The sequence below is a fragment of the Scleropages formosus genome, chromosome 8 (genome assembly GCF_900964775.1).
Source record: "Scleropages formosus chromosome 8, fSclFor1.1, whole genome shotgun sequence".
NCBI lineage: Eukaryota > Metazoa > Chordata > Actinopteri > Osteoglossiformes > Osteoglossidae > Scleropages > Scleropages formosus.
Genome location: NC_041813.1, coordinates 15,017,794 through 15,236,828, shown reverse-complemented (window position 1 = coordinate 15,236,828; position 219,035 = coordinate 15,017,794). Strand labels below are relative to the sequence as shown.

Sequence of the window (219,035 nt, the reverse complement as noted above, 5' to 3'; positions counted from 1 at the left end):
TGACTGTCAAACACTGACTGTTGTACATAGCTAATAAAGCACTCATCAGAAAGATTTCCTGAGCAATCATATGTACTTGATAACTAAGGCACAGTGTATATCATATTATTCTCTACTTTTATGTTGTAACATTTATATATTGTACATTCTTTGTTACAGCACAATAAACTATATTCCTTCACATCAGCCATGATCTAGATATAACCAATGGCTTCCAAGCCAGTAATTCCCTGGTAAGAGTGAAATGAATGTGGATTCTCATTCTCAGTGAAATCTGCCCTCATTGCATCTTAATTGATGTCCTTACTGCTATTAAAAGCCAACAGTCATGTGTTCTAATACTGTAGCTACAATGAGTGGACACTGAGAAAACATTTTAGTGATAAGTATTCTTTATTAGCCATCTTTTTTCTTAAAAACTTAATAGTCACAGATTCAACCACCACAAAACAGAATGTCTAACATTTTATTTAAAAAAAATTCACCAGAGTAATAACATTTGTAATATTTAATGTATAATAACACAAAAAACACAGAACGCAATGCTAGATACATATAATTTTAAACATCATAATCAGACTTTAAACATTTTAAAGTAAGAATTGCACAGGTCAGACTTTGATTTTTTTTTTTTGCCTGCCTACTTTAAGGCTAACAGTTGTTGATTTGCACAGCAATGCAAAACATATACAAAAAGCAAACACACACACATTACTCCCCTCCCCCCCAAATAAACTAGGAAAAATGCAAGTATTTAAGACAATTTTTTACATATAACTCCAAAGGATTCAGCTACTGACAGAGCATGTCATTCATTTTTGTGATTTCTTTATTTACTGTACAATAATCATCAGGGTGATAATCAAGGTACTCCATTCCAATTTTTCCATTAAAAACTATGTTTTTACCCCTACAGTAAAAAATTACTCTTTAGACTTAACAGGTAGGCATATGGAAAGATATATATACCAACGAATAGAAAACTATGAACATTTGTGGTACCTGACATTATTTGGTCATATGTCAAACAATGATATTATTCTTTGCTGTAAAGCATGTTGGAGGACATCAAGGGCAAACCTCATGTTGCCAAGAAGAATCGGGCAGCTGAAGGTCTGCCTTTTTGGCCCAGACACCCTCCCATCTGGCCTACTTTAGTATATCCTTCGGAAGTGCAGTGCAGCATTTCACAGTGATCGTCTCACAAGAAAACAACAAAGGACATCAGTAAATAAACAGTCGAGTGACATGGACCATGAACTGTGTCTCTGAGGCTATAGCAGTGCTTTAGCTGACTTGGGCCTCCCACTGAGTGCAATGATACGCTCTACATCCTCAACAGTGGAAATGAGATGATCCAGGTGCTGGTTGACGTTCTCCTCCATCCACTCCTCCACTGTGTCGGCAAAGTACGTGTCTTCCATGTGGATGCGGAAGTTCTTCAGGTAGGCCTCCCAGGCCTGCAGCAACCTGGCAAAGAACAGAGCACCAACTTGTGTCAGCAGCATGTGTGGCCAAGAGCAGGAAGAATTCTGATATGTGTGGCTAATCAAAAATACAGATTGTTTTAAACATGGAATCCCTAACACCTTAAACTCTCTATGAAGATTATTCATACAATATATGACAGTACAGAAATCAAAATTACTCACTTCTTAAGTTTCCCTATGGAAAATCCAAGGTTTCGTGGGTTACCAAAGTTGTATTTTCTGTGGTAACGTGTAAACACGCCTTTGAAGTTTCTGTATATGAGATTACAGAAAGCAAAAAGAATATTAACAAAAATACTTCAAAAGTTCAATCAGCAGAAAAATGCATAAAATTACTGAACTATATTCCTTTAAATCCCATCAGTGCAATGCTGCAAAGGCTGCCCTACAGTGGTTTTAATCCATCTATCCTTCAATAACAGCTTGTCCAATGCAGGGTTGTGTTCGTCCAGAGTCAATGCTGGAAATAATAGGGTATAAGGCAGGGTACAACCTGGATGGGACTCTACTCCATCACAGGGAAATCACATACATTCCCTCAAACACACACTAAGGGCAGAGTTGCCAGTTCAACAGAAACCTATGTTTTTGGACCGTGGGAAGAAATCCAAGCACCTGGAGGAAACCCGCATGAACATGGAGAGAACATGAAAAGTCTGTGTGTTTGAGGGAATGCAAACTCTGCGCAGTAGCAGTTTTCAGATTAATCAGAGGAAACCCTTTTTTTAAAAAAAATCTTACTTCATCATGTTAACAGTTTCTTGCTGCAGGTTGGTGTGAATATAGTAAATCATGTGGTATAACTCAGAACCTGGAAACGCGCCGCTTCCCTCACTGAAAAGAGAAAGATGTCATACAAATACACACACACAGAGCAGCCTGCGACTGGAGCCATGGGCAAGCATGCAGTTTAGGTCAAATGTACCTGTAAGTGGTGTCCACTGTTTAATATATCAGTTATCAATGTAAACAAAATTGTCAGTAAAATATGTAAGTATGACTTCTATGTAGACATTTTATGTATGCAGTTTTGCAGCTATTATGAAGGACTCCAGTTCTCAAGTATTTAATAACTGATATATCCTCACAACCTCTTACAGAATCTCAAATGGCAAAATTATTAATCAGAAGTTTTTGAATTATTAAGTATTACATTATGATGGTCCTTTTTATGGAAAAAAAATACAGTATGTTATGTCAAAAAAACCTAGCTCAGTGTGTGAGGTTTTTGTGCATATTTTCACATACTTGGAGTACAAAAGTCCAGATAAAAGTAGAATAGGGACTGATATCAGTGAACATACCAGATGCCTTTCTCCAGTTGAATGTTGCAGCCAAGAATATGATTTGTCTCCGCCCTTACTTTGTTCATATTGCCATCTGTTCGAGAATTAAAATTATCAGCTCATCTCAACGTTCATTCAGCTTTCTCCAGAAATTAAAAATTAAATGCAAAATGACATTAATTTGTTTAATTCTGTTTTAATAAACAAAAAACTAGACCAACATGAATATGCAAAAGCCTTGACCTCTTATCTCAATAGTCCTGACCTTAGCTGTTTTTTTCTGTCTGTTTTCTCTACTCAGCAAGCCCAAAAAGTGAATTCAAGACTCATCATCCCACCGCCTCGTCCCAGACACTTACTGTACTTCAGAGCCTGCATACAAACAGCTAAAGACGGGATGGCCACAGGTAGGAGTTCACACAGTGCTGTGAAGTGTTCATACCTAGAACACAGCCGCATTAACAGACAGGAATTGGAATTTTCTCACCTATGGTACAAGACCAGTTACACAGATCAGGACATACAACAATGGAAAAAACAAAACATTTTAAATGTTGAAAACCAAAATATCCTAGTTCCGTCCCACATCTTACCTCTGCCAGCCAGTCAGCACAATTCCCTGAAAGGAGATAGATGGGTATTTTGACATGGATGCTATAACTTTAAGCCAAACCAGGTGGTTCTTCAGATGCCGTTCCACAGGGGTCCACACTTGGTCGATTCCAGAAGCACCTTTGAAAGCACTTGCAAACCACACACTCTTAAATCCAGCATTCTGGTATTTTGAAATGAGATGTTCTGTTAAGAAAAATGATTAAACATCCAGAAATTAGGACTTTTACTAAACGAATGACTAAAGCTAACAAATAAACTGGATTCACTGATGGAAAATGTTTTATACTATTCAATTAGACACAGTATACAGCAATGATCCAAATGATAGATTGCTAAATTAACAGATTATCATTTATGTTTTTGATCTACTCGGGAGTGTGTAAATTCATTGCAATTATGCAACATTTTTGCACAATGGACAGAAGAAACTGAATCAAAATGTATTTTCATTCGTTTTCAACGTAGTACCAAAAGAAGACGATACAGCAGTGTGAGCTGATATTCAGTTCAGTTAAATTCTCACACATACACACACACTGTCTGAAACCACTCTTCCCAAGCGGGGTCGCAGCAAACCGGAGCCTAACCCGGCAACACAGGACGCAAGGCAGTAGGGGGAGGGGACACACCCTACACTGGACAGCAGTCCACCGTAAGGCACCACAAGCAGGACTCAAACCCCAGACCCAGCAGAGAGCGGAACCGGACCAATCCCGCTGCGCCACCGCGCCCCCCCCAATTCAATTCAGTTTATTTTTATAGAGCACTCTTCTCACACAGTGACATAGAGTGCTTGAACACAGGCATAGGGTAAAGAAAGAAACACATCAGACAAAGAAAACAGCTGACTACAGACTAGCGTAATACATTTATCAGTGCTTTTATGAAGCTATAAGTACGCCTACTGGCCACAGAGGAAAGGACCAAAAAACTCCCAACAAAGTCGAGGGAGAAAAAAAAAACACCTCTTGGGGTCCAAGTGCCACTGGCTGCCCACCCTTCCTGGGCATTCTAGATAAGACTTCAAAGTCAGTTTATGGGTAACAATGGCACTGTTGTTATATGGTAGCTTGATTTCTCAATTAAGCAAGTACATATTTATTCTGTGCGAAGAGTAACAAAGAAAAGGAAGCATACTTATTTGTTCTGGGTTGAAGTCTGGGAGGTAATTCCATATCACAGGTGAGGCAATACTGGGCAGATTAGATTCTGGAAAATGCAGAAAAACATAATTTACAAGAAAATTTCAGCAATAGCTACAAAGAAAGCATACTTTATTGTATTTTTGTCTTCATTTATAGTACAGGTAGTCCCTGATTTACAACGGTGTTACGTTCCCCGAAACCCATCGCAAGTCAAAAATATCAGAAGTTGAAAATGCATTTAATACGCCTAATGCACATCTCTGCAAGACAGAATGGGAGATGCAAAACACTGTCGCTGCCCAGCATCGAGTATTATTCTACATATCGCTTGCCCAAGAAAAAAAAAAAAAAAAAAAAAAAAAAAAAAAATCGAAATTTTAAGTTCAAAGTACGGTTTCTACTGCCAGCTCACCATCGTAAAGCTGAAAAAAATCACAAGTTGAAGCATCGTAAATCGGGGACCACCTATATTAGAAAGGTGTTAGCAACAGCAGTACAAGTGAGAGAGAGAAGAGATGTGTACCACAGTATGGTGCACTGTCTCCTGGCCCTTACTTTTGATATCTTCCACATTGCTTGTCCTCATCATATCGTCCCACATAAGCAGTTGTATCCCCTGCTGCTTCTCCATGATAGCATGGCCCACAGCAGTTACGTGATCAAGGAACAACTTTCCAATGTTCCCGTTGTTTGCATGCAGCCAGTTCTTGGATTCTTGGCTCTCACCAAGACCGAACACCTCAAAGATGACAAAAACCCTAGTAAGGACTTTCCACAATAGTAAGTTTCTTTTTTTTTTTAGTTTTCAGGCATCTGCTGCTAATTATTATAAAATCTGCATGGATGCTGCACTGACTTCATCTGCCCCGATGTGGAACCAACGCGTTTCTGGGTGTTTGCTTAGGACCTGCGCAGCCATCTCAACAACCAGAGCACGTGCACCTGGCACCAGTGGATTCAAGCTGTTGGGAAACATTGTCACCTCTCTTAGCTGGGTAAAGTTCTTGTGCTTCAGGACGAACTGTTCAAATGAAATGAGAAAGGAAAAGTAAAGGAGAACAGCTTTCTTATTCTGATTTCGTGGACATTCAACTCTTCTTTTAATAAAAAATGAAAATGTCTAATATGGGCCAATGTCTTACCTCAAGGTGCCCAAACACTTGCACCAAGGGTATCACCTCCAGTTTGCTCAGCTTGGCCAGACTCCTGATCTTTTTGATGTCCTCTAAACTGGTCCATCAAGAGAGCAGAGAGGGATAGTTGGGACATCAACACGATTCACCAAGACACCCACAAATGAAGAGCACATGTGGCACCTTTTGATCCACACAACAACTCCAGTGGTCAAACCGTACCCACCTGTATGCATGTGGAGAACTGAGAACCTTTAAGTCTCCTTCATAGGGAAACATGTCTTCATACTCCAGCAGAATTCCATTGGCACCAAAAGCAGACAGCAGTGGGAAGATCTAAAATTAGAAAAAAATGCATGGAGATCGGGTACACCCAGTGTAAAAATGACATTTCCTCAGTTTAAAAGTAATGTAGTTTGTAATGGGTGTGAAGTAAAGACCTCCTGCTAGTGAAACTACACAGTAGAACTTGGATCAAAGACCCAAAATAGTCTTATTTTAGGGGTTGTGACCTACAGTGTGATTCTCAAAATTTTGGCATTGCAAAAACACACTTAATATTTTTATCTTAGTCTAAACTGTCCATTCTCTTTTAGCAGACTGTTTATTCATGCTGCAACAATGCATATGAGGGGAAAATGCTATTTTAATAAATCTCTGCCTGAAATTGTTTCAAGTATGAGACAGTAGGTGGCATTTTTCTTAAAGCACCTACCTTGCAATCAAAGGACCTAGGTTTGAATCCCACTTCTACAATACTAACCCTGATCAAGGTCCTTACCTTGAAGTAATACAATAAAATGATCTTTCTATATAAATTGGTACATCAGTATAAGTAGCTTAGTATACAAACATCACACTGTATGTAGTCTTGGAAAAAAATGCCATAAAAATAATTATTCTGATGATCTTACCTGCTCCAAATATTTGATTTGGGGGGCTGCGCCTTTCAAGTCCAAATGCACTATTCTTAGAGGATCTTTTGCCTGGTCCAGTGCATTATGCTTTGGTGTTGGGACATGTTTCTGGATCTCTTTGCCCCCTGTTTCTGCAATCTCCAGCATCTGCTGGTTCTCTTGTGATGTCTGCTTCATGTTATTCAAGGCATTAGTCTTCCAGAACCTTCTGCCACCCACTGAAAGCACCTTCCCCCATTTGTTATGTTTTTTTGAACTGAGACAAAAGTAGATAAGCGTATGGGAAAAAGATTTTACAGCTTGTACGGATTGTACAGAAAGCTGGCATGACAAGCACAGTTATACCATTTAGTGGCACACAACTCAAGAATAATGAGGAAAAAACAACATTCCTTGTTGATGCTGTGGATTTGGTGATATGTCTTGTTTATTGGAACGGATTAAAGCTCTCATAGTGGCAGGTAGCACTGCGGGTTCGGACATGGGTTTAAATCAGACTCAGTCTGTGCGGAGTTTGCATGTTATCCCTGCATTCATGTGGGTTTCCTCCCATAGCCCAAAGACATGCGTTTCATATGGACTGGAGACTAAACTGCCCAATGTGTGTGAGATTTCCCTCTGATGGAGAGGCATTCCATCCATAGTGTACCTTGCTTCACACCCTGTGCTTCCAGGATAGACTGTGGACCACCATGACACTGTATGCACAGAGTATGTGTTTTACATGTATTAATGTGACATCTCTGTAATGTGGATAATTGTAAGATTTGTGCTCTGATGTGGTTTTATATGGAATGGTGCTTTGTGCTTGCAGTTTTTAGTGTTCAGACTTGTGATTTTATCATTGTTCCATAGTTCTGTAACACAGAAAGCTCACCTGGCCTGTAGGACAACTTTCATTATGGCAGCAGCCACAAGGCAGAGAAGTATCAGCCTCAGCACTACCTGCATCCTTGTGGCCATATTGTCTACTGTTCACAGCTGAAGCACAATAATGGAGAGAGAACAGAAAGAAGACTATTTAAAAAAATATATCTACATAACTGACAGTTAATGTACACATTAAAAGAATACCTGTTATTTCCAGCTTTCAGGCACTGGGCTGAACATCTCATGTTCACTTTATTATACTGCACCACCAAAAATGCTGACCTCCACACACTTTAAAGTACAAGTGGTTGACTCTTGTCATAGATGCGTAGGCCAGTAGTTAATGACATAGATAAAAAGTGGTGTTTAATAAAAGGCGGAGAGAGGCAAGGGACTACTTGTCTGAAAAAGTATGGCAACATTTAATCCCAGTGACAGGGATTTACTTCAGCCTTTGGGGATCTCTTTCAAGAAAGACACACACACACCATCTGAGACAGCTTGTCCCATACGAGGTCACGGGGGAGACGGAGCCTAGTGCGGCAACACAGGGCAAAGAGCTGGAGGGGACACACCCAGGACAGGACGTCAGTCCATCGCAAGGCGCCCCAAGCAGGACTCGAACCCCAGACCCACCGGAGAGCAGGACCTGGTCCAACCCACTACGCCACCATGTCCCCCTTTCAAGAAACAGTGGACAACAAACAGTCTTCTCTTTTCAGCAAAATTTTTATATATTCACTATTAATTAAAATACAAGCAGGTAGCACAGGGGAGTGATCTCAGACTCACATGATGTTCAAAATTCCACTGGGACTAAGAGGCATGTTCATGTTGTAGAAAATCATGGTCAGATAAATTGCAATAATAAAGTGATCATAAATAATGATTAACAATAATAACCTTGGAAAGGCAAAGCAAACTAAATGTCTGTCTTCTGTTCTATAAATAAAATTCATTACAGTAACTAGGTAGGGCACACATTCCATTTATGAAATATTTTAAACAAAAGGTTTTATTTATAGCCTGTGTGTGATTAAAAAAAAAATTAAATTACATCACACTAGCCTAGGGGGGACTCTTCAATGTAGACATTCATGTTTTATTAAAAAATAAATATTTCGGCAGAAAAAGCTGTATTTTTTCTGCTGTTATCCCAAGAAAAATGTTTTCAGACTGAACCTTGACTGGCTGTATCGATCTACTATGGGCACTTTTCCCTCTGTCGTGCTGATAAGGACGAAAAAAGAAGGGTAAAACGACAAGCACGGCATTCATTGTACCGCGGACAACAGGTGATTTACAACACACGGTCTAAACACACACACACACACACCACCGAACTGTGTACAGCCATCACTACATGATAATATTCAAATGTCGGATATGGGTGGATGGTGCACTGCAGTGTTTCCCGTGTGTCTGTTACCCGTCGGCACGACAGCTGAAAATGGGGTTAAAAACGAAAACGCGCGTTTCGACAGCCGCGACAGCGCTAAAAAAAAGCGCTCGACTTCCCTAACTGATTAGTGATACAACGCAGTGTATACCACATCGTAAACAACTCCAGAACATCGATTTTCTCCAAAACAGGGCGTCACACACTAAATGAACCAGTAACACGAATCATGTGCACTTCACCGTTTAATCAGGTACAAAAGGACAATTAACATCGCTACACACCGACCCAAGCGCGCGTCCTTCCTACGCTCCTTTTCTCTGTCTTCGCACGACTGCATGCCTTCCTGTGACTCGTGTGAAGTCCGTGGATCACGTGAGCGCCGTGTAGTGGCCTTCTATAGCCCCCTGGGCGGGGCCTGTAGCGCGCTGCTTTAAGCAGTGGGTTTGAAGTGGTGTCGTTTGTCAGGTGCAGAAGTAAAGGAATCAGCTTTTCGTGTTCGCCTTCGCGGTATTTTTTATGGGCTCTTTCACAGATTAGCGTTGTTATACAGGAAGCAGACTGCTTTGTCTTTTGTGGAAGGGATGGCTAGAAACCAGTTGAAAGTGTTATTTCAACTCCCCGTTAATCTCTTCATGATAAGAAAAAAAAAATCAATCTTAGTGTACAAAAGATGATAAAAGGTCATTTAACACCTACTTTTGGCAGCACATTTTCAAGTTGAATGAAGCCAAGGCCCTTTGCATTTGACTGCTTTTAATGGTATTCAGTTGTGAGTCCAACAATTTTTGGAAGTTTCCCTCAGACAGAAAAGCACATAATCACAGTGGCAATAATATTTCTCCAAAACAAGTTCCTAAGCTTTTAGCAAGTGAAACCAGGACATCTGAGGGCTGCTTGGATTGCAGTGTGACTTCAGTTTTGAATTCATGGCTCTGTGTCTGTTAATGCTTCCAAAAGGTAAAGTATTGTAATGACCGGCCTTATTGGTTTTGTGTAAATAGTTGCATTCTGGGAAATCTGTAAATAACATGTGTAACCACTGGGGGCACGTTGAGAGGAAATGGTGGGTTGACTGTGGCTGCCAGTTTCTTGGAGAGAAGAGTTAGGGGTACTTGGTGGGCTCTGCAGGTTCCATTCCATCGTGTTCTGCACCACAGCATATGCTCACTAGCCACTTGATTTTGTGAACACAAATATCTAATCAGCTAATCACATGCCAGCATCTTGATTAGTGCCAGATGGGCACTGGGATTTTCATGCACAACCATTTGTGTGGGCAAGAATGCCTTGTTGATGTCAGAGGAGAATGGCCAGACTGGTTCAAGCTGATAGAAAGGCAACAGTAACTCAAATAACCACTCGTTACAACTGAGGTGTGCATTCAGAGATGCTCTTCTGCATAACATGTCAAACCTTGAAGCAGATGGGCTACAGCAGCAGAAGACCACACCAGGTGCCACTCCTGTCAGCTAAGAACAGGAAACTGACCCTACAATTTGCTCGGGCTCACCAAAATTGGACAATAGAAGATTGGCAAAACGTTGCCTGGTCTGAGTCTCGAGTTCTGCTGCAACATTCAGATGGTAGGGTCAGGATTTGGCGTAAACAACATGAAAGCATGGATCCATCCTGCCTTGTATCAACGGTTCAAGCTGGTGGTGGTGTAGTAATGGTGTGGGTGATATTTTCTTGGCACACTTTGGGCCCCTTAGTACCAATTGAGCATCATTTACATGCCACAACCTACCTGAGTATTGTTGCTGACCATGTCCATCCCTTTATGACCACAGTGTACCCATCTTCTGATGATTACTTCCAGCAGGATAACGCACTATGTCACAAAGCTCAAATCATCTCAAACTGGTTTCTTGAACATGATAATGAGTTCACTATACTCAAATGGCCTCCACAGTCACCAGATCTCAATCCAGTACAGCACCTTCTCCATTTGCCCAAGTTTTAACATTTATGTGTGTGAATATGTGTAGAAACTGGCATAGTGTATGCCCAGCCATAATTACATTAATATTCCCCAGGCCACAAAGTTTATGGACCAGGAGAAATCATTTGTTATGACTAACTCAGTTTGATTCTGAGAAATGACATAGGGAGAGTGTGGAAGCCACACTCTGCCACATGCCTAATTTGTCTTCATGGTGCAAAAGATGAGCAACAACACATGTGGTTAACTGATATTTTGGCTAATGAAATGATGATATGCCTAGAACTGATGAATGAATAAATGAAATCTTATAAATGCTAGAGGGGAAATTTTCAGGCTAACCAAAATTTCACTCTAATTGTATATAAAATATTATTTCTCTTTAATATGATTTGTGTTGAACTACACCATCTAATGCCTACATAAGACAGTGGGAATATGTCTTTAATATGAACATTGTAAGAATTGTTTTGATTCTTGCTCATGCAGATGCTCAAATGAATCACAAGTGTTGTACATTTACATTTATTAATTTAGCAGATACTTTTCTCCAAAGTGACATACATTTCACCAAAAAATACAATTTGTACGTTACATTAAGGGAAAGAGACATAGCTGCAAACATGTGATTCTTAAGTAAACCTAGTTTGTTACTTTCCACTTGATGTGCCAATGTTCCTTGCTCGAGTAGGTGCATAAAACGCAGGATAGATGACTCCTGATAACCTTCCTACAAATTTATTTATTTAATTATTTTTTTATTTTTTTATTAGGTACACAAACATTCACATACAATGCAGGAGTAGCAGCTGTGTAAAGGGTTATCTGGAGATGATCACCATACATGAGCTGGAGAGATCTTGAGTGAAGTGAGTCTGGAAAAGGTGAGTTTTCAGACCCTTCTTGAATGTAGACAGAGTTTCTGCAGTTCTGAGTGAGAGGGGGACACCACTCCACCACAACAAAGTCAGAACCGAGAACCTCCATGCTTTACTTTTCATGCGTGGGACCGCCAAGTGAGCAGAAGTAGACAAGCGAAGGGGTCTGGCTGGGGTGTAGTGGTTGATCAAGACCTGTAAATAGCTAGGAGCAGTTCTATTGATGCATTTGTAGACAACAACCAGGGTCTTGAACTTGCTCCAGGCTACAGGAAGCCAATGCAGAGAAATGAGTAGAGGAGATACATGGAAACACTTTGGCAAATCAAACACAACTCGTTCAGCAGCATTCTGTAGAAGCTGCAGAGGTTTGATGGCAGTAGCAGGAAGGCCACAGAGGAGAGAGTTGCAGTAGTCCAGACGGGATGTCACCATGGTTGGGCAGAGTCAGTTGTGAGGTAGGGGTGGATCCTATGAATATTATGCAGGATATATCTGCAGGACAAGGTTCTGGCTTCGATGTGCTGAGAGAAGGACAGACTTGAGTCAATCGTCACTCCCAGACTCTTAGCCGAGAAGATAGGTAAAATGAGTGAGTTGTCCAGTTTGATTGATAGATTATGACAAGAGGACAGGACAGCTGGGAAGTGAAGAATCTCTGTTTTGGACAGGTTGATGTGTAGGTGGTGATCAGACATCCATGCAGAGATGTTTGACAGGCAGGCAGCAATGCGTGCAGAAATTTCTGATGCTCCAGGTGGAAAGGGGAGGAAGAGCAGGGTATCATTAGTGTAGCAGTGGTATTTGAAAGTATGGGAGGCGATGACAGAGCCGAGGGAGGAGATGTACATTGAGAAGAGCAGAGGCCCTGTACTGAGAGCTGTGGGACACCAGTTGAGAGAGACAGAGGAGAACGGGAGCCCCGCCAGACAACTTGATAGGAACTATCAAATAGACAGGACTCGAACCATCTTAGTGCCGTTCCTTTAATCCCAAGATGACTAAGAGAGGAGAGTAGAATTTGGTGGTTGAAAGTGTTGAATGCTGCAGACAGGTCAAGGAGGATGAGGACCGAGGACAGGAAGACCACTCTAGCTGACTGGAGAGCATCAGACACTGCCAGGAGCACCGTCTCAGTGGAGTGACCAACTTTGAAACCAGACTGATATCCATTGAGGAGATGGTTCCGGATGAGGAAATCAGAAAGTTGATCACAGGCCACCCATGCTAGAGTTTTAGACAGAAAGGAGAGGAGGGAGACCGGTCTGTAGTTTTGGATGGAATTTGGATCCAGGGAGGGTTTCTTTAACAGAGGCTCTTTAACAAAAGTGTTGTCTTTGTGAATTCCACAATGCAAACAAATTTAGATTATACATTTTAGTACAAATATTTACCCTTGTTCTGATTCCCTCTGAAATTTGTCACGTAATCTTCAAAAAGCACTTAAATGACAGAAAGTGAACAAACAAGTAGTTGACCGATTAAAGTGTTACTTGTTGAACTTTACTCATTCTATGCGTCTTGAATTTGATGTTTGTTTTGACATGATCAGGAAATCTCTTTGAAAATATATTGTAATGTAGAATACAAAGTCCTTCTTTAACTCAGTCATTTATCTTTGCATGAACGGACATACAGATAATGGTAATGAATGTCCGAAAGTGTAATAGTGTAAAGGACAACAGTCTGTGACAAATCTGTACTGGCCATTCTGCTTGGTGAAGGGATGAAGATGGAATCTCCTGGGACTGGTCCAATGGCTGGTGCTAGTGGCCTGCTCACCTTGCCGCAGGTAGTTCTAGTCCCAGGTGGTGCCTATCTGCTGTGCTGCAACAAAAATACTCTGCACTGTCTGTCTGAACACCATGGATTCCTGGAGATACCCATATTTCAAACATAAATAATGGCACAAAATAAGCCGTCCTGATTGTAAACATTAAAATGGTGATCTTCAACACCAGACAAAATAAAAGGACAAGAAAAAGATTCTGAAGATTCTGAATATATATTCTGAAGTAAATCTTGTCGTCTTGTGTCATAAGTGGTCTTCTTGGTCTCTGTAATGACTGTAGTTCTGCTCCGAGGAACCTTTGAGATGTCCATGGGCTACAAGCAGGAGTGTACTGCTTTTTTGTGTCTCTTACCAAAGGCAGATTCCACTACCTATGGAATCTGCATATCTGCATTAGATGCTGGACTTTGAGAAATATAGGATAAGTCAGTAGGGAAGTCTTCCAGCAACTGTGTGTATGTTTTCTCTCCAACTGTTATCGCCTGTGAGAAGGAAACTGACTGGGGTGAAGAAGACGTTAAAGCCTGGGTGTCCTGATCATTAAGTACAGATTCTCAGATCTGCCACTCGCAAAAATGGAACACTAACCAACGCCTTCAAACAGTAAGCAAATTTATCTACGTCTCAAAATTGGGACAGACTGGAACTAGTAGGAAAAAACTGCAAAACGCTATTTTGATGATAACTGAGGTAGTACACTTCAACAAATCCGTTTAAAATTATAAACTCATTAAATAAATTTTAATTTTGGCACAAGACTGGAATGAAAGTGCATTCTGTCATTTAATTTTCTTTGAGACTTTGAGCTTGAACATATAAGACTGGATAGGATGAGGAGACCAGAGGTCATAGTTTCTGTTGAGCCTGTAGAAAAACTGGCTTGTTGACCTTCATTGGCTTTTGAATAAGGATTTGAGTAGGAAATGCTTATGGACATGTTTGTCATTGTTAAATTCTTTACCAAGGCTTCCATTGGTTATCATGGAGTTTCTGCTGGACATCTAAATCTTTGTAGGGGTGCTTATCAAATTTTCGGCAGATTCTTATGGTTGTGTTGATGTTTTTGTGTGACACTTTGTTTAAAGCGCAGATGAGATCATCCTTTCTTGGACATCATTGAGATGATGTTCTTGAGCCATTAAGACAGGGTCAAGCACCATTGACTGTGGGTTGTTTTAAGCTACATTTATTACCATTCTGGTCCTACAAACATCTTGCACAGAGCTGACACTACTACTTCCACAGATTTCCATAGCACTTCTGGGTTGCTTTGCTTTGAATTTCTGCCCAGTTTGTCCCATACAAGTTCTATGGGATTGCTTAGGTGTACTCAAACTTTTGACCAGTACTATAAACTGTCAAGTTGCTCCAGTATAATAACTAAGACTATGCAGTTGGGGGTAGGTCTCAAATCAGTCCGTTCACTCTGGAGGGCCAATGTATGAGTTCTTTCTGCTAAGGAGGACATTCAGATGTCCCTCCTAATCCAGGCCACAGCATTCTTTCTCCCTGCCTTGCACGTTTTTGCAGCATACATTGCCTCCCCTGCTCTGCTACTGCCAAAATACTCTGCTAAGCGGTTGCCCTTCCTTGGTTTGCCACACCATTTCTGGGTCAGCATCCGTCCCTCAGAGAGAGAGTGATCCGAAAAGGAGAGCAGGGAGGAAGAGAACAAGTGACAGAGAAGGAGGGAGAGAGAGAGAGAGGGTGAGGGAAACGAGGTATTTATAGAAAAATGGGGCTTCACAGTACCTTTTCTAGTTAAAGAATTATTAAAGAGCCCAGCTAGTGTGTCCCAGTTTTCCAACCAGTGCTCTGCAAAAGGACAGAGCTGGACAAACTCTTCCGAGATGTACGGTTTGTCTCATTGCATTTCTCTGCCTTTTCCGCTGCTCCGCTCTCTCTGCTGTTTTTGTCTTGTTTCTGAGTGGAAGCCCAAACGCTCTGGGCGGCTCTCTACACTGATGTGACTGTAAACCTGCCTGCTGCTACTGTCTTAGGGCTGGACAGGGAAGGGGGTCTTTGCTTCTTTTGCTGCAGTGGGATAAAGGAGAGGGTGTCAAGACATTACCCCGGGCATCACCCATCTCCAGGCCCTGGTGTTGCATTGCTTGAACCTGGAGCCGACATGAAGAAGTTTCTGAAGAGCCGGAAAGGCAGGTTCTCGCTGCGTCAGAGCCAGTCAGGTACTCGCTCTGCCTCCAAGGACTTCTGTAAGTTTGTTGATTTTTTTTTTCCATATTTAGCAGCTTCACATGAGCTAAATGGAAGAATAGAGTTAGCACCTTAAGTGTTTTCATGGCTGTAGTACATGATTCAGGAAATATCTCATTTGTGTGGTGGTACACAGCAGAACATCTGAACAGTCTTATGAGTAGGTTGTAAGCAAAGGAGTACTGTTGTAATCTGTGCAGTTTACAGCATCTGATTAATCAGGGTTTAATTAGGGTTTTAAAGCCCAATAAATATTGTCTTTTTGTCTTCATTATATGGATGGAGTGAATGCTATAAAATTCGGTTGCAGTAACTTTTTTTGGTGTGGCATACTACAGTTTCCAAAATGTTATTTTAAAGTTTGCTGTTAACTTTGAGAACATAAACTCTTTTTTCAGATTCATTACCATTTCTGAACCATGGCTGCTGGGAATTATGCTGAAATATTATTTTGAAATATTCAGTTTTCTCTTCTTAGGAACAAAATATTGGGTCAGATTTTGCTTTAGATCTGCCACAGCTGTGGGTAATCCATTTTTCCCAAATTCTGGCTGTTTTAACATAATTTGTCAGTACCGCAGTGGACTTTGAAGAAGCTGGTATTCACATGGGGGATGCTGAAGGGCCTCACAAGATGGGCTCTTGAAGTAGTAAAAGAGAAGCTGATGCTCATTACTGCTGGAAAAGAGCTTGGTATGTTTCTCATCCAGTCTTGGGGATGAGTAATGAGAGTGAAACGATGGACCGATGCCTGGCTTGTAGACTTCCTGTGGTGTGAGATAGTGGCCTCATGAGTCCAACATGGTCGAATTGACGGAAGTAGGACATGGACCCTGTGAAGGCGCAGGACGTCAGTGGCGGACATAAGGAGAGCACCAAACACACCATGTTAAAATGTATTAATTTCCTTAGTACAGCTTACTCTTATTTGTATGCTGATGTACAGTCATGAAAACCTCAGTGTTGAATCTGAGCAAAAATGAATCAAGTTCTGTGATGTTCTTAGAAACTTGTCTTGAAGTACATGTGGTTCTGTGGATTTTTTGAAATATATTGTCCTTAGCAAGGGACTTATACAAAGCAACACACACTTTTGACTAGCCAAACACAAATTGGCTAGATTTATCTGCTAGAGTAATATTTCCATTTATTTGGATAAATAGTTTTGAATTAAGAGTATATTAAGTGCCGTGTATGTTATTTAGGTTGCGAACAAGCTGGTGATAAAACGTAGGCAAACTCCAGAATCTTGCATAAACACAAGCTGTTCAGTGTGATCGCCAGATGTAACCATGTGACCCTCGTTATAAAAATGTCTCCTGTTAATCAACTGACTAAACCAGGGCAAACGTTGGAGAAAAATTTGAATGCAATTATTATTACAGAAATATGTATATAAAGTAGCGGGGGTGCGGTGGCGCAGTGGGTTGGACCGGGTCCTGTTCCCTGGTGGGTCTGGGGTTCAAGTCCCGCTTGGGGTGCCTTGTGGCGGACTGGCGTCCCGTCCTGGGTGTGTCCCCTCCCCTTCTGGCCTTATGCCCTGTGTTGCCGGGTAGGCTCCGGTTCCCCGCAACCCTGTATGGGACAAGCGGTTCAGAAAGTGTGTGTGTATGAAGTATGTCTTTACAGTTAAGCTTCTGCACTGGCAACCTGTGATGCAGGTGTGTTAGCTGGGGGGGTCAGCATGTGGAGTGATGGTTAGACCTGTGTCCTTGATCAAGGTACTTACCCTGATTGCTACAGTAAAAATGTTGCCGCTGTTTAAATTGGTGAATCATTGTAAGTAGCTCAATGCTGGAAGTCACTTTGAAGAAAAGTGTCAGCTAAATAAATAAATGTAAATATAAGAAGTGTTAAGACTGCAATTGTCACAAGGTTGCTCCCTTGAAGTGACACAGTTCACACTACCACTGTGTGATGTGTATTCATTGTGTGTGTTCAAAGGTGTTCAACCCTTCTGTATTCTCTCTTGCCCTCACCAACAGTATTGACGATGCCGGTTTCCAACCAGGGCTGGCCGGAGGACTTTGGCTTTCGTGTGGGGGGCAACGGACCCAGCTACATCTTGGCAGTAGATGAGGGCAGCAGCGCCCACATGGCCGGCCTGCAGCCGGGGGACCAGGTGCTGGAGATAGAGGGCCAGAACGTCTCCTCCCTCAGCAAGGATGCCCTCATTGCCCTGGCCAAGAGCCAGAAGAACGTCCCCCCCAGCATTGGCGTGGTGTCCCGCATTCAGCAGGTCTGTCCCACCCCTGTGCAGTAATGCTCTGAAGCACACAAAACAGTCTAGTTGAGCTTTTTAACATAATGACAGAAAGTAGTAACACAGTTTTGCAACTCCTAGATATTTCAAATAAATAAATTGCCTTCTGTTGTGAATAGTAAATGGTAAAAAAATAATGTAAGATCAGCTCTGAAAGTTCTGTCATTTTTGCCTGTCTTATTTTTTTCTTTATTGCTCCAATATTAATTTATTCATAGTTCCAGCAATGAAGGGGGCGCGGTGGTGCAGCAGGCTTGGCTGGGTCCTGCTCTCTGGCGGGCCTGGGGTTCGAGTCCTGCTTGGGGTGCCTTGTGACAGACTGGCGTCCTGTCCTGGGTGTGTCCCCTCCCCCTCCAGCCTTATGCCCTGTGTTGCTGGGTTAGGCTCCGGCTTGCCATAACCCCTCTCTGGACAAGCGGCTTCAGCCAGTGTGTGTGTGTGTGTATGTGAGATAGTTCCAGCAAATCTGCATTTTCTGCTGCCGCAGCTATAGAGCTTCGGTGGTATTTGTTGTAAATTGCTCACAGCCTGTCAAAATCTTCAATAAAGTCAAAACCGCCAAATAATAACAAGGATAGCAGGTGTTGTAGTGTTTAGATCTGCTGTCTTGTACTTGCAAGATGTTGGTTAAAATTCCACTGTGAGCTGTAGCACTCTTGAGCAAGGTATTTACCCTGAACTGACCCAGTAAATGTTAGAAGAACCAAAGCATACTGATGATGTAATGAAAGAATAATATAATATAATATTCAATTTATTTTTATAGAGCGCTCTTCTCACACAGTGACACAGAGTGCTTTAACACAGGCATAAAGCAAGAAAAACATACAAACAAAGAAGACAGTCGACTAATATAATATAATATAATATAGTTGGGGGTACGGTGGCGCAGTGGGCTTGGCCGGGTCCTGCTCTCTGGCAGGTCTGGGGTTTGGGTCCTGCTTGGGGTGCCTTGCGACGGACTGGCGTCCCGTCCTGGGTGTGTTCCCTCCCCCTCCGGCCTTACGCCCTGTGTTACCGGGTTGGCTCCGGTTCCCCGTGACCCCGTATGGGACAAGCGGTTCTGAAAATGTGTGTGTGTGTGTGTAGTTGGGGGTACGGTGGCGCAGTGGGCTTGGCCGGGTCCTGCTCTCTGGCAGGTCTGGGGTTTGGGTCCTGCTTGGGGTGCCTTGTGACGGATTGGCGTCCTGTCCTGGGTGCGTGCCTCCTCCCCCTCCAGCCTTACGCCATGTGTTGCCGGGTTAGGCTCTGGTTCGCAGCGACTCTGCTCGGGACAAGTGGTTTCAGTCAATGTGTGTATGTGTATGTGTGTGTATAAAATATAATATAATACAATATAATAAAAGGGCTTGGTTGCTCAAAAACCCTCTGTATATGTATGATTTAGATCAAAGATGGGAGAGGACACTCAAGCTTACCAAAAAACATATTATTTTTCAGTATGTGTACGGTAAGATTGAGTGTGCTCTCCCATCATTTATCTAAATCTTACAGTAAATATTACATTTAGCTGACACCTTCCTCCAAAGCAACTTACAATGTTAAGATTCCTACAATTATTTACCCATTCATACAGCTGGATAATTTTACTGGAGCAATTTTAGGGTAAAGTACTCTGCTCAAGGGTACTCCAGCTGCAGGTGAGGCTCAAATCTTCAACCTTTGGGTCCAAAGGCTGCAGCTCTAACCACTATGCTACCAGCTGTAAATCGGTGGGTGAATCAATAAAAGAAGCTTAGTGTAAAGGCATCACATTTTATGCTACCTTGCAGAAGAGTCAGGTAAAAAATAATAAATGATATTTTTTCTTCCAGGCTTGCATTTATTCATTTAGCTGACACTATTCTCCAGAGCATCATAGAATGTTAAGGCACTTACAGTTATTTACCCATTTATACAGCTGGGTAATTTTAGGGGAGAAATTTTAAGGTAAATACCTCTTAAGGGTGCTGCACATGTTGGTGGGATTTGAACTTCCAACATTTGGATCCAAAGGCAGGAGCTTGAACCACTACACTACCAGCTGGCCAGAAAACTTTATGGTACTTCAGTGGAAAAAATGCAGTCTGTCATTATTAATAAAAAATGGCCATGAGCAGTGATGTATGTTGTTGGTATGAATGACCCGGCAGATGGACATCTCTCCTGGCCCTGATGGCCGTTTTGGCTTTACCATTGTGGGAGACTGCCCATTGACGGTAGAGGACTGCGTGCCCAACTCGCCTGCAGACTGCAGCGGCCTTCGTGCAGGCGACTACGTCGTGGAGGTTAACGGCATCCCTGTGCGCCAGCATGAGACTGCTGCTGCCATGATCAAGGCCTCCCAGGGCTGCACACTGCGGCTGGGGGTCCTGCGCCCCACCCGACGCTCCAAACGCCTCAGTGCCAGTCTGAAGGAGACCAGCACCAGTATGAAGGAAGCCAGCCCTGCTCTGAGGGAGACGAGCACCAGCTTTAAGGAGATCAGTACCAACTTGAAAGAAAAAAGCACCAGCTTTAAGGAGGGCACTACTGGCCTCAAGGGCTTGAAGGGGCTCAGCAGTAGTCTGAAGGTGACGAGCACAGGTCTTAAGGGCTTTGGCAGCAGTCTGAAGGCTAGTGGCATGGGCCTCCGAGGTTCCAGCGTCAACCTGAAAAGCATGAGCTCCAGCTTCAGGGAGACCAGCACCAGCCTCCAAAGCAGCGATAGTGTGCGTGAGGACCGCACGCTCAAGGCCCTGGAGTTCAATAAGAAGGTGAGGCTGCACCCCCTGGTGGCTAAAAGGGCAAAGCATCTGGGTTGGAAGTCAGGAGAAAAGACAGCAGTTCAACCAGCATGGTTTTCTCACAGTGACCACAGTGTGATGTTCACTTAGAGATGTTTTATACTCACTGTCTCAGGCTGCAATGTTCAGGGCATGGTTCTTATTCTTGCGTTCTTGGTTGGCACTCTCCAGCTGAAACCACCCACTCATGCAACTGTGCACTGCAGGTGGAAGAGGTGCTGAAGGATGCACCTGAGGTGAAGGAGAAGCTGTTTGAAGTGCTGAAGCAGTATGCCTCTGAGAGGAAGGAGGAGAAGCTGGCCTCGTCCCTTCCTGACATCCTGATTGCAGAGGAGCACCGGGAGCTCATAGACAGCATCAGGTAGTCCTGGGCCCTCAAAGTCTTTCATAATGGAATATCAGTGTTATTGTAGTTATTCGTAGACATAAGTGACACAGTTTATTTGTCAGAAAATAGTAAGAACTGAAGAAAATCTAACCTGGGAAATGGGGGAGTATGAGCGGAAGTGACAAAAGTTATTTTTATGCCAGCATTAAATTGAGATTGTACAGTGCTGTATTTTACTCAGTTAATTTAATTTCATATTTGATAGTGACTTAAAAACAACTTATCCTTTAGCATTAGCCTGTGAATTCTGCTTGGAAGTGTAAACGTGCGTGTTTTTATGAGCTATGACTTAAAAACTGTAGACATTGTGCACTGAAAACTAAGGGAAATTTTTCACTTTGGAAGTTGATCTTGATTTGCGTTTCTATGTGATGTTCTTAAATGCAAGCCATTTGCCGAAATCTCTCATAAGAATCCATAACTAAAAAGACTCATATTTACATCAAGTGTCAAAAGGAGGTGCATTTACTGTAGTTTTGCAAATGACACCAATACCTCGTGGGAATTTGATGGCCTACAAATAGATGTTTAAATGTAGCACCAAATATCTCAAGACAGTCTGTCAACAGTTCTGTCATATTCTGTGCACCTCATGAATATTTTATACAACAAAAATGTTTTCTGCCAAACTGAATTTGAGCAGCAGGAGAGAGAGATGATACTGTGATGTGATGCAATTTAAACTTGTCACTGTTTTCTTCCAAAGACAAGTCCCTGCTGCTTTTGTGGATGAGTTTGCTGCCCATTGGAACATGAACTATAGTAGTTAGGGGTTGTGGGTGTAACTGCCACTTTGTCTGGGCTTCAATTAAAGCTTTGGCTGAGTTTATTAGTGAACACTCATAATGGGGGAACACACAAGCTGGAGGTCAGTAAGTGGGACAGAGTGTTTGGCAGTGAGTAGAGCAATGGAGGGGCACAAACACAGGTAGGGGCAATGACAGAATTATGGTGCTCTGTAGATATTAACAGGAATAGGGCAGCATTGTCAGCGAGTGTTGAAGTGTGAATTTGGAAGTCAGAAAATATCCAGTTGGGTTCCAGTCCTCCTCAGCTCCTGTTACAGTATCCTTGATCAACATACTTACCCTGGATTGGTACAGTAAAGATAACACTACTGTAAAAATGGGTAAATCATAGTAAGTAGTGCAGTGGGTTTGGGATTTGAGCCCTGCTTGGGGTCCCTTGTGATGGACTGGCATCCTATCCGGGATGTGTCCCCTCCCCCCCTTCGGCCTTGTGCCCTGAGTTGCCTGGTAGGCTCCAGCTCGCTGCAACCCCGCTTGGAACAAGCGGTTGTGGATGTTGGTTGGTTATAATAGCTTAGCGTACAAACCTGATATCCGCAAGTCATTTTGGACAAAACTGTCTTATAATAACATGAATAAACATACTCCAGACTCTATGCATTGTATTACACATCAACCACAACATTAAAGCCACCTGCCTGATATCGTGTAGGTCTCCCTCATGCCACCAAAACAGCTCTGACTTGTCAAGGCATGGACTCCACAAGACCTCTGAAGGTGTCCTGTGGTATCTGGCACCAATATGTTAGCAGCAGATCCTTTAAGTCCTGTAAGTTGCGAGGTGGAGCCTCCATAGATCGGACATGTTTTTTCCAGCACATCCCATAGATGCTCAGTCAGATTGAGATCTGGGGAATTTAGAGGCCAAGTCAACACCTTGAACTCTTTGTCATGTTCCTCAAACCATTCCTGAACAATTTTTGCAGTGTGGCAGGGCACATTAAGCTGCTGAAAGAGGCCACTGCCATCAGGGAATACTGTTGCCATGACGAGGTGTATGTGGTCTGCAACAATGCTTAGGTATATGGTACATGTCAAAGTAACATCCACATGAATACCAGAACCCAAAGTTTCCCAGCAGAACATTGCCCAGAGCATCACACTTCCTCCGTCAGCTTGCCTTCTTCCCATAGTGCACCCTACTGCCATCTCTTCCCCAGAGAAACGATGCACACGCACCTGGCCATCCATATGATCTAAAAGAAAATGTGATTAATCAAACCAGGTCACCTTATTCCATTGCTCCACGGTCCAGTTCTGATGCTCACGTGCCCATTATAGGCACTTCTGGCGGTGGACAAGGGTCAACTTGGATACTCTGATAGGTCTGCAGCTATCTAGCCCCATACACAGCAAGCTGCAATGCACTGTGTGTTCTGATACCTTTCTATTACTACCAGCATTTAGGTTTTCAGCAATTTGTGCTATAGTAGCTCTTCTGTGGGATCAGACCAGACAGGCTAGCTCTCGCTCCTCACGCTCATCAGTGAGCCTTGAGCGCCTATAACCCTATCGCCGGTTCGCTGGTTGTCCTTCCTTGGACCAATTTCGTAAGTACTAACCACTGCATGCTGGGAACACCCCACAAGACCTGCCTTTTTGGAGATGCTTATGACCCAGTCGCCTAGCCATCACAATTTGGCCTTGTCAAAGTTGCTCAGATCCTTACGCTTGCCCATTTTTCTTTCTTCCAACACATCAAATTCAAGAGCTGACTGTTCACTTGCTGCCTAATATATCCCACCCCTTGACAGGTGCCATTGTAACAAGATAATCAGTGTTATTCATTTCACCTGCCAGTGGTTTGAATGTTGTGGCTGATCAGTATATAGCTTTAAAGCAGCTTAGTTTACTTTTTTGTACTGCTGGATATTTTCTACACTTTTTTCAATTAAGTGCTGTAAGGAAGAATTCAAAATTCCACTTTATGGATTTGAAACATTAATCTTTTTTGTTTCGATTTCATGTTCATACTCGCCAGACCACCTGCATATGCTTGTACATGTTATATATTTTATAAATAAACAAATTAATATGCATAAATTTAACATCAGATGACCAAAAATAGTCAGGTTTTGGACTTAACCAGACTACTTGGCTATCTTGGTCATAAAATACATTATTTATGGAGTTTTCAGAGGCAGTACTTTCACTCTGGGAGCATCTAAGTAAAATTTTAGGTTTGAGAAGACTTCAAAACACTTCCAACCTTTTATTCTCAACCTGATGACAGTTGAGGTAAATTCAAAGTCTGTATTTTCATAAACTGCTTTTCACCTGAAACTGACGACTGCTTGAAAGGGTTCGGAATTGGGCGGATTCCTCAAAGCATGGTTTGCTGTAGAATACAAAACACAGTTGAATATTAACATGGACACACACACACACACACACACACACACATATACACACACAGAGTTGTCCATCCCATCAGATTACCCTTTCAGGCCCTGACGGATTTCCTTTTCATCATCCAGTCCAAATTTCTGTCAGTTTGTGACTTGCTGGCTGTTTTCCTGCCACTGTTTGCAGCCGGGTGCTGTCACACTGGCACGGTACGCCTGGTGACACACACGTGTGTCGTCCTCCTAGCAGTTGAGCTTGTGCAGTCCGATCCTTTTCCAGCTGTGGACTAGGACACAACAGAGGGCCATGAATTGCCTTCGGTGAGTAACAGCCGGCATGGTGAGGGGATGTGCGCCATGCCCACCTCCAAAGATGTTTGTCCGTCTCATCTGTACTGTTGAATTGTGAGGTTTTACTATGGTTTTTCTGTTGAATTGTAGTTGGTAAACAGATCTGCCATAGATCAGTAAATTCTTTGGTCTAGTACTGTGTGATCTCTAAGAGAAGAAAAAATGCATTTTGGGCCATATGCTCATTATCTTTCAGGAATAATAGTTGCCAGGAGTGAATTAGGGAAGTTTGAGTTTTAAAAGTAAGTCCTGTGCCTGTACTGCAAAACCATAGATCATGGGTTTAAACTAAACTAGCTGAGTGCATGAGAAGCTTTTAAACTATGTCTGCTCACAGAAATGCTAAGTACCCTCCATCAGGGTTGGAAAGTCTACACTTTACACTACACTCTTTCATTTCTGACTTCTTGTCTGCTGTCCCACATATCAGAGGTCTGAAATTTGAAGTACGTAGTTTTCTGTTTTGGTCCTGATGTGGTGGAATTCGTTACCTCTGACCCTCAGATCAACTGAATCCCTTCTATGAAGGGTCTCAAAACCCATTTCTTTCTGTCCCAGTGTTCTCCTGATATCCTAACAGCTCCATAAATTTGCATCACACCATCTGTCATGATTACCTTTGTATTTCTTATCATTTCTACATGCTGGTATTCATGCTTTGGCAAAAATAGTGATATTGGACAGACTGACCGTGCTTCAGCAATTGTGTGTCTGCATCTAAAGTTGTTTGTTGTGAAATGCAAGTTTATTTATTCTGTACGTGAGTTTAGAGAAAAGTGTCTGCTAAATAAATAAATTTACATGTCTAGGAAAGGTGTACTAATGCAGTATACTGTAATAGCGTGATTTGATCAAATGTTTCCTTTAAAAATAGCAAAAACTTTATCTCGGATTCTATTTCTGAATTTGATTGTCATTTGCTGAGTCGTTTTATGTTTCTACACATTGGTATATGAAGCAGTGGTGTGAAGTTGAACACATCAGTATAGCTGGAACAATAACTGGAATTTTTTTGTGTCCTTCTTTTGTGCTCAGAAGCGCATGTTTAGGAAGCTAACATGGTACTACATTCTAGGTATGAATGTTAACATCTTTGTTGACAATCAGCTGTCGCAGTTCAATGAATTCCATCAGCCCTCATTTCATGAATGCATTCAGGATCGTACTTGTGACATGTGGGGGTGAGGCAATATGGAGGGAATTAAGAAGGAATTAAGTGTCAAACTGAGGGTTTTTACAACACAATCCACCCTCCGATGATGGCTCTGTTGTTACTGAAAGTTTGGCCTTTGTAATTTGATTGAAGTGCATGGTGATGCCCAGACGTCAGTGGGTACCATTTTTAATCCTAGCCATACTACAGTCTTTTTCTCCTTTGATAATCAAAGGTTTTTCAAGTTATCATGGTGAATCTGAAGAGTAAATATAGATTGCTTTTATTCAGATGTCACATATTGTCTCTCTCATTTCTATTGGGCATACAATTTTGCAACTGTTTTTGTAAGGGATCCAAAATCAAAAGTGTCTAGGTTCTCAAGTTTTACCCCAATGTGGTAGAATGAGCTCCATTTGTCCCTCAGAGCTGCTGAATCCCTTCCAACATCCAAGAAGGGTCTCAAACTTGTTTTTCAGATCCATTTCTCTCCTGATACCATGAAAGCTTCATGAATGAGTCCAACACCATCTGCTATGACTATTTACTGTATGTTATTGCTGTTTGAGTATCAGTTATACAGGCAGCTACTTCAGTGATGTGATTCAGCAACATGGTGATATCAGACGAACAAGCTGTGTGTCTTGAGCTCTTCAGCTGATGCACTTTTGCTTAACCTCTGCTGACCTGTAGGTTGTTTTGGAGAAAGTTGTCTGCTAAATTCATAAATATACATATAAGATTAAAGGAATTTGGGTGCTGGTCACCTTAGATGCTGTGCTCAACTGCAAGAAACAGCATGATAAGTGTACTGTTCCATTTCTTTAACATAACCATTTATATATGAAATTTCCAACCTTTCGAATTAGACAACTGCTCTTATGTGCAAATTCACTTGCAGAAACACTGAGGATGTTGCTTGTATAGAAATGAGTTTATTAATATGTCTGCAGGGGTGCAGTGGCGCGGTGGCGCAGTGGGTTGGACTGCAGTCCTGCTCTCCGGTGGGTCTGGGGTTCGAGTCCCGCTTGGGGTGCCTTGCGACGGACTGGCGTCCTGTCCTGGGTGTGTCCCCTCCCCCTCCGGCCTTACGCCCTGAGTTGCCGGGTTAGGCTCCGGTTCCCCGTGACCCCGTATGGGACAAGCGGTTCTGAAAATGTGTAATATGTCTGTCATGTGAATACCCTTGGTTGTCACGTGGAGAACTATACAGCTCAGTGAAACACCTCCATGTTGTGGAGTTCTTTTTTAGTTTATGAGCACAGGACTGTGCACTCTTTGTTTTACAGCCATTTCCGCTCATCTAGTTCAGATGTATATGAGTGAAGTGGAATGGTCTTGTAACCCAGTCTCTTAATTTTGAATCGCCTTTTCAGTTCTGCACTAATTCCCTCAAAAATCTGCTTTAATTGGTAGCAGAGAACATCTTGTTTATGCTGGACTCTGAGGTCTAGTGAAGATTTTGTAGTGTTCTCTATGTGGCCTGCAGGGTTTAATTATTACCCTCCCTTGCCTTCAGGGATCTTGACCAACTTGTCTTTTCACTGTCCCTGCAAGTGCACTGCTGTCTCCCATAGGAAGCTTTCTATATTTAAGCAGCCTATTTCTTAAAATGAGAAATTTTTATTAGGTTTAATGACATCACAGGAGTGAGCGAAAGTGTGTAAACAGGTTTAAGTATGTTGATGCTTGTCAAAGGCAACAGACGGCTGGTCCGAATGCTGTTACAAAAAGGAAGTGATGTATTACTGGTTCTGGATAAGGGAAAACCATCACACAGTTAAATTTTTACTCTGAAGGACTTCATTACTGTAATTTATTTATTTGTTGTGTTGCAACGTTCAACATTTTGTTTCTTTGGTATTCATCAGTGAAACTGAATGTAATGTAATGTGTTAGATCAGCATTGCATCTTAGGTGAATTCTTTTGACCGGGTCAGATCAGCATTGTGTTTTATCTGAATTCTTCTGCCCTTTTGAATCAATACTGCAGGCCCCAATTCATCCTGTTATTTGGAAGAAAGCTTACCCTGCCCCCAACTCCTGTTTGATCCAGTTAATTGTTTTCTGCAGAGGATTAATAGTCCCGTGGAGGCTTCTCTGGAAAGTTTTCCGGCCTTCACCTTACTGCCATTATGTGGCATGTCCATCCCTGTCTGCCTGGATCTTATTAAGCAGAACACTACAAGCAGTGAAATACTTCAAGTCCAGCCAGAGGTAAATATTCAGTCTGAGCTTCCCTCAAAGCCTTGCTGAGTAGATAGCCTTCTTACGTTGTCTAATAGATGACGAGCAATTAATATATTCAACCAAAAATTCCCCATGCGTCGTGTTCTCGTCAGCAAGAGGTGCCCTTGAATTGGGTTTTCTCTGGGGAGACAACGTTGCGCAGACAGACGGTGTGATTTAGCACTTTGCCGAGTGATTCATTTAGTCAGAGAGGTTCTCAGCGGCAGGAGTGAAAGCAGCGCCTGTGCTTGACCCAGCTCGGCCTGGGTTGCATATGTGCCCGCTTGCCATTGCTACTGAGAAAGGGACGGATGTTCCCTTCCTCTCTCCCTCTTCTTCTGTCTCCTCTTGGTCCTGATCTACCCTCTGCCAGTTCTGCAGTTGCTCATCTGCGCTCACTGATCCAGGAGATCCAAGAGAGCGTGGAAGATGAAGACGGGAGAGCAGAACAAAGAGATAGAGGGTGGATTTTTCGAGACTTAAGGAGCAGATACAGCTTGGCTACAAAGATGCTGATTTCAGCTTACTATGGTGTGAAGTGAGAGGAAAGTTAGACAACTTGTTTTCTGATCTCGGCTACCTCTTCAGCAGCTGGTCTTGTCTGTCTGAGGACTGCCACATCGTTTCTGTTGAAACGATGTGACGGCAGACGACCATCCGAATCTCTCCTCGTGCTTCCTCTGAGAGAGAACTGCACCGCCGGGGCACAGTGGAACGATGGGCTGGGACAGAGGATTCTCCCGCCGTTTTCGGTACGCTGCCACGCTTTGCTCTTGAATGTCATTGCCCTCACTGTGCTTGGCAGTCCATGTTTAGAGTGCATGTTGGAAGGTGAAAATATTGACCAGACCATTATGGAACATTCTTGTATTGTAATTTTTTTTTAAAAAAAAAGGCCATTACTTGAAATGTTAAATACGTTTAGATATGTAATATATTTAATAGCTGATGTTCTACTGTTAGGTGGGAAGTGTTACCTGTGTTTATGAAAGATGAGTTCTCATGAGGAGTGGGGTGCGGTGGTGCGGTGGGTTGAACCACAGTCCTGCTCTCCGGTGGGTCTGGGGTTCAAGTCCCGCTTGGGGTGCCTTGCGACGGACTGGCGTCCCGTCCTAGGTGTGTCCCCTCCCCCTCCGGCCTTAAGCCCTGTGTTACCGGGTAGGCTCCGGTTCCCCGTGACCCCATATGGGGCAAGCGGTTCTGAAAATGTGTGTGTGTGAGTTCTTGTGAGATGAGTTCATTCTCAAATTAAAAATGGCAAGGTATTTGTGATTTATTTTAAAATTCAGTTTGGCATAAATTTTAAGATGGCATAAACAGTTGGAATAATATGCAGATTCATTGAAACACTTGTGACAGATTTCAAAGGGCCTGTTGTGTTTACTCTTTATAGAGTATGTCATTTTTGGGAGCAGCTCACTGTCTCTGTACTGTCTAGAAGCTACCATGGCACTTGATTCTGAGAAATACTGTATGCGTAATTTTTTTTAAATCTAATCACTGATTTTTTGCTAAAACAGTTTTGCTTCCCATTTTTCACTTTTGTTTTGATGCATAGCATTATAGTCAGGCCGTGTTTGACGACCAACTGAAAAATTAGGTTAAAATAACCTAGGTCAAACAGTGTAAGAAATTAAACAAAAGTTCTCTTTTGGTTTTTTTGCAAGTTTAACCTGTTTTTTAGATATTCAGTTCATGCACAGAATATTTTTTTAAACATTTAGGCACTTCAAAAGGCCAATAATTAGGATATCTATGTTTCAATATTTGAAATATGGCAAATGACTTTAACACAGCCGGATTGTACACCTGTGAAATTTTTGTCAAGGTGGTCATAGATAGCGAATCCATAATATCTAAAAATCCATGAGGGTTTGTGTTCATTGCCTCTGTGTTAAGTGTCCCTCCGACTTTGAAATCCTGTTTTTATTTTTAAATTTTTTTAATAATTTTTTTGCTATAATGGTATTGTCTATCACATATCTGTAGGAAAGCACAAAAATTGTATAAGTAAAGGTTTGGCAAAAAATTTAAAATACTGTATTTTGCTTGGTGTGTGATATCTTTCCTCTTAGGTGGTTCGTCCTTGATATACTCTCCCTACTGCACGTTTAAATATAGAACCCTCTTGACCTCATTCTAATTGAGGGCAACTTAGAAACTTAATGAGTTTTAAAGCCACAAATCATTTCAGCTTCCATTTCCACAGTATAAAAGAAAGTTTTTGCTCTGAGGGATCTCTCATTTTTCTTTTGTGGTGATAAACATGTGAGTAAGGGGGTTATTCCTGTAAATGTTTTTCATTCCACATAAACCACACTGTGGGAAGTGTCTGTCCTTGAAGTAATGTAAAAAAGGAAGATCCTAATTCAATGTCGGAAAATGATGTGGATACATGCATTTTTAAAAAAATTCTTCAAGTTCTTTTTAAGGGGGTTGCAGTGGTGCAGTGGCGCAGTGGGTTTGACTGGGCCCTGCTCTCCGGTGGGTCTGGGGTTTGAGTCCTGCTTGGGGTGCCTTGTGATGGACTGGTGTCCCATCCTGGGTGTGTCCCCAATCCCTCCAGCCTTATGCCCTGTGTTGCCAGGTTAGGCTCTGGCTCCCTGCGACCCTGCATGGGCCAAGTGGTTTCAGACAGTGTGAGTGAGTTCTTTTAAAATTTTTTTACAGATCTTGTAATCTGTAGTTAAATCACAGACATTACACCAAGGTGCTGACCTTCTTGAACCAGGCTGGTCTTCATCCATTCAGTGATGGGGGATGTTCAGTATTTTGATATCTTCACCATTGTTATTGTAATTTTTTCACTACAGGGGTTTTTCATGCTCTGTTGGAGTTCATGTTTAACACTCAACATTTTGCTGTGCTTATACGCTGACAGTGTTAATCAGAGAACACTGATTAATAAAATGTTTTTAGACTTTTGTTTTAGCAAGAGATATTTGCAGTAAGGGGGTGCGGTGGCGCAGTGGGTTGAACCACAGTCCTGCTCTCCGGTGGGTCTGGGGTTCGAGCCCCACTTGGGGTGCCTTGCGACGGACTGGCGTCCCGTCCTGGGTGTGTCCCCTCCCCCTCCGGCCTTACGCCCTGTGTTACTGGGTTTGGCTCCGTGACCCCGTATGGGACGAGTGGTTCTGAAAGTGTGTGTGTTTGCAGTAAAATGTGTTAAAATTAAGCCTGCTGTGCACACAAAACTTTAATGGCAGAGAAGTGGAGTTCTGTGTGATATTAGAAGATTTTTAAGTTGCTGCTCTTTCAAAAGCAATTTCAGAAACAGGCTGTAACATCTACAGTAGAAAATTTGATTGGTGTATGTAAATATCAAACACCACAAAAAGCTATATTATGAAATGTTATTATTCATATTTGGTAAAATATTATGCATATACATTTTGTGGTAGAAAAAAGTGGTTCTGAAATTAGAACAATGTTTTGTCTGTGCATTTGGGGTACGTTGTCTGGGGGATATTCTCTATCCTTTAGGTTTTAAAATATGCTTATTTTTCAGGGATCAATTAATCTCAGCTGAGGCCTTTTGTTAAGGCCTCATTCTGTATTAGTGTTAGTTGAAGAGTTGATTAGTTGAGTGAAAAAGGTGTGTTGGGGAAGCAAAGGAGGGTGCAGTCAAGTCCTTACTTACCTTGCTGCTTTAAAGTGCTGAACAGACCAGAGACCTTGTAGGTCTTGGTCACTTTATGGTCATTTTTGCATTTTAGAAACTATTTTCACCTCTTGCATTGTGCAGCTCTCCCGGTCCACAGTTACCCGCTTGTCCCAGAAAAGTGTGGATGCTGCAGAGGTTCTGCCATGCTGTTCCAGTTTCACATGGGCCGACCTTGCAGATCAGCAACACATCCACAGAAGTACAAGCGGCAGTGGCCTGGTTTTCAGAGGTCTGCAGTCATATCTTGGTCAACAGAGGGATATCATGCCTTTGTGTTTCCCTGGAAGGTTTAACCCACTCAATGTTCCCATCATATAAAAAAGAATACATTCCAGGACATGTAGCTCACACCTGCTATGCACCAAACAGCCAACAGGTGGCAGTACAGCCTGGCATCCTGAGAAGAACTCTGAGCTGTAGAGCTGAGATTGTTCCTTAAACAACACTGAACAATATAAATATGAAAATGTACAGCAGAATCCATTTAAACGCATGAGCCTGCTCCCCCCCCCCCCACTATTGGATTTTATCCTGTTTCCATGGAGATCACAGCGGTTGGAGCTTGTTTTATTCTCACTGGCTGTCTTGCTTGAAGCTCTGTTTAGACATATGTCGATGTATGGTAAACAGACCAAAGAGAAAAGTATTTTTTATTGTGTTTTCAAACTGTGGCAAAATATACGGAATCTTAGCTGATACGCTAAGTAACCTGGGTTTGTTTATTTATTTATTTATCTATTTTAACTTTAGAGTGTTTTAATAGCAGAATGATCAGGTGCTTCTATTTCAGGTTGGATGGATGCATATGCTTCTTTCTTTTTAAAAGTTCTTTCTCCATATCATTATAGGAATGGTTGTCATAGCGACTGGGTCTTACAGATGATGTTTTTCTTTTCTGAAACAGAGTCAGGAAACAGTGTCAGGATATGCAAGGGACTCTGTGACTACATGGGTAGGCATAGAGCGCAGTGTGTTTTCATCACCCTGCGCTTAGGTTTATTTTCAGCCTCAGTCACGGCACCTCAGTGGAAATTAGGCCAGATTGTGTCTAGTCACAGGCACGGATCATCTTGACTGCACACTGCAGGCTTGTGTCAAACAACCCATCTTACAAACAGCCTAATAATTGTGAACCTGCTCTATGTTCTTTTGAAATTTTTGAGTTTTTTGTTTTCTAAATGACAGATATTCTGTACATTCCCTATACTCGTTTCCAAATATTTCAGTGAATGCTATTATTATAACTCTTTAATGCTTGGCATTATTTTTTTCAGTGATTTCAGTATGGGAAATTACTTAAGCAAATCTCTGTAAATGACAAATTCAGTTACTTAGAATCTGATGTTTTTCCTGTACATGTTATAATTTACCATATCCAGTTTCAAATGCATTAAAAATAATAACAATTGAGTTATTTAATATTGAGTAATATTGAGCTGTCAGAACTACTTTTTAATTTATTTGCATGCTTGAGGTTCACTTCACTCTTAAGTTTTTAAAGTATAAACTTTATTGAACCCTAAAGAAATTTTATGATTCTACAGGAGAACACATACAGCACACTAATGACAGAAGACACTGGAATAAATAAATGATCACACTGGTATTAAAAAAACATGTATTTAATTGTATCTACTATTTTGTATATAATACATATAGTATTGTATGTATAATGTTTTAAAATATAATTTCATGTAGATGCAGTAGTTGTACAAATAGGTGGGTCACAGTTTGTCCTTTCTTTAAATCCAAAGGATGGTGCCCTTGATACCGACAAATGTTCTTTACACAACTTGAACTGTAAGGTTTTCAAATTTTAGCTTTGAGGCCAGTTAATTTCTGCAGCATCATGTTTCCGATTGGTGTGATTATTTTTTTGCAGGTTCTCCAATCTGCTCAAGGGCCTGTCAAGAGTTTCAGTATTTCACCTGTAATCGCACACACACTACAACCTCTTGTCTCGAGCAGGGATGCAGCAAACTGGAGCCTAACCTGGCAACACAGGGCTGGAGAGGGAAGGACCACACCGGTCTGCCACAAGGCACCCCAAGCAGGACTCAAACCCCAGACCTACTACACAGTAGACCCTGGCCAAACCTGCTGCGCCACCATGCCCCCCATCTGTACTCAGTCACTCCTAATTACGCAAGCCTTTTTTTCTGCCCATGTTACCAACCAATATAATTACACAGCATGTTAGAGACAGGAAGGTGGAGTTGGGGCGTGTGATGAGAAGGGATGCAGAATTAAGCAGGCAGGTGAATGACTAGGGCTGTTGATGAGGATAGAAGTGTGTTTAACTAGACAAGAGGATGAGGTCCCAGCAGGCACCATGTTGTAGTACCCTTGATCAAGGTACTTACTCTCAATTGACACAGTAAAATATCCAGCAGAAAAAATGGATAAAAGTTGTAATTCCCTTTGAAAAAAGGCATAGGCTAAGAAACAATACTTGGAGCAGTGGGTAATGTAGAATTTAGAGCCATTGATTTGCAATCAAGGGGCTCAGGTTTGAATACCCACTCCTGCTGTAGTACCCTTGAGCAATGCACTCATCATGAACTGATTCAGTAAAAATTACCCAGATGTGTAAATGAGGAAATAATTGCTCAATAAGTCACCTTGGACAAAGGTGTCAGATAAATGAATAAATATTAAGAAAAATATGATTTTTTTAGGTTGCTTTTCATGTAGCTGTATCCCTCTTTGAACTTCAAGTTCGTGACAGACTGAATATGTGGCAGGCTCATTGCATAGCATTCATATTCCTGTTGTGTAAGGTGAATGCCATTGTAATTGTGTCATTTTGTGTACAAGTAATTATTTTTGTTGCAAATAGTTTTTGTTTCAAGTATGCCAGGTGGCATATGATTTTTTGGTCTATCACAAGTCCTGTGCCAGTAGAATTGCTCTATGTTCCTGATTCTTTTTACAAAATTCACTGAGTGGGAACATTTAAAAAAATCAGAACCACTTGAAATGTAATGAATTATTGCAGCAAATATCCTGTGTGTGCCTTGTACATCTTCCTCATTCAGTTAAAGTGCAGGGTATTTATTCCTTTACTATACCTTCCCACTGCAGCCATTGGATATTCCAAGCGCTCCCAATCTGCAAAGCGATACAGGGTGATTAGGACTCAGACGAAAAGGCCCAAAATCCCTTTTATCTATCAAAGGAGTGTCCCTTTTCAATCTCTGAGGTGCATATTATAATCCATATCCACTCTTGAAAGGATATTTTAATTCCAATGTTGACAGTTGTAAAGTAAATCAATCCAAGTATGAACATTGTGTATCGCCTAAAGTAATGTATTTATTAAAATGTCAGTAACTACCACTATTTAATCTTGCTGTTATTCCCACCTCTATACTTATATTACTTAGATGTACTTCTATGCATCACTGTAATTATTGATTGCCCTAACACTTTGATGTTGTCCTGAATGTTGAATGTTATGTGCGTTCTAGACATGTTTAATAGCTTTTACCTGATGAACTATTGAAATTCTTTCACCCTGGGCTGGTCTAGACCGAACTCTGTGTGTGTGTGTGTGTGTGTGTGTGTGTGTGTGTGTGTGTGTGTGTGTGTGTACGTACGTACAAGACGCAGGCCCTGTGGTCACTCTGTTGAACCACACATACTTGAACTACAGGTGTGCGCAGCTGAAAACAACACGAGAACTTGTTATGAAACAAGGAGTAAATTTTGTTGTGTTCTCATGTCCCGCTGTCTTGTCATGCAGTAGGCTGCCTGCCCACGTTGCCGTCTCATTATAGCACACACTTGCAAACAGACAATGTGCTTTGGAGAGAGAGAGAGAGAGAGAGAGAGAGAGAGAGAGAGAGAGAGAGAGAGAGAGAGAGAGGGAAGGAATGTGGTTGAATCAGTGGATGTAACTGTACAGCTCCCACCCACTCACTCCCACCCACCCATCCAGCAATCAAATCTTCACTTGGGCTCTGACACCCAGAGCAGGCATCATGGGGGCACCGGAGACTGCCTGCGTGCTCTCAGTCCCAGGACTGGGGGCTGGCCGCCTCCTTCAAAACCCAGCTAGGTCCTCCTCCTACCCTCACATCCACCTTTCCCCCACAAGTACGGGGAGCAAACGGAGATAAACCAAGAAGCAGAGGCGCCGTGCTTTCCAAGTTCCTTTCACTTTGTCCTCCTTACTTCTGCAGAGATTTACTGCTGCTCTGGGATAGAAATTTTGTCTTTATTATTTTCTTTTTGCATTCTTATTCATTGTGACTGATTTAACACCAGAAGTGGGATACTTCTGCTCATTATGGATGCTATACTGACCTCTCCAGTCCCTGTTTCTAAACTTCTCTATTACTTTCTTTTTTAAGAACTATGACAGGTGTTTTGCTTTGGATTTTGGTCATTTATAAAATGGTTACGAACTGCTTTACAAGATATTTTGGTGGCACATTTAGTCGTGCCTGATTTGGCTCTGTCTCGTTGGAAATGTCAACAGAGTCACTCTTCAGCTGGCTCAGCTAACGGCGTGCTTCTGGTAGTCCATCACCAGGGAATCTCTGGCAGCAGGGCATCCCGCTCCCTCTTTTTCTCCCTTTTTCCTCCACTCTCTGATGCGTCGTGTCCTTGTGTCATGTTTACCAGGATCTTCATTCCCAAGAAGCATCGTCAACGCTTTGATGAGGTGGTCTCCCAAGGCCTTATCCAACGCATCTGCCGCGGCCGCAGCCTACTTGGGCCAAGCCAGAACCGGTTGCGCCGGAGCCGCAGCGAAGACCACCCAGAGCGGTTGCTGGTGTCCACACGGGCCAGCTCTGTACCCCGCTCAGCTGGGGAGGAAGGCCCACCACCGCCCCGGGGCCTGAAGAAGACCACTTCCCTGCTTGTGGGACACTCTACTCCTTCACTTGGCCACAGGTCAGTGCTTCTTCCATCTTCCAGCTTTTCCACTCTCTAGAATAAGGAGTAAACTCCCAGGAATGAGGAAATAACCTTTTTAGTATGGGGAATAAATACGTTTTCTAGAGTAGGAAATAACTTTTTCAGAATGGGGAATGACCTTTCATGCATAGGAATAAAGTTGGCTAATTGGTCAATAACTTTCTGAAGTGGAGAACAAATACATTTATTCAGTGGGTGGGAAATACAGAAATTGGTATTTATAGTTCACAGTGATATATGTAGGACTCACACTCTACAGGTGAATGGTACATACATGGTACATCTTGCTCAAGGCTGCTACAGCCAGAGGTGGGGATTGAACTTGCAACCTTTGGATCTACAGGCAGTAATGCTAACCACTACACTACCAGCTGTCCCCCCTTGGTATACACCACAATGTTATAAGTGACTACTTAGATTGTCTGTTAAATGAATAAAAATAATAGGTAATAATAATAAATTATAGGTGTTAAAATGATTTTTGAAATGGGGGTCGCTCTGCATTGCGTAGGTCACTTGCTGTAGAACAGTAGGATACGGCAGAGTGAATATCCCAATAGAGACACATGGCTCTCTCTCTTCAGTGCCACTGATGACTGGTATTACCCCTTTGATAATAGACGGAGAGTCAATTCAGGACTGAAGTATAGCCTTTGTGTAATGTCTCCGTGTCCCATGCCAAGACTTGCAAACTAGAACACAAGAAACTCAGTGAGCTTATTTGCTGAGAAGACCTTTGTCACCACATAAAGCTGCATAGACACTATCACCACAAATCCTGTTTTATTTTGTAAAACTGTGTTGTTAGGTGGCTTTGCTATGGTGATTCCTCATTCAGAGTTTATTTTGATCGTTTTATATTCACGCAGTTGATGTTCGTGTGCTGCATTCTTATGTGATGTTAGTATCACAGTTCTACCATGTAGGCAACAAGTTACAACAAGAATTAAACAGCTCTCTTGTTCAGATTACCCACAAAGGGCTGCTATGTAAAATGAGCTCAAAGGAGGATCACTGATAACTTTGGGGTGGTAGGGGCAGTGAGCTAAATCTACTTACCTCTTTTTTGTAGTTTCATCCAGAGTGATGCCTCTAAATGGATAAACATGCCACTAATAGCACTGCATTGAGCAGCTGTGGCACATGTAAGGAAGACAAAAACAACATCTTTTTGGGACAGCATTTATTCCCTTCAGCTTTTCGTGTGATTATGTAACATTTTGCCAGGAGGTGGTATTGTGGAAATACAGTACAGTAGACACTGGGAGGCAGGCAGGCAGGCAGGCAGGTGGATGGATGGGTGGGTGGGGTGGCTGCGACAGGTATTCCTCCTGGACTCGTTTCTACTGCTCAGCTGTCTTTAGCCGTGCAGGAATCTGGCAAACCACACACATCTTATGTCCTAGAGATACAGGCGTGTATGGGCACTCACCCTTTCAGCAGTTAACATCCGCCAAGTCCCTGCAATCCAATTCAAGTTCATCACTATCACCCCCCGCCCCAGAGGAGGGAATGAGGTTGTGCGCAATACAGAATAAACTCCCTGCAGGATCAAATTTTCTCGTTCCCTCTAAATTTATATTCTGAGTTGTACATTACCTGGTCTGTAGCTTGTAGATGACTGGTGAACCATAATATTCAGGACTGGAAGCAGACAAGGACCAGCAGGTTGGGTTTAGCAGTTTAAAGTAACTGGACATCCCAATGCAGCTGTGATTCTGACCTTTTGACTCCTTTTGACATTGTCTGTCATAGAACTGTACGCATCTACAAAGGGAACAACAGCTTTGGCTTTACATTACGGGGACATGCGCCAGTTTGGATTGACTCCATTATTCCAGGTAAGCCACATCTCCGGTACACGGTACTTCATTTAGACTGTGCATGCATTCCAAATAGGCCTATTTGTAAAATATTATTACATACCACTTAGGGCTGTGGCTGTGTTTGCCCTTACTTAGTGGTGTCAAGATGTCATACATGGTCACATTATCTGTACCATATAAAGGCGCTAATTGTACATTACACAGCGGGAACTGTATTCAGTTGTGCATGCCTTTTTGTTGTTTCCAGACCTTCCTGGATCTCCTCACTGAAAGCCCGTGAATGATTGTATGCATTTGTCACCTCCTTAGAAGTCAGTTTGTTCTTTTTCATTGCAGAGACTTAGTCACCCTCCCACTCATCCTTCCACGTTTCATTTGTCCATCAGTGTCACGGGAACATGGTGTGAAACTGCCGTGTCGCATGACATTTCAGAATAATGACCAGAATTGTACCCATATTATTTATAGTAATATAACTTACAAGATTCCTTTTTATACAGGTATGTAAATATAATGTTCACATTGCTATAAAACACAAGAGAGTGCCCTGGATATCTGCTGTTATTGTGGTACAGTTTAAATTTACATCAGGTAATAAATGTTTAATTTATTCAAGAGATTGACATTTTCAACTTTAAATCAAAAACTTTGTTTGTGACTCATATTTTATGTAGAATTTCTGAGCAGTTAGTGTTTAGTCCTAATAATGCTGACACTTTAGCCGTACAACACAGTGACTATGGTTGGACCTGGGCACCTTACAAGCACCCTGTCTGCCACACTAGAGTTAATTTGGTGCTCCCATTTCGATTTAGCCGCAGACTGCTATTTTTGGACTGGCAGAGGGTTTGCAAACTATGTAACATGGATAATGTTTCCCTCGTGTCTGAAATGGTGCTCTGCCAGGGAGTGGAGACCACTGACCCCTCATCACACCTGGGTGATGCTGTTCTTCGTGTGTCTGATATTTTTTGTCAGAAGCTTTTCTCACCCAGGTACACAGACATGCTATATGCATGAATTCACTGGGTTGGACATAATACAGTAAAACCCTATGGGGGAAAAGTTTGTCTAATTGGACCCTCTGAGAGTTGATTCAGCTCTGCTGATTTTACTGTGTTTGCTCATTGTTGGTTAGTCATCATGTCCATTTTTGCATGGGGCAGTGTAATGCTTTGAAGTGAGGGCAGCGCACCAGGAAAATGCACTGGGTAGGACTGATGGAAGCACTCCATGGTACTGTGTGGTGGAATAAAGGATGATGGAGAGCGTGAAACAGCACAGAGTGGGAGGTGCCGTGTGTTGAGCAAGTGGACGGCGAGGCGGTATCCACGTGCTACCATACTCTCTGAGCTGGCATTGACTCGAGCTCAGCAGGGTGCAGGGGCACCTGCGTCGAGAGCTTGCGGCATCATGCGGTCAGACAGCAGGAGCACATTCGTCAGGTGTCAAGAGTGGAATTGCAGCGTGGGAAGGAGCACGTTTTCAGAACGTACAGCGATATCTACATCTTCACCCTACTTATTTTTTTATTCTGCCACAGGGAGTGCAGCAGAGAAGTCGGGACTCAAACCCGGAGACCGCATCCTGTTCCTCAATGGACTAGACATGAGGTGTGGACTATGAATAATGGAGGACTATGATGGATATTTTTTAAGCGTTTTGGGAGGTTTCGAGTCAGTTGTTGGGTTTTGCAGTCATCTATAAGGAGGCATTTGGATGTATGGCATACTACCCAAAATTGGCAGTGTCATCTTTCATTTGAAATTTCTTTTTGTATTGATAGGAATACATTACTCATATTATTCATCTTATCAAGATTCAGAAACTACTTAATTCTACAAAGAATATTAACTTTAGCCATAACTATAAACAGACAATTTCTCTTTCAGTTTGGAAACTATCTCTATGGGTGCTGAGATTTTCATCTGTTTTGCACTCACATGTTCTACCAGTTCAGCCAACATTTCCAGTGTTTTTGTAGACCCTCTGAAATGTTTATGGGCAGGTTTTTCCCTCTCAGTCCTGGAGAAGGTAGTTGTATGAGTCATTGCTGAATCGTGGTGAACACTTTCCCACGCTCTTACATGTCTTTCAACTCATTCAGCAGCGCTTCTCGCTGCCCCAGGCTGGTCTGAGAGGGTGTTCTCTCACTCACATCTGCACGTTAATTTTAGTGCAGTAGCACACAATGAGAGAGCATACTCCTTCTAGCTAGGCATTAGAACAATTAGAATCCACTCTTTTTTTTATTCAATAACTGAAGTGACAAGACCTCACCACTTCCTGTTCAGTCTTCAGAGTAATAAGATCCAGCCCCATCCAATTTAGCTATTAGAGTAAGGAAACTACCGCAGTGGTTTTCAACCTTTTTTTAGGTTTTAGGGGTTTTGACTGCACCCTCAAGTCACAGATCCTCTTCTGTGGCACAGCTAGTAAGCTGGTGAGTACTGCTAGTGAACTACTTGAGCAGTTTCCCAAAGGAGACTTAATCAGTGCTGTATTAATGAGTGATAAAGCACCTCATTATGTCTCTCGGATAAGTCAACACGTCATCTAATGAAACTGATTACATTTTTGATGGTGGAACTGATGATTATTTGTTTACTTTAGCTTAGTTCTTAATTTATATGGACCAATAAATAAGAGACATCTGTTCAAGAAAATTATTAAATCTATACTGTAGTAAATACTTATCTGTAAAATTTGCATGTTCTCCCCATCTGTGTGGGTTTCCTCTGGGTGCTCCAGTTTCCTCCCACAGTCCAAAGACATGCTGTTCAGGTTCCCCCATAGTGTGTGAATGACACAGAGAGTGTGCTTCACTGACATATGGACGAGTGACCCATTGTAAGTAGTGTATCTAGCAGTGTAAGTCACCTTGGTGAATAAGGTGTGTGGGCTGATACAATAAACTCTGTGTAGTGTTAAGTCGCTTTGGAGAAAAGCGTCTGCTAAGTGAATAAATGTAAATGTAAAATTTATGTTGACCATAGAGATGATAAAGCCAACGCAAAATGACTGACAATCTTATGGTAGCCGTTGGCACCATCAACAGCACCCTTGATGTCTTGACATTAAACCATTCAAGCAATGAGACCCCCCTCTCTTCTATTCAGGCACTAAAACAGTAAGACTCCACCCCTTCCATTTATCCATTAGAGCAGTAAAATCCTGCCCCTTCTGTTTAGCCATTACAGTGCCTCCCTTACCATAGTTGTGAAAGCCAAAAGAGGCTTGCTTTCAGAAATGAACGCGAAGGGACTAAACCCCATCCCTTTAATCATGAAAGCAGTAAAAGACTCATCTGCCTCTTTAACCGACAGGAACTGCTCACATGAGAAGGTTGTCTCCATGCTGCAAGGGAGCGGTGCCATGCCCACTCTAGTGGTGGAAGATGGGCCAGTCGCTGAAGCCATGGTGCCCTCCGAGGAGGAGCATGGTGGCGGCTCGCCGCGCTCACATTCCCCGCTGCTCAGCTCATTGCAGTGGGTGGCTGACATTCTTCCCCCCACAGTTCGGGTGCACGGTCGCACCTTTGCCCAGCAACTGGAGCACCTGCTCACACCACAGGAGCGCTACAGCATGTGCAAGGCCCTGGAGACGTTCTTCCAACACAGGTGGGCCTCACGCCTGGCGATCGAACCTGCCAACCACATAAGTTTAAACAGCGGCACGATTTTATAACTCTTCTTCCCCTGCAAAATCTTTTTTCTTGACGTGTCTCTCCCTAGAATCCTTGATGAGGATGATGAAGGTGTCAAAAATATGACCTGTAGAGTGGTGGTGTCCTCACATGTTCCTTAATGCTACCTTTCACTGTCATTCATTCCAAATACGCACTAAGCAATTATAAAACTAGTTATTGGGCTGTTATTAGTATTTGCTTTTAAGACCATTAAAGTAACTAGGTACCATCTTTTCAGTGTCAGTTTGAAAATTGATTGTTTCTGAGTTTGCTCATGAGCGTTGGTTGGAGTTTTACAGAATTCTGTCCATGGTTGGACTTGAACTGATAGATGTCCTATATGAGACAGGGAAACGGGGTGTTTTGAGGAGTTACAGTAACTCTCCCTCTGATGGGTTAGGAATGTAGACACACTGATCGTGGACATCTTCCCGCTGCTGGATACCCCGGCCAAGCAGGTGCTGTGGCAGTTCATCTACCAGCTCCTGACATATGAGGAACAGGAACACTGCCAGCATAAGATCTCTCGGTTCCTGGGAGTGAGGGCTCCAGGTATGTTTGTGTGTGTGGACTTTGTGTATGTGCTCTGTACCCTCTTGAGCCTTCCTCACTGACAGGCTTCTCCCCAGCCCCTCCTGCAGAACCCGAACCTGCTCCGGAGACCCACCGCCGTAGCAGCTCCATGCGTGTCACTGGCACATCTTACAAGAACATTATGCGGGAGAGGAGCTTAGATGACTGCATCATTGGCACTCACCTCGGCATGGGTATGACCTGCTCACAGCCAACGCACAGGGCCACCACTTGGGTTGGTGGTGCCCCGTGACAAGAATCAGTCCAACACCCTTTAGCACTTCTCTCCCTATGTTAATAAAGGTACACATACATACATGCATGACTATAAAAATGTATTTTATAGATGCATCGAGATCATGAAGAAGGGAAAATAAAATTTCATTTTGTTATTTTTATGTCATTATTTATGGCAACTTGTCTGTGACATTATATATGTATAGAAATTTATACTTAATTTACTTAAAACTAAACTTACTTTGTGGGGGTGTGGTGGCGCAGCGGACTTGGCTGGGTCCTGCTCTCTGGCAGGTCTGGGGTTCAAGTCCTGCTTGGACCAACAGAATGTTTACCACAAAGCTGCAATGTTGCAAACTTGCAAAGGCACAGCTGGTGATGTGTCATACAATGTTTATATAAGACAACAGATATTTTTCAGTTTTCCAACAAAACTTTTCAGCATTAAGCAAGGTTTTTTTTTTTTTTTTTTTAACTTTTTTCCAAGATTGTCACTTGTTTTTCGATTTTAGCAACATCTGGCACTCCCAAATTCTGGTATCTGTTTTGGTGGTTACCTAGGTCCCCATAATTACTAAACTGGCCCTGACTCTGCACCCCGACATGCATTCCCAGCAGCTACTGACATTCAGTCTCTACCTGAACTGTTTGTGGTGTCACCTTCAGGGATGACACAGCCGTCATTGGTGTTTCAACACACTCATGTCTCCATCGGGTGGATCCCGGCACATCTCCTGGTGTTTAAATTGCTTTATTTCACCTGTTGGGGGACTACACCTGAAGCCCCCCCATTGTGCTTCATTATAACTAGGTGATCATTAATAGACCTTGCACATGGGGGTTAAGGTGGAAAGTGATAGAATGAGAAGGGAAATAGGACTTCTGCCCATGTGTCATCTTTGCTTAATCTGCTGGGATTAATTAATAATGTCCCTCATTAAGATAAAGCCTTGTTAAAACTCTGCTTAAATTGATTGGAGTGTCATCTCACTCATTCATTGTTGTCCCAAGAAAATAAAATAATTTTATAAAATCGCTGTTCCTCATAGAAAATTTTTTAAAAAACTTTATTGAAATTATTTTACCTTTAAAATAAAACTGTGTTAGGGGTGTTGAAATATGTATAGATGTTGTGCCTTCAAAGGAAAGAGTGTTGCAGGAACCAAGATTCACAGGCCAAGCTGATGCATAAGGAAGGATTGTGTTCCCTCAGAATCTCGATTCCAAGGCATTGTTCCGTTAAGCTTTTATCCAGAGCAGCGGCACCATGGAGGGGGAGTTACATGCAGAAAGTGTTATGTAAAGGAAGCCGATTCGCTATACTCTTCGCTCTAATTGGAGTGCTACATTTTCTCGAACTCTCCAAGGTGCTCTCCCGTTTAAAGCCTGTCCTAGTTTTATTGGAATCTCACTTTACCGAAGTTTTTATGGCGCTCAAACTGTAAAGTTTGTGCTATGTTGGAGTCGTGCATGTGTATGTGTGCTTTTGCGGTTTCCTCCTGCGACCCCTCTCCCTGCCCACAGGTTTCCACATGGAGCCCCCAGAGGTGGGCATGCGGCTAGCCCCTGGTGAGAGGCAGTCCGGAGACGGGACGTCTCTCCCAGAGACGCCCAACCTCACCAATGTGGGTAACACCTGCCCCAAACCCACTGACTTACCCTCCGAGCACCCCCCCCAACCCCCCCACATGGTCTCTCTTCCTCTTCCCCCACAGCTTTCGGCTGTGTACGCTGAGCTAGAGAATGCACATGTGGGGGGCAAGAGTAAATCCCTGAAGAGTCACTCATCACCCCTCGCAGACACCCCCACTGATCCGGAGCCTGCAGCCCTCACCCGTTCTGCCTCTGTGCGAACTGCCGGAGGTACAACCTCTGACCTTTCCCTGACTCTCAGCCTCTCACATACTGGTGGATAAATAAACTCTTTGAGTTAGTCAGTAACAGAGTGTAAAATGGCGATGTAGCGCGGCGTTGGCGTGGTTTACTTACTGTATGTGGATTTGCAAGTGGGACAATGCCCACGGCTAAATGACAGAATGGCAAACACATTATATATTTAGACTGCTTTAGTTCTTTCCTGTGTTACTGCAGTGTTTTTTTCTGTCACTGTTCGTTGAATGTTTTGTCATGCATGTGAATTTTTTGTCATTAACTGACAAATATGGTGGTGCAGTGAGTAGCGTTGTTGTCGCACAGCACCCGGGTGCTGTCACAGCACTTGGGTTTGAATTCCGTTCAGTCTCTGTGGAATTTGCATGTTCTCTCCATGTTTACATGGGTTTCCTCCAGGAGCTCTGATTTCTTTCCACATTCCAAAAACATGTGTTTCAAGTGAAATGGTGAGTCTAAATTACCCATAGTGTTTGAAACTGAGTGTGTGTTTCCTTGCTCTGGTGTATGGATGAGTTATTGTACTTTATTTAAAACTGTAAGGAACTCTGGATGAAGCGGTGTCACCTAAATACTTAGTAGTATTCATTGTAAGTCACTTTTGGAGAAAAGCATCTGCTAAATTAATAAATGTAAAGTGTTGAGGTAGTGGGGGGACAGTTGGTAATGTAGTGGTTAGAGCTGCGGCCTTTGGATCCAAAGGTCAGAGGTTCGATCCCCATGTCTGGCTGCAGTACCCTTGAGCAAGGTCCTTACCCTAAATTGCTCCAGTGAAATTACCCAGCTGTATAAATGGGTAAATAGTTGTAATGTTAACATTGTAAATTGCTTTGGAGAAAAGCGTCAGCTAAATGAATAAATGTAAATGTTGAATGTATGCTGCTGTAGGTATTGCTCCACCTATCAACTTTATCTATCTGACTGTCTAGCAGTTTGTCTGCCTGTCTTTTGGTCTAACGTGCTTCTCTTTAGACATTTTTACAAAATGAAGAGACTTTTTAACATGTGATTCTTCCATCACTTCCTGATTATCACTGCCTGTGTTGTGCAGGACGCCGCCAGTCGGGCCCCTCCCTGTCATGGCAGGAACCCTTGCCCAGCCCCCCATGCCGGTGCTATCCACCAGGGGTCCCCTCACAGGGTAGCGCAGAGTCCAACCCATACGTCAGCCTGGATAGCCCCATGCCCTCGCCAGACCCCGAAGACTACCCCCCGAGCCCGCAGACCCGGCGTAAGCTGTTTACCTTCTCACGGCCCCCCCGCAGTGGGGACACAGACAGGTTCTTGGATGCTCTAAGCGAGCAGTTGGGTCAACGCGTCACCATTGTGGATGACTTCTTGTCACCGGAGAACGACTATGAAGAGGTACAGTTCTGTGTTGATCACATTAGCATGATGACGGAACAACAGACTTCATTTACTCAGGGTTATACTTGGAGTGCAGAGGGCTGCAGGTGGCATAGTGGTTAGAGCCTGAGGTTTGAAATCACAGGACCTGGCTCTGAATCCCATCTCCTTTTTCAGTACCCTTGATCAAGGTAGTTATCCTGAATTGATACAGTAAATAATACCCTGCTATATTAATGGGTAAATCAGTGCAAGTAGCATAACATTGTAAATTGCTTTGTAGAAAAGTTACTGAATGAGTAAATAATAATAAATCTGAAAGAGGTTTCTGCATGCAACCTTTTCCAGTCTTTTTTTAAGAGCCACAGATAATGAGATGGTTGCTTCCTTTGACCTTAGAGCTAAGTCATAAGTGTATAGATTGCATTAAGGTTGAGCTGACCTCCAAAGGACAGCAACTAAACATCAGTAGTGGCATTAATGGCAGGCGTCTGTCCAGATGAGCTTCCAGGACGAGGACGAGCCTGCTTTCCTGCCCCAAGAGATGAGCAGCCACAGCGAGTATCAGAGCAGCAATGAGGATGCCAGCTCACTCACCTACTCCTCCAGCTCTGAGCACATCATTCCCCCGCCCCCACAAAGCCCTCCTCCGCCGCCTCCTGTGCAGTTCAATGACCCACCCATAGCCATTGGCTTGTCCCCAGAGCGGGTTCTGTCGGCTCCCTTGTCTTTCCGACGGCACATGGTGGCCCCGCCTCCACCTCCGCCACCACCCCGTGCCATCCTGCCCCACAGACAGTCCCTGCACAAGGTGCTGCCCACTAGGGAGGAGCTCCAGGCACGCCACGCCCACCAAACCCACCAGACACACCAATCCCTCCCATCTGTCCTGTCACCACAGATCTCCCACATGCTGCACCAACAGTCCCGCCCACAGCCCCAGTCTCTGCCCCACCTCTCACCACAGCATCTTCATCGAACTCACCATCTCCACCCCCCTCAGCCTATCTACCAATCACAACAGCATGCTGCTTTTCAGGCCCAGCCCCTTCAGCACACCTACCAATCACAACAGCACCCCGGTTTCCAAGTTCCGCCCCCTTCGTCTGTTTACCAATCACAGCAGCATCCCGCTCTCCATGCCGAGCCACCTCAGTCTGCCTACCAATCACAGCAACATCCAACTCTCCAGGCCCAGCTTCCCTACCAATCACAGCAGCATCACATTCATGAGACTGAAGATGATCAGCCCAACTACCAATCACAAATGCCACCACCACCTCCACCCCTGCCCCCTCCCTGTGAACCGCCTCCATTGCCACAGCCGGCAACCAAGCATGCCGACTCCAACCACATGAGTGTGAAACGTCTGCGCTGGGAGCAGGTGGAGAATTCAGAAGGCACCATTTGGGGACAGGTGAGTATAACACACACACTGGTCTCCTCTGAACGTGATCCAGAGTGACTGCAATGTCCTACATGATAAAAACACCTAATGATGCTCTTTGTGCTGCAGCTTGGGAAGAACTCTGATTATGACAAGCTTAGTGACATGGTGAAATACCTTGATCTGGAGCTGCACTTTGGAACGTCAAAGAACAGCAGTGAGTACACCTTTTGAGATGATGAGCGTTGGCTACAGAGGATGAGAGCCCCCTGTTGTCTGGATGATGTAAATGCAGCTTGCACCATATTTACTTTAGACTTTGAAAACACACACACACACACACACACACACACACACACACACACACACACACACACACACACACACACACACACACACACTTTCTGAACCGCTTGTCCCATACGGGGTCGCGGGGAACCGGAGCCTACCCGGCAACACAGGGCGTAGGGCCGGAGGGGGAGGGGACACACCCAGGATGGGACGCCAGTCCATCGCAAGGCACCCCAAGCGGGACTCGAACCCCAGACCCACTGGAGAGCAGGACCTGGTCCAACCCACTGCGCCACCGCACCCCCCACTTTGAAAACATCTTTTTGTATATTTGACCTCAACAAATGTAGATAAAATTAAACAAAACTAATAGGTGGGAAAAATAAGTGTCAAATTCTTAGTTTTATCAGCTTAGTTTCTGGAAATGTATTAACATTTAAATTTATTCATTTAGCAAATGCTTTTCTCCAAAGTGATGTACATCTCATAGAAGATGCAATGCGTGCTTAACATTAACAGAAAGAGAGACTTAGATGCAGATGCGTGATTCTTAAGCGCAGTTAGTTTGTTTCTTACCGCCATATGAATCGATGTACATCACACGAGTAGCTGTACAAGCGTATAGTTCAGTGTAAAAGTTCTTTGGTCATCGAGTGTGTTTTGTTATTTTCTTTCTAGTTATTGTCTGTCAACACTTTTGCAAATTCAAGTTTTGTTTTTGTTGACCATCTTTTTGCATCAGGCTTAAAGTCATTTAAATGGCCCCTGTTTCCTCTCTCTCTTGCTCTCTCTTGCTCTCTTTCTCTCTTCTTTTTTTCCTGTGTTTCCTGACATCCAGCATGTCACTCATGTGACATCCTTCACGCTGATCCATTTTCGCGTTGCCATGTCTCATCTCTGATTTATCCCAGTGCTGGCAGCACGTCTCCTCATGGAGCGTCGAAATCTGTCAGTGTCTCTTCCAGAACCCACCCTACAGGGTGAGAATTTCAAGAAGAAAGATGTTATCGAGATCCTGTCACACAAAAAGGCCTACAACGCCTGTGAGTATTTCCGAACACATCTGCCTTTGGGTCACCAATTCACCTGGGGTTTATTTTCTCTTTTTGAATTTCTCGGCAGAACCTCAGGGTATGCCTGACAGGGCCAAGTTTGCTCCATGCTCAGCGGTAGTCTGCTCTGTTCCTTCTACCCCACAGCCATCCTGATTGCTCACCTGAAGCTGTCCCCCTCTGAGCTGCACCATGTGCTGATGACCATGAGCACAGACCGGCTTGAACCATCACACATCAAGCAGCTGCTTCTCTATGCCCCTGATGAGGATGAGGAGCTACAGTACCAGCAGTTCAGTGGAGATCCGTCGAAGCTTAGCGAGCCCGACCAGTTCATGTTTCAGGTATGTGTGTGTGGTATGTATATTAAACATTATTAAATATGAAACATTCTAATTCCTTTTTATTTCTCTGTGTGTACATGTAATTACATGCAGATGCTGTCAGTGCCTGACTACAAGATACGACTCATGAGTCTCCACTTTAAGAGCACTCTGCAGGAGAAGATGGAGGAGATGAAGGGGGCCTACGAGTGTGTCTACAAGGCCTCCCAGGAGTTGAAGAGTAGCAAGAAGCTGGCCAAGATCCTGGAGGTGATCCTGGGGTTCATTGTTAGGACATAATTTCTGTACGTTTTAATATCAGGGCTTCATCTCCCAAAGGTTCAATTTTGGGTCCTTGCCAACAATTTCCTTATTCTTCTTCTATTATCTGTGTGCACAAGTGTCAAATAGACGAAAGAAATGAAGCTCCAGATGTCAGCTGTAATCATTTGAAGACAGGGGCTTTGAGTCACATTCTGTCACTAGATTGGCCCCCAACTTCCTGTTGCCTTCTTCAGTGTTTTGAGATCTACAGAGATAATGGATGATTGATAAATATTGATTACTGAAATACTACTGACTATCGAAGGACTACTGATTACAATTCTCTGCTGCTATAGTATTTATTTACACTACTTTAGAATCTGTTGCTATATTTGATTGTTTGTTGTTATGTATGTTGAATGTCTGAAGGAGCATCCACCATGACATATTCTTTATATGTCCAAATATACTAGGCTATTAAAATTATTGCTAATCTTATCTAATGTATATGTCATAAGGTGGATTTTGAATTGAAACCTTCATCCCTCATGCCCCCTCTCCATTTCACTCTCTGTCCACAGTTCGTGCTTGCCATGGGGAATTACCTAAACAACGGGCAGCCCAAGTCTAGCAAAACCACAGGGTTCAAGATCAACTTCCTCACGGAGGTGTGACCTTTGGGGTGTAGAGGAATGTCTGGTGTCTGAGAGCTCATGTTGAGCTCCATGGCTAATACTGAAATTTGATTACAAATGTCACTCAGTGTACTGCTGCAAATAATTATAGACCATGTTTTTTTTCATAATCAAGCAACACACTTAATATAGCAAACATAAAAATTACAATGAAGCATAATTTATAAAAAATGACTCATTATGATGCTGAATGGTTTGAGGATGGTAGGTGGTGCTGTATGGAACAGCAGATATGGCTGTTATCCACAGAGAACACTTGTAATGGAGGATGAGATTGAGTCCCCTTTGACTGATGCTCACATCATTCTGCTGTCTTCTAGCTCAGTACTACAAAGACAGTTGACGGCAAGTCCACGTTCTTGCATATCTTGGCCAAATCACTGAATCTGCACTTCCCTGACCTTCTGGGCTTTGCCAAGGAGCTTCCAACAGTGCCACTCGCTGCCAAAGGTGAACACTAAATTGACTGTGAAGGAAAATGTGGATGTTTTCATGGAACACAATCAGTGCAATTTCTCTAAAAAACTTTATTGACTTTACTTTTGAAGATTAAAAAGGCCCTGTGTTAATAATATGGATGGCCCTTGATCTATTTGCGGGATAGGTCTGTAAAGCCTCAGATATATTCTGGGTGTTCTTTACTGCCGTCTGTCATTTAGTGCACTCCAAAACAATCTGACATTTTTGAAGTGAATTAAAAACAAACAGGAAAATGCTAGCCTTCCAAAATTCATGACACAGTTGTTTGTAATATAAGTAGCAAATGTAGCTGAAACCAGGTGAATCAGTTTTACAGGGTAAAAAAAGTCCTTGCATTTGGTCTGTGTTAACACACACACACACACGTCTACAGCTTGTCCCGAGCGGGGTCGCGGCAAACCAGAGCCTAGTAGCCCGGCGACACAGAGTGCAAGGCTGAGGGGGGGACACACCCAGGATGGGACATCAGTCTGCCGCAAGGCACCCCAAGCAGGACTCGAACCCCAGACCCACCACACAGCAGGCCTCAGCCAAACCCCCTCCATATTAACATTGATATTTTAATTAATGATGTTTGCTTTTCTACCTTTTTCCCCTTGCAGTTAATCAAAGAACAATGACAGCAGACCTAAATGACCTTCACACCACTATCCAGGACATCAGATCTGCCTGCCAGAGAATGCCTCCCACGGTAGATGACCGCTTTGCGGTGGTAATGAGTGTATCCTTCCTCAAGGCTTTGTCCCAGTAGCCTAATGGCAGCAGCAGGTACCCAAATGTTGCCGGCTCAATTTGCAGAAGGTGACTGGTGCTGTGTTCTTTACGAGACACTAAACCTGAGCTGTTCCAGCAGAGATACTGAACTGTATGAATGGGTAAATGTGTAATTTGGTTTCAAGAAAAGTGTCAAACACCCTAATAATAATAACAATGACAAAAATAGGGTCAAAAAGATTCACTGAATGGTCCCTGTTACTAAAATAGTATCAGTCTCAAGGAATCCACACACAGAAATAAATTATGTGCATTATGTGCACCTGTGATCTTGTCTCCTTGTCCACAAGCAGTTCAAGTTCAAGTTTCAAGTTCATTGTCATAGGTACAAGTACCGTGTACAAGTATCATGAAATTTTTCTTGAATGCTTCTCCGCAGACTGTGAGCAAAAACAATATAGAAGAAATACTGCACAGTTTAACCTTGCTGTACAGTAGCTGTGCAAATGCAAATCTGCAGGAAACAGGTTGGGCCATGTGCTCCTTGACTGCTGTCTCCCAGGGCTTCCTTGAGAACACGCACCCTGTGGTACAGTCACTCGAGTCCCTGCAGCAGAGAGCCATGGAGGAGTTTAACAAGGTGGCATCCTTCTTTGGGGAGGACAGCAAGGCTACCACCACGGAGGCCTTCTTTGGGATCTTTGCTGAATTCATCACCAAGTTTGAGGTGAGCAGGCATCTCACAAAGTCCTCCAGTCATTGCTGTCAGGGCTAAATTTTCACAGCTTTAGCTACATTCTGACCATTCATCCTCTGTGTTAGGATAAGCCTAGCTCTGTCATTTCCAAGAGGTTCAAAGAGCATTTCTCTGGAATCTATAAACTGCACATGAAGTGCTTTGTGTCCACTGAACAGATGCTATCCAGGGAAGCGAGACCTTTAACTTTCCCTAACTAACTCTGCACTGTTCCCTGGGAGCTGTGTTAATAGAAAGGAGAAAGATACTGCTGGCTCTTTGGGATCTGCTGCCCATGTATGTCTGTGTGTGCATGTTTGTGTGTGTGGTTCATTTCTCTGTCAGTTTATGCGTTGTATTGCAGAGAGCACTCAATGAGAATCAGGCTTTGGAAAATCCCAGAAGCCCCCGCATGGCCTCCCCCCTGGCTTGGTGAGAGTGGACCCCTCCAGACAGTGCCCAGAAGCCACCCTCACACCACTCTGGAAGCTATGAGTCCTTACCGTGGCACGTCACGAGAACAACAGCAAAACAGATTTGGATCAAAGGACCTTCCTGCATTTTGAAAACACTGACTGGTACCATAAACAATGTGAAACATTTTATATTTGGTTAAATATAAAGTGATGGGGGAAAAAAGTAACATTGTGAAAATGATAACAAAAGAATTTTCAGAATGTAGTAAAATTTTGAATTTTGTAAAATTATAGAGTAGCTTTAGATACAGTTAAAACAACCCTAGTTTGTTTTAACCGTATATAATTATTAATTGTAATTATTTCTTCTGATCTGATTTATTACTATTCTAAATCCATAGTGTTCATGTTCAGTCCAACTAGTCATATTCAATATATGATGAAATTCATTTGGGATCAATAAATGTGAATTTGAATAGAAATGTAAAAGAATCTGTAAATTATGCAAACAGGGCTATTGCATAATGAAGAAGTTTGCCATTATTTGAAATGGATGTTAAACATGTCCCTGAAATATTTTCTGTGTTTGCAGTACACATTACTGTAAAGTTGGTCACTATGATCACATTTGATTTACCTGTCTGCTCTGAAAGAAACTGATATCATTTAACATCATATTTTGCTATTTACTGCTATTTATTAGCTTAACATAGGAACGGAAAAAAAGATGGGTACTGCATTTTTGCAATCCACCACATTGAATGTATAAGCAGTATGTTACTGTTTTAGAAGCTCTTTAGCTGACCTCATGGTCCAAGTAGTATTTCCCTGTTTACTGTGGGTTTTTTTCTTCTGATAGCTCAACGCTCAACCTTTTCCTTAAATACAGCAGTAATACTGTACATGCATCAAATAGGTAGTTTACAAAACACCATTTTAGCTGAGTACTAGAAAGTATTATGCAAGACCCTTTTATTGAATATCTTTCTCACCTTTTGTTACAGGTTATGTTTCAGTTCCTTCTAACAATTAACTTACATGTTTAATATATGAAGGCTGTGAAAATCTCCCTCAGAGTAATATTATACATCTCTAGATGTGATATTGTACATATATTTTTATTTTTAGCATAATCAATACCATGAATAGTTTGCTTGTCATCTTTGTTAATACTAATGGGTTTTATGCCTTTTATTTCAGTTTATTTTTTCAGTGAAGCAGGAGGAATCTTTAACCCACCTTTGCACTCCATTGTTTATTTGATGTGCTAGCATCTGGATATTTCCTGTGTAGATGTATCCCACTACTTACACCAATGTATTGTTCATTATGGAAGGATAGGATTTCTGTTACACATCCTACTTGGCAAAATTTTAGATGACCACAATAAGCTATGCTTTCTTAGTGCTAAATTAGGCTATTGAATAAGTATGCCAGGTTTTGAATGCTCTCATTTTTTCTGTTGTGTTAAACCTTACATAATGACACTGAAAATGTCATTTTTTCACATTGATTATTTTTTACCCCTTGTTACAAACTGAAAAAAAACTTTGTCAAAATTTTGTCTGCATTCCTTTTTTAAGACTATATGAAATATGTTAATGGTTTATAGACAAGTCACTTGATCAACCGGAAGGATCTGTGCTCACATAATTAGAAGTTAAATTTCTGTTTTAACTCTGTAGTTTTATAGTGGAACTAAAATTCTTAGTGATGAAAATGTAACTGCATGTGTAAGTATTAGGTTTGTAGTCTATTCGGTTATTTGTTTGTGGATTTTTTGTGCTTACTGAAAGCCCACTTATCTGTGAATGATCAGACTGGTAATATAGCTATATCAGATTTAATATGAATAGAGGTCTCAGTTTCACTGGTGATAACATTTAGCTTTTCTGTCTGGTGAATCCATACAGTATGTGTTAATGAACACTGCTAACTGGACTGAGTAAATGTGGACCATGTCACTGCGTGCCCACTGTTTTTTTTTTTTTTAATTTATTTTTTAAATGCTGTACAGAGATATTTAAATTAAACAAAAGATGATAAATAAAAATGTATATTTGGAGTTCAACACAGATGTGTATCTCAACATCTTTGTCCAGATTATGATGGGACTGGACTGAATGGAGTTGTGTAATATAATCCCTTTACTGGCCCTGACAGGCAAGGCCAGAGGCCTTGAGGTGAACTTTGCCTGCTTCTCTGGCCACTTGTTCACTTTCTAGATGGAAAACTGCCTCACAGCTATATGGTATAACACTGCTTTAGTGACTTTCAATGCACAGGTCCCAGTATAGTCACCCACCAGCCTCACAGTGTCAACTACCCATGCCCTGTATGTCTTTCATCACTTTGTACAACCCACAAAAGATATGCCGCTAACCGTGAACTGGTATTGAAATTTTCCACGTGTTGTGCTGCGTGACTCAGCTGAGGTGATAATGAAGCGTTTATACTTTAACCAGCATGTGTGTGTCAACACTAATTGAAGTTTGATCTCAAGCAGTTAAACAGTTAAAGAATGATAAATAGCTTCGTTAACGGTGGACAGTATGTGCAGTGTGGCTTTGTTGCGCTCATGAATTGCTAAAACTATCATGTTAAAGAGGTGAGTGGAAGTATTTGCATGTCTGTTTTCTTGCTTTGCTAAATTCAAATGAAATAGAGTTAAGACATGTGGTGTTAAGTTTGTTATACCTGAAGAATCACACTATTCTCTTAGAGTTCAGAAGTGGATTTTAGAAATTATATTTGAATATAATGATGATGTATTAAATATAAAATTATTAACTTTCTTGGAGTCTATATTTATAAAGGTACTGATAACAGGGTGAACCTTAGCAATTGTAGGGCCACTTTGGTGGGACTTTTTGGATTTAACATTATTGCAGATTAGGTAGTAATCTGCTATGTTATTAGGTAGTACTAGAAACAAAAGAAAATATCTTACATTTTGCTTGTATTTCAATATTAAACAGTTGAAAACTGTACATATAAAGAAATCTGTTCTGCAGACATTTACATGTACTCATTTGGCAGACTCTTCTCGCTGAAGCAACATACAACTCAGAGTAAAGAAAATTGCATTTCATCAAGAAGTATTGTCAATTAATCCAATACCACTGTTTTTGCCAGCATGCATTACACAAGTACCTGTATGGGTAGCGTCTTAAAAGTTTATGGAGCAGAAGGGAAAGAGCTCTTCTGATTGTTCTTCTTTAATGTTTACATTTACATTTATTCATTTAGCAGACGCTTTTGTCCAAAGCGATGTGCATCTCAGCAAAAGTACAATTTATGCATTACATTGAGAGAGGGCGACATAGCTGCAGACATGTGACTCAAGTAAACCTAGTCTGTTGCCTACCACTTGCTGCACCGAGCTTCATCGTCCAAGTAGTAGGTGCATAAAACACAGGATAGACAAATCCTCATAGTACCCTCCTACCATTTTTTTTTAAATAATATTATATTGAGAGAGGTTCAGTAGCTCAGTGAGTGAAACAGTCTACACTCACTGGAACCAGAACCAGTCTACCAGACACTTTCAAAATTGTGTTTCGCTTCACTTCGTTCTATGGATGATATTTAGTGCTGGAACTGACTTGGAGCATATTTGAACATGTAAGATCGATGTTAATTTACAGTAAAAGCTCCTTTCCCCATGAAGCACTCTGCCCCCTCACGCTAAGGCGTCCATTATTTTTCAAAAATGGGGGGAAACCTTAGTGCGCGCAGGATCATACCGGATCAAAATAATTAGGTTCAGCTATATAATTAGTACTACTGCAAGTGTAATGCAAGAATTTGAAGAAGTCTGACCGAGAGTAAAGTGCAGAAAGTCGGTGAGTGAGGGAGTGAATTGTCTAATTAATAAAAAGAAAATAGAAAGAAAAGACTAAGTGCCTCTTTATTTTCATACACAACGTTCGTTATGGCGGCGGCGAAGTGAGATGAGTATAATTGCGATGAATTCAACGTCAATTTAGTTATATTTGCGGGCGGAAAAAAAAAAAAAGTTTTCGGATTGTCTGCTGCTTCGCTCGCACGCATTCGCTCGCGCCAGCCGCGCCAAGTCAAGAGCCCAGCCTTCTACCGGCGCTAGCACTGACTGACTGAACCTAGGTAGTTCCGGCCCGGGCTCGTATGCTGAACACAAGATCATGTGGATGGAGCTGTACAGATTTTTGGAAGTAGCTAGAGTAGAATCTATCGAAGTTCCGGCTGCAGCGAGACGACCTACCTTACTCTGCATTCACTGACTATATCGGTGCGACTGTCCAGGAGAAAAAGGTGTATATCAGTGATGGGCAAACTACGGCCCGTTGGGCTGTTTAATCCGGCCCGTCGAGTAAAACTGTCCTAAAGACCGCATTCATTTAGCCTTTTTCCTCCAATACCCTGCGTTTCCGTTGGTTCCACTAGATGGCGCTGTTCACCAACAACACTGTTCCCACTGAAATTGAATAAAAGTTTTCTTTACTTTTTAGGTAATGGGTTTCACATGTAATTTATATTAGTTCATCCCCCCTATCTGCTACTGGCCCGGCCTGTCTGTCAAATTTTAAAACCCAATGTGGCCCTTGAGTCAAAAAGTTTGCCCACCCCCTGGTGTATATCAACAGACTGTAGTGCCTTACTACGGCGCGGAAACAGAATACACACACACACACACACACACACACACACATTTTCAGAACCGCTTGTCCCATACGGGGTCACGGGGAACCGGAGCCAACCCGGCAACACAGGGCGTAAGGCCGAAGGGGGAGGGGGACACACCCAGGACGGGACGCCAGTCCGTCACAAGGCACCCCAAGCAGGACTCGAACCCCAGACCCACCGGAGAGCAGGACTGTGGGCCAACCCACTGCGCCACCGCACCCCCTTGGAAACGGAATAATGTAGACTAAACTGTCGCAGAAGGAAAGACCGGCTTAGGAAACGCTTGAGTTACTGTAACGAAACGCCGGCTCAAGCAGAGTCAAACATTGCATTCTGACCGCAGTGACAAAGCTAGTCTTGTTCACAAGAAATAATCATTAAAACTCTAGAGAAACCCATTAAAACTCTGGGATTAGTAAAGTTTCATCCATCCAGCCATTGAAAAAAGCAGAACAGCAGTGTAGTGAAGCTCCAGACACGGAAAAATAAAGAACTAATGACACCGGATGTTACAGGTTTGGACTAATGAAACAGAGCAAAAGCAAAACTTTTCTATGTTGCTATGGCCAGTGTTCCCTGCTACAAAAAAGGGAAAAAAGAGCATTATGCTTCTTAAATGAAAGTTAATACAAATAAGGACAAAGCTGATAACAACATAAACCAGTGAGAGCAGTTCCTTTTTCAGGTGATGGGTGCAGTTTTGAACTCGTTCTTACGCGTTTGCAGATTCTTGGTGAAATTCATTCCTGTATTTCAGAACTGCTTGGCAAACTGACCGGAAAAGGACTGTAGTGGAAATGGACATCAGAGACAGAAAAAAAACCTTTGTTGGATTAAAAAGACTAATTGTGTCTGGTATTCTTCAAACTAGATACACGAACAATTATGATCAGTGATGTGAGTCCTGTTGGACTTGGAGCTGTATTACTGCAAAGGCAATAAGGTGGAAAGAACAAGCCAGTGGTGTATCTAATTCCTCCTGTGACCTTAGTAAAGAGGTGTTACTTGCAAACAGAGTGTGAATTATCGGATTGCAAATGGGCAGTGGATCATTTTCTGACATACTTACAGGGGGTCAAATTCACACTTCAAACTGATCATAAAACCCTGACAAATACATTCAATCCCAAAAAAACAGCATTGTTATCACCCAGGAGAGCTACAAGGACTTAGAATGAGACCACAGCCATATGATTACAAAATGCTTTGTCATGGACTGCATCCATTGACACTTGAGAAGCTCAATGATGCTCAGAGCAAAAGAAGTTGAAACCTCAAAGGAAGATGAAACACTGAGATTATTGACATCCATAGTGGAAAGAAGACAATGGCCTAATACAATTCCAAAAGAATCTATAGCCGTACCACAGGTTTAAGCTGGGGTTGTCTGCGTATGGGAGACGACTTCTGGGAGGGCACAGGGCTGTGTTCCCGAAAACAAAAATCAGACTTCACTGGAGCACACAAATTGCATCAAGCTGTGAGTCATACAGTACATGAGAAGCAAATTTTCTTGTGCCAACTTGACAGTGATGTTGAAAAACTAATCAGGAACTGTTCCACTTATGTGTTCTTTCAGTCATTGTACGAAGACCAACCTCTCTGGATTACCACCAAGGCTTTGGACAAAATTAACTGACGTGGTAGGTCTCATTCAGAATGATTACATATTCTATTCTCATATTCTATAAAAATAAGTCAAAAGTATGCACAATATTAAAATGTCCACAACAATTTGAGTTTTCCAAGATATTTTTTGACAACTTCATGCTTCATACCTTGAGACTGTTGTATGACATATCTTCAGCCACAGTTATTAGACAACTTATGAATATTTTTGCATGATTTGGTTATGCTCTACAGGTAGTAACCAGTAGCGGCAACAATTTAGGACAATTTTTTAATAGCTTCTGAGTAATTGTGGAATGTAACACATCTGTCCACACCCTGCTGTCGTAAGATCGTTTGTGTTATGTCGAAGTTATTTAGCAACAAATTTAACATTTGTTATACAGTAGTTGGGGGCACGGTGGTGCAGTGGCGCATTGGGTTGGACTGGGTCCTGCTCTCCAGTGGGTCTAGGGTTCAAGTCCTGCTTGGGGTGCCTTGTGACAGACTGTATGTACAGTATGTAGATATTGGTGTTACAGAAAAGGGAGACAATGTGTTGAATAGAAATTGATTTTATTTAAACTTCCTTGTCATATATAAAACAGGTTGATGTGTGTTAATATAGAGGTGGAAAGGAGAGGAAGAGCTGGGTATCACAGATGATTGACAGTATTTACCTGAATGCAAGGACTTTGCACTTTTCTGGAAAATGTATATGTGTACAGTACTTTGTGACTCTAGGATATAGGCCTACGCAATATCTACCTATCAACAGCAGTCAACCTCCCGGTGGACTCTCAGACACAATGGACACCACCCAGGAGCCCCATACTTCCCCTGTCCAGGCTCCACCCAGAACCCTGGCTGTGACAGACCTTGTGGTGCTTGTCCTTTACTTCCTTTTGGTGCTAGCTGTTGGACTGTGGGTAAGTGTGCTTTGGGCCTGTGCTGAAGAAGCAGACTGCATCTCTCTTCCACTGATCTGGATTCGCCCCCAGGTGGATGGTGTACCATCCAAGGTGACAGTGTGGCTTTTGGTGTATAATAGGCCCCTTTTCAATGGTGCAGCTAGTAGTCTTATTGTCTTCTTTCCAGACCACTGTAAAATGTCATATATGTACAATATGTGTCGCAGGTAATATAGAAATTATGTTCCATTTTTGCCAGAAAAGTGCTTTTACCATTTTGGTTCAGTGTTGCATCATTGGACACGTGTCCTTGTTTTCCAGTCTATGTGGAGGACCAAGCGAAACACTGTCAGTGGCTATTTTCTTGCGGGGAAAAACATGGTTTGGTGGCCGGTAGGTCTTCTGAGGTTCTTTGCAGCATATTGATGGATACTTTGTGCATTGACTCTCTATGTTGTGCAGCATCCTTTAGGATCAATAAAGTTTTTATTTATCGGTATATCCATCTGTCTAATTTATTTGAAGTGTTTCTTAGATGTTTCTTTCACATATGCAAGATACTAGTGAAAAGGTGTGTGTGCGTTACAAAATGCTCACAGTTTGTTCTTTTTTGTATTTAATTGTTGATTAATTCATTCAGTCATTTATTCAATGAATTTTCAATTCATTGTGTCATTCTCTGACCTGTATTCGTTGCTCTCTGTCACACCCTGTAGGTGGGGGCATCGCTGTTTGCCAGTAACGTGGGTAGTGGGCACTTCATCGGCCTTGCCGGCTCTGGGGCTGCAGTAGGCATTGGCCCCACGGCATATGAATGGAATGTGAGATACAAGCTTTTTACATTTATTCACTGAGCAGACACTTTTTTCCAAAGCGACTTACAATGGATATTATGTAGTGTCATTAGCCCACACACCTTATTCACCAAGGTGACTTACACTGCTAGATACACTACAATGGGTCATGAGTGAAACACTCTCTGTCACTCACACACTCTGGGGGAACCTGAACAGCATGTCTTTGGACTGTGGAAGGAAACCGGAGCACCCGGAGGAAACCCACACAGACACGGGGAGAACATACAAACTCCACACCGACTGAGAGGGGATCAAACCTGCTACCTCTTTTACCACCCAGGAGCTGTGAGACAGCAGCGCTACTCACTGTGCCATCATTCTGCCTTTTTTGCCATTCCTAGAAAATGAGGTCCAGCTACATACTATTGACTGATCACCAATAGTGTACATGAACAGTGAAACAGGAGCCTGTTTGATAGTAGGCAGGGTTTGCGGATGACTGACACTTCTTTCTTTGCTACAGGGTCTGTTCATGGTCCTTGTCCTTGGCTGGATATTCCTGCCCATCTACATCACCTCTGGGGTAAGCAAATGCAGAATGTACAGCCTTCCACCCCAGCAATCATAATTTAGATTTTTTTTCATATGAATTCACCAGCCTTCTCTCATGTTTTGTTTTCTCAGGTGACAACAATGCCAGAATATTTACAGAAGAGATTTGGTGGGAAGCGAATACAATTATTTATAGCTGTTTTATACTTATTTATTTACATTTTCACAAAAATTTCGGTAAGTGAAGAATAAAAAAATGGCAAAATAGCATTATAGCATTAGCATAATAGCATATAACGATAGTATTAAATACAGTAAAATAAATGAATATTTTTCATCAGTATGATTTAATCAATTAAATTAATACATTTGCTAACCGAATAAATGTAGTTTAAGCTTTGGAAAAATAGCATGTGCGCTCGGCCTGGCATACAGGTGGACATGTACGCCGGGGCCGTATTCATCCAGCAGGCCCTACACTGGAACCTGTACCTGGCTGTAGTTCTCCTGCTGGCTATCACTGCCCTCTACACAGTGGCAGGTGAGTGTTAAAACTTCATCTCTAATGTCACTTAAAAGACACCAGTGTTCATAAAAAGTCACAAAAAGTGTTTTTTTTTTCCAGACTTCACAGCTGTGCTGAGCAGGTCCTTTCCACAAACGTCTTCATATCACCTTATGCCCAGTGTAACTCCTCATGCTGCCCATGTCGTGTTCTTCCAGGAGGCCTGGCGGCAGTGATCTACACGGATGCTGTACAAACTGTTATCATGGTGATCGGTGCTCTGACGCTCATGGTCTTCAGTAAGCGTCCGACTCCATGATGTTTAAATAAGTGTGTTGTGATGTCAGTTAATGATCCAGTTGAGTTACAGCATTGTGCGTAAAACCGTTTTTACATCTGAAGAGGAAGTATTTTTCACGTTATTCTCCAAAACACTTGCAATATTAAGATTACAAACTTACAATAATTTACCCATTTATACAACTGGATATTTGTTTTTACTGGAGCAATTTTTAGGGTATGTACTTTGCTCAAGGATACTACAACGGGAGGGGCAGATTGAACTTGCGACCTTTGGATCCAAAGGCAGCAACTTTAACAATTACCCTACCAGCTGTCCCTGCATTCTCCCCACATCTATCATTGCTGTGATTCATGTCCAACTTATTTTCTTAACCATTACGATGAATCAATCAACAAATGAGATTTGAACCTTCACAAAAATAGCTTCTGTTTTGCATTTGGACTGCTCATGGCTTCCTTTCAATCTGATGTTGTGCAGGTTTTGTGGAGGTGGGCGGTTGGGATGCTCTTCTCCAAGGCTATGCGGATGCCATTCCTAGTGTCCGCTACCCCAACAGCACCTGTGGCATTCCCCGAGATGATGCCTTTCACCTGTTTCGTGACCCTCTAACCTCTGACCTGCCCTGGCCTGGGGTCCTGGTCGGGATGACCATCCCATCACTGTGGTACTGGTGCACAGACCAGGTGATATCTTGCTCCTGCAGTAGCATATGGTCCACTCAGCAGTATTGGTAACCTTGGCTAACAGGCTGAATCCTTAAATGTTTTGGTTAGCACTGAATGCTTTTCACTTTCCTTAACTGGTTATACATCTAGTCATTACCATAGTAACCTGTGTTTGCAAATCCTATTAACACTGAGTCAACCTAAACTAAATAAAGTTTTACTAATTGAGCTTTACTGGTTTAAGTACAGGTGATTGTACAGCGATCGCTAGCCGCAAAGAACATGGTTCATGCCAAAGGAGGCTCCTTGCTGGCTGCATACCTGAAGATCCTTCCCTTTTTCATGATGGTGTTACCAGGAATGATCAGCAGGATCCTCTTCCCAGGTGAGGCTTCTTTCCATAAAGTTGGACCACCAACGTAGTAGACATCCATCATCCCTGCAGATCTCCCAATGACCTTTAGCTGTTCAGAAATCATAACATGTACAATGTTCGTGATAATAATAGCTGCATTTTCCCTTTTAATACATTTCCAGATGAGGTTGCGTGTGGAGACCCTGCAGTGTGTGAAAAAGTGTGCAAAAACCCTGTAGGCTGCACGGACATTGCCTACCCAAAGTTGGTCATGGAGCTTCTGCCTGCAGGTGAGTATCCATGTACCTGAGGGTGGGACCGTGACCTTTCGATGAGTGGTTACTCAGACCTGATCAGGTCCTTGTTCTGCACACTCTTTCTCCCCAGGCCTCCGAGGATTGATGATGTCAGTGATGATCGCGGCACTCATGTCCTCACTTACCTCCATCTTCAACAGCTCCAGCACCATATTCACCATGGACCTGTGGAGACACATGCGCACACAGGCCACCGAGTGGGAGTTGATGATTGTGGGCAGGTGATGGAGGGATTTTTGACCATGTGAACGGAGTATGTATATCTGCCTATATCTCATGGTTTCTGTTTGGATGCATGCAGGGTGTTTGTGTTGGTGCTCGTGGTTATCTCTGTGCTCTGGATCCCCCTGGTGCAGGCCAGCCAGGGCGGCCAGCTCTTCATCTACATCCAGTCCATCAGCTCCTATCTGCAGCCGCCCATCTCTGTAGTCTTCATTGCTGGCTGCTTCTGGAGGCGGGCCAACGAGAAGGTGCGGTTTAAACCAAAAGGGCAGGTTGGGGAGAACGAGACTGTTTTTACTTCCTATACAGACAGGTTATCCAAAGAAGGGTTCCTTCTGAAAAAAACCAAGGAGATAGTGGGGTTCTCACAGATGAGGTGGAAAAGGTAGAATAACTCTCTACCGGAAATAACCCCATGGTCTCCTGAGCAGGGTGCCTTCTGGGGATTGGTGGTTGGCTTGCTGGCTGGCTGTGTGCGGATGGGCCTAGATTTCGTGTACCCTGTTCCGCTGTGCTACGAGGAAGACTTGAGGCCCCATGTGATTAAATATGTCCACTACCTCTACTTCTCCATCATCCTGTCTGTGTTAACGATGGCCGTGGTCGTTGTTGTCAGTCTGGCAACAGAGAAGCCCCACCCAGAACAGGTTTGTGGAAGAAAGACAGTGTATTAGACAGTTAAAATGGTAAAATTGTAACTACCCTCAGATAATTAAACTGTAATATGTTTTTGGACTTACTATTTATTATGGTGGAGAGTAATTTCTTATGATTACACTGTGTACTTCTAATTTGCAACAGACCAGTGGCCTCACCTGGTTCACCAGGTTTGACAAGATGGGGAAAGACAACGAGGGCTTGGAAGTAGTCGACTTACCATTGCAAGGAAATGCACAACATGAGGTAGTGGAAGAATCCAGCAATAAAGATGAAAATCAGGAAAAAAACGGTAGGTTACCCCTGGCCTGTGGTGGATTGTAAACTTTTTATATATTCATAATACTGTAACATTATTACAATACTCTAGAAAACAGTATTCAGCATAATTACAGCTTAATAAATATACTAATGCAGGGTTATGGTGGTCTAAAGCCTATCCCGGAAGCACAAGTTGTGAGACAGGGAACACCCTGGATTGGACTCCAGTCCACAGTACAGCAATCACACACACTCATTCATTCTCTCTCACTCACCCACACAGACAGTGCAGGCAATTCAGTGACCAGTTAACCTGAAATATGTCTGAACTGTGGGAGGGAACCAGATCACCTAGGGGAAACACAGGGAGATATGTAAACTTCACACAGATTGAGTGATACTGAAACCCACATCTAAACCCACATCCCAGGCAGTTAATAAACACAATTAATATTGTCAGAAGATATTTTTAAGATTAATTTCTGCCTGTTGTGTAGTGAAACCAACCTGCATTTCCATTGCCAGCCATTAGCTAGCAGTAAAATGCACTCAAAACAAAGGGAATGTGGAAATGTGATGCTTAATAAATATAGGCACACACACACAAAGTCTACAACTGCTTGTCCCAAGTGGGGTCACGGCAAACTGGAGCCTAACCTGGCAACACAGGGTGCAAGGCTAAAGGGGGAGGGAATACACCCCGGACAGGACGCCAGTCCGTCACAAGGCGACTCAAGGAGGACTGGAACCTCAGCCCCGTCGCACAGTGGGCCCTGGCCAAACCCGCTACACCACCATGCCCCCTTTAATAAAGACAAATAAATTTATATTATGTATCTCTACTGTGTATATATAAATAAATATACATACAAATTAAAAGTTTCACCATAAATCAAAAACAGAGTTGCTTGGGGTAAAGTGTTGGCTCATCAACAAAACAGTAGTGACAGTCATTCTTCTGTAGCTGTAATAACTGGGTGATTCTTTAGTGATTTTTTTTTTAAAGTACTTTTCTTTCACAGAGAGCAACAAGGAAGGCATGTCAAAGGTTAAAGCTGCCATTCTCTGGCTCTGTGGGTTGGAGCGCAAGAAGGAGGGTCCTACCATTCCGCCGTCTCCGCCAATGACTGTTGGCACCCTGCACGAGGACCCCTTCATGAGGCGTGTGGTCAATGCTAATCTGATAGTGTGCATGGCTGTTGCTGTGTTCCTGATTGGCTACTGGGCCTAGTGGAAGAATACAGCTGTAGATGTGAGAGTGGACACACCTGAATGCACCCGGGTCACAGCTGAACAGTCATGTCCAAAATGCACCGAACAAAGTCTGTGGTTGTGCAATGACATCTTCCTAATGTTCACATGGGTTTCATATGTTCATCACATCCAACACATACACCATCTGCAGGACATGCACTAACAATAATATTCTATATATTTCTACTTCTCATTCAATCAGTCTGTTGCTTATAAACAATCACACTTTATGTTTTCCAGAATTCTCTTTTTTCCCCCTCTTGCTTTTGGTATCTGTGCCACACCTAGAAAGCAAAATAATAATAAACTAGGGGGCAATGATTGTGACAAATGTGTAAAATAATATTGGCATATATATATTTTTAATGACCTTAAGTTATATAACCATATTAGTCTCCACTGCAGTTGGTAGAAATGCGTGCACTTGTGAAGGAAGAAATATTCACCACAAGGTGGAGCCTCACGCAAAATTTAAAGAAAGGACAACAAATCGGTTGAAATTTTATGCCATTCTTATCACCACTCTGCTGTAATTCAGTGTTACATATTAACATATTTTTCAATAAAAATGGCAATGCTTTAAATGAATTTATGTGCCTAGATGGAAAAGAGAATCTAAGTTAGATTATCCATTTCAGTTCAGTATTTATTATTTTGTGGTCCTAAATGTTTTTACATTTTGGTGTTTCAGTATATGATCAGAAAGCTATTCTGTGGTTGAAATAGACATATTATTGTCCATCCTTCGAGCCTTTACTGTGTATCCTGTGCATAAAAAGAGTCACGTGTGGAATAAGGCATCCGAGTGGACAGGCTTCAAGTAGAGATAAGGTAGCAAAGAAACGCTGGAAGGGGGCACAGATAGCATTGAGGCGGGGAGGAGATAAACAGGGCCATTGGAAAGAAAGGAACTGAAGTTGAGTCAGTGATCGAGTTCATACTTGGTCATTGTTCCTCCTCAGGTTCTGATATCCTGCTGTAGTGATGACCCAGGCACCACATGTCAACAGGGATACAAGTACTTTTACCACTTCAGTCACATTTAATGTATTATGGAGTTGTGGAAAAGACAATGTGTCCGACGGGTGTAGAGAAAACAAAGTTGAAACAACTGTAATGTGGTTATGATCATCAGTGTTGTCATATATTAATGACTTTGTACAACTATAGAAGGAAAATACAGTAAGAAGTACCCCCTGCCATAAGTAAAGTAAGTAGTAAAATCTTAAGGTACTTGGGTATCTTCCCACTGCCAAAAATATCTAAATGGAGGTTTACATTTTTAAATTTTTATTTAATAGACAATAATTAAGCATCCTAAAAAAAACAATAGGACACTTCGCCCCTAAACAAACAAAAAAAAAATCAGCAGGAAAACAAACGAAAAAGCAATCATTCAAATGGAATATTACATGATTACTTGGACATAAATGCATCTTTGTGACATTTTTGGTAATTCATTTTTCTATATATAATGCATGACTTCATACATTTCATATATACCACTATGCCAGTTTTTAATCTGTCTGGTAAAAAAGAAAAAAAAAAAAAACTTTTGGTCTTTTGTAACATTTGTTATTTTTTTTCCACTCAGTCTCACAGTATAAGGCACCAAACTGAAGTAAACACGGGTACAAGTGCAGTCAGGTTAATTACTTAATAAAGTTACAAAATAACCTGTGACCTGTCCCTCTCATTTTTTCAAACATATATAGAAATAAAAGCAAGGCAGAAAGTGGTCATGAATCCCTACCTCTTTTGACCATTTATCCGTAACGGTCATCTGACAATACCTGATTTGCATATTAAGTGGGAATGTTGTGTCACCAGTCATCTATTGACCTGACATCAACAGAATGAGCATCAAGGGCAAAAATGAAGGAGATTCACTTAGTTTGCAGCAGGTGAAGACCAAGGGAACATGTGTAAATGAAAATAAATATAGACAGCAGAAGTAGAGAAACGATTGCCCCCACACCACCTGGGAAGAAATCGAGTGAGCAGAAACGGGAAGCCTGTCTGGTAGTCACAAGCATTTTCTTCTCACTCTCCCAATCATCACTGCAGTACTCAAGGGATGTCATTTTAAAATGACATCTACATTTTATATATATATGTATATACACACACAAACACACGCACACACAGTATATTATATATATATGCATATATATAAAATTTCTTCTTTTTCACTAGGTCTTTTTAGTGGTATAAGGAATAATATATATACATAAAATGTGTGTGTATATAATTCCTTATATCATTAAACCAGAAACACCTAGGGAACAATGAGAAATTATTCAAGATTTTAAAGTCAGGAGTTTACAGACCCATCCGAGATGGCGCGCATGGACAGGATGTCTCCTGACCGTACACATAAAAAGGGTAGCGTCCATCAGTAACATCATTCGGGCCAGCTGCTCTGCCCCTGCTGTCAGTCTGATAGCTGATTGTCTGAAGTGCATTATGGGAAAGAGGGTTTTCCAATGATTGTTGTCAGAAGCTTCCTTGGACAAAGAGTTCCAGAGCAGGTCTTTGGGAAGGGTGATGGTTTATGTGCAGTGTCTTTGGCTGTCTAGGAGGTTGTGTGAGGCCTGTCCTTTATCCTCACAATACGGTGCTCTCAGAATCGAGCTCAGGGTCCGGTGTCACCATGGGGGAGTGTTCCAGCTCAGCAGGGCACACGCCCGGTGGCTCAACAATGAGCTCGGGGACCAGAGCACGACTGAGCCCCTTGAGAACCAGGCCAGGATCTGCACAAGGAAACAAGATCCAATGAATCTGAGTAAAACTGACCCCCAAAAATCTCCCCCAAACCCTTCCAGCAGCACCACTGCCAAGGAGCTACCCAATGAATGATTAGCTTCATCATCAGTGTACTTGATATGTGTTGCTTCTTTGATGGGGAATTAGCCTGGGACTGTTTACTAAAAAAATCTAAATGGGTTACTTGAGAAATTCACATAACTTGTATAGCTTGTATAACTAGCTGCATAACTTCTTTTCAGAGGGGAAATGTATAGTGGCATCACATGCCTTTATATTATCTGTTTATGTTGAATAGACGCACAGAATTTAATAGCTTTGGTTACTTACACATCTTCCCCAGCACACTCAGAAATTACACAAATTCATATCCATCACATTAAATTTTGCTTTTGGTTCACAATAAACTTTATGAACACAGTATATCCCTGAAGAAGGTGGAGGAGGATGTAATGTGTAATTTGTGAGTGATTTCCAACAGAAATCAGTGCTGATACCTGGTAGCTTTTGGTTGTTGATTAAGCCGTTACTCACAAGTAATGTGGATTAGTAACAGATAGCAAGCTGGGTTAGTGGTTTCACACAGACACGTGTGCTGTGTTAATAGGCTGATCCACCACAACTGCTTGCGTATAACATGTGAAATGCAGGCCAGTCAGTCACCCGCTGTTCTTCCCCTCACCTGCCCTCAACTGCAGGCCGCAGGTGCAAAGCAGGTCAGACATCTGTAACATTGCATCAATAATGGAATCAGGCTCTGCATACAGTTAGCGAATTACAGTGACATTATCACGAGATCGTGGCACTTGTGGCCCTTTTTACTGTTTGTTAGTACTCTAAATTAACACATTACTATTGTAGAAACATGGAGCAGTTGGGCAAAGCAGCTGCTGTAACTGATGCACAGTCTCATGCAAATGTTCTTGCAGTTCTGTGTCCTGTACGAATGCAAGCAGGCAGACCTTGAAAGTGGCCAGTTATGTAATTTTCCTCTAAGAAAACCAAACAGTGACTGTTTTCCCTGGAAAAAGCACAACCGTGGTGGATGCACCGAGCCTGGCAACATGCCCTGCGGTTTCCTGCTAAATCTACCGAAAGACAATCTAACTAGCAGATACCTTGCTATGAGTTAAAGCTGTGAATTGCGTTCCATGACCAAAATGTCAAAAGCATTATTAAACAACCTCATTTGTACAAACACACTCATCTCTGACAACGTAACCTTGACCACGATGAAACGTTCATACAAAAAATGCCAGGCTCATTGCTCACTTAATCGACAGACTAATCTCTCCGAGCCACCGGTCTTTCCCTGGGATCTCTAAAAGTCATTAAGCAGCAGGTATATGAGTGTGAAATTCGAATTGTGAAACTTGAATAGGAGAAGCTACATGCATGTTTGTCAAAAACAGTATTCAGGAAGAGGGGGGGTGCAGTGGCGCAGCAGGTTTGACCAGGTCTTGCTCTTCGGTGGGTCTGGGGTTTGAATCCCACTTGGGGTGCCTTGCAATGGACTGGCGTCTCATCCCGGGTGTGCCCCTCCCCCTCCAGCCTTACGCCCTGTGCTGCCGGGTTAGGCTTCAGCTTGCTGCGACCCCGCTTGGGACAAGCGGTTTCAGAGTGTGTGTGTGTGTATATTCAGCAAGGCTACAACTACAGGCCTCCTTCAGCTCCCACCTTCCTTACAGACACAAGTCCTCATTCTCAGGAAAACTGCATCTGGGATTAGACCCAACAGGCATCTCTGCAGAGTTTTATTCCCTGTGATCAGATGAAACCAGCGGCACAGATAGTTCGGTGCTGGTGACGAAGGCCCAGCCAAGGCTTGGTGTACAACGTGCCTGATTGTTGACTCAATTCATTATTTACTGACTGATACCAAGCAGTTTAATTTTCTGTACAGAAGAGGAGTTTTCAACGTAAGCATTGCTTCAGATGAAGACACAGTGGCACAGCGGGTTAAGGTGGTGCCTCGCAGCTCCTGTGTTGCTCGTAGGGTTTGTCTCTGTCTTTTCACCCTTTCAAGCATCTGCAGAAGGCACTGGCAAATCACTTCCATTTCTGCCTTGCCTAGAGAACCCTGCAAGTGGTCACCATTGAGTTGGACTCAACTATATGTAACTTCCATTCATCCACTGCTTCACATAAGAACTACAGGTTTGACTAATGTGTTCCTGCACTTGACCCCTTACGGCAGGGTTTCAAACTCATTTCACAGGGTGGGTTAAATGGGTTTCATCGCACCTGCTGCATAATGTGCAAAACATTCTATCTGTATAACAACAGACAATGACTAGTAGAGCAGCTAAACACTGTACTCTCTGAAAGTTATTAATGCAACACCCACTGTACTATACACTGATTCAGTATTTTTCATAATTACTGCAAGCTTACATGTATTCATTTAACATTTCTATAAAGTGAGTTACAATGTTAAACCACTTACAACTATTTACCCATTGACACAGCAGGGTAATTTTTCTTATAGCAATTTAGGGTAAGTACCTTGCTCAAGGGTAGTACAGCAGTACGAGAGACTCGAACCAACAACCTTCTATTCTAAAGGCACCAGCAGCTTTAACCATACCATCAGCTGCCCCCTGGTTAAATAACTAAACACTGCTTACAGTCACTGTAACTTATTAAGGCCACACCCACTGTAGTTTACAGTAGTATTGTATTAGGGGTTGCACGACTTCAGATTTTTAAAAGTCGACAGTTATGTGAGGAAAGTCAAGTCGACGTTGACTAATCGCTGATGATGCCATGATCAAAAACAGGAGAAGAGAATGCTTTGCATCAACCAATCTGTATTCTCAAACTGGATCCATATGCTGACAACAGACAGTTCATAGATAGACTGACTTTATATATATATATATATATATATATATATATATATATATATATATATATATACATACATACATATGTATAAATCAAATAAGATGGGACATCGTACCCAGCTTAAAAAAAAAGCTGTTTTTTTTCATTTCTTGTTTCAAAAATGAAAAACAAATTTTGAATTAACTGTGTTTAAAAACCATTTTGAGGACTTAGGGCATTCATCATATTTGGTATTGTAAGATTTTGAATTCTATACCTTGTACGAGTAAACGTCAAGAGAAAATTAATAAACACGTCTTTTTTCTTTTTTGTGTGTGCGCAGAAAAAAACAACAAAAAGCCGTTTTTCAAATTTTTCTGCTAGTTAATTCATAATTTGTTTTTCATTTTTAAAACAAAAAATGAATGAAGGCATCGTAATTCGCATTTTGTTTCTCAATTTCGAATCAAAAAACGAATGAACGCAACGTACACGGATGGACCGATTTGGATCGTTCCCCTGCTAGTCAGTGTTAGCGGATACCTTTTCTTTCAGATGAGTGCGCATTGCACTTGTACTTTTGTTGTACTTCAGGACAGACTTGCATATTTTGCAAGTGACAGTAGCACAGGCGTCATCTATATTGAAGTATTTCCACACACTTGATGAACCGCTGCTGGTTTACTGCAATGACCCACCAGGCTCCTCACCTGTTGTCTTTTCGGAGGCGTCCATGTTGTTAGTGTCATAATCACGTGATCAGCGACTAGTTGACGTCAAGCTTAAACCGTCATCGTAGAGCAGTAAAGTCGACAAATTGATTAGTCAGCTAGTCTGTGCAATCCCTATACTGTATACTGATTCTGTACTGTTTATTTGTTATGTCATATGTCTGACTCTCCTGCCTTAGGAAAGTTATGCATATTAATGTATGATTAGGTGTGAATGAAATGAAATTGCCTATGAATGCCACTACTGATGTATTTATATGACAATTTCTTTGAATAAAATGGAAATAATGATGAAAATCTAAATTCTAAGGTGTGGCAGAAGGAGCTAGAGGAGTAGAACCAAGTGCTTACCTGTGATGATCTTGGAGGCGCTGTGGCACATGCCATTCGTGCCATCGCTCCCGGGGGCAGGCGGCTGAGGAGGCGGGGGCATGCTGGGTCGAGGACGGGGTTTGGGCACAGGCCGGGGGCGTGGGAGAGAGCCTGAATGGAAGTTGGGGGAGGCAGACAAGACTTGGGGGCTTTCGTGGAGGCCAGTAGAAGGTGGAGGTGTCTCTGGAGGGGTCGGGGTGCTGGGTGGGGACGACTCCTGTCCGGAATCCCCCATCACCTGCCCGGGGGCTTTGGGGTGCATGGGGGGCGTGAACTGCATAGGAGGCTGTGGAGGTGGGTGGTTTGGAGCCTGGATAAGGGTTTGACTGCCTGAATGGCGGCGGGGTATAGTGGATGGCTGTGTCACATTCAGACTGGCGGTCTGTCCCGTAGCAGAGGAGACACTGAGTGGCTTGGAAACTGGGGTGAAAAGCTGAGCCGTTCCTGAGGGTGCAGGTGGTTGACTGCTGAGCTGCCCTGGTGGGGGATTTGGTGGTTTTGGAGGGGCTGGAGCTGGCTTCTTTGTACCTACACACAGAGGATGAACAATTCATAGGTCAAAATCTGCTCTGAAATCCTCTTGCAACACAAAAGCTTTACTGCTGAACCTATAATGTAAGGAGACACTTCCATGGAACAAGGAGGACATTTTTGGTTCTGCTCTCACCTCTGCGCACGATGTGGGGACTAGTGCCCCTGCAGCCAGTCTGGGGTGTCCCCATGTTCATTTGGGCCGAGTTGCTGGCTGGGCTCGGGGGGATCACATGGAGACTTGTCATACCCCCATTCCTTTGGAGAGCTGGTATGGCGCTACAGAGGGAGACACATAAAAGTATGGAACTGCATTCACACAAATACCAGTCAGTCAGGCTCCAAGAAGCACCATGAAAGAAATGCTAACTGATGAATGATAGAGAGTATGATTTGGAGAGATTTTATATTGTTTGACGAATATGGTTGATGGAGATGTTTGGAGATGATGGCTGTTGATGTCAAATAAACAGACAGGCAAGGTTTATGGTCCTTCAGCGCAAAGAGATCAGTCTTAGTACCTTCACTGCACGTCCCTTTCAGTAAGGAGTATTTGGGTGCTTTTTCATGTTTTGTGTCCACACCTCCTTACCTGTTCTCCTCAGTGTGCTGGGCAACTGACTCTTGTACTGATCCTCCTGTCTCTATCAACATGGTGGGGCCTGGTAGACCAGCCTCCAGGCCTGAGCTAATGGGCTGAGTTGGACCTTGAGTCTGGAATGCCCCACCTCCCTCTGTTGGGGGCAAAGGAGGCTGGAACGCAGGGGAGGCATGTGGTTTCCTACTGAGGGTGTTCCCTCTACGTGGAGTGTGGTCCAATAACTTGTTAACCACGCTATAGACAGAGAAGACAGTAAAGATATGGAGATATGATGGCAGAGGAACATGAAAATGCCCATGAAGTCCTTGCACTGCCTTTCCCCAATACCTGTCCTTACGAAGACTTTCCACCTCTAGACCAATCATGCTTCCAGGCCTCCGCCTCTCTGTGGTCCCAGAATCAAAGTCTGTAGGTGTCAGGAAGTTGGTCTGGGTCGTGGGAGGAGTAGGCATGACAAACATTCCGGACACATTGAAGTCCACATCTGTAGAGAGAAAAAGAAAACCACAATACCATTAAATATCCAGTGACCAGGTCTTCTGGTGATTTGGCACGGTTATAAGACTTCTGAAGTCCTTTGTGTTTCTTTTATCTGTTCTTCAGACTTCAAATCTTGGATCCTTTCTGTTGGACCACAGAACTTTTTGCTTTTGTGAATCAGAAAGAAGATATGTGCTTAGATTTGGAAAGATGGAGGATCCACAGCCGCACTGTGGGTCTGGTGACAGTTAGGCAGAAAGTAAACACAGGGTGGAACATTACCTTCTGGGAAAAACCAATCTGCATGCTGAATGATAGGCTCTATAATGGTCACCACGTGAACTGATGTTGCAGCAGCCATCTCTGCCAGGCTCCTGCATGGAGGAGGTGAGGAGAAGATGAAAAGATGACGTAGTTGCAATACAGTGTCAGTGACACAGTAGATACTGAGACTTCTTACACATCACAATTTTTATTCAGTCCATGGTATGGAGGGTCAACAGAATTTCAGAAGAATTTTGCATTGTTGTAAGGACTTCACATATTACAAATGGATGGATTACAAATTTTAGAAGATGGAAACATTTTCCACATATTGTTTACGACTTTTATCTGGTGTTTTTGAGTGCTGGTGATCAATATGGAGATGACATTTGCACATTTTGGGATTAATTTGTTCTCGACATCTCTAATACCTTCGACAGTCGGCATTAAACAATTTGTAGAGACAAAATGTGGGTGGCACGGTGGCACAGTGAGTAGTACTGCAGTCTCACAGTGCCTGGGTGGTACGAGAGGACATAGCTTTGCTCCCTGCTCAGTCTGAATGGAGTTTGCATGTTCTCCCCATGTCTGCATGGGTTTCCTCCTATAGTCCCAAGATATGCTGTTCAAGTTCCCCCATAGTGTGTGAGTGACAGCGAGAGTGTGTTTCACTGATGTATGGATGAGTGACCCATTGTAAGTAGTGTTTCTAGCAGTGCAAGTCACCTTGGTGAATAAGGTATGGGCTGATAAGACTGCATAGAGCTCACTGGAAGTTACTTTGGAGAAAAGCATCTACTAAATAAATAAATGTGAAATATTTTTATTTTGTTCATTCTAAATTAGTTTCAATTATAATGCAGTCGGGGGTGCGCTGGTGCAGCGGGTTTGGCCAGGTCCTGCTCTTTGGTGGGACTGAGGTTTGAGCCCTGCTTGGGGTGCCTTGTGAGGGACTGGCGTCCCGTCCTGGGTGTATCCCCTCCCCCTCCAGCCTTGCTCCCTGTGTTGCCGGGTTAGGCTCTGGTTCACCACGACCTCGTTCGGGACAAGCGCTTTTAGACAGTGTGTATGTGTGTGTGTGTGTGTGTGTGTATAGTGCAGTCAAAGTTAATGAAACATGAAAATAAAAGGTCTCTTCTTTTATTACAGCTGTATCTGAGAACTTTATAGAATCTAACCTGTAAATAAGTTTAGGAATATCTGTATTATTAAGCCTTTATTGGCTATGTGCTAAACGTGGCTTAGTGCTAAAAGCCACTCTAGAGTTACAAACAGCCTTTTGATCCCAGGTGTGTAGCTAAGCTACAAAAGCAGCACAACTGAAATACACACACACACACACATTTTCAGAACCGCTTGTCCCATACGGGGTCGCGGGGAACCGGAGCCTACCCGGTAACACAGGGCGTAAGGCCGGAGGGGGAGGGGACACACCCAGGACAGGACCCCAGTCCGTCGCAAGGCACCCCAAGCGGGACTCGAACCCCAGACCCACCAGACAGCAGGACCGTGGTCCAACCCACTGCGCCACCGCACCCCCACAACTGAAATAATTTTCCCAAATTATACAGTTGTGGTAATAAGCATTTTAGAGTACATATAAGAGCCAGTGCCACTGTGTGTCTGTACATGTTAATCAGTGTCAATGCAATGCTGGTGTTAACAGCTATTCTCACCCCTCGGTTCTGGCCCACAAAAGGTTGGGTCCCAACACTATGGCAATGTTGCTAGGGGTCATCTTGTTGACGTCACACTCCTGAGCCAGTTTAGCCAGGAATTTCACCAAGTACCTGAAAATGGAGTCTGTGTCACAACGGTGTTGAGCATTGAAGATGATCAACCACGGAACGCAATGTCCAGTAAATAGAAGCTCATAAAAAAGGCACCCATGAGGCATCATTGACTCTGATTAAAACTCTAAATTAAATGCCAACTCTATTAATATGTTGTTAACAGGTCTGAGTATAATCCAGGCATCACATACTGAACCATCAAAAATAAATACATTAAATATAGGTGTGTCTTCAGAATGTTCACAAATGTCCTGACCCTTGTCTTTGCAATGAACCACCATGTCACAGAGCAGCAGCTAGGGGCTATTTTTAACTTTTCTGGGCCAAGTGTATTTGCAAGCATCCAAAAAGTGTTGACACTACATTCTGCTCTCACTCTTGCACCTGAAGTTGGCCTTGTTGCTCTTTGGTAAGCTGTTGCACGTCACCCACAGTGCCTGGAGCCGTTTGTCTGGGTCAGATATACTGTGGAAACAGAGGAGACACCCTGTTGTTGAGTTATTACGTTCATTTCTACTGGTACAAGAGCACTGGCACATCTGATGTTGATGGACCTCTAACACATACTGAAGGAGCGACTGTTTTGGTAAGGCGTTCAGAAGTAGGTGGATGAGTCCTGAGCCTGGGCCCAAGGGTGTTGCTTGCCTTACCTTGATGCTCGTATCCACTCATCATAGAGGTGGAAGGTCATAAGTGGTTCTGGCAACTCCCTCAGATATGACTTCAGGGCACCTACCCAGGGGTACAAACCATTAAATAATTTTATAAAGATATATGGGGATCGAACCTGTAAAACATGTAATTTCATTGTATTTCACATCATATTTTTCATGGGATACATCAGTCTGGTGTACAAACACTTAGAGTTCATTCCAGGCTAGAAGAAATTAAACCTCAAAGTTGAGCAGAAGTTGACAGAAGTAGAGCTGCCCAGAGTAGGGAATGCATTGGAATGCACTTAATGCCAATGGGGTCGATGAGGAAATGGGCTGTACCAGCGACAGCATGCGGGTCTGAGTAGAACTCCTCTAGCTGAGAGGTGGAACAGTCTAGGGCAGCTTTCAGCTTCTTTAGCTTGGAGGTTCCTGCGGCAATCCGGAAGAGACCCTGTCATGTACAGACATGGGTTAGAGTAAGACCCACGGAGCCCAGAACAGACCTTATCCATTAAAAACCAGACAAAAAAAAAAAACAGAAAAACACTCCTTTGTTTCACCCTTGAGTCTACAAACATTGTAGAAACTGCCCATAATTAATATTAAATGAATGTTCGGGCCAGGTAAACAAACTATGGCCTCACATGGTGACATCACCAACTTATTCTTAGAGAAATGGCCCTTGGGTTTTGAAAATGATATTGGTGTGTGACAGCTGGCAGGCACCTTGGCCTCCTGCATTTTCAATGAGTGTACTCTTCAGCTACACACTCCACTCGCCACCAAATTAATTCAGGGAGCTTTGCTCTGCCTCAATCCCCCACCCCGAGTGCCCTGGGGGAGGTGGAAGGATTTACCTGGAATATCTCACCGGTACACCTGCGATCCTATACTATGCTTTTCAAAGGACAACCATAATGGTGGTGAAAGATGATCAACTGTGGCTTTTTATTTAAAGGAGTGGTCACTCCCCTTGAGGAAAATGACCACTGAGCAGGAACATGGGACTCTGGTTACAATTAATACCAGAAGTCTGCATCTAGGAAAAATGTTTGTCTGGTAACTTTTAAAGATGCAGTCTCAAGAACTGAAATGCATTTTTTCCCCACTAAGCCAATTTAGATACCTATACTGATCTGTCAGTGTACTCCTCTGAACTAGGGTTTATGGTTTATACAGCTACCATAACATGATGAGGTAACCGCCTTAGTGCAGTCCCATCTCAGCGGCGGCCTAGCAAGCGTCACACCATTCACCGCACCTCCTCCTTCATGCCCGTCTCCAGCAGCATCATGACACAGGCCTCAATGGGCAGTGCGATCTCCCTCCCACTGCGTTTCAGATGCTCGTCGAGTGCCGTGCCGAAGGCCGGTTTCTCTGTCCATGAGTCTGCAGGGGAGGAAAAACAGCATATCTCTCTCATCCTGTGAGAACCTACTCTTAACACAGTCAGACAGAGCATAGAGAGGAGTTGCAGAGGGTGGGGCTTCTGGAAGGTGCTATGTACAAGGGGGTGGGGCATTTAAGAGGAGGGGTTGTGTGCTAGTGGGGCGGGGACTTGTTGAGGCTGCAGGGTATGTTCAGGCAAGGCTTGTGGAGGGAGTCATGTATGTAGGGGAGTGAGGCTTTTGCAAGGGAGGTCATTTCTGAGGGTGGGCCTTTTAAGAAAAAGTTGTGCTGAAGGGGGCAGGTAGGAAATGTGCAAGTGTTTTTATTGAGGCAGTTGTCCAACTTCCTCCAAGAACATAAAAAGTATTGTTTCAGACAGTCCTTCAGCAAATATAAAGAAAACCTTCACAGCGGAATTTATACAGTTTTTGTCGGTGCTTTTTTGCCCCTCCCCTGACAGTCACTTTAATGCAGGGGAATAATCACAGCCAGCAGTCTCTGACAACTGCCAGTGTTTTGTTATGTTTCTGCATGTCCAATTCACTGGGCTGGGAGGTAGGGCAGAAATAGATGGGGCACACAATGACAACGTGCTGTTTTTATGCAGGCTCTAAAAAAGGATTCCAGGGGAAACCACATGGCGGCTCACTTTGCCTCTGCAGGACAATGCTTGCTAATATTCAGCCATTTTTCACGCATCACATGATTACTCATATTTTCGGAGAAACAAATTGCTTTAAATATTGCCTTTCTTTATTATTTAAGTCCCCTAATGGGTGGTTCTGGCAATATTTCAAGCAGTTTAAAACTACATTTTTTCATCCAACTGAGGCTTTTCTCAAAGCAGCTTACAATGTTGAAAAACTTACAATCATTTTCCCATGTATACAGCTGGGTAATTTTTTTACTGGAGTAATTCAGGGTAGCAACCTCCACTGAGAACACACAGATCATTCTTTGAGATGGTCCTTCAGCAAATTTACAGAAACCTTCACGAACGCATTTATAGTTTCTATTGGTGCTCTGTCGTGACCTTGCTCAAGGATTTTGCTGCAGTACGTTGGATTTAAACTTGCGTGCGACCTTCTGAATCCAAAGGCAGCATCTGTAATCACTACGGCATCTTCTGCCCACATAAAAAGGACTGAGAAATTCCTCTTTGGAACAACAAATGAGATTGAATTTATGAAAGGGGTTAAAAAGCGCAGTTTTTGAAATGGAAATGAGATGCTGCGACCAGGAGGAACACGGTACCTTGCTGTGCTTGTATGGTGGGCAACACAATCTCCAGCAGGGCTAAGGATCTCCTGTGGTAGTCAGCCTGAGCTTCCAGTAACTGGAAATGACCGATAGACAGTAGAGAATGTCTTAGTGACCAAATCTACAAAAAACAAGCTGGATCGCCCAGATTGCAGGTTTGAGCCCAATTATCGTGGTGCTTAACTTGCATTGCTTTTATATAACCTCCCTCCATAACAGTGGGAAAATCCTGTCCGCTGCTTAAACTACTCTGCATAAATGTGTTTCCTGACCAAATAGATAACGTGAGTCACTTCAGGTGAACCATGCCACCTGAAGTAACAGCAAATGCATAGTTTCAGACCAAAGTGTAAATTAATCAGTATATCTGGGTGGAAAAAGTTTCCACTCTCCAAAAAATTGAGAGTTAGATGCTATGTAGAGGTATGCTTGCAATAAATTCAGATTGCCAGATTGGAAAGATAAAAAGAGTGGCTCTTGGGTATGTGCTTACTGTACTCACCATTACATAATAGCGGGCGTAGTCTCCTTCCTTGGAGCAGAAACTGTACATGTCAGCAGCAAGTTGATCCTGTGCGAAACCAAAAAGTACAGAGACGGTTAGGGTCTGCTGTTATCCCTCCACCATAGCTGTGCCTATACTGAAGGTACACTGCCTGTATATGTACACTGGATCCTCTTGTTATAAATAGATGAGTAATGATTTTTCGATGATATAAACATTTGCCTGGTTAAATTTTTTCTTTTTTTTTTAAATTTCATTTTCTATCCGGCAGCATGGTGGCGCAGTGCATCGCACTACGACCTCACAGTACCCCAGGTGGTGCAAAAGAATGCGGGTTCGATCCCTGCCCGGTGTGTGTGAAGTTTGCACATTCTCATGTCTGCGTGGGTTTCCTCTCACAGTATAAAGACATGCAGTTCAGGTGAATTGGTGACACTAAATTGCTCTGTATACGAGGTGTCTCCTTCAGGGTGTACCAGTAGGCTCCAGTTCACCGTAACCATGCTCAGGACAAGTGGTTACTGAAATTGGATGGATTTTCGCGTCTGTTTTCTTAAGTCTTGGTTCGCTGAAGAACAAAAGTGACCTGTATTTACACACCCACCCAACAGTTGGTTGTAAAGAGTACCAACGCGTAATAGAAGTGTGGGCCTACATCAGACTCACTTCCACAGTATTTACAGCTCATGCCTGGTGTTCCTGAGTGTTGATTGTCAACAACAGGATGAGGAATCCTGTACATGTTTATGAGATGAAATCAGTCCACAATCAGCATTAACTACTACTTTGTGAAGAAAAAAATTAATTTTTATTTTCTTTTAAATTAATTTTAATTTTAATGTTGCTTGAATAATATACCAGTATATTATCATATAATAATATAAAAATAAAAAGTCCTACAAAGTATTTTTATTATAACTACATCCAATTTTTTTTCCAGAACCTAACTAGTAAAGAAATCAAGGGACGGTCGTGTTATTTAGTTTAATTGATTGTGACTGTATTGTAAAAATTACTGGTGAGTTATAAGCAAAACAAATAACAAATATTTCTGCTCCTAACAGTGTTTGTAAGTAGAGGATCCAGTGTGCTGATTAAAAAAAAAACACCAGACTGTGCTGCAGAGTGCTGTTAATTAGGGTGAATGTTTCCATATCAAGGTTTCAAGATCACTCCCGATACTTGATGTCCAAAGAATTGCTGGAGAAAAGGTCAATCTGTGTTTCATTTACAGGTAAATAAAAAATGTGAATATGGATCAGTACCTTGCATATCTCCATTTTGTTCAGGGCTTCATCCACCTCCTCCTTGAGGGACTCCACCTTGGCAGCCAGTGCCTGGTTGTTTACAGTTGACACCATAGACTTGCTCATCTGCAACCACCTGGAACAAACATGCTCCACAGGTAAACCCCTGAATTCCACCCAGAGTTGTGCATAAACACACACAAACACACACATACACACACAAACAGAGATTTTGGTGTTCCCAAGCACTATAGTAAATGCACTTTTTAAAAAGACTGGCATTACCTGGCTTTGGCAGAGTCGTAGTCCAGCACCAGTTTGGCCAGCTGCTTCCTCTGTTTCAGGATATTAGGGATTTCCATCTGAGATAAAAACACATACATTTATCACAACTATAAATAAAAGTTTGCATGTGACATCTCAAAAACTCTCATCATTATCAGTACATATGTTTCTGATTTCAGTATTTCCTTTTTATCAGTCATTCGGATCTGCCAGAAAACTGGTTGTCTTTCCTGCCCACTTCCTATCGAAAGCTGAGCTGATGAAAAATGCAAGATAATTCACTTCTACAAGCATCTACTTATCTATGATTTAATTAGAAACGGGAAGATTAAATAGAGCATCCAGAGTGGATCTGGAGGATGAAGTTTGAGGTAAACACTGACATATCAATGTCATGTCACTGCTTGGCTTCTGGCCAAATCCAACTAACCCAGTAAATCAAGCCAGCCACACATCAGTGAGAGTTGTCAGAATCAAAATTCAAACAAGAACTGCACAGCTACCGTACCTCTGCAAGCTGGTTCAATGGGTCCAAGACCTCCTTCTCGATGTGAACCTCATGCTGCATGAGCTCTGAGGCCAGCTTGTTCTCCACCTCGCCACATAGCTCCATCATCTTCCTGCAAGACACAGACCGAAAGATCATCTTATCATCAGGGCCCTGGCCAGTCCCGTTAGACAGCACGGTAAATAGACATTCTGGTATGACTTCACATACATAGGTCAGGAACTGTTTTAATCAACCTGTAGAGTGTAGGTTCATCGCAATTTGACAGCCATGATAATTTAGACTACTCCTTATCTGAAAGCAAGACCCCTTAACTTTGACTGGAAGATAGCTCACCCGATTAGAGACTCCTCTCCAAGCTGGCTCCCTCCATCCTGCATGGCCTGTGATAGTGTGGTCAGTGGCAGTTTTTTCTGTGATGAGGAGAAAGAAACATATTGCATAATGGGACTAACAGCAGCATATTGACCATCAACAGTGGTATTATAAAAGGATCCTCACTGTACCCAGAACACCACCAGGGTGCATCTTGGCTATCAATGATGCTTTTCAATCTTTTGGTGACCTTTAGAGATCTTGCTGCCAGTCTGGGTTGGCTAAACCATTCTTGTTGTAATAGGTCTATATAGAGTATAATTCATAATTTAATTCAATCAAATATCCAAGACAGGGAAACAGTAATGTTTCAGATATATTAAAGAAACTGTTATCCAACTGCAACACATGTAGTTAACCATTTTAATTATAGAGGTTTTCACACCGATGAAACATGGAATATGTGGTGCTAAGTTAGGCCATTGACACAGTGAAACAACTGAGTGAGGGGACGACCTGGGCTTTGCTTACATGTCTCTTCTCTGCGTCGGTGCCGATGTGGCCTTGCAGACATGTGACCATGCGCTTGTGCGTGTTATGGGACACCAGTCGAACCAGCTCCATGCGCTTCTCGATCTGCACACATATGCCAAAAACAAACAAAAAAAAATTAACAGGGAAATGATTTAAGAATGGGGAGGCACGGTGGCGCAATGGGATTGACTGGGGTCTGCTCTGTCGTGAGTCTGGGGTTCGAGCCCTGCTTGGAATGCCTTATGACAGACTGGTGTCCCGTCCTGGGTGTGTCCCCTGTGTTGCTGGTTAAGGCTCTGGCTTGCTGCAACCCTGCTTGGGACAAGCAGTTGTAGACATTGTGTGTGATTTGGGAATCATGATATATGATGAGCAAAAGTAAATGAGGTCTGTGGCACTGGAATAATGGGACAGTGAAACTGTGATCTAAAAATGCTCTTTATTTTTTTTTTAGGAAAAGATGTTTTACTTTCCCAATCACACTTGGAAACCATACTGTAGACAACTGGAACCTCATTGGTTCATGCTGACTACTGGTGATGTTGTCAATTAGTAAAGCCGTTCGTCATTTTCAGCTCTGACACTTTTTAGTCACCAGACTAAACAAAAATCCATTTAGTCTTTATTTTCTGTTGAAAACATAGTGTACCCTGTAACATGCGAGTGTTTTGCATACAGGGCTGTATTATTTGGAATTATAGCTTTAATTGGTCTTACTTGCTGTAGGTACAGTTATCTAGCTATAGAGTTAGAGTTACAGGACAAGATCATCATAGAAACTTGACTGAGGTGTTTGTATTTGTTACCATGGAGCTGTGTCAATGACACATGAGTCAGTTTCTTCTCAGTAAACTTTTTTGATGGGTGAAAACCACACAAACAATTTGCTGGGAAAGTTGCTGTGTTTTTAATGAAGCCAAGAGCCTCATCCAGTTAATCCAGTGTGTCTGAGGGCTCATGCAGCAACAGCTAATACTACTGGAATGTCTCCTGCATGGGTGGTACTCAATACTTCAAAAGAAGGCAACATGGAAGCAGTGTGTTGGATTATTGAAGGCAAAGGATGAGCAACATCATCTACGGCCCATGTTTCTAAAGGGTACTTCCTTTTGATCCAAAATACATTACTTGAACACCTCCTGCTTCTGGACACTTAGCACCCCCATGCTACACAGCAGAGGTTGTGTCTGCAGAGCAATGTGGGTGGAGATATTGCATCAGGACCTTTAACTAGGGACATATGCATGGAGAGAGAGGTGAGTCACATGGCCTGAGGCGGTCCCAGAAAATAAAACACGGCTTCAACGCCACGAAGTCATTCACCTTTGACATTTTCAGAGGCATGGATTTCCTCTTTACTCTCATTTTTTGGCCTGGAACCCTGGGAGGTTTTGAACACTTTCAGGAGTGAATAGTTTCAGGTGTTCCCACAATTCCATGTGCTTCCACGACTGATCCCTCATGCTGTGAAACCCCCATTCAAACATAAAGAAAAGAAAAAAAGAATGGCCCTCAAGGAGCAAAGCTGAACGCAGACATGACATAAAGACATATAAAGAGGAAATTCCAACAGAAATTTATGAGTCTATAAAAATGGGAAAGGAAATACATGAGATGTTTAAGAGAGAAAAGAGAATTAACAGACCTACACACCACTGACAACCAAGAGGTGGAGGAGCTCCTGAGACTGGAGGAGAAGATAATGGCCTCCCGGAGGTCACACCCAGTCCCTGCCCCGTAAAAAGCAAGGTCAGAGGCACAATGAAGCGAGAGTCCTTCCTGATTTTGTGGACAGGAGTTTTGGAATGAAAATATGGCAGCAGAACAGCAGAATATGATGGACCTTGTGCCCCATTGCTGTGTTTAACCTGTACAGAAATAATAGGCTTGTCATCATCTTCCTCTTTCAACTGGAGAAGGTGTAGAGGTCAGGCCATGGAAGATGACTTTTGACCTAGGACAGTATCATGCAGACAGTTTGTGTCTGAGTCTCCTCCCTAGGAATGTAGCTTCAAGAGTTCAAGAAACGCGAAAAGCTAACAGCACAACTCCACACTGCACTGTGAACGGACATGTCTGGGCAAGTGCAGAAACGGTCTCGGTGAGAGTCTGAGAAACATCCTCACACTGTTCTCACCAGCTCATGTCCAGGAGGCAGTGACAAGTGTGGAGGAAGGAAAGATCAATGGAGAATACTGCAATGAAGGCACGTTATGCTAGCATGGTGTTCCCTTAATGAACACTCCTATAAAGAGCCATGTTGATGGGAAGAAGGGCAAAAAGATGTGTGAAGGTATGTGAGAACCAATGGAATCTGCAGCCATTCAAAGTGGTAGTGGTAAAGAGCCCAAACACCCCGAACTTACGTAGTTCTGGATGTGGGTCCATTCTGTCCTGCAATGTGCTTATGGGGACAGCTCGGTGGGTAATGAGATTGTACCTTCCAGAGGGGGTAATTCTTCCATGTGCCATGTGCTATTGAACCTCCTTCAACAGCAGGGATCTTCACACCACATTACCAGATGCATTGTTTACCATAAACAAGCATCTTTTTCACAACACTAATGCAACAAGCTGTCTGAAACAGCAAAACAGGTCTTGGTTTATTTACAACCCCAATTCCAAAAAAGTTGGCACAGTATGGAAAATGCTAATAAAAACAAAAAGGAGTGATTTCTAAATTTACTTTGACTTATATTCAATAAAAAACAGTATAAAGACAAGGTATTTCATGTTTTACCTAATCAACTGCATTTTTTTAAGTTATACATTTATTCTGAAATTGATGCCTACAACATGTTCCAAAAAAGTTGGGACAGTTGAGTGTTTACACTTTACATTCTGAAAGGGAAGTACCTGAACTTGCACATTTTTACACTAAAAAGGTCACATTGCTGTCCTTCTGTCCAAAGCATGTAAACAAAAACGTTTGTGGTCAGGTCACATGCTGAAGAGAAGTCTTGACCAGGTGTGTGTTTCTTTAGGCTAAAATAATGTTATCTTCTGGAATGTTCTCTGTCCTGAGAAGGTGACAGGCACAGGTTAAGCAGGTCTCAGTTTGGCTTACTCAGTGTTCGGTTGAGTTGGTGTTTGTGTGAAATGAGCAGTATGCACAACGAATGATTTTGAATGCAACACACCTAGGCTGAGCCCATCTGCCATGGCTCCCACAACAACCCGTGTAGTGGGGGTACTGAAAAACTACTGTTTACAGGCACAAGGGAAGTCACCGTTTAGAATATAAGCCAGGTAATTACAGGCTGCACCATGTTTTATTCTTCTGTGTGATCAAAGGCAATACCTATTAGGGTTAATAAGGGCCTGCAAATTGAAACACTAAACAAAAAAATTCCAACAAATTTTTTTCCTCCCTTATCAAAGAGCTACATTGATGGGGATTTTGAAATGTGTCCTGTTTTATTCTGTTGGCATGAAGTGGGCATTTTACACCTTACTACACAGAAATGAGTGCCAAGTTTTGTCTTGGACAAATCAGCATGGAAAACAGAGCTCTCACATTAAACATCTCTTAAAGCATTAACGGAAAATCAGACCTCCCTTCAAACACAATCCAGCTGGAGTGTGCAGAACCGTTTTTAATTTATTTATACCTGAAACTATAGTTACGAGAGAGTTAATCAGTCTGCTGGTATCCAAATGTAAATTCCATGTGTAAAATGCACTGCAAGGTCTGCCACGGTGACGCTAGCCAGTAACAATAATAGAAGATGCAGTCACCTGTAGAAGGTCATCACTGAGTACTTCAGTTTTTTCCGCTCTGCAAATGAAGAAAAAACAGGACAACATTAGTTTTAGTAGAAAGGATTCATTCAGTGTTCAGCGATTCCAGCTCGACATGATGCTATTCCTGTCAAGTGAACACAAAGTGGACAAATCTGAGGATAAAAAACATCTGTGAGCCCTCTTTCCTGAGGGTTGAGTCTTAGGTCAGATTTGGCCTTAACTTCAAATTAAATATGTCTATGATGCCTCCTGATTGTTGAAAGAACCAGTGTTGTTCAAAACCCAGGTTGGAATTGACTGACATCCGGGGGTGAACATCAGGCAGGTGCAAGATGTGGACACCAGGTCGGGTCACTGGAGCAGTTAAACACAGCATTCCTTCACTAAATTACACAAAGACTAAATTCAGCTTTACAATATGCCCCATCACACAAAGGTTTACCATACTATGAGGGAGCACACATGATACCTGGATGGCCAGACTAATTACTCAGTTACTGACAGATTATTTTTTACTTAAAGAGATGGGAAAAGGCTACATCCTGCGCAAACTCATTCTACTATGGTAATTCATCAACCATTTAACGGCATTTCCACACGGAAACCTTATCTTGGTCACGAGGATTCTACCATGTCCTGTCTTGTAACAATGTGTACCTTAGCTGGTGTGGCTTTCTGCCCTCTTCTCTTTGAATAATTATCTGTAAAGGGTTCAAAGGTCATCTTTACAGATGAATGTTTTTTAGCAGGGGGGGTGCGGTGGCGCAGTGGGTTGGGCCACAGTCCTGCTCTCCGGTGGGTCTGGGGTTTGAGTCCCGCTTGGGGTGCCTTGCGGCGGACTGGCGTCCCGTCCTGGGTGTGTCCCCTTTCCCCTCCGGCCTTACGCCCTGTGTTACCGGGTAGGCTCCGGTTCCCTGCGACCCCGTATGGGACAAGCGGTTCTGAAAATGTGTGTGTGTGTGTGTGTGTGTGTGTTCTTCAGCAGTTCTGCAGGCATTCAGTGTGATGGTCCTACTACACCTCTTCCCATAGACAGTCCGTGCCATTCCAGAGTTCTCTGCAACATATTCTTAAAATAAGGGCTTCTAAGCAAACATTGAGTGAATTTTTCCATTTCAGTTCTTTTAAAAGTTGTGCTTACCCAGAATTACTCCACTGAAAATTCCCAGTTGCATAAATGCTTAAATAATTGTAATTAGCTGGTGGCACAAACCTAACATTCGCCATCACCTTGGATAAGTGAGTTAACCAAATAAAAATTACCATATACCAGGAGTTACAAAGCATACTGAAAGGCAACAGTCCAGCAATTTTAAGAGAATTTCCTATAATTACTACCTGATTCATGTTTCAAACACCAGGTCATGTGACTTACTACTTAAGTAATTCCTTGAACAACATAGTTAGAGGCCCTGGAGGAAGCAGGATTGACCAACCCTGCTGTGTGCGCTCATATGACTGCAATAAACTCCATGATCAAATCTGTGAGTGCTGAAATACAGACTACTACTGCCATCCTGGGAGTGGAGAGGAAGGCTGACCAACCAGTAAAAAGCACAGAATTGGCAGCTTTGACACTATTTGCCGTAACAGGTCACCTGCAAATGCAGTTTGCCTTTGTTGTGCCAGTTGCTATGAGAGCTCTCGTGTTCCTTTGATAGAAAAAAAAGGTTTTTGTGGAACACGGCTTAGCTGCCACTCCCCACCCCCTCGTACACCATACTTGAATGCTTCCTCAGCAACAACCTGACACCCCCCGCTTTCCTCCATAACACTCGGGATGACATTGCACCATTAAAAATGCACTTCCTGGTCCCTGCATTTCACACTGTTTGTTATGGCAACAGAACTTGTTAGGGTGTGGGTGGGGCAGACGGTGGATATAGGGGGTTGTGGATGCTTGGCACATATTTGTTAGTGTTATGGAGGGGGCTGGCTACTACTCCGTCCCTGTAGGGCTACTCCCTGCAGATTCCACCAGGCAACCAAGTATGTCACACCTCCACCCCTTCGGCACAAATTGGTGAAGTTAGAATTTGTAGACGGTGGAAGAAATTTATCTTACTGGTAAGTACAATGCAGCCCTCATCTGTGTTGCCATTCACAACATAGTAAAATAACAGGGTGTCAGATGGGAAAGATATCCTCTTTCATGACTGTATAGTTTCAAGACTGTTTCTTAAGGACCTCAAGAAGCTTGATTACAAAGAGAACTATGAAGAGAGGAAAATGTTGGAAAACAAAGGACTTGGTCACCTGGAAAAAAGTGATTTCAAAGCAGCCGTCAACCTCACTGTGCCCGTACACAGGCCAGAATATCTCAGCTGCAAGCTATACTGATGCACACAGTTTCTGCAGCACCTTGTTCAAGCTGAAAAGGACAGTTGTGCACTGGGAAACAAAATATGCAGCTTGCAAAACGACTCCCTTCCAGGCATGCGATATCTGTGTCACCAGATCCAGCTGTTTGACGCAGCTTTTAAAAAAAGATCCAGATGCCTTTTTTTAAAAAAAAAAAATCCACAAGAACATCTGGAGGCTTCTAAGACTGAAAAAAAATTAATGTGCTAAAAATTAAACAAAAACACCAGATTCCACTAGAGAGAAATCTCAAAGGGAGTTTTTCCATATCACAATGTCCCATGGTTACCAAGGTGTGTGACTTATCACAGGGTGGATAAACTACATAAAATAGGTAATTGCTGTGACACATTTCTGATTACTGATGTCACTGGCTTGCTGTGTCCCTGTTAACATACAGCATGAACACTGCACGCTGCTGGATTTCATTGCACACCTATATATAGCTAATCCACTTTATCCTGTCATTGTGTTTTTCTCTGTTTTGTGTACAATAGCCACTTCAACAAAGCACTGAGCATACCCAAATTTTTATTTTCATACTTGCTGTGTTTGCAATTATTTTCTGATGTGAAAGAAAAGTAAAACAAAGCAGAGAAAAGGCTAGAAATGTGTCCTGTAAAAATAAAAGGCCTAGACTTTGAACACAAAGTCTCATGTGGTTGTACTGTATGACTAAGTGCTCTGTAGGGAGGACAGGAATGTGTTCTCTCCTGCTGTGTAACCCCATCACTTACATCCCTCTATGCCACCAGTTTTAATATCTGCAAATTCAGTAAACTGTGAAAGTGCAGGAGGGAATATCAATATTTCAAGTATTTTTGAATTAATGAGGGCATTAGAAAGTCAGGAGTAACTGTATAAGGTTTAATACTTGTAATTAAATGTCAAATAATGCCTATATTTTTTGTGGGGGCTGAATTAATCTAAGGGGGTGCGGTGGCGCAGTGCGTTTGACCGGGTCCTGCTCTCTGGTGGGTCTGGGGTTTGAGTCCCGCTTGGGATGTCTTGTGATGGACTGGTGTCCTGTCCTGGGTGTGTCCCTTCCCCCTCCAGCCTTATGCCCTCTGTTGCCAGGTTAGGCTCTGGCTCCCCGCGACCCTGTATAGGACAAGTGGTTACAGAGGGTGTGTGTGTGTGTGTTAATCTAAAGTATGAGCCAGCGCATGGTTTGCAGACACCATTAAAAACACCTATAGAACATCAGCATGAGGAGGTTCTTACAGATGTTCCCAGCTGTGCTGGCTGGTCTGTTTGGTGCTCATGCTGTTGCTGCCAAGCAGACTCCCTCCATGAGTGATGGAAATGCTGCTCTTCTCCAACTTGGCTGGTAGTGTAAACAGGATGTGAGCTGGACAGTGCACCACCTAGGGCCTGCAGATCACTGTTTACATAGGTCACAGTCCCTCTCCGGAGACTAGCTCGGCACCGGCATCTTACACTGCATGTAAGATTAGAGACTAAATCAAGTTGGCTCACAACAGCTACAGCAGAACTCGGGAGTAAAATACTTGTGCAACACTGTGACCTGTTATGACTTGTAAATGCCAGCTGGTTACTGTTATGTTGCATCACAGAATGGTGAAATTTTACTGTGAATATCTTTGCCACCCGAAACCAGATTTACCTCAGTTGCAGGTGTCAGATCCACAGTGTAAAACCTAGCAGCAGAAATTTCCCAGAATACCAAACAGATGAGGTATTATACAACATTTTCAGCCAAAGCACAACCTTGTTAGAAATGTAGTCTGTGGGTAGCATTGTGCAGTAAAGATAATTCCCAAACACTAAACGTACATTATATCCTGAGACCAATGTCACTAAAAGAACGAGAAACAGCAGGATTATGGACTTATTTCATGTAGTAGAAAAAAACGTGGTAAATAATAGTAAATTCCAGCAGCAGGATTGTGCACTTATTTCACGTAGTTTGGTGACCGCTGGGCGATGGTTAGCGCTCAGATCTGTGGGAACTGCAGTGGAGAGAGCCTTGTCTACAGTGAAACACAGAGATCTACCTGAAGCCAAATACACCCTTATATCGCACACAGCTTCATGGCTGGAGTCTCTGACCTTAGTTCTTAACTAGTAGTAAAAAGACTGAGGCCATGGCAAGACAAGCTGCTCTACAGCAGGGAAAAAGCCAGTACCCAAATATTTCCTTTTTTTATCTTTTTGTTTAACAAGCTTTCGCCCTTGGGGGCTAAGTGGAGAAGGCTTTCTTTGCCATCTGGCTTGACCTGCGTGATCATGTGACACTCCTTCTAGTGGTGTACAGTTGGAGGATGGCTGTTGGGGGGGGGGTATTGACTTTAATAGGGAATAGTATTATACAGTACCACTGTGGAGAAGACATCTGGACCTCTAACGGGAACCAGAACTGCTCTGGCTAGTTTGCCTCAATCCAGAAAGCTGCCAAAGGTGCCTTTGAAGGTTTACAAGAAAATGTTAATGAGAGAAATATTACTCCAACAGTTGTTTGTGTCTTTCTCATGGAGCGTGTGTGTTTCTGTGTATATGTGTGTGCGTGCGTGTGTGTATCTGTGAGAGTGTGTGTATTGCATACTGGCTGGTGGTTCCCAGCTAGAGCTGGGGCAAACAGTGCAATGGTTCTCTGTAAAGAGACACACATACCACAAAGGAGCACTGTGTCCTGGCTGTGTGCTCCGCATTGCTCGCACAGCCCTGGGCTTGTTCTGGCGTGAAAGGGACCCCTGCGGCACACACACACAAGGGCCTCTCCTCATTCTCCTGTTCAGCACAGAACTAAAATCACAGCTCCTCTAAACCAAAGTCTGTCAGGACCTTTATCTTTCCCTTTATATTCCTAGCAATATAATCTGCAGACACTGTCCCTCCATATCAGTTTTACAATATTTTGTGCCCTGTCTGCAAAAAGTTTATTTATGTACGAGTCATTCCTCTCTTTTCCGACAACACTACCTTTACCAAGGAATGTGGTGTTACAGTCCAGTAACAGGTCCAGTTCAGGAGGCCTTGGACAGCATCACTCTGCAATTTTAAACTCATTCTTTCATTCAGTTCTACCCAAATCCATACTTTTATTCAGCCAATTACGATGCTTTTTATTTCCACAAACTATTATAGACCATCATTAGAACATGTGTGATGCAGCAAGGAGATGTACTGCAGCTTTCAGTGCAGGAAATCACAGCTTTAAGAAGTAATCTCATATTATTATTCTATTATATGTTAATAAAAGGCATAAGCACTTAGTTCTTGAATAGACAAAACAGTATGTTCACCAAGGAAAAAAAAAATCCACCTTGACACCTAAGAAAGATTTTAGTTAAGGGCTGTTTATAAAAAAATATCAACAAGGTGATGATTTAACTGCATGCTGTGAATGGGTACTTGTAATCCATAGTTTATAAGCCTCAGTCATGGGACAGCAGGTGGTGTAGCAGTTAAAAAACTAGGTTTGTGACTTAGAAGGATCTTGGTTCAGTTCCCAGGATGGGTTCTGCTGATGTTCCCTGCAACAATATCCTCACTCCACCAAAGTATATGGGAATTACATAACAGTGTACAGCTGGCTTGGTGTAAAAGCACTGGAAAAGGAACTGAACAGTGTAATAAAACAACTGACTAGTTATGACTCACAGTGACTGGATAACAGTAAAGACAAAGCCCTTTAAAAAAAAAAAGGCTGCACTGTTGGCTCCATAAAGTGCAATAGGGTTGATAAGAGAGCTCTGCAATTGTTCAGTGTGAGGAAAAAACTGGATGTATTTCTGAAATTTACCAAGCATTCAGGTGTTTTTCTAATGGACAGAAAGCTTGCAATACTAATATTAAACTAGAGTTAAATACATATTGCGGTAATGCCCTTCGTAACTTGTTTTCTAGACCCTTCAATCATTAGGTTGTTACGACATGTCTGGTGGACACCAATGATAAAGGAAGTGACTGAACTGTCACACCACATTCCTTGGTGAAGGTAGTGTTGTCAGAAAAGAGAGAGTTTGCTTATTGATTTTTTTTGATGGCAAAGTCACAAACAAATACAGTACAACTAAAACTACTTAATGTTCAAGAAGTCTTGTAAGAGTGCTGGGCAAGTCCAGATTAAGAGGTCCAAACAAAAGGACATACGACAAACACAAAAATAACTACAACATGCAAGGGTTGTATCACTGCTAGCCTTCAATTGTATGTTGGCCTTGTGCATTTCACCTTTCCTTTGTTGTACTCAGGATCTCTTTATATACCACAAGCTCCACTTCTTTAGACATTGCCATATTCAAAACTTCCAACATTACATATCATAGCCAAACCAAAACACCAAATACATGCAGACATTTGTTATATGTGTTAAAAAAAAAAAATCAGACATCAAAACACACAAATATATATATATGCAAAACTGTGATGTTGTAGTGCCTTGCAGGCAATATTCTGAGAGTAGCTGTGTGCTCCTACAAATGGATGTACTATAAATTACCTTACTGGCACATCCTACTCTGTCTGCCACACGAACTACTGTACATTACATTCACTGAACTGTACATTTACTGTAAGCTGAGGTAATGGGAAGAAGTCCATCTGAGTCCATACACACAGCATTGATTTCATGACATCCACAGATTGATGGCTATTTACAATATGACCCCAGTATGACACCACACGCAATTTGTGATGCAAAGGTCCAAACCCCTGAATCACAGCAAGTGCACTATTTGTATGTAAGCTCATTTGTGCCCTGAAATGCAGAACACGACATCCATGCTTGTCATCTTCAGCAAGTTTCTTCCCTGTTCGTCACTTCAGAGCAAGCTCTTCTACATCTGATGAAGGAAAAGGGTCAAATGTTTGATGACAATGCAACTATTTCTGTACACTGAGAGCAAATCCATTTTATACATGACAATATCCTGGGGTTAGGTTTAGTTATATATTTTTATACACTGAGTCCTCAACTTACAAACACAATTGAAACTGGAAGTCTGTTCATAACTCAATTTGTCAAAATAGGTCACTTTTACCAATACGTCACAATTAATTAAGGCTTAATTAATTAATAGAGATGTCCCTGGATGGTTTTTTTTTTTTTTTTTTTTTACAGGTTTGGTTCTGTTTTTAAAAAAAAAAAAAAAAAAAATCTCAATCATGATGGATGAAAACTCTCTGGAAAAAAAATGGATTTATATATCACAAGCACTCAAGAAGAGCAGACATGAGCTACAAATACTAAACGTACTGTAAATTACCTCCTGGGACCAATGACACTACAGGAATGTCTGGAGACCACACTATGGAAGCAAACTGAATCGCTGTCTCTCACTCTTATTCTGTGTGTGCGCGCTTTACTGAAAAATAATGGCACATTATGTTTGTTCTGCAACAAACTGACATTTTTGAAAATAGAACAGTGATGAAAATACAATTGAAAACAAACATACTAAAATGTTTTAATCTTTGAAAATTCATTACTGGACCATTCGTAACACAAGGACTCAGAGTATAAGTTTAACTGTAAATAGTATCAATGTTTGGGCACTGAACTCTGGTTTTAGTTGTGAGACACTAAACCTAATAAAACATACAGCTGAATAAAGGAGTAAAACACTATGCTTGGCAAGTAATTACAGGTAAATGCATTTACTAAGGAAATATGGAATGCTAGCCCCTCTGGATGCAAACATCAGCAAAATGAATGAAAAGTTAATGTAGAGCAAGAAACCATTTTGCAAGACGAGACAGAGTACACGCTAGGAGGAAACGGGATGGTTGGTGGGCCATAAGTGCACCATTAGTGTTGAGTTGGTAGATGATCTATAGGGTGCTCTCTTGCTCAGAAAACTCATATTATGGTGTGCGTCAGGCATAAAGTAGCTGTCAGGGACTTCATTCAATGGAAGCTTAGATACAGCACATCTCAACATTGAAAATAACAGGAAGCTTAAAGGTGGCACTGGTGCTAGGAGATGGTGGCCACAGTGAGGATGATAGCCAGACCGTAGTCTCAAGTGATGCCAGGTCGGACACTAAAGCATCTGAGCACACACTTCTCCTGTGCTCTGGAACACTCACTATGTCACCAGACTGCATCAGACTGCGTACCTCAGTGCAAAAAGTGAAATAGTTAGCGAATTTTGCCAACTACTGTCGAAGCACTAGTTGCATAAGTACATCAAATAACGCTGAGATCCTAGAACTTTAAAAGATGTAGAATGGACAGAAAATTACTTAATGATCAAAAGAAAAGAGTTGTAATTTTCTGGCTCAAGAAAGAAGCCTTGTTAATAAGAATACTACCCAAGAAACTTACAGCTTAGCTAGATTTCTGCTTGAATTACGTTTAGTTCAGTAACCAGCTGGCATTTACAGCATCACTACATGTACACATTTCTCACTTTTCTCTAAAGAGGCATAAAACTCAGTGTAAACAGAAGTGCATCATGAACAAATAACCTTTAGACACAGAAACAGGATTACTGACACAGCTTGTTTATCTGACACCACTATGATGCTGGATCACATTCCTCAAAAAACTGCCTGTATAAGTGACATTCAGATACATGGATAATCATAGCAGATGGTGTCAGACTCATTTATGTGTCTGTCAGGAGATGAGGAAAGAAATGGCTCTGAAAGAGATGGGGCTGAGATTCTTTTTTAATGTTGGGAGGGATGCAGCAGCTCTAAGGGAGAGAGGGAGTTCATTTCACGACATCAGGGAGAAAACCAAAAACTGACAGGCCTTTGATTCTGACCCTTCATGAGTAGGACCATCAAATTTCCAGAGTTACAGTATTTGATCAGGATTTTCAGCAGCATTACAATAAACCATATTTCCCTGCCTGCATCCACAACAATAATTAATAATAACAATAAAAATAATTCCTAAATATTTGCAGTGTCTTGAAATTAATTTCTAATGCATGTCAGTGCTACATTTGCAGCGGTCTGCACAGGCGAGCTGAACCCCAATCCCCTTGAGTGGTTTCTGGAAAATCGCGTTCACTCCTTGACGTCTTTTCCTGTTTTCTGCGACATTAAGAGGACATTTACCCCAGCTGGCGGGGAGCTGCAAGGATCCCTGACCTTGCGGAGTCACAGGAATCCCCACCCCCCACCTCCACATTCCCTGGGCCGGCGCTGACTCAGTGCTGCATTCCTCATTCCAAGCTTGGTCTCGTCGAGCACCAGCCAAATGTGTGCGTGTGTGAGATGTGAGAGCACTCAAAGTGTTCTCAGGTAACCTACAACATGTACCTATTGACAGTGGTGCTTAAGTGCAGTCCAAACATTCACCATAATCATATATTGTATGATTTTTAAAACTTTGAGTAGCCCCTTGGCATATGAAATGAAACACTATGACAGAAAAGGCAGGAAGAAGGAAAAGAACAGATGAACATGATGTATACCATGACCTGGTCCTTCATTGCTCCAAAAACTCATCAAGCCTTGAAACCACATTGCTGACCCACTCTTCCCTTTGCTTTTACTTATTATCAAGGAATTCTCTTAACTTCCGAAAATCTCTGCATCTTAAAGCACATTGTCAATGTTTCTTCCACATTTTTCCCTAAAAAGACTAGCTCCCTGGAAGGTCCTTATGAGTTTCTGCATCAGTAAATGATTTTGATTCCCTGAAACTTCCTGGAAGACACTATTATAAAAAAAGCAATGTGCTTCTGACAATAAATTCTGAGTACAGCAGGTATGTGCATGCAAAAAGTATTCAGTGTGTACTTCCTTCTCTGCACAAGATTTTCAAGTATGGCAACCTTACTTAAGGTTCCCTGAAAAGTCTGGAAAATTCTGACCAACGGCAGATCTAGTGACAAAACATACACTAAATTAATTTCTGTGAAATTTAAATGGTAGAAAATTACTTAAATTGAACCCTTATGATACAATTTTGAGGCGTTTTTAGTTACCCGCATAAGCTTCATGGTGCATTTAATTCTTCCATATAGGGATGAACTGATCATTTCATGTTTCATTTTTGTACAATTTTCAGGTATTTTTACAAGCCTCAGATCCAGCGGGGTTTCCAAACTGACAGCAGAATGTACCAAACTTGAATGAGTTACTGGTTTGAAACCACTGCCCCTTTGTTTTGTGTTAAGGTCCAAGCACCAACGGAAGTGTCTTTGGAAGGTAACACAACGTGTGGTTACAGATTCAGAGTCTAAAGGGTTGCAGGGACCTATCACTGAACAATACAGAATATCATTCACCTGTGCTGCATCAGCAACCATTTCAGATCATTAGATTTTCACATTTCCAAAACAAATTGTGTTTAAAAAAAAAAAAAAAAAAAAAAAAATCAAAACACAGTATAGTTTCTCTTCACCATTATTATGCAGCTCATCTGAAGCCTGATCATCTCCTACATGGTAGCATTAAATCTTCTAGGCTCAGGTTACCCATTACCTGTACCCATGTTTTATTCATATAATATAGGGGAGTCCTTCTCAGCTCCTGGCAGATCATAGCTTTTGCTCCAACGCCTTCTTCAATTAGTTCCACTAAATTTGTTTTCAAGAAATAGCAGTAAAGTAGACCTGAAAGCTGCAGCTGGTTTAGCTGAAGAAATACCATATTTTGATAATGAATTTATACAGGTGTAAAATAAAAAATGTATTTGGCTATAAAATGGAGCACTCTACCCAGACGAAACAGGTCTGAAGTAAAAGCACATGAGGCAAAGTTCAGCAGAAAGTCAGTGTGACGTAGCACGGAAAGTATCGAGTTAGAGTTACTTGTAGGAAATCAAATGAGTGATGGCAGCATCCTTCCACAGTTAAGTTTCCATCACAACTTTGCCTCCGTTCCTATCACAAATACCATCAAGGAGCTTCTGCTTACATTTACATTTATTTATTTAGCAGATGCTGTTCTCCAAAGCAACTTCCAATGGATACTACAGTATGCTTCTACTGAGCATCTAGCTAGCATGGAAAATATATCAGCTGCACTACATTACATTGTTTGCTACATTACATTTATTTTCTTATTACAGGTTTTACCTAAAATGAGTCTCATAACTTAGTTTTACACCTTTCCCCCATTTACTGGATCAGTCTGATCTATTGAATTACTGAATCAAATGTAACAAAGACTACTGTGGCAATTCCTCTCTTGGGATTTAAATCTAACTAATTTGGATCCTAATTAGAGACAAAACATAAAATTAGAAACATCAGCACAATGATCTTTTAGTTATTTAATCATTTTTCTGATGCTTTTTCCCCAAAGTGATTTTCCTATTTGTACAGCTGGGTTATTTTTATTGTTTCAGTTCAGGGTGAGTACCTTACTCAAGGGTGCTACAGCAGGAGATAGGGCCTTAACCCACATCCTTTGAGTACAAGCTGGGGGTTCTAACTACTACGCCACTCACTGGTTTCTGTTTTTCCAAATCAACCCTTACGTACTGCATTAGGGTGTTTTTAATAAGGCCACGCCTGCTATTGATTACCAAATAACTGCAGACAGAATTGTAACAGGCACCAATGCTTTCTACACTAACCATTCCAGTAAGGCCAGATTTGAGTTTGTGTCCCAGTGCACCTCACACTGTGCCAAAATAAAACAAAAAAAAGTTCTGAAGTCAGGCTTTTTTCTCCTTATATAGCCAGTAACTAGCCAGACCACTGTTGTTCCAGAAAAACTTGAAAACACATGGAGGTGGCCGGGTGCTGGCCACTTGCCAGAAGGAGAGTCAGAAACAGGGAAAACGACGGTTCTAACAGCCTGAGGGAGAGCCCCCACACAATCCGTGCCGAGGCCACTCAGATAAGGGGTTTCCTTCCATGGAAGGAGGTCGGGTTCCAGCGAGGCCCCCTTCCGGCAGTCATCCCACCTCAATGCTCCATGCTTAGGATTACCCAGAAAGCTTTGAAGCGGCTCCAGTTACTCAGGAGGGGCTCACAAGGAAGACGTACGCACATCCTTGACAGTTTTCCATTCACAAAGCGCCACTCAGGCGTGAGGCCGATTCCAGTTGGCCACGTTCGTTTTCCACAAGAAGTATAGTGAAGGGGGTGTGGCTACTGTCATTTATAACCATTAAAGAAACAGCTATCAGCTGATGCCAAGTAAAGTGACCACATCCATTTTGCAGGCTCGCTTCTGTAACTTGCGCAAGGGGTGTGGTTTGCTTGGATATGATCCACAACCATGTGGGAAAACCTTAAGGAAAAAAAACACTGACTCCATTTTGTATTGCTTTTGTGCTGAGTCAGAAAAAAACTAGATGTGCCTTTGTGTGTAAACAAACAGGCTGTTTATTCCCAGCAAAGGGTGAGAAACCATGCATAGTACAGGTCCAAACATAGATATCATCCCTGAGACGACTGCTACCTTCAAACATGTACCCACACAACTACAAACACACTGTCCCATAATCACTGATCCCAGCCCTCCATTTAAAAAAAATGTAAACTCACACCGCCGAGGGAAACTGTAACCAGGTGCTTTAAAGCTGGGGGAGGTTGCCATGGCAACCCTCAGCACTTCCCCCCATAGCACACTGTTGCAGAGGTCCCACAGGGCATCACACCTCCAGAGTGAGACTTTCTTGGTCTAACAGACCACATGGAAACAGAGTAATTAAGATGACTGACCTGGCAAGCACATCAATACATACAACTGTCTAATTTTTCACATCCCCTCCCTTTAAAAATGCAAACATGTTTTTTGGGTTTGGAAATTAGCATTTTTGAACAACATCACACATTATGTGTACGTTGTACCTCCACTTTCACTTTAACTGATCCTTTAGCTTAAATAATATTTTTATCACATTTTCTTCATACTCATCCAGGTGGGTGAGAAGTTCCGGCAATATCATGCCCCTGCCAGTGGCGACCCTGGGCTTTGAATGCAACCGCACTGTACACATCTGTCTGGAACACCGCTGATTCCTTGGTTCTGTGTGCCAAGGCAGAAGGGTCCAAGCCTTACTGAAAGACCCTGCTTAGGTGAGAGGTAAATTATACCTTCTAGCTGTACCAAAAATGAGTGAGATGCATATGATTACCATCATCACTCTTCACCACTAGTATCTATCAAGTAACTGCGTTACCAAGCACAGCTGAACATGTTCATAGATCTAAGGCAAAATGAGTAGTAGTCTAGAATTTTCCCTAAAGACTTATTTAAAAACAAAGCAAATCTCTGCCTTGTTCTCAAAAGAATAGTTCGCGCATTTCCAAGGAAATGAGTGCCTTTGAGCCGCCATTTCCCAAACTGTGATCAAAAACTCTGGACAAGGAACTTGTAACCTAAAGGTGCTGCGTTCAAGTCCCACGGTGGGGATCCTTCTCTGGTCTCGCCTAAGAGAGGTGCTTATCCACAATTTTACTAACACAGCAGCTTGTACTACTGGTACAGCTGAGCTGTCTCACATTGGTTACAAGCTCATCAGCATTCCGGTTTTAAGTTTACGCAACTTGTACCATTCTTTTCTAGAACTTTTCATGAACAAAAAAAAAAAAAAAAAAAATCTTGACCCGGAATCAAACCTCACGCTGATTAGATTCAGTTTTTCATTTTAAATAACAGTCTGATTTGAGGTCACTGGAGACTCTCAGGTCCCCTTTCGCCACGGGAGCAAACAGCTGTCAAATCATTGACTAAAAAACATCGCTGAGCGGTCAGGGAACAAACTTTCCTAACGAATCGAATGTCTCAGCGAAGTGAGAGCAGGAACATGTTGGCATCATGGCTACGTGTACAAGACGGAATGGATGGAGCCCCCCCCGGGACAGTGCCTGTACACGTATTCAAAAAACACTTTTTTTAAACCATTGGTATTTGTCGAGTCGAAGCATGCATCAATCGAGGCCGAGATAAACTTGTTTGTCCCCCCCCCCCCGAAATAACAAGTACGATCTCCCCACTGAAAACGGATTTACCGATTTATTATTGTTGATTGATTATGGATTAATGATTGCTTTATTCGCCATACTTGCCTTCCCACCGTCTGGTTGGCGAGCTGCTTCATCCGATTGAATTGCTTCTTCATCTTCGCGCCTGATGCCGACGTCTCCTCGAACTCCGGTGGGGTTTTACAAGTCAGAGAGGCGGCAGAAAGAAGCCCTCATTAACCCAGCCCCTACCCCGGTCAGGTCCGGGACTCGATTCGTATCACACTGTCGCCGACATGGTGTTAAGTCTCGGAGTGCGGGACAGCGCGACGTAGTCGGGATCCAGCGCTTCGTAAGTAAGCGCGACGTTCGCGAGCTGCCGGACGTCCGGAAGCCGCGCCACTTGTCCCACAGTTCTCGTTCTATTCAAACAGTACCACCAATGGTCCAATGTTAGCGATGTTGTGTCCAAACCGTTTCGACGTCCCGACTAGTCCAACTCAGCAGTTGTCCACACCTCCGGCTCTTGGGGCAGGAGGCGCTTCGCACTTCCCTATTGCCCCCGGACGCGCCACCGGATTAGTCTTATTCCAGGACATCACTATTCATGAGGGCTCCATTATGCATGAGCGCGCGACTCGCGAAGTGAACCCCTCAACTTGGGCTCACATTTTAAAGTCGAAAATACATGTCTAATTAGGGAAAATTTTATGTACAGTATTTCTCATTAAATGTCACAGTGCACCAGTTAAATGAATCAGCAGGTATTGCTTAAATGTAATTGCTGGCACATTTGAGTGCGACATTTCTTCGAAAAGTTACTGACAGGGGAAACACGTGAGCAATTTGACCTCCAAAGTCCGGACAGATAAGGAATTAACAGCGTAAGTTAGTAAATTTCCCCGTGCACAGTAGACCGTACCGTAAACAGGGATACGTATTTGGAGAAGTGCGCCCTCTTTCGGTCCAAAGTGTAAATTTGTCATTAACTAATTAAGTCTCGTGTATAATGTTTTCACTTTGATATAGATACATTCATAATGCATGTTATATTCATCACTGTCGCATCACTGTTTAATATTTTCTTGCGTCTCCTTTTCTTGGAATTTGACATAATCGGTTATAATGGTAGTGGTTACTAATGCTATAGTTGCACAGCAGAGTACCCAAGAAGACTTTAGACAACATGGATTGGGAGTTGGCATAAAGCTTATTTAGTTTGTTGAAAATTTGACAGAACACTTTTTCGAAGTGAGTTTGATGGATAATAGTCAGTTACTGCCTCCTTCTGGTCATTTTAGGAATGAAACGAGTGAAACAAAATTGTCTAAGGTTTGGGATATTACACTGTTAATAACATTTTCATTTGTAGAATTATTAGTCATCGGTAAAGTTTGACATGTGTCCAACTAAACACTACAAACTTATATTCTAGTCTTTAATTTGCTATTACAAAAAAACTGAGTATTTTTCAGTTTTAGATGAATTCTTTGGCTACATGATAGCACAGCACACAGCACCATGGGTGTGGATGGGGCAAAGAAGGATGCAGAGGCACCATTCGTCTTGAACATTTTATTGAACACCAGCACACAGAGAAATAATGTGCCTGGCCCGAGAATCCCATTTCCTCCAGCACCTCTACTTCAAGCCAGCCTGCCTAAACTCTCTCCAAAAACACAGGCAAACACAGTCACCCTATCATTTCCTCCAGAAGTGCCCCCAGTGGTTGCACATCCACATTTTGCATTTTTCCCCATAATGCAACCATTTACATTAAACAGGTTTCCTGCCTAAACACAGTTATCCGGGTCGTTACAATAGGAAACATAGCTATGATATTTAGATCAGATATGATAGCAGCTCAGATAGCTGGAGGTAGGCCATATACTTGCACGTATTTCACAAATACTCCAACAAATAAACACACTAACTTGAACCAGTATGCATAAATTATCCACACACACTTACACACATACGTGCAAATAATAATTTTTTATTTAAACACTTTCAGGTTTGTTAATAATTGGGAACAAAGGCTTTGCAAACTTTATCTGCTTAACCAGCCATGAATACACTTAATCCCCACTCCTGAGAGATACTAAACCTTTACTGCTTTCTGATTCTGAACTGAGGGTCCACATCGAATTTTCAGTCAAGCCAATGAACAGGTTACTGAAAAGGATCCCTATGTCCAAAAAAGATATAATAGCATGTATCCTCACTCATCTACTGTTCACTCACGAGTTACATTAATTTAAAAGGCTAGGGAAAGAAATTATGCTACCTCTGTTAAGACTGTGAGCCAGCACATAGGATAGTAGAAACAAGTGCAGGATCTTTATTGCAATCAGGAGAGACAAGGCAAGTATCATAGTCAGGGACAGGTGAAGAGTCAGGTCAACTGGCAAACGTTGTTTGGGGTCGAGGATCCAGAAACGTAGTCAAAAGGGACAAAGCGATGGATCCTTAACTGTGGGAGCTGTGGAGCTGGGCAGGGGAGCAAGGAGAAGAGGGACAAAGAATAGGAACAGGTTCAGAGGACTAGTGAGCGCAGAGGGGATGGTTGTCTCAGCTGAGATTCCGTAACTGAAGGCAGTGGTTTAGTGCCTTATACTTCCCCATCTTGTTTGGTACCAGGTGTCCTCTTTTGGGATGTAGTGGTGGTCATGACAACAACAAACTCTCATGTTAAAAAAGTTTCTGCCATAACTTTTAAGAAACACCTACATTTACATTTATATTTATATTTATTCATTTAGCAAATGCTTTTCTCCAAAGCGACACACATCTCAGAGAAAAATAAAGAGTGCATTTCATCAACAGAAGGATGTAATGCATATTTACCTACATATTTTTGCTCATGTCAGTTTGTATAAAAAAGACAACTCCTCATCTTCACAATGGTAGATCATTCATTCATTCAACAAACACATGACAAGATGTTACATTCCATGGACTTACATCAATATGTGCACTAGGTCCATTTCTATTGACTTCTTTCCTTACACATGAAGCCCCAGAGAATACATCAGACAATGTTATTATACATCTCCACAACTGAAAACTAAGATGTTTGAGCTCCCCAAACACTACATTAATGCTAGCATGGGTATTTCATTTGGGTTATCAAGTGGGTACCTCCCTTCATCAGTGTTTTGTTGAGTTAAACTCACACATCAGGAAAGCTCAACAGTGAAGTCTGGCATGGATCAATTCTAACGTTTTCCACTGGAAATATTTTCCTGTTAATAATTAACATAGTGTCATTAAACAGGGGTCATTTCCTAATACATCTGGCTCGTGGCCTTGTTCAAAGATTAGATATGGTCTGCAAGAAACACTCTACCATCCAGGTTCTGGATTCATAAATCTTCCATTTTCTATGAGCCTCTTGGTGCTAGATATTCTAATGAATAACAGCAAAAAATGTATAACAAAGTTTTTTTTTTTTTTTTTGTCCCACATATAACGCAGTGTGTTTTGTATCCTTTCGGAGCCATATTATAATTACCCGTGCACAGCACCTAACTGACCATCTGACAGTTGTTGGAATTGTTATATTCATTAGGTTAAGACCTGAAGTTACCATGATGGTGACATCTGCAAAAAAAGCACAAGATTATTAATCAAGTTTTATGGTTATACTTGCTACTCTGGCCCTTTACATTGCAGTGAATCAACAGAAGTGTGGTTCACGGGGCAGAAATGTCCAGATAACGAACACCAATAGTGCAAGGGACTGAAGACACACTTGAGAGTATGACATGTGACATGACATGTTACATATCATATTTAGTGTTGAAAACCCACTGTAAGAAATTGTCCTGCAAATTGCACAAAACTGTCTGCTGTTGCGTGTACAAGTTTTATGCATAAAGTGAGCTCCCATGTAATATTTTAGACTCAAGGTTGGTGATTTCACACTTACTGATTAGATATTTATTAACAAGCAGAAAAAGGAGCTGTTGACATGAGGCACATTTGAAGCATTAACCAAAATTTAATTTAAAAAGCCATATTATTTTATTAAGACAGAAATAAAAGTTATATATTAAGGATGAGTTTATTCTGGTCTAAGCAGATCTCACCATTGTTATGGGGAGTCTCAAACAAACTGCACTGTTTTATGAGCCGTGAACTCAATTCAGACTTAATAAATCACAGATCCATATTTCAAATCACATGCTTAGGTCTTTATGTGCTCTTCAAGGTCAGTGCTCACTATAGAGCAGAGGGAGGCCAAAGCCATATAACACCACAGGCTGAAAAAATACTGGAGATCCAAGGTAACAAAACAGGGAAACTTTTACAAGTTAGGTCCAAACATCAATGGCAGTGCCAGTGATTAATAAAGGTTACTGTAAGTTTTAGCTCAATGTCATTAGCCTTATTAGATATTAAGTGTATTCCCCCAGTGTTAACTATATAAATGCTCATTAGTCAAATGTAGGAAATAATTTTTATTTGTTAATTGTTACAGTGTCATAGTCTGCCTGTAAGATATTCCACAAGAACAGGAAAGGGTCGGAAATGCAAACATACCAAGAAAAGAATAATAAACCCACGTCCAACCACAATGTCATATGACTGGAGGAGGCAGCGCCGCCTTACAAGTATTCCATTGTTCCTTCGTGTTGATCTATGTGTGACAGATTGTCCTTGATGTTTCTCTGTGATGCCGGCACATTTTGGAGTGATGCGGGGTGCCCTTTGGGTTTCCCATTCAGGGATCTTTGTTCACCTTTAGTTCAGGACCATCTCTCACTCGAGCCTTAGAAACACGAACTTAAACTTAAGCCTTCTCCACAGAACCCCCTTGTTGACGGGCCTGCACAGAAGAAACAGTTAGAAGAAGCACAGCAAAGTATACAAACTTATGAAATTATGAACAGCAGCAATAATAATAATGAATGGAAAACTGGGGTAGTAGCATCACCACAGGAGATGCAAATAGACTCAGCAAGTTAATCAGGATGGCTGGCTGAGTCCTGGGAGTGAAGCTGGACTCCCTGCTGGAGGTTACAAAGAGATGGACTGAATAAACTCCAGCCCATCATGGACAATGACTCACACCTTCTACAGGTCACAGTAATAAAACACAGAAGTGCTTTTAGCAACAGGCTGCTCCTGTTGTGGTACTCTAAGGAGCTGCTGGAGGCCATTTCTATTGAATGAGTCCTCATGCTGCCAGGGGGTGACCTTCAAATAACAGAGTGGCACTGAGCTGCTCTATGCCCCACTCATCTTGCTTCAGTCCAGTCCTCCTCGCTTGCATTTGCATGTTTTAATTTAAATAGCATCCCCCATTTAACCACTGGAGAAAGACTGAAGTGACAGGGTTCTAGAACAGTGCTCTTCATTTTTTTTCCCACAGATCAGAATGGATCACCAGCCCACCAAGGGTGTCTGGTTCCACACACTGTCCAACTCGACACATAAAAATTTCTCCATTCACCATTTCCGATGATCAAAATCTTTATTCAATAAATAGATATATCCTAAAAACATTACACACATTTTGTCAAAGGCTCAGACAGTACAAAATAACTCTTCTGAATAGTTGAAAGTTACCCCAGGACACTCTGAGCCCCAGTCTTCCCACAATGGTTAGGGGGTCACCTATTGAACCCCCTAGAATTCTCCAGTGGTAGACAGAGCATCAGTAATGTGACAGTCAATCAGAAGGGAACACCGGGCTATGTACAAGAATCAAGAATGGACACTAACACCAATTCAATTCACACCGCCCACCCCAAGCACAACTACAGTTTGCATATTTACTATATGTCGTATGTATGTACGTATGTATGTACGTATGTATGTATGTATGTATGCTGCAACCGAAGTGAATTTCTTTCTGGGATTAATAAATGTTTATTAATTTCATCTTTCATTCAAAGCAGCTTTTCAAACAAAGCGCTATTACTGTAATAAGAACATAAACAGAGAACAATCATGTGCTCCTGAGTCCTGTTAGTCTTAGTCAGTTTCTTTAATTTAAATTTCCTTTTTACATTTATACTATTTCGTTTTGGAGCAACATGTGTCTGTTAAATAAATAAATGTTCATTTAAGTGAAAACTTCACGAAGGATACACCTGTTTGTGGGACAAATTTAGGCTAATTTTCATGCCTCGTGAATGCTCTGCGCCGCTTCACGTGCGTGCAGAGAATATCAGTTGTTAGGACAGCGCTGGACCTCTGCCCCACCCGTTATCTCACCATAAATAAATGCGCGCGGGAGAGCGGACGCCACGCACAGGTGCGAAGGAGTTTCGCGTGCGCTGGGGTTACCGAACGTGAATATGTCTGGGTCGGGGTCCGAATCCAAAACGGAGCTGTGCGAGATGGGCAGTACCGAGGTGGAGGAGCCAGGGAAGTCAGGGTCACGCCGGCCGCAGGTCCTGTTCGAGCGCTACGTGCAGCCGTGCGTGGCCGAGCTGCTGGGGTGCGCGCTCTTCATCTTCGTGGGCTGTTCCTCGGTGGTGGAGAACGTGCCCACGACAGGGGTTCTGCAGCCCGCCCTGGCGCACGGACTGGCCCTGGGTATCGTGATCGCCGTGCTCGGACAGGTCAGGTAGGAGCCTCTAATGACTAATTTACCTTTTTTATTACTGTGCGCACGGAGGCAGTCAGCAGTATCCAGCGGTCAAGTATCCATCTACATAATAATAATATCCAACCGTATAATTTCATTTTTAGTAAAGATCTGAATGTTTAATATGAATATGTTTAAATGTTTACTTTACATTCATTTTATTACTTATGTCCCATCTCCATTATCCTGAGTTTTCAGCCGTCTTTTTTTTTCTTACTAGTCAGAACACTACTAAACAGTCCGAAATGCCTTGTATCACCACTAATCCAGTCCTATAATTCACTTTACATGATTTGCTTTTTTCTGTCTGCCAAAACAGTGAACGTTCCGTAATGTCTTTGTCAATATTGCCCAATTTTATGCTTTCATAAACTTATTCACTATTTATTGCATTTCCCTGGACAATAACAAACAAACAGTTCATGCTCTATATCACCATTAACCAAGGCTTATAATTTAATTTGTGTTTTAATGATTTACCAGTCTCCAGTCCACTGTCTGCACATGATGTTTTTTGCTTCTCATGTAGCTGATAGTCAACAACCTATATTTGGAAAGTCAGGCATTTACTGATAGTTCTCCACAAAGGTATTGATTTACAGAAACTTTAAATATTAATGACATCAACTGGTATTTGGGTTGTGCCCATTTTTTACATTGTCTGCCAGTTTATATTTCTTCTTTTGAAATAAATGTTGGTGTTTTCTGGACCACAGGCAGCATATCAGCCAGTGAACTGCAGTTATGACCAGAAGGTTGTGGGGGGTCAATGTCTTCTCTGGCAACATGCCAATTTTGTTTTTGTTTTTCCTTAACACAGCAGAGTTATAATAGGAGTAGCAGATCAACGTCTACTATATGAGCATTACATAATTTCTTGTTTTATGAAGAATGATGGATTATGTGTTGAGTGCCAATAAGATGATTTTGACGGGGAACCATGATGGGAACCTAATGAAATCATTTGTGCTGTGTCTGCTTCTCACAGCGGTGGCCACTTCAACCCGGCCGTGTCAGTGTCTGTCTACCTCAGTGGGGGACTACGAATTGCCCTCCTAATGCCCTACATACTGTGTCAGATGGTAGGCGGGATGATTGGGGCAGGCCTGGCTAAGGTGAGCATTCTCTTTGGTTGAACATGCAAAACTGAGTGTTTTTATTTGTTATGACTAATACAGCATTCCTGTGACATCACTTTCACACTGCCACTTGTTATGATATTCTGATATGAAATTTTTGTTTATTTTACAGTATTTTGACCATATTCTCCATACATGGCTAAACATTTGCTGTGTACATGCTGTTTTATAATTTTAGTTTATATATTGTAGGTCACTCAGGCTAATTTGAGATTTTACTGATGTTTTTATGAAATATTATGACTCTCGAATTTCACACTGGACTCTTATCTTTATCTGTGTCTTTATTATAAGATTATAACATCTCTTTTGTTCTTCTCTGTATCACTACTTCACATTGCAGTAAAATGATAAAGTGAAGGAATGTGATTCATGGGTAATAACATAGTCAAGAAATTTAGAGCTGCCTCTATAATCATTTGCAGGCTTTATGTACACACACACACACACACACACACATTTTCGGAACCGCTTGTCTCATACGGGGTCGCGGGGAACCGGAGCCTACCCGGCAACACAGGGCGTAAGGCTGGAAGGGGAGGGGACACACCCAGGACGGGACGCCAGTCCACTGCAAGGCACCCCAAGCAGGACTCAAACCCCAGACCCACCGGAGAGCAGGACCCGGTCCAACCCATTGCGCCACTGCGCCCCCAGACTTTATGTAACGCCGCTTAAAGGAAAGACAAACTGGCATTATGAAAAACAGCACCAGTCATGTATTTATGAAATCATTATGGAACCCTCTTAATATCCATTTGTATACTGAAGCCGTAAAGTGAAAAAAGAGTGAAAGAAGTTTTACATTTTGATATGTTGCACAATTTAATTCTTTTGAAAGAAGAATAATGTGAAAATGAAACTTTTAAAATTATATATTAACATTTCTGTATTTTCTTCATGAAAGTTGAATACTAAGTGTCATTTTAAAAAAAAAAACATGCAGAATTGCAGTGCTTGGAGTCCTAAAAGTTGTTAATTGTACAGATTCATAATGTAATTGAAAACATTTTATATTCGTTTTTTAGTAAAGTGAGTTTGTTGCTTTTCATCTCGTTTAAAATTACGTTAATGGATCTTAATGCTGGGAACCTGCAGTGCTGTTTAATCACCGTTTTTCCACAGTCTCAGTGTCGACAGTCTAATTCTGAGAGGATGTTCTGAACATTTTTAAAACTATTAATAAAATTAGTTTTCTCACCTCTATGCTTTGAAAACGTCAACTCTGATACCCGTACTGTTAAAGTGATTTTTAAAAATGTGTGTTTTCTGTCTGCTGTGTGATTATTACTGCTATTGAATATTGTTATGGCTGCATCGGTAAGAAAATATTTTATATCTGTATGTAATCAATGAGATTACACAATCATTGCTCAAACGTGTGATACTAAAGATCATAAAACATCTTAGGTTGTCATTAACCAGGAACAGACTTCTCACCAGCACGTGTGTCACCTGTATGGTGGTTGATGAAATAACAATTTTAAAAATGTGTATGTTTCATTCATTTAAAATTTTGTATTTCGTTCATTTTAAATCTCAGAATAATTAAATTAGCTTTGTATTTGCTGTGTTTACCAAACTTGGTATAATTTGCTTTAAAATTCCCTTCCCTACATAGCACTACAAATTTTAATATATTGTTAGATATCTACTACATTTACCTCAGTGCACTTGTCCATTAATTATTTTTTACCGTGCTAATGTCAGTGTGGAAACATTTTTTTATTATTATTCAAGCCTTTTGGTTCAGCATCTTCCAAAACACTGCTTACCACATAAGCTTTGTGTGTGTGTTTGGTGTATCTCCTCACCTCCATGTTGTCATCATTCGACAGGCAATTGCAACCCCAGAGTCCTATGCTAATACCTCGGGTGGAGCCTTCAACATAGTGACAGAGAACTCTCAGGTTGTCCGGGCCATCGTAGCGGAAATGGTTATGACAGTCTTCCTCACCATGACGGTGTGCATGGGTGCAGTCAACGGCAAGTCCTGCAGTCTGCTGGCTCCACTATGCATCGGGTTTACCGTTGCAGCCGACATCCTGGCTGGGTGTGTGAGAGTTGGGCCTACCTGTGTACGGAGAATCTGCTTCCTCTAGGCCAAGAGAATTCTGTAATGTAATATGTAGCTATGTGTTTGGTGTGTTCTGAGGACTTTATTGAACATTTATAAAGTCTGGGGGTGGAAATGGTACATAAATATATATATATATATATATCAGCACCTTCAACTGCTGCTGGCATGTTCAGATTAGTTTAATCCATTCTTGACATGCTTTATATACTGTATGCTGCTCATATATAATGTTCCACTCCACTGCAGCCCAGACCAAATATGCCTGATTATACCAGTAAAAGGTTTTCTTGATTACTTCTCCTACTAATTCTCCCGTTAACCAGTAACGGGTGCTATTAAATGACTCTGTAGGCTGCCTGGAGTCCATGTGACTGTGGTGCCAGCTGAAGTGCTGAAAAGCTGATGTGTTTCAGGGCGGCGGTATCTGGAGCATGCATGAATCCAGCTCGTGCCTTTGGCCCTGCTGTCGTGTCTGGGTACTGGGATTACCACTGGATCTACTGGGTGGGCCCTTTGGCTGGGGCCCTGTTCACTGCCTGCTTAGTCAGGTGCAGTACCTCTCAGCTGCCTGTAGCTATTTTTCATGTGCTCTGCTGCTGTATTGGACATTGTTTGTCATGAATGTATAAAAAATGGTATGAAAGATTGTAGGACCTGTACATCGTATACTGTTTCAGTACTGAAACATAAAAATGACATGGAGACATCAGATCTACTTTATTACCTGCACTTGACTCAGGTTGAAAACTTTTGTATTTGCTTACCATAACTATCCAGGCAAAATAGTTTTATATAAGCTCTATTGATGATTATTTTTAAAAATATTTATGTATTAATTTATTATTGTACTGACCGATTGTATTTCATTGTGCTCAGGTTGCTACTGGGAGATGAGAAAATCAGAGTTATTCTGAAGTGACAAACTTTGGGACGGACCTCCAGAGAGACTGTTCTGCAAGACTGCCTTTCCAATGCTTCCAACAGGCTCCCCTTTTCATTTTCATTGTGTCAAATGCATTCAAGGCTGAAATCACAATCTGTGATATTTGTTTGTGATTGAACACTGTGGCTTGGGCTGATTGTGTGATCAGAAGCCAGTGATGATCAGGCCCATGAGTATGATTCCAACTGCTAACCTGTGTCACGGTCAAGGCTTTGCCTACACTGAACACTACACTCCTACAGCCACTAGAACAAAAAAAGGCAACAAGCTGTGTATGAAAGTTCTAATTTTATTTTGTTATCTGTTGCACTAATTAAAGGTTTGAAAATTATATCATCATATGTTTCTTTTCATCCTATGTTTTGGCCCTCTAACTTAATTTTACACTGTATTTGAAATGTATAAATAAAATTTTGATGGTTGAGTCATCGCACTTAGCACAGTGTTTTTATTTTTCTTTTCAGTGTTTTTAAAACATATAGGGGTGCGGTGGCGCAGTGGGTTGGACCGCAGTCCTGCTCTCCCGTGGGTCTGGGGTTCGAGTCCCGCTTGGGGTGCCTTGCGACGGACTGGCGTCCCGTCCTGGGTGTGTCCCCTCCCCCTCCGGCCTTACGCCCTGTGTTGCCGGGTAGGCTCCGGTTCCCCGTGACCCTGTATGGGACAAGCGGTTCTGAAAATGTGTGTGTGTGTGTGTGTGTGGTTGAGTCATCGCACTTAGCACAGTGTTTTTATTTTTCTTTTCAGTGTTTTTAAAACATATAGGGGTGCGGTGGCGCAGTGGGTTGGACCGCAGTCCTGCTCTCCGGTGGGTCTGGGGTTCAAGTCCCGCTTGGGGTGCCTTGCGGCGGACTGGCGTCCCGTCCTGGGTGTGTCCCCTTCCTCCTCCGGCCTTATGCCCTGTGTTGCCGGGTAGGCTCCGGTTCCCCGTGACCCCGTAAGGGACAAGCGGTTCTGAAAATGTGTGTGTGTGTGTGTGTGTGTGTGTGTGTGTGTGTGTGTGTGTGTGTGTGTGTGTGTGTGTGTGTGAATGTGTGTGTGGCTACGCTGTAATGTACTGGTCTTCCATCTGAGGTGTATTCTGTCCAGCCTGGTGCGTTGTGCTTCTGGGATATGTTCCATAACACCACAACTTGAACAAGACAAGTTACCAAGTCTCCTGCTCATTAATTGCCTTTCCAAGTCAAGGTTGCTGTGGTCCAGAGCCTATCCTGGAATCACAGGGCACTGGGCTAGTCAGAGTACATCGTAGATGGGATGCCAGTCCTTCACAGGGTGCTCCGGACGCAGTGGTGGCTGAAAACTGAAAACATACAGAATTGTTTCTCTCTAGAGAAACTGCAGCAATGGCTCCATCTAGTTGACCAGCACAAATGATACTTTTGGCCACTAGATGGCCACCGAATACAGTACATGACTTCACGGTTGCGTTGAATCCTCTAATCTGATACGTTTCATCTTTCCACTAACGAATGTTTTACATCAGCTCATCTGTTGTGAACTGAACATGCAAGATCAGAATTATTGGTCGCTGTTGTAAGCTGGTTTAATGCCATTATTGCATTTTTGTGTAAAAACAGAGCTTCTTTGCTGGCAGTGTTGTTTCTTTTGTCGTTTTATTATCCTCAGAATGGCACTTGGCACTACAAAATGTCCCTGAAGTGTTTTTGTAACTGAGTTCAAAGTCGCAAAGGTCATCACGTTAAGGATATCCATACTTTTCATGCATTTAGTTAGAAAGCAGTTAACCATTATGTTACATTCATTTAACTGTAACAAATAGCCATTGCAATTGCCATAACTGTTGGGTTTTTGTTTGTTTTGCCTCAGAGATAAGTGATAAAGTGAATCAAATACATAAGTAAGTGTAAGGAAGGCTGTCTGTTAAAACTTAGAACCCAAGCAAAATGTAAAATGGTAAAAGAAGCAAGAAAGAAGCTAGCAATTGCTTTGAAGGAACTGAAGTCAGTTGCTGAAACTGGCCTATTTGGGAGGGTAGAAAAGAAGTCATTTTTGAATATCCATAAAAAGATATGTCTGGAGTTTGCCACAATGCAAAGGACCCTGCTAGGATGTGGGAAAATGTGGTGTGATTAGATGAAACTAAGATGGAGCTTCTTGGTTTTGGCCAAACTGTGTATGGTGCAAAATTAACACTGCCCATGCCTCACAAAACACCATTCCTACTGTCATGGTGAAACGCATGGCTCGAACCAACGGACTAAAGTGCGGGTGCTTTATTTTGAACAAGGGGCAAGCAAAGTGCGTGGTTAGGGACAGGCGAGGGTTGATCGATCTTCAAATGTCGTACGGGGAGGACACAAGAGCCGTGGTCGCAGGTACAAAGTGAGGGGTCAAAGAGCCAGTTGAACCAAACACAGAAGCACAGCGAAGGGAGGGCGAAGGTCTCGGCGCAATCGCCATGAGCTGCAGCTTCTCAGGTTTGAGGTTCCACAACCAGGTGTTCTTGAACTGGATCTTTATACTCTGCCTCCTGAATTACCTGCAGGTGCGGTCGTCAGGCATGCGGTTGGGTGGCATGACACCTACAATAAAGTATGGTGGCGGCAGCATAATGATAAAAATTGGTCTGTAAATCCAGAAAGAGAAGCTTTTCATCTGCAGGGACTGAATCTTGTTAAGATTAATGGAATTAAATATAGGGAACTGGAAAAGAACCTGTTCCAGTTGACTCAGAAACTGAGGCTTGGGAGAAGGTTCACCTTCCAGTAAGACACCAGTGTCAAGCACAAGGCCAAAGCAATACTGGAGTGGTTCAAAGGCAAAAGTAAATATCCTACTATGGCCTAGTCAAAATCCTAGTCTCAACCCCATTGAGAATCTGTGACAATTCCTGAAAATTGCAGTACAGAAACTCCAACTTGTATGATCTGCAGAAAATCTGCTTGGAAGAATGGGAGAAAATGACTCCTGAGCACTGTGTAAAGCGGGTTCAGACATACCTAAAGACTTAAGACTGTCATTCTGGTAAAAGGAGGCTCTATTAAATATTACTTTTGGGGTTGAATACTTAAACTGTTACAACATTTGGATTTATAATCACATTCTTCCAGTAAGTTTTTATTGTATCTTCTGAAATCCAGAAGATGGTGCTAATTTTCAAGGGGCTTAAATACTTCTGCATGGCACTGTGTATATCTTTTGAGACTTTCAAACCTTTCCTGTTAGGTATTCAGCCCTCCATTTTGTAGTAGTTGGGAACTTTATTTCTCTGAAAAGTTTCATCAGGTAGACTGTTGGTGTGGGCTGTTTTCAATAGGCCATTGTTCATATCTCAAACAGCTCCTGGCAGGTGAAGAACTGTAAATCAGGTCAATGTGCCAGAACCCAAGACTGGTCTCTTTTTTTATGGCAGGTCAATGGGAAAAGTTCAACCAAAGTTCACGTGATTAGCAGTGGTATAAAATTCACACAAAGTGATGATTGCAAGACATCTGAGGTCTCTCAACAGTGGGATTCAGGACAGAATGGCCGATGCTAAACTAGAGCTCAGTGATATGGAGACGAGCTTGTCGAAGAACAAAGCAAAACCAGTCAAGCCTCCCGGGAGGTTTGAGCGGCTGCTACAGCCTTGTGTTGCAGAACTGGTTGGGACCACCTTCTTTGTATTCATAGGTTGTGTTTCAGTCATTGAGAATGTGGAGACAACAGGGAGACTGCAGCCTGCTCTGGTGCACGGTTTTGCTGTGGCAGTTATGGTGGCATGCATGGCAGAGATCAGGTGAGCTCACAAGTGTGCTGTCCAATGAGTATTGTTCTTTGGCTTCTTTTGTCTCTAAATACTTATGTTGCCTGTATTTTTTGTTGTATCTGTAAATGACCATCAGACTTCCTGGGAAACCAGGCAGTACCAATTGTTTTCTCCAAAAAGCTTTTTTTTAAAAACACTAAATATTGTGGAGCTGCTATGATGAATGCCATTTCTGTGATTTTTTTTTTTTTTTTAAATAAAACTGAATTTATTTTGGTGTAACTCCAGCGCCTCCTTTTATTATTATTTATTTGCCCGATGTACGGCAACTTTTTAGAGCAGAATATACTAGCCATTTAAAGCAGAATACATTAGACATAATGCTTTTCATCATATAAATGTACAATCATATGTGTCCATCATAAAAAATCTGATGGGTTTAAAAAGAACCTGGGTCTTCCAAAGGCACAAAGTCAGGACAGTATGAGCACGTATGAGGTTTGCTAGAAACTCCACAGAATGGAAGCTAGAGGAAAAATTGGTCTGTAAATCCAGAAAGAGAAGCCTCAGAGCAGATAAACAGCGGCATGTCTTTAAAAACTGGGTAGGACTGGTTTTGTGGAGGAGTGTCACAAGAGACAGGAACCTGGAGGTGAATTCCTTTTAAAGTGGGATCTCGAAGATACAGTTGATAAGTATGTATTTGATGGCTTAGGGTGCCTTCATTGTTGTATTTCAGCGGCTCCCACTTCAACCCACCTTTTACACTGGCCATCTTCTTATGTGGAGGACTGCAACTTGGCATGGTTGCCCCATATCTAATCAGTCAGCTCATTGGAGGGGTACTTGGAGCTGCCATGTCAAAGGTGAGTATAGGAAAAACATCTAGGATTTACATTTCTTGACTTACAAGCTAATTAAACCAATTTACTAAATTTTCAGCTGGATCATTTTCACAGTCAGTTCAGGTACTCAAGGCTACTACTGCAGGAGGTGGGTGTCACGTTCCCTGCAGCCGGCACATCGGCAATAGCTGCTGTTCCCTAATAGGAACGGCAATAAAGATGGACGCCGAGGAAGCCCAGATGTGGAATCTCGTTTTACCTCCTTTGTTTCCCCTCGAGCCATGCCACTGTGAACCTATTCCGACATCGACCTTTGTCTAGCCCTCTGTACTATGTTTGCTGATCGCCTGACCCACGCCTGTCCCTCGATTTTGCTTTTGGATTCCAATTTGGCTTTATTAAACATCTGTTTACGAAACTCTGCACTTGAGTCCGTCCTCGCGAATCGCAACCATGACAGTGGGATTCCAATGGGGCACTTTTGAGTCCAAAGTTAGAGGCTCCAACCACTGCACCACCTCCTTCGCAGAGATTATCAGGATAAATAAATGCATCAAGTGATAGTTTTTTTACTGTAGTTTTTTACATTTACTGATGCATTAGTAAATAGCATGGCTGAGTGTTCACACAATGTAACAAGTTCATGTAATCATTTTGTTAAAAACATACCTCAGGCAATGACTTCCAAGATGAAGTACACCAATGCCACAGGAGCAGCCTTCACCATCCTGACGTCGGACGAACAGCTGGCGGGAGCACTTTTTGCTGAGGTGGCTATGACAGCTCTGGTCACCCTTGTGGTGCTTCTGGGAGCTGTGAACAACAAGAGCAAAAGTCCCCTGGTGCCCTTCATGGTGGGCTGCAGTGTCATCATCAATATCTTGGCTGGGTGAGTAGATAACCCCCACATACCTCAGAACTTCAAAAGTGCAATATCAGACCTCAAGCCTTTTTTTATAACTCAATATCAAGTTAAATAGTGTCAGTCCAGATTCTTGACTCTTGGGGTGCCTTGCGGCGGACTGGCGTCCCGTCCTGGGTGTGTCCCCTCCCCCTCCGGCCTTACGCCCTGTGCTGCCGGGTAGGCTGCGGTTCCCTGCAACCCCGTATGGGACAAGCGGTTCCAAAAATATGTGTGTGTGTGTGTGTGTGTGTGTGTGTGTGTGTGTGTGTGTGTGTGTGTGTGTGTGTGTGTGTGTGAATCACACTTTCAGCTTGGTGTATCTTTCCTGTTCCTTTCTGGAACTAGAAAATTAACATTTACAGACCCTCTTGCATCCAGTTTCCATGACTTATAATGTGAGTGTTCAGGTAATGGTACTCTTGTTTCCAGAGAAATTTGATGGTCAGTTCAAAATTGCATTGAAAAGCTTCAAAGACCTGTGTTAAGTTATCAAGACTATTTTTTTTATATTTTGCAGCTGTGGTCTATATTCATATTTCTCCTTACATACTGAGGCTCCTGGTCATGAATTTTATTTAAATTATAATTCGATCTGTATGACAACATAGGAACTCTGCATACTTTACTGGACAAAGGATTTATCCAATGGTAGCTCATTACCTCTGACAAACACTAACTTTGTGTGTCGTAATTAAAAAATAATTTTGGATTCCTCGTAAACTGGCATAGCCTAAGCACTTGAAGCAACTGAGGTCTGCTTGCAGCAGACAGAAGAGGCCACGCTGCACTTAGACTCCCTGTTTCTGCAGAGGTGATGTGTCTGGTACATGCCTGAATCCAGCGCGGGCTTTCGGGCCTGCTGTGATGACTAACTACTGGACCTACCACTGGGTGTACTGGGTAGGCCCATTTGTAGGGAGCCTGGTAGCAGCAGCCCTTGTCAGGTAAGACTGTGTGTGTAGCCTGTATCCTGTAACCTATTCATTAAGCAGACACTTCTCTCCAAAGCAACTTCCAGTGAACACTATGTAGTGTTATCAGTCCACACACCTCATTCACCAAGGTGACTTACAATGCTAGATACACTACTTACAATGGGTCACTCATCCATACATCAGTGAAACACACTCTCTCTGTGTCACTCACACACTATTGGTGAACCTGAACAACATGTCTTTGGACTATGGGAGGAAACTGGAGCACCTGGACAAAACCCACACAGACACGGGGAGAACATGCAAACTCTACACAGACTGAGTGGGGATCAAACCCACATCCTCTCACCATCCAGGCACTGTGAGACAGCAACACTACTCACTGTGCCACCATGCTGCCCTTTTCCTCAGCTTTGAGGTGTGTGTGTGTGTGTGTTTGTTCTCCCTAAGGCTTTAGCCTGACTTAATTTGTCCAGTCACATGTATTTACATTGAATAGCTCCAGTAAAAATAACCCAGAACAGGTAAATAATTTTAGGTAGCTTAACACTAAATTGCATTGGAGAAAAATGTCAGCTATATGCATTGATATTTATTAAACTTCAACATGTCTGCCTTGTTCATTGTTTCTACATGATAAAATAAAACATTGCATTAAAATATATACAGCATACTTACAAAAAGAGTAGCCTTGACATTAAATGTTATAATGGAGCTTTGAAATGTAAGTTGACAGTGGAGTTATAGCACTAGTCACATCGATTTATTCCTTTTACAGGTTGCTGCTTGGAGACAACAAGACTCGTATTATTATGAAGTGACACTAATGGACTTCAGATGTGATCAGCTGAGATAATTATGTAAAAAAATGATGATGAATAAAAGTTAGGTAAATGATAAAGGTTCAGACATGTACTCAGTAATACACTGTACAGAATTTTTCCCGTTTTTCATAAAGGCAAACAATTTAAAACAACTTCACCCTCAGCCTTGTGACTGTCTTTAACAGAGATTTTGACTTCCCAATAACACAAAGCAGTAAAGCCAGTAAGAATTTGAGAGTCAATTTTTTAAGGTTAATACTGATACCTAAAAAGTGAAAGATTAGGCCTCAATGGACTGTAAAGTTCTCCATATCACTGTCAGATGGCCTGGTTTCTGCTGTTAGCAAAGCTAGTGGTTGTCTGAGCTCTGCAGGACACAACTGAACTGTGGATTTCAACATTTTTTCCGTAAGCTGTTCCTAGAGGTGCTGCTGGAGAACAGAGGATCACTAATCTATTGGTGTCATCAACACCTATCAGGACCATCTACCATACTATACATTTTTTTAATGGAAAACTTCCCATTAAAAAAAATCAATTACAAAACCATTTACCGAGTTTTTAAAATGCTGCACTTAATTGCTAAAAGAAAAAAATGACTAAAAGCAAAAACAAGTATACAGATCCGCCGTTTAGTTAAATTATGCTTTAATTTTTATTTTGAATGTAGACAAACTCTATCGTAATTGCCATTTTTAAACATGTTTCCTACAGGTAAAAAAAAAAAATCAAATAATCTCGCTGAATTAATAGACAAACTGGGAGGCTGTGAGAAATTTCGGGGCGTTGGTATTCTGTTGTCTGAGATGAGATGTGTGTTAACGGGCAGCTGAGGGAGGCGCTCTACAGATAAAAGGGTCGGGTTTTTTCTCCTCGATAACCAACCCTTTGGGTTAAGAATTTGCGCGAATATTGCGGCTACAAAATGCCTGTTGTTTAATTTAGCATCATAAAACTATTTTCTGCTTTTTATGCACTTGTTAATTGTTGGTACCGCGGTCTCTGGCTCTACATATATTTTATTGTTCGTAAATTAATTTAATCGGGGGGTGCGGTGGCGCAGTGGGTTGGACCACGGTCCTGCTCTTCGGTGGGTCTGGGGTTCAAGTCCCGCTTGGGGTGCCTTGCGACGGACTGGCGTCCCATCCTGGGTGTGTCCCCTCCCCCTCCGCCCTTATGCCCTGTGTTACCGGGTTGGCTCCGGTGCCCTGCGACCCTGTATGGGACAAGCGGTTCAGACAGTGTGTGTGTGTGTGTGTGTGTGTGTGTGTGTGATAAAATATTACGCATTTGTGTAGATGGCTTGTCTGTTGTGATGGGCAGATAAGAAGCGCGGAAAGTATAATAAGGGCATTACTGATTTCGGTGTAAGCCTCTAAACTCTGTGTAAACAAACATTGCACTGCTGTATTTTGGCATTCATCCTGTCGTCATGGTCATGATTTGATTAGTCAGCTATTCGGTAATCTTCACTCTTAGCCATTGTCTTGTAATCTTGGCCATAAAATATCGGATTTTTCCATTTGTTGTAAAGAAAGAGAAGTTAAACATAACTAAGCTTGTTATACATTAACTGGTTGTATGTAAACTGAAGAGTGTCACGAACGCACCCGCACCTCACCCAGCAGCACCTGGCTTAAGCGGAGCACTCGGCAGTTGGCTATATAAAACACCTCTCAACCTCTTCCCAGTTGTGGAATCTTATTAGAGACAACCGTCCCGTCTGCGGTCTACAGCCCACTCCGCCTTGCTTTTCCCACGCCCTGTTCCTCTTGTTCCCCTGCCCTGCTCCGCGAGTGTTCTGGAACGACCACCTGCCTTGTCCCCCGAACACGACTTCGGATCTTCGCCTCCGTCCTGGTCCCCGACTACTAGAATGCATCTGATCCCTTGGTTCTGATTTACTGCTGTAGCTACCTTATTACAATTGTTTAGCAGACGCTTTTCTCCAAAGTGACTTCCAAGCCCACACTACATTTAATTCACCCAAGGCGATTTACACTGCTACACTGCAATCGGTTACTCTAGATCAATTAAATACTTTTTTCTCCGTCACTCAGACACTATGACTATTGGTGACTTTTAGACACCTGAACAGCATGTCTTTGGGAGGAAATCCACGCAGACATGCGAGAAGAACATGCAAACTCCACACAAGCTAAGCGGGGATCGAAGCCACGTCTTCTCGCACCACCGAGGCGCTGACTGTAACTTAAGGTCACGCTTTACAAAACATGGATACATACCATATTGTGGCGCGCAGCGCCCTGGGTTTGGATGGAGTGAAGGAGAACGCACAGGCAGTGTTCATAACGAACGTTTTATTAGATCATAGGCACACAGGGAAATAATACTCTCTGTCTGTGGCCCCTTTCCTCAAGGACCTGCGTCTCAAGCCAACCTTCCCAGCCTGCTTAGCGCCCCCGTCCAGGCTGTCCCCCCTTCCCACATTATTTTCCCCTAAGTCCCCCGCAGTGGTTAAACACTTACATTTTCCCCCCCATCATCCAACTTTTTACAATAAACACATTTTCCCGCTCAAACTCACGGTCGTTACAATATTTAATAAAGAAAGCCCGAGACTGCGCTTCACCAGCACTGGCTTGACTTGTTTGTGTGTTTCTCCACTGTGCCCCATAAACTGTAATAAAAGAAAAACCCCCAAGTGAAACATTTACAGTAACCTGATACGTGCTTTTATTTTGCAGTTACCCAAATCTTGAGCAACACTGATGGTAGGATTTTCGAAAGACTAAGAAATACTTCCCTGGTTCACCATTATAGGCTCCGGTTCTGCACCGATTCTGCTCTAGTTCTGTCCCGGTTCCGTACCCGCCAGCATTCCTTTTCATGCTCCGACTCGCACTCCATTATATTAAATATTCTGTATCTAAACAAATGTGTTTCTTTCGTTTTGATTAGCCTAGGGAAATTCGATTTGCAGGATTAATTATAAACATTTGTCAAAAATGACCGCACCTAAACCTGTTTCTGGTTGAAATATCTGTAAGTTCTCCACATGGACATGGTGCGTCATCGGAACCATTATGATTAAAGCTACATTTTCTGATGCATAAAAACACTAAACGAAATCTGCCTTCGGTAGTCCTCAGAGTCGGGATGGTTAATTCAAAACTTCAGCTGATACTGATTACTTGATTAAAATAAATTACACGCTTCAGTAATGTTGGGTATTTAGATCGCTTTCGCTTCTGCCTTGGCTTTTTATGAAATGTCAATGTCTTATTTCAGATGATGGTGACATTTTGCAAAGGAATCTGCGAGTTTTTTAGTAAAATTCCATGGATTCCATGTTGTTTCGCATTCCCTTAAAGCGACTCATCCAGGTCTTCAGCGTCACTGGACTAAACTGTAAACAGTAATAGAAACGATTAGATCACTCTTTACTTACAACGAATTACAGGTCACTTAATGAAATATATTGTATACCAATTCCCGGTTAGGGGAGGTTACACGACAGTCTAATTCTTATATCCATATGTATATAATTTCTCATAGTTACACATAAAAAACAAACGTTACAAGAGCAGGTAATACTTATTTTTGGAATGCAGACAGATATGGTTCCTCAAATTGTTATACATTATTGCAGCAGCTACCTACCTAGATGCTGTTGGAATTTTCACGCTATTTTAAATATTATAAAATGTTTCCTTTGTGCTGAGGTTTCAGTAAATTCAAACTCTCTAAGCCGCCTTAAAGCCGCGTTAAACCATGATGATAACATTGATGAATTCGACTTCCCTAAAACACCTCACATGATGTATTACTTAGGAGATTTTTTCTGTATAATTTTGTATCAATATTTTTTATGCACTGTCGCCATGGAGTTGAATCACCATAGGACACATACCATTTTTATGACCTGCATTACAGTAAGAAATTTCTCCTAATTTCTTTAAGAAATTAATAAAGAAATAGATAAGAAATAGATAAGAAATTCTTATCTATCAGCACCACAGTTTATGGTGACAGTATTTGTTATCATGTGAAGACGCTTATCTGTGGATGACAAAAAAACAACATCCCTTTGAAACATGTATAAGAGACTATATCCAAAATCAAATTTGTCTTTATACGAGTTATAATGAGGAACTCCTATGAAGCTAAGTAGCGGTTATTCCAATAGTGCATTCCAATATACACTGTTATTATTATCGATTACAGCAATTAAAGACTATAGTGAAATTATGAGCCTAATCCGAGATGCTTAACTCAGGTTAACAAACCGGTTTAAATTAATCCTAGACTGAGTGAAATATTAGAAGGCACAAAAGAGCAGGATTCTAACATTATTTAAAGGATATACATTGCTGGTATAGCACGATGCAGTTTACATATATTTTTGAAAATTTGTTTTATTTGTCTGTTGCATATTGGAAGTATTTGTCTTTTGTTATGATCGCATAACAACTTTGTGCAACATTTGAACTATTGTCTGAAGTATTTATTTTTGCAATCCCGATAACAACAGTAATGATAATGATATTTTTTATAATAATACAATTATCAATAAATACATATTAATGTTATTATATTATTTTACAAATTGGCAAAATTATGTCAAAAGTATTATTTTATATTGTGAGCAGAAAAAATAATGAACTTCGCACTGTAAAAAATGAAAAAACAAATGAAAAAGAAATATTTTAATATTTACATACAGTTTATAATTATTAAATTCCTTCGGATTTTATGGAAAAGTTGCTTTGAAATTGTGTCTTGAAAATGTATTGACAGATATACCTATGACTATAAAATGTTTTATTAAAAATCTCGCTTTTTACAATTTTTGTCACTGTAATTTGAGGTGACAAAGTATAATCTTTAAAGTGTTAACATTTTTAACCTTACTATACTACTTTGTGAAATGATATGCATTCAATAATTTGTGATAGATAATAATTTTCACTCAATGGTGTATTTTATTCGAGCTGGCAGAATTCCAAGTTGTAACAGGACGGCGCTTGATTCGCCTGTGAGGTGGTCTGTGGGAGGGGCACGTCGGAAAATGACATATAAAAAGCACTTCAAATTGGAGAGATCACCGACAGTTAACCAAGAATCTACTGAACGAGATGAGTCTCTCAACTAAAGACAAAGAAACTGTGAAGGCCTTCTGGGCCAAGGCTTCCACCAAGCTGGAGGACATCGGCATGGAAGCGCTCTCCAGGTATTAGACAGTGTTCAAAATAAAAATATGGATAAATTTAATTGCTTATTTGATATTTAAATGGTGAGTGTAAAATGATATATTTCTATTTTGTTTTAGAATGCTGCCTACATATTTCTGAAATACATATGTTTTCTGTCCCTTCAGAATGCTGGTCGTCTACCCCCAGACCAAGACTTACTTCTCCCACTGGAAGGACCTGAGCCCCGGCTCAGCTCCAGTGAAGAAGCATGGAAAGGTTATCATGGGTGGCATTGCAGAAGCTGTTGGTAAAATCGATGACCTGGTCAACGGCCTTACCAACCTGAGTGAGCTGCACGCCTTCCAGCTGCGAGTTGATCCAGCTAACTTCAAGGTAATGAAACTACTTTCCCCTGTGTTTTACTGTATTTCAGTAACTGTAGTTAGAAATAGCATTAGTTAAAATCAGAAACGAAACCTTGAATGTTCAAAGTCCAACTTAATGCAATGTCCATCTATGGGATCCACTTGCATGAGTGGGATCAAAATACCAAAGAGTGCAAATCTATAGTAAACTGCGTAAAGTAACTAAAAATATTTGCTGGTGAAACCGACGTCAGGAACTCTAATTTTATATATATATTATGTGTGTGTGTGTGTGTGTGTGTGTGTGTGTGTGTATATATATATAAAAATTTGGGTTCCTGACGTATATATACATATATATTTTTATTTATTTATTCATTTATATATATTATATAAAAAAACTCTACATACATATATATATATTTTTTGTCTGTGTGTTTTTGCAATAGATTCTGTCCCACAACCTGCTGGTCGTGATGGCTATGTTGTTTCCCAAGGATTTCACCCCCGAGGTGCACGTCGCTATGGATAAGTTCCTGGCCAGAGTGGCTTTGGCTCTGTCTGAGAAATACAGATAAGCTTAATGTCAAGAGTCAGAGCAAACTCAGTAAAGGTGTTTTACACCCTGACTTATGAGGAATAATAAATGAAATATAAAGAACGTGCAGTGTCCTTTCATCTCTTCTGTAGTATGATCTTGAACGCATAGCACCTCCTTAATCAACAATTGCTGCAGCAGTCCCAGACTGATTTACCATGGATAACTATGACATAGAGTAACATTTTCTATTAATCAGTTATCCATACTAAAAGCTAAATGGGTACTATTGAATTAGTCTTTCCAGCACCAACCAAACATCAAAAATTGCATACAACTTTTATTCTGCTGGGTCGCAGTCACTGATGGTGTACGATCTGATCAAAAGGGTGGACACAGTCCACAAAATAGCAATAGGTTGCACGTCAATGAGGACACTTGGACCAGTTTCAAAACTATCACATTAATAGAGGTGGGGTGTAAGTAGTTATATACTCCATTACTTGTACTTAAGTAATCATCTGCATCGATACTTTTCTAATACAAGGAGTCCGCGGATTACGAACAAGGTCCGATCCTACGTCTGCCTTTTAAGATGAATTTCTACGTAAATCGGAACAGTTAGGTATGGTGCGAATCTGATGTCAGTTTGCCTATCATGTTTGTCTTAGTATACTGTGTACCATTGTATGCATAAAAAAACATTAAAGAAACACTAGGCGATGCATGATGTGTCCGGAGCCTGGACGTCAGGAGCAGGAATGAGAAGAACAAGGGACTTGGAAGGACAGATAGGTTGTTGTGGGTTCACACAAAAACACTGGGGCGGCACGGTGGAAGAACGAGTAGCGCTGCTATCCTACAGCGCCTGGGTGGTGTGAGAGGAAATGGGTTCGATCCCTGCTTAGTCTGTGTAAAGTTTGCATGTTCTCCCCGTGTCGTGTGGGTTTCGTCCACGTGCTCCAGTTTACTCCCATAGTCCAGAGACATGCTGTTCAGGTTCCCCCAAAGCGTGTGAGTGTGACCCTGTGTAAGTCACCTAGGTGAGTAAGGTGTGTGGGCTCATAACACTACATTAATTGGAAGTTGCTTCGGAGAGAAAATGTCTGCTAAATAAGTAAACTTTATATAAAACTTCAATTCCTTTCACATTTAGTTAAGGTATTACTGTACAATTATTTATCACGTACACATGTCTGAAACCGCCTTTCCCAAGTGGGGTCGCGGCAAACCGGAGCCTAACCCGGCAACACAGGGCGCAAGGCTGGAGCGGGAGGGAACACACCCAGGACAGGATGCCGGTCCGCCACAAGGCACCCCAAGCAGGACTCGAACCCCAGACCCGCCAGATAGCAGGCACAGGCCAAAAAAAACCCCACCGCGCCACCGGACATTAAAACTAGCTTAATATGTATATATATATATATATATATGTATTAACTTGGTATTTCCATTTCCATACGTTTATTGCAATATTAGCTAGGTAATTGGTGTCAACGATAGTGAATTCCAACAAACTCATTTGCAGGTGGATTGCTTGTGTAACGCAGACGCAATAAGTTTTTGCTGGACTTTTGTTGTTCCTTTGTTTTTAAGGCTAGTCTAAACTAGTTTCTATAGCTGTTCATGTTAAAGGGACACTCCAATTCAATGCTCTAAAGTGGCAAACAAATGTTGGAGAAATCAACCACTCGGGGAGCAGTTTGTGCTTGGACCCTCAATACCACTTAATGTTCTATTTTAAACTGCTCCCCCCCGCCCCCCCCCCCCCTTTTTTACAGCTGTCTATTGAAGACCACTATAGATGTTTCCCTGTGTAAGCATAGATTCTCTTGTAATTTAACATTTAAAGCACCACACAATGAAAATTTCTAACTTTAAGAGGGGTGAGCAGGAGAACATCAGCATTGTCTTGGAGGGTGCCCAAGTGAGTGGTTTAGAAAATGTAGCTAAAGCTTGTGCAGTTCTTCTTGGCCTCACCTATGCTCTAAATCTCAGCCCTAAACAGCTTAGGTATACATCTGAGGCCTTTCAGAAACTGATCTTAGAGCTGGACACTTGTTAGTTTTCACGCAAAATGCAGTCTCTTAAGAATATATTCATTAAATCATCATTTTTTCAAATTTTATGTATGTAGTCAGATTGCATGGAATCAATTTACATCTGATAATTGTGAAAACTATTCGATTTAATCAGTTAAATAGTATGATTATGGTTTAAATATAGCTAGCTGGAACAAGCGAGATCCAATTAGTTAAATTGTATGAGATTTTTTTGCATACGATTTTCGGGAAATGGAATCGTTTAGAAGAGGAAATGATGCCGATCCGTACTCCAGTCGTGAGGTGACGGTCTTGCACATGTCACGTGGATGATATTCACGTGCAGAAGAGCAGCAGCGGAAGAAAGCATTCTTCTTGCCACCTTGCTTTGGAGCGGCCTGGTTCGTGACTCGTTTGCAACGTAAATTAAATTTGTACTCATCCTATAAAATTTGACAGTTTTCAGCGTATAGTTTAGTTTAGTTGAACGCCATTTATGCTCTAATTTACGGCATTCTAACTTTATTGCACGAGTTGATTCGTTGAACCATGGCGAGTTTCTTACATTTCGAAGTTTAGTTTAGTTTTTGGTGGAGCAGCAGAATCAAGGGCAAATTTTACCACCGAATTATAATCTAGAGCCATCTGATCAATATCTACACTCGTTCCAAAATCCGAGCTTCTAATATGATTAATAATTTTAGCAGTAGTAGTGTCATTGTAAAACATTTAATTTTGGGTGTGGTGACACTAGGAGACTGTTCACTAGTGGTGCATGTGTGTATGATGAGTCTTTTCTCCCCTCGGGGTTTGCTATAGGCTGGACTCGGTACATGCGCACTGGAGTGCATCAGCAAGTCTTCTTATAAGAAGTTATACACGTCACGTGTGGCATCCAATAAAGATTTTGAAGGTGTTGGAAACCAACCTGGACGGGTAGCGTTTGTTATTTTCTGGAGAACCTAATCATGGTCTAGGCGAACCTGACAACAACGCTCGGTTACATCATCAATATGCCGCACGATTTTGGAGCTAACTATTGTCCGACGGCACGGGGCAGGTATAGATCAAAGGTTACTAAATGATGATCAGAAATAGCCTCGTTTAAACTAAAGGAATAATGTTAACATGATGAACATCTACGCCGTAGGTTATGATGAGATCGAGCGTATTGTTACGGGAATGAGTAGGACTGGTAATAAACTTGGGGTAAGACCGACGGAGTTTTAAGAGAGACAGAAAACTATCAGCGAGAGTATCCGACGACACGTCTACATGAATATTGAAATCACCCATCAGGACAGGATTATGCAAAATTGTTTGGTTACAAACATTCTTCAGAAAATCATCTTTTGTGTTCAGCAGAAGAAACTCGTATGTTTGGAACAACATGAGGGTGAGTAAATGATGAAAATTTTCATTTTTTTGGGTGAACTAGCCTTTTAAATAGGTATATAAAATTGAATTAATATAATTATTAGCACTAGCAGCAGCAGCTGTATTTTGACTTGCTCTTAAGACTTAGGTATAAGTACAAGTATAAATTATATTTTTGTTTATTCTCTAATATTTATTTAGCAGTAACTGATATTTTTTCTTTTGTCTTTGTTCACAGATATGTGAATGTGGCCATGTAAACTAAAGTGTGTGATATCTCAGTATCTTCCCGATACGAGTTGCTGAAACATTTCCACTACGGTCGCAATTGCCGGTATGCCTGTCTATATGCAGATTTCCTATGCACATTCACAAGTTGGAAGAACCTTTTGAGCCACACATATCACACAGGAAGTTAACAACAGCACGTGTTCAGTTACATTCTTTTGTCAGTCGTGTGGATGTAAGGAACTGTCAACTGAGAAGGAATACTTTGCTCACGTAAATCAACATCTTAGGCAGTATGAAACCATAACTTGTATGTTTGAAGGATGTATGTTTGAGACAAACGTATATGGAACATTTAACTCGCATAAAAATCGTAAGCATAATCCCCACACTCTAAACGACTTTAAGGCAGGTGTTGTTAAACTCGCTGCTCAGTCTGATGAATCTGCTATTCCTGTAGAGGAAAGCCCCTCGTCTTCTGCTGACAGATTTTGTTACTCTGTCAGATGCAGATAGTGAGATGGATACTTCAGAGGACCTTAGTAGTAGAACAAAAAATAGCTTCAGTTTTGCTGAAGTTGGAAAACATTTTTAATGTTCCATCTACTGCCATTGATGAATTACTTGATGAACTACACTTCCTCTTAAGTACTGTGTCTGTGTCTGTAACTTACAGCAGTCTTTCTGAATTTTTCAAAAACAAAAACCTAGAAGTTGATACCTTAATTATTAAGGAACTAGCTGATATACTGTGTAAATCTAATCCTTTGCTGAAAGCAATAGGAAAAGATGGTCCCCTTTCTACAGCTTATAAGAGAAAGGAGTACTTTAAGGAATTGTTGAATGTTGTTGAGCTGGTGGAGTTTATTATAGACCAAAAGAAAAGCAGGACCTTTCAGTATATCCCATTACTGCAGTCTTTGCAGCAGCTTCTTGATTGTACTGCAGTGTTAAACAGTGTTATCAGTAGCCACAGAACACAGGATAATAATACAGACCAGCTTGATAACCAGCAATATCGCTCACTAAGAGATGGTGTGTGTACTTTAAGGACAACACTTTCCTGTCAGGTGATGAGTTGAAAATTTGTTTTTTTTATACATAGGTGATTTTGAACTATGTAATCCCCTGGGTACATCGCGAAGAAAACACAAGTTATGTAGTGTATACTGGATTCTGAATAACTTGCCACCAGGCTCTCATTCAGCACTTTCTTCAATTTTTTTCACAGTTTTGTGCAAGAGTGACGATGTAAAGGTATCTGGCTATGAAAAAATACTAGAGCCACTTTTACAAGACCTTTGTACTTTAGAAGAGCATGGTGTGTTCATCTCAAAACTTGGGAAATTTGTCAAAGGAACAGTCCATAGTGTTGTAGCTGATAATTTGGGAGCCCACGGATTGGCTGGTTTTGTTGAGAGCTTCTCTGGACAGTATTTTTGTCGTTTTTGTACTGCTCAGAAAGTAGATATTCAAAAAAAGGATGTTCAGACGTGATTTTTTTGCTTCGAACAAAAGAACTACATGAAGCACATGTAAAGTCTGCACAGGAAACCGACACAAATTGCGTTGGAGTGAAAAGAGCGTGTGTTTTGACAGAAAATCTTCACCATTTTCATGTTACCACAGGCTATCCCCCAGATATAGTCCATGATTTATTTGAGGGTATTGTCCCTTATGAACTGGCACTTTGTTTGTGTTCTTATCTCTAAGAAGTACTTCAGTCTTGAATGTCTTAACACACGAATCTTCAAATTTCCTTATAAGTGGAGTGACAAAAAAAATCGATCTCACATCATACAAAACAGCTATTCATGTAAGAAGACAATAGGTAGTAACACCCATGAGAATTGGAATTTAATACAACTGTTTCCGTTTCTAGTTGGAGACTTGGTACCAGAGGATGAGCTTGCTTGGAAAGTGATATTAGACCTGAAGGAAATTGTGGAATTGGTTGTGGCACCTGTTCTCACTGACGAGACAATTGCCTATCTTGATGTCAAATTGTCTGAACACAGACAGAGACTACTTGAGCTTAACCCAGATGTAAAGCTTTTACCCAGACATCACTATCTTGAACATTACTCGCACCTGATTAGGTGTTTTGGGGCCACTTGTAGGTCTATGGACGATGCGATTTGAAGCTAAACATAACTTTTTTTAAACAAGTTGCTCGACACACAAATAATTTCAGGAATATTGCACTCACACTGGCAGCCAAACACCAGCAGTTCATCAGTTACCACATATATTCATCCAGTCTCAATACATCAAATTTGGTTGTTAGAAAAGTCTCCACAGTACAGGTTGATGTTTTGAATAAGGAGGTTGTGTTGGCTCTCAGGCAGAAGTATCCAGATATCAGTCAAGTTCATCTTGCAAAAAGTGTCACCACTAGAGGAATTAACTACAATAATGGAATGTTGGTTGCATGTGGTTCAACTGCTGGAATGCCTGAATTCGCAGAAATTCTACAGATGTGCATAAGGGGAGATGAGCTGAGTTTCATTGTTTGCTTATTGTGTGCTTGGTATCGAGACCACTTCAGAGCCTTTGCGTTGACTTCTTCACCAAGTAAAGAAGTAGCCCTGGTTCAGCTTGAGGAACTAACTGATTGCTATCCACTTGTGGCCTATATGGTTGGTTCCAAACGTATGGTAACCCTAAAGAGACACATCATCATCAAAGGTGAAATTTATATTAATTCCAGTACCTTTTAAATGTATTTAGTAACTTTAACATAGCAATGTTTTATTTATTAATGTTTCCTACCCTGTTTGGGCCTGCATTGTAGATTAACAAAGCAGAATGGCAGGACCAGTTAGCTTCAGAGTCCTTTTTGGAGGTGAAGATGATGCCAGAAAATTAACGATTGCATTTGGAATGCTGACGTCCGTGGATGAATTGGCTCTTGAAATTAAGGCTTTCTTTGGAGTAACAGAGCAGTTTAGGCTTCAATACAAAAATGTAGAGTTTTGAAACAAATTTATGAACCTCTCGTCAGTTTCAGACATTCAAGATCGCAGTACTTTGAAAGTGGTATACTTACCTTGTGAGGCTACCAGCTCTGTAATAACCTTAGCTTCACTCACTAAAGATACCTTCTCCACAATCCTGGTGACTCCCTCCAATGCATCTACCAGCTCCTCGTCGCAAGAATCAAATGATTCAGAATCTGTTGACTCCTGTTGCAGCAATGATACCATAATGTTGTCATCTCCTGAGTCCCGGTTTTGCACTTGGCCTAAAGCCTTTGCGGTGCCACGCTTTTCATATTGTGCCGAGATGCAGCTCCAGAAAGGAAATGATGAATTCAATGTGAATGGAACTCTCCTATCTCTTACCCCGAAACTCAGATCTGATACTCTTGAAGGCCTTTCAGAAGAGATTAAGTACACAGCATATCCAAAGGATGATCAGTTTGAACAAGTTGCTAAGGCCTTGATACAAACCCATCCATGTTTGCGTGAAAAAGGAACTCGCACTGGATGTTGTGGATGGAAGCACTACATTAAGATCAAGATGATGAACTTCCGCACCAAGCTCGGCCGAGCTGGACACCCAGAAGTCACTGTCAACTCACTTAAAAACAAACAGAAAGGCCAGGGGAAACCAGCTGCAAACATAAAAAAGCCCCAGAGGGCAGAGGTTAATTTCTGTCAAAATCATCCAAGAGGTGAAACCACAGACAGCCTGGAGGTGGAAACGGTTGCTCTATTGACCGAGGTAAAAAAAAAGAAAAAAAAAGAATGAGACCGTGATCAAAGAAAAGATGCATCGTGCCTTCTCATACCGACAAGAAATTCTTCAGGAACCAATGATTATAGAGATCTGAAACAGATGGCCAGCACTGTTTCAAACTGATGAAGTAAGTGTAGTCACCCTTTTGTTTCAAATAGAGATGCAAATTCATAGTTGCCCATCTTGTTTAAAGGGTATTATATCTTGTTGTGCCCTTTTTCATCTTTTTTTTCCAGGTGAACTTGGAGTTCATGCGTATAACAACTGTTCCTCTCATCTCAAAATTTATTGGTCAACTGGACAAATACACTGATGACCTGTTGAAGGTTTTCCGTCACAAAGGAGGATGTGCAGGACAAAAAATCCGCTTCATAATGGCACTGACAGCTGAAGTGTGTTTTTATGTATTGCATCATACATTCCATTGGTTACTCTTTTTTTGTCTTGACAGGATTTCAGAAACCTCCATCTCTCTTGCACTTGAGCGTGCATGCACACACACCTTTCTCACAGAAAAATCATGTTTACTATTTGTGAGGACATCTCATTCTCTCACACACATACACATGCTCCATCACAGTCTTTCTCTCTTTCTCTCTATTCAACTTAAAGAACTTTGTCATGATTAAATACAATATTGTTAAAGCATTATTCATATAACGTGTGTGTGTGTGTGTGTGTGTGTGTGTGTATATATTTATTTATAACAGGTTGTTCTAAATCCGTAATACTTTAGTTCATCTTTGAAACATAGATATTTTTAATGAAATCTGAGAGATTTCTGTACCTCCATTGACAGTCCACGCAACTACCACTTTGATGCTTCAAAAAGTTTAAGAGATCCATATGAATTGAGCGGTTTAGTCCAAATTTTCTGAAGAGACTCAGTTGCTTTATATGATGAACAGATTGAATTAAGGCTTTTATTCATATATAAATATTCATCAATGCACACATCAGATATGGTAAACTAAAGCTCAAGCACGTTTGCTTGACATGCAAGAACCAGCGAGGTTCATTTTTGTGTGTTACGCAGCATGTTTGAGATTCCTTGTGTCTCTTCAGAAAATTGACTAAACTGCTTGATTCCTATGAATCAGTTTTACAATCTCTTTATAACTTTTTGTAGTGCCAAAGTGGTAGTGGCTTGGATGTCAATGGAGGGACAGAAATCTCTCAGATTTCATTTAAAATATCTTCATTTGTGTTTTGAAGATGAATTGAAAGTATTATGGGTTTGGAATGACATGAGGTTAAGTAAATGATCATGTATTTTTTTTGGGGGGGGTGAACACCCTTTAAAATTCAGCCTTATTTAAATTGTAAATCACTAATTTTATGTTTTTCATATTTTGTTATTCTTCTTTGAGAATGAAGACATAAACATCAAGCGTGATTGTATCCTGAGGTGCTTAAGTATCTACCTTAACGAAGACATGGAGACACTCGTCAAAGAATATGTGGTAAGTATATTTCAACCTACTCTTTGTTATAAATGTCTTAAGGATATATTTACATTGATTGTTAATCTTTTTATTGGCCTCAGTCTAGCTTATGCCCGTGTGTGTAGTGTGCAGTGAAAGATTAAACTATGCAGCAATTAGTGCAGAGCATGATTGATCGTACAAGACAAGTGAGAAGCTTTTTAATTGTATGACCTGAATAAAATGATACAGTTGCCAGTATGAAGTATGAAAATTATGAAATTAGAATCATGAAACACTCAAACCATTATGCTGATCTCAGATTTGATGTAGATAAGGAATTAATACATTAATCATGGCAAATCAGTAACACCTACAGTACAATTAACACTTAAATTACATGACTGAATCAATGGATAGATACTGTCTATAGCAAAATAAAACCAGAAGAACTGTGGAAAAACACGTAAATATTGAAATTTGCAGCAATTTAATCACTTTTTCTAGCATCTCAAACCACTTGTTTACAATCACTGCAACATCATAATTTCCAGTTGTTTAATCTTGGTTCAAGTTCAAAATTAGTTCATAAACCTAAAATTGCACTGGCTTTATTTTTTATTCATACTGTAGTTAGTTACTTTTAACAAACAGCTGACTGTAGGGGAGAATTTATAACTTGAAGAATTACAATGCATTTAGATTGGTTTGTTGGCTTGTAGGTTTAGAAAAGTAGCCTACTATTTAGGTGGCAACTTGGAAGGGCATTCATTGGGGGGTTGGGGTCATTTTTTTGAAAGCTGAGCAACTAAGCATGCAGGCTCTCTGGCCATTTTCCTAAAGTGATGAGTGATGGACTCATTAAACTGGATGGTTTGTGGATGATCTGTTTTTAGGGCTTTCTGAGGTTTTGTGAGTTCTGAAAAATGCTCCATTATTTTTCATATATATGATGCTGGATATCTAAAATGTCAGTTTCCAAAACAACATGCCCTTAAAATTTCTGAATAACACCGTAACTGCCATTGGGACAGAACTCGTTTGCTTTGTTTATCCTCCAGGACTTTGAAAGTGAAGAGGCTGAGTCTGGGATTTCACAGACAACAATGGGCATCTATGTCATTCAGGCAGAGGGTGCTGATCCTGGAAATGAACCTACAGATGTTGGTGTAGTACTTGAAGGTTTGGCTGTTCTGCGAAACCTGCCGAGTGTCACACTTGGATGTGTGATGCTTTTTAGACTCACTTATGCCCTTAATCTTAACTACCTGAAGGACCTCAAGTGTACGTTTGAAGCATTTCAGAAAATCCTGATGGAACTGGATACAACCAAGCTGTCACCAAAAGTCCAAGCACTGAAAATTAAGATGCTTCAGTGATAAACACTGATATTTCTCTCCTCAAGCAAGTGGGTTTGCAATTTTTCTACTTATTTGAGTGAACATTTAAACTCTAACAAAACTTGAAAAGTTCAAAATGTAGTCTGTTGTTACAGGTTTTTTTTCTTGTATGTTTGTTTTATACTCCTGTCTTCCTAACATGTAAACATGCATGAAAAGTGAGGTGGTTCAGAACCACTTAACCACTGAGACTTATGGCACTTCTTTGTGACCTTCACCCTATTGTTTCAAATAATTACACGTCACAGATTTGTGAAAATGTTAGTGGAATGTAAGCAATAGTGTTATCATTGAATCAGGTCACACCTGATTCATTCTGTCTACCTCAAGTTTTCAATTTTTTTAATCACTTCTTGAGGAAATGTCTTTTTTTCTACAGTCTGTTAAAAGTAAAGCATTTAACCTTAATGTTTTTTTTTTTTTTTTTTTTTTTTTTGGGGGGGGGGAGATGTTGCGCACAACATGTGTATGGGTACTGGCTAGTATGTCTTGCTAGCTCCTCTTTTTGCTGACTTTTGAGTTTTGTTACTCCCAAATGTCTTCAAGTATTAATAAATTGATAAAATGTGAAACTATGTGGTCTAGCTGTTCTTTTTTGTTTATTAGATTTTGTTGTAGAATATTGTGATAGGGTAGGAATAGATAAATACAAATTTATAAATGTTTTAAAATGCATTTGGTTTATTAATAAAAAAATACTTAAATGTGATCTATTTTAAGTAAATTGGGTTTATTACAGAAGAATACATACTCCTGTTTCTTATGAATTTAAAACAAATTGGATTTATTGACCCCTCCACGAACCGCCACCTTAACGTGGTGGAGTGGTTTGAGTGTCTGAATGATCTCAGGAGCTATGTCGCCTGGGGCTATATGCCCCTGGTAGGGTCCCTCCGACACGCCTTCCGTAGAGGAAGCTGAGGCTGGGGACTCGGAGGGGGACTCGTCCATTACCCTGGCTGAAGTTGCTGAGGTAGTCAAAAAACTCCTCGGTGGCAAGGCTCCGGGGGTGGATGAGATCCGCCCCGAGTTTCTCAAGTCTCTGGATGTTGTGGGGCTGTCTTGGCCTCTGCAGCATTGCATGGAGCTCGGGAACGGTACCTCTGGACTGGCAGACTGGAGTGGTGATCCCTCTTTTTAAGAAGGGGGACCGGAGATTGTGTTCCAACTATAGGGGGATCACACTCCTTAGCCTTCCTGGGAAAGTCTATGCCGGAGTACTGGAGAGGAAAATCTGACCGATAGCCAAACCTTGGATTCAGGAGGAGCAATGCGGTTTTCGCCCTGGCCGTGGAACACTAGACCAGCTCTATACCCTCACTAGGGTGTTGGAGGGTTCATGGGAGTTTGCCCAACCAGTCCATATGTGTTTTGTGGCCCTGGAGAAGACATTTGATCGTGTCCCTCGTGGCATCCTGTGGGAGGTACTTCGGGATTATGGGGTCTGGGATTGTTGCTACAGGCTGTTCATTCCCTGTATGACCGGAGCAGGAGCTTGGTTCGCATTGCCGGCAGTAAGTCAGACTTGTTCCTGGTGCATGTTGGACTCCGCCAGGGCTGCCCTTTGTCACCGATTCTGTTCATTATCTTCATAGACAGAATTTCTAGGCGCAGCCAGGGAACGGAGGGTGTGTGTTTTGGTGGCCGCAGGATCTCGTCTGTGCTTTTTGCGGACAATGCGGTCCTGTTGGCTTCATCAAATCAAGACTTGCAGTATGCACTGGAGAGATTTGCAGCCGAGTGCGAAGCGGCGGGGATGAGAATCAGCACCTCCAAATCCGAGGCTATGGTTCTCAGTTGGAAAAAGGTGGATTGCCCCCTCCGGGTTAGGGGGGAGTTGCTCCCTCAAGTGGAGGAGTTTAAGTATCTCGGGGTCTTGTTCACGAGTGAGGGGAAAAATGGAGCGGCAGGTTGACAGACGGATTGGTGCGGCGTCCGCAGTAATGCGGTCATTGTACCGGTCTGTCGTGGTGAAGAGGGAGCTGAGTCGTAAGGCGAAGCTCTCAATTTACCGGTCGATCTACGTTCCTACCCTCACCTATGGTCATGAACTCTGGATCATGACCGAAAGAATGAGATCGCGGATACAAGCGGCAGAAATGAGTTTCCTCCGCAGAGTGGCTGGGCGCACCCTTAAGGATAGGGTGAGGAGCTCGGTCACCCGGGAGGAGCTCGGAGTAGAGCCACTGCTCCTCCGCATCGAGAGGAGCCAGTTGAGGTGGCTCGGGCATCTGTTCCGGATGCCTCCTGGATGCCTCCCTGGGAAGGTGTTCCGGGCATGTCCCACTGGGAGGAGGCCTCGGGGTAGACCTAGGACACGTTGGAGAGACTACGTCTCCCAGCTGACCTGGGAACGCCTTGGGGTTCCCCTAGAGGAGCTGGAGGAGGTGTGCGGGGAGAGGGAAGTCTGGGGGGCTCTGCTCGTACTACTGCACCTGCGACCCGGTCCCGGAAAAGCGGAGGAAAAAGATGAAGATGAAGAAATTCTGGACACCATTATCTATACCTTCATCTATGAGTTCATAATGAAATATTCTTTGGCTGCAGTTTTGTTGTTCATGTTCTGGGTCAGTTTCCAGTTTGGCTTACAATTTTTGCCTGATCTAAAATATATTTGAACTTGTCACCTGTTACTTCATTTTGGTGGCAGTTGATACCATATTAATAGTGTATGAAAAATGAAACTGGTGGCAAAATTACATTACAGGTTTAAAAGTACACATACACACACGCACACGCACGGTCCCAAGCAGGGTTTTACAGAGCCCAAGTCCTAAATCCAACTCTCTGTCTGGAGAGAGTCATTGATTCATTTTGCTTTGTCATTATAGCTGTTAATGTGTGCTCCATAAAGACTCCCAAGAATACACATGAAAAAAAAACAAGTGTACCTATCAAGATCAGGTTTACCAAGACAAACCCCGCCCTGTGGTGACCCATAGAGCCCAAAACAGGTTATATCTGAAATGGCAGTGATGAGCCATGTTGTAGTTTCACTACGTACAAAGTGAAGGGGCAGGGAAGGGAACCTGGCACCATACATGGATCAGCAAATCAGCTCGTCCGGAGTTTGAGGTCATGCCTTCTTTTGGGAAAGAACAAGCTGCTCCCTTCAGATTTGGGGGGGAGCTAGAGTAGAATGTCATAGTCTTTGTCTCGGTTGGAAGGTCACAGTGCAGCAATGTTTGTCGTCTGTTTGCAATGGTGAGCACTCTGGTGCAGGTGCTCTTGAACCGAACTTCCACGACTGAAGCATCCACTTGTACCACAAACGGCAACAAAGGATCCAGATGCCAGAGCACTGGGGTGGTTGTAAATAACCATTTGAGCTCCTGGAAGGCCTCCTGAGCCTCCAGAGGCCAAGTGAGTCAGGTCCCTTTTCCTTTGAGCGGTGAAGTGAGGGGTGAGACAATGGCACAGCATCTCCAAGTAAACCTGCAGTAAAGTCTGGAAACCACAATAGCCTCTGCAGGGCTTTTGTGGAGGTCAAATGGGGCCAGTCTAGCACCACCGGTACCTTGGTGGTGTCCATTGCCACTCCGTCCAGGCCCACAATGAAGCATAGGAGCAGCATGCACTCTTGGTGGAAGATGCACTTCTCTCTCTTAACAAAGAGACTATTCTCCAAAAAGCGGCACAAGACCTGGTGCACATGCACCACATGTTCTGTCAGAGCGTAAGAACACCAAGATTTCATCTAGGTACACTAAAACGCATTTGTTTACCAAATCCCCAACACATGGTCCACAGAAGCCTGGAAAACAGAGGAGGCATTTGCAAACGGCATCACCAAGTACTCATAGTGGCCCAGTGTGGTGCTAAAAGCAGTCTTCAACTCGTCCCCCTCTCTGATGCAGGTCAGTTCATAGGCACTACACAGGTCTAACTTGGTGAACACCTGTGTTCCATAGACTTGTTCTAATGCTGCAATGATCAAGGGATGTGGGTCTTTTACTGTTATTAGAGTTAATTGAGTTAATTGTTATTAAGCCCATGGTAGTCAATGCAGGGGTGCAACCACCCATCCTTCTTCCCTACAAAGAAAAATCCCACTGAGGCTGGGGAGGTGGACAGTCGAATAATGCCTTGGTCACATACTCCTCCATGGCTCTCTGTTCAGGCAACAACAATGGATAGACTCAGCCTCTTGGAGGAGGGGTACCTGGCAAGAGGTTTATGGTACAGTCACATAGCTGGTGTAGGGGCAGATTGGACGCTCTAGTCTTGCTGAAGACCTCCTTTAGATCTTTGTAATCGTCCATCATGGCCAGAGGCCCTGCAGTCTCAGGGCCTTTCGATCGAGGTGTCTCTTCAGAGGCAGGGCTAGACAGGAGGCAGCACACTGTGCTCCCCAAGAGCTCCTGGAAAACACTGGGTTGTGTTGAGCTAGCCAGGTGTACCCCAGGATAACCAGGTTGTCCAGGGACAGAATGAGAAAAAGGAGAAGTTTTCCTTGTGACAAGCCCCTACCCGGAGTCCCAGTAGCGTGGAACTCCACTACTCCTGTCCCCAGCGGTTGCCTATTGAGTGCACTGACCCATAAATTTATGTCACCAGCACTAGTAGGGATTCCACACAACTTAGCAAAACTGTGTCCATAAAACAGTTTTCCGCCCCGGCATCCACAAAGGCTTATGCAATTACCTGGTTGATCCCCATGATAGAACAATTGGCACTGTAAGGCTTACCTGCTGCTGTGCTTGGGTCACTCCTGTAGGAGGTTGCTCGGGGCATGCCATTCAGAAGTGACTGGAACGACCGGAGTAGAAGCAAAAGCCCTCCCGCAGCAGCCATTTTCTTTCGGTGGGGGTCAGACATCCTCGACCAATATGAATTGGTTCCAGAGGGGTCAAGGAGAGGATCAGAGTGCTTCGGGACTGGCCAACATCATCCAAGGCCAGATTGTCCAAGGTAATGGCATTTTCTATGAACTGGTGCAAGCTCAGCTTGGATTCAGGGGTTCAGACTTTGCTGTAAACACATCAGTTGTGCTGTCAGGTACAACTGGCTCTTGGTGGCGAGGGTCCAGCACTGAAGGGCATTTTCAGCGATGGCCCAGTTACCATGTTGCAAAGGCAGAAGGTGACTGCCAGCCATCTTTCCAGTGACAAGGTGGTCAAAGACCACCTCAAATTGCTTTTTGAAGCATACGTAAGACAGGGGGGTGCAGTGTTTCCATACCGCTGTAGCCCAGGCCAGAACTGGACCGGACAGCAGGAACATGGCAATCAGTTTGGTACACATTTACATATATACATTTAGCTGACACTTTTCTCCAAAGCAATTTACACTGTTAAGGTTAAAATTATTCACTCATTTATACAGCTGGGTACTTTTACTGGAGCAATTTAGGATAAGTACCTTGCTCAAGGGTACTACAGCCAGCAGTGGGGATTGAACCTGCACTAGCACTTACCACTATGCTACCAGCTGTCCCTGACCACAAATAAATAAAACTGAGAAAGTAAAAGGAATATAGTAAAAATGGCTAAGGGATGGACTGGATAATCAAACTAGCAGCTGGTAATATAATGGTTAGAGCTGCTGTTTTCAAATCCAAAGGTTCCAGGTTTGAATCCCACCCATAGCAGTAGTACCCTTATGAAAAGTACTTTCCCTGAATTGCTACAGTAAAATTACCCATCTCTGTCAAAGGATAAGTAATTGTATTTAGCTTAACATTGTAAGTCACTTTGAAGAAAACCATCTGCTAATTGTAATATAATCGTTTCAGACACGAAGGACTGAGTGGACCATGTTGTTTGTGTACCTGGACCAGTCACTCAGGGAGGCATGGGCCTTCTTTGGGCATGCCTCCAGTGTGGTGCTGAACTTCGGCAAATCTCTTATTAAGTACTTTAGCAGATGGAAAGATAGAGGTTCATCTCAATGTTCAATCAGAGGTTTTCCCTGTGCAATGATCATCTGAAAGTTTTAGGGGTCAACTTCATTTTGGAAGGTGCCACCAGAGCTAATTGGGAAAAACACTTAGCCAGACAGAAAATGGGGTTGTAGAAGACTATGTTCCTCTCCTTAATAGGGAAGATGCTGGCTTTGAAGGTGGGACCCCCCCTTGCTGCTCTATCTTGCACATGTGTACCCCTTGTCCTGCTTGATGTGGAGAGGTCTTACAAATGATGTTTTCAATCTCATCTAGGTGGGGGTGCAGGTATGAGTATGTGAGGAGAAAGGGATGTGCCTGAAATACCTCTCAAACTGGATTATCTCTTCCTCTCTCAGGTATGTAACATTTTGGCAGGTCTAATCGAACATCCCTACCCGCACTATATGCATCTTTGGTTGGCCCTGCCAATGGGTTATTTGGGGAAGTCCTGGTCCAACACTGGGTCTGCAGAGACAGGATCTGCTCACTACAGCTACACTGTAAAATGGAAAACCATGGTAGCCAGGTTCGGGGCAGAGACTGTCCTCAAAAACAGGGTTTTGTACAAGCTCCTGTTGATGACGAGAACAACTTGAGTTCTTTTACAGCGTGAAGTGGGCACGTGGGTCAGAATCCAGCCAAAGGGGCTAGACCTCCATCTGCAGGATTATGAAGTTTACATGCTATTTACAAAGCAAGTTGCTGGTCAAAATAGTCCTGTACAGGCACAAACTGACATAAATGACTGACTGTTACACCCCCTCTGCCTGTGACTCTAGTGTGTGGAAATCAAAACTCTCACATTCATTTTGGAACTGTGGAGAGGTGCAGAAAGTCTGGCATAACACTGGTTTGGTGTAAGACTGACAGTAAGAGTAAAAGCACTGACAGTCCCTCACTGAAAATGTTAGATGTTGCATTTGTTGGTTTTATTTTATTCTTTAATACACACACACACACACATTTTCAGAGCTGCTTGTCCCAGACGGGGTCGCAGGGAACCGGAGCCTACCCGGCAACACAGGGCATAAGGCCGGAGGGGGAGGGGACACACCCAGGACAGGATGCCAGTCTGCCACAAGGCACCCCAAGCGGGACTCGAACCCCAGACCCACCCAAGAGCAGGACCCAGTCCAACCCACTGCGCCACCGCGCCCCCCTTCTTTAATACATTTGATGAATTTTTAAAATCTTAAAAAAATTTCATTCCTTAATAACTCCTTTATCGAAAGCAGTGCAGACCCATTTACAATGCACCCCTTAATCTAACACTAACGCAATTTGCATATTTCATACTTCTACAGAAATTTGTTAAGTAGCCTATGTTTCTGCCAAGTCAGATAAATGTAATTAATAAATGCACTTACATTTAAAACAAAGTCAGCTAAACAGCATATTTATTTTAGTTATTACAATTAGAGGTAAAGTGTTCATGTCTGAGGGGGTGCGGTGGCGCAGTGGGTTGGACCACAGTCCTGCTCTCCGGTGAGTCTGGGGTTCGAGTCCCGCTTGGGGTGCCTTGTGACGGACTGGCGTCCCGTCCTGGGTGTGTCCCCTCCCCCTCTGGCCTTACGCCCTGTGTTGCCGGGTAGGCTCCGGTTCCCCGCGACCCCGTATGGGACAAGCGGTTCTGAAAATGTGTGTGTGTGTGTGTGTGTGTGTGTGTTCATGTCTGTTCCATGCTGAACTTTGGAGAGACAGTGACATGTAAGAGCAGGACCAACTTGATTCCACTCAGTGGAGGTAGCTCTCAGCATGGGGAGGACTGAGGACTTTATTATGGGAAATCCAAGAGAAGCTGTCACAGGACAGGCGGAAAGGTCTTCGAGGCGCAGACATCTTTAAAAGGGCATTCTTAAAGCAAGGTCAGTATACAAGCGAGAGGTCAACGATTGTAAGGAGACACAGAGGTTCAAGGATCAGGGTAACAGGACAGGGAGAGGTCTAAGGGAAGAGGAATAGGATGAATGATCGCAAGGAGATCGCAGTCACAAGGTTGAACAAGGTTCCGCATCAGCTCCTTGTCTGACGCTGCCTCACCCGACGGCTCATTGGTGATACCTGGAGCCAATTACAGGGGCACGGCCTAACAAGGTGTTCTGGAAACCACACAGTGCAGAACCTTCTTAGAGCAACCACAGCACCTGTCTGTGTGATCTCCTAATATGCTTAGCTTTCCTGGTTTTTACCCTTGCTTATCATTTTGACCAACTATCTCTGTGTAATCCCCTGGATAATGTTTGCTTTTCGCTTGACCTGTACCTGTCCCTGGATTCCGTCTCTGCCTGTTCCTTCGAATTTTGTTGTCCTCCGGAGACCAGATGAGCACGCGCTTGAGTCCATCACTCAATTCCATCCAGCAAACATGACAACTGTTGACTAGCAGTTTGTTCCCTAGGACATTTTTGCATGTGTATAGTAGATTTTTTTTTTAGAAAAACAGATGTCCGTTAAAGCCAGCAGGTAAATACTGAAAAGGCCAAGTTCTACTATACTGAAAGTGTCCAATTTTACACTCACAGAAGGCAGTGAGCTGACTTGATACCAGAATGTGCCTGTGCTTGATCAGTATAAAAGATTGCTCTCTACCAGCCACTTCACCAAGAGCTTAAATTATCAAGACAAATCCTGCTGAGAAAAGTTGAAGGAGGAAAAAACTGAACATTGACAAGAACATGAAGGACCAAAAAGTGTAATAGTGATAGTACACTATAAAAAGTGATGTGCTATGTATTTAAATTAGGCAAAAATATAGCAGTTAGAGGGAGGGCGGTAGCACAGTGGGTTGGACTGGGTCCTGCTCTCCAATGGGTCTGGGGTTCGAGTCCCACTTGGGGTGCCTTGCGACGGACTGGCGTCCAGTCCTGGATGTGTCCCTACGCCCTGTGTTGCCAGGTAGGCGCCGGTTCCCCGTGACCCTATATGGGACAAGCGGTTCGGAAAATGTGTGTGTGTATAGCAGTTATTTTAAATAAATGTCAATAGCATATATTAAGTGAAGTCTTAATGAAATCAAGTAATATCACCAAAATTCCGTGTCCATAAAACAGCATCTAAAAAACTTCATTCCATTAATTATTTTATCTAACAAATAAATTTAGTAATATTACTTGTTTGCTTTTAGTATATATACAACATTATTTTAACTGAAACTAAATGTCAAGTTTTGATTTACTTTTGTGTAATTTTAATTACTGCATTGCACAGTTGTATTAGATGAATGACATTTTAAATATTAAAAGATTACTCTTATTCTGATTTGTACAGTTCCAAAAAATGTAAGACTTTAGGTAAAGTTAAAGAAGCAGCCCAGTTCTCACAAACCAATAATAAAGAACTTCAGTAAAACTTACAAAATATAACAAAAACTCACAGGCACATTTAGTTACGTATTTTTTTGTAGTATTTGTACAATGTTGTATTGGACAGGTTTTATACTCAAAAAATAAATTTTATGGCATGTTTAAATGTACAAAAATAAAATAATCAGATCTCAATCTGATATATAAAAGTCAACAAAACAAAAATGTACACATTTTCAAAATTTCAACAATTACAAATATTTACAAAATAGAATTTGAATTACAAATAACATAAATCACCATATCACTGTCTCAAATTTCTACATAATTGTACAGATGAACTGTACCTGAGCTGAAAATTTGCCAAATCTTGTACTGTGGTCTGACATTACATCACAAAACAAATTTCAATCTAAACTTTTATGGTGTAACTCTTAAGATTTTAAAGAAGGTAACGTGTGTATCCGTGCTTGTTTTAACACTGTGTTCAGCCAAGTAAATTGTTTTGCATGACTATATACTTAAGTAAGCAGCTTACACTCAAAGAAATATTTAGGCCTAATAATTAAGATTTATGTATTTTGAGTTCATATAAAATTTCCATCCATTTGAATTACGTATTTTTAACCGAAACAAAATAATAAACTTAATGAAATATGTATTTGTAAGTCATATGTAAATGAAACAGGTGAGAGTAAGATTTATGTAATAGTATCAATAAATCCATCCATCCATCCATCTTCCTCCGCTTATCCGGGACCGGGTCGCAGGGGCAGTAGTCCGAGCAGAGCACCTCAGACTTCCCTCTCCCCGCACACCTCCTCCAGCTCCTCTGGGGGAACCCCAAGGTGTTCCCAGGTCAGCCGGGAGACGTAGTCTCTCCAACATGTCCTGGGTCTGCCCCGAGGCCTCCTCCCAGTGGGACATGCCCGGAACACCTCCCCAGGGAGGCGTCCAGGAGGCATCCGGAACAGATGCCCGAGCCACCTCAACTGGCTCCTCTCGATGCGGAGGAGCAGCGGCTCTACTCCGAGCTCCTCCCGGGTGACTGAGCTCCCCACCCTATCCTTAAGGGTGCGCCCAGCCACTCTGCGGAGGAAACTCATTTCTGCCGCTTGTATCCGCGATCTCATTCTTTCGGTCATGATCCAGAGTTCATGGCCATAGGTGAGGGTAGGAACATAGATCGACCGGTAAATTGAGAGCTTCGCCTTACGACTCAGCTCCTTCTTCACCACAACAGACCGGTACAATGACCGCATTACTGCGGACGCCGCACCAATCCATCTGTCAACCTGCTGCTCCATTTTTCCCTCACTTGTGAACAAGACCCCGAGATACTTAAACTCCTCCACTTGAGGGAGCAACTCCCCCCTAACCCGGAGGGGGCAATCCACCTTTTTCCGACTGAGAACCATGGCCTCGGATTTGGAGGTGCTGATTCTCATCCCTGCTGCTTCGCACTCGGCTGCAAACCTCTCCAGTGCACGCTGTAAGTCTTGACTTGATGAAGCCAACAGGACCACATCGTCCGCAAAAAGCACAGACGAGATCCTGCGGCCACCAAAACAGACACCCTCCGTTCCCTGGCTGCGCCTAGAAATTCTGTCTATGAAGATAATGAACAGAATTGGTGACAAAGGGCAGCCCTGGCGGAGTCCAACAAGCAGCGGGAACAGGTCTGACTTACTGCCGGCAATGCGAACCAAGCCAAACTCCTACTCTGGTCATACAGGGAACGAAAAGCCCGTAGCAGCGAGCCCTGAACCCCATAATCCCAAAGGGATTGAGGAGATCCTCAAAGTACTCCTTCCACCGCCTGACGACATCCTCAGTTGAGGTCAGCAGCGCACCACTTCCACTGTAAACAGCGTTGGTGGAACACCGCTTCCCCCTTCTGAGTTGCCAGACGGTTTGCCAGAATCTCTTTGAGGCCGACCGAAAGTCTTCCTCCATAGCCTCACCGAACTCCTCCCAGGCCCGAGTTTTTGCCACGGCGACTGCCAGAGCCGCGCTCCGTCTGGCCCGCCAGTACCCGTCAGCTGCTTCAGGAGTCCCATGAGCCAGCCAGGCCCGAAAAAAACTCCTTCTTCAGCTTGACGGCATCCCTTACCTCCGGTGTCCACCACCGTGTTCAGGGACTGCCGCCGCGACAGGCGCCAGAGACTTTATGGCCGCAGCTCCGAACCGCTGCCCCGACAATGGAGGTGTGGAACATAGTCCATTCGGACTCAATGTCCCCAGTCTCCCTCGGGACCTGGTTGAAGCTCTGTCGGAGGTGGGAGTTGAAGACCTCTCTGACAGGGGCCTCCGCCAAACGTTCCCAACAGACCCTCACTTTGCGTTTGGGCCTGCCAGGTCTGTCCAGCTTTTTCCCCCACCATCGAATCCAACTCACCACCAGGCGGTGATCAGTTGACAGCTCAGCCCCTCTCTTCACCCGAGTGTCCAAGACATATGGCCGATGATCAGAAGAAATGACTACAAAGTCGATCATCGACCTCCGACCTAGGGTGTCCTGGTGCCAAGTGCACTGATGGACACCGTTATGCATGAACATGGTGTTTGTTATAGACAAACCATGACTAGCACAGAAATCCAATAACAACTCACCACTCGGGTTTAGATCAGGGAGGCCGTTCCTCCCAATCACACCCCTCCAGGTGTCACTGTCGCTGCCCACGTGGGTGTTAAAGTCCCCCAGTAGAACGACAGAGTCCCCAGTGGGAGCACTTTCCAGCACGCCCCCCAGGGACTCCAAAAAGGCCGGGTATTCTGCACTGCCGCTAGGCACATAAGCACAAACGACAGTGAGAGACCGTTCCCTGACCCGAAGGCGCAGGGACACAACCCTCTCGTTCACCGGGGTAGACTCCAACACATGGTGGCTGAACTGGGGGGCTATTAATAAGCCCACATCCGCCCGCTGCCTCTCACCCTGGGCAACGCCAGAATAGTGGAGAGTCCACCCCTGGTCGAGAAGAGTGGTTCCAGAACCCAAGCTGTGAGTGGAAGTGAGCCCGACTATATCTAGACGGTATCTCTCAACCTCCTGCACTAGCTCAGGCTCCTTCCCCGCCAGTGAAGTGACATTCCAAGTCCCAAAAGCCAGAGTTGGCGCCTGAGGTTTGAGTTGGCCGGGCATTCGGCCCCGACCACCGCCCAAATCACAGCGCACCGGCCCCTTACGGCCTCTCCGGCAGGTGGTGAGCCCACCGAAGAGCGGCTCCACGCCTTGGCTTTGGGCTGAGCCCGGCCAGGCCCCGTGGGCATAGACCTGGCCACCAGGCGCTCACATGGGAGCCCCTCCCCCAGGCCTGGCTCCAGGGTGGGGCCCCAGTGACCCCATACCGGGTGGGGAGAACAAGAGCCTTGATTTTATAGTCATAAGTGGGTTTTGAACCGCGCTTTGTCTCATCTGTCACCCAGGACCTGTTTGCCATGGGAGACCCTACCAGTGGCATATAGCCCCAGGCAACATAGCTCCTGAGGTCATTCAGGCACTCAAATCCCTCCACCACATTAAGGTGGCGGTTTGCGGTGGGTGGTGTCCAGAATTTAAAAATCCAAATTTCAGTAAAGTATTAGACAGCCTCATTCAGTCATTAAAATGGTTTGAATTAATTCTAAATGGTATTGAGAAGTTAATGTTGCCAGTATCAGTGATAAGTAAAGAATGGAGTTTCCCTTAGGAAAAATCAGATCTCATTTTCATACAGATCATCTGGATGGACTGTCAGCATTATTAAAATTAAACAGATTAATAAACAAAAACATTTGAAAGTTTTGTGTTTCTGAGTTGAAAAAAGGTTGGACAAATTATCACACAAGAATCAGTAGCCTATTGTGTTTCAGAGCGTACAGATAATAACTGGCATTTTCAGTTTTAATATAACAGTTTTCACCCTTTTATTTAAAAAATTAAAATAACTGTTGTTACTCAAATATGAAATGATCACATATAACTAAGTTTTGTGATAAATTCATCCTTGAATAATCTGGACAGCATTTTTCTAAATCGTGAACAAGTGTACAGGTGACCCTTTATAATTTAACATGTTTATGAATATGAAAACGTTTTGAAAAAAGTTACAATAGATAAAACACCAGACAAAAGTTATTTGGTGGGTTTTATTTATTTGTGTCTTGTCCTTAAAACAGCATGTTTTAGCTTTAATGACACCTGTCAAGTATTTCTCAATTACATGTCATTTAGCGATATTTGTCAGACAGAGCAAAAGCCAGGTTCTGGAAGAACTTCTCAACAGACACCTGAACCTCAGGAGTGAAGTCACCAGGGAAGTACAAGGCAATGGCTACCATGATGCAGTGGAACAGGAACTGGAAGTAAGGGAAAACAAAAAGAGTTTCAGTTTTTCCTGTGTGAATTAGACATCAGGAGGTAATAATACCAAAATTTTTTTGGGGGGGGGGATTTTCCTTACCTTGAAGTTGGCAGGGTCAACCCTCAGCTTGGAAGCGTGTAGCTCACTGAGACTGGCCAAGCCACCGCAAAGGTCGTCCATCTTATCCACAGCATCAGTGACAGCTCCCATGATGGTTTTCCCATGCTTCCTCACCTGAGCAGAGCCGGGGGTCAGATCAACCCAGTGGGAGAAGTAAGTCTTGGTCTGGGGGTACACTATCAGCATTCTGATGGAAGTTAAAAAGAAAGTTATTATAAGTAAAGGAGGGCTCCACAACACCTTCCTTAATTGCAGCACACTTTACCTCAGATAAACTTTTTTAATGATTTGTAATGCTTCCCAACTGATATCCAAGTAATTGATATACTATTATTCATCAAATGACAGGTAGGCTACCAGAAATACTGATTATATATAATACATGGACAGTAAACAATTTAAAAAAAAAAAAATCACATCGTCAAAAATGATTCCACACTTTAACTGAATCAACTTCACCTGACAAAAGCTTCAGCGCCCAATTCATCGGTCTTCCCGGCAATTTTGCTCCAGAAAGCCTTCACGGTGGACTTGTCCTTGTGAGTGAGACTCATGGCTGCAGCTTCTTCGACTTTTCCACCCGTATCAGGATGTGTCTTGAGAATTTAAGGTCTTGGTGAAGTGGCTGGTGGAGAGCCGTCTTTTATACTGATCGAGCACAGGCACACCCTGATATCAAGTCAGGACCCCGCCTTCTATGTGCGTAATACTGGACACTGTCCCTTTTTTTTTATTTTGAAAATAATAAACACATGGAACTTCGCCAACTTTTTTTTTTTTTTTGCAGGTAAGTACTTTCAGTGATTTTCTTTCAATAATGCATTGCTGCCAATGATTCCACAGTAAATTAGTAACCAATTAAGGATAAACTTTTGAAATATTTAAAATTTGCAAAAAAAAATAAAAATTGGTTTATCAGTTAAAAGAAAACTTTCTATAACTATAAAAACGTGACCTGTAATGTAAGTGGACTTCGTGAAATTTTGTGGTATTTTGCGTTTCGCTGTGCTCAGATATAAGGCACAAAAATGTGAAAAATGTTTTGATATCGTCACAGGGTTTTAATGCATGCAACATATTATATGCAATACATTACATTAAAAATTAATAAAAACTACAAATTTAACCGAAAATTGAGCTATTCTTGGCATGCGAGTGTCCCAAAAATAACTTCATGATCTGTTAATTAAAATTGTTATAGAACTGAACTGCATTGATTTTGAAACCTGAACAACATGTAGTGTATGTGTCTGAACAGAATTTGAGCTCAAAATAGTGAATTTTAAAGCTGCTGTAAACAAAGCATACGGCTGAAGAGGCATACAGCAATGTATCTGTGTGCTGGGTAATTCGTGTGCTCATGAATTATTTCATCATGTGCGAAAACGTAGATGAGTAAACTTCGGGAATGCTTTTATGTACACTACTTTTCAACCTCCTGTGACATTTACTTTGTTTTCTGCCATTTATTTTACTTATTGTAAAATCATCCAGAAGACTGGGCAACTGAAGTGGAGGAATAATTAAAATTAAAAATTTGCTTGAATCCTACATCACTGTCATCAGTCATCACAGTCTAACTTTTTTCAAATAAATATGTTTTAGAGCTTAAGTAGATTGTATATAAACCTACTTAGACTGTAATATTTTATGAAAAGCTTAGTCATGTTTTACATAATTGGCAAGAAAATGAGAATAATTTTTTCCTGGCAAAAATCCGATCTCTGGTCCCGCCTAATCTTGTCCCTGGGTGGAAGTCATCCAATCAGAAGCAGCGCATGCAGTGGGGAGGAGAAATTGAAAATCAATATAAAGTGAGTCCGCGGTCGAATGAGTACTGAATTCACTTCGAGAGCTTTGTGCGTCGTACTAGAAGAACCCAAACGGCAACATGGTCGAGTGGACTGCTGGCGAGCGTAACGCCATCCTGAGCCTGTGGGGAAAGATATCCGTCGATGAACTCGGGCCCCTGGCTATCCAAAGGTACTGTTGCTCATTAAGATGCTGTAGAAAATATCTGAAAGTAATTTCTTTTTTCAGTTGTCAGCGGGAGAGGGGGGAGTGGTGGCGCAGCGAGTTTTGGCCGGGACCCGCTCCGTGGCAGATGGCTCGAGCCCTCCTTGGGATGCCCTGCAGTGGCCCGGCGCCCCGCGCCCTGCGCTGCCGGGCTAGGCTGTGGCTCGCCCCGACCCTGCTCGGGACATAATGCTGTAGACGTGTGTGTGAATTGTCAGCGGAAATTAGTGAAACCGAATGCATCATACACAACCCACCGACTAAGATTCGATGATCTTTAATATTATCCATGTTTACTTTTTCAGCTGTTTTATAATGTAAAGTCCATTTTTATATATACGTATATATAAAATTTTTCAATGTATCTTTATTCTTACTATTTATTTGTTTATCTCTAGGCTTCTGATCGTTTACCCCTGGACCCAGAGGTACTTCGGTTCTTTCGGCAATGTTTCCACTCCTGCTGCCATCAGGGGCAACGCTAAGGTGGCTAACCACGGAAAGGTCGTGATGGGCGGACTGGACAGGGCCATCAAGAACATGGACAACATCAAGGGTGTCTACAAGGATCTGAGTGTGATGCACTCCGAGAAGCTGCATGTCGACCCCGATAACTTCAGGGTAGGTGCAGCACAGACATGTGGAAATTATCGCTGTAGTGCAATGAAATGAGCTGGGTGAGTCCACTCCAGTACACTGGAGTACCAATGGCAAATGAGGTTTTTTTAATTTTATTTCACCTTTTTTCCTCAGCTTCTGTCTGACTGCATCACTGTGGTCGTTGCTGAGAAATTCGGTCCCCACGTGTTCACTCCCGAAGTCCAGGAGGCCTGGCAGAAGTTCCTCAATGTGGTGGCCTCTGCTCTGAGCAGACAGTACCACTAGGAGCACTCCTGAAATTGGAAATGCAGAGAACAGCTTCATCCAATCATATTCTTCAACAATGAAGTACAATGTCATATTATGAAATAATATGGCTGTGATCTTCAATAAAATAAAGAATAAAATTTTAAAAATATTTAATTGGTGTTTCTGACTATTGTACTTCTGCGCTGTTCTGGTGTAAATTTAAATCCTGCTAAGTCTGAAGTATGCATTTTCTCCTTGTATGTGTTGGTTTCCTCTGGGTGTTCTGGTATCCTCCCGAAGTCCAAAGATGTGTTTCAGATATATTGCCAATGCTATTGCCCTTAGTGTGTGAAATGGTGAATGAGTATGTGTTTTTGTCAGATGTACATCTCTTTGGAGAAAAGCGACTACTAAATTAATTAATGTAAATTTGTAGCTCCATACAATAAGCTGGCATCCCATTCAGGGTGTACACTGCCTCAAAACAGCAATGTTCAGACCCAGTGATTCCAGCATAGCCTACAGACTGCTATGACCCTAATCAGGACAAGCTGATGTTTTTAAAGATGGATGGGCGATTACTTTGGCAGAAATACAGGTCTTTTAGGTTTTATATAGATGTATGAAAGATATAAATGTGACATTAAAAGCTCGTTGGACAATGAGACCACAAAAGCAATGAATAAAAAGTCCCATTTTTTTCTGGCTATACAAGACCACTCTTAACCGTAACTCTCACACACACATTTTCAGAACCGCTTGTCCCATACGGGGTCACGGGGAACCAGAGCCTACCCGGCAACACAGGGCGTAAGGCTGGAGGAGGAGGGGACACACCCAGGACGGGACGCCAGTCCGTCGCAAGGCACCCCAAGCGGGACTTGAACCCCAGACCCACTGGAGAGCAGGACTGTGGTCCAACCCACTGCGCCACCACACCCCTTTAGCCATAACTATTGCGTATTTTCTTGCAAGTTCACTATAGTGCAGTTTGTTTCTAAGTGTAATGATCTAAATATGTTTGCTTACTGTTGGTGTGGGGGCATGGTGATGCAGTAGGTTGGACTGGGTCCTGCTCTCTGGTGGGTCTGTGGTTCGAATCCCGCTGAGGGTGTCTTGCAATGGACTGGCATCCTCTCCTGGGTGTATCCCCTCCCCCTCCAGCCTTACATCCTGTGTTGCTGGGTTAGGCTGTGACCCCGTATGGGACAAGTGGTTCAGAGAGTGTGTGTAATGTTAGTGTTTTTTATAAACTCATGTAAATGGTAATAAAATAAAGCAATCTCAGTCGAGACACACTTTGACCATGACCACGGCTTAGACTCTGCGTCGATCACGGCTAAGAATCTGACTTTGACCCACATTTTGACCATGACCACAAGCTTGTCCAACAACTGCGGACACGTCAGTCTAACTTATCTTCATTCTCCCCCTCAGCACCATATGCCCTGTCATATCCTCAGCTCCACCAGTCCATGTTTGCCCCAGGCTTGACAGCATCCAGAACTGGTTTCACGTTCTCAATCACCATGTGAATATGACAGAAGAATCCACCACTTCAATGGACCCAGTGGAGTTTGAAAAGCTGACAAGCGCTGTCTCTCAGAATGATGCAGTGCTCTTTGCCCATCAATAAAGACTGCAACAACTCACAGCATCCGTAACATATATGCTGCAAGCTCTAAGTGGAGGAACTGATTGCTCAATGGCCACATCACCCGAATCCCGCAGCCTATTCAAATGTCCTCTCCCAGAAGCAAGCCCCACAACAAATATCCGGTAAGACTTTTTAAATTGCCAGATGGCAGAAAACCGCAAAACAAATGCGAAACTCAATCCCTGCTCCAAGCATGGTGCACAGAAGTGCCACAGAAGTTTTCTGGCAGAAGACATTTAACCCAACAAGAAAGAACACCAAATTTGTACAGGATTATGTTTTTCCTGTGGTACTTCTGAGCATCTCCAGGTGTCCTGTCCTGCAAAACCATCCCGCAGGCCTGATGCAACTGATCTTGTGGTGAAGGGTGCAATCAATTGTGCCTCCCAGTTACTTTTACTGGATAAATTATCTTGGCCAGGAAAAGTAATAGAGGTCAAAGCCTTTATTGACTCTGGGACAGCTGGAAGCTTTATACATGTTTCTATTGTAAGAACACGGGGAGTAACTCTCTTACCTTGTAAACAGTTTAGCTCCACAAATTGATTAGCTCCATAAATGGAGGACTGATCAGTGCCAGGACAAGAGAAATGTGTACAGAGCTTCTTCCCCTGGAAGTAAGGGAATATCATACTGAAATTATAAAATTAAATACTGACTTGAAATGAGCGGGTGCGGTGGTGCAGTGGGTTTGACCAGCTTCTGCTCTCTGGTTCATCTGGGATTCTAGTCCTGCTTGGGGTGCCTTGTGACAGACTGGTGTCCCATCCTGGGTGTGTCCCCTCCCCCCTCTGGCCTTGTGCCCTGTATTGCTGGATTAGACTCTGGTTTGCCATGACCCCACTTGGGATAAGTGGTTTCAGACTCTGTGTGTGTGCGTGTGTCTGATCACCACCAACAGCTTAACCTTTCCAAAACAGAAATCCTTCATGTCCCACCTGGCTCATCTTTCTCTCACAAACTCTCTAAGAGCCTAGGAGTAAAAATTGATTCAGTCTATCTTTCAGCATATTGAAGCCACAACCTGGACCTGCAGATACATCTTGTATAACATTTGTAGGATCCTCCACTATCTCACAACAGACTCTACACAGCTCCTTGTCCAGGCCATGGTGATATCCCTCCTGTACTACTGCAACTCTCTCCTGTCTGGCCTTCCAGCCCCTGCCATCAAATCTCTCCAGCTGATCCAGAACACTGTTACACAAGATGTTTTTCTCCTGCTGAAGTGTTTCCATGTATTACCGCTCCTAGTCTCTCTGCATGAATCAAATTCAAGGCTCTGATTATGCTCTACAAAGCCATCATTGGATCTCTTACTTGATATTTACAAACCCTGATCATTCATTACACTACAACCACACTGCTGCATTCCTCCACCTCTGCCCACTTGGTGGCCCCCATGCAGAGAAGGTCCAAAATAAAAAAACATCTGACCTCCCCCCTCACTCAGAACTGCTGAATCTCTCTCTACATTCGAAAAGGTCTTAAAACTTACATCTTTTCGATTCACTTCTTCTCTGATCTCTTAAGTGCATGATGAACGTATATATGTATATACTTAGTAATTCTGTGATTAGAAGTTCTTGAATAATGGATAAACCTTTATGCAGCTACTCATGTGATGTATGCTGGTTCAGATGGTGGAATGTGACAAATTAACTACTTCAGAACCACGTGTCTGCATCTAAATCTCTCCTTCTGTTGATGTAATGCAGCCATACTTTTCTGTGAGATGTGCACTGCTTTGAATAAAAACATCTGTTAAATGAATAAACTTTGTTATACACACACACACATTTTCTGAACCACTTGTCCCATACAGGGTCACAGAACCCAACAACACAGGGTGTAGGGACGGAGGGGGAGGGGACACACCCAGGACGGGACGCCAGTCCGTCGCAAGGCACCCTAAGCGGGACTCGAACCCCAGACCCACTGGAGAGCAGGACCCGGTCCAACCCACTGCACCACTGCACCCCCCACCTAAACTTTGCTATATATAAATGTAAAACAATAGTTTAATAAATTATAAAACTATGTAAACATATGTATGAAGTTATAATTTATTATGAGGTTATATTAAATGTACTATTAAGGTATTTTGAACAGGGTGAAATTGTGGCTTGGTCATGTCCAAGAACTATCTGATAACATAACGGACTGGCCATATAAATGGGTGTTGCAGGTCTGAGTGTCTAGATAAAAATATTGTTCTAACTCAGGAGTTTGGAAAGTTTCCAAACATGTATCAAAGGATAAGCCAAAATCTGGCCCTTGGCATTTATTGCAAACTTATTGTAATTATTGTTTAATTATTATTACTTCAAATAATCTGGAAAAAGAGAAAGAAACAAGGTAGCTCTGGTCAACATTGTCCTTTTAATCTACCTATCTTTAATCTAACAACAGAGAACTACTCATTTTATTTTGCACGATTAATTTGGTGTTTAATGTTATGTCCTTGATGTGAACAGGAAATTAGACAAGACTGTGCTGGATGGATTAAATAGTAGTTGCCAGTTGGGGTCTGATGGCTTGAGAACCTGTCTGCCTCAAGGGTCCTGACAGTTATGCTGTGTGGAGCCTTGTGTTCCTAGTGGAATCATCCTAAGTAAAGTGAAAAGGGTGAGGTGCAGGATACTAAAGGGACCACAAAACAGAAAGTTCTTAATATTAGTATATTGTCCTTTGAGTACCTCATCTGGATTTGTATTACAGTGGCCCATCCCTGCAGTCAGGTCTGGGGCTGGTGTTTTCTGGGGAGGCTCTTGTGTCAGGGTGACTAACACAGCATGGCCAGGTTGATTCTGAAAACCTCCCAAAAATTTGGGTGTGAGGGTTGGGTGCAATGTCTGTCAGGACACAGGCAAAGGTGGAACAGACCTAAACAGCTGTGATGCACTGCATTCGTTCAGGTAGCAACACTGAGCACAGACTCAAGGTCCGGCTGAAATGGGGCTTTTGTTTGTAATATTTACAGAAGCTGGTAACTGGCGAGGGGCGATAACAGTGAAGGATTTAGTATGAAGTACAACAGAGAAGCTAATTCACTCCAGGATGGATGTGCTCTTTGGCCACTGTCGCAGGTTTGCAAACTTTGTTACTGCCAGGGAAGTCTTACATAAAGGGTTAGTTATGAGGGCACTCTTTGCATGCCTCTGTACTTTAGAATACATGTCTGCATCCAAGTCTCTCCTTCTGCTGATGTAATGCACTCGTATTTTTCTCTGAGATGGACGTTGCTTTGGAGAAAAGCATCTGCTAAAGGAATAAATCAAAAAGTACAGACTAGATATAACTGACATAGCCTGTTTTTCTCAGTACTGAACCTGGAAACAGTGTTCGTCATCAGGGGTGCTCTCTCTCTCTCTCCTTTTCTGGAGTTGCCCTGTTCATGCGGCCTAAGTAGGATATTTTTGTTTTTTCCCATATTTAAGTGGATGTGTTTTATATTCTAGGGGGTGTGGTGGCACAGTGGCGCAGTGGGTTGGACTGGGTCCTGCTCTCCAGTGGGCCTGGGGTTCAAGTCCTGGGATTCTGAGGGATTATGGTTAATAATTCATTAATTTAAGATTTTTTTTTTTTTTTTTAACTAATTTAACAGTGTATACAGAAGTATGTATTACAGAGGAAAACTGCAGTTGTCATGTTATGTTATAAGATACATCCTGTGGATGCGCTGGGACACATCGTCAGTGATGTGACCTGGGGTCATCAGGTGTTTCAGGTCTTTCAGCATCAGACAGCCTCACCCAAGCTACTCAGCCAGGGTTGATCTGACTTACGTCCCAGCAGAAACTGACCATGGATCCGCTCTCTTAATCCAGAGCCACCTAGTGGCCCTCTCTGTGGCTTTGGTAGCTGATCTGATGGCCTTCCTCTTCACCTCCTCATGTGATGTCCAGCAGTGTTAGGGCTTTGCACAATGAGTGCCCTGCAAATCCCTGACAGCCGACCTCAATGGGCACGAAGTGTGCCCACCAGCCTTGCCTCCGACATTATTCCTCAGGCTCCTGGTACTTTGCATGTTTCCGCTTGTTGGCTTCTTCCAAGCGTTCTTTCCCAGGGCACTGTAAGCTCCGAGAGATGTGAATACAATGTTTTCTGGGAACCTCAGCTGCTTGCTCAAGTCTACTCTCAGCTGCTAGTTGGTAGCTGTGATTAGGAGGCCTCTCTTTGCTCCAGGCTGTTTGTGGGCCTCATAGCCAGCCTTGACAAAGGAGATAGTAGATAGTATTCAATGCAGGGTAGTGATGTTGGTGGCATTGATTGATGTGGCAACATGGTCTGCAGCTGCCTTTAGCACCTGGTCATGACGCCAACAGTAGCAACCTTCTCCAAGAGCTTTCAGGCAACTGCTCAGAAGGTGTTCCAGGGATCCTCTCCTGGTGCAAGGAGGGCGATTCGCTCTTCCCCCAGACATGAAGGTTAGCTGCACTTGGTAAGGTATCAGATACAGCTTGGACCAGGAAACTGACTCAGTGGGCGTCAGCCTGCTAGATGTTTGACCAGGTGACTTTCCATTGTAATGCACTCTCCCACTTTTTTTCTATTTAACTGTTGTGGTTAATCTGTTTGAGCAATCTCTGGCACAAGAATTTCCTTCAGGATGAAGAAATTTCTATCTTATCTTATCTTATCTTATCTTAACTTATCTTATCTTATCTTATCTCTGTTCATGCTCCTTGCTGCTTCAGCCCCACCATTTTGCTGGCTCTTACTTCCTCCACACCTGCCCGTACTTCCTCCTGAATAAAATAGTGCCTATCTTTGCCACGGGCCTTGCATGCCTGGCTCTTTGGGAGGAAGTTTAAGCCTGCTCTCCCTGTTGACATCGTTTCCACTAGTGCCTTCCATCTCAGACACGACTCCGCTTCTTCCAGCTCTTTCTCTGCCTTCCACCTCTGACCTGTTCGTACCTCAACACCCGCTGCAGCCACCTTGAGGTCGGTAGAGTCCCTGTACTTGAGCACTTTGCTTGCACCTGCCACCATAAACTCTTCTTGAAGGCCTCAAAATGGGAGTTGCAAGATGTTACTTCTTCCTTAGAGGGCCATGCTGCTGATACTCTGAGGCAAGCCAAGCCATCTGTGGTGGTTGCTGCTCATCTTCCTTTCCAGAGATTCAGCTGTTCTTATGGAAACTGTGTATATTAATAGAGACCGCAGGAGTCTAGGCAAGATGGCATGTTGATAAATCCAGGCCTTGAACCTACCAGGTAAACCTGACTTGTCTACCTCGGTAAGTCAGGCCTCAAAGTCTCCAGAGGTTTTTTGGATCGCAGCGGTGTCTCTGAGGCTACTGTCAAAAACCTTTCCAAAACTCTTAACTGGTTGTTCAGGGATGGATGGGATGGTTGCTCCAGACAAAGAAAAACTGAACTTATCCTACACTTTACCTTCTTCAGCACAAGAGACCTTGATTTCGCTGGTTTAAAGCTCATCCTTGCCCACATGATGAGCTTCTCTCGGCCTTGAAGGATCCATCTGCTGCCAGGCACAGATGTAGCAGTGACTGTGAGTGCCACGCCCATGCCATCGCGATAATCGGATACACCTGGACCGGGCAAGATAAAAGGCAAAACCAAACCGAGAAGGACGCGGAACCTTGATTCGCCGACCCAGCCAGCGCCCTTGCCTCAGTTAACCTGCTCCTCGCTTTCATCCTCGTCCCCAGTCCACAGCCCGATTCCCTCTCCCGTGACCCCTACTGTCCTGTGTTTTGATCCGTGTTTTCGTGTTTTGACCTATCGCCTGTATTCAACGACAATGATTCTGGATTGCCCATTAAACGACGTTTGCAGTACAAAGACCCACGCCTGTCCCCGACCACGGTTCCTGTCTTACCCCGCTAACTCCTGTGTGCTCCGCAATTGCGTCCGCCTCCTGCTTCCGGACGAGAACATGGGAGTGAGATCATCCATGAATGCTCTTATGGGGGGACTGGTGCATTCCAGTCTTTGTCAAGGGGCCTCTGCATTCCATCTCTGCTGATTTTACTACCATGTTCATGGCAAGGGCAAAAAGAATAACCGAGATAGTACAACCCTTACGCATTTAGAGTTGATTACAAAATCCTACTTTTGACCTATAAGGCAGTACATGGCATTGCTCCTGCTTAGCTTTGTGAGAATATTAATTTTTATATCCCCGGACGACATCTTTGTTCATTGGATTCAGGTTACCTTAAAGTACCTGTGATCAATAAGACCTCAGTAGGAGGTTGCGCCTTTAGTTATAGAGCACCTAAACTGTGGAATACTTTCAGAAATTCCCCGTCTATTTCTGTCTTCAAATCCAGACTAAAGACTTACATGTTCACTCAGGCATTCCATGTCGAAATGTAATTCCACTTGCCTGTGTTTGTTTTTACCACCTTTATACAAATGCATATTAAATTGACGTGTTTAAGTTACAAATTACTAACTCTGCTCTTTCTTCTTGTTGCGCATTGTCTCACTACATAAGACTTGAGGAGGCTGGCTTGTGGTGACAGATGAATCCCATGCTGACTGAAAATGTTGACCAACTGCCATGATGGACAAGACGTACCATGCTGAGCTAGGGATTCAAGATGGATAACTTGTTAACTGGCTTAGAATTTTTACTTAATCTAGAATGTATCATGGCTGCGGGGCTCAGGAAGGCGACGGACTCAAATGCGGATAGTGTTTTCCTTTTATTCGGGAAAACAGGGAGCAGGCAAAAGGATGGTCGAGGGACGTACAAGGGTCAGGCGATCGGCGAACGTTGTTTAGACAGCGGGACAGGAATTGGAGTCGAGACCCGGACAGGTGGAAGTTCGGAAATCCGGAGAGAGTTGCAGGAAACACAGGTCGGTCAGGAAGCAGCAGTTATTCAAAACTGAGGTTCTGCATTGAGGACTCATCAGCATTCCCCTTTGTCCTCTATCCCATCAGAGAGGAGCAGGTGTTGCCGAAGTGCTGACTAACAAGGCCCCCCCCCGACGGGTGGTTCCGGACATCCTAGGTCTGGAAGGTGGGTGCCCCTGAGGGCAAAGGGTCGGTCGCTCCGGATGTTCTATGTGGAATACAGCGATCAAGTCAGGGTCTAAGATGTCGGAAGCACCTACCCAGGACCGTTCCTCTGGGCCGTAGCCCTCCCAGTCTACAAGGTCCTGCAGTCGTCCTCGTCACTGGCGGGAATCAAGCAGCATCCGAACGGTGTAGGTCCGGTCTCCGTTGATTGGCACCATAGATGTCCGGGCCGATGCGACTGCCGGCTGGTGAAGCGAGACTCCATAGAGCTTCAGAAGGGACACATGAAAGGTGGAGTGCACCCGAAGGTCCAGAGGCAACTGTAGGTGATAGGTGACCGGAGTGACCATTCGTAAGACCTTGAACGAGCCTATGTAGCGAGGCCCTAGTTTTTTCGAAGGGACCTTCAACCGGAGATCCCGGGTCGAGAGCCAGACTCATTGCCCGGGCGGAAAGGAGAGGGTGCATCGGTGACGGTCCGCCTGCTGTTTGTACCTTTCCAAGCTTTGGCGCAGGTGGCTCTGCACTGTCAGCTATACTCTCCCGCTCTCTTGATGCCATGTCTCCATCACCAGAACCTGACTCTGAGGGGTCTCCCTGGGGAACAGGACCAGCTGATACCCTAGTACACATTGAAAGGGCGAAAGTCCTATAGCAGAGTGTGATGCGGTATTGTGGGCATACTCCGCCCAAAGTAGGTATCGGGCTCATTGGTATTGTCTCTGGGAACAGTAGGAACGGAGGTACCTCAGTGGCCTGAAGTTCCTGGAGGAGTTGCCACCTGATGGGACCCACGACACAGCCCTTGGACAGGATCCCCTCAGGTGGGTCTTGCGCAGGCTTGGGGTCATCATCATTGGCATCCATCAGTCTAGAAAGACCATGGAATTGCGCCTTGGTTTTGTCCACTTCACGGTGGTTTGCATCGTCGGCCATGACTGTGAAGGCCCAAACGAGAATGACAATCCTTGCCGCAGTTGCAACAGATGTGCTGGGTGCTGTTCATATGTTCCACTTGAAGCCTGACCTTCCTGCGTCTTCGCCTCTCCTCAGCCTGCAGTCGCAGCTTTTGTTCGCCACATCCCAGACCTTGATGAAGTTCCTGCCTCCAGCTGCAACGATCAGTTGCCAGCTCCTCCCAGCCGTTCACATTAATGTCAAGCTCTCTCAAATCCTTTTTGCACACATCTTTGAAGCGCAAATGAGGCCGTCCGGTTGGTCGTACACCAGAGGCCAGTTCCCCATACAGGATGTCTTTCGGGATCCTTCCATCATCCATCCGACGAACGTGCCCTAGCCACCATAGCCTGCGTTGCCTGAGGATGGTCTGCATGCTTGGCAATCCAGCCAGATTAAGGACGTCACTGTTAGTAACTTTGTCCTTCCACGAGATCTGGAGGATGCGTCTGAGACAACGCAGGTGGAATGTGTTCAATCTTTTCTCCTGGTGGGCATACAAAGTCCATGTTTCACTTCCGTAGAGCAGAACTCCAAGAACGCAAGCGCAGTAAACTTTGATCTTAGTACGCCTGGAGAGCATGCCATTCATCCACACTCTCCTGCTGAGACTGGACAGAGTCATGGCGGCTTTTCCTATTCTTTTATTGAGCTCAGGCTCCAGTGACATGGTATCTGTGATGGTCGACCCGAGGTAATTGAATGCATGAACAACCTCAAGAGTGTAGTTGCCGATGGAGATTGATGGAGGTTGAGGGGTACTTTGTCCCATAACATTGGTTTTCTCCAAGCTTATTTTGAGACCAAAGACCTCAACTGTGCGAGAGAAGCAATCCATTTGCCGCTGAAGCTCTTCCTGTGTATGTGACACCAGAGCAGCATCATCAGCAAACAGCATATCACGGATGAAAACCTTTCGTACCTTCGACTGGGCCTTAAGCCTTGCGAGGTTAAACAGGTTCCCATCACTTCGGGTATGTAGGTAGACCCCCTCTGTGGAATAGGGGGTCATAGATCCTAGACAAAGCGTCTGCCTTGGTGTTCTTTGAACCGGGTCGATAGGAGACGGTGAAGTTGAACTGGGTGAAGAACAGGGCACAACGGGCCTGACGGGCATTCAGTCGATGGGCTTTCTTGAGGTACTTGAGATTCCAATGGTCGGTGAGCACAAGGAACGGGTGCACTGCCCCCTCGAAGCCAATGCCGCCATTCTTCGAGAGCAAGTTTGACTGTGAGAAGTTCCCAGTTTCCTATGTCATAATTGCGTTTGTCCAGAGACATCTTCCAGGAAAAGAACATGCAAGGGAACAATTTTGGGGGTCTCCTTGCCTCTGGGAAAGAACAGCCCCCATGCCCACAGACAAAGTGTCAACTTCCACCATGAATGGTAGGGAAGCATCGGGATGCTTGAGCACCGGGGCCGAGGTGAACCGTGCCTTCAGGTCCCGAAAGGCCCTCTCCGCGGCCTCACCCCAGGGGAGTCGATGCTCCTTGCTCACGGTGAGAGCAGTAAGAGGGGTCGCCAGGGTACTGAAGCCTTGAAATAAGCGAGGGTAGAAGTTTGCGAAGCCAAGGAAGAGCTGGAGAGCCTTTACCATGGTAGGCCTAGGCCATGCTGTCACTGCACTAACCTTGACAGACCAAAAGGCATTACCCGGTATTCATAATGACCCAGGGAGGTGGAGAACGCCGTCTTCCACTTGTCCCCCTTGCGGACACGGGCCAGGTCGGATGTGCTGCAGAGATCAAGTTTCATGAATATGGTAGAACCATGTATGGTTTCCAGGGCAGCTGTGATCAGAGGCAAAGGGTGTGGGTATCGTACAGTAATAACATTCAACCCACGGTAATCGATACAGGGAGGCAGTCCCCACAAAGAAGAATCCAGCGGATGCCGGAGAGGTGGAGGGCCGGATGAGGCCTGAAGCAAGCGCTTTGGTGATGTATTCATGCATGGCCTTCTGCTCTGGCAAGGGCAGGGGGTACACCTGGCCCCGGGGAGGTGTCGTTCCTGGCAGGAGGTCAATGGCGCAATCCCAGGGTCGATGAGGGGGAAGTTTGGCCGTTCAGGTCTTGCTGAAGACCTCCTGCAGGTCCCTGTATTCCTGAGGAACGTCCACTGGGGGAAGACCCTCAAGCCCCTCCACAGACGTTGCCCGGCACGGGAGCGTCATGCAGGAGGATCAGCACCTGTCACCCCAGGCCACCAGCTCCCTGGTGCTCCACCGAAAAGTCGGGTCATGACGCACTAGCCACGGGAAGCCTAAAATGGTCGGAGTGTCTGGAGCATGGATCAAAAAGAAGGCTAGGTTCTCCTGGTGACATGCCCCTATCTCAATCTGGAGCAGGATGGTGCGAGTATCCACCACACCCGACCCTCGGGGTTGACCATCAAGACCGCTCACTCACAATGTAACCTCGCAGGTCTGTCAGGGAATGTGCTGCATGCTCGCGAACCCCCAGTCCATGAAACAACTGGCCGCTCCAGAATCCACCAAAGCACGTGCAGCTACCCCGTGCCCCTCCCAGGCTATATAGACCAGCCCCTGTATTCCCCGGGACTCACCTTGGGTTCTCCAGGGGTCCCTCGGGGTGGCCGCACCGGACAGGCCAACCGGGAGCTGCAGTAGATGCACAGGTTCCCCAGCAGACAGCGCTTTCTCTTTCCGGGGCCTAGTTTGCTCTGGCCCACCTGCATCAGCTCCACATCCTCACTTGGCATTGGCAAAGGAGAGAAGGTCGAGCCACTTCGTGGGATTCGGTCCTGGCCGAGGTTGTCTACTGCAATGGCAGTCTCCATGAAGCAGTCGAAACTCCAGTTTTCCCCCGATAGGCCAGCTACGCTTGGATCTGGGGTTGGAGCCTGTTGCAAAAAACAGGTGAGGAGGGCAGTGGAGTTCCAACCTTTCTGCTCCGCCAGGGGCCGGAACTCAAGGGCATATTCGGCCACAGTCCGGGTTCCCTGGCACAGGTACAGGATACGGTCACCGGCCGAACAACCTGCGTGAGAATGGTTGAGCACCACCTCAAACTTTTTCCAAAAAGCGGTGTAAGTCATCTTTGGGCACGTGCGCCACCCTGCCGTCACCCAGGTGCACGCTGGACCAACTAGGAACGCCACCACGATCGCGATCTTGGCTTCATCAGTTTGGTACATGAGGGGCGAGCAAGCAAACGCCAGCTTGCACTGCATCAACAAACCTTGACACTGTTCTGGTGTTCCATCATACCTCTCTGGGGTGGCGATGTGAGTCCATGGGTAGGAGGTGCCCTGGGGTGCAGATGTAACGCCTTCTTCAGGGGCTGTGGGCTCAACCTCCTCGATGGGTTGGAGAACCCCTCAGGCTTGGAGTGCTTTTATCGGCCCGTTGAGCATCTCCTCCAGCTGTTTGAGGGTCTGATCACGTGCACCGAGAAGCGCGCCCTGGGATGCGAGACTGTTCCGCATCTGAGTGAAGTCTGCTGAGTCAGGATTTGAGGCAGAACCTTCTGTCCTGGCTGCGGGGCTCAGGAAGGCGATGGACTCAAGTGCAAATAACGTTTTCCTTTTATTTGGGAAAACAGGGAGCAGGGAAAAGGATGGTCAAGGGACATGCAAGGGTCAGGCGATCGGCGAACGTTGTTTAGAAAACGGGACAGGAATCGGAGTCAAGATGTGGACAGGCAGAAGGTCGGAAATCCGGAGAAAGTTACAGGAAACACGGGTCAGTCAGAAAGCAGCGCTTGCTCAAAACTGAGGTTCTGCATTGAGGACTCATCGGCGTTCCCTTTTATCCTCTATCCCATCAGAGAGCAGCAAGCGTCGCCGATGTGCTGGCTGACGAGGGCGTGACAGAATTCCCAGGAGGGATGGGCAACCACTGGCTGTTGGACCCCCAGAGGTTTTTTCTCCCTCGATATTGAGTTGGGAGTTTTTGCTCCTTTCCTCCGTGGCCAGCAGGCATACTTAAAGCTCTATAAAAGTACTATATTATGGTAGTCATTAGTCAGTTGTCTTCTTTGTTTCTTATCTGATGTGTTTGTTTTTCTTGCCTTATGTTTGTGTTAAAGCACTCTGTGTCACTGCGTGAGAAAAGCGCTTTATAAAATTAAATTGAATTGAATTGAACTGAACCAGTTATTATGCCCTTCTTGAGTTAATGCCAGTCAGATGTGACGGACCGAGAAGTAATTCCCCTCTTGAAGTTGCTGTAATAATCCAGGATGAAGTGCTTGATCTTGATGGGAACATGGTATATGTGTAGAGTGAAATCAACCCGCTTGTGTGGTATGGAACCGTAAGCATTAGCAAGGTCCAGCCATAACGTAACCAGGTCCCCTTTGCTTTCGCAAGCTTCTCTGATGAGTTGTGTAACTACACCAGTGTGCTTCAAACATCCAGGCACTCCAGGAATGCCACTCCTCTGCACCAAGGTGTCTATGTACACGTTCTTCAAGAGGAACTCTGTCAGTCAACGTGACAAGATGCTGAAGAATATCTTGCACTCCGTGCTGAGAAGTGAAATGGCTATAAACTGGTCAATATTCTTTGAATTCTCTTCCTTGGGGATACAAATGCCCTCTGCATACTTCAACTGGGAAGCGATCTTTCCCCTGTGCCATATCACCCTCAAGATTTTAAAGAATTGGGAAAGAATTTTTGAGCAACACTTGTAAACAATGCACAGCACTCCATTGGGTCTGGGGCAGAGGCTGATCTTGCTATTTTTACCACCTCTTGAACCTCCCTCCAGGAGGACTTCTTTGTACCAAATTCAACAATAGGAGAATTGGTTTAAAGAGGGCCTTATGGTGTTCTCGTCCTCCTTCTGGGTCACTAAGGGTGCTGTGAAGGTAGGTGTCCACTTTATCCACTGAGCACATGAACTGGCCACTGCACTTGTCTCTAAGCAGTTTGTTGGTGAAGACAAAGGGGTTGGATATGAAGGATGCCCATTTCTTGGTTGTTTCTCTTCCACATCTCTTGTGTCACTCTGCCCAGTGGAATATCATAAGTTTTCTCCATAAGATGTTAAGTAGCTCCACCAGTAGTTGAGTTGGTGTATCCTGGTGGCTCTGCGGTTCATGGATTATATGGATTTTGTTTCAGGTTTTTCACATCCAAACCTTTCGGAGGCGTATCTGACAATTGTGGCTTCCATAGAGTGGAGTTGACTGTCCATGTCCCCCTTGACTGTGGCTTGAATGATTTTGCTTACATCTTCATAAAACTGCTGCCACTCTCTGTGGCTGGAAGCTGGAGGCCACTTGATCCATAGCTGCTTCTAAACTACTCTGCAGGGGATGGGAGTTTGAGGTGCGTGGAGTGACTGGGCTTTGTGAGGTGATTCCTGGCTGGGCTTCTCCGGCATCTCACTGTCAAACTGGGGAGAATCCAAAGCCGTGATCCAGGAAACAAAGACAAAGGTCAGGAAACCAGGGAGACATAGGAGGGAGAGCAAGGGGACAAGGAAACAGGGATACAGGAGAAAGCGCAGGAGCATGCAGGCGTGGAGGTTGCGGTTTGCAGTCCTTTTATACCCCATCGCCCTGATCCGCAGCAAGCGCGTCTGTTTGGTGTGATGGCATGGGCATGACACTATGAACATGGACATGTGTCACGTCCCACGGGGTCACTGCCCCTCCTGGTCAGAGGCGGCGCCACTCAGTGCCGCTAGTTAATGCTCAGGTATCGCCTCGCAGTCTCGTAGGACACGGAGGTATAAAAGGAGCCAGCGGAGCAGAACTACTTGCGGATTCTTAATCAGCAGTTCTATTGTGCTCTCTTGGCGATTCGTAGTCTCTTGTTCCCTCAGTCTGTTTCCTAGGTGTTCATGTTCCAGTCCTGAGTGCCCGCCCCCTCAGTTCCTCCCTCTTGTTCTCCAGTCCTGGTCCATCGTTCCAGTCCGGTATTTCGTCACGTCTCGGGGTTGTGGTCATACTCACAGAGTAGCGTTTCACTGTTCACCATAGTTCAAACATCGTGTGTGTTTCCTGGTCTCGTGTTTCCTGTTTCACTTCCACCGAGTGTCTTACAATACGCACAGTGCACTTTTAATATCACACTGCATGTGAGGTCATTTTATATTTCGTCTGTGTTTGGACGTAATAGCAACGCGCGTCCGTGTCGGACTCCCGTCCGGACGCTACAACATGTTTGTTATCTTTTGCTGTACTGTCTCTAACCGAATGTCACTCTGAATCTGTGCTGTTCATGAAAACAACAAAAAATCTCAAATAAAGAAAAGACACTTTTTTTTATATGATTGCTTTGAGGAGTACAATATATACCTTATTAAAAGATTAAGAAAACTATTTTTTATTTCATAATGTTTGGGTTTGTTAGCAGGGGGAGCACGGCAGTGCAACACAGCAGGTCTGGCTGGTGCCCGCTGTGTGGCAGGTCTGGGGTTGAAGTCCTGCTTAGGGTGCTGTGCAATGGACTGGAGTCCTGTCCTGGGTGTGACCCCTCCCTCTTTGGCCTTGCAAACTGTGTTGCCGGGTGGGCTCTGGCTCGCTGCAACCCCATTCGGGGACATGCGGTTCTTAACGATGGATGGATAGTTTTGTTAGCATACAACCTTGTCTTGCAAATTATGTACTTTCATAGCGGTTTTTATGCAAAACAGGACACTGTCATAGATCTTCAAGAAGTTTTATTTAATCATGTATGTCCTTTAAAATAGCATTTTTTTGGCTGTAATGACACAGGTCATGTGTTTCTCCATCACACATCACTTAGCGGTATTTGTCAGACAGAGCAAAGGCCAAGTTCTGGAAGAACTTCTCAACAGACACCTGAACCTCAGGAGTGTAGTCACCAGGGAAGTACAAGGCAATGGCTACCATGATGCAATGGAACAGGAACTGGAAGTAAGGGAAAACAAAAACGTTTCAGTCTTTTTTTATGGATTGGATGGTATGAGGTAATCATTCAAGATTTTTTTGGCCTTTTCCTTACCTTGAAGTTGGCAGGGTCAACCCTCAATTTGGAAGCATGTAGCTCGCTGAGACTGGCCAAGCCACCGCAAAGGTCATCCATCTTACCCACAGCATCGGTGACAGCTCCCATGATGGTTTGCCCGTGCTTCCTCACCTGAGCAGAGCTGGGGCTCAAATCAGCCCAGTGGGAAAAGTAGGTCTTGGTCTGGGGGTACACTATCAGCATTCTGACAGCGGTAAGAAAGATTAGTTTTAAAAGTGCAGAATTTACACAAAACCACAATACATAATGCATCAAGTAATTACTACCAGTTTTCCAATGTTGCTCAACTGGTCCTTTGCAATCAGGACTGGGATTTAAGACTGATTCAGTGCCAGTTAAGAACAATAAAATCTGTAACAGACATTTTATACACATACATTGTCATTAAATTCTCCAAGATTTTCATTTTAAGTAACTTCACCTGCCCAGAGCTTCAGCGCCCAATTCATCGGTCTTCCCGGCAATTTTGCCCCAGAAAGTCTTCACGGTGGACTTGTCCTTGGCAGTGAGACTCATGGCTGCAGCTTCTTCGACTTTTCCACCCGTATCAGGATGTGTCTTGAGAATTTAAGGTCTTGGTGAAGTGGTTGGTGGAGAGCCGTCTTTTATACTGATCAAGCACAGGCACACCCTGATATCAAGTCAGGACCCCGCCTAATATTTTTTCAAGATTAGGTGGACCATCGCCAGTTTTTTTTTTACATTTATCTGCTTTTACTTGTTAAAATATGTTTTCCAAAATTAACATTTCAGATGAAGTACATTTATGTTTTCATTTATTCATTTGTCAGAAGCCTCTCTCCCGAGCCACTAAAACTTACTAATTTATAATAATTCCACCAGTGCATGATATACTGCCGGTAAACAATCAACTTTTAATATCAAAAATTTTCAAAATTCCCAAAATTTCATATATCCCTACATGAAAGTTATATACAATAATATATATTTTGTAAAAATTATAAAAAATATTCGTTGTGTCACACATGCACACACAGGACTTTATAAATGTGCTTTTTATACTTGAAAACAGCAGAGACCTCAAAATTCACGCTAATGCACACATAGTTGAATTTAGTGGAGTTTTTAAGTGCTAGCAATGAATGCGTAGCAGGATGTTACCTATCATGTTTATTCCATGAATTTTGACTTAATATTATAACTACTTTTGATACGAATTACTCACAAAACAGCAAACAGTTTGGGATACATATCATGCATTAACAAATCGTTTTGTGTAATTCCGCAATGTGTCGATGGATTCAGAGCAATTGTGACTTAAATTTTACATTAATAATAATAGGAAGCGTTTATTTAAATAGATTAATTGGAATAATCATAATGCGAGAGAAGATATGGAAAGTAAGCAACTAAAACAAAAAAATTGTACGTAGACTCTTGGTATTTAGTTGAACTATAAAATTCTGATGAAAATTTAGTTATGTTTTTCATTATCTTAAGCAAACTGATCAGGTGTTTTTTTTTTTTTTTGGCAGAAGTCCGATCTCCGGCCCCACATAATCTTTCGCCGAACCGACAATCAGCCAATCACCGGCGGCGCGTGCAGTGGGGCGGGGAAATCGAAAATCAATATAAAGTTCGTCCGCGGTCGCGTTAGTACAGGATTCAGTTTGAAGAGTTTTGTAGAGAAACCGAAGAAACCCAAAAGTCAACATGGTCGAGTGGACTGCTGCTGAACGGCACGCCATTGTGGGCCTCTGGGGGAAGATGAACGTCGATGAGCTCGGACCACTGGCTATTCAAAGGTACTGTTAGTGCTATTCCATGAATGCCAAGAATGCGTAGGACGTCTTTTTCTTGACACTGAGTTGTCGGTGGATTTATTGAATCGTCGGCGCGCAGATAGTGAAACGGCGTCTGACATATTAAGTCTCACATGTTGTTTTAATCATCATGCTGCCATAATGAAAATCTGGATATTATTAGTACATCAAAAATGTTGTAGCCTGCATCAATTTATAATAATTTCTCTGTTGCCAGGCTTCTGATCGTTTACCCCTGGACCCAGAGGTACTTCACTTCTTTCGGCAACGTTTCCACTCCCGCTGCCATCAGGGGCAATGCCAAGGTGGGTCACCACGGAAAGGTCGTGATGGGCGGACTGGACAGGGCCATCAAGAACATGGACAACATCAAGGGTGTCTACAAGGATCTGAGTGTGATGCACTCCGAGAAGCTGCATGTCGACCCCGATAACTTCAGGGTAGGTGCAGCCCAAACGTGTGGAAATTATCTCCGTAGACGTAGTGCAATGAAATGAGCTGGGTGCATCACTCCAGTACACTGGAATAATGGCAAGGTTTTTTTAAATTTTCTTTCACCCTTTTTCCCTCAGCTTCTGTCTGACTGCATCACTGTGGTCGTTGCTGAGAAATTCGGTCCCTCAGTGTTCACTCCCGAAGTCCAGGAGGCCTGGCAGAAGTTCCTCAATGTGGTGGCCTCTGCTCTGAGCAGACAGTACCACTAGGAGCACTTCTGAAATTGGAAATGCAGAGAACAGCTTCATCCAATCATATTCCTCAACAATGAAGTACATTGTCATATTCTAAAATAGTATGGCTGTGATCTTCAATAAAATAAAGAATAAGATTCAGAAATATTTGTGTGTCTTTTTAAAAATTTTGGAAAAAAAACATCTAGCATAGTTTCATGCTTATTACTCAGGCTTTCTGTAGAAATATAAAACACTAATTTAAGTGATGTGCTACTGACAGTGTGGTGGTGCAGTGGATTGGACTAGGTCCTACTCTCCGGTGGGTCTGGGGTTTGAGTCCCCCTTGGGGTGCCTTGCGACGGACTGGTGTCCTGTGCTGGGTGTGTTCTCTCCCCCTTCTGCCCTGTGTTGCTGGCTCCTGCGACCCTGTATGGGACAAGCGGTTCTGATGATGATGCCTACTTGCAGTAGGAATGTACATACCTGTCCAGCTTTTGTCTGATAACAGAAACCATCAAAATGCTGGACACTGTCTGCCAGAATGGACCAGTGCTCTTGTCCCATCAATAAAGACTACAACAACTCACAGTGTCCATAATTCACATGCTGTAAACTCTAAGTAGAGTGACCAATTGCTCAATGACCACATTACCTAGATCCAGTAGCCTATTCAAATGTCCTCTCCCAGAAGCAAGCCCCACAACAAATATCCGGTAAGACTTTTTAAATTGCCAGATGGCAGAAAACCGCAAAACAAATGCGAAACTCAATCCCTGCTCCAAGCATGGTGCACAGAAGTGCCACAGAAGTTTTCTGGCAGAAGACATTTAACCCAACAAGAAAGAACACCAAATTTGTACAGGATTATGTTTTTCCTGTGGTACTTCTGAGCATCTCCAGGTGTCCTGTCCTGCAAAACCATCCCGCAGGCCTGATGCAACTGATCTTGTGGTGAAGGGTGCAATCAATTGTGCCTTCCAGTTTTACTGGATAAATTATCTTGGCCAGGAAAAATAATAGAGGTCAAAGCCTTTATTGACTCTTGGACAGCTGGGAGCTTTATACATGTTTCTATTGTGAGAACATGGGGAGTAATCCTTTTACCCTGTAAACAGTTTAACTCCACAGATGGATAAGCTTCATAAATGGAGGACTGATCAGTGTCAGGACAAGAGAAATGTGTACAGAGCTTCCTCTCCTACAAGTAAGGGAATATCACACTGAAATTATAAAAGAAAATTTTGAATTGAATTGAATTGAATTAAATTGAATATATATTGGGGGGTGAGGTGGCACAATGAGTTGGACTGGGTTGGACTGGGTCCTGCTCTCCCCTGGGTCTGGGGTTCAAGTCCTGCTTGGTGTGCCATGCAATGGACTGGCATCCTGTCCTGGGTGTTTCCCCTCCAGCCTTATGCCCTGTGTTGCCGGGTTAGGCTCTGGCTCCCCGCAGCCCTCTATGGGACAAGCGGTTCAGATGGTGTGTGTGTGAATTTACATCACATTTATTCATTTAGCAGACCCTTTTCATCGTTCGACGTTCATTGTTCAAGTAGGTGCATAAAAACACAGGATAGACAAATCATGATATTCTCCTACCAAATTTTTTTTTTAAAAATATTATATTGAATTGAATTGAATTGAAGTGAAATGAATTTCTCCGGGGGGCACGGTGGCACAATGGGTTTGGCTGGCGCCTGTTGTGTGGTGGGTCTGGTGTTTAAGTCCTGTTTGGGGTGCCTTGTGGCAGACTGGCATCCTGTGCAGGGAGTGTCCTCTCCCTCTTCAGCCTTGTGCTCTGTGTTGCCAAGTTAGGCTTCAGTTCGCCACGACCCGCTCAGGACAAGCGGTTATAGACATTGTGTGTGCGTATGAATTTCTTCAGTTTTATGCAATTAAGTCTTCAGACCCCATTATCTTAGGGTTTCCATTGTTGGCTTCCCATGATCCTGTATTTTTATGGAGTACAGATGAGTTAGTTTTGTGGAACCCTCAGAGTGAAGACAGGTGTCTTTCCACGTCCTGCCAGGCTACCTCCAATGAGAGCCCAAATGCAGGCTTGCCTTGCCAGATTCCCAAGGAATATCAGGATTTTGCTGAGGTTTTTAGTGAGGAGCAAACATCAGGGCTTCCTCCACATCATACATGAGACTTTGTAATTGATTTCCTTCCTGGTACTAGCCCCCACGAGGAAGGGTATATCCCCTGTCCATACCTGAACAGGAAGTGATGGAGGCATACATATCTGAAGTACTGCAATCAAGTTGTCTACAGCAATCCAGCTGTGCAATCATCAGACTGTCATCAGAGACATAGAGGCCCCTGTTGCTACAGCAACCTGGTTTATTCTCACATATCAAGCCTTCTATCATATTTCATCCTCTCCATGGAACTCTGAAACTGCCAGTCTGCTGTCAGGAAGGCTGATTTCATCCCAGCCTATGCCTTTCACCTTGCACTGGACCTCCTAGCCCTGGAAACCTGGATTACCCTGGATAACAGAGCCACACTTGCAGCCCTCTCCACAAACTACTCATTTTCCCACACGTCTCATCCCTGTGGCAGAGGAAGAGGCACAGTCCTGCTCACCTCACCCATCCATTCATCGATTTTCTTGCCCACTTGTCCTTCTAGGGTAGCGATGGCAACAGGAAGAGCACAGAGGTCCAGCTGCCCCGTCACCCGCAACTGCCTCCAGCTCAGGCTAACTGGGAGATACAATCAATCCAGTGGGTCCTGGGCCGACCTCTGGGCCTTGTCCGAATTGGCTGTGCCTGGTATACCTGCAAAGGGAGGTGCCCAGGGGGCGTCCTTATCAGATGCCCGAACCACCTCAACTGGCTCCTCTCAATGTGGAGGAGTAGCGGCTCTATTCTGAGTTCCTCCCGGATTTCCGAACTCCTTACCCTGTCACAGAGAGTGAGTCCAAACAGCCTGCGGAGAAAACTCATTTCAGGCGCCTGTATCCACAATCTTATTCTTTCAGTCATTACCCAGAGTTCATGACCATAGGTGAGGGTAGGGATGTAGATCAGCTGGTAAATAGAGAGCTTTGCCTTATGGCTCAGCTCCCCCTTCACCACTACAGTCCAGTACAGCGACCGCATTACTGCTGCCACTGCTGCCAGTCTCCAGCTGATCTGACGTTCCCTTCTTCTCTCACTAGTGAACAAGACCCCAAGATACTTAAACTGGGGCAAATTCTCTCACCTTACCTGGAGGGGACATACCATCCTTTTCCACGAGAGAACCATGGACTCAGATTTGGAGGTGTTGATCCTCATAGAAACCGCTTCACAGTCGGCTGCAAACCGTTCCAGTGTGTGTTGGAGGCAACCATGTGACAGTGCCAAAAGGACAACACACATGCACTGTCTGAAGCCACTTGTCCCAAGTGGGGTCACGGTGAACCGAAGCCTAACCTGGCAACACAGGGTGCAAGGCCGGAGAGGGAGGGGACACACTCAGGACGGGATGCCAGTTTGTTATAAGGCACCCCAACTGGGACTCGAACCCCAGACCCACTGGAGAGCAGGACCCAGTGAAACCTGCTGCTCCACCGTGCCCCCAAAAGGGCAACATCATTCGCAAAAAGCAAACATCACCTTCCGATTCCCACGTAGAATGCCCTCCTGACCTCATCTGTGGCCTGATATCCTGTCCATGAAAACCACAAACAGTAGTGGGGACAAGGCACAACCTTGGCGGAGTCCAACACCCATACTGAACAGGCTTGACTTAATGCCGAGTATGTGTACACAGCTCTCGCTCCATGTGTAAAGAGAACGAATGGCCTGCAGTAGTGGCCCTGGCACTCCATGCTCCCTAAGCACCTCCCACAGAATTTCTCAAGGAACACGGTCATCGGCCTTCTCAAGTCTAGAAAACACATGCAGACTGGATTACCGAACTTCCATGCCCCCTCAGTTATCTCTGAGAGGGTAAAAGCTGGTCCGTTGTTCCACGGCCAGGACTGAATCTGCATTGTTCCTCTTCAATCCAAGATTCAACTATCGGCCAGAGCCTCCTTTCCAGCACCCTGGCATAGACTTTTCCAGGGAGGCTGAGAAGTGTGATACCCTGATAGTTAGCACACACTCTCCGGTCCCCTTTCTTAAAGATAGGGACCACCACCCCAGTTTGCCAATCCAAGGGCACTGTCCCTGAGGTCCATGCAACATTGCAGAGGTGTATCAGCCATGACAGCCCTACAACATCCAGGGCCTTAAGCAGTTCCGGGTGAATCTCATCTACCCCCGGTGCTTTGCTACTGTGGAGCTTTCCAACTACCTCAGTGACTTCTACCAGGGAAATGGATTCTGATATCCCAGAAGCCTCTCGCCCTGACTCCTGTAAGGGAGGTGTATCTCTCGGGTTTAAGAGTTCCTCAAAGTGCTCCTTCCACCTCCCAACAATGTCCTTATTAGAGCTCAGAGTATCTCCACTTTTGCTGAACACAGCTTGAGCGAAGCTCCTCCAACCCCTCCTGAGCCATTGGATGGTTCTCCAGAACTGCTTTGAGGCCGACCCATAGCCATTTTTCATGGCCTCTCCAAACTCCTCCCATGCTCTGGATTTTGCTTCTTCAATCGCAGCTGCTGCCGCCTTTATGGCCTGCCAGTACTTGTCTGCTGAGTCAGGAGTCCCCAGAGCCAACCAGGCCCTAAAGGCCTCCTTCTTCAGCTTGATGGCTTCCCTCACCACCAGTGTCCACCAGCGGGTTCTTGGGTTGCCGCCATGATTGGCACCAACAAGCTTTTAACCACAGCTATGCCTGGCTGCTTCCACAATGGAGGTTTTGAACAGGGTCCATTCAGACTCCATGTCCACTACTTCCTTCAGGACATGGGAGAAGCTCTCCCGGAGGTGTGAGCTAAAATCATTCCGGACAGGTTCCTCTGACAGACATTCCTCGCATACCCTCACTACACGCTTGGGTCTACCGGGTCTGTCTATCGTTTTTTTCCCCACCATCTGATCCAACTCACCACCAGATGATGATCGGTTGACAGCTCAGCACCTCTCTTTACTAGAGTGTCCAGAACAAGTCGCTTCAAGTCAGATGAAACAACTACAAAGTCAATCATTGACCTTTAGCCCAAGAAGCTCTGGTACCAAGTACACTTATGAGCATCCTTGTGTTCAAACAGGGTGTTTATTATGGATAAACCATGACTAGCACAGAAGCCCAATAACATTTCTCCGTTCCTGGTTCAGATCGGGCAAGCCATTCTTCCCAATCACCCCCCTCCAGATTTACCAGTCGTTGCCAACGTGAGCGTTGAAGTTCCCCAGCAGGACTATGGAGTCTGTAGGTGGGGCCCTGTCCAGAACCCCACCCACCCTCTCCAAGAAGGTTGAATACTCTGAACTGCTGTTTGGTGCATAAGCATACACAACAGTCAAAGTTTTCCTCTCTGTGACCTTAAATCACGTTGAGGTAACCCTCTTGTCCACGGGGATAAAGTGCTACTGTATCAGATGCTTTTCTCCTAAGCAACATACATCACACAGAGAATACAATTTGTGCATTACCTTAGAAGAAAGAGACATAGCTGCAGATGTGTGACTCTTCAGTACAGTCAGTTTGTTTCCTTCACCATATGCACCGATGTTCATCACAAGTATCAGTATAAGTGATTGTTCAAGTGCATGATAAATGTATAAATGTATATATTTAGTAATTTTGTGATCAGAAGTTGTTGAATATTGGAGAAACCTTTATGCAGCTATTCATGTGATGTACACTGGTTCAGATGGTGGAATGTGAGAAATAAACTGTACTTTAGAACCACGTATCTACATCCAGATCTTTACCTCTGTTGATGTAATACAGCTGTATTTTTCTGAAATGTGCATTGCTTTGAAAAAAGCATTTGTTAAATGAATAAATGTAAATGTAAATAAACTTTGTCATATATAAATATAAAACAATAGTATATTAAATTATAAAACTATGTAAACATCTATGAAATTATAATTTACTATAAAATTATATTTTATATATTATTATGGTATTTTGAACATGGTGGTATTTTAATGGTATTTTTAAATTATGGCTTGGTCATGCTATCTGATAACATAACGGATTGGCCGTATAAAAGGGTGTTGTAGGTCTGAGTGCATAGATAAAAATATTTTTCTAACTCAGGAGTTTGGAAAGTTTCCAGACACGTACGAAAGGATAAGCCTAAAACTGGCCCCTGGCATTTGTTGCAAACTTGAAATTATTGTTTAATTATTATTACTTTAAATAATGTGGAAGAAGAGGAAGAAACAAGGTAGCTCTGGTAAATACTGTTTTTCTAATCTGCCTGTCTTTAATCTAAGAACAAAGAACTACTCATTTTATTTGGGTGGATGGATTTAGTGGTAGTTGCCAGCTGGGGTCTGTTGGTTTGAGAACCTGTCTGCCTCAAGGGTCCTGACAGTTATGCTGTGTGGAGCCTTGTGCTCCTAGGAGGGATTATCCTTACCAAAGTGAAAAGAGTGAGGGACAGGATACTAAAGGGGCCACAAAACAGAAAGTTCTCAGTGTTAGTATCTTGTCCTTTGAGTACCTCATCTGAATTTGTATTACAGTGGCCCATCCCTGCAGTCAGGTCTGGGGCTGGTGTTTTCTGGGGAGGCTCTTGTGTCAGGGTGACTAACACAACATGGCCAGGTTGATTCTGAAAACCTCCCAAAAATTTGGGTGTGAGGGTTGGGTGCAATGTCTGTCAGGACACAGGCAAAGGTGGAACAGATCTAGTCACTGCTTACGTTTCAATAAGGGAGTGAATCACAGTCTTTTCATAGTAAATCAGTCCTGGAAGCTGGAGTTCCCAGCTCTGCACTTACAAATGCAATATACAGTACTTGCCTCATGCCAGTTATCAGATTACTGTCCTTGGTTCCTCTAAGGTCAGACCACCAGCAGATATGAACACAGAGACCAGGATGCAAATGTGAATGGATGTGAATATCCATTCGTATGCCGATGACACACAGCTGTATGTATCGTTCAAACCTGATGATCCATCACATGTGGTGTCTTTAGCTAATTGTTTTACCAGTATAAAATTATGGATGAGTAAAAATTTTTTATCTCTAAATGCCAGTAAAACAGAGGTACCTGTGGTGGGTGTTGATGCCAAAACTCTCGACATAATCACGTCAATCTTTACATCGAATGGTATTAGCTTCAAGCATACAGATTGTGTCAAGGATTTGGGTGTCCTGCTGGATGGAAAGCTGTCATTTGTATCTCATGTAAATGCTTTGACTAAGTCATGCTTCCTTCAGTTAAGAAACTTAGCTAAATTGCGGCAATTCCTATAGACTGGATCCTGAGAAACTGGTTCATGCTTTTGTTTCAAGCAGGCTAGACTACTGTAATGCTTTATTGTCGAGTTGTCCATTCCAGACTGTATCCAGGCTACAGTTGGTACAAAATGCTGCTGCGAGAATTGTCACTAGAACTAGGAAGTGTGACCATATATCACCTGTACTTAAATCATTGCATTGGCTCCCAGTCGCATTTAGAGTTGATTATAAACCTCTATTTTTGACCTAGAAGGCAGTACATGGCATTGCTTCGGCTTACCTTTGTGAGATTATTGACTCTTATATCCCAGGATGATATCTTCGTTCATTAGATGCAGGTTACCTTAAAGTACCTGTAATCAACAAGACCTCAGTAGGAGGTCGCGCCTTTAGTAATAGAGCACCTAAACTGTGGAATAGTCTACCAGTTACTGTCAGAAATGCCCCATCCATTTCTGTTTTTAAATCCCGACTAAAAACTTACATGTTCACTCAGACATTTCATCTCAAAATGTAATTCCATTTGCCTTGGTTGTTTTTTACCACCATTATATAAATGCATAATAAATTAACTTAAGTAACACAGTACTAACTCTGTTCTTTCTTGTTGTTGAGCATTGCCTCATTACAAAAGACCTGAGGAGGCTGGCCGGTGGTGACAGACGAATCCCATGGTGACTGAGGATGATGACCAACTGCCATGATGAACGAGATATTCCATGCTGAGCTGGAGATCCAAGATACCATTTAGCAACAATATCATTATTATTTGTTAAACTGGCTTCATCATCATTGGCATCCATCAGTCTAGAAAGACCATGGAATTGCGCCTTGGTTTTGTCCACTTCACAGTGGTTTGCATCGCCGGCCATGACTGTGAAGGCCCAAACGAGAATGACAATCCTTGCCGCAGTTGCAACAGATGTGCTGGGTGCTGTTCATATGTTCCACTTGAAGCCTGACCTTCCTGCGTCTTCGCCTCTCCTCAGCCTGCAGTCGCAGCTTTTTGTTCGCCACGTCCCAGACCTTGATGAAGTTCCTGCCTCCAGCTGCAACGATCAGTTGCCAGCTCCTCCCAGCCGTTCACATTAATGTCAAGCTCTCTCAACTGGCTTACAACTGTTACTTAATCTAGAATGCCCAGGAGGGGTAGGCAACAACTGGCCCGTGGACCCCCAGAGGTTTTTTCTCCCTCAACTTTCACTTGGGCATTTTTGTTCTTTCCCTGGTGGCCAGTGGGCATACTTATCACTCTATAAAAGTACGTTATTATGGTAGCCATTAGTCAACTGTCTTCTTTGTTTGTATCTGTTTTTCTTGCGTTATGTCTGTGTTAAAGCGCTCTGTGTCACTGTGTGAGAAGAGCGCTCTATAAAAATAAATTAAATTGAATTGAATTGAAATTGGGGGTGCGGTGGCGCAGTAGGTTGGACCACAGTCCTGTTCTCCAGTGGGTCTGGGGTTCGAGTCCTGCTTGGGGTGCCTTGCGACAGACTGGCGTCCCGTCCTGGGTGTGTCCCCTCCCTCTCCGGCCTTACACCCTGTGTTCCCGGGTTAGGCTCTGGTTCCCCGCGACCCTGTATGGGACAAGCAGTTCTGAAAATGTGTGTGTGTGTGAATTGAAATTGAAACTGGCTCCTTTGTTAGCAATTTTGCCAGGGTAGTGGATAATGTAGTGGTTATAGTTGTGACAGAGTTGTTTAAAAGGGGGTCTAATGTGTGTTCCATTTGGAGTAAGGTGATGGCAGCAGTATTACATTTGCTCAACATAAAACTTTTGGTTAACAATGCATTCATGGAAATTCTTTGACTTAAGCATTATTTTACTCATTTGACAGTACATACACAAGTATGTACAGTAGTACAGAGGAAAACTGCAGTTGTCATAAATACATTTATGAAGAATGAATAAAACACACACACACACACTTTCTGAACTGCTTGTCCCATACGGGGTCGCGGGGAACCGGAGCCTACCCGGCAACACAGGGCGTAGGGCTGGAGGGAGAGGGGACATACCCAGGACGGGACGCCAGTCCGTCGCAAGGCACCCCAAGCAGGACTTGAACCCCAGACCCACCGAAGAGCAGGACTTGGTCCAATCCGCCCCCTCCATGAATAAAACATTTAATCCAAATTTATATCACCAACTTTTCTGTTTACGAGTGTGTGTAACATGGATGAAAAACTACAGAAAACTTTGAATGAATTCATGAAAAATCAGTAAAGCATTTTCTGATTCCAACCTGTAGACTAGCGTCTACAGAAAAGATACGTTATGCATTGGTGGTTTAGTGGTAGAACTCTGGCCGGGTTCTTTCTAGAAATATGTGGATGACTGAAGTGTTTAAATTTCTCACACTTGAAATGTTTATGTTTGATTTTCATGACAATTCTGATACATTCTGGAACATCTGGAAACCCTTCTGGAAGTTACTACAAAGTGCTGCATGATTGTATCTGTGACATATTGCAAGCTTTTTAAGTTGATCTTGGACTCTATGAATGTGGACATATTTGCAGTTTCTTGCTGTACTGTCTCTCCCTGAATGTCACAATGAGTCTGTGCTGTTTGTGAAAGCAACAAATCTCAAATAAAGAAAAGACACTTTTTTATATGACTGCTTGGGGAGTACATAATATACCTTAAACGATTTTGAAAACCATTTTTTATTTCACAATGTTTGGTTTTGTTAGCATGCATCCTTGTCTTGCAAATTATGTACTTTCATAGCGGTTTTTATGCAAAACAGGACACTGTCATAGATCTTCAGGAAGTTTTATTTAATCATGTATGTCCTTTAAAACAGCATTTTTTTGGCTGTAATGACACAGGTCATGTGTTTCTCCATCACACATCACTTAGCGGTATTTGTCAGACAGAGCAAAGGCCAAGTTCTGGAAGAACTTCTCAACAGACACCTGAACCTCAGGAGTGTAGTCACCAGGGAAGTACAAGGCAATGGCTACCATGATGCAGTGGAACAGGAACTGGAAGTAAGGGAAAACAAAAACGTTTCAGTCTTTTTTTATGGATTGGATGGTATGAGGTAATCATTCAAGATTTTTTTGGCCTTTTCCTTACCTTGAAGTTGGCAGGGTCAACCCTCAGTTTGGAAGCATGTAGCTCGCTGAGACTGGCCAAGCCACCGCAAAGGTCATCCATCTTACCCACAGCATCGGTGACAGCTCCCATGATGGTTTTCCCGTGCTTCCTCACCTGAGCAGAGCTGGGGCTCAAATCAGCCCAGTGGGAAAAGTAGGTCTTGGTCTGGGGGTACACTATCAGCATTCTGACAGCGGTAAGAAAGATTAGTTTTAAAAGTGCAGAATTTACACAAAACCACAATACATAATGCATCAGGTAATTACTACCAGTTTTCCAATGTTGCTCAACTGGTCCTTTGCAATCAGGACTGGGATTTAAGACTGATTCAGTGCCAGTTAAGGAATAATAAAATCTGTAACAGACATTTTATACACATACATTGTCATTAAATTCTCCAAGATTTTCATTTTAAGTAACTTCACCTGCCCAGAGCTTCAGCGCCCAATTCATCGGTCTTCCCGGCAATTTTGCCCCAGAAAGTCTTCACGGTGGACTTGTCCTTGGCAGTGAGACTCATGGCTGCAGCTTCTTCGACTTTTCCACCCGTATCAGGATGTGTCTTGAGAATTTAAGGTCTTGGTGAAGTGGTTGGTGGAGAGCTGTCTTTTATACTGATCAAGCATAGGCACACCCTGATATCAAGTCAGGACCCCGCCTAATATTTTTTCAAGATTAGGTGGACCATTGCCAGTTTTTTTTTTACATTTATCTGCTTTTACTTGTTAAAATATGTTTTCCAAAATTAACATTTCAGATGAAGTACATTTATGTTTTCATTTATTCATTTTTCGGGAGCTTTTTTTCCACAGCAGTATGGAACTTACTGATTTAACATAATAGCACTTGTGCATATGTATTTCATATATATCACATTTATAAAAGTTGCACATTAAGCCGTGCAATTACAGTTTAACACAGTGCAGTTTTGTCAACGAGTGTGGAAGGATGTATGGATGAGTGACCTTTTGTAAGTAGTATGTCTAGCAGTGTAAATCACTTTGGTGAATAAGGTATGTGGGCTGGTATCCATTATATGCTGCTTTGGAGAAAAGTATCTGCTAAATAAATACATATAAATATAAGGATGCCATGAATTTGAACTGAAATTAATTTTGACAGGAATTACTCAGAAACAAAAGGAAGCAGTCTGAGAGACATGCATTAACAGTGCATTTTGTGTAATTCTGCAACGTGCCTTGGAATTCAGAGCAATATTATGCCACTGAGTTACTATTATGTTATATTAAATACATTGCCAACAAACACTAGTGTCAGACAAGTGTTGGGAAATTAAGCAAAGGGAAAGTTACTCAGGGTGTGTTATCTACCACTGTACTTTTTAGTTAACTTGAAACCAGACAAACCTTAAATCTAGAAAGAACGGCAGCCTATACTTGAATTCTACATTCAATGTAAAAACATTTATTTAATGACATTAATTCGACCCATCAAATACTGTGAGTATATATGGAAAGTGTAAAAACTTCCTCTTTGTTTGTGGATTCACGTTGGTAGTTAGTTGAACTATAAAATTCTGATGAAAAACTTAGTTATGTTTTTCATTATCTTAAGCAAACTGATCAGGTGTTTTTTTTTTTTTTTTGGCAGAAGTCCGATCTCCGGCCCCACATAATCTTTCGCCGAACCGACAATCAGCCAATCACCGGCGGCGCGTGCAGTGGGGCGGGGAAATCGAAAATCAATATAAAGTTCGTCCGCGGTCGCGTTAGTACGGGATTCAGTTTGAAGAGTTTTGTAGAGAAACCGAAGAAACCCAAAAGTCAACATGGTCGAGTGGACTGCTGCTGAACGGCACGCCATTGTGGGCCTCTGGGGGAAGATGAACGTCGATGAGCTCGGACCACTGGCTATTCAAAGGTACTGTTAGTGCTATTCCATGGAATATCAAGAATGCGTAGGACGTCTTTTTCTTGACACTGAGTTGTCGGTGGATTTATTGAACCGTCGCGCAGATAGTGAAACGGCGTCTGACATATTAAGTCTCACATGTTGTTTTAATCTTCATGCTGCCATATGAAAATCTGGATATTATTAGTACATCGAAAATGTTGTAGCGTGCATCAATTTATAATAATTTCTCTGTTTCCAGGCTTCTGATCGTTTACCCCTGGACCCAGAGGTACTTCACTTCTTTCGGCGACGTTTCCAGTCCCGCTGCCATCAGGGGCAACGCCAAGGTGGGTAACCACGGAAAGGTCGTGATGGGCGGACTGGACAGGGCCATCAAGAACATGGACAACATCAAGGGTGTCTACAAGGATCTGAGTGTGATGCACTCCGAGAAGCTGCATGTCGACCCCGATAACTTCAGGGTAGGTGCAGCACAGACGTGTGGAAATTATCGCTGTAGTGCAATGAAATGAGCTGGGTGAGTCCACTCCAGTACACTGGAGTACCAATGGCAAATGAGGTTTTTTTAATTTTCTTTCACTTTTCCCCCAGCTTCTGTCTGACTGCATCACTGTGGTCGTTGCTGAGAAATTCGGTCCCCACGTGTTCACTCCCGAAGTCCAGGAGGCCTGGCAGAAGTTCCTCAATGTGGTGACCTCTGCTCTGAGCAGACAGTACCACTAGGAGCACTTCTGAAATTGGAAATGCAGAGAACAGCTTCATCCAATCATATTCCTCAACAATGAAGTACATTGTCATATTCTAAAATAGTATGGCTGTGATCTTCAATAAGATAAAATAAAGAATAATATTTTGAAATATTTGTGCGGCTTTCTGACTATTTTGGGAGAAAAATTCGAGATAGTTTCATGCTTATTACTCAGGATTTCTGTAATATGGAACATTCAAGTTTAAGAAGTGATCTGTTACTGACAGTGGGTATGTACGTGCGTGTCCAGTCTTTAGATGGTAAATGAAACCATCATAATGTACAATATTTCCATGTTGAGAGGTACCGCTGGTGAGTGAAATGAAGCTGGTTACGCAGTTGCATCTACTGTCTCTCCAACAAGGACAGCACCAAATAAATAAATATCCAGACAAACTGTTTAGCTGATTTTGTTTTAAACTTAAACGAATTTATTATTAATTACATTTAGAGTAAACATTTCTTAGTTATTGGCATCCTGTCTAGGGTGTACCCTCTAGTCTTGCGCCCATTGTTTCCTGGATAGACTCCGGTTTACCGAATCTCTTCTCAAGATAAGCGATTATTGAAACTGGATGGAATTCCGAGCTGCAAAAACCGCTTTAGGAAAGTTTTACTGGAATTCTTCAAGTTGTCTTTCGCTCTACATTATCCTGGTTTGTTATTATGAAATTAATTTCCTGTAGTTATAACTGCCAGTTATAAACTACAGGAAATTAATTTCATAATAAAACAAATTTTTTTTAATCAGTTTTATTTCCTGAAAAAATTGATAATTAGGCTATGATAGACAGCTTCAAGCTCAACTGCGAGTTTGAGCAGGAAAATGTGTTTATTGTAAATAGTTGAATTAGGTAGAATGAAATTGTGTTAAACGATTCATTGTGGAGACGTACGGGAAAGAAGTGACTCTGCCAGTGGGAAGGAAAAAAGCCCGAGGGGCGCTAAGAAGGCTGGCTCGGAGGTGCAGGTCCTTGAGGAAACGGGGTCCTCGGACCGAGAGCGTTATTATTTTTTTGTGATTGTGCCGATACCTCTCGCCGTGTGCCGGTGTTCTAATAAACGTTCATCAAGAGAACGCTGCCTGTGTGTCCTTCGCCCCATTCGAACTCAGAGCGCAGCATGCTAATATCATGTAATATTTCAGAATGGGAACTTTTTTTTATCAACGAGGTCCCCGTGTCTGTCTGGGTATCCTCTGTTTATGAGTAGTTCCCCAGCCTTACAGTGCCTGGGTGGTGCAAGAGCGTGGGTTCGATCCCTGTTCGGTCTGTGTGGATTTTGCATGTTCTCTCCATGTCTGCATGCACTGTAAAAAAAAAGAGTTGAGGCAACTTAAAATAATAAGGCAACCTATTACAAGCACTTTTTTGAGTTATATCAACAAATTGAGACTGAAGTCCACCCAACTCAAAAGATTACGTTAAAATTATGTTCTCACAACATAGTTATGTTTACCTAATGAATCACAGAATAAAATATTTTTTGTTGGCTGAACATAAATAGACCAGATGGATTCATTATTATTTAAATAGCCTAAAAAAAGACAAACCATAACACTGGTCAAATAACTTTTATTTACGGATTGTGTCCAATGTCACAACAATGACCTTACTGGTACTAACTAAGTCTTGCATTTTAACTCACATAACTTGCATGTTACACTGAACTCGATGCATGTTACCAACTCCGCAAAAAGTATTAATTACATAAAATAAAACCATATGTGACATTAGCTGTCTTGGGGACCTCTGGGTCAGAATTTGAAAATGTCCAATACTTGCATTGCATTTCCTCCTGTTCAATATTCTTCCTTCTTCAATGCACTGCTTCTTTGTAAAAACATCCTCGTTTCATCATGTTCCCCCATTTTTATACAGATATTTAGGCTAGCTCATTTAGTTTTAAAGAAATGGCAGTAAGACTGTCTATATGGCCAGGGCCAGAATACAGTATATTCAATTCAATTTATTTTTATAGAGCACTCTTCTCATGCAGTGACACAGAGCGATTTAACACAGGCATAAGGCAAGAAAAACAATTACATCAGATAAACAAAAAAGACAGTTGACTACTATTATAATATAGTACTTTTATAGAGCTATAAGTATGCTTACTGGCCACAGAGAAAAGGAACAAAAACTCCCAACTGAAAATTGAAGGAGAAAAAAAACCTCTTGGGGTCCAGTACAGAACCAGTTTACCATGTCTGACTCCAGTACACAACCAGGTATAGAACCAGTTGAGGTAACTGACTGCATGTGAGTCAGATGGACTTAGTTGTTTACTTTAAAACTGTATGTAAACAAAAGTAAGAAAGTTAAAGAAAGAAAGTGGATTCGGATCCTCTAGCTGAGGAGAGGGCTGGAAAAGGGCTAGATTAAAACTACAGGCCAACGGGCAACACGTAGTAATAATGGTATTGTTGCTGTATGGTATCTTGAATCCTCAGTTCAGCGTGGTACGTCTCGTCCATCATGGCAGTTAGTCATCATCTTCAGCCAGCATGGGATTTGTCTATCACCACCGGCCGGCCTCCTCAAGTCTTACGTAGCGAGGCAGTGCTCAACAAGAAGAAAGAACAGAGTTAGTAATTTGTAACTTAAGTCAATTTAATATGCATTTCTATAAAGGTGGTAAAAACAAACACGAGCAAGTGGAATTACATTTCGAAGTGGAATGTCTGAGTGAACATTTAAGTCTTTAGTCTAGATATGAAGACAGAGACAGACTGGACATTTCTAACAGTAGTTGGTAGATTATTCCACAGTTTAGGTGCTCTATAGTTAAAGGCACAGCCTCCTACTGAGGTCTTATTGAGCACAGGTACTTTAAAGTAACCTAACTCCAATGAAGAAGATATAGCGCCCTGGGATATAAAAATCAAATATTGTATTGGCCGTTCCGTCAGATATGAGCAAATGGTCTCATGTAATACTCATTACATTTGTCATACAGAAGGCTTGGTGATGGACCCAAGTGCGGGTTGGCTTATCTCAGGAGGGGTTCTAGGACAGACGAGGATTATTCAAGGCTCAGTCGTCGTTATACGGGCGAAGCAAGACTCAGTAGTCAGGTAAACAGGCGAGGGTCAGAAGCCAGGCGATCAGACCACGCCGCATGCACCAGGCAAGGAGTACCGCTGATTCTGCACCCCACACACACAAGCAAGAAGCCGTTTACAAGAATTCGCAGTGTTGTGCGGTCACAGAGCTCCCTTATTATACCGGGTCTCATCAAACAGCCGCAGATGTTGCCGCTCTCTGCTTGTTCCCGGGGGCGTGACAACATTATTCAACGCGATTTTTCTATTTCAAACGATGGAAATTAAAGCCCTTTTCCCGTTTGTCCCACACACAGACAAGCTTCTCTCAAAACTTAATAACGTGCGCAAAGTGCGCGAAATCAGTAACTACTAAATTAGATGAGACAATCAGCTTGGGAAGAGCACAACATACATTATATGACAAATAACATATAGTCGTTTAAAAATGATTGATACATACCTGTTCTGCAGAAAACGATGGATTGATTAGGCACGAAGCCGCACCTTCAAATCAACATAAATTCTAAGAAACTTCGAAGTAGTTAAAGTCTCAAACTGCGCATGCGCTCAAGATTCAAACTGCGAAACGTGAAGGTTCAAGGCAAAACTAAAATAATTTAATAAAATCAAAAAAAAAAAAAAAAACGTTGCACGTTTGTAACGTTTAAGGAATGAATTTGTTGAATTAACTAAGTATGAAGCATGAACACTTCCAATCAAAATATCTTAGTTCAATTTACTTTTCTGTTTATTTGGAGAACTTTTTTGTAAGTTGTCTTTTTTACAGTGTGGGTTTCCTTTCACCGTCCAAAGACCCGCAGTTCAGACGAATTGATGACACTAAACTGCCAGTAGTGGGTGACAGTGATTGACTGTGCACGCAGGCTTTCATGCCATGGACTGGCATCTTCTTCAGGGTTTACTCCCCTCACCTTTGCACCCAATGGTTTCAGGACAGGCTCCAGATAACGGCGACCCTGCTCAGGACAAGCTGTTATTGAAATTTAATGGATGAGCCCACTCACGGCTCGTGTGTTCAAGTGCCGTTAAGTAATTCTCGGGTAATATGCATACTCCACACAGTCTAAGCCCGATTCGAACTTTTGTCCGAACCCACTTCCAACGCACTGCGAGACAGAGCAGCCTATGGTTCGAAGACGTTCCGGTCCGGAGTATGTATTGGGTGACATGTTCAGCTGGACATGTATTAAGCATATTAATTTGCAGGCGGACAGGACATTTCAACAGGTATTTAAGGACATACATTTATTTAGCAGACGCCTTTCTCCAAAGCGACTTTCCAATGAACTCCGTGTGGTGTTGTTACCCCACACACTTTATTCACCACGGTGACTTACACTGACTGTTAGATACACTACTTCCAATGGGTCACTCCTCCATACATTAGGGGAACCTGAACAGCATGTCTTTGAACTGTGGGAGGAAACCGGAGCACCCGGAGGGCGCAGACACGGGGAGAACGTGCAAACTCCACACAGACTGAGCGGGGAAACGAACCCATGTCCTCTCGCACCACTTAGGCGCTATGAGACAACAGCGTTACTTGCTTACTGTGCCACCGTGCTGCCCACATACAACGTGGATGCGCGAGGCAGGCGGAGGGGACATCACAGCAGAGGAACTGCACTTTCGAAAAGAGCCGGCGTCAGGGTGGGTGTGAGCTTGAATCTAAGGGCGAAGACGCGGACCCCCTGAATGCTCGACAGAGCTCCTTGAAGGGAAGTGGACCCCCCCTTTACCGTAGGTGTAGGACTGTGATCGAAAGTGGCGGGGTTCGAAGGCGGCGATGACGCTGTGGCCGTGTTCCCCTCCGGTCTTTGCTCCTTTGGAAAGGGCGCGGGATTGTTCCGGGAGTGAAACAGCCCACGGAGCGAGCGGCTGGTGGATGCGGAGCGGTGGAAGCTGCGCGGCGGAGTTAACTCCGTTATCCCCATCGACTGGACGGCGTGCATAGGCAAAGATTGCCGGACTACTTAGAAGTAACCCTGTGGGACACGCCACGTGTGAGTGGTTTGGCGTGCCGTGGGGTGTAGCGTTGGTTCAGGGTTACATCAGAGAGTTCTTGGTGTCCGCTGGGGCAAAGGACAGATAACCGTTTGTTGCGATAAAACAAGTTTCCTCTCAGTTTTATTATATTTTTGTAACTACGGTAACGGTTGTAATTTAGGCTGATCTTGGTAAAAGGGAGAAGGCAGATTCCTAAATGATAGTTTAGGTAAATGCAGTTGTTACCACCCTTGGGTTGTCAAGCCTTGTTGGAAGGAGAGAAGAGAAAGGAGGAAAAATCACGTCATTTTACGTTTTAGATAAGTCACTTATTAAGTGTCAACGGATTAATCTATGAATCAAATCCGGATTACTCTGAACTGATATAAAATCACACCAAGCATGACAACAGATTAATCACACACACATTTCAGAACCGCTTGTCCCATACGGGGTCGCGGGGAACCGGAGCCTACCCGGCAACACAGGGCGTAAGTCCGGAGAGGGAGGGGACACACCCAGGACGGGACGCTAGTCCGTCGCAAGGTACCCCAAGCGGGACTCGAACCCCTGACCCACCGGACAGCAGGACTGTGGTCCAACCCACTGCGTCACCGCACCCCCACAGATTAATCAACAAAATCTAACATTATAATTACAGTTATTAGGTACAAAACCATTAGAAATTAATTACAGGTATAGAGAGATGCAGACAGACCTTTATTACAATTCCAAATTTGTAAAAATATTGTACATATTACAGTATTTTAGATTTATGTAAAATAGGACATTTATGCATAGTAATTCAATTCAATTTATTTTTATAGAGCGCTCTTCTCACGCAGTGACACAGAGCACTTTAAAACAGGCATAAGGAAAAAAACAAATAGATGATATAAGAAACAAACAAGACAGTTGACTATTGACTACCAAAATCCAGTACTTTTATAGAGCTATAATAAATATGCCTACTGGCCATGGAGGAAAGGAACAAAAACTCTCAATTGAAATCTGAGAGAGGAAAAAAAAAAAAAAAAAAAAAAAAAAAAAAATTACCACTATTACTCCAGAGGTTAACAAAATAGTGATAAAACGTGTATATTACATATAATATAAGTTTGCCACGAATAATTTGAACCTGTACATTTAATGATAAAGAAGCAATTAAATACCTATACAACTTAAGAAGAAGGCTATTGTCAGACAGATCATAATCAATAAAATATCTTAGCTATACATAATATTCAGTTATCCCATTTAATATTAGTTTGTATTTCTTGTATAGAACTGGATAATTATAGTTAATAAAGCAATTATAGAAATGTATAATACCGTCTATAATGAATGTAGCTTGGGATGATGGTTGAGGTGTTCGGTTGTTCGCCAAGCTTGGTATTTAGGTTGCAACTATTTAATCACCAATCACAGTGACATCATCTGTGCACAAGCTGTGTGATTTGTGTTGGCTGCTTCATCCTTTATATGTAGTTTGATGGGTGGGATTGCCTGAAGCTTGGATGTGATTGGTTGGTTTCATGTAACCTTGAGCATGAGCGGTTCTTCTGATTTTTGATTGGTCGGTTGCCGGTTTCAAACCGGAACCGGTTCGATACCGGTTAGGCCCTCGTTGGTCCTTGCATCGTATTGGCTCATAGATGGGGTCCAGATCAATATGTTTGTTTATGGAATTGACTGAAAAGTACCAGGCCTCAAGGAACGCCCTCAAATGTTTTGTATCTGCCTGGGATAAGATTTCTGCATTGTCCATATTGAATGTATGTCCTTCTTGATCCTGGTGTATGAATATCATGGACCAAATGGGTCATGCCTCCTAGTGGCCAGCTTGTGTTCAAGGAGCCAAGTTGACAATTTTCTTCTGGTTTGGCCGACGTAGTATTTGTTGCAGTTATTGCAGTTGATTTTGTAGATCACCCTCATTCTATCTTCGTTCTTGAGTTGTTCCTTTGGTTTTGAAATGATGCTGCGCAGAGTGGCTGTTTGCTTGTGTGCTACTGTAATTCCATGTGGCCGGAGTAATCTGCTGTCAATTCTAATACATTTCTTATATACAGGAGAGCTACTCTTTCGTTAGGCTGTTCGTTGGAGCTTGTTTGCTTGACTTGGTGAAGTAACCACCTTCTGATAAAGTTTCATGGATAGCCGTTGCGAGTGAATAACTTAAAGAGGTCATTTTCTGGTTTGGCTCTGAGGGCATTGGTGCTGCAGTGTGTTTTTGCTCTTTGAAATAGGGTTCGGATGCAATTTTTCTTGTGACAATTCGGGTGATTGCTATGGAAGTTGAGCACCTGGTCAGTGTGTGTTTGTTTCCGGTAGACTGATGTTTCCCAAGTTCCTCCAATTGTCCGTCTGACTAGTACGTCAAGAAAAGCCAGATTGTTGTACTACACTGTACAGCAGTATTTTATTTTTATCATTTCCTCACTTATATAAGTTATGTAAGTTCTGTATTATGAAACTTTATTCCCAATTTAAAACTGCATTATATATTAAGGCTTCTAAATATTATAAAGGTGTTAAAATGCTGTATGATAAAAATGATTGTTTAGCCGTACAAAAGACATGAGAATTCTTATTTTTAGTGTGTATTGTGATTTTAGTCAGCCTCTTGACATGTCTCTAAAAAGTAATTCAGGGGACCTATTACCACAGTTTATTTAAATGCATGGCTACAAGATTAAAATTCTAATTTATTGATTTAATTAAACCTTTTAAGTTGCAGACATTTTTTGGATGAGTTGTGTTGACATAATAATGTTGATAATTACATCAACTTAATATTGTGTGTAATTTAAACTGAAATTTATGCATTAATTGATTTAAAACAAAATTTAAGTTGTAGTAACAATGAAATTGGCTTGATAACTTAATTTCTCTCCACCCCCTACCCACGTAACATGCCTGGACATATTTAGACAGATAAGATTGTGTGTTAGAGGACCTGTAGCCTGAACAAATCCAATACAAAGGACATTTCAAGGTGAGTATCATTTCTTTTACAAATAAATTCTACTTAAGCAATGCATTTGGGCATATTCTCAACTGTGATATGACCAATAGCGGACTTGTGCATGCAGGTTAGACTACACCTGCTAATACAGTCCTTATTTACTATTCCTATCCAACTTTTTATTAGTTATTTAAAGGATAAATCTTTTATAAATTATTAAATTGTTTGTACACATCTCAAGTTAACTCACATGAATTTTCCCTCATTAGGCTCATGATTAGCAGGTTAGCTAGGTCTTCTTCTGTTAGCTCCACAGAAGTGTGTCCATTAAAATTTAAAATATTCTTGTGAGGAAGCTTGCGCGCTGCTTTCAAAACATAGCATATTCATTCATTTTATAATTTTATTTACATACAAATTCTACTAAAGCAATGAATTTGGGCATATTCTCAATTGTGATGTGACCAATAGTGGACTCATGTACGGAGGTTAGGCTACACCTGCTAACACCGTTATACTACGACACGAAGAAACGCTAGTCATATTTATCAGTGTAATTTGACCATGTACCCTTTAGTTTAGCACAGCAGTAGATAAGAACACATTTTAAAAATATTTTGTCATTCACATAGATAGCCTTCTTTGCAGGCAGTTTGCTGTTTGACCAAGATTAGCAGCCTTTGGACTGTGGATAGTTCTGTTAAAGGGATTAAAGTAGAAGAGGCAGAGTGTTTCTTTTTTTGTCTGTATTGCTCATTTAATCCAATGTTGTTTTTATGTCTATAAAACCTGCAGAAAGAGATGTTAGGTATGATATTTGTATTGTAAATGATTCTGGACGTTGGTTACTATTGTTCTACAACTTAATGTTTGTATTTTTCCTGGTCTTAAAGATTGCATTACATTTTTCTTAAGATTTCAAGATACGTAAATTATCGTTAATGTGATTCTGTATCACCCAGACCTATGTGTATCTACTTGATGCTAAGACTTTGCATCAACAGTTGATTCAAATATATTATGGCATTCTAGGCTGATTAGTGTTTTGTTGGCACATATCTTTGAAAAAAATGGGGTGGGGATGCAAAATGTGTAAATTTTAAACCTCTACAAAAACAGAGTTGCTAAAACATTACAGGTTACTTCATGGTGGGCAACTGCTGCCATGTCTTTATCAAGATTGTTTTTGTTCCTTCAAAACATGGGGTAGCCTTAGATCACATCTGTCAAGAAATCACTCTAAGGAAACTCAGATAAGAAGCAAATCTGCAGAAGTTCTCTCTTTCACTTGCCAGTGTTGCATTGCCAGTGCAATCTCCACAGAAGGAGTTGTTTGAACACCATGGTCAACATTTAAAAAAAACAGGAGACTGTCATCTGTGTTTTTAAGAACTGCAATTTCAGCACTAATATTTATGGAACATTTGTCTCCCACAGAAGCCGAAAGCATACTCCTCACTTACTGCAAGATTTCAAAGAAGACCTACTGAAAAGGTGTTCTTCAAACAGAGATGATTACAGTGATGTGGATGTTCAGGATGGGGAACTGTCTATAACTGATGATGGTCGAGATGATAATGATGTGAGAGATCTACCAAAACTTACTGAAAAAAATTTGGCTTTCCAGTTTCTAAAACTGGAGAGCACTTTCAATGTATCTAACAGGTGTATTGATGAGGTTGTTAGAAGAGTTAAATTTTATCTCTCATTCAGCATCAGGTCCCATCATCAAAGACATTTTACAGTCCTGTTTGAGGAAGCACAACTGTGAGATTGATGAGTCTGTTGTGTCAGACATGGTGACAGAGCTTTGTGATACCAACCACTTTACCTCCGCCCTGAGTAGTGGTGGTCCACTTTCTTCTTCCTACAAGAGAAGGGCTTATTATAAGGAGCAGTTTGCTGTGATGGAACCAGTGGAGTATGTACTGAGTAGGGAAGAAGATAGAAGCTTCCAGTATGTCCCCATTCTCAAGTCATTGCTTCAGTTTTTGAGTCGGAAAGAAATCCGGGATTTGATGTTGCATGACGGAGAAGCTCAAAGTAATGGTGAAACTCAGTACAGGGCATTTTCTGATGGCATTTATTATAAAACAAATAAGTTGCTTTCTGGAGAAGATCCTACGATTGCTATTATTCCCTATGTTGATGACTTTGAGATATGCAATCCTCTGAGAACATCAAGGAAAAAACACAAAATCACAGCTGTGTAGTGGGTGTTGGCTGATGTTCCTGCACTGCTCAGATCTTCACTAACCTCAGTCTTCTTAGCAATTCTCTGCAGGGCTGATTATGTGAAAAGATTTGGTTACAGTACTGGCAAAATTTGTGTTTTTTTTTCTTCAAGATTTAAATATTGTGTGTTTAAATACACAACTGCAGTTCAAAATAAAAAAAAAAAAAGTTGTCTAACAATATTGTTGTTGAATGAATTAATTTCATAAGAGCCATTAAATGAACAAAAATATGAAAAAGCTATAAATATTGAAGAAAATTTAATTAGAGTAAATTCATTGTTTAAATGGTTGTCAACTTAAAAACTTGTGTTCATAATTATGGTAATTAAGTACATAACACTTTAATTTTAAATAATGTGAAAAAACTAGTTAGATCAACTTAATTTTTATGAGTAATCAACTTAAATACTTGTTTATGCTGCAAATTAAGTGTTAATTTAAAAAAACCTTTGATTGTAGAGGAAAAGGTAATTCCTCTAACTCAATGTAGTTCGTTCGTTGAACATAATTTCATCAGAAGTTGTCATAACTCAAAAAGATTGATGCAAACTGTTGCCTTAATTTTTTTTTTTGTTGAGCCTAAACATTTGGTTTTTAGAGTGCAGCTCTGGTCATAGATATACATAGATAGGCCATGGTGTCATGTTGGGCGGCTTTGTCACGCCACTATATTCTAAAAATGTGATGATCAAGCAACACACAATGCTATGCATTGAAGTGTACTAATTACAGAAGGAAATAAAGCAAGGAGAAAGGCTTGTCATTTCACAAGTTAAATACTTCTGGTATAAAAAGTTTAAGGGGTAATTTATGTTCCAAGTGAATAAACACAAGAACAAGCAGAGTCCAGACTGTTTTTATGCCACAAATTCATCCAGTGTTTACTGTGCATTAAATTTGGATCAGTAAATATGAAAATATTTCAGCAAGCTGATCTTCAGGAAGGAAAATTTTATGGTACAGCCTCATAGCTTAGTTTGACTGCCTTGCAAACATACACATATTTCAACAGAACTTTTATTTGACCACTGGCCTTAATTCCCAATAAAACATGGTAAATATTAATGCTGTGATTGTGAGTGATGATGGGTACATGTGTTCACTGCCTTGGGTGTAAATTCTGGAGATTTTAAGTGCTTCATTACTTTGTGGACTTATTCAGAATAATTTAAAGATTCCTGAACAAAGAAAAGGATAAGGAAAGATATCAAATATGGATAAGAAACTACAGATGTGATCATCCACCAGGAAAAGGTTGTGAGCTCTGCAGCAAGCACTTCAGAGGTAATCAGGTTGATCGGAGCGGACAGATCATTCGCTTAAGGGAAGGAACTGTGCGCACTTTATTCACCTTTCCTGAGCATTTACAGGTATTTACTACAGCTGTTTTATGGAACACTAATGGTCTGTATAACATTGTAACATTCAGTTACAGAATCATGACTGGTCTGAGAGAGATACAAAACATACCTGACTAGTAGAGTTGCAGTGATGTTGACAATGAGAATTCATAACTAGAAAGCTTGTTTTGTCAAATTTATGAATAAGTGTTTATATGATCCAAATTATCACCAGGATATTTTCTGTTTACTTGTTTTGGATGCCCTGCTAAAGGAGAGATGCATCCTGAATTCCCTTCAAGTGAATCTATAATAAAGTATTTCTTGGCAAAGGTTTTTTGTTATGTTTTGTCCATGAAAACTGCTCATCTATATAAATTAGATCCATTTTAGGGTCTATAATTAGTTTTTAAATTCTCAAAAAGTTTGACAGATTTGACCACAGAATTTCATAGCTTATACTTAATACTTATTAAGTATACTTGTTACTTACATAAATGTCATATATACGTATAGTTATATACTTATCAATAGGCACGTTAATAATAACTTATTACTAGCTTCATAATAAAGTATACATTTTTATTCTAGATATTGTCAATTTCTTTATATGCCTGGGAATATCCTCCATTCACACACACACATTGACTGAAACCACCTGTCCCAAGTGGGGTCGCGGCGAGCTGGAGCCTAACCCGGCAGCAGAGGACGTAGGGCTGGAGGGGGAGGGGACACACCAGGACGGGACACCAGTCCATCACAAGGCACTCCAAGCGGGACTTGAACCCCAGATCTGCCAGAGAGCAGGACTCGGTCAAACCTGCTGCGCCACCGTGCCCTCCTATCTCCATTCAGTTCACACACACACACACAGTTTCTGAACCGCTTGTCCCATATGGGGTCGCGGGGAACCGGAGCCTACCCGGCAACACAGGGCGTAAGGCCGGAGGGGGAGGGGACATACCAGGACGGGACGCCAGTCTGCCGCAAGGCACTCCAAGCAGGACTTGAACCCCAGATCTGCCAGAGGGCAGGACTCGGTCAAACCTGCTGCGCCACCGTGCCCTCCTATCCTCCATTCAGTTCACACACACACACACACATTTTCAGAACCGCTTGTCCCATACAGGGTCACGGGGAACCGGAGCCTACCCGGTAACACAGGGCGTAAGGCCGGAGGGGGAGGGGACATACCAGGACGGGACGCCAGTCTGCCGCAAGGCACTCCAAGCAGGACTTGAACCCCAGATCTGCCAGAGGGCAGGACTCGGTCAAACCTGCTGCGCCACCGTGCCCTCCTATCCTCCATTCAGTTCAGTTCAATTCAAAATTTATGGACAAAATGACAGAATGATATACACTGAGCGGCAAACTTTTAAGTATCTCTGGTGGCCAGATACCATCTAGTATATATGGCTATAACAACAATGCTAAGATTATAGTATTTTGCATAAATGAATCAAGTCCAAATCCTAAGAAAATCTATTGTATATTAACAGACACTAAGAATGTGGAATGAAGAGATTACACTGTTAATTATGCATAGGAAGCTCTTGATATGGGAAACCAGGTAAGTTAGATGTGGCACCATGTGGAATCTTTCCACAGACTCAAGAACATCAGTTAATGGAAAATATCATCTGATTTTATAGATCTAAATGTAGCCACCTTCATATTGTACAAGTGAACTTATGACAAATACAGATGTCCGATCATGTACATGTACATCATTATAAAATTTTTTTTTAAAAAGTCTAAATTAAAAAATTGAAACGGAATGGAATAAACCTTCAGGAAAACTGTTCCCTTAAACTCAGACCAGTCAGGCAAAACTCTTTGACAAGTGATTGATAGTACTGATTACTTAGTAAAACTAAGCCACGAAGCTGTACCACAACATTTTCTATTCTGAAAATCATCTTACTTAAAATATTTTAACATGATTTGCTTGATGATGGAGCACACATTCTCAATTTGCTGCACGAGACGAATTCGTGAATGCCTGCAGGCAGCCTGGACTGAGTCCTGGACTGACAAGTCAAGTGTTACTGACAATTGAGCTGTGTTATTGACTTGCCAGGAACATAAATTCCCCTTAAAGCAGAAGACGTACTTATTTACTAAATGACAAGCCTTTCTCCTTGCTGTATTTCTTTCTGTAATTGGTACAGTTAAACGCATAGCATTGCGTGCAGCTTGACGACCACAGTTTTCCAATATAGTAGCCTGACGCACGGGTTCTGACGCCAGTACGTAATAACGTCACAAACGGAGCGTTTGCGACGATGTCATTTCCACCATTTTCTGTGTGCAAGAAAAATACCTCCGAGGGAAGATCTCCACCTTCGTGTTGATATTACAAATGATTCTCAGTCTCGTTTTCGAGGCTTAAGAAGAAAAAAAAATATAAAACAGTAATAATAGAAGGAAGCATTATGGGATGATGGACAATAGTTGTTTTATTGTTTTTTAGCTTCTGTGCAAGGAGAAGCGTATGGAACCTCGGTGTGGGGACGTCTTATAAGGGAACACCGTAATGCAGATAAGTATGAGACGAAGTTAACTTGACAATGAAAGAGCGATGCTGGGCGCATGGGGAAAACGCGAGCGCGGCCCCAGCTAAGTAATAATAATTACAGTATAACAAAAAAAATGTACAAACAAACAGACGGCAGCGTTCATCGGAGTGGCGACCGGACGAGCCCGATCAGCGTGATCCTGGTGAGCTCGGGCAGCCGGGGTAACAAGCTGCTCTTCCGATACCCCTTCCAGAGGGTTCCCGAGGGCGCGTCCTCGCTGGCCAGTGAGTGCACGCGCATTTTATGTGTTATTATCTTTTTTTGGGTTGCTTTTCAGACTTTTGTCTGACCCATTTTGTACAGCTCATGATGTTACTGAGTGGCAAATCGGGGCAAAGTACTTGGCTGAGCGAGGGGACTAGTAATTCGGTGGCTGGGAATCGGGATTGCGATGGACCCAGCAACCCTCAGAGCTTTTTTACCTGAAGGGACTTCTAGACCAGAGGGTGGTGGACCTGAGCCACAAAACTGCAGTGCAGATGCTTGGACTTTTAACTTACCAAGGGAATCACAACAGTAAAAAGGAGCAGGACTTTGGTGTGAGTGATTTCACCTTGCTGAGGAGATCTGTCAGAATAGGAACTAACAACCATCAAGTCAAGCCAGGGCTTTTAACTTGCTGAAAGGACTCTGATGTCAGGGGACTTACAGATGTCATGTCTGATAACTGCCTGAAGGGAACCACAGTACTAGACAGTAGCAGGACTTGATCCAGCAACCCTCCTGTAGAAGGGATTTTACCTTGCTGAAGAGAACTGCATCAGAAGAGGGTAGTGGCACTTGAACCAATATCCCTCAGATGTCAGGGCTATGCTCTTAACCACTGTGCTATAGCCATGCTGCTGTTTTTTTTCCCTTGTGTTCATAACTTTAGCTCAAAGGAATTAGGCACAGAAATGTTTGGTGAAGTCCAATAAACATAACGCTGCAATGTTGCGGATTTTGTCCACAAGCGAAACAACGAAGCCCGTATGCTCTGAACCCGACTGGTGATGTGCTTGAGGACCAGGATGGAGATTCAAGGTATGCAGTGACAACCACCTACCAGCCATGATCTGCAGGCTTTTAACACCAAACTTGAAGGTATAGAAAGTTCGCAGAGTGACAAACAAACACAGAAGGTGCTTTGTTTTATGACTGTTGGCTCTAGCAACTACTAAAATATTTAATAGATTAATTATAATTAACAGGGGGCATGGTGGGTTTGGCCAGGTCCTGCTCTCTGGTGGGTCTGGGGGTTCAAATCCCGCTTGGGGTGCCTTGCGACGGACTGATGTCCCGTCCTGGGTGTGTTCCCTCCTCCTCCAGCCTTGCTCCCTGTGTTGCCGGGTTAGGCTCCAGTCCGCCGCAGCCCCGCTCAGGACAAGCGGTTTCAGCCAGTGTGTGGTTGTATGAATTATAATTAAGCAGATGAACAGAAATTGCAGCAATAGCTTTGACCCACAACTGCTTACAGTCATTAAACAACTGGGTATTTTTAACCAGATTAATTCAAGGTAAGTACCTTGTTCAAGGGTACCACAGCAAGTTTTGAGAAATGGGATTTGAACCAGGCATTTCATGTCCTCAGTGCTACAGCAATGTACTTTGGGGTCTTATTTGAATTGTATTCACCTTCTTTAATGACTCTCATTGTACACATGGTAGAAGAATGATAAATACAAATGAAAATTAAAGATCAGAATTATTACACTGTATACATTTTTGTGTTTTATTTGTGGAGAAGAGTCCTCTTTCACAGCTTCGATGCCCATTTATGAAGGAAGAGGTGCAGAGCTTCCGTCTACTAGCAGGACTTGTTAGTCTCTAATTCACATAGTGATCTATGCTGACCTATGCTATCCTTTTTGTAAAGGACACGTCTACCTGGCAGTTCCTAAAACCATGCATAATTCAGCAGATATGTTTTAATTTGTCTGTTTTTAAGGTTTGGAAATTTGCGTTTGAATTTTAAGTTATCCAATTTTGAAACCAAGCTCTCAGTGGTTGGTGAATGTGGGATTATATAGGCCTGTTTTTGAAGCATGGAACCACAGAAGAATGTCTGCATGCCTGTCTTTTCATTCTTGGTGCATGCTGTTGTATCTTAACCACCTACCAGCCCTGCCCTTATGTGTGCTCTGCCCAATGGCATTGTGGCTCCACTGTGAACCAAGAGCCAGCTGTGGAAGCCTGCTCCTTCCACTCACTCTGTCCTCCATGCTTTCCCACATTTATCAAGATGAGAGCAGAAGTGGCTGTGATATGTTAACTGATAAAGAATTCAATCAGCATTTATTTAAAACAGGCAATTTATGTTATTCATAAATAATGTTTGGGGGGGCACAGTGGCACGGCGGGCTTGGCCGGGTCCCACTCTCTGGCGGATCTGGGGTTCGAGTCCTGCTTGGGGTGCGTTGTGATGGACTGGCATCCCGTCCTGGGTGTGTCCCCTCCCCCCCCCCAGCCTTGCGCCCTGCGTTGCCGGATTAGGCTCCGGTTCGCCGCAACCCTGCTTCAGACTAGCGGTTTCAGACAGTGTGTGTGTATGTGTAAATAATGTGTACTACTCCAATTAGACAGAAATGATAAAAATAATGGAGTGGTTTAGATAGCATATAGATTATTAGTGTAGTATTAATCTGAAGCATAATGAGATGGGATTGGTATGTTTTTTTTTTTTTTGTTTATTTCTGTAGATTTTGATAATACATATTCGTATTTATTTGTACACTTTCTGGCTAGACATGTAATTGCAGCTTACCTACATACATCTTACCTAAACACAGTGAATATCTTTACACTCTTTGTTTCTCAAGTGTAAAAGAGAAATGTGCACAGTTAATAAATTTAAATCTTAAGGCACAAGGTAATGGTAAGTTACAGAATTAATGAGCGAAAGGGAGAACTGCATTAAGACCATTTGTGTCATCAGTGCTTTCACATTATTATATGCTTTTCACTGTTTTTAATTCATGAACTCCAAAATGCCGGGTATGCTACAAGATGCCCTCTAGATTTACTGTAGTCAAAATTTCCGTAAACGAATATTTCTTTGTTACTTTTTATGCGACATGTATTTTGGATAAATACATGCATGTCTCCGTTTTCCTCTGTGTGTGTGTTTCTGTTCAGTGTGTTTTTAGAGTGACTTGTCAATTGAAATACATGTTTTAAAATATAAGTTCTTTGTTGATAAGTGAGAGAATTTGTTCTTCAGTCCAAGGGGGGCTGACCTCTTCAATGCTCTGTGTTCAATAGGATTCTTTTAAAATGTATTCATATTTCATATTTATTTAGCTTTTCTCCAAACCACTTGCACTGTTAAATTAAGTGATTTATCCATTCATACAGCTGGGTGGTTTTTATTGAGGAAATTCTAGGAATTGCAAAGGCACTACAGTAGGAAGTAGGATTTGAACGGGCAAACTTTGGATCTGAAGGCAGGTCTCTGACCACTACACTGAGTACTGCCCTTCTTATCTAAATTAATATACAGTAGAAGAAGCAGTTCTGTTAGCGGTACAGGATATGGAATTGGCTGATTATACCATGAGCTGTGATGTGGCTTGAATGAGCTGTGTTCGAAATACAAAAATCTTTTAAATAATATTTTAATCATATTTTTGTTAAAACAACAATATTGTTACATTATTAAAAGTTTTATATTTTTATTAATTAAAGTAGGGCAGTGTTTCTTAAGCCTTATAAATATTCATGTCCCTGGCCATCAATCATTTTGAAAAGGTTGTGCAAAAGGCGGTGTTCTTATGGTATTTTCAGTAGCATAGTGTGTATACTGTGCCTATAACACAACAAAGTGCAGCTGAATGGGTTATTTAAATTATTAATATACTTCTTAATAATGTTAGAATTGTGATCTAATCAACAGGCAGATGCTGGTAAAACAGCAGGCTTGGCAAATAGTTGAAGCTTTGGCTTTCATCTATAAATACATTTAACAAGCTGAACAAATCAGAACCCCTTGGATAGAAGTATAAATCCAGTGATTACCATCAATTACAGTCACTTCTCCACCTACTTCCTAAAATACTCATGCTGAAGTTATGAATTTTGCCCAAGTCACTCTTGTTTCAGTGCAAAATATTTTTGTTTGTAATATTGTTCTGTTGTGTGCTTTGTCAAAAATGTTTGCTGCATTTCTTTTTGTTTGCTTTTTTGTTTTGTTTTTTTATGCCCATTTCCCCTTTCAGAGAGCAAACTGCCCTAACTGATGAACAGTTGGTAGCAGGGTAAGACCGAGTCGCTCTACACCACTCTCCTGTCGACCTTTCTTTTCCTGTTGCCATGTTTGGCTTTTATACACTATACATTCGCTGTACGTGTGTGTGGCTGCATGTACTGCAAATACACACACATACAATATAAATGTGTAAGAGTGTGGATCAAGTATTCATAAAGGAGGAATTGCGTACATTCACCAGCAACACTGGTTTATCTGTATTTTTGACACAAGACAACCTACTTCAAGGGCTCCGGTGTTGACGCCTGAAGTCTGTTCAGAATTTTGAAGTCCATTTTACCTCCGAGTCACAGTCTCTAAAGGCTTAATAACGCAGACGACCCTTGATTTATTCACTGGTTAGCTACCATAAAATTCCTGTGGCTTATAGTGATTATATATTTTAAAAAATGTCCTTGACTTTGTTTTAATCTTTTTAACTTTTTGTTTCATTAACTTTAAATTTACATTTATTTATTTAGCAGATGCTTTTCTCCAAAGCAAATTCCAATGAACTCTATGTATTGTTATCAGCCCACACACCTTATTCACCAAGGTGACTTGCACTGCTAGATACACTACTTACATTGGGTCACTCATCCATACATCAGTGGAACACACTCTCTCTGTGTCAGTCACACACAAATTAATGACAAAAAATAAAAAAGGTTGTCTCCGCGTACTTCTGTTCAGTCCTGACTGTCGATCCATTCACTGCTGGACTAACCAGTGTTCTGGCCTGTGTACATACCTTGGACTTATTATTATATGGTAAAACTGTAATTTATGAGTGTTTGTATGTGTATCTGTGGATAAGAATTGTGGAATTACTGTCTTTGGTTCACAAATATTGGTAATCTGTGCCTTTTAGTTTTTTTTTTAATTAAAATTAATCCTTCATAATTTAAGCAATTTCATCACGTTTTTACTCTAAGGTCTGTAATTAATAAGATGACGATCCAAATAGTAAGTGAAGCCTACTTTTTGTGATTCTGGGGGTGTTGTATCAGATTTAAAGGTTTTGGGAAGTAAATATTGTTTTTGGGATTAATTGATGATATTAATTTATACTGCCCTGAAGATGGGGACAATGCTACCTCAGACCTCAAGCTGAGACTTGTCTGACATACACTTTCTTGCCTTTCTGTCCCACCTTGGAATTTTAATTGCACTGCTCATGAAAGTAAAGGTGATAAATTTAAACCACTGCGATTGCACAGTCTGTCCCTTCATGGAATAATGGGCATGGTTTTGAGACCTTTCCCCATGACTGGGTGGTCCTGCATTGTGAGCTGCAGCATGAGCTATGTGACCCTGCATCCATCTGTCACTCTTCCCTTCACTACTGCCACAAATCCCCTGTTTAGCTACATCCCTTTTTTTTTTTTTTTTTTTTTTTTGTTCACCTTTCTGGTCACTGCTACCTCTTCCAAACCGTTCGCTAACTTTGTAATGGATCTGAATTATATAAAAAACTGCCATTTTCACATACAGATAGGGGTATGTATGTACATTTGTGCAGCGTCCTTTCTGGAAGCTGCTGACAAACTGCGAAGTAGTCTCTACTTGGACAGTTTCTTTTACTCTGCCTGCGTGTGCCTAGCCTGCGCTCACATGTTTATACCCTCTCCGTCCTCCTGGAACTAGGTTCTCAGACATCATTCTTGCCACCATCCTGGCCACCAAGTCTGATATGTGTGGCAAGAAATTTGAGCTGAAGATTGACAACATACGCTTTGTGGGACACCCCACCCTGCTTCAGACACCGCATACTATCCAGGTGATGTCCCACACACACAAAAAATATAAAAAACAAAAAAAACTTATATTTCAACTTATGAATGTTGAAACATATCTCTCAACACACTTTCGACGTGTTGAGCATAGTTATACTTCGTAAAGGCCTTCTACTCCCTCTAGTGGCCAATGCTGTAAACTGCCATTGCTGTTCAACCTCCAAGTAGGTTATGTGGATTAGGATTGGCTGCCTCGTTGTTCGTGGCAACAGTATGCAAAGTGTTCTGCTACCCCTTAAATTTAGATCCAGTTTTCATCAAGTATCCTCAGAATGGTTAAGTTAGTCAGCATATTGTGTGTGCTGCGTCATGTTCTTTTTATTTTAGTTATTAAAATTTCCCACGAAGTACTACTGTGAGATTCTCATGACATTAATTTTTGAGCTAAACTGACTCCGTTCCTCTAAAATCTTTTTGCTTCTATAATATCTGTACAGATGTGTAATAGTAATTATATTGTCCACAAATGCAATATGAAAGGTGAAGAAAATATTTTTGTTAGGTCTGCGGTCTGTTAGGCCCGTTGTCACTTTTGAGTTTTTTTTTATTGTGTATATACATATTGTAAAGTTTAATTAGTTGTTTAATAAGTAAATGGCAGGCCTACTTAATGAGGATGTGGGAGGGAATTTTTTCATACAATGTTAATAATGATTTTTGAACATCTTTCAAGTGAATATGTTCAGTAGTGCATGTGTCTGTCTGTTTAGGTCTCCAAAACGGATCCCTCCCCCAAGAGAGAGATGCCAACAATGATCCTCTTCAGTGTTGTGTTTGCACTCAGGGTATGAGATGGTCTTTTTTAGTAATTTAATTGTTCACACTTTGGTAGCCAGATTATTAAACTATTACTATTAAATTATTATACATCCAGACTTATTTTTTTCAGTGTCTTTTTTTTTTTTGTTTTGTTTTTGCACATTTGAGTTAGAAGTGAAATACATATGTGGTGGTGTGATATTGAATGAGCACTACGGTTACAGTTATTCACTTAGCAGACTCTTTTCTCTAAAGCGACTTACAATGGATACTATGTAGTGTTATCCGCCCACACACTTTATTCATCGGGGTGACATACACTGCTAGATACACTACTTACAATGGGTTATACATCTATACATCAGTGAGTACTAATATGTCCCGTTTATTATCCACTGTGTTAGTTATTTCACTGTCACAGTTTTTAAACTTGCGCCAATTAGCCACTTTTTCCACCGATGTGTGTGATAATAGTTAAATTGTCAGTACTGAAGGAACACCAATAAGTCATGTTCTCTGTTCAGTATGTTTAGTGATTGTAAAGGTTCGGTATGAAACGAGTGCCAGTCAGCTATATTTTCTGTGCAATATTTGTAGTAACTACTCACTTTTTTTTTTTTTAAAAAAAAAAAAAAAAAAAAAAGATCGATTTGGCTTGGATTTACATTTTTCTGATGTTCCACTAAATGAGCACTCTTTATGTATAAATATTTTAAAACTCTTTATTTGTCCTTAAATATACATGTAAACCATCTTATATGTAAATACATTTTTTACGTCATACCCTTTATTCACGTTGTTTTTAACGTATGTATTTAATGTTTACTTTTAAATGCCATCTTTATACAGAGATTCTTAAATATAAATGCTCTTCAAAATAGAAATACTGTAAATCTCTATTATAAATGAATATAAAAGGTCATTTTATAATTTATACAATGTATACAGTGTGTGTGTGTGTGTGTGTGTGTGTGTGTGTGTATAGTTTATTATTTATTAAAAATTTTTATGTTTTGAAACATTTATTTGAAGCCTTCATACTAGACAGGACCCAGTAACAATAATCACAAACTCTAAAGGCATCAGTAAGTTATGCTGCTATTTTTAAATTGTATCAACTTTATTCACACAGAATTATTGTAAAACTTTTTAAAATTGTGTTTATGAAGAGAATTTTTCCTGAGTAAGTTTTACTGAGTGATGACTTGGCAGGAGGATATGCTGAGCTCAGGCCAGCTCTTTCCTAGAAGGGGTGTGGGTCTGGGCCCCTTTTGGCGATAAGGTTGTGACTTGGCTCCTATCAGTGCTGCAGGCCAGGGGAGTGGTCAGGCATGGCCCAGGGTGCCCCAGGATTCAGCCCAGCATGAGTCAGCAGAACTATGATGAACTGAGTTGGGGGCCATATGCTGAGTCATGTCTTATGCGCCATATCACCTGACAACCTGCCCCCACAGGCAGAGAGCGCACCCCCCTCCATGTGCCACCCTGCCCCCTTTTATCTGGAAGCATACTTCAGGCAAAATTTAAACATGAATTAATATGAATTTATTGACAATTTGTTGTTTTTATTTATCCTTTTGTAGAACTGGTTTCATATGTTGACCCAACCCCTACTAAAAGTATTATAAGTGATTATAAAAATACAAAAACTTTTTTGTCAAACAGCTTCAGTCATGCTCATGCTACAAAAATTGTGTATTTGTTCACTGCAGAGAGTATATAATTTTAGATTTTCTGAATATTGCAAACTTAATTTTAACACAAAAGTATAATTTCTAAGTATTGTGAATAATTCTTAATATTTCAGTATGAAAATTCATTTCCTGATAAAGATGATCAATAAAGCAGAAATATAAAGTTCAGTGTGAAATAGTGTCTCATCTATCTGGTAGAGTTTTTTTAAATCAAGGTTAGGTATTTTAAAATGTATTAAAATGAATGATAAGGGTGTATTCAGATTAATTTTTACAATTTTTAATTTCTCAGTTTTTGAGAAGTTAAATAATAAAGTAATAGCAATAGTAGTGATTATTAATATTAATCATGTTGGTGATGATGATGATGATTATTATAATAATACACTTGTTTGCATATAATTCTTATAAATCATGATTATTGGCATTTTGCTAAAAAAAAATATGTGCTTAGTGATATTTAAAGAGAAAATGTTTCTATTGTGTTGGTTTAATACTTTTTCAGTATGGTGACATTACTCATAAAAGTAAATGCCACTGCATTTAGCTGTATTTTTACACATTGTCTTCAGACCTTAATTTCGGGGATTTTGCATTTGTATTTTTTCTACTAGTTAATTTTTAAAGAATATTTTATGTCTGTTTTACTGAATGATTCATTCTTGTGTATTCTTTTTGCTGTTCTTAATTTTAACGTTATTTAATTTAATATTTGATTTATTCTAGTGCTTTTAATTTTTAATTTTGAATTAGGTAAGGTTCTTGTGCACCTGTTAACATTTTAATGTTTTTTTTTTTTATTGCTGTGTATCATATGAAGTTGTGTATCTCTCTGGCGCCCCCCACAGGCCAATGCAGACCCCTCTGTTATCGGCTGCATGCACAACCTGTCGAGACGCATTGCCATCGCCCTGCAGCATGAGGAGCGCCGCTGCCAGTACCTGACCCGTGAGGCCAAACTCATGCTAGCTGTGCAGGATGAGGTGACAGCCATGACTGAGAGTGAGTGAGTGGGCGGGCCCTCTCAGACCACGATAATCCAGTAGAGATTATGTACAGGAGCACACTGCCGTTGGTGTTGTTGGCTTCAACACTGAAATGTGCATTTTTGCACAGAAGGAAACTTCATGTTAAGTTCAGTCTGTGCTTCAGTAAAAGACCACACTCACAAGACCCATCACACTAATGTTTAATCTCTGTTTTTTGGATATATTTTTTAATTTATTTTATTTGTAATTTTTAAAATATTTTTATTTTGTAATTTTGTCTTAGATTAACATCTGGGGCAGTGAGTAATACAGCAGTTAAAACATGGTCTTGCGATCTTAAGGTTTGAATTAGACTTTATCCAATGGGTATAGTACTCTTATTGTGGGATGTATTTTCAGTGAACTGCTCTGGTAAAAATACCTAGCTGTATGACTGGGTCATATACTGCAAGTCCCTAAGCAATTAATTGTAATAACTCAGTGATGTGAGGAATAGGAGCTCTAGTATTTACATGTACTTCATGCATTCCTCTCAATTTAAGAGTGGTACACCGTCCAGGGGGTTTACATAGCTCTCTGTGTTTGTCTCTCCAGATGAGAACAGCCCCCAGTCACCCTTCCGGCAGATTCTGCCCAAGTGTAAACTGGCTTGGGATCTGAAGGAGGCATATGACAGGTAGTGCAATTTCCTGAAGTGTTCTCACTTGCCCCCACATCGCTTGCAGATCTGCACCTGTTCCTTCTGTTCACCATTTCCATCTGTACTCTACTTTCCAAATGTTCCTAAGCGTAGGAAGTAATTAATGGGTTTTTTGGACGGGGGCATCTCTGGGTGGGGATAGCCTTTGCACCACAGGCATTGTGCGTCTGCACATCAACAACTGGCTGGAGGTGAGCTTCTGCCTGCCTCACAAGATCCACCATGTGGGGGGCAACCATATTGCCCCAGAGGCCCTAGAGCGGTGTCTCAAGGCTATCCGGTCAGTGCTTCCACCTCCCAGCGCAAACAGTTTTTCCTGTCTGTTCTTGCTGAGGCTCCTTTCGTTGATTATTGTCTAATGGAAAGTTGGATGGGTGTGACTGCCCTCTGCAGGCCATACCACGCGCTGCTACTGCTGGAAAACGAGAAAGCAGTGTTGGGCCAGATGCCCTTAGACTGCTCCCCTGCCCTGGTGCGCCTTATCAAGACGTGCTCAGCCGTGAAGAACCTGCAGCAGTTAGCACAGGATGCTGACCTAGCTCTTCTGCAGGTGGGCCACGCCATTCCCCTCTTTACAATCCTGAATTTTGTTGTTAAATTTTTCCCCCAAATCTCTTGTATTATATTACAATTCAGTTTTTGTTTAGCATCAACCCCAAATCACCTTGCATTGTTATACAGAAGAAATTCATGTATTTGTAATCAAATAGAAAAATTTTGTGGGTTTTCTTTTTTTTTTATATTTCTTGGGACAGTTCTTTCCTGCATAAGTCTTTTTGTGATCTACTTTAATGGTTTAATTAAAACAAAAAAAGAGACCCTCCAACTCCAACAAACTGTCAAGCTGCAAATATATGTTTCTATGCTATCTGTGGTGCCTTAGCCTACAACTGAAGCTATGTACAGTACACTTACATAAATACGTTTTGAATCCGGTTTCCACTGTGGGGGGTGGGGGTGCTACAAGATGGGGACAGCTGGTGGTATAGTGGTTAAAACTGCTGTCTTTGGACCTGGTCACAGGTTCAAATTCTGTCTTCAAGCTGTAGGACTGCTGAGCAAGGTACTTACCCTAAAGTGCTGCAGAAAAATTGCCTAGCTGTATAAATGGGTAAATAATTATAAGTAGCTTAACACTGTAAATTGCTTCGGAGGAAAGTGTCAGCTAAATTAAATGTAAATGTGACAACTATTGGCGTTACAGTGAGGTAAGCTTGTGGTATTGTCTGCTTGTACTTGTTTTTTGTGCAAAGATGCCATCTGGTGGAACTATAGTGCAACAGCATGATTTGTCATCAACTTCCACACACATTTGGGACCGGATGTATATTTGTAACTTTGTTCGTAAATCCAACTATGCAGCAATTAATAAAACCCTAATAATAGAGAAAACGTTCAATGTATTAATTTATTCTGTTTTCATTAATCACTTGTCCAGTCTAGGGTTGCGGTGTCCAAAGCCTATCCTGGAAATTTAGGGCAGTAGTTATTGTCCACCCTGGACAGTTTATTTCATTATATTAATATGTAATCTCCTTGACATACTAAGATTTGTTTCCTGAATACAGTGCTGTGAAACAGTATTTGCCCCCTTCCTGATTTTTTTTTTTTTTAATTTTTTTGCATATTTGTCACGGTTAATGATTGAGATCATCAAACAAATTTTAATATTACACAAAGATAATCTGAGTAAATACAAAATGCAGTTTTTAAATGATGATTTCATTTATTAAGGGAAAAAAGCTGTCCAAACCTACCTGGCCCTATGTGGAAAAAGTAATTGCCCCCTAAACCTAATAACTGGTTGTGCCACCCTTGGCGGCAACAACTGCAATCAAGCGTTTGCGATAACTGGAAATGAGTCTTTCACATCGCTGTGGAGGAATTTTGGCCCACTCTTTTTTGCAAAATGTTTTAGTTCAGCCATATTGGAGGGTTTTCGAGCATGAACGGCCTGTTTTAGGTCATGCCACAGCGTCTCAATCGGATTTAAGTCCGGACTTTGACTAGGCCACTCCAAAACCTTGATTTTTTTTTTTTTTTTTTTTTGAGCCATTCAGAGGTGAACTTGCTGGTGTGTTTAGGATCATTGTCCTGCTGCATAACCCAAGTGTGCTTGAGCTTGAAGTCATGAACTGATGGCCGGACATTTTCCTTCAGGATTTTCTGGTAGAGCGCAGAATTCATGGTTCCATCAATTATGGCAAGTCATCCAGGTCCTGAAGCTGCGAAGCAGCCCCAGGCCATAACACTACCACCACCATGTTTGACTGTTGGTATAATGTTCTTTTTATGAAATGCTGTGTTAGTTTTACGCCACATGTAGCGGGACACACACCTTTCAAAAAGTTCAACTTTTGTCTCATCAGTCCACAGAATATTTGCCCAAAAGTCTTGGGGATAATCAAGATGTTTTTTTGGCAAATGTGAGACGAGCCTGTGTGTTCTTTTTGGTCAGCAGTGGCTTTCGTCTTGGAACTCTCCCATGGATGCCATTTCTGCCCAGTCTCTTTCTTATTGTTGAATCATGAACACTGACCTTAACTGAGGCAAGTGAGGCCTGCAGTTCTTTAGGTGGTGTTCTGGGTTCTTTTATGAGCTCCTGGATGAGTCATTGTTGCGCTCTTGGAGTAATTTTGGTAGGCCGGCCACTCCTGGGACGGTTTACCACTCTTCCAAGTTTTTTCCATTTGTGGATAATGGCTCTCACTGTGGTTCGCTGGAGTCCCAAAGCCTTAGAAATGGCTTTGTAACCCTTTCCAGACTGATACATGTCAATTACTTTGTTTCTAATCTGTTCTGGAATTTCTTTAGATCGCAGCATGATGTGTTGCTTTTTAAGATGTGCTTCACTTTGTCAGACAGGTTCTGTTTAAGTGATTTCTTGATTCAACAGGTCTGGCAGTAATCAGGCCTGGGTGTGGCAAGTGAAATTTAACTCACCTTTCCAAAAAATGTGGTTAAGCACAGTTCATTCATAATTTAACAGGGGGGGGGAATTACTTTTTCCACATGGGGCCAGGTAGGTTTGGACAGCTTTTTACCCTTAATAAATGAAATCATCATTTAAAAACTGCATTTTGTATTTTACTCGGGTTCTCGTTGTGTAATATTAAAATTTGTTTGATGATCTCAATCATTTAACTGTGACAAATATGCAAAAAAAAATTTTTAAAAATCAGGGGGGGGGGGGCAAATACTTTTTCATGGCACTGTAGATTTTTAAAAGTCTCAGATGTAGTTATAAATAAAAATGCATTCTTTATTAACTCTGAGCTACATTAAAAAACCAAACCAATGACACCAATGAAAATTTCTGCACACACAGTTAATGTTGAATGTTAAAAGACTTATAAAAATGTGCAACATATGACACCTTGTTATTGATCGCTCATGAACGGCAGACAAGAGCTCTGAACACTGTGAAAGAGTTGGAGCTGCTACCTTTAGATGCGAAGGACACTGGTTTGAATCTCACTTCCAGCTGGAGTACCTTTGAGCAAGGTACAGGTGGTCCCGTCGTAGGTCGAAAATATCGTAAATCAAAAATGCACTTAATATACTCAAGTCACATCTCTTGTTATCACGAACGAGGCGAAGGCGCGGGTGTGTTTTATTGAAGACACAACAAAAGGGGCAGAGTAACACCATTGCCGGGAACAGGAGTGGGTCGACGAGTCGCAGACCGGATTCTGTAGGATGAGACGAGATGTGGTCAAGAAGCAAGCAAAGGTACGTAGCGAGAAGGCAGGAATGAGGAAGAGGGTCAAAGGTAAACACTGGTCATGGAGATGTGATTGGTCAAGACGAGGTTCCGTGAGCAGGTGTGCCGACACGGTTCCTTTATACCCGTCCTCTCTGATCGGTGGTGGGTGTGAGCGTCATGTGCGTGGCCGTGAGCGTGACACCTCTGCGTGACAGACTGGGAAATATGGATCGCTGCCGCTGCCCAGCATCCCAAGAGAGTAGCGCACAGCATATCGCTTGCCCGGGAAAATATCTAAATTCAAAGTACGGTTTCTACTGAATGTCTATTGCCAGCTCACCATTGTAAAGTCGAAAAAATCGTAAGTTGAACCATCGCAAGTCGGGGACCACCTGTACTTACCTGAAATTGCTCCAGTAAAATTACTCAGGTTTATAGTATAAATGGGTCAATAGTTCTTGGTGGCTTAATATTGTAAGTTGCTTTGGAGAAAAGTGTTAGCTAAATTAATAAATGTAAAAGGATACGAATTAATCTAGTCCCATACTCTTATCCAGTTCAGGTGTATTTTACTGCCAGCAACATCTATTTGTGGAAACAATGCTGACTTTCACTACGCACCAAACATTTTGAAAATACTGTAGATAAGGAAATAGTTAAAAATGAAAATGTATATCTTTGAAATCTCTTAGCTATGTTTGTTGTACAGGGACCCAGTATGCACATTTTGTGTTGATAACATTTGCTTTAATTGACTGGTATGTGAATTTATTTTCATTTAAATAATTTATTAAATAATAATGAAATCCTTATATAATTACTAAGTGACATGTGAATTCATTTTTTTAGTCTAGAGAGTAATTAGAGAATTTCATGGATAACGTTCTCAAACCTGGTGGAAGACTGGGTCAGCAGTGTTCTGTGTCACTCCTTCTTCAACAGGTATTTCAGATTTCTGCCCATCTGGTGTACTGGGGCAAGGCCATCATCATATATCCTCTGTGTGAGAACAACGTGTACATGCTTTCCCCGCACGCCAGCATCTGCCTGTAAGTGTCTGCAAGCATATGGCGTGTTGCTGCCATGCTTCAGAACATGCATTTACATCTGCGTTTCTTGCCAAGAAGAAAATAGAGTGCGTTTTTGGGAGTGAACGTTTAGGAAGGAACTTTTTAATATTACCTACCTATTATGAATTTAATAATACCTGCCTTGGTACTTATTAACTGAGTCTTTTACCCAAGGTTACTTTTTTCACACATCTGACATTTTTCTGGAGCAATTAAAATGACATAACTTGTTCAGGGTTAGTACACCAGGCCTTTTAGTGCTCAGTGTGAATGCAGGTGAAGGCAGCAATTCCTGGTTGACATAGATAACGCAGTGGTTCCCTGTGTGTGTCCCCTACCCTACCCTACCCCACCCTACCCCACCCTACCCCACCCCACCCCACCCTACCCCACCCCACCAGTTATTCATCCCTGGCTGAGCAGTTCTCTCAGCAGTTCCCAGGTAACGACCTGCCCTCTATGCTGGCTAAATTCTCCCTGCCCATCTCACTGTCCGAGTTCCGGAACCCACTGGACGCCCCTGTGCAGGAGGTCAGTGTGTCACACCACCACTGCCCTTTACCATCTTCACCACACCTGGCATTTTTAGAGTCAGAGGAATTTAGGATATTATAAACACAGATTAAAAAGATGGACTTTTAAGAGGACGCACTGAGTTCTGACTTATGGGAAGCATTGTCACTGAGTATTAAGTACTATTAATGGAGTCAATAGTCATAGCTGTTCTTACCTTCGTTTTACCTCCCTTAAGTTGCGTGTCACTGTGGTCACAACATATTATGTGACTCATGGACGGGCATGCAGCACTTAGGGTGAAGGGTACAGCATAAGGCACATTTCCGAGCATCTTTTACTCGCCCTGACTTCTTCTGTAGGTCTCTGTCCTTGCTGTCTTTCTCTGCCCCCCTTCTGTCTCTTTGCACTCTTTTGACTGTCTCCACTCTCTTCTCGCTCCTTTGTCTTGTTTCTCCCCTGTAGGTCCAGCTCATCCAGATGGTGGTGTGGTTGCTGCAGCGGCGCCTGCTCATCCAACTGCACACCTACGTCTGCCTGCTGGTTCCACCCGGCCAGGATGAACCTGGTCCATGGGATGAGGAGCCCCCCCTGGTGGCTTGTGTTGGGGGGCGGAGCCTGAGTACACCCAGTGCCCTCAGCTTTGGCTCACCAAGTAGGTCCCCAGAGATCTCCTACATCTAGGTTTTTTGCCTCCATTTATGGAACATTGATGCTTTAGGGTAACATCATTTGATCCATTTTTACAGCAAGGGAAAATGCCAAGCTTAATGGTACTGCAGCAGTAGCAAGGAAAAGAGCTTAAAACAGTAGCCGTAAGTGCATGTCCTTAAATTGACATGCTACTTGCTGCCCTTAGTCCTGTTCTGCATGTAATGATCTGCTGGGTCCATAATACTCTTGTCATATTTCCCACAGCTGCAACCCTGATGCTGTTGACTCACTGTAATGTGAGACAAAGTATGACAGGTTGATTGATGCAGTCATCCCCTAAACTGTCTCCACCCCCACGTACCTATTTGCTTCTACACAGCTAGCAGTGATGACATGACCCTGACCAGCCCCAGTATGGACAACTCAAGTGCAGAGCTGCTGCCGGGTACAGACTCACCGCTGAATCGCCGCATGACAGAGACGCTGCTGGCCAGCTTGACAGAACATGAACGGCAGGCTATTCTTAGTGTACCTGCTGCCCAGAACCCCGAGGACCTGCGCATGTTTGCTAGGTATCTGCCTCAAGTGATCAACTTCCAAAGTTTGAGTGATTAGCTTCTCAGTCATATATATTCCTCAGGTTGCTCAGAACTAGAAAGACGACAGACCTTGTTCTCCTGTGCTAGTCAGGTGCTCAGTGTAGGAGCTCATCTCTCTGTAAACTCATTGTAAGCCAGATGTAGCCTCACAGTCCTGACTTCATACATTTTCCCTCACCCAGGCTCCTGCATTACTTTCGAGGCCATCACCACCTGGAGGAAATCATGTACAATGAGAATATGAGGCGCTCGCAGCTCAAAATGCTCTTTGATAAGTTCCGCAGTGTGCTGGTCATCACCAACCACGAGGACCCTGTCATCTCCATCTTTCAGTCACCACTGGAATAAAAGAGGGGTGATGGGGCTGATGGTGATGGAGAAGCTAAATGGAAGGCTTTAGTTCCAGCTGATCAAGAGAGTTGAATTGGTCTAAAAAAACATCAAGCGCCATCATGGTCCTCCAACCACAAGGGGAGCTGTGGTAGCAGGGCCCTCAGCCATAGCAGGTCTTTAAAAGATGCCCACATTGAAAGTTGTGCTGCCATATTCAGCTGAATGTCTGGAAGTACTTAGAATTTCACAAAAGCTTGGAGTTTTCCCATGATGCTGAGCTTCTACTGATTATGTGAAACTTTTTACTTTCCTGTGTAGAAAGAGAAGCCATAAGTTTGAAATGTGTGAATGGAAGGATGACTTTACAGTGAAAACCCTTAATTGGGCTCTCATGCCCCCCCCCCAAGTTGTGCATGAAAGCACTGAAAACCAAGTTTTGAGGTAGTTTTCTGCATTCACTGACTACTGTAATTCACATCATGTTACTATTAGCAATTTCTTCCTAATTTAATATTTTGCCAGACATTTGTTATGCTAGCAGTAATTTAAATCTTTATTTTATTACAATAAAGATCATGTGATTTATTCAGCTGGTGATTTTATCCAAAGCCAAGTGATCCAAGCAGTTTTCCTGCCTGCTTGTGAAAAATTCCATTGGTTAAAGTCATACAGTTTACATATGTTACAGTCCCACACCACACTGCACTCAAGCTGCTAAAGCTAAATCTACAAAGCTGTTGGTGTTCTGGCATGTAGCATGGTCTCTAAGCCTTTCTCCCAGAGTGAAGATGCGATGTGGGAGTTTCAGCAAGTCAGACAGCTTTCCTGCATGTGTTGCTTTTCACTTCAGAGCCATGGAAGCCCTTGTCACAGCCTTCTCGAAGGATTGAGGCAAATAAGTTTTTAAAGAGACTACACTTTTTACATGTTGATACTGGAACAGTTATAAAAAGGAAAAACTCTTCTGTTGCATTGAATAGTGACACTATACAAGCGATCACAGTTCACTGTTAATGTTCATCGTGAGCAGCTGTAAGATTCGTACCACGAAGTCCTGCTCTGAAGGTGAGCACCTTGCAATATGATTTATGGCCATTTAAATGTCACACAATTTAAACCAAGAGGTGTGAGATTTTCCCAGTGCTGTGAACTCTTTGGTAGAAAAACAATATGCAGTCCAAGTCTCACAGACAAGTACCTTTACTGTTCAAAATGAAGAACAATCAATCAGTCTTTAAATGTTGAAGGTAGTGAACAGAACATTAAGTAGAAAAAAGTTACAAAAATGTTACTTCTATTGTGAATAAAAGGTTTATTTTATGCCATAATGGCTCATTTTACTTGTCTCTGCAGCATTATTGGTTTTTTCAATGTTTAATCTGAGAAGGATTGCACAGCCAGCTCTCAAGCAATCAGTGAACATGCAAGGTGGTGTAAACACTGAGGACACTTCCAACCTAGCCTTCACCACCACAGGCCTGTCTTGCAGTTTAAGTAAAAAAAAAAAAAAAAAAAAACAGATCAGCAGTAAAGCTCATTTTCAGTTATGTAGCGCACTGTTCTGTTTCCCAAGTCTTGTCCCCCTATACAGAGCTGCCAGCAGGCCCCACTCCGAAGTTGGTCCGTCTCTCAGCATCCCGGTCCACCACACTTACGCATGGGTGACCCTGTAGGTAAAAGCGCAGGGGCTTCACAGCCCATTCTCCATGAGCCTCTATGCCGATGCGAGGGGCTGCCACTACCTGTCGGGACTCTGCCAGAGCCTCCAGGGGGTCCCTCTCCAGCCATACCTCGGCATCAGAGACCAGGTCGCGGCGGTCAAAGGCACGAGAGATGTCCAATGCCTGGCACAGCTTGGAGGGACCGTTGCAGAGCTCTTTGTCTTTAAGGGGTCGTGAGCTCTGTCTCCGGCGGGCTGAGCGTAACTGCCGCATCACAGCTTGTCCCTGCAGCGGTTCGAGGGAGCGTAGCAGCACAGCAGCACCCTCTTCTGAACAACATGGAAATCAGGGTCAGCAGCTGACAACACAATCCACTTGCAGGCAGAAAAAAAAAAAAACCCACTGATACAGGTGCTGAATACATGGTACTAATGTCCCAGTAAAATAGACCACAAAAAGTATCTGGACAGCACACTCGTCTTAACTATTCAACAGACTGTCACATGGTACCACGTGTAACTCTCCCTGTAAATAGCGCTTCGTGTTCAAAGTCCCTTTCTTTTTTCAGGGATTCTTAAAAAGGTACTGACAGTGATGCATTTCTCAGAACGCAGTAAAATGCCATATGTTTTTACCTTGGCTTGATACGTTCATGCACAAGTAGATGCCATAGATCTGATACACATAAATGGTGCCGGGCTTCATGAACATGGCCATGTTCCTCTCTGTGCACTTCCCCCCCGCTGAGTGGGAGGCCTTGTCATTCCCTCCCAGGTAGGCCTCTGTCTCGACCACTCTCCCCCTTAGTTCCGTCCCATCCATCAAGCGGCGCACCAGGATCTGCGGTGTATGATGTACATCTGAGGCAGTGCAGTTAGTGAAATGACCAGAAGGACCCGGGCATTTAATACTTTTTGTTGTGATTTCAATAACTTTATTAATACTCACCTTTCCCAAGAAGGCTCTGGCCAGGTTCACACATTGCTGGTTGAAGAACTCCTCTCCTAGCCTGAGGTCATTCTGCTGTTCCTCAGAGAAGTAATGACTGGTAAGTTGTTTTGTAGGAAGGGGAGTGTGGTCATCCAAGGGGTGTGGTGATATACTGGGGGAATGGCTATCCAAGGGGCGTGGCACAGGCAGATGGCTCTCTCTCTCCAGAGCTGAAACACGCATCCTTTTCCGTTGTGACATTGCTGTACACGTGTGAATATAAAATCAAAACACAGGTTTCTATATTTCAGCATATTTCCAATTCCATCAAGTAACAATATAGATATTTTAACATTCACTTTATATAAAGAATACAAGATACATTTTAATGCAGCACACTAATATATTTATTTAGCACTTTTGTCCAAAGCAACTTCAAATGAACTCTATGTAGTGTTATCAGCCCACACACCTTATTAACCAAGGTGACTTACACTAGATACATTACTTACAATGGGTCACTCACCCATACATTAGTGGAACACACTCTGTCACTCACACACTACAGGTGAGCCTGAACAGCATGTCTTTGGACTGGGGGAGGAAACCAGATCACCTGGAGGAAACCAGGGAGAACATGCAAACTCCACACAGACTGAACAGGGGTCTCAAACCCGTGTCCTCTCGCACCACCCAGGTGCTGTGAGACACCAGTGCTACTTGCTGTGAGCCACCCGGTGTACATTAGCATTGTCGAAAATCTGATCACCAGTTTGAGTTTATTATTCAGCATTTCTGCTTAAAAACTTAGATTAAATAACACTACAACAGTGTTAACCTAATTTACATCGAAATCCAAAACATGCTGTACCGGAGGAGTGGTTAGTGCTGCCTCAGGAATCTGGCTTGAATCCCACCATGCTATACTTGCTTGGCTTCCGCACAACAACGACTCACTTGACACGTTCGATGATTTACCTGGGTAGTTTTTACTGTACCCTTCAGGATAAGTACCTTTGCTTTGTCTAGATAACTACAGTCAGCTAAAAGTAAATATAAGTGATTCTGCACCACCAGGCTGGTTCCTCCGCTGTAGGAAATCAACGTTTATAAGAAGTACTACTTTAACGGTCGCTTACCGATAACTGGATTTAAAACGGCAAATTCGTACATAAAATACGAATAGGAACCATTCGGTCGCGCTGCACCGAGCACAGCTCTGAGATCTTGGGCCCGCGACGCACAGCATTCTGGGATCGTTCATTCGCGGTGCACCGCAGAGGATTATGGGATCGTTCAACCGCCTTGCTTCCTTTAAGAGGGCGAGAAAAAAGGTCCAAATGTGAAGTGCACTAAATTCTCCCTTGGAAATGGTCAATTTTTAGAAGAGGCTAATACAATAGGTATGGGGAATCTTCCTATAATTTTTAAAAGCATGAGTCCAGTAATGTTAGTAAAGGCTGAGCCGTGTTTAATCCAGTTAAAATTTAACTTTTCCAACACTGCATTTTTTCCTCAAATGACTAAGTTGAGCTTTTGTGTAAGTCTGAGTTCAGTGAAGATTCAGCTCCACAATACACACTTCACCCCTTACTGTCCCTATGAAACACCCTTCTGGATAAATGTAAATAAGCTGATCAATCAGGTGTTTGTGGACTGTCTAGTGTTCTTGGGCAGGTTCATTCAAGACCCTTCACATGTAAGCTCCAACACAGATAATTCTTTAGCACAGCTTCATTGCGTGGGTGATGTCATGTTCTTTTTTTATACTGCTCTCAAAACGAGGTGAAACAAAAGATGCACCTCCCACC

The 219,035-nt window shown here is 42.6% G+C and overlaps 15 protein-coding genes across 25 annotated transcripts; 9 read left to right on the top strand and 6 right to left on the bottom strand.

The window, feature by feature from the left end:
• Positions 1-488: 488 nt before the first annotated feature.
• Positions 489-9,226, bottom strand: LOC108935791 (hexosaminidase D). 2 transcript variants are annotated; one of them, XM_018754656.2, is made up of 14 exons: positions 9,140-9,226; positions 7,464-7,567; positions 6,584-6,842; positions 5,896-6,005; positions 5,679-5,766; positions 5,393-5,557; positions 5,092-5,275; positions 4,529-4,600; positions 3,370-3,574; positions 3,136-3,218; positions 2,795-2,870; positions 2,232-2,324; positions 1,653-1,742; positions 489-1,470 (listed from the first exon to the last, which is right to left on the bottom strand). In XM_018754656.2, exons 2-14 carry the CDS (start codon positions 7,547-7,549, stop codon positions 1,275-1,277), a joined length of 1,707 nt encoding a protein of 568 aa, XP_018610172.2. In that variant the 5' UTR covers positions 7,550-7,567; positions 9,140-9,226; the 3' UTR covers positions 489-1,274. The 2 variants fall into 2 exon arrangements, with proteins under 2 accessions (XP_018610172.2, XP_029110100.1); XM_029254267.1 differs by having other exon boundaries at positions 9,144-9,226.
• Positions 9,227-28,692: 19,466 nt separating this feature from the next.
• Positions 28,693-52,706, top strand: grid2ipa (glutamate receptor, ionotropic, delta 2 (Grid2) interacting protein, a). 2 transcript variants are annotated; one of them, XM_018754550.2, is made up of 20 exons: positions 28,693-28,739; positions 36,281-36,553; positions 38,333-38,418; positions 39,947-40,016; positions 41,730-42,023; positions 42,492-42,643; positions 42,721-42,858; positions 44,426-44,526; positions 44,617-44,764; positions 45,843-46,156; positions 46,638-47,555; positions 47,655-47,742; positions 48,770-48,859; positions 49,016-49,212; positions 49,306-49,461; positions 50,037-50,123; positions 50,471-50,600; positions 51,233-51,351; positions 51,907-52,071; positions 52,445-52,706. In XM_018754550.2, exons 1-20 carry the CDS (start codon positions 28,705-28,707, stop codon positions 52,514-52,516), a joined length of 3,633 nt encoding a protein of 1,210 aa, XP_018610066.2. In that variant the 5' UTR covers positions 28,693-28,704; the 3' UTR covers positions 52,517-52,706. The 2 variants fall into 2 exon arrangements, with proteins under 2 accessions (XP_018610066.2, XP_018610065.2); XM_018754549.2 differs by having other exon boundaries at positions 46,626-47,555.
• A 7,337-nt stretch (positions 52,707-60,043) lies between these two features.
• Positions 60,044-65,781, top strand: slc5a11 (solute carrier family 5 member 11). Its single transcript, XM_029254220.1, has 14 exons — positions 60,044-60,073; positions 60,397-60,501; positions 61,001-61,060; positions 61,162-61,266; positions 61,465-61,570; positions 61,753-61,833; positions 62,316-62,521; positions 62,753-62,888; positions 63,041-63,148; positions 63,246-63,396; positions 63,477-63,645; positions 63,829-64,044; positions 64,199-64,346; positions 65,338-65,781. The coding sequence occupies exons 1-14, from the start codon at positions 60,059-60,061 to the stop codon at positions 65,544-65,546; spliced, it is 1,815 nt and encodes a 604-aa protein (XP_029110053.1). The 5' UTR covers positions 60,044-60,058; the 3' UTR covers positions 65,547-65,781.
• A 1,938-nt stretch (positions 65,782-67,719) lies between these two features.
• Positions 67,720-101,394, bottom strand: LOC108935841 (rho GTPase-activating protein 17-like). Of its 2 annotated transcripts, XM_018754747.2 has the most exons (21): positions 100,692-101,394; positions 86,371-86,410; positions 82,630-82,734; positions 82,120-82,196; positions 81,784-81,895; positions 81,276-81,352; positions 81,009-81,126; positions 79,741-79,809; positions 79,233-79,314; positions 77,851-77,978; positions 76,929-77,040; positions 76,584-76,665; positions 76,318-76,398; positions 75,817-75,930; positions 74,159-74,250; positions 73,724-73,880; positions 73,388-73,630; positions 72,932-73,074; positions 72,244-72,792; positions 69,018-69,060; positions 68,248-68,322 (listed from the first exon to the last, which is right to left on the bottom strand). In XM_018754747.2, exons 1-20 carry the CDS (start codon positions 100,742-100,744, stop codon positions 69,053-69,055), a joined length of 2,442 nt encoding a protein of 813 aa, XP_018610263.1. In that variant the 5' UTR covers positions 100,745-101,394; the 3' UTR covers positions 68,248-68,322; positions 69,018-69,052. The 2 variants fall into 2 exon arrangements, with proteins under 2 accessions (XP_018610262.1, XP_018610263.1); XM_018754746.2 differs by lacking the exon at positions 69,018-69,060 and having other exon boundaries at positions 67,720-68,322.
• Positions 101,395-106,722: 5,328 nt separating this feature from the next.
• On the top strand, positions 106,723-111,714 carry LOC108935801 (aquaporin-8-like). The gene is made up of 5 exons (XM_018754677.1): positions 106,723-107,166; positions 108,176-108,302; positions 110,165-110,379; positions 110,820-110,954; positions 111,283-111,714. Exons 1-5 carry the CDS (start codon positions 106,895-106,897, stop codon positions 111,323-111,325), a joined length of 792 nt encoding a protein of 263 aa, XP_018610193.1. The 5' UTR covers positions 106,723-106,894; the 3' UTR covers positions 111,326-111,714.
• Positions 111,715-114,834: 3,120 nt separating this feature from the next.
• aqp8b (aquaporin 8b) lies at positions 114,835-118,563 on the top strand. Its single transcript, XM_018754697.2, has 5 exons — positions 114,835-115,088; positions 115,798-115,924; positions 116,578-116,792; positions 117,617-117,751; positions 118,521-118,563. The coding sequence occupies exons 1-5, from the start codon at positions 114,835-114,837 to the stop codon at positions 118,561-118,563; spliced, it is 774 nt and encodes a 257-aa protein (XP_018610213.2).
• A 5,099-nt stretch (positions 118,564-123,662) lies between these two features.
• Positions 123,663-124,665, top strand: LOC108935785 (hemoglobin embryonic subunit alpha-like). The gene is made up of 3 exons (XM_018754647.2): positions 123,663-123,760; positions 123,908-124,115; positions 124,537-124,665. Exons 1-3 carry the CDS (start codon positions 123,666-123,668, stop codon positions 124,663-124,665), a joined length of 432 nt encoding a protein of 143 aa, XP_018610163.1. The 5' UTR covers positions 123,663-123,665.
• Positions 124,666-148,139: 23,474 nt separating this feature from the next.
• LOC108935781 (hemoglobin subunit alpha-like) lies at positions 148,140-149,125 on the bottom strand. Its single transcript, XM_018754643.2, has 3 exons — positions 148,949-149,125; positions 148,469-148,676; positions 148,140-148,364 (listed from the first exon to the last, which is right to left on the bottom strand). The coding sequence occupies exons 1-3, from the start codon at positions 149,041-149,043 to the stop codon at positions 148,236-148,238; spliced, it is 432 nt and encodes a 143-aa protein (XP_018610159.1). The 5' UTR covers positions 149,044-149,125; the 3' UTR covers positions 148,140-148,235.
• A 1,185-nt stretch (positions 149,126-150,310) lies between these two features.
• LOC108935699 (hemoglobin subunit beta-like) lies at positions 150,311-151,523 on the top strand. The gene is made up of 3 exons (XM_018754505.2): positions 150,311-150,472; positions 150,904-151,126; positions 151,259-151,523. The coding sequence occupies exons 1-3, from the start codon at positions 150,381-150,383 to the stop codon at positions 151,388-151,390; spliced, it is 447 nt and encodes a 148-aa protein (XP_018610021.1). The 5' UTR covers positions 150,311-150,380; the 3' UTR covers positions 151,391-151,523.
• Positions 151,524-167,622: 16,099 nt separating this feature from the next.
• Positions 167,623-168,499, bottom strand: LOC108935784 (hemoglobin subunit alpha-like). The gene is made up of 3 exons (XM_018754646.2): positions 168,354-168,499; positions 167,909-168,116; positions 167,623-167,814 (listed from the first exon to the last, which is right to left on the bottom strand). The coding sequence occupies exons 1-3, from the start codon at positions 168,446-168,448 to the stop codon at positions 167,686-167,688; spliced, it is 432 nt and encodes a 143-aa protein (XP_018610162.2). The 5' UTR covers positions 168,449-168,499; the 3' UTR covers positions 167,623-167,685.
• A 1,041-nt stretch (positions 168,500-169,540) lies between these two features.
• On the top strand, positions 169,541-170,540 carry LOC108935782 (hemoglobin subunit beta-like). The gene is made up of 3 exons (XM_018754644.2): positions 169,541-169,698; positions 169,934-170,156; positions 170,289-170,540. The coding sequence occupies exons 1-3, from the start codon at positions 169,607-169,609 to the stop codon at positions 170,418-170,420; spliced, it is 447 nt and encodes a 148-aa protein (XP_018610160.2). The 5' UTR covers positions 169,541-169,606; the 3' UTR covers positions 170,421-170,540.
• A 9,924-nt stretch (positions 170,541-180,464) lies between these two features.
• On the bottom strand, positions 180,465-181,369 carry LOC108935728 (hemoglobin subunit alpha-like). Its single transcript, XM_029253957.1, has 3 exons — positions 181,224-181,369; positions 180,778-180,985; positions 180,465-180,683 (listed from the first exon to the last, which is right to left on the bottom strand). The coding sequence occupies exons 1-3, from the start codon at positions 181,316-181,318 to the stop codon at positions 180,555-180,557; spliced, it is 432 nt and encodes a 143-aa protein (XP_029109790.1). The 5' UTR covers positions 181,319-181,369; the 3' UTR covers positions 180,465-180,554.
• Positions 181,370-182,529: 1,160 nt separating this feature from the next.
• LOC108935783 (hemoglobin subunit beta-like) lies at positions 182,530-183,411 on the top strand. The gene is made up of 3 exons (XM_018754645.2): positions 182,530-182,679; positions 182,912-183,134; positions 183,265-183,411. Exons 1-3 carry the CDS (start codon positions 182,588-182,590, stop codon positions 183,394-183,396), a joined length of 447 nt encoding a protein of 148 aa, XP_018610161.2. The 5' UTR covers positions 182,530-182,587; the 3' UTR covers positions 183,397-183,411.
• Positions 183,412-197,331: 13,920 nt separating this feature from the next.
• nprl3 (NPR3-like, GATOR1 complex subunit) lies at positions 197,332-215,974 on the top strand. 5 transcript variants are annotated; one of them, XM_018754772.2, is made up of 14 exons: positions 197,332-197,822; positions 198,552-198,621; positions 201,792-201,830; positions 203,468-203,600; positions 204,327-204,401; positions 206,918-207,071; positions 207,653-207,734; positions 207,901-208,038; positions 208,152-208,308; positions 212,407-212,513; positions 212,936-213,065; positions 213,513-213,702; positions 214,081-214,273; positions 214,483-215,974. In XM_018754772.2, exons 1-14 carry the CDS (start codon positions 197,612-197,614, stop codon positions 214,646-214,648), a joined length of 1,845 nt encoding a protein of 614 aa, XP_018610288.1. In that variant the 5' UTR covers positions 197,332-197,611; the 3' UTR covers positions 214,649-215,974. The 5 variants fall into 5 exon arrangements, with proteins under 5 accessions (XP_018610288.1, XP_018610291.1, XP_018610289.1 ...); XM_018754777.2 differs by having other exon boundaries at positions 197,654-197,740; XM_018754775.2 differs by lacking the exon at positions 201,792-201,830 and having other exon boundaries at positions 197,332-197,740.
• A 145-nt stretch (positions 215,975-216,119) lies between these two features.
• Positions 216,120-218,495, bottom strand: mpg (N-methylpurine DNA glycosylase). 4 transcript variants are annotated; one of them, XM_018754779.2, is made up of 4 exons: positions 218,364-218,495; positions 217,243-217,487; positions 216,930-217,134; positions 216,120-216,620 (listed from the first exon to the last, which is right to left on the bottom strand). In XM_018754779.2, the coding sequence occupies exons 1-4, from the start codon at positions 218,395-218,397 to the stop codon at positions 216,217-216,219; spliced, it is 888 nt and encodes a 295-aa protein (XP_018610295.1). In that variant the 5' UTR covers positions 218,398-218,495; the 3' UTR covers positions 216,120-216,216. The 4 variants fall into 4 exon arrangements, with proteins under 4 accessions (XP_018610295.1, XP_018610294.1, XP_018610296.1 ...); XM_018754778.2 differs by having other exon boundaries at positions 216,120-216,623; positions 218,364-218,494; XM_018754780.2 differs by lacking the exon at positions 218,364-218,495 and adding an exon at positions 218,096-218,337 and having other exon boundaries at positions 216,120-216,623.
• Positions 218,496-219,035: the final 540 nt, after the last annotated feature.

What these genes read in the sequence shown, in the direction of transcription:
- LOC108935791 (XM_018754656.2), bottom strand. Translation starts at nt 7,549, where the DNA reads ATGGCCACAAGGATGCAGGTAGTGCTGAGGCTGATACTTCTCTGCCTT. An exon ending in TCCACATCGGGGCAGATGAA is followed by an intron (nt 5,276 to 5,392) that starts GTCAGTGCAGCA and finishes GTCATCTTTGAG; the next exon opens with GTGTTCGGTCTTGGTGAGAG. An exon ending in CAACTGGAGAAAGGCATCTG is followed by an intron (nt 2,325 to 2,794) that starts GTATGTTCACTG and finishes TTCTCTTTTCAG; the next exon opens with TGAGGGAAGCGGCGCGTTTC.
- grid2ipa (XM_018754549.2), top strand. Translation starts at nt 28,705, where the DNA reads ATGGGCTGGGACAGAGGATTCTCCCGCCGTTTTCG. An exon ending in ACTCCTTCACTTGGCCACAG is followed by an intron (nt 36,554 to 38,332) that starts GTCAGTGCTTCT and finishes TGTCTGTCATAG; the next exon opens with AACTGTACGCATCTACAAAG. An exon ending in CGGAGAACGACTATGAAGAG is followed by an intron (nt 46,157 to 46,625) that starts GTACAGTTCTGT and finishes CATTAATGGCAG; the next exon opens with GCGTCTGTCCAGATGAGCTT.
- slc5a11 (XM_029254220.1), top strand. An exon ending in TCTGACGCTCATGGTCTTCA is followed by an intron (nt 61,834 to 62,315) that starts GTAAGCGTCCGA and finishes GATGTTGTGCAG; the next exon opens with GTTTTGTGGAGGTGGGCGGT. An exon ending in AGAAGCCCCACCCAGAACAG is followed by an intron (nt 64,045 to 64,198) that starts GTTTGTGGAAGA and finishes AATTTGCAACAG; the next exon opens with ACCAGTGGCCTCACCTGGTT.
- LOC108935841 (XM_018754746.2), bottom strand. Translation starts at nt 100,744, where the DNA reads ATGAAGAAGCAATTCAATCGGATGAAGCAGCTCGCCAACCAGACGGTG. An exon ending in ACGCCCGCTATTATGTAATG is followed by an intron (nt 79,315 to 79,740) that starts GTGAGTACAGTA and finishes GGTCATTTCCAG; the next exon opens with TTACTGGAAGCTCAGGCTGA. An exon ending in CGCCTCCAAGATCATCACAG is followed by an intron (nt 68,323 to 72,243) that starts GTAAGCACTTGG and finishes TTCCTTGTGCAG; the next exon opens with ATCCTGGCCTGGTTCTCAAG.
- LOC108935801 (XM_018754677.1), top strand. Translation starts at nt 106,895, where the DNA reads ATGTCTGGGTCGGGGTCCGAATCCAAAACGGAGCTGTGCGAGATGGGC. An exon ending in GCCGTGCTCGGACAGGTCAG is followed by an intron (nt 107,167 to 108,175) that starts GTAGGAGCCTCT and finishes TGCTTCTCACAG; the next exon opens with CGGTGGCCACTTCAACCCGG. An exon ending in GCAGCCGACATCCTGGCTGG is followed by an intron (nt 110,380 to 110,819) that starts GTGTGTGAGAGT and finishes GATGTGTTTCAG; the next exon opens with GGCGGCGGTATCTGGAGCAT.
- aqp8b (XM_018754697.2), top strand. Translation starts at nt 114,835, where the DNA reads ATGGCCGATGCTAAACTAGAGCTCAGTGATATGGAGACGAGCTTGTCG. An exon ending in GCATGCATGGCAGAGATCAG is followed by an intron (nt 115,089 to 115,797) that starts GTGAGCTCACAA and finishes GTTGTATTTCAG; the next exon opens with CGGCTCCCACTTCAACCCAC. An exon ending in TTGGAGCTGCCATGTCAAAG is followed by an intron (nt 115,925 to 116,577) that starts GTGAGTATAGGA and finishes AACATACCTCAG; the next exon opens with GCAATGACTTCCAAGATGAA.
- LOC108935785 (XM_018754647.2), top strand. Translation starts at nt 123,666, where the DNA reads ATGAGTCTCTCAACTAAAGACAAAGAAACTGTGAAGGCCTTCTGGGCC. An exon ending in GGCATGGAAGCGCTCTCCAG is followed by an intron (nt 123,761 to 123,907) that starts GTATTAGACAGT and finishes CTGTCCCTTCAG; the next exon opens with AATGCTGGTCGTCTACCCCC. An exon ending in TTGATCCAGCTAACTTCAAG is followed by an intron (nt 124,116 to 124,536) that starts GTAATGAAACTA and finishes TTTTTGCAATAG; the next exon opens with ATTCTGTCCCACAACCTGCT.
- LOC108935781 (XM_018754643.2), bottom strand. Translation starts at nt 149,043, where the DNA reads ATGAGTCTCACTCACAAGGACAAGTCCACCGTGAAGGCTTTCTGGAGC. An exon ending in GGCGCTGAAGCTTTTGTCAG is followed by an intron (nt 148,677 to 148,948) that starts GTGAAGTTGATT and finishes AACTTCCATCAG; the next exon opens with AATGCTGATAGTGTACCCCC. An exon ending in TTGACCCTGCCAACTTCAAG is followed by an intron (nt 148,365 to 148,468) that starts GTAAGGAAAATC and finishes CCTTACTTCCAG; the next exon opens with TTCCTGTTCCACTGCATCAT.
- LOC108935699 (XM_018754505.2), top strand. Translation starts at nt 150,381, where the DNA reads ATGGTCGAGTGGACTGCTGGCGAGCGTAACGCCATCCTGAGCCTGTGG. An exon ending in GGGCCCCTGGCTATCCAAAG is followed by an intron (nt 150,473 to 150,903) that starts GTACTGTTGCTC and finishes GTTTATCTCTAG; the next exon opens with GCTTCTGATCGTTTACCCCT. An exon ending in TCGACCCCGATAACTTCAGG is followed by an intron (nt 151,127 to 151,258) that starts GTAGGTGCAGCA and finishes TTTTTTCCTCAG; the next exon opens with CTTCTGTCTGACTGCATCAC.
- LOC108935784 (XM_018754646.2), bottom strand. Translation starts at nt 168,448, where the DNA reads ATGAGTCTCACTGCCAAGGACAAGTCCACCGTGAAGACTTTCTGGGGC. An exon ending in GGCGCTGAAGCTCTGGGCAG is followed by an intron (nt 168,117 to 168,353) that starts GTGAAGTTACTT and finishes TACCGCTGTCAG; the next exon opens with AATGCTGATAGTGTACCCCC. An exon ending in TTGACCCTGCCAACTTCAAG is followed by an intron (nt 167,815 to 167,908) that starts GTAAGGAAAAGG and finishes CCTTACTTCCAG; the next exon opens with TTCCTGTTCCATTGCATCAT.
- LOC108935782 (XM_018754644.2), top strand. Translation starts at nt 169,607, where the DNA reads ATGGTCGAGTGGACTGCTGCTGAACGGCACGCCATTGTGGGCCTCTGG. An exon ending in GGACCACTGGCTATTCAAAG is followed by an intron (nt 169,699 to 169,933) that starts GTACTGTTAGTG and finishes CTCTGTTGCCAG; the next exon opens with GCTTCTGATCGTTTACCCCT. An exon ending in TCGACCCCGATAACTTCAGG is followed by an intron (nt 170,157 to 170,288) that starts GTAGGTGCAGCC and finishes TTTTTCCCTCAG; the next exon opens with CTTCTGTCTGACTGCATCAC.
- LOC108935728 (XM_029253957.1), bottom strand. Translation starts at nt 181,318, where the DNA reads ATGAGTCTCACTGCCAAGGACAAGTCCACCGTGAAGACTTTCTGGGGC. An exon ending in GGCGCTGAAGCTCTGGGCAG is followed by an intron (nt 180,986 to 181,223) that starts GTGAAGTTACTT and finishes TACCGCTGTCAG; the next exon opens with AATGCTGATAGTGTACCCCC. An exon ending in TTGACCCTGCCAACTTCAAG is followed by an intron (nt 180,684 to 180,777) that starts GTAAGGAAAAGG and finishes CCTTACTTCCAG; the next exon opens with TTCCTGTTCCACTGCATCAT.
- LOC108935783 (XM_018754645.2), top strand. Translation starts at nt 182,588, where the DNA reads ATGGTCGAGTGGACTGCTGCTGAACGGCACGCCATTGTGGGCCTCTGG. An exon ending in GGACCACTGGCTATTCAAAG is followed by an intron (nt 182,680 to 182,911) that starts GTACTGTTAGTG and finishes CTCTGTTTCCAG; the next exon opens with GCTTCTGATCGTTTACCCCT. An exon ending in TCGACCCCGATAACTTCAGG is followed by an intron (nt 183,135 to 183,264) that starts GTAGGTGCAGCA and finishes CTTTTCCCCCAG; the next exon opens with CTTCTGTCTGACTGCATCAC.
- nprl3 (XM_018754772.2), top strand. Translation starts at nt 197,612, where the DNA reads ATGGGGAAAACGCGAGCGCGGCCCCAGCTAAGTAATAATAATTACAGT. An exon ending in GGGCGCGTCCTCGCTGGCCA is followed by an intron (nt 197,823 to 198,551) that starts GTGAGTGCACGC and finishes TTTGTCCACAAG; the next exon opens with CGAAACAACGAAGCCCGTAT. An exon ending in AGACACCGCATACTATCCAG is followed by an intron (nt 203,601 to 204,326) that starts GTGATGTCCCAC and finishes CTGTCTGTTTAG; the next exon opens with GTCTCCAAAACGGATCCCTC.
- mpg (XM_018754778.2), bottom strand. Translation starts at nt 218,397, where the DNA reads ATGTACGAATTTGCCGTTTTAAATCCAGTTATCG. An exon ending in CGTTTTAAATCCAGTTATCG is followed by an intron (nt 217,488 to 218,363) that starts GTAAGCGACCGT and finishes ACACGTGTACAG; the next exon opens with CAATGTCACAACGGAAAAGG. An exon ending in CCAGAGCCTTCTTGGGAAAG is followed by an intron (nt 217,135 to 217,242) that starts GTGAGTATTAAT and finishes CATACACCGCAG; the next exon opens with ATCCTGGTGCGCCGCTTGAT.